The following is a 288358-nucleotide window of genomic DNA, read 5'->3' as shown; positions in this document are numbered from 1 at the left end:
TTTCATGTGTGAGTGTGAGTGAGGCCTTAGGGTAAGTGCACATATCGTCCAAATTAAATGGCCGATCTTCGTATGTATGGTGATCCATATGCAATCTGTATGCTATACGGTTGATCTGTAGGGAATCCAATCTTTTTTTGTGCTTAAGTCTTGTATGGCATACATAAAAAATGTGTGCATTGTGTGATTTTATTCACTAGCAGAATTGGTTCTTGAAAAAGAGAAAACGCTGATCTGGACAGATTAGTTGAATAATATTAGTCCTAGTGCTGTCCATGTGAAATCAATTTTTTTACAGACAGTATGCAGACTGAAAATATGGTCGTGTGAACGGAATGTTAGGATGAATTCCCACACTGAAAATTTTTTTGCCAAATTTTCAGCAACTGAAAATCGGTTTCATTCATCTGAACGTGATTCTTTAAGGCCGGCGTCACACTAGCGAGTTTTACGGACGTATGAGCGCATAAACTACATCCGTAAAATACACATTGCACACGGCCCAATGAATCTCTATGGGCCAGCTCCTATCTGCTGTATATTACGCATCCGTAATATACGGTCTTGTACGGCCGTAGAAAATCGCAGCATGCTGCGTTTGTCACCGTATTGCGCAAAAAAATCGCCAATGAAAGTCTATGGGGCGAGAAAAATACGGATTACACACGGACCAGCAGTGTGACTTGCGAGAAATACGCACCGGTGTTAGAGAAAAGCCGGTAATTCAATTTCTCCTTCCCAAACCCGACAGGATATGAGACATGGTTTACATCAGGGGTGTCAAACTGCATTCCTCGAGGGCCTCAAACCATGCGTGTTTTCAAGATTTCCTTCTCATTGCACAAGGTGCTGGAATCATTCTGTGCAGGTGATTAAATGATCACCTGTGCAATACAAGGAAATCCTGAAAACATGACCTGTTTGCAGCCCTTGAGGAATGCAGTTTGACACCCCTGGTTTACATACAGTAAACCATCTCATATCCCTTTTTTTTTTTGCATATTCCACACTACTAATGTTAGTAGTGTGTATGTGCAAAATTTGGGCGCTGTAGCTTGTAAAATAAAGGGTTAAATGGCGGAAAAAATTGGCGTGGGCTCCCGTGCAATTTTCTCCGCCAGAGGGGTAAAGCCAGTGACTGAGGGCAGATATTAATAGCCTAGAGAAGGTCCATGGTTATTGGCCCCCCTGGCTACGAACATCTGCCCCCAGCCACCCCAGAAAAAGCCTTGGAAAAGTTCCCACGCTCGAGTTCATATGAGGACGTCCGGCAGAGGGCGCCTCACCGCAACTCAAGGTAACTACAGGTCATTCCCCTGCAATTCATTCATTCCCGGGGGTTTTTACAGGCACGAGCACTGCTTTAGCAGAGCTCCTGGCTGTAAAATGATTTAACCCCTTCAGATGGATTTGCTTCGTGGGACTTGACCTGAGCGACGGAAGGTATGAGATATTGTTGTTTTTTTATTTTTCCTTTGTTACAGAACGAGGGTCTTCAGGTGGATTACCAGTATAATGAAATATTACAACAACCTGTGTCTTTATTTCATTAAAATACTTTTAAATAATGTGTGTGTTTTATTAACCATTTCGTACTATTGGATTAATAATGGATAGGTGTCATAATTGACGCCTCTCCATTATTAATCTGGCTTAATGTCACCTTACAATAGCAAGGTGACATTAACCCTTTATTACCCCATATCCCAGTGCTACAGGGGAGTGGGAAGAGAGTGGCCAAGTGCCAGAATAGGCGCATCTTCCAGATGTGCCTCTTCTGGGGTGGCTGGGGGCAGATGTTTGTAGCCAGGGGGGCCAATAACCATGGACCCTCTCTAGGCTATTAATAGCTGCCCTCAGTCACTGGCTTTACCACTCTGGCGGAGAAAATTGCGCGGAAGCCCACGCCAATTTTTTCCGCCATTTAACCCTTTATTTTACAAGCTACAGCACCCAAATTTTGCACATACACACTACTAACATTAGTAGTGTGGAATATGCAAAAAAAAAAGGGATATGAGATGGTTTACTGTATGTAAACCATGTCTCATATCCTGTCGGGTTTGGGAAGGAGAAATGAAAAGCCGGCAATTGAATTACCGGCTTTTCACATATCTCGCGCTGAATTAAATATAAATACAGTATATATATATATATATATGTGTGTGTCTCAATGACATATATATATATATATATATATACTGTATATATGTTGTAACGAACATTTGAGCACTTAAATCGGTTTTGCAAGCCTGCGAGAAAATATCGCAGTACGGATGCCATATGGATTACATACGGAGGATGCCATGCGCAAAATACGCTGCCACACCCTGCCTACGGATGAGATACGGATCACTATTTTGGGAACATTTCTGCGTATTACGGCCGTAATAAACGGACCGTATTTACATACGCTGAGTGTGACGCCGGCCTAAAGGACACCTGACAGTGGATATATGCTGTCCGACCCTGGCTGCATGATTTTAGCCAGGTATGTTTCAGTATGCATGAATCATAGCCTTAAGGTACAATTACTTTTAGGCCACAGTCACATATTCAGTATTTGGTCAGTATTTGTAAGCCAAAACCAGGAGAGGAAGAATCAGAGGAAAAGTATAATTGAAACATGTCACCACTTCTGTATCTATCACCCACTCCTGGTTTTGGCTTATAAATACTGATGTAAAAAAACTGACGAAATGCTGAACATGTGACCGTGCCCTTAAGGTCTGGCTGGCCCTTCCTAGAGAAACCGTCCGGAGAGGCCAGGAAATCACAGACAGGGAGGAGAAGACCCAGTGTACAGTCCGGCTCCCGTACACCGAAATCTAATTATCAGAAGGCTTCAAATGGTGAGTAAAGAGGAAAAACAAAGTGGATTTGTTGCCTTTACATTACAAAATTTTGCTGACAAGCTTTCTTTAAAATTAGAAAAGGAGCAGCTACAAGAAAATTAAATTAATAAGTTCAGCTCCGACTTTAAAGTTTGGCCTTAATAATTTTAGTACACAATTGGAAACAGTACGGGGTTTGTCCACATATAAGTGAGAAAAAATCTGATGTATATATGCCTCCGATCCTGAGACAGAATCTAAAGTTTCTGTTATGGATTTGCAGTTTTCAAGCCAAATTCATCCAGAGACTGTGACATGTCACTTATTGAAGTGGTATTGGAAACTGGACTGTGAGAAATCCCATCAGTGCAATTTTGAAAACAATGTGGTGCATACTCTAAGCATTTTGTATGCAGATTTTAATGCAGAGAATGAACGCCCTCCCCTGAGTTAATCTTAGGGGGGGTCGCATGATAACACAGCCCCCAATAGCATTGTTTATACACGGTTTTTATTGTACTACAGTAAAGGGTTAATGAGTTTTTCAACAAGTAAGCTGTGCGACGCACGAACAGGTTATAACTGGTTTATGCTGGTTCTTCTTCTATGTTCTTCCCGCTCTTTTTCAGCATTTTTGATTGGACACCGGGCTCTGAGCGGGAGGAATTTTTTGTATATAAAGCAGCTGTTTTAGGACCGTGTCATCAGTCGACCTCAGGAAGATTTGAAGATCCCACCCGCCCTCCCCTTTTGCTTTGTTAATTCTTTTGTCGTGTCGTTTATTTTGTGGGAAAATCGCCCGGATTCGGGTGGATTTGGACAGTTCATGGTCATTGTTATTCAGTTCATGGAAAGTTTTTATAAGGATTTATTGGTTATAATTTTATTTAAATTATTATTTTATGTTACTCAAAAATAAACGCCACAGCCAAAAAATATTTTATTCCAAACCAATCTCTTGTGTCTTTGTTTTTATTTTTACCATTGGATAAGTGGGGCTTGTGTTACCATGAGCCGTTACCAGGGGCGTAACAATCCCAATTGCAGAGAGACCACAACTAGGCACATCGAGTCAAGGGGCCCACAAACGCCAACGCCACTTTCAGCTGAATGTGTCTTGCATGAAGTCACTGCCATGCCTTGCGCGCGCCCCTTCACCAGTAATGGGGGATAAAGAGGCACTGCTTGCCAAGGAAGCGTGGTCAGGTAAGAAGAATCTCTCTTTTTTTCAGGGCGCAGAAGAGGGATATTATTACAAGAAACTGCCCAGTTGGGGGATATTATCACATGAAAAGGGCTCAAGATGGGGGACATTATTACAAGATGAGGGCCAGGACAATGGACATTATTACAGGATAGGGGTCAGGACAAGGGACATTATTCCAGACCAAGAGACATTGTTACAGGGGTCAGTACATCTGACCAACATGCTGGTGGAGGTTTTAGTCTAAATTTTGCGCAAGGGCCCATAGGACTCTACTGTAGTTACGCATCTGTTAGTTACTTTGCCAAAATCCATAATGCACTCCATGTGAAAACCCCCAAAGATGAGGCATGTAATTACAGAAAAGTCTAACAACAAAATATGGACTGGTGACATCTACTTCATACAAGCACTTCTTCATAAATAGATTCACGGTGCTGCAGTGGTACAACTGCTCTCGATCGGTCTGCAGCTGTCAAGAAGAGGCCTCTGGGAACCGCACTCCCTTTTCTAGATCACTAATCATTAATGGTCATGTAAAGACCTCTTAGTGGGTCCCCAGGCAGTATAATGCTTGATATAATGTAATGTCAATGAAAGCAGGAGGAATACTCCGAGATCAACTATTCAGCATAAAACATGAAATGCATAACAGCAATCCACTCATTCCCAATGAGTCTCTTGGGTCCCATTATTGATGTCTTCTGTCAGTATCCTACTGTATTTTTGCCATTAAATATAAGACACATAAAACTTGCATTCTATTGACCACAGATACCTGAAATCTGGATTCCTCTTATAAAGAATAGAAAGCTAATTAATAAAAGCATGTCCATTTTACCAGGAGAACCATAATCTCATAAGTGCATCTTTGCTATAAAATAGAGGTGGTGCGGCCATGAGCAACACTATCCCAACTATATCAACATATTTGTAGGCTAGATAAATCCACATTGTTCTTGTACAAGCAAATTTCTTACATTTTCAAGGATCTGTTTACAGCTTGACTTTAAAATTAACGTGTTCTGGCCACTGTACAACTCCTCCCATAGAAATCACACGAATGTAAGGGAGAATCAGGAGGGATAGCTGTTGGTGGAGAACCTCTTGCATCCACAGGTTTTTTGCTTTCCTAATATCTGCACTTTAAGAAACCCTCTTTTGTGTGCCTAGTTCCCTTTCCATCATTTCATTCTACTGCTCTGGTCCTCCACTACAGTGTACTTTCCTCAGCTGTAGACTTGTGCCCTCTCTTCTCCTTTAGGTACTGCAGTCTTCTATCTGAACCTTCAAGGCAGGAACTGCAGCTCATCACTGTTAGCAAGTTCTTGTAGTAGTCATAGACAGGGGCGTAACTACCGCGGTCGCAAGGGTCGCAATTGCGACGGGGCCCGCAGTGCTTAGGGGCTCGCCCAGTCCAGCAGACTGGGCGGGCCCCTAAGAACTCTGAGCTACAAAATGGGCCGCCGGCCCTTTAAAAAAATCTTCTTTACAGGCCCTGGTGCACGTGCAGGCTCTCAGTGCATGCGCGATCACTGGTGGGACTGCACTTGTCCCGCAGCAGAGCCCCTCCACCGCAGAGAGCCGCACACCACAACTATGGCTGCAGCTGCTGTGTGCGCACAGGACCTGTGATGAGGTCACAGGAGGGGAGGAGTCGGAGTCGCATGATCAAGGGCTTCCGTGTAGTGCAGGACAGTAGGTGTACGGAGCGGAGCTGGGTGTGTATGAGGTGTACGGAGTGGAGCTGGGTGTGTATGCGGTGTATGGAGCGGAGCCGTGTGTGTATGAGGTGTATGGTGCGGAGCCAGGTGTGTACGAGGTGTACGGACCAGAGCCGCGTGTGTATGAGGTGTACGGAGCGGAGCCGTGTGTGTACGAGGTGTACGGAGCGGAACCGTGCGTGTATGAGGTATATGGAGCGGAGCCGTGTGTGTATGAGGTGTACGGAGCGGAGCCGTGTGTGTATGAGGTGTACGGAGCGAAGCCGTGTGTGTATGAGGTGTACAAGGCAGAGCTGGGTGTGTATGAGGTGTACGGAGCGGAGCTGGGTGTATATGCGGTGTATGGAGCGGAGCCGTGTGTGTATGAGGTGTACAAGGCGGAGCTGGGTGTGTATGAGGTGTACGGAGCGGAGCTGGGTGTATATGCGGTGTATGGAGCGGAGCCGTGTGTGTATGAGGTGTATGGTGCGGAGCCGGGTGTGTACGAGGTGTACGGACCAGAGCCGCGTGTGTATGAGGTGTACGGAGCGGAGCCGTGTGTGTATGAGGTGTACGGAGCGGAGCCGTGTGTGTACGAGGTGTACAGAGCGGAACCGTGTGTGTATGAGGTATATGGAGCGGAGCCGTGTGTGTATGAGGTGTACGGAGCGGAGCCGGGTGTGTATGAGGTATATGGAGCAGAGCCGTGTGTGTACGAGGTGTACGGAGCGTAGCCGGGTGTGTACGAGGTATATGGAGCGGAGCCGTGTGTGCAAGGTGTACGGAGCGGAGCCGGGTGTGTACGAGGTGTACGGAGGGGAGCCGCATGTGCAATGTGTACGGAGCTCAGCCGCGTGTGTAGGAGTAACTATGTGTGGCCATTATACTGTAGGCAATATCATGTGTGGCCATTGTACAGTATGGAGCATCATGTGTGGCCATTGTACAGTATAGAGCACTATGTGTGGCCATTGTACAGTATGGAGCACTATGTGTGGCCATTGTACAGTATGGACAGGGGCGTAACTACCGCGGTTGCAGCGGTCGCCATTGCGACTGGGCCCGGCAGGTCAGGGGCCCGGGGCCGGCAGGTCAGAGCAGGGCCGGACTGGCCATAGGGCACTTCTGACAAATGCCAGAAGAGCCGGTGCCAGTCATGGGCCGCTCGATCCGCCTCCCCCCGCCGCCGCCGACTCACCCCCCCCCTGCCGTCGCATTCAACTATACCGGCGTCTATGACGCCGGTACAGTTGAATGCAATGACGGAGGAGAGAGCGTCTACAGACGCTCCCTCTCCCATCATTCCCCGCTCTACCTCTGACACTGCGGGTGCGCGATGACGTCATATCATCGCGCACCTGCTGTGTCCCGGGCAGACTGCAGCCGAGCCTGAGACCGGAGCAGGAAGCAACGCTGGCAAGAGGAAAGGTAAGGAGAGTGTTTTGTTTTGTTTTTTTAACTGGACTGTGGGGGCATTCTCGGGGGGGGGGGGCGAGAGATGCGGGCTGTGCTGTACATACCACTGTGCGGGCTGTGCTGGATATACCACTGTGCGGGCTGTGCTGGATATACCACTGTGCGGGCTGTGCTGGATATACCACTGTGCGGGCTGTGCTGGATAGACCACTGTGCGGGCTGTGCTGGATAGACCACTGTGCGGGCTGTGCTGGATAGACCACTGTGCGGGCTGTGCTGGATAGACCACTGTGCGGGCTGTGCTGGATAGACCACTGTGCGGGCTGTGTTGGATAGACCACTGTGCGGGCTGTGCTGGATAGACCACTGTGCGGGCTGTGCTGGATAGACCACTGTGCGGGCTGTGCTGGCACCCAACACCATGTTGCAGTGCAGGAGATTCCTCCTGCACGGCAACAGTCCAAGGCGTATCTATTGGAAGGGGGCAGCCAGGGCATGTGAGAGACAGGAAGCAGCTCCAGTCATCACGATGAGACAGCTTCTCAGTCTGTATTTTCCCCCCCTCATACATCTCATGTACGTCTGAATGAGATCGTATTTAAGAGAAAGCCAAAATAACCCCGGGACAGAAGGCGAGAGCAGGGGGGAGGTGCGGGACAGAGCCGCTTTAGTCAGGAGAAGCTGAGGAGCTGCAGCCGGTTTACATCAGCCAACCCTGTACAAGAGAGGAGATTGTGAGTTGTGTATATGAGCTGGTATCTCTGGTGTGTGTGTGATATCTGTAGTATGTGTGTGTGTGTGTGTGTGTGTGTGATATCTGTAGTGTGTGTGTGATAACTGTAGTATGTGTGTGTGTGTGATATCTGTAGTATGATGTGTGTGTGTGTGATATCTGTAGTGTGTGTGTGATATCTGTAGTATGTCTGTGTGTGTGTGTGTGATATCTGTAGTATGTGTGTGATATCTGTAATATGATGTGTGTGTGTGATATCTGTAGTGTGTGTGATATCTGTAGTATGTGTGTGTGTGTGTGATATCTGTAGTATGTGTGTGTGTGTGTGATATCTGTAGTGTGTGTGTGATAACTGATGTGTGTGTGTGATATCTGTAGTATGATGTGTGTGTGTGTGATATCTGTAGTGTGTGTGTGATATCTGTAATATGTGTGTGTGTGAGGCAGCGGCGTAACTACCACAGTCGCAGCTGCAAGCAGCTCTGGCAGGTCAGGGGGCCGTGTGTCCCCTTGAGCCTGTCTCCCTTATGCTTGTGTCCCCATGTGCCAGTCTCCCTTGCCCATTAGTCCCTGTGTGTCCCCATGTGCCTGTCTCCTATGTCCCCTTGTGCTTGTGTCAGTCTCCTTTGTCCCCTTGTGCTTGTGTCAGTCTCCTTCGCCCACTAGTCCCTGTGTGTCAGTCTCCCTTTCCCACTTGTCCCTGTGTGTCCCCTTGTGCTTGTATCCCTTGTCCCCTTGTGTCAGTCTCTTGCCCACTAGTCCCTGTGTGTCCCCTTGTGCCTGTCTCCCTTGTCCCCTTGTGCTTGTCCCTTGTCCCCGTGTGTCCCCTTATGTCAGTCTCCATTGCCCACTAGTCCCCTTGTATCAGTCTCCCTTGCCCACTATTTCCCGTGTGTCAGTCTCCCTTGCCCACTAGTCCCTGTGTCCCCGTGTGCCAGTCTCCCTTGTCCACTAGTCCCCGTGTGCCCTTTGTGTCAGTCTCCCTTGCCCACTTGTCCCCGTGTGCCCCTTGTGTCAGTCTCCATTGTCCCCTTGTGTCAGTCTCCCTTGCCCACTAGTCCCCTTGTAACCTTCTCCCCTGCCTCCTAGCCCCCATGTGTCCCCTTGTGCCTGTCTTCCTTGCCCCCTTGTGCCCTCTCCCCTGCCCCCTCGTCACCATTTGCTCGTGTCTTTCTCACTGCCCCTGTATGGAGGGGCTGCATTATACTATGAGGGGGGCTGCATTGTATTCTATGAGGGTCACATTGAATATTATGGCGGGGGGGGCCCCATTTGGAAGTTTGCACCGGGGCCCATAACTTTGTAGTTACGCCACTGCCTCCTGGCCATAGATTACTTGACAATTGGACCAGCGCACCAAGGCTATGAGCATTGTTTAGTGATGATAGACCACTTTACTAAATTTGCCGCAGTGACTCCCACACGGGACCAGACTGCCGAGTCTGCTGCTCACGCAATCTGCAAGCACTTCATACAGGTGTACGGGTGTCCTAAGCGCATCCATTCTGATCAGGGAACCTGCTTCCTCGGAAGAGTGATGGAGGAGTTGCATCAGCTGTACAAGATCGATAAGTCACGGACCACCCCTTACCATCTACAGGGGAACGGGGCTTGTGAAAGATTTAACCACACTCTGATTCAAATGCTGAGGACACTGGAAGAGGACCAGAAGGCGAGGTGGGCTGAGTCCGTCCCTGAATTGGTGTGGGCGTATAACAATCGGAAACACAGCACCACCGGATTCACTCCCTACTCTTTGTTCTTTGGCCGACCCAGGAAGGGGCTGGCAGAGCTGGAGCTGAAGCCTGAGGAGGACTACCCACGGACAGGGGTGTACTTCTGGGTTCAAAAAACCATCTTTGGCTGCGGACCATTCAATGGCTAGTGCAGAACCGTCTACAAGAATTGGAACACCCCAGGTAGCTCCTGAAAGGGGGACAACCCTGCGGCCTGGAGACCGAGTCTTAGTGAGGGAAAAGGGTCAAAATACAACAAATTGGGGTACCGGTGGGAGAAGAGGCCGTATCAAGTGAAGCAGTGGCTCGGCAACGGGAGTCCCGTTTATGAGGTTCAGCCCAAAACAGAAGAGGGGACCCCCACTCGCACACTGCATAGGAATATGTTGAGTCCATGTTTGTCTCGAGATCCTGAATCAGTTCAATTGGCCCCAGTGCCCTCACCGGCTGCGCCAGTGATCAATGTTGATGTGGAAGACGCGGAAGACTCCGAATTTCTCCCAGGGGACCCGGAAACAGAGCTGGTGCCTGGAATTACCAACGTATCAGAGGACAACTCGACCCCCACTCCTCCTGCAGCAGTTGACATCACTGCCCCTGCTGATTTGAGACGCTCTGAACGTTCAACGGCTGGTGTACCCCCCCGCTCGCTACAATCAGGACGAGTTCATCTGGCAGCAGATTATGCAAGGACTGGAAGATTGCCAACAGGAACTTTGGGAACTCTCGCCCATGGAATGGTGAGGAAAAAGAGGGGGGAATGTAAGGGGGTTACCTTCTCTGCTCCATGCCTGGAACCACTTAGCTGTGCAGCAGTTTTCCCTGGGGGCAGACTTAGAAACGGGGACAGGAAGGAAGCCAGGCTGAGAGAGGAAAAAAGCGCGCGTTCCAGGGCTAGAGCAGTGTGTACTGGAGAGAGAGCAGCATGTGCAGCGGAGAGAGCAGCGGGTGCAACGGGAAGAGCAGTGGATACAGTGAATACAGCGGACAGAACAGCACGCAGCTGCGCTCCGTGGAAGAGAGAGCGCTCCCGGTCGGAGGACTGAGACAGGGAGATTGTCCAGAAAGACTGCATCTTGTGAGTATGTGAAACTGGACTCTGCTGTGACTGGAGAGGTGCGCCCTGATGCCCGTGCAGAGACAGTGACCTGTGCAGAGACAGTGGCCCCTAGTACCCATGGTATTAGTGTAGAGCCCGATTCCTGTTGTGAGACCCAATAATAAACTGAGCATCGTTTTCCCGGGATAGGCTGCACTGTTGAAGCAAAAGACTCAGAGCATAGGGTACCCCGTCTTCCTAGCATCCCCTCTGCTCACCACAGTAACCCCTTAAACCCCAGGTTGCGGGTTCCTAGAGACTACACAGCCCACGGATAACAGAGGGACGGCAAGTGCCGCTGTTTCTCGGCACCTACGTTGGAGAAGACGACCCTACAAGCAAGTCCGTCCTCATCAGACTGATAAGTGTTTTCCCAAGAGATTCCGTTTACTACTGTTATACTGGTTGACTGGGAACTTATACTGCTTCTCATATATTTTGCACTGTTATTTTATCAGTTTATATTCTACTGTTTTCTCTCTGTGAGGACAATATTGCTCCTGTTAATAAAAAAAAACCCTCAACAGTTGGTCTGTCTGTTCCGTGGTGACATACTCTACCCTACACTCTATTACACAGGTGGTGGTCTTGTATTTATTTCTATGTAGCTACATAGTGGGCCCCAAGAATGATTTTCTCTGGTGGGCCCAAGGCTCTCCAGTCCGAAGCTCACTGTGCATATCCTTCTCAGAATTACACTATATCAGTCTGGAGGCTGCATGTCTCTGAAGCTTTTCCTTCAGCCTTTTCTGTATCTGTAATGAGACAAGGCTCCTTATCTTGACAAGCCAGAGCTGGTATGTCACTCTCCACAAGGAGAAACTACCCCTTAGACCTCAGTCCAGAGCCTCTCACCTAGCCAAATAATTTCTCATGCTTCGCACTGACGAGGGCCAACAGCCCGAAACACCGTGGCTGTGAATTGAGATACTGATTTGGCTTTTATGGTAAGTCATATTGCAAGACTCATGAACCCCTTGATGACCCTGGGTATCTTAGTTTTTTCGTTTTCCTTTTTCGCTCCCCTCCTTCCCAGAGCCATAACTTTTTTATTTTTCCGTCAATATGACCATGTGAGGACTTGTTTTTTGCGGGACGAGTTGTACTTTTGAACAACACCATTGGTTTTACCATGTCATGTACTAGAAAATGGCAAAAAAAATTCCAAGTGCGGTGAAATTTCAAAAAAAAGTGCAATCCCACACTTTTTGTTTGGCTTTTCTGCTAGGTTCACTAAATGCAAAAACTGACCTGCCATTATGATTCTCCAGGTCATTATGAGTTCATAGACACCAAACATGTCTAGGTTATTTTTTATCTAACTGGTGAAAAAAAATTCCAAACTTTGCTAAAAAAAAATAAAAGTGCAATTTTCTGATACCTGTAGCGTCTCCATTTTTCGTGATCTGGGGTCAGGTGAGGGCTTATTTTTTGCGCACCGAGCTGACGTTTTTAATTATATCATTTTGCTGCAGATGTGTTCTTTTGATCGCCTGTTATTGCATTTTATGCAATGTCGTGGCAACCAAAAAAACGTAATTCTGACATTTTGCATTTTTTTCTTGCTACGCCGTTTAGCGATCAGGTTAATCCTTTGTTTTATTGATAGATCAGGCAATTCTGAATGCGGCAATACCAAATATGTGTATATTTGATTTTTTTATTGTTTTATTTTGAATGGGGCGAAAGGGGGGTGATTTTAACTTTTAAATCCATCCTCCATGGGAGGCTAGAAGCTGGCACAACTCTCGCAACCTCTGCAGCAGAATTACAACATTACTATGAGCGCTGACCACAGGGTGGTGCTTATAACAATCTGGCATCAACAACCACAGAGGTCTCAAGGAGACCTCTGGTTGTCATGCTGACGCATCGCTGACCCCCGATCATGTGATGGGGGTCAGCAATGAGCGCATTTCTGGCTGGATGGCCAGAAGCGCTACTTAAATGCCGCTGTCAGCATTGACAGTGGCATTTAACTAGTTAATAGCGGCGGGTGAATCGTGATTCCACCCACCGCTATTGCGGGCCAGAGCCCGCATGAAAGCAGGGGATCTGACCTCGGACATACTATCCCGTCCGAGGACAGAAAAGAGTTAAAGGGTTGATTGTGACTTGTAGGATCGCTACTACCAATAGGTGGCGCTATAGAGTTCAAGTCCTCTTTTTCTCTGAAGTGGCAATTTGCATATGTAATGAGACAATCTCTCTCAGCTGAGCTGGCTAAGCCTCCAGTACTATCAGTACTGGAGCAGGAGTGGGAGTGATGAGTCCAACTACCAAATGCTACTCATCACTCCAATAAAAACCAGCCTAAACTACCATGAATAAAAACAGCTCAGGACCTAAGCTGCTGCACCATCCAGTACTACCCACCTTTTAATGTCTTGCCCAGCTTCACTTTTTTGAAGAGACTTACATTCCTTCTAGTATCCTCCCTGTCGGGCGCCTACATATCCCTCCTTTTCTTCAGACCAGACGTTTGGCCACATTGGGTCATAATATAATAAATTCTTGAGAATGCGTCTGCATTCCCGTGTGATTTCCCTGGTCTACGTTCTATGGAGAAATTAAAATTCTGCAGCAGTGATTGTTCTGCCCAGTCATTGTTACTCAGCTGGTGTAAAGAGTCCTGGAAACAAGAGTAGAATGACTTCAATATTGTCGCTTGTTTAGCTATTTGAAGCCAGCGCATGTAAATACAACCAAAATGTTTATGTGTGATGGTGCAACATGTTAGCATTTGCGGCCACACTTTAATCTTTTGCCCATGGCCCCACTTTGTCTTTGTATATGTACTTCACTTTGCGGTAACGCACTTCCCACATGGCGAATATCGTTAAGGTGTTAAAAAATGATAGTAAAATGTAAGAAATCATTACAGTGACTCTGTATGGGCGAACTTGACCTTTCTTGGCTGCTCATTGACATGTGGAATACGACATGCCTGTCTCCTGGGAAAGACTGTGGAACGATTTACATGGAGATGCCAGAAGTCGCTGTTTCACATCTTGAATTGTTTCCTCAGACATTATCGGACGTCATCCATCATACCTATCCAGTAATGTACCTGTACGTTCCAGCTTATTTACCAAAGACAGAATACACGGATTGGACAGCGGATTTCAACCTCCAAACTTCTTTGGAAACTCACTTTTGCACCTCTTTAAGGACACTGTTCTCTGTGTAACTGTATCTGTGCATTGTTAGCAAATAAAGAAGGAATTCGGTAGGAGTGAATTGCAAGGACCACACTTAAACTACCGAAGCGCAGAAAGGTGTGCACCAAGTCCATCTTGTCACTCTCGTTGAAGTTCAATGCACTCTCACTTCTAATGATCCAAAGTATGTACATTCCAAATTTCAGTACGATCGACCATCTCTTTTAGAAGTTACAGCAATTTTTCAGGTAAAGAGTAAAATACCCTGAATTATTTCTGATTGTAGATTTTTTTTCCCTATTTTCTGTTTGTAATTATGAGGGCAGCAGTCCTGCTTTACGTGCTGGTTCCAACATTGAATACTGTGCTATGTGTAATGGGGCTATGGGCAATAGCTGCAGGCGGGGTACTCTGTTGTGAATTCCGTTCTCGGGCTCCCTCCTGTGGTCATGAGTGGTACTTCGGTGAGTTCTGTCCGTGGACTCCCTCTGGTGGCTGTGAGTGGAGCTGCTGGTTCTGAGATTCCTTCTCCAGCTGACCTCGTTTAGGGGCTAGGCTGGATTCTCTATTTAACTCCACTCAGATCATTACTCCATGCCAGCTGTCAATGTTCTAGTACTGGTTCAGATCTCTCCTGGATCTTTCTGAGGACCTGTCTACTCCAGCACAAGCTAAGTCCCTGCTTGTTCATTTGTTACATATGGTTTTTCTTGCTAAGTTCTAGTCCAGCTTGCTATCATGAAACTACCTGGCTAGCTGGAAGCTCTGGGGGTGCAGAGTGGCACCACCGCATCGTGAGTCGGTACGGGGGTATTTTTTGCACACTCTGCGTGGTTTTTGTAGCTTTTTGTGTTGACCGCAAAGATCCCTTTTCTATCCTCAATCTGTTTAGTTAGTCTGGCCTCTCTTTGCTAAAACCTATTTCATCCTGTGTTTGTGATTTCCTCTTATCTCACAGTCAATACTTGTGGGGGGCTGCTTTTACCTTTGGGGAAAATTCTCTGAGGCAAGTGAGGCTTTGTTTCCTTTCTTTAGGGGTAGTTAGCTCTTAGGCTGTGAAGAGGTGTCTAGGCAGAGTCAGGCACGCTCCACGGCTATTTCTAGTTGTGTTGATAGGAGTAGGGTTTGCGGTCAGCAGAGTTCCCATTTCCCCAGAGCTCGTCCCGATTCCGTGTTTAACTATCAGGTCATTCCTTGTGCACCTAACTACCAGGATCATAACAGTACTCCTCTTCTGCACCCGACACGCTACAGAAAAACGGATATTGCTGTGGTGTGTGTGTGTGCGGACATGTTACCGTAATGGACACCTCCCAGCTCTGGTCTGCCACACTTTGCACAGCTCGGTATTGCACCGATGCACGAAAAGGAGACCACACCAGTCCATAAAGACAAAATCATTTTTATTACCAGTTTATCTTGCACACATTGAACAGCAGGAGATGCAGATGTTGTTTTCCTTGGTACAATACAGTCTAATAAACTTTTCCAGCTGCACAGTTGGTACATTGCAGAACAAGTCAAGAGACCTTCATTTTTCCATATATAGCGCCACTTTAAGCTGTACTTGTCCAGGGACCACTATCCTTCAGCCCACTTCTCGTGAACCATGTAACGATGAGTCTCTGGCTGTCACCTTACTGACCATGCCCCAGCCTTGCTGGCTGTCTCTCTCGGACCTGTAGCTTCGAAGGCCTGACTGACACTTGTCTGTTCACTAAAGACCCTTAGGGACTCTAATAATTCCTGGCTGTACGTTCCCCACTGACTTGCCTGCTGAACAGAATTCCTCTGCCGCCCATGTGGATTTTTTCTTAATCTTTTTGTCACTGCTTTCTACTATCTTCGCCACACCATACACACCCAATGAGGATTACCTATTTTTCTGAGGGTGTCCTTTCTTCTCTCTTCCGTAACTAATGCCTACTAACCTTGCATCTCACCCACATTCCCAATCCTCCTCCCCATCATGGGCCGGCCCTACAGTTAACTGTGTACTACCTTTCAGGGACTGAAGCTGAACAAGGAAAACACAATATAATTTACACATATAAAAAATACCAGGAAATGTCAGAGAGGTGGAGTGCCACCTTTTACACCCTCACAAATGGACCATGCAAAATCATAGCCTGGAGATGCTCTTTGACATTTATGGGGAGTGTAGTGGGCTTGCTCTGTGATCTGTGCAGAGGCCATAGTGCAGAGAGGGGTGGAGTAGAGCGTTCTTTTAATATAAATTGTGAAAAGGAAAAAATATATAAAAAAATATAGAAGTAGAAATGAGCAGATCTTTTGAAATTCAAATTTGCCAAATTCTCCAATTTTCCTCAAAAATTGTTTTGCGGCAATCAAATTTGCACAACCATGAGAGCTAAACTCTACAGAGGAGAGAGACTTACCCAGTGACTCTGAAGATATAAAATGAACCGCTGATATCTGATGGTCCAGGTACTGACCACCACTGTACAAGGTATAATAATCCACCAGCTGTCATAGCTGAGGGGCATTATGGAGAGGCCCACACAGCAACGCAAAATTACACTTTCTGATTTCTCAACAGTGTGGAAAATGGTGCTGTACAACTTTTTATTTTTGCTAATTGAATCTCAAAATGTTCAAATTCACGTGAAGCCGCAAATTTCAGGAAATTCAACTTGAACTTGATCCTTTGCTGGTTGATCTTCTCATCTTTAATACCAAACATTCTTAAAAAAATATTTTATACAGAAACCTGATTTAAACATTAGGTCATTTTCTTCACACATCTTAAAAGAGTTAAAAGTCTGTCTGAAACTCTTACAGTATGTTCCACTACACAGTAGTTCAACAAGAGAGGTTTTTAAAATATTAAGGCTGGGATTACACTAGAGATACATTCGCTAATTACAAATGGTTAACTTTATTGTCAAGTTATATATTGAATGCTATGAGATGGAAAAATCGGTAATATGACATTTACATTACTTGCAGTAAGTCAGCTTTTACTGACAGTCCCAATGGACAGTAAATAAGAGATGTTCAATAGGCAATAATCGTAACAGAGAAGTTTTTCCTCATCCCTCAAAAATGTTTTGTTGTAATTTTTTTTAATCTTTCACAGACACAAAACAGCAGCGTACCCTGTGTGCAGAGCAAAGTGTTCTCATATGATTGAGTAATATGGTGCCACCCTGGATATGTCCATATAAAGCAGTTGATTTACAATAGTAGTTACTGGTTACATCATTGTAAATAAGACTTTGGAAAACCTAATTTTAGACAAGTTTTTGGCCCGTAATGAAGCTGCATTTTAGCAAAACCTGGGCCTCTTGTAGTTCTACTAAATCAAAGTTGGATCACTATAAGGTTCAATGGTAGTCTAAATTCTGTTCACTGGAAACATGGAAAGTCTGGGTATTGTGGCCGTAATATGGCCATTGACACCTGCCGTAAAGTGGTGGACCAAAACATTTAGGAATAAATCAATCTATTTAATATAATAATCTCTTTTTTAATATACTTTAATTAGAAAGTCCCTGCCGTTCCCTATCCACTCTCTATCTCTGCTTAATTTTTTTTTTTACCAACTTCCTGTTTGATGACACTTCTTTTGAGAATCCCCAGTGCAGGCTGGGATACTCAAACGAAACATCATCAGGAGGCAGAGGCTACAGTCACTGATGCAGCCTCCATTTCTACCCTTAAATAAAGCGTCCATTTCAGGGGCTGGGATAGCCCTGCTCTAATCATCTTGTGTCAGTTGTCAACTCCATTGTATGCATAGTTGAATCTTGCTACTGCTCAATATACTTTTTAATGCATAGTGACAGTGCGCTCCCTCTCTGACTGATGACAGTTGACAAGCCGATAAGAGAGCGAACTGTCTGTGTGAATTGTAAGGAGAGAACATGATGAACAATAAGAATAGAGACAAGCCCCACCCCTGAAACCGACATCACATTCAGGGGCGGAGCTGGTTTCTTTCCTGCTCACCTGGTTCTCACCTTACAATGTACATTGACAGTGCTCTATCTTGCCGTTTCATCACATATCATCAGAGCTAGCGAATAACTGTCACTGTCCATTAAAAAGAATATTGTACAGTGACAAGATTCTATTAAGCATATGTCGGAATTGACAACTGACGCATGCTTAATAGAGCAGGGACTATGTCATTCCCTGAAACTGATGTCACTGCGGACGCTTCATTTCAGGGAGGGAGCAGATGCAGTGGCAGTGACCGCAGCATCTGCCCCTGGTTATGTCTTGCTAGAGTATCCCAGCATGCACTGGGGATTCTCAAATAAAGCATCATCAAACCGGAAGTTGGTTAAAAAAGCACTTAGAGTAGAGAGGAAACGGTAGGGACTTTTCAATCAAAGTACTGTATATTAGGAAAAAGATTAGATTATTACAATAAATAGACAATAAGGATTAAATCAATGTTAGTTTTGGATCACCCCCTTAAGGCCACTATACACACTAGATTCATGAACCCGCTAATATCGATGGGTTCGGCCAATGGTCTATGGGTCCGACTGATGGTCGGGAGAGATGTCGACTGTGCATGTCTGATTTCAGACTGCCATGGCATTGTGCTCCCTGAAATAAGCTGCTGGCTGATGTGTCAGTTGGTGGCTTTCTCTTAGAGAACACCAGAGGGCTTGCCCCAATGAGCTCACCTGTGTATGGGAGAGTTGGCTGAGATGGCATTGTTTGGCCAGCAGCCATCTAATGTATATGACCGGCCTTGAAGGGAAACTATTATAAAGATGACCTAATATTTAGCATTTTAATAAGACTTTTGAATTACGTGTGTGGTGTGTGATGTACAATAACAAATTATATTGTGGTACCGTGTTAGCCAGAAAAATCGATGTGAATTCTTTTCTGCCCAATGAAGACAAAAGTATTCTCAGAGTATAACTCTGAGAATACTTTTGTCAACATTGGGCAGAACAGTTATCACATCGGTGTGTGGTGTGTGAAAGTTATGACTCCACCATGGCAGTGACTAAAAAATAAATAAATCACAGACAGGGAGGAAAAGGCCCAATGCACAGTCTGGCCCCTGTGCATCAAAATCTAAATAGCAGAAAAGATTATAGAAGAACCACAAAGCGGATTTCTTCACTAAAAGTATCAATGTAATCAGTAAGCCACATTTGCTAATCCAAATCGTTTGTGATAACATTGTGTTTCAGTGAGAAATCAGAAGGCCAGATATCTACTTGAAAAAATCCTTAGGCCTAAGGGTACCGTCACACATTGAAATTTCCATCGCTACGACGTTACGATTCGTGACGTTATAGCGATATCGTTACGATATCGCAGTGTCTGACACGCTACTGCGATCAGACACCCTGCTGAGAATCGTACGTCGTAGCAGATCGTTTGGAACTTTCTTTCGTCGCTTGATCACCCGCTGACATCGCTGGATCGTTGTGTGTGACAGCGATCCAGCGATGTCTTCGCTTGTAACCAGGGTAAACATCGGGTAACTAAGCGAGGGCCGCGCTTAGTAACCCGATGTTTACCCTGGTTACTAGCGTAAACGTAAAAAAACAAACCGTACATACTCACCCGTCGGTGTCCTTCAGGTCCCTTGCCGTCTGCTTCCTGCTCTGAGTGCCGGCCGGAAAGTGAGAGCAGATCACAGCGGTGCTGCGCTCTGCTCTCACTGTACGGCTGCACTCAGAGCAGGAAGCAGACGGCAAGGGACCTGAAGGACACCGACGGGTGAGTATGTACTGTTTGTTTTTTTACGTTTACGCTGGTAACCAGGGTAAACATCGGGTTACTAAGCGCGGCCCTGCGCTTAGTTACCCGATGTTTACCCTGGTTACCCGGGGACTTCGGCATCGCTCCAGCGCCGTGATTGCAACGTGTGACCGCAGTCTACGACGCTGGAGCGATGATTATACGACGCTGCGACGTCACGAATCGTGCCGTCGCAGCGATGAAAATTTCAATGTGTGACGGTACCCTTAGGGTACCGTCACACAGTCACACTTTGATCGCTACGACCGTACGATCCGTGACGTTCCAGCGATATCCATACGATATCGCTGTGTCTGACACGCAGCAGCGATCAGGGATCCTGCTGAGAATCGTACGTCGTAGCAGATCGTATGGAACTTTCTTTCGTCGCTGGATCTCCCGCTGACATCGCTGGATCGTTGTGTGTGACAGCGATCCAGCGATGTGTTCGCTTGTAACCAGGGTAAACATCGGGTAACTAAGCGCAGGGCCGCGCTTAGTAACCCGATGTTTACCGTGGTTACCAGCGTAAACGTAAAAAAACCAAACAGTACATACTTACATTCCGGTGTCTGTCCTCCGGCGTCTCAGCTTCTCTGCACTGTGAGCGCCGGCCAGCCAGAAAGCGAGCACAGCGGTGACGTCTGACGTCACCGCTGTGCTTTCCGGCCGCTGTGCTTACACAGTGCAGAGAAGCTGAGACGCCGGAGGACAGACACCGGAATGTAAGTATGTACTGTTTGTTTTTTTTACGTTTACGCTGGTAACCAGGGTAAACATCGGGTTACTAAGCGCGGCCCTGCGCTTAGTAACCCGATGTTTACCCTGGTTACCCGGGGACTTCGGCATCGCTCCAGCGCCGTGATTGCAACGTGTGACCGCAGTCTACGACGCTGGAGCGATAATCATACGATCGCTGCGACGTCACGGATCGTGCCGTCGTAGCGATCAAAATGGCATTGTGTGACGGTACCCTTATATTGGGATGTAGCTAGGAGGCCCAATTTGCTAATCCAAATTGTTTGGGATAAAACTGTGTTTTTGCGACAAATCAGAAGGCCAGACTTCCACTTAAAAATCATTAGGTTTAATATTGAGGTGCAGCCAGTAGGCCCAATTTGCTAATTCAAATCATTTGTGATAAAACTGTGTTTCAGTGAGAAATCAAAAAGCCGTATTTCCACTTTAAAATCATTAGGCCTAACCGTGTTGTTCAGGCACACTAAATTTATTAGGGGTTTTTCACAGATCAATAAACCTCTTACCGATCTCACATGTAAGGTTGCAGATCTAAAGGTTTGGTCGTCAGATGCCATTAGGCCTTTAATATACTAAAAGAGTGCTTCATGTCTACTCCAGTTTTGATTCAAGCTGATCTTCAGAAACCATTTATCATAGAGGTGGATGCCTCAGAGGTTGGGGTGGGGGCTGTTTTGTCTCAAGGTCCTAAAACCCTGACGAACTTAAGGCCATGTGATTTTTTTTTTCTAGGAAATTTTCATCTGTTCAGAGAAATTATGATGTTGGAAATCGTGAACTGCTTGCTGTCAAGTTAGCGTTTGAGGAATGGAGGCATGTTTTGGAGAGACCTGCTCATCAGGGCACGGTTGTGACTGATCATAAAGATTTAGCTTATATTGTATCTGCTAAACGTTTAAACCCCTAGACAGGCAAGGTGGTCCATATTTTTTTCTAGATTCAATTTTTCCATCACGTTCAGGCAGGGGTCTAAGATGTTAGGGGTGATGCTTTGTCACGCAGCCTTGATTCAGTTTCTCCTCTAGAAAAGCCTTCCTCCATTCTTCCTCAGGTTATAGTAATTTCTATGGTATCCTCAGAATTGGAAGCTGAGATTTGCCAAATCCAGTCTTTGGCTACTCTTGGATCTAAATGATTTGTGCCTGTGTATCTCAGATTATGTCTGCTGCAAGAGTTTCATGACTTTATCTTGAGTAGTCACCCTGGGGTCACGGCTATGCAGAAAGCTAAATGTAGACTTTTTTGATGGCCACCTGTGTTTAATGACATTAAAAGTTTGTCATACCCTGCAGACTGTGAGCCCTCGCGGGCAGGGTCCTCCCTCCTTATGTACCTGTGTGCCTTATTTTTTGCTCATGTTTAATGTATTTGTCTATATTTGCCCCGTATTCACATGTAAAGCGCCAAGGAATAAATGGTGCTATAAAAATGTATAATAATAATAATAATATTAACCTGCCGGCATGGCTTTGAACATTGTATCTGATAGGGGGGTGCAATTTGTCTCTAAATTCTGGAGAGCATTTTGTAAGAGATTGGGTATTAACCTGTCGTTTTCCTCTGTTTACCATCCTGAAACCCACGGTCAGATGGAGAGGACAAATGAGTCATTTTATTGCCCAGTGTTGCCAGAAACAGAAGGCTATTAGTAGACGTTCAGGTGGTTCCATATTCAAGGTTGGTGATAAGGTCTGGCTTTCTTCCAAAGTTATTAAATTGAAAGTGCCATCAGCCAAGTTGAGTCCTAAGTTTATTGGTCCATATGATATTTTGGAGGTAGTTATCCCAGTGGCTTTCAGATTAAAACTCCCTCGCATTCCAAATGTATTTCATAATGAATGAGCTACTGGAGGGAATTACGGACTTTCCAAGAATCAACAATCTTTTGAACTTCAAACTCAAAACTGTCATTGACAGAAATTGGTGGAGGTGGAAATATAGTGTCAGTGGCAGGTAATACAGTGATCACCAGTGACATTACACACTGGAGCTCTGTATATAGTGTCAGTGTACAGATAATGCAGGGATCACCAGTGACATTATACACAGGAGCTCTGTTTATAGTGTCAGTGTACAGGTAATACAGTGATTACCAGTGACATTATACACATGAGATCTGTATATAGTGTACAGGTAATACAGTGATCACTGGTGACATTATACACAGGAGCTCTGTATATAGTGTCAGTGTACAGATAATACAGGGATCACCAGTGACATTATACACAGGAGATCTGTATATAGTGTAAGTGTACAGATAATACAGTGATCACCAGTGATATTTGTGATGGGGTTTGAGACAGAGCAGCAAGAGACACCAGGCCGATAAACAATCCAACAAGATTTATTGGAACAGGGGACTGGGACAACGCAAATGAAAGTAATTCTGTAGCGTCCGCAATGAGTCCACAATGAGTCCACACAAAGGGAGCAGATCTGGGGGCGCCACCCGGCAATCCGAAGCCAGGGAAATAGAAATAGCCCTTGAGTCAATTCAATGGCTCCAGCAGATGAGGGACACAACATAGTCCAACATGGCAGCTTTTAGGCCATGTGCACACGTTCAGGATTGTTTGCGTTTTTTTCACGTTTTTTCGCTATAAAAACGTGATAAAAACGCGAAAAAAACGCTTACATATGCCTCCTATTATTTACAGGGTATTCTGCATTTTTTGTGCAAATGTTGCATTTTTTTCCGCGAAAAAATCGCATCGCGGAAAAAAAAGCAACATGTTCATTAAAAATGCGGAATTGCGGGGATTCCGCACACCTAGGAGTGCATTGATCTGCTTACTTCCCGCACGGGGCTGTGCACACCATGCGGGAAGTAAGCAGATTATGTGCGGTTGGTACCCAGGGTGGAGGAGAGGAGACTCTCCTCCACGGACTGGGCACCATATAATTGGTAAAAAAAAAAGAATTAAAATAAAAAATAGTGATATACTCACCCTCTGATGGCCCCCGAAGTGTTCCCGCCTCTCCCGTGCATGCTCTCTCTTCCGTTCCTATAGAATAGATGGTGTGGTTCAGGACCTGTGATGACATCACTGTCTTGTGATTGGTCTCGTGACCGCTCATGTGACTCACGCGATCAATCACAAGCCGCGACTTCATCGAAGGTCCTGAACCACACCGGCATCTATAGGAACGGACGCCGCTGAGATCGGCTGTCTGCAGAGGGTGAGTATAAACATTTTTTTATTTTTTTTATTATTTTTAAACATTCTATCTTTTACTATAGATGCTGCATAAGCAGTATCTATAGTAAAAAGTTGGTCACACTTGTCAAACAGTATGTTTGACAAGTGTGACCAACTTGTCAGTCAGTTTTCCAAGCGATGCTACAGATCGCTTGGAAAACTTTAGCATTCTGCAAGCTAATTACGCTTGCAGAATGCTAAAAAAAAACGCGAAAAAAACGGAAAAAAAACGCAAAAAAAAAAATGCGGATTTCTTGCAGAAAATTTCCGGTTTTCTTCAGGAAATTTCTGCAAGAAATCCGGACGTGTGCACATACCCTCAACCCTCCACACACGGGCACCAGGATCTCGCCTCAACATAAGATCCCAGCCCTTCCCAAGTCACCACACAACTACAGTGTTCAGATTCAGTCCTTAAATCCAGTAGGGTGGTGAGACCTCACAGTTCCATGTGCCAAAATGATCTCCAATCTTCATACATGATACCAGGATCCAGCTGCAGCAGCAGATCCTTGCCCTTCAAAGCACACAGCATTGACTAATTGAACATGTGGCTTGCTGTCCTACTACTCTTAGTATCTCTGCCCTACAAAGGGACTGATCCCAACACCCACCCCCTTAAACATAGCTCCAAGGACTAAGAAAGTTCCAGAAACCCTGTCTGCAGTCTCTCTACAGGTTTGTGTATTGGAGATGCCCCCTGCAGAGGGGAACAAAAACAAGCATGCCCCCACCAGATACAGGGCAAGGAATGCTAATGTAAGCCTGATTAAAGTATGGTCCATGTGTACAGGCTGGGGTGACACTCTGTTACAACCCCAATAACAAAATGGCGGCTGACAGCACTACTGTAGAAAGTGGTTGCCCGTCCTAGCTCCACAGGATCCAAATGGAGAAGTACATACCAAAAGTTCAAAGTGAAGGACAGCATCCAATCCAGGTGCCATAGGTGCAACGTTTCAACCTCAAAGGGTATGCTTGACAAAGACCCTTTGAGGTTGAAACGTTGCACCTATGGCACAATAAAGTGTTTATGATCTTCACCTGGATTGGATGCTGTCCTTCACTTTGAACTTTTACTCTGTTACAACCCCTTCCCCCTTCAAGTAGTGTACATACTAGTGACCTCAACAGGTCGCTTGTCAAGTACACGTAAATATGGCCAACATATCTCATGGCTCCTGGTTGGACAATCCATTAGCATTTGTGTCGACTGGCTCATCTTTATTGTATGGTGCAGTTGTAGGCTTAAAGGCGGGCTCCATTTTACATCCTCTTTGACTTAAACTCTGTTTCCTGCACCCACAAATCGACATTGTAGCTCTCCCACATCATTTCCTAAGACAATATCTGCAGGCAGGCCCCTCATCACCCCAACCACGCATTGCTTGACCCCAAAGCCAAAGTCCAGTTCTACACTAGCTTTTGGGATATTCTTCCATTGGCCTCCAGCTAACTCAATGGTAATCCCAGGTCCATGCTGTATTGCCTCTGGCTGCACCACTCTGCTGATCAGCTATAGTGAGAAATGCCCCAGAGTCACAAAAACCAAGAACTCTCCGACCATCTAGCATGACCTCCTGTAAGTACTTTCTTTGCGGATTAAAGGAACTTGTTGCTGTGGCCCGCACCCCATAAACCCCTAATGGTCGAACATGGGTTTCGGAGCTATTGGGCACATCAATTTGAAGGGGTGGCACCTCTTCTTCCATTGTGTTTGGTTGTAAATAATTGATAGGCCGATTTTGTGCAGGGTCAATCCTCAATCGACCCTGAGGGCAGATGTCTTGCAGATGCCCAGTCTGCCCACATCGGTAACAGCTGCGCTGTATCGCACTCCTGCGCATGTGTACTCTGGGGACGGAGGTAAGGGTACCTGGAGGCTGATATCTATGTGACTGTGCATGAGGTGGTTGTTTGGGTTGAGACCGATTTCTCCACTGTATAGCTGTGCAGGTGGCCTGCAGATGCCCGGGATGCCCACATCCATAACACCTGTGCTCTACTACTTTCTCTCCTTGTAGCATTTCAGAGGAAGGGACAGGACTAGCTGGAAGGTGAGTCACCTGGCTATCAACATGAGGTGGTGGTCTAGTGGGACAGCAAACTTTGGGGACTGAAGGACAAAAGACCACTGGTGGTGGGGTGTTGGTAGTTTTTACTCCATCCACCAGTACATTTTTACACTGAGGCTTGATGGTGAGAAGCTCATCAGCTAAAGCAGCAGCTTGCTCCATTGTCGCTGGTCTCCTCTCACGCACCCATTCCCGGATCTCAGCGGGGCATTTGGTGTAGAACTGTTCTTTTAGGATGACCTGGAGGAAGGCCTCCCAAGTTAAGGCCCCCTCTCCCTCCAGCCAGCGGTGACACACTTGTTTGAGCCTGTGGGCATATATCTTGAAAGACACTTCCCCCTCACAGGCTAAGGAGCGGAACTGCGCTCTGTAAGTGTCTGGAGTTACAGCATAATGTTCAAGAATGGCCTCTTTTACCTCCTCATACTCACTGCACCACCGGGGGTCCATAGCTCTGTAGGTTTCGGCAGCTCCACCATCTATGAGCCCCACCAGACGTCTGACTCGCTCGTTTCCGGGACTTCCATTAATCGACATTGCTGTTCGAAGTCCTAGAAGAAGCCTTCAATGTCGCCTGCAACCTCGTTAAACGGCTTAAAGTCCTGTGATACAAATGGGACAAGATTGATTGTATGGATGTAACAGATAGGTATCAAGACATATATAGTGATCAATATGGTTTCTTGCTTTAGAATATGAGTTATTATCGGACAAAATATGGCTGCAGAAGGAGAATAGTCTAGCTGAAACTAGCTTTTATTGTTCACAAAACGGGAGAAAACCTTGAAAAATAACAAAATAGTTCATAAGACATTTGGAAAAACAACTAACTGCGCATGACCTTTTATACTAATCACGCGCTAGAAGGTTCTGGAAGTCTTCATTGCGCACGTCGGTGCGTGATGAATTATATAATGATGATTTTGTAGAATGTACTGCGCAGAGGCGGATATAGTCAGATAAGAAAAGAATATAAAAGAATGGGGCTGATTCAGTGAGGTAGGGACTTTCTTCAGACAGGTGAAGCAGAAGTGCTGGCCATCTTGATGCTTTCCTGGAATGTTCCTCCTCACTAAATCGAGGTCCCTCCAATTGAGGAGTGATGCTACAATATCTGGTGATGTATTGATGCTTATTCATTCCTATGTAATTTGTTGTATGTTTATGACATGACTCTGATAGTCACTATATATCCTTTAATTCATGCTTAAATTGCTATTATATATAAATAAAATACTTTGTTTTACCACAAGAACTGTTCTCAGTTGTGCCCAACTTGCATGTTAGTGAGCGAGCTGTAGGTTTAAATTGAGTTGGTAAGATATAAATTGGCGTAGTCGGCAGGATTTTATGAATGTAAGGCTTTTTACTAAAAAGAATTTTGTGATAGATAATAGACGGATTTTTGTAAGTTCGATTGTCTAGACAAAGACAAAGATTGTTTCTTTTTGGCACAAAGCCATTTTTTAGAAAACCTTATAACTTTTGTCTGAACATAATTTTGCAATTCTGTTTTTATCAAAATGATATACTTTGATTGATAATTGCTTGTGTAAAAAAAAAAATCAGCATTTGGCATTTTGCCAAATTTTTGTTACAATGTTCAGGCGAAGTAAAAAAGAGAAAGTCAAGGAAAAACCAGAGGTCCCCGGCTGGTCCGAGGCTCCGTATGATATAATAGCGCATGAATTGGGAAGTAGTGGACTTGCAGAGGCATGGGATGATAAGCTCAAGGGCTCAGAGCCCCATGATGTTGTTAATGTACTGATGGGGATTCCTGCAAAGGCAGGTGATGCAGTTAACCCCTCGATGTTGTTAAGTTACTCGAGGGTGTCCCTGCCAAGGCAGGTGATGCAGTGTCTCTATTGGGTGTTGGCCACCGCCTATAGAGCAGTTCACAAGAAGAACTCTCTGTTGTTGAAAAAAAAAAATAATAATTATCTCAAGCTGAACAGAGATTAACTGAATCTGAAGGAAGATGGGTAATGCTGGAATGCAGTAAAAAAAAATTACTAAAAGATAAATTGGAGCACTACCAGAATGTAGCTGAATTAGCTGCAGTAAAAGTTGCTCAGTATAAATAAAGGAAAAGAAAAAAAAAACATTTCAAAGAAGGATAAAACCAACAAAGAGAAAGAACGTAAAGAGGAATCAGCTACATTGAAACCTCTTGAGCGGGAAGATTTCCCAAAAATCTACCCTTGGGAAAAAATGGCTACAATGGTAGCCATAAAAAGTGCAGGAGGAAATTTCTTCAGACCCTCCTAAGAAGGATTCAGACTATGATTTTGATTCCTCTGCATAGGTAGCCAGCCAAGCCCCTATATGGATAAGAAGGGATGAAAGACCCTATGTCCAATTATCCATACATTGGAAAGGTGGCAATGTTCAAAGAGTACCAGCATTAATTGATATGGGGGCGGAAGCTACCTTAATTTATGGAAACCCTAAAAAATGTAAAGGACCCTGGGTAAAAATTTCAGGACTTGGGGGAGAGAGGTGTGGCAAAATATTGAGGAAATAATTCAATGTACTAAAAGTACTGTATTTTATGTTGATGATCATGTCCCTCTTGACTCACTTGAACGTTTATTTAATTCCCAAGCAGATGCGGCAGCCTCCATCTCTGTCGCAGATACTGAGTCTGATAAAGAAAAAGAAACATGGTTGCAAGGTTCAGCCATTTGGGCGCACCAAAAAAGTGGACACTTGGGAGAGAAAGCCACTTACAGGTGGGCACAAGAGAGAGGAGTGCCCTTAACTCTAGACATCATCAAACATGTTATTGCACAGTGTCCCATTTGTCAACACTCGCAGAAACGAGAGGTACCACACACCGTTATGGGACATATTTGGAGGGGACAGTTACCGGCCCAGATATGGCAGATGGATTTTGTGGGGCCCCTCCCTGAGAGTAGACAATGTAAATACATTTGTACAGCTGCAGACACATACTCAGGACTGATGGTGGGATTTCCATGTAAATCACCCCCCAATGGAGTACTTTGAGAACCTTAGAACTGATTACACAGTATTATGGTACTCCTTTGCAAGTATAAACAGATATTGGGTCTCACTTTACATGACAACAAGTCAAAGACTATGCCAGGCAACACAACATAGAATGGGTGTATCATACGCCATATTACCCACAGGCGGCTGATCTAATTGAGAGAATGAATGGATTGTTGAAATCCACACTGAAGAAACTTACACAATCAGATACATATGGACAATGGAGAGACAATTTGAGTGAGGCCCTTCAGATAATTAACAATAGGCCTATTACTGACTCTATGACACCACTCATGAGAATGCTGACCCCTAACTTAAGTATACATGAAGTACATGTTGACACACAAATTTACTGGAAGTTACATAAAGAGGCACCGGCTCCTAATCGAGCTACTCCAATGGCTGCTGGATTAGATTTGTATTCTACAGACATAGTTTTAATTACTCTTGGTAAGGTAAGTACCAATTCTACTGGTTTAGGATATAAAATTACAAAAGGTCATTTTGGACAGATTATTACTTGATACAGTTTTGCTTTGAAAGGGGCAGTAGTAATAGAAGTCATTGATGCAGATTATCAAGGAGAAATTAAAGTGATTATGATCAATTTGGGAGAAGAACCCCTTGTGATTAAAAAAGGTCAAGGAATGGCTCAGCTATTGTTAATTCCCACCAGTTTATCTGACGCCAAAGAAGGACAAGCACCTACTGAACTAAAGGTACCTTCACACTAAGCGACTTTGCAACGATAACGATAGCGATCCGTGACGTTGCAGCGTCCTGGATAGCGATATCGTTGAGTTTGACACGCAGCAGCGATCTGGATCCTGCTGTGATATCGCTGGTCGTTGCTGAAAGTTCAGAACTTTATTTGGTCGTCAGATCGGCGTGTATCGTTGTGTTTGACAGCAAAAGCAACGATGCCAGCAATGTTTTACAATGGTAAACAGGGTAAATATCGGGTTACTAAGCGCAGGGCTGCGCCTAGTAACCCGATATTTACCCTGGTTACCATTGTAAAAGTAAAAAAAACCAAACAGTACATACTCACCTTCTGCTGTCTGTCACACGTCCCCCGCCGTCCGCTTCCCGCACTGACTGTGAGTGCCGGCCGTAAAGTAAAAGCAGAGCACAGCGGTGACGTCACCGCTGTGCTGTGCTTTACGGCCGGCACTCACAGTCAGTGCGGAAGCAGACGGCGAGGGACGTGTGACAGGCACCGGAATGTAAGTATGTAGTGTTTGTTTTTTTACATTTACAATGGTAACCAGGGTAAACATCGGGTTACTAAGCGCGGCCCTGCGCTTAGTAACCCGATGTTTACCCTGGTTACCCGGGGACCTCGGCATCGTTGGTCGCTGGAGAGCTGTCTGTGTGACAGCTCCCCAGCGACCACACAACGACTTACCAACAATCACGGCCAGGTCGTATCGCTGGTCGTGATCGTTGGTAAATCGTTTAGTGTGAAGGTACCTTACAGGTAAGAGGAGATAAAGAGTTTGGCTCCACTAACATTGCGAATGTTGGAGCTAAAATTTGGGTCCAAAACTCTCAAGGACCGCCATCCCCTGATGAAGTCATTGCTGTAAGGAAGGATAGGACTCTCTTCATAATGAGGCCTGGAGTAGAAAAGTGGGAATATGTCCCTCAAGAAAAATGTTATTTGCGGGAATAATGCTATTTTATTTTGTTGCAGATTCAAAAACTGTTAATATGTGGAGTCCTTGGAATAGTGTATTTAGACATCCCCACAGTCATAGGGTGGACACGTTTACACCAAGTGGAGCCAGTGACCAACAAGTTCCTGACACATCATCGCATGCTAACTGAAGCATTAAAAGTAGCCAGTATACAGACTGCTGGATTTGTGCTCATTCACCTGTAACAGCGAGCGACGAACCTCCCATTTTTGGCTACTCTAGTATCCTTGGAAGAAATTTTAACCTGGAACAATTGCTCAGATACTTTGGCAAATAATAACACTAAAAATTTCCGATTATGGAACACTACGGTGCCCATACCAGTAGTAGGATGGGTCAGTCTTCCTTGGTGGCAAGGGAATATGAGTAGAACAAGTACTAACTTACAATATTTAGCTTTTAAAGGAGGTGCATGGGTACCAAGAAATAAAACTGGACTGACTGATTTAGGAATGATCACTTTAAAGAATATACAAATAAGTTTTAAATCTACATCCAATACTACAGATGCTTTTAAATCAATTTTGTTATAAAGAGTAATTCATAATGTATCATGGCCATATGCTGAAATGTTCGTTAATGGAACTAATGATACTTGTAGTAATATACCTGGAAATTTGATGTGTGATGAACAAAGTCCTGGTTGGTGCATGATGTCAAATGTTAGTATCTTTATCGATTTAGTTCATCGGTTGGTATTACAACATTCAGCTTTATAGGATCTTCCTAATGGAATGTATTGGATGTGTGGAAGTAACGCATATAAATGGCTTCCTGTAGGAATTAAGGGAAGTTGTACATTGGCTAGACTGACGCCTGCTTCATTTATTGTGCCATATAAACAGATGTTAGGGTATTAACTAAACATATGATATTCAAAAGAGCTGCAGATAATAAACCTAGGGAATCAGAACGACCTCATGCAGTGCAAATGGGAATAGAAAATAAATTTTTTAGTACTTTGTTTATATATGCCATGATTATGCAAATGTGGGATTAATTGGTAGAATCACAGATTATTTAGATGATCAAATATATGATATATTAGAAATATTGAATACTACTGTTCCCGTGCAGCATCACAATTGGTAATGGTTACTAACCACCACACCTTAGTGCTCGATCTTACTGCTGCGCAAAGAGGAATGTGTAAAATTATCGGTCCTGCTTGCTGTCATTACATAGATCCTCAAGGACAATTACAATTACAAGTCAAATTGAATAATATACAACGACTAAGAGAAAAATACCATAGAGATAATAATGAAAATAGATATAGTTGGTGGTCCAATATTTTCTCTTTTCTTAATCCTACTAATTGGTTCAGAGGTATCGGAGGATGGTTAAGGGGAATTTTACATGGCGCTTTTCAAATTACCGTATATACTCGAGTATAAGCCGAGATTTTCAGCCCACTTTTTTGGGCTGAAATTGCCCCTCTCGGCTTATACTCGAGTCATACTGGGGGTCGGCAGGGGAGGGGGAGCGGGGGCTGTCTAAAAATACTCACCTAGTCCAGGCGCGGTCCCTGCTTCCCCAGCGCCGGCAGCAGCAGCTTCAGCTTCTTCCTGTACTCAGCGGTCACATGGTCCCGCTCATTACAGTAAATGAATATTCGGCTCCACCTCCCATAGGGGTGGAGCCGCCTATTCATTACTGTAATCAGCGGGACCATGTGACCGCTGAGTACAGGATGAAGCGCTGCGTCGTCGGAGAAGCAGGATCTACACAGCGGCAGGACCAGGTGAGAATACGGGGAGGGGAGCGCAGCGCTGCGCGATAGTCACCTGCTCCTCGTTCCGGGCGCCGATCTGTCTCCAGCACTGACGCTGAGGTCAGAGGGCGCGGTGACGTGGTCAGTGCGCGCCCTCTGCTGAAAGTCAGTGCTGGAGACAGATCGGCGCCCGGAACGAGGAGAGGTGACTATTGAAAGTGCCCGGGGCCTGAGCGACGGAGAGGTGAGTATGTGATTTATTTTTTTTATCACAGCAAATGGGGCAAGTGTCTGTATGGAGCATCTATGGGGCCATAACGTTCCTGCAGCACTATATGGGGCCATAACATTCCTGCAGCACTATATGGGGGCCATAACATTCCTGCAGCACTATATGGGGGCCATAACGTTCATGCAGCACTATATGGGGCCATAACATTCCTGCAGCACTATATGGGGCCATAACATTCCTGCAGCACTATATGGGGCCATAATGTTCCTGCAGCACTATATGGGGCCATAACATTCCTGCAGCACTATATGGGGCCATAACATTCCTGCAGCACTATATGGGGCCATAACGTTCCTGCAGCACTATATGGGGGCCATAACATTCATGCAGCACTATATGGGGCCATAACATTCCTGCAGCGCTATATGGGGGCCATAACGTTCCTGCAGCACTATATGGGGCCATAACATTCCTGCAGCACTATATGGGGCCATAACATTCCTGCAGCACTATATGGGGCCATAACATTCCTGCAGCACTATATGGGGCCATAACATTCTTGCAGCACTATATGGGGGCCATAACGTTCCTGCAGCACTATATGGGGCCATAACATTCCTGCAGCACTATATGGGGCCATAACATTCCTGCAGCACTATATGGGGCCATAACATTTCTGCAGCACTATATGGGGCCATAACGTTTCTGCAGCACTATATGGGGCCATAACGTTTCTGCAGCACTATATGGGGCCATAACGTTTCTGCAGCACTATATAGGGGCATAATGTTTGTGCAGCACTATATGGGGCAAGTGTCTGTATGGGGCCATAATTAACGTTTGTAGGGCACTACAGCATATGGGGCAAGTGTCTGTATGGAGCATCTTATAGGGCCATAACGTTTGTGCAGCACTATAAGGGGCAAATATCTTTATAGAGCATCTTATGTGGCCATAATCAGCATTTGTGCAGCATTATATTGGGCAAATGTGTCTATGGAGCATCTTATGGCGCCTTTATTAACCTTTATGCAGGATTATATGGGGCATATTTTAATATGGAACATCTTATGGGGCCATAATGAACAGTATGGAGCATTATATGGGGCTCCTGATTCAATATGGATATTCAAAGACACTTAACCTACTGATGTCTCAATTAATTTTACTTTTATTGGTATCTATTATTACTTTTGACATTTACCGGTAGCTTCTGCATTTTCCCCCCTAGGCTTATACTCGAGTCAATAAGTTTTCCCAGTTTTTTGTGGCAAAATTAGGGGGGTCGGCTTATACTCGGGTCGGCTTATACTCGAGTATATACAGTATGTTGCTTATTGTTTTAATATATATAAATTATTAAGATAATCATGTATTGTGCTAAATGCTTTGTGAAAAAAATCAAGGGGTTCAAAATCAAATGTGATGACTCCTTATATAAAATATTGATATTTATAGGGATATTCTTCTTCTGCAGAGCAAATGTTGACTTGGTTAATTAATCCAGTATCGGTAATGGCTATTTTAATAATTCTATTATCTGTGTGGAATTGTTTCGTAGCCTGTAAGATGTTTTGCAGGAAACCAACAGTACTCATGATGACCTACAGCAACAAACCTATTGATCAAGGACTGATTGTGATACAAATGGGACAAGATTGATTGTATGGATGTAACAGATAGGTATCCAGACATATATAGTGATCATTATGGTTTCTTGCTTTAGAATATGAGTACAAGGTTATTATCGGACAAAATACGGCTGCAGAAGGAGAATAGTCTAGCTGAAACTAGCTTTTATTGTTCACAAAACGGGAGTATAATAACCTTGAAAAATAACAAAATAGTTCATAAAACATTTGGAAAAACAACTAACTGCGCATGACCTTAAAACTAATCACGCGCTAGAAGGTTCTGGAAGTCTTCATTGCGCATGACGGTGCGTGATGAATTATACAATGATGATTTTGTAGAATGTACTGCGCAGAAGCAGATATAGTTAGATAAGAAAAGACTATAAAAGAATGGGGCTGATTCAGTGAGGTAGGGACTTTCTTCAGACAGGTGAAGCAGACGTGCTGGCCGTCTTGATGCTTTCCCGGAATGTTCCTCCTCACTAAATCAAGGTCCCACCAATTGAGGAGTGATGCTACAATATCCGGTGATGTATTGATGCTTATTCATTCCTAGGTAATTTGTTGTATGTTTATGACATGACTCCGATAGTCACTATATATCCTCTAATTCATGCTTAAAATTGCTATTATATATAAATAAAATACTTTGTTTTACCACAAGAACTGTTCTCAGTTGCGCCTAACTTACATGTTAGTGAGCGAGCTGTAGGTTTAAATTGAGTTAGTAAGACAAGTCCTTACGGGAGACCCTTGGAAATTCCCTCATGGTGGGTGCTGTGGTTACAGTCTGTCTGGAGCTTCTAGCTGCTTACACCATGCGCTGTCTCTCCTTAGCTGTTCGAATGGCCTCCCTCTTATTTTCTATTGTGGCCTCATGCCCAAGCAATGCCATCTCCTCCTCGTACCACACAACCCACTGACTTTTTTGGGTATTTACCTGCAGCTCCTGTCTTTCCTCCCTTTGCTGTGGGAATCCTTCTTCGGTTCCATCTTGCAGGTAAGCTCCTTCCAAAGTCTTAATTAGTTGGTCCTTAGTCAGTCCTTTATAGCAGACTCCTAATTCACAGGCCTTTGTTTGTAAACTCCCCACAGTCCAGTTCCAGTATTCTGAGGTTCCGGTTCCAGACATTGATGGGCCGCTGTCCTCCATTCCCTCTACTCTGACCCCACTGCTTGACACCAGTTTGTGACGGGGTTTGCGACAGAGCAGCAAGAGACACCAGGCCGATAAACAATCCAACAAGATTTATTGGAACAGGGGACTGGGACAACACCAATGAAAGTAATTCTGTAGCATCTGCAATGAGTCCACAGTGAATCCACGCAAAGGGAGCAGATTTGGGGGCGCCACCCGGCAATCCGACGCCAGGGAAATAGAAATAGCCTTTGAGTCAATTCAATGGCTCCAGCAGATGAGGGACACAACACAGTCCAACATGGCAGCTTTTAACCCTCCACACACGGGCACCAGGATCTCGCCTCAGCATAAGATCCCAGCCCTTCCCAAGTCATCATGTAAGGAGTTAAAAGCACAAGAAGAGTCTGGGGGCAGTTACCTTCTCGGCTCTGTGCCCGGAACCATTGAGCTGTGCCGTAGGTTCCCTACGGGGGGGGGGGGACTTGTAGACTGGGACAGAAGGGAAGCAGCCAGAGAGCGGAAAAGGGACGCACGCAGGAGACAGAGCAGCTTGCAGAGCAGCGTGCAGAGCAGCGTGCAGAGCAGGGTGCAGCTGCGCTCCAGAAGAGAGAGAGAAAGAGACTGCCCAGAAAGACTGCATCTTGTAGAGACTGCCCAGAAAGACTGCATCTTGTAGAGACTGCCCAGAAAGACTGCATCTTGTGAGTACATAAAGCGGACTCTGCTGTGACTGGAGAGGGGCGCTTTGAGACCCGTTGAGAGACTACGACACCCTGGCCCCTGACTCCTGGTACAGAGACTTAACAGTGCAGAGCCCCTGTTTTCCTGGTACAGAGACAACAGTGCAGAGCCCTGATTTTCTGGCTGTGCTGTAAAAGTTAAAGACTCAGAGCCTGTGCATACCACATTAACTCCCGAAACCCCAGGCAGCAGGCTCTCAGAGACTACTCTGCTCACGGACAACAGAGGGACGACAAGTGCCGCTGATTCTCGGCGCCTACGTTGGAGAAGACGACCCTCCAAGCAAGTCCTCATCAGACTGATAAGTGTTCTTTTCTCAAGAAATCCTGCTTAATTCTGTTATATTGTTTAACTCCCGTATTTTTGCATTGTTTTATTGCTAGTTATTTTCCATTGCTTCCTCCCTGCGAGGAGAACCTAACTCCTGTTATTAAACCCCTCAACTGTTGGTCTGTCTGTTCCGTGGTGACATACTCAGTACCTGCACGCTATTACAATCACACAACTACAGTCTTCAGATTCTGTCCTTAAATCCAGTAGGGTGGTGAGACCTCACAATTCCATGTGGAAAAATGATCTCCAATCTCCATACATGATACCAGGATCCAGCTGCAGCAGCAGATCCTTGCCCTTCAAAGCACACAGCATCGACTAACTGAACATGACTCCAAAGATTAAGAAGGTTCCAGAAACCCTGTCTGCAGTCTCTCTACAGGTTTATGTATTGGAGATGCCCCCTTCAGAAGGGAACAAAGACAAGCATCCCCCACCAGATTCAGGGGAAGGAATGCTAATGTAAGCCTGATTAAAGTATGGTCCATGTGTACAGGCTGGGGTGACACTCTGTTACAATATTATACACAGGAGCTCTGTATACAGTGTCAGTGTACAGGTAATACAGTGATCACCAGTGACATTGCACACAGGAGCTCTGTGTACAGTGTCAGTGTACAGATAATACAGTGCTCACTGGCGACATTATACACAGGAGCTCTGTATACAGTGTCAGTGTACAGATAAGGCTGTCGTCACACTAGCAGTATTTTGTCAGTATTTTGCATCAGTATTTGTAAGCCAAAACCAGGAGTGGGTGATAAATGCAGAAGTGGTGCATATGTTTCTATTATACTTTTCCTCTAATTGTTCCACTCCTGGTTTTGGCTTACAAATACTGATGTAAAATACTGACCAAATACTGCTAGTGTGACGGCAGCCTAATACAGGGATCACCAGTGACATTATACACAGGAGCTCTGTATATAGTTTCAGTGTACAGGCAATACAGTGATCACCAGTTACATTATACACAGGAGCTCTGTATATAGTGTAAGTGTACAGATAATAAAGTGATCACCAGTGATATTATACACAAGAGCTCTGTATATAGTTTCAGTGTACAGGTAATACAGTGATCACCAGTTACATTATACACAGGAGCTCTGTATATAGTGTAAGTGTACAGATAATAAAGTGATCACCAGTCACATTATACACATGATCTCTGTATACAGTGTCAGTGTACAGGTAATACAGTGATCACCAGTGACATTATACACAGGAGCTCTGTATGTAGTGTCAGTGTACAGGTAATATGGGGATCACCAGTGACATTATACACAGGAGCTCTGCATATAATAGTGTATACTGTGTGTGTACATGTAATGCACTAAGTCACTAGTGACGTCTCTAGGTGAAGTCCTCCATCTTCGCTTTTCATCTTCATCCAGCACAGACCGCCATCACTTCTCCCAACCAGGACTCGTCTCTTCAGGAAATAACACAGTTATCTAGAGCACCACTTGCAGAGCACATTACTTAGTTTTTTCCCAACTTCTATACTACACCAGATGAAGAGAAAAAGGCGACATAGTGTCTCTCTGTACAGTAACAAGACCCCCAGTTGAAAACAGTATCCTCCAAAAATAAAATGCATAATAAAATGCAGTAATAATATTCCCTAATTAGCCCCTACAGTAATAATATTCCCCATCCTGCTCCCCCTTGTGTCTTATTCCTGGCTCCAGCCATATGTTCTCCCATCCTGCCCCCATATGAGCTCCCATCCTGCCCCCATATGAGCTCCCATCCTGCCCCCATATGAGCTCCCATCCTGCCCTCATGAGCTCCCATCCTGCCCTCATATGAACTATTCTGCCCTCATATGAGCTCCCATCCTGCCCCATGTGAGCTCCAATCCTGCTCCCATATGAGCTCCCATCCTGCCCCCATATGAGCTCCCATCCTGTTCCATATGAGCTCCCATCCTGCCCCATGTGAGCTCCAATCCTGCCCCCATATAAACTCCCATTCTGTGGCTTTTAGTACAAAAAAAAAGTTAAAAATAATTCTGCTTACCTGCACGCAGCCCAATGGTGCCCTCTCCCTCATTTATTTGAGGTGCAGACATGCCGGCACATGACAGTGACATCATACGCCAGTGATGTGCACGCTGACGTCAGCTGCCAACCTGTGATTTGCTGGCAGCTGGTAACTATTGCTGTGCAGAAAGCCGGTGGCATTCTGTACCACACTATATTGCAACTGAATATACATCCTCAGATGCACATTTAGTTGAAAATTGCATGCCAGGAAACCGGATTGCAGCACCGCTTCTTGACGGCTCGGGCAACCACCTGCTATTTTTTAGAAGCAGTGTAACTAAATTGGTGAGAGCCCCCTGAATCCCACCATGGCAGCCAGTATCTTTTATATAACATTCTCACATGTGTCTTGCCTCTCTGTTGTGTTTTCTGTGTCTCTCTCTTCTCACTGCTTCCATCTTTTCTCTCTCCCGCTCTTATTTTTATTTTTCCTTCTGCCTCCTTCTCCCTGGTTATCTGTGGCTCCACCTCCTCCATTTAGCCCCTCTCCTCCCTGTTTCTTCACAGTCTGATAGCTGTGATGCTGCTGGAGAGGGGGATCGGATGCTCAGGGCCTGGCTTTACTGCTGAGTGCAGGCACAGGGGGGTGAGTATTGTCACAGCGCATCCCTGCTACACTCCAGCAGGCAACTCTCTGCATGGCCGCGCGCACTGCCAGTGCTCTGCTCCTCACTATGCAGAGTGTGAAGGAGAACAGAACGAATGTGCATGGCCGCGCTGATACCCGGCGTTCCAGCACGCCGGTGCCGCGGTCGTGCGGGCCGGGGGTACTCGGTAGCCTGGCAGGCAGTCTATCAGGGATGTCACAGTGGCGATCGCCCAGCACCATGGCCCTGACCGGACAAATTAAAGGAGAATATTTACAGGGGATAATAGTTTATAGTTTTATCGTGACACCAGCTGAGGTGTCTGGCCAGGGATGGCCAGCGCTGCAAGTGGGGTCCCCAGGGGATAGATGGTAATGCAGCAAGCTGGATCACTCCCTCAGCAAAAGCATGCCCCTGTGGATATGATGGGGGTTGTAGTGAGCAGTGTAGCAGAATGAAGCAAGGAGGCGAAAGAATTCAGTCTTTACCTTTACTGATGATGGATGCAGGTTGAATCCAGGGGTACTGGTCACCAGGTCCAGGGTCCGGCCAGTCTGGAAGCAGCTGGAGTCCACTCCACTAAGTGGGTAGAATAAGACTTCCTTTCTGTGTCTGTAACTTTGGAGATTCAACAGCATATGAGTAGTGAAGAGCGAAGGCAACCCCCACATGTACTTATGCTGGCTAACAGATGTAAATCATTCAGCTGCGGCAATAAAAACGAAAACTCCGAGCACTAAAAAATACTCTGTGGACACCCGCGCGTGCTCGGGAAATCTCAAGTAACGAGTATATTTGCTCATCACTACTTATGAGCTGATCTGTACTCCCTGCTTGTGTCCTGTAGCAGCTACAGCCAGCATACATTGCGAGCCCATTTGGAAGCTGTTCTATCGGTCCCAGCTCTAAACTTTCTGTAAGGTTTCTTGTGCTGCAGGGGTGGCCAGAGAACCTGCAGTCCCCCAGTGTCCAGATTCTTCTCTTAGGGTTTGAAATTCCTGGTAGCCCAGGGCTCTGGTTTCCTGTACTCTCCGAATTCCTAAGGTGAGCTTTCCATAGCTCCAAGCCCTTGAAACTCCATGTGCTCCTTCTTCCCTTCCTCACACTACCTCTTCTCTTTCTCTTATGCCTCTCCCTTAATCAGACACTCTTTTTAACAGTGCAGATAGAGTCCCCTCACCTCCATACTGCACAGACATGGCTCACCGCAATCAGGCACTGTTCAAATTAATATGCCTTGGAGATCAGTCAAACAGCTCAAGAGTTATAGACATCTACCAAGTTTATGTTAGAGCAATGTCTGACTCCGCTGCACCTGGAGCCAGGAAAGGATGTGTGCGATAGCGGTGCAAACCTGCTAGCAGCCCTACGCCGGGCAACCTCACACACGTGTCTTCCATGACTCACATCCTCAACCTGGTGGTGCAGCAATTTCTCCGCCACTATTCCGGCCTGGATGCGCTGCTACAGAAAGCACGGTCGCTTTGTGCTCACTTCCTACGATCGCACCCCAAGGGTCATTGATTTGCATCACTACAGAGGTCTTTCAGCCTACCTTTGATTTGCTATGTTCCAACATGGTAGAATTCCACTCTGCACGTTGCAGCGGCTGTAGCAACAGCGATGAGCCATGGTGCAGTATGTCCTTTTGCATAGCCTGGACAAACGCAGTACGGACGTGGTGCAAATCTCGCTTGCGGAGTGAGCACAGATGAAGGACCTGTGTACACTTCTGCACAGTTTTGAAATGGCTGATAAGATGGTTAGCGCTGAAGATGCCATCATAAGAATCACTATTCCGGTCATCTACATCCACACTTTGAATAGTCTGCGTGAGGAGGTGGTGGTCCTAGACGAAGAGGTGTAAGCAGAGGAGGATGAAGAAGGGATAACAATCTCTCAAATTTTCAGACTGTCGTTGCACATGGTAGGGTGGCTTACAGTGATCGAGGGGGGGCTCAAGTTCCAGGCGAAGTGAAGAGAAAGCACAGCAGCACCTTATAAGGGCTAAAGTATATGCAAACACTGGATACATGAGATCTGAAATGTATTGCTGCTAGATAAAATGTACTTACAAAAATGAACTTGCAAAAGTGATGGTCCTTAGAGCATAAATTAGACAATTGATGTGTGCCCATCAACCACAGTAAGGTGACACTTCTCCGATGGGTATCTACTCTGATAATTATCAAACATGATTTTCCATGGTATGCATTGACTTTCCCCAGCTCTCCCTGGCTCCTGAATGTCTCTGTATATTGCATTGAATTTCCATGGTATGCATTTACTTTCCCCAGCTCTCCCTGGCTCCTGAATGTCTCTGTATATTGCCTTGAATTTTCTATGCCTTCCCTGGATCTGAATGTCTTGGTGCAGCACATATAATCCTTTTTAGTATGCTTTCTTACCTATCAGCCTGTTTCCATGACCTGTTTCATGTATCTCATTGTGTTATTCTGGCATCTCTCTGAGTGGTCACTCCAACCCCCCCTCTCTTTATGACCTCTGCCTAACTCTCTACATCTGGTCTCCCATACCTAGCCACCTCCTCATTCACACCTGATTGCCCTTAACTGGGGATATATTCACATGCAGGCGTCTGCTACAGACGCAGTCTGCTGCATTTCATCTTTTAACTTCCATCTTTTAAATTACATCTTTTTAATTATGAATTTGAATTAGACTGAATTGGACTGGAATTGACTGGAAGGTAACAGAACACCAAACCACTACAATGTTTCGGTTTCTTTTCTCATTCACCCCCATACTACTTTCCTTCTTACAATCTCCTGCAATCTCTCCACCTTGTAAGGAACTAGTCATTTCTTCCTCCATCCTCTCCAGCCATCTCACCTTATCCTCAGAACTGTTCCTCCACATACAATCCTTTTTCTCCAGACACACACGGCCGCATCATGTCCTATCCTGCACCCACCTTCTAACGCTCTCTCTGCTACTCCTCATTGCTGGTGATGTATCCCCTAATCCTGGCCCACCTCAACACATCCCCACACTCATTTCTAACCCCCTACCTCGATCCTCCGCACGTTTTCCCAGCCATGACAACCTCATACCCATTCATCCAGCCCCCACTCCCCCGGTCCCCTTACCTGGAGCACTATGGAATGCACGCTCCGTCTGCAACAAACTGCCATTTATCCATGACCTCTTCATCACCAACAAACTCTCCTTCCTTGGCATCACGGAAACTTGGCTCACCCCCTCTGACTCAGTCTCTCCAGCTGCGCTTTCCTACGGCGGTCTCCACCTCTCTCACACCTCTCGCTCCACCAACAAACGTGGTGGAGGAGTTGGCTTGCTCCTGTCCGACACCTGCTCCTTCACTCCAATTCCGCTACCACCCTCCGCTACTTTTCCCTCATTTGAGGTGCACTCCATCCGCATCTATTCCCCCTCCAACCTCCAGCTGGCTGTCATCTACTGCCCCCCAGAACTAGCCATCTCCACCTTTCTCGACCACTTCACCACATGGCTACTTCATTTCCTCTCTGTTGACATCCCCACTATCATCATGGGTGATTTCAACATCCCGATTGACACTTCCACCTCAGCTGCCTCTAAACTTTTATCACTGACTGCCTCCTTTGGCCTCACTCAATGGTCCTCTGAGGCCACTCACAAAGATGGCCACACGCTGGACCTCGTCTTCACCCGCCTCTGCTCCCTTACTAATCTCACTAACTCACCCCTACCCCTGTCTGACCACAACCTACTGACATTCTCTTTCCTCTCCTCTCCTAGTGTGCAACCCCCACTCCACGAACTCCCTCGCAGAAATCTCAAACATCTCAACTTACAATCACTCTCTGAGTCCCTTCTCCCTCTTACAGACATAGCCTCCCTTCATGACACAGATGCTGCTGCTTTTTATAATGCCACAATAACAGCAACACTCAATTCGGCCGCCCCCGCTCATGCATAGCAAAACTCGTACAATCAACAGGCAGCCCTGGCTGACCAGCCTGACTAAAGAACTGAGATGGGCTTCCAGGATCGCTGAGCGGAGATGGAAGCGATCCCGCTCTGCTGACCACTTCACCGCATATAAGCAGTCCCTCGCCAGCTTCAAGTCTGCGCTCACTGCCGCAAAACAAACTTACTTCTCATCTCTCATATCCTCCCTGTCTCACAACCCTAAACAGCTTTTCAACACTTTCAATTCTCTACTCCGTCCCCCTGCACCCCCTCCCTCCCCTCTCATTTCAGCTGAAGACTTTGCCTCTTTCTTTAAACAGAAGATCGATACGATCAGAGAAAGCTTTGGCCCACAGCGCCCACTGCCCCTCTTAGCTGCTCACCCCTGCTCCTCCAAAACCAGCTTCTCCACCATGACAGAAGATCAGCTCTCTACCCTCCTGTCAAGATCACACCTCACTACCTGCACGCTCGACCCGCTCCCATCCCACCTCATCCCTAACCTTTCCACGGTCTTCATCCCAACCCTAACGCACCTCTTCAACCTCTCACTCACAACAGGTGTCTTTCCCTCATCCTTCAAGCATGCCAAGATCACACCCATCCTCAAAAAGCCCTCCCTCGACCCATCCTCTGTGTCTAGCTATCGCCCGATATCTCTTCTTCCTTATGCCTCCAAATTGCTGGAGCAACACATCCATCTTGAACTGTCCTCTCACCTCTCCTCCTGCTCCCTCTTTGATCGATTACAATCTGGCTTCCGTTCCCATCACTCAACTGAAACTGCCCTAACTAAAGTCACCAATGACCTACTAACTGCCAGGAGCAAGCGACACTACTATGTCCTCCTTCTCCTGGACCTGTCTTCTGCCTTTGACACCGTGGACCACTCCCTTCTGCTACAAATCCTCTCATCTCTTGGCATCACAGACTTGGCCCTTTCCTGGATCTCATCATATCTGACAGATCGGACATTCAGTGTCTCCCTCCGCCACACCACCTCCTCACCTCGCCCCTTGTCAGTCGGTGTTCCTCAAGGCTCTGTTCTAGGACCCCTACTCTTCTCCATCTACACCTTCAGTCTGGGACAGCTCATAGAATCCCACGGCATGCAATACCATCTCTATGCTGATGACACGCAGATCTACTTATCCGGACCTGACCTCACCTCCTTACTTACCAAAATCCCGCACTGTCTGTCTGCTATTTCAGCCTTCTTTTCTGCTCGCTTTCTACAACTGAACATGGACAAAGCAGAATTCATCATCTTTCCCCCATCTCACTCTACCCCTCCACCAGACCTATCCATCAATGTCAATGGCTGCTCACTTTCCCCAGTCCCACACGCCCGGTGCCTCGGGGTGATCCTCGACTCTGCCCTCTCTTTCAAGCCACATATCCAAGCCCTTGCCTCCTCCTGCCGCCTCAAACTCAAAAACATTTCCTGGATCCGCGCATTCCTTTACCGCAACACCGCAAAAACACTAGTGCATGCCCTTATCATCTCCCGCCTTGACTACTGCAACCTCCTACTCTCTGGACTCCCCTCTAGCACTCTGGCACCACTCCAATCCATCCTACACTCTGCTGCTCGACTAATCTACCTGTCTCCCCGCTATTCCCCAGCCTCTCCCCTATGCCAAGCCCTTCACTGGCTTCCTATCGCCCAGAGACTCCAGTTCAAAACCCTCACAATGACCTACAAAGCCATCCACAACCTATCTCCTCCATACATCTGTGACATGATCTCCTGGTACCTACCAACACGCAACCTCCGATCCTCTCAAGACCTCCTTCTCTACTCCCCTCTCATTTCTTCTTCCCACAACCGCATCCAAGACTTCTCCCGTGCTTCCCCCACACTCTGGAACTCTCTACCCCAGCACATCAGACTCTCGCCTACCATAGAAACTTTCAAAAAGAACCTGAAGACTCACCTCTTCCGACAAGCCTACAGCCTGCAGTGATCCTGAACCTACTGAACCGCCGCACAACCAGCTCTACCCTCTCCTAGTGTATCATCACCCATCCCCTGCAGACTGTGAGCCCTCGCGGGCAGGGTCCTCCCTCCTTATGTACCCGCGTGCCTTGTTTTTGCTCATGTTTAATGTATTTGTCTAATTTGCCCCGTATTTCACATGTAAAGCGCCATGGAATAAATGGCGCTATAAAAATGAATAATAATAATAATAATAATAACATGACTCTCCTGGGCTATAAGCCTACATTTTAAATGGGCAGGTTGGAACCAGTACTGATTAAAAGCACCCTTGGGCAGATGGGAGGAGTGCAGAGTCATAATAAGAGGCAGTCACAACCTCCAATATTGTATGGAGGTGCTGGTCAGGTTTTCTTTTTTCTGTAGACTATTACTGGGGGTTGTGATGGCTTCCTTATCTGACTCTGTCCTTATAGAGTGCTCCTGTGCTTTCTTTTTGCATATTGTGTAGTCATTGCAGCTTGCATCTATTCACAATGTATGGACATGTTGGTCAGGTTTTCTGTAAACTTTTTGTGTAGTTGCAGGAGCCGAGGAACAAATGGACGAGGACGAGGAGGAAGAGGTAATGGACGAGCAACAGTCAGGAGATGAAAAGGATAATGATCCCCTCTCTGTTGTCCGTGGTTGACAGGAGGGGACGGAGGACGCAACCTTGAGTATTACCTCACAAACAACACACCATGGATTTGGACCTCATGGAAGTGTTGAACACATGAGCACCTTCTTGCTTCACTATCTTCAACATGATGCCCATATTCTTAGGGTTAGAATTGCCACTCTATTTCATGTTTATGTATCATAAATGCCATTTGATTACCTCATATGTTGAACTTTCAACTGTTGATGACCCTGATACTGTGTGGGTCGGTTCCCGTTTTTGGCCTACTGTGCTATTTGCCAAAAGAAACATCAATAGTCATATTATTTTTTGCTATAAGCCTATAAGGTTCCCTTTCTGACTGACGCCATAGAAATTATACTATAGCGAGAACCATTTGGTCTCTCCAAATAGATATAGGCCATTGTATTTGCACCATAGCACTTTGCTGGTATTGGTGTTGGTGATGGTTTTCTGTTAGTTTTTCCCCTCAGGTTCATAAGGGAGAGCCAACATTGAGTGGGGGCGCTGTGTCGAACGTAGGGTACCAACCCCCGCAGCAAGGTAGGGAGAGACTATTCCCTCCTCCTTAGAGAATCTTTTCTATTAAGGATAAGACTATGTTGTTATATCGCTTTGACCCTGATATATGAGTAATTTTACCTTAAATTAATAAAAGGGTTTATTTCTTCTACCTTGGTTTAAATCTATATATTTACTCTGCTTCTTATAAGATTTGGTTTACATATGAGATGTGTGAGGCAGTGACAGGTATTATATGTGGGAGTTGCTATGTATCTCCCAGGATGCGCATAGAAGAGTACTAAACCTGCAGGAGTGCATTGCAATCACTGGCTGCAGTGCAAAATAAAAGTAACTGTAACCTGGTTGAGTTATTTGACAAAGGCAATGTTCAGGAAAACCTGTTAGGGCTTTTATTTTTGGAGTGAACTACAGGGCGGTAGTGGGGCACTTCACTCCCTCCAAGCAGGGTCTTACAAGTGCCCCGTGGCCACAGATTCCAGTTAAAAACCCTGCAGAAAGGGGTTTGAGTGTGTCAGTGTTTGTTTGCAAGTGGCAGAGCAGGTGGCTCTGCAGCATAAAGCTTGTGGGAGGTAACACAGCACCTAGAGCAGCGAACGCCTGGCACCTCGCAACGTGATACGGTGGTGCAGTCGCCCTCGACAACTGGTCTCATATACGTACTGTTGTGTTCCCCCGACTGCGATCCAGAGGATACCATGTGCTGTTCATTTTGTGAGTTGTTTGGACATTAAACACGTTTGCTGGGAACTTTCCTGTGGTCCCTGCCTATCTGTCACACTGCACCAACCCCGATGCCCTACAGATGCCACTCTGTTAGATCCACGGTACAAGAGTAAATTTAGCCAGATGCTTCCCCGCCTGGAAAGGAATGCATGCATGCTGGAGTATCGAAACATGCTTGTAGACAATCTTAAGAGTGATTTTTCCCAAGACAGCAGTGACGCACATAGTATGCATTTCAGTTCTAGATGTTTAACCCCAGGAACGTCAAGGTGTCATCGCAAAAACATTAGCAGCAGCAGTGTAAGTGGCATGAGCAATTGCTGTGAGTCGTTTCACACATTTTTAGATCAGCCCGTGCACCAGCAGAACAGAGCACAAGTCTGACACCTTGTGAACGATTGGAGAGGATGGTGCAGGTGTAGCTGGAGCTCAATATCAATGCCATCAGGGGGGGTTGGACCCTTTTGCATTTTGGTATTCAAAAATGGAAGAGTGGCCTGAGCTCGCCTGTCACGCCTTGAAGGATTTGTCATGTCAGCAGCCAGCGTTCTCTCAGAGCGTGTCTTCAGCACTGCTGATGGTGTCCTGATGGATAAGAGCTGTCCCATCAAAGTGTAGACTGCCTAACTTTTATCAAAACGAACAAGTCATAGATCTCCTATAACTTTTGCACCCCAGTCGCAGACTAGGCGATGCTATCATTTTTAGTATCATTCATTGGTCTGGCGTTATTGTAGTCTGTGTCACCTTTGTCCTGGCTTCTGTGCCTGCTGTTGCTACTGCTGCTGATGTTAAAAGCAATTTTTTGAAATGTGAAGACTCCCAGTTGGGCCTCCATCTGTTGAGTTGGCTGAAGTGGAAGATGTGTCAGAGTCCTAGTATACTGTTTCAACCCTGTTGAAATTGATGCCACTTTCGTGGAGTTTGACAATTTTTTTTAAATGTAGAGACTCCAAGTTGAGTCTCCATCTGGTGACTTGGCTGAAGTGGAAGGTGTGTCAGAGGCCTACTATAGTGTTTCTACTCTGTGAAATTTGATGACACTTTAGTGGTATGTGACAATAATTTTTTGATATGTGAAGACTCCAAGTTGGGTCTCCATCTGGTGAGTTGTCTGTAGTAGAAGGTGTGTCAGAGGCTTATTATACTCTTTGTACTCTGTGGAAATTTATGTCACTTTAGTGGTGTGTGACAATAATTTTTTGAAATGTGGAGACTCCTAGTTAGGTCTCCATCTGGTGGGTTGCCTCTGTAAGTATCAATCCCAGAAAGACAGGCCTGCACTCACTTTCAGTCAACTACCTGTGTTTCTTTCCTCATATTTTTGTGCCAATAGTACCGTACTGTATGAAACTCATATTTGTGCCATCTGTGTGTGGCAGGAAAATGTTGCATGAGGTATCAGGGCTCCCAGCTAAGAAGGCTTACACAACTCCCTTACCCACCAGGTCCTCATTGAAACTTCAATACCAAGCTGTAAATGCTGGGCCAGATACTGATATGTTATGACCCCAATGGCAGGGGGTCTCAGAGACAATAGCAAAGTCTGCAAACATAAAACCCAGCTCATAGGGCAGTGGTAACTGGGCTGACCATATACCTGAACCTAGCACACAAATAACAGCAGCCGGGGAACGTACCTACGTTGATTCTAGACGTCTCGCGCCAGCCGGAGAACTAACTAACCCTAGCAGGGAAAAGAAAGACCTTTCTTGCCTCCAGAGGAAATACCCCAAAAAGTTGGATACAAGCCCCCAACAAATAATAACGGTGAGGTAAGAAGAAAAGACAAACGCAAGAAATGAACTAGGTTTTAGCAAAGAGAGGCCCGCTAACTAATAGCAGAATATAGGAAGATGACTTATATGGTCAGCGAAAACCCTCACAAAAACTCCACGCGGAATATTCAAGAACCCCCGAACCGTCTAACGGCACGGGGGGAGAGCATCCGCACCCTAGAGCTTCCAGCAATATAAGGAATCACATTTAGTACAAGCTGGACAAAAATAAGAGCACAGAAAATAACCAAAAACAAGAAAGCAGGACTTAGCTTAATTTTGCATAGAACCAGGACCAGCAGATAGGAGCAAACAGAAGGATCTGATTACAACGATGCCAGGCACCAGACTGAAAATCCAGGAAGTTCAAATAGCGACACCCCTGGACTAACGAGGCCAGGTGGATACCAAGCAAGGGAAGGAATATCAAAGTGTCATATCACTAGTGACCACAAGAGGGAGCCAAAAGGTCAATTCACAACAGTACCCCCCCCTTAAGGAGGGGTCACCGAACCCTCACCAGGACCACCAGGGCGATCAGGATGAGCAGCGTGAAAGGCACGAACCAAATTGGCCGCATGCACATCAGAGGCGACCACCCAGGAATTATCCTCCTGACCATAGCCCTTCCACTTGACCAGATACTGAAGCCTCCGCCTGGAGAGACGAGAATCCAAGATCTTTTCCACCACGTACTCCAACTCGCCCCCAACCAACACCGGAGCAGGAGGCTCAACAGAAGGAACCACAGGCACAACGTACCGCCGCAACAAGGACCTATGGAACACGTTGTGAATGGCAAACGACACAGGAAGGTCCAAGCGAAAGGACACTGGATTAAGAATTTCCAAAATCTTATAAGGACCGATGAAGCGAGGCTTAAATTTAGGAGAGGAGACCTTCATAGGAACAAAGCGAGAAGACAGCCACACCAAATCCCCAACGCGAAGTCGGGGACCCACACCGCAGCGGCGGTTGGCAAAACGCTGAGCCTTCTCCTGTGACAACTTCAAGTTGTCCACCACATGATCCCAAATCCGCTGCAACCTATCCACCACAGAATCCACCCCAGGACAGTCAGACGGTTCCACATGTCCCGAGGAAAAACGAGGATGGAAACCAGAGTTGCAGAAAAATGGCGAAACCAAGGTAGCGGAACTAGCCCGATTATTAAGGGCAAACTCAGCCAACGGCAAGAAGGTCACCCAATCATCCTGATCTGCAGAAACAAAACATCTCAAATAAGCCTCTAGAGTCTGATTTGTTCGCTCAGTTTGGCCATTAGTCTGAGGATGAAAGGCAGATGAAAACGACAAATCAATGCCCATCCTAGCACAAAAGGATCGCCAGAACCTGGAAACAAACTGGGATCCTCTGTCAGACATGATATTCTCAGGAATGCCGTGCAAACGAACCACATTCTGAAAGAATAACGGAACCAGATCAGAAGAGGAAGGCAGCTTAGGCAAGGGCACCAAATGGACCATCTTGGAAAAGCGATCACATACCACCCAGATGACAGACATGCCCCGAGACACTGGAAGATCTGAAATGAAATGCATGGAAATGTGTGTCCAAGGCCTCTTCGGGAGAGGCAAGGGCAAAAGCAACCCGCTGGCACGAGAACAGCAAGGCTTAGCCCGAGCACAAGTCCCACAGGACTGCACAAATGACCGCACATCCCGTGACAAGGAAGGCCACCAAAAGGACCTAGCCACCAAATCTCTGGTGCCAAAAATACCCGGATGCCCTGACAACACCGAGGAGTGAACCTCGGAAATGACTCTACTGGTCCATTTATCAGGAACAAACAGTCTGTCAGGTGGACAAGAGTCAGGTCTATCAGCCTGAAATCTCTGCAACACACGTCGCAAATCCGGAGAAATGGCCGATAAGATTACTCCCTCTTTAAGAATACCCACTGGCTCTGAGGCTCCAGGAGAGTCAGGCACAAAGCTCCTAGAAAGAGCATCAGCCTTAACATTCTTTGAACCAGGCAGGTACGAGACCACGAAGTCAAAACGGGAGAAAAATAATGACCAACGGGCATGTCTAGGATTCAGGCGCTTAGCAGACTCGAGATACATCAGATTTTTGTGATCAGTCAAAACCACCACACTATGCTTAGCACCCTCGAGCCAATGACGCCACTCCTCAAATGCCCACTTCATGGCCAACAACTCCCGATTGCCAACATCATAATTCCGCTCAGCAGGTGAAAATTTCCTAGAAAAAAAAAGCACATGGTCTCATTACTGAGCAACCAGGGCTTCTCTGCGACAAAACGGCCCCTGCACCGATCTCAGAAGCATCCACTTCAACCTGAAAGGGAAGCGAGACATCAGGCTGACACAAAACAGGCGCCGAAGTAAACCGGCGCTTCAGCTCCTGAAAAGCCTCCACGGCTGCAGGAGCCCAGTTAGCAACATCAGAACCTTTCTTGGTCATATCCGTCAAAGGTTTAACAACGCTAGAAAAATTAGCAATAAAACAACGGTAGAAGTTAGCAAAACCCAAGAACTTCTTCTGAAGACTCTTAACCGACGTGGGCTGAGTCCAATCATGAATAGCTCGGACCTTGACTGGGTCCATCTCCACAGCAGAAGGGGAGAAGATAAAACCCAAAAAGGGAACCTTCTGCACACCAAAGAGACACTTTGAGCCCTTAATAAACAAAGCATTCTCACGCAAAACCTGAAACACCATCCTGACCTGCCTTACATGGGAGTCCCAATCATCAGAAAAAAACAGAATATCATCCAGATAAACAATCATAAATTTATCCAGATACTTCCGGAAGATGTCATGCATAAAGGACTGAAACACTGAAGGAGCATTAGAGAGCCCAAAAGGCATCACCAAGTACTCAAAATGACCTTCGGGCGTATTAAATGCAGTTTTCCATTCATCTCCCTGCTTAATGCGCACAAGGTTGTACGCACCACGAAGGTCTATCTTGGTGAACCACTTGGCACCCTTAATCCGGGCAAACAAGTCTGACAACAGAGGCAAAGGATACTGAAATTTAACAGTGATTTTATTCAGAAGTCGATAGTCTATACAAGGTCTCAAAGAACCGTCCTTCTTGGCCACAAAGAAAAATCCCGCACCAAGAGGGGAAGAGGATGGACGAATATGTCCCTTCTCCAGAGACTCCTTAATATACGAACGCATTGCGGTATGCTCAGGTACAGACAGATTAAATAATCTTCCCTTAGGAAACTTACTACCTGGAATCAAATCTATAGCGCAGTCACAGTCCCTATGAGGAGGAAGAGCACTGGACCTGGACTCGCTGAATACATCCTGATAATCAGACAAATACTCAGGAACATCCAAAGGAGTAGAGGAAGCAATAGACACCGGCGGGGAATCGCAATGAATTCCCTAACAGCCCCAACTTGACACAGACATAGCCTTCCAATCCAAAACTGGATTGTGAGTTTGTAACCATGGCAGACCCAAAACGACCAAATCATGCATTTTATGCAAAACAAGAAAACGAATCACCTCTCGATGTTCAGGAGACATGCACATAGTCACCTGTGTCCAAAACTGCGGCTTATTTTCCGCCAATGGCGTAGCATCAATACCTCTCAGAGGAATAGGATTAACCAAAGGCTCCAGAACAAAACCACAGCGCCTGGCAAACGACAGATCCATAAGACTCAGGGCAGCACCTGAATCCACAAACACCATAACAGGATAGGAAGACAATGAGCAAATTAAAGTCACAGACAAAATAAATTTAGGTTGCAAATTACCAATGGCGACCGGACTAACCACCTTTGTTAAGCGTTTAGAGCATGCTGATATAACGTGTAGAATCACCACAGTAGAAACACAACGCATTCTGACGTCTATGATTTTTCCGTTCAATTCTAGTCTGAACTCTATCACATTGCAATAACTCAGGTGTCTGTTCAGACAACACCACCAGGGAATTAGCAACTTTGCGCTCCCGTAAACGCCGGTCAATTTGAATAGCCAACGCCATGGAGTCATTCAGACTTGTAGGAACGGAGAAACCCACCATCACATTCTTAATGGCTTCAGAAAGGCCATTTCTGAAATTTGCGGCCAGAGCACACTCATTCCACTGAGTGAGCACGGACCATTTCCGAAATTTTTGGCAATAAACTTCAGCTTCATCCTGGCCCTGAGAGATAGCCAGCAAAGCTTTTTCTGCCTGAATTTCAAGATTGGGCTCCTCGTATAGCAACCCAAGCGCCAGAAAAAACGCATCAACATCTGCCAAAGCCGGATCGCCTGACGCCAACGAAAAGGCCCAATCCTGAGGGTCGCCCCGTAAGAAAGAAATAACAATTTTTACTTGCTGAGCTGAGTCTCCATACGAACGAGGTCTCAGAGATAGAAACAATTTACAATTATTCCTGAAATTTCTAAATTTAAATCGGTCTCCAGAGAACAATTCCGGAATAGGTATTTTAGGTTCTGACATTGGACTGCTAGTAACAAAATCTTGAATACTCTGCACACGAGCAGCAAGCTGATCCACACTAGTAATCAAAGTCTGGACATTCATGTCTGCAGCAAGGCTCCAGCCACTCTGAGATAAAGGGGAGGAAAGAAAGAAAAAAAAAAAAAAAAACCTCAGAATTTCCTTTCTTATAATCCCACTTCTGCAATGCATTAAATATTCACTTATGGCCTGGCATACTGTTAAGAAGGCTTACACAACTCCCTTACCCACCAGGTCCTCATTGAAACTTCAATACCAAGCTGTAAATGCTGGGCCAGATACTGATATGTTATGACCCCAATGGCAGGGGGTCTCAGAGACAATAGCAAAGTCTGCAAACATAAAACCCAGCTCATAGGGCAGTGGTAACTGGGCTGACCATATACCTGAACCTAGCACACAAATAACAGCAGCCGGGGAACGTTCCTACGTTGATTCTAGACGTCTCGTGCCAGCCGGAGAACTAACTAACCCTAGCAGGGAAAAGAAAGACCTTTCTTGCCTCCAGAGGAAATACCCCAAAAAGTTGGATACAAGCCCCCAACAAATAATAACGGTGAGGTAAGAAGAAAAGACAAACGCAAGAAATGAACTAGGTTTTAGCAAAGAGAGGCCCGCTAACTAATAGCAGAATATAGGAAGATGACTTATATGGTCAGCGAAAACCCTCACAAAAACTCCACGCGGAATATTCAAGAACCCCCGAACCGTCTAACGGCATGGGGGGAGAACATCCGCACCCTAGAGCTTCCAGCAATATAAGGAATCACATTTAGTACAAGCTGGACAAAAATAAGAGCACAGAAAATAACCAAAAACAAGAAAGCAGGACTTAGCTTAATTTTGCATAGAACCAGGACCAGCAGATAGGAGCAAACAGAAGGATCTGATTACAACGATGCCAGGCACCAGACTGAAAATCCAGGAAGTTCAAATAGCGACACCCCTGGACTAACGAGGCCAGGTGGATACCAAGCAAGGGAAGGAATATCAAAGTGTCATATCACTAGTGACCACAAGAGGGAGCCAAAAGGTCAATTCACAACACTGATACCTCATGCATGGCCCATGGCTGATTGCTTCTGTACCATTATAAAAGTTTCTACTGTGGGTTAATTGATCAGTCAACATTTTTCTACCAATAATACTGTATGAAACATGTTTGTGCCATCTGAGTGTGGCTGGAATAAAAAAAAATTAAAAAATTGGAGGTGTTGCATGAGGTATCAGGTCTTCCAGCTAAGAAGGCTTACCCTGCTCGCTTAGTCACCAGGTCCTCATTGAAACTTCAGTTCGAAGCTGTAAATGCTGGCCCAGATCCTGATACCTCATGCATGGCCCATGGCTGACTAATGCTGTGCCATTTGCAAATTTCTACTGTGGGTCAATTGATGCCACTTTTCATGGTGTCTGTGGAGCGCCCACTAAGACCGTGGGGTACTCCGGCCGGGTTCGATGGCACTTAAAGGGGTGGTCACGGTAGCAGTGACCTGGTCCGTGGTCCTGGGCGTCCAACAAAAATGAGGAAGGTAAGTGGAAAATAAAGTCTATGGGGGATAATTCATAACGCCACCTGTGGTGTTTGGCCAGGAAGGCCGACGCTGCTTAACCCCTTTCTGTCATTGGACGTACTATTCCGTCCATGTGGGGTGGGCCCTACTTCCCAAGGACGGAATAGTACGTCCAGCGCGATCGGCCGCGCTCACGGGGGGAGCGCGGCCGATCGCGGCCGGGTGTCAGCTGCCTATCGCAGCTGACATCCGGCGCTATGTGCCAGGAGCGGTCACGGACCGCCCCCGGCACATTAACCCCTGGCACACCGCGATCAAACATGATCGCGGTGTGCCGGCAGTATAGGGAAGCATCGTGCAGGGAGGGGGCTCTCTGCGGGCTTCCCTGAGACCCCCGCAGCAACGCGATGTGATCGCATTGCTCCGAGGGTCTCCTACCTCCTTCCTCGCTGCAGGTCCCGGATCCAAGATGGCCGCGGCATCCGGGTCCTGCAGGGAGGGAGGTGGCTTACCGAGTGCCTGCTCACAGCAGGCGCTTGGTAAGCCTGCAGTGCTCTAAGTCAGATCGGTGATCTGACAGAGTGCTGTGCAAACTGTCAGATCACCGATCTGTGATGTCCCCCCCTGGGACAAAGTAAAAAAGTTTTTAAAAAAATTTCCACATGTGTAAAAAAAAAAATAAAAAAAAATTCCTAAATAAAGAAAAAAAAAATATATTATTCCTATAAATACATTTCTTTATCTAAATAAAAAAAAACAAACAATAAAAGTACACATATTTAGTATCACGGCGTCCGTAACGACCCAACCTATAAAACTGTCCCACTAGTTAACCCCTTCAGTAAACACCGTAAGAAAAAAAAAAAAAACGAGGCAAAAAACAACGCTTTATTATCATACCGCCGAATAAAAAGTGGAATAAAACGCGATCAAAAAGACAGATATAAATAACCATGGTACCGCTGTAAGCGTCATTTTGTCCCGCAAAAAAAGAGCTGCCATACAGCATCATCAGCAAAAAAATAAAAAAGTTATAGTCCTCAGAATAAAGCGATGCCAAAATAATTATTTTTTCTATAAAATAGTTTTTATCGTATAAAAGCGCCAAAACATAAAAAAATGATATAAATGAGATATCGCTGTAATCGTACTGACCCGAAGAATAAAACTGCATTATCAATTTTACCAAACGCGGAACGGTATAAACGCCTCCCCCAAAAGAAATTCATGAATAGCTGGTTTTTGGTCATTCTGCCTCACAAAAATCGGAATAAAAAGCGATCAAAAAATGTCACGTGCCCGAAAATATTACCAATAAAAACGTCAACTCGTCCCGCAAAAAACAAGACCTCACATGACTCTGTGGTATGAAATATGGAAAAATTATAGCTCTCAAAATGTGGTAACGCAAAAAATATTTTTTGCAATAAAAAGCATCTTTCAGTGTGTGACGGCTGCCAATCATAAAAATCCGCTAAAAAACCCGCTATAAAAGTAAATTAAACCCCCCTTCATCACCCCCTTAGTTATGGAAAAATTAAAAAATTAAAAAAACGTATTTATTTCCATTTTCCCATTAGGGCTAGGGTTAGGGTTAGGATTAGGGTTAGGGTTAGGGCTAGGGTTAGGGTTGGGGCTAGGGTTAGGATTAGGGTTAGGGCTAGGGTTAGGATTAGGGTTAGGGTTAGGGCTAGGGTTAGGGCTAGGGTTAGAGCTAGGGTTAGGGTTAGGGCTAGGGTTAGGGCTAGGGTTAGGGCTAGGGTTAGGGCTAGGGTTAGGGCTAGGGTTGGGTCTAGGGTTAAGGCTACAGTTATGGTTGGGGCTAAAGTTAGGGTTGGGGCTAAAGTTAGGGTTAGTGTTTGGATTACATTTACGGTTGGGAATAGGGTTGGGATTAGGGTTAGGGGTGTGTCTGGGTTAGAGGTGTGGTTAGGGTTACCGTTGGGATTAGGGTTAGGGATGTGTTTGCATTAGGGTTTCAGTTATAATTGGGGGGTTTCCACTGTTTAGGCACATCAGGGGCTCTCCATACGCGACATGGCATCCGATCTCAATTCCAGCCAATTCTGCGTTGAAAAAGCAAAACAGTGCTCCTTCCCTTCCGAGCTCTCCCGTGTGCCCACACAGGGGTTTACACCAACATATGGGGTATCAGCGTACTCAGGACAAATTGGACAACAACTTTTGGGGTCCAAGTTCTCCTATTACCCTTGGGAAAATACAAAACTGGGGGCTAAAAAATAATTTTTGTGGGAAAAAAAAGGATTTTTTATTTTCACGGCTCTGCGTTATAAACTGTAGTGAAACACTTGGGGGCTCAAAGTTCTCACAACACATCTAGATAAGTTCCTTGGGGGGTCTAGTTTCCAATATGGGGTCACTTGTGGGGGGTTTCTACTGTTTAGGTACATTAGGGGCTCTGCAAACGCAATGTGATGCCTGCAGACCAATCCATCTGTCTGCATTCCAAATGATGCTCCTTCCCTTCCGAGCTCTGCCATGTGCTCAAACGGTGGTTCCCCCCCACATATCAGGTATCAGCGTACTCAGGACAAATTGGACAACAATATTTAGGGTCCAATTTCTCCTGTTACCCTTGGAAAAATCCAAAACTGGGGGCTAAAAAATAATTTTTGTGTAAAAAAATTTTTTTTTTATTTGCACAGCTCTGCGTTATAAACTGTAGTGAAACACTTGGGGGTTCAAAGCTCTCACAACACATCTAGATGAGTTCCTTAGGGGGTCTACTTTCCAAAATGGTGTCACTTGTGGCGGGTTTCTACTGTTTAGGTACATTAGGGGCTCTGCAAACGCAATGTGATGCCTGCAGACCAATCCATCTAAGTCTGCATTCCAAATGGCGCTCCTTCCCTTCCGAGCCCTCCCATGCGCCCAAACGGTGGTTCCCCCCACATATGGGGTATCAGCGCACTCAGGACAAATTGGACAACAACTTTCGGGGTCCAATTTCTCCTGTTACCCTCGGAAAAATACAAAACTGGGGGCTAAAAAATAATTTTTGTGGGAAAAAATGTTTGTTTTATTTTTACGGCTCTGCATTATAAACTTCTGTGAAGCCCTTGGTGGGTCAAAGTGCTCACCACACATCTAGATAAGTTCCTTAGGGGGTCTACTTTCCAAAATGGTGTCACTTGTGGGGGGTTTCAATGTTTAGGCACATCAGTGGCTCTCCAAACGCAACATGGCGTCCCATCTCAATTCCTGTCAATTTTGCATTGAAAAGTCAAACGGCGCTCCTTCCCTTCCGAGCTCTCCCATGCACCCAAACAGTGGTTTACCCCCACATTTGGGGTATCAGCGTACTGAGGACAAATTGTACAACAACTTTTGCGGTCCAATTTCTTCTCTTACCCTTGGGAAAATAAAAAATTGGGGGCGAAAAGATAATTTTTGTGAAAAAAAAATGATTTTTTATTTTTACGGTTCTGCATTATAAACTTCTGTGAAGCACTTGGTGGGTCAAAGTGCTCAACACACCTCTAGATAAGTTCCTTAGGGGGTCTACTTTCCAAAATGGTGTCACTTGTGGGGGTTTCAATGTTTAGGCACATCAGTGGCTCTCCAAACGCAACATGGCGTCCGATCTCAATTCCTGTCAATTTTGCATTGAAAAGTCAAACGGCGCTTCTTCCCTTCCGAGCTCTGCCATGCGCCCAAACAGTGGTTTACCCCCACATATGGGGTATCGCCGTACTCAGGACAAATTGTACAACAACGTTTAGTGTCCATTTTCTCCTATTACCCTTGGTAAAATAAAACAAATTGGAGCTGAATTACATTTTTTTGTGAAAAAAAGTTAAATGTTCATTTTTATTTAAACATTCCAAAAATTCCTGTGAAACACCTGAAGGGTTAATAAACTTCTTGAATGTGGTTTTGAGCACCTTGAGGGGTGCAGTTTTTAGAATGGTGTCATAATTGGGTATTTTCTATCATATAGACCCCTCAAAATGACTTCAAATGAGATGTGGTCCCTAAAAAAAAATGGTGTTGTAAAAATGAGAAATTGCTGGTCAACTTTTAACCCTTATAAGTCCCTAACAAAAAAAAATTTTGGTTCCAAAATTGTGCTGATGTAAAGTAGACATGTGGGAAATGTTACTTATTAAGTATTTTGTGTGACATATCTGTGATTTAATTGCATAAAAATTCAAAGTTGGAAAATTGCGAAATTTTCAAAATTTTCGCCAAATTTCCGTTTTTTTCACAAATAAACGCAGCTAATATCAAATAAATTTTACCACTATCATGAAGTACAATATGTCACAAGAAAACAATGTCAGAATCACTGGGATCCGTTGAAGCGTTCCAGAGTTATAACCTCATAAAGGGACAGTGGTCAGAATTGTAAAAATTGGCCCGGTCCATAACGTGCAAACCACCCTTGGGGGTAAAGGGGTTAAAGGGACCGCTGGGGTCGATGGTAATGCAGCAGGGATGGTTCTGCTCCCCACAGATGGAGCGGGGCCCCAGGGCTACAGGTACAATTGGTAAGGGATGATAGATGGTGGGGTGCAGGACTGGGGGTGCAGGAAATGATTGAAGGACACAAGGGTTGCAGTTTCCTTTACCTTTTACTGGTGAATTGCAGGTGCAGTCCGGGGCACAGGTAGCAGGTGTTGATGGGGTCTGAGCAACCTGAAAGTAACATGGGATCCACCTAGCCAGGTAGGATCGGAGGCCTCCCTTCTGCACTGTATTTTCTGCCCCTTGCTGCCTGAAGTTCTGCACAAGTTCTTCTCAGTGTCTGTTTCTCCTAAGGCTACTTTCACACTAGCGTCGGGCCGAGGTTCCCGACGCTAGCGTTGTCTCCGCCGCACAACGGGGGCAGCGGATGCATTTTTCCAGCGCATCCGCTGCCCCATTGTGAGGTGCGGGGAAGTGCGGGGAGGTGGGGGCGGAGTTTCGGCCGCACATGCGCGGTCGGAAAAAGCGGACCGTCGGGAGCAAAAAACGTTACATGTAACGTTTTTTGCTCCCGACGGTCCGCCACAGCACGGCGCAACCGTCGCACGACGGTTGCGACGTGTGTCATTGCGTCGCAAATGCGTCGCTAATGTTAGTCAATGCAGAAAAAACGCATCCTGCAAGCACTTTTGCAGGATGCGTTTTTTCGGCAAAACGACACATTGCGACGTAATGCAGTTAACGCCAGTGTGAAAGTAGCCTACCCCATATGGCTGACAGCATGAGCCTTTCGTGGGCACAGTCTTCTCAATGGCAGCCCCAGGCTCCTGACCTGCTGTGGTGCCTCCAGGTATCAGATGGGGCCAGGAGACCTGCAATTTCCAGCCCTCCGGCTTTAGTTGCTGGGCCTTTAGTACCCTTGCAACCACAGACTCCGGAGTCCGGTCTCTTTGATGCTTAATCCTGGGGAGCTCTGTCGCAACTCCACACCCCAGGCTTTCCTCTCTTGCCTCCTCGACCCTCACTCACTGTCCCTACACACAGACTAACTAACCCCGCCTCCAGACCAGAACTTATAGGGAAGTTCCCCTGAAGCCGGGTTTAGAGCTCCCCCCTTCTGGTCTGGAGTCAGGAAGGTGTTGCATGTTTGTGTTACCTGCCAAGGGCATCCCTCCTTACCTCCAGGCATGACATCACCCCCCGTGAGGAAGGCAATGCAATTGTGGCAACCAAGCTCCTGGGGTGCCACACCTGCCCCTAATTTTAGTTGTTTGGGAAACTTTTTGTCATGCCTTAAGGTGTTGTGTATACGTTTGTTTTTTGTTTGGCATCCCATTGAATTAAATGGGGCTCGGGTACTTTCAGCAAGCGTCTAAACGTTCAGCGAATCAAATCGAACCTTGACAGGTTTGCTCATCTCTACTGACAGGTTCTCTTTAACCCCTTAATGACTAGGGGTATTTCTGCTTTTGAATTTCGGCTTTTTGCTCCCCTTCTTCCCAGAACCATAACTTTTTTATTTTTCTGTCAATAAGGTCATGTGAGGGCTTGTTTGTTGTGGGACAAGTTGTACCTTAGAACGACAGCATTGGTTTTTAACATATCGTGTACTGTAAAACGGGAAAAAAAATCTAAGTGTGGTGAATTTGAAAAACAATTGCAATTCCACAATTGATGTACTTAGGATATAGTTGCTATTTACCACTTTATGGTACAGTTTTATGTATGTAACCTTTTTGAAATAAAATTTAACTTGTTGTATACCTATATTGGCTAGTTTTGACTCTCGGTTCTCCTTAGTATCATTACTTATATTAAGAGTCGCCATAGTTATGTGTTATATATAACTGACGCCTTTATTTTGCAATTCCACAGTTGTTGTTTTTCTTCTTTTTTTTTTTTTTACGATATTCACTAAATGTTAAAACTGACCTGCCATTATGATCCTCCAGGGTCATTATGAGTTCACAGACACCAAACATGTCTAGGTTCTTTTTTATTTGAGTGGTGAAAAAAATCCAAAATTTGTAAAAAAAAAATAAATAAAAAGTGCATTTTTCATGACATATTTTGTGATCTGGGGCTGGGTGAGGGCTTATCTTATTTTTTGCAAGCCAAGCTGATGTTTTGATAAGATTTTGGTGCAGGTACGATCTTTTGGACGCCCGTTGCATTTTATTGCAATGTAGCAGCAACCAAAAAAAAGTAATATTGGCATTTTTTTTTTTTTTCTCATCACACCATTTAGCGATCAGGTTAATTTTTTTTTATATTGATAGATCGGGCGTTTCTGAACACGGTGATACCAAATATGTGTATGATTTTTTTTATTGTTTTATTTTGAATGGGGCAAAATGGGGGTGATTTGAACTTTTAGATTTTTTTAATTTTTTAAATATTTTTAAAAACATTTTTTTACTTACTCCATGGGAGACTAGAAGCTGCAGTACTTTGATCGCCTCTGCTACACACAGGCGATGATCAGATTGCCTGTGTGTAACAGAAATGCTCACATGCTATAAGCGCCGACCACGGAACGGAGCTCATAGCAATCTGGCAATGAGAACCGTAGAGATCTGCTGCAGATTTCTGATTGTCACGTCGACCCATCGGTGACCCGCAATCATGTGACACGGTCACCGATGGGCGGGATTAGTGATGTGCTTCCTGTAAGCGCAAATTAAATGCCACTGTCATAGATTGACAGCAGCATTTAACTAGTTAACAGTTGCGGGTGGATCGCGATTCCACCCTCGGCTGTTGCGGGCATATGTCAGTTGTATAGATCAGCTGTCATGTGCCCAGAAAGGTGCGAGCTCAGCGCAGGAACCCACACAAAACAGGGGGAGTCCGACATGTGCGTATTATTACGACACATGTCAGAAAGTGGTTAATGGAGGACACAACATATACCTTAACATAAACCTTTATCTTCCCTCAAAACATTCCTGGTCCTGGTCAGAACCCAACACCTTTTGTTATGAAAACACAATGATAATGTAACAGCTGTGGTAACTCCTTTATTGTGATGTCATAGCTGAATGTGATATCATTACGCCACTTCCATCATAAAAAGTGAACAGGACATATCAAAAAATGTTTGTTTTTTTACTTTGAAGAATAAAAGAATTTATTATTGCTCAGCCTGAAAAATGACATTTTCAACCGTCTCTAGTCTATACATGAGTCACAGGGATTGCACAAGACAAGTCTGTATCTTAGTTTCTGTCTCCTAATCAATATAATGTTATCCATTTACATTAGATGTCCTTCTTGCAAAGAAAAAAATATAACTTCAATGCGTACATCTTTAATGTTTAGGCTAGTCTTCACATTTCTCTCCTGACATCTGGAGCTCACTTCATCATAATGCAGTGTCATCATATCCAGCCTGCCATTGGCTTACGTTAAACATTACACACACTTATATATTGTGCAATAAAATGGCCTCATTACTCCACCTGTCATCTCTGATGATGAGAAAGACTTGAGTTTCCTTTCCATTTTAAAATTTGCTGTATCTGGTAGCTTGTCAATTATATCTAGACATCCCATTGCTGATCATCGGCAGTTTCTTCTCTGCTGATTACATTTGTCCAGGGTCTGTTATTACAGCGATACAGACATCTGGAGCCAGCAAAGAATGTTCTCTTAAAGCATTTTCCAATGCATTATATCAAAATATAAAATCTTATACCCACCAGCATGTTCCACTAGATAACTCATGGTGACTGTTCTCCATAAATCAAACAGACTACGAATTACCAGTAAGTTCTCTTGCAGACCATCAACAGAAAAATTGTTTCCAGAATGACCTGTCTAGTCTCAGAAACTCTTACCAGCACATAATTGTTGATTTGTCTTGGGGTTTCTGGTAATTAAATTGATAATTAAATGTTTTAGGTGTCCACAGCTTTGTCAAGAGTGGAAAGGATGTTAATGCTGACCAGGAATAGTAACAAAAACCTAATTTGAGGGAGCAAAGTTTTATAAAATGCTATATGTTTTGAATTGCCATGTCCAGCTATCCGAGCTATTAAAATATGGTATACAGGCTCGGACTGGCCCATAGGAGAACAGGGGATTCCACCGGTGGACCCTTGTGCAGATATGGACTCCCAACCCCACTATATGGGCAGTACTTGGCATAATTCATTTGATTTACTCTGTACAGAAAAAAGCAAAATCTCATCACTCATTAACCAAACTACCCAGTTTATTATTACATAGAAGCATAGGTAAATTTTTGAACGAGAGAAGTGTAAAATTTGCATGCAGGTGAAAAGAGGGACCTCTAAAGTCAATTTTATTGGTGCCCCTTGGCACCCAGTCCGACACTGATGGTATGAGTCTTGCACAGTGAAAGGTGTAAAAAAAGTTACTGGACTACAGTTTGATTAAGAAAATTATAATCGTTTTAAGAAGTAGTCAAAAGTTTATGTGTATCCCTAAATTGTAAGAATAAGGGCAGAGACAGACTGCCATATTTCTCGTGCGAGAATCGCATCGCACTGCACGGACTGTCCTGGCACCTCTCCTGACCTGAGCAAGACAGTATAATGTATTTCTATGCAGCTGTCAAGCTCAGGTCAGGAGAGCCGACAGCCAGGGTGAGGTTTACAATGCGATTCTCACATGAGAAATACGGCAGTCTGTCTCTGCTTTAAAAATGAAAGTAACAAGACTATAGAAAAAAGTCCTACCTCTCATAGCTCCATGAGTAGAAAACTACAAAATGATGGATTTTTTTTACTGCATTCTGACCCCTCTCACAATTTTTCTCACCATCTAGCCCCACCTTCCAAGTTTTCTGTTCTGTATATCCCCAATGCAGCTAAAGATAGCAATCCTGCTATAGTAATTGAGAAGTACTATGAAAGGTGAGTCTATGCCAGGGGTCTCAAACTGCATTCCTCGAGGGCCTGTGCAATACAAGGAAATCCTGAAAACATCACCTGTTTGCAGCCCTCGAGGAATGCAGTTTGAGACCTCTGGTCTATGCAATGATTAACAGCACAATTAGAAAACTTTTACGATTGACACTTACTACAGTCAATACTATCTGTAAGTGCTGAGTGCAGCTTTCACTGTATTTTACACTCACCGGCCACTTTATTAGGTACACCATGCTAGTAACGGGTTGGACCCCCTTTTGCCTTCAGAACTGCCTCAATTCTTCGTGGCATAGATTCAACAAGGTGCTGGAAGCATTCCTCAGAGATTTTGGTCCATATTGACATGATGGCATCACACAGTTGCCGCAGATTTGTCGGCTGCACATCCCAAAGATGCTCCATACAAGGCAGGATGGATCCATGCTTTCATGTTGTTTACGCCAAATTCTGACCCTACCATCCGAATGTCGCAGCAGAAATCGAGACTCATCAGACCAAGCAACGTTTTTCCAATCTTCTACTGTCCAATTTCGATGAGCTTGTACAAATTGTAGCCTCAGTTTCCTGTTCTTAGCTGAAAGGAGTGGTACCCGGTGTGGTCTTCTGCTGCTGTAGCCCATCTGCCTCAAAGTTCGACGCACTGTGCGTTCAGAGATGCTCTTAGGCCTACCTTGGTTGTAACAGGTGGCGATTTGAGTCACTGTTGCCTTTCTATCAGTTCGAACCAGTCTGCCCATTCTCCTCTGACCTCTGGCATCAACAAGGCATTTCCGCCCACAGAACTGCCGCTCACTGGATTTTTTTTCTTTTTCGGACCATTCTCTGTAAACCCTAGAGATGGTTGTGCGTGAAAATCCCAGTAGATCAGCAGTTTCTGAAATACTCAGACCAGCCCTTCTGGCACCAACAACCATGCCACGTTCAAAGGCACTCAAATCACCTTTCTTCCCCATACTGATGCTCGGTTTGAACTGCAGGAGATTGTCTTGACCATGTCTACATGCCTAAATGCACTGAGTTGCCGCCATGTGATTGGCTGATTAGAAATTAAGTGTTAACAAGAAGTTGGACAGGTGTACCTAATAAAGTGGCCGGTGAGTGTATAAGATGTAGCTTCACAATGATCACTCATTCTCTGCTTGTAAGAGGTGACAGGAAAAAAAAGATCACAAGCAGGAGGCAATGGAGATAGGCTGAAGCATCATTGCATAGGATATATAGAATACAATTTTCCTCTATACCTTCTATATTTGTGGATTTGGAAATATCAGATGATAGATGCTGCCAAGCCTCTTAATATGTCTTTATCCTTAAGAAAAAAAATGAAAGAATAACAAAATTAAGGGTAAGTTCACACATATTTTTTTTTTTAACAATAATACATGATATGTTACATATTAAAGCGGTTTGTGGGTGAAACTCACATAAAAACTGGGTTGAGGTACATGGATTAGCCTCATTATGGTGTGAACCCTCGGGTTCTGCTCAGGATCCTGCACCAAATACAGGTTGGATGTTTTTATAAAATTATACCCTAAGAGTGGACATCTATTTTAAAGTAGAGCTATTGGAAGATTAATTGTGCCAGAGCTACAAAGTAAATTAGAATTAACCCCTTAGTGACAGAGCAAATTTTGTATTTCGTGACCAAGCCAATTTTTACAATTCTGACCACTGCCACTTTATAAGGTTATAGCTCTGGAACGCTTCAACGGATCCCACTGATTCTGAGACTCTTTTTTTTGTGACATATTGTACTTCATGTTAGTAGTACATTTTTTTCCATATGACTTGCATTAATTTAAGAAAAAAACAGACATTTGACAAAAATTTAGAAAATTTTGCAATTTTCAAACTTTTAATTTTTGTGCCCTTAAATCAGAGAGTCATATTGCACAAAATAGTTAATAAATAATATGTCCCATATGGCAACTTTACATCAGCACAATTTTGGAAACATAATTTTTTTTGTTAGGAAGCTATAAGGATTAAAAGTTAACCATCGTTTTCTCATTTTTCCAACAAAATTTACAAAACCATTTTTTAGGGACCACCTTACATTTGAAGTGAGTTTGGGGGGTCAATATAACAAAAAATACCCAAAAGTGACACCATTCTAAAAACTGCACCCCTCAAAGTGTGCAAAACCACATTCAAAAAGTTTATAACCTTTCAGGTGCTTCACGAGAACTAAAGCAATGTGGAAGGAAAAAATGAATATTTTACTTTTTCCACAAAAAATTTACTTTGGATCCAAACTTTTTTTATTTTTACAAGGGTAAAAATGGGCCACAAAATTTGATGTGCAATTTCTCCTGAGTACGCCGATACTCCGTATGTGGGGTAAAGCCACTGTTTGGGCACATGGCAGGGCTCAGAAGGGAGGGAGCACCATTTGACTTTTTGAACAGAAAATTAGCTAGCAGGCACCATGTCACGTTTGGAGACCCCCTGACGTATCTAAACAGTGGAAACCACCCAATTCTAAATCCAACCCTAACACAGCCCTAACCCCAACCCTAACCTCAACACACCCCTAATCCTAATCCCAACCCTAACCCCAACACCGCCATAACCCCAACACCACAACCCTAACCCCATAACTCCAACACAACCCTAACCCCAACACAACTCTAACCCCAACCCTAGCCCCAACCCTAACTCTATCCCAACTCTAGCCCAACCATAAAACTAGCTCTAACCCTAGCCCCAACCCTAACCCTAACCCTAGCTCTAACCTCAACCCTAACCCTAGCCCCAACCATAACCCGAGCCCCAACCCTAACCGTAGCTCTAACCCTAGCCCCAACCCTGACCCTAGCCCAACTGTAACTCTAGCTATAACCCCAACCCAAACCCTTGCCCCAACTCTAACCCTAGCTCTAACCCCAACCCTAAACCTAATGGAAAAATGGAAATAAAAAAATATATATATTTTATTGTTTTTACCTAACTAAGGGGGTGATAAAGGGGGGTTTCATTTACTATTTTTTTTGTATTTTGTTCACTGTGATAAGTTCTATCACAGTAATCAAAATGAACCAATAGGAGAAATCTCCTGTTGCTGCCTGGTGCCGGCCGGCAGATCTCGGCATTTTCTTCCTGGAAGAAGACACCGAGGGCCGGGGGACATCCCTGTGGGATGCAGGAGGTGCCAGAAGTACCAGGGGTGTTTGGGGACCCCATATCTCTCTCCTCTGATGTGCTAGATTATATCAGAGGAGAAATAAATTGGACTTTTTTTTTTTTTACGTTTGCCCTTATTCTATGAATAACGGTGATTGCAACACTGAGGTCGGTAAAAACCGACCCAAATCATGTTCTCCGGGGTCTCAGCTAAACCAAATTAGACACTGCTTAATCATGAAGAAGCCTAATGTTTAGTTTAACAACAATCTTGTTCTGAAATTTTCCGTTAAGAAATGTTAACATCTGACCTATAACTAATTCTGTAAATGGATTTTGGAAAGTCAAAACTTTGATTCCGCTAGCTACCATTTATAAGCAAATCAAGTTGTGCGCCAAGCAGTGAAATTAAGACTGTTCTACACCTCAATAAATGTTTTATTATTTAAACATTATTTAAAAGCATCTTGAGGTCAGTACAAGTCCTGGCAGATTACAGAGTCCCTCCTCTTCACTGTGTGAGGAAAGTGTACTGATTAGTATACCTTCCGGTGTCTACACAGCCCGGATGATGCACAAACAACAGCATGCTAAACTGAAATCACCCTCTTTGCGCATTTTGATTTGCTCCTAGCCCAGGTAAAGGGTAAGGTTCCTTCCATTATTATTTTGTGAATATGTAAAAATTTACTATATATACAGTATATATGTTGATTTTAACTCTCTTGTTATTGTTTTATTTAATTATAAGTGGAGAGGGATAGATGTGGATTCAATTATTGGCTAATGACTAATGTGCAGCTAATATACATATTTACTGGAACTGGTGTGATTGATTTGCAGGACCCGGTCCATCGCCCATGTGAGTAATCTGTCTCTGCTGATTGGGAGCCCTAAGAACCACCTCCAACCTACCTGCATCTGCGAATCTTTTTTTTATTAGCCCACTGGCGAGAAGCTACATTACCATTGCACCAGACCTGCTAATCAAAAGAATAATTGCTAGGAGGTAGGAGGTGGTTTTTAGGGATCCTGTCCAGCAGCCACACATTATAGATATGACTGATGGACTGGGTCCTGAGAATCGACTTACACTACGTGTCCACTACTTTAGCATTGATGACCTATCCTTCACGATGTCATGTGCAGCCTTTCATATTATTTTCATACAGAATTTGACTGAAAAAATAGCAGCATGATCCATCGGATTGCTTCTAGACAAAATATATCATAGTATGGTGCTGTACTTATGCCCAAGGGGACTCATTTATTAAAAGTATCCAATAAAAGAGAATCTTCCTTTTTGCCCATAACAACCAATCAGAGCTCATGTTTTATTTTTTAAACAACTCTGGTTAAATGAAAGCTGCATTATGATTGGTTGCTATGGGCAACAAAGTTACTGTTTCTTTGAAACAGTTTTGCTAAATGTGTGGCCCAGAGAGTATGAAAGCAGGCTGCAGGATGCAGTGACAGACAGAATGCAGAGCAAGGGTTAACAAATTGCACAGCTTTAATTTAACAAGGGGTTAACTCCTTGCAGGGAGATGGAGGGTTAAACGGGGGAATAGCAGTCCAATTGCGAAGGATATGCAGGGTTAATAAACAAAGTGACAGTAGTTCTATTGTGCACTTATTGTGTCGGGAGTTCTTCAGAATGTAGGTACCACTTGGGGGTTGGTAGCACCAACAACGGCTGGTGCAGTGTTTGTCCAAGGAGATTTGTTTAGTAACAGCGGTCCGCCTTCTGGCGGCAGCAGTCAGTCTCCAGCACCTTCCGCTGAGCCCCTTAGTCCAGGGGTGGGGAATCTTTTTTCTGCCAAGGGCCATTTGGATATTTATACCATCCTTCGGGGGCCGTACAAACTCCACCCACAAAGTACATCCTGACTCTGGCACTAGTGTCAGGACGTAATCTTTCATTGCATGCCCTTCAGTGTTCAGTAGTGAACATTGTGTGTGTGTGCTAACAGAGCAAGAAGAAATTAATGAGCTGGTTGTAATCAAAATACAGCTCCCTGCCCAAGATTGTGGTCCCTGAGAATCTGCCCGGGGGCCTGATAAAATGTCATCGAGGGCTGTAAATGGCCCGGGGGCCTGGGGTTCCCCACCCCTGCCCTAGTCCATGATCATATGCGGCCGGAGCAAACAAGGGCACAGCACGATCAGGGTCCTCCATGGGCAGGAAAGTATATGCTGGTAAGGTGGGCTGCAAAACGTCTGTCCAGTACTTGGTTCTCTCTTTGTGGCAAGTGCGCTGTATCCACGGTCAATGAGCGCACGGCACCTCGCTCTCTGCCAGTTACCGAGCGCACTGCACTTTCTCTGCAATCCACGCTGGTCACGGCGGGAGTACACGTATGTGGGCCAGTGCAGCCCTGGTGCTCAAGGGACGGAGCAAATCTCTCTGTGCTGCGTGCTGCCTTTTCCTGCCAAGACTGACTGCTTCCGCGCACCCTGTGGCTGTTGCCACTTAGCCACACCCCCTATTTCTGAGTACAAAGGTCTGTCCGGTCTCTTACTCCTTCCCCCGGATAACAGAGGAGACAGCCACAACTGTTCCGGACCCGGCATAGAATAGATGCCTGTGTCCCCTCCTTACAAGTACGGACACAAAGAGACTCTGAATAGATGTCTGAATATTTTAGAACCACAAACGAAGAAGGAGCCTTTATAAATCAGTGATCATTCCCAGCAAGTTAGACTTATCTGAAGGCCCATAGTACCCATTATTCTGACATATATACTCAAGCAGATTCACTCATCCTGATAATTATTTATTTATTTCCTCTTGCCGATTCCAACTCAAAAACATTTCCCGGATCCGTGCATTCCTTGACCATGAAACCACAAAAACACTAGTACATGCCCTTATCATCTCCCGCCTCGACTACTGCAACCTCCTACTCTCTGGCCTCCCCTCTAGCACTCTGGCACCACTCCAATCCATCCTAAACTCTGCTGCCTGACTAATCCACCTGTCTCCCCGTTACTCCCCAGCCTCTCCTCTCTGCCAGGCCCTTCACTGGCTTCCTATTGCCCAGAGGCTACAGTTCAAAACACTAAAAATGACATACAAAGCCATTCACAATCTGACTCCTCCATACATCTGTGACATGGTCTCCCGTTACCTACCTACACGCAACCTTCGATCATCTCATGATCTCCTTCTCTACTCCTCTCTCATCTCTTCCTCCCACAACCGCATCCAAGACTTCTCCCGTGCTTCCCCTATACTCTGGAACTCTCTACCCCAACACATCAGGCTCTCAAATACCATGGAAACCTTCAAAAGGAACCTGAAGACCCACCTCTTCCGACAAGCCTACAGCCTACAGTGATCCCCAGTCTACTGAACCGCCACATGACCAGCTCTACCCTCACCTAGTGTATCCTCACCCATCCCCTGTAGACTGTGAGCCCTTGCGGGCAGGGTCCTCTCTCCTCCTGTACTTGTGTGTGCCTTGTTTTACTCATGTTTATTGTACTTGTCTATATTTGCCCCGTCCACATGTAAAGCGCCATGGAATAAATGGCACTATAAAAATGAATAATAATAATAGTGTAAACTTAAGACCCCCATACACATTAGAATAAAGTAATCTGAACCCGATGATCATCTGATGTGTATGGGGGTCCTCTGACTTTTTACAACACATGATGTCAGATGAGATAAGAAATGGGCAATTTAGAGATTCAGTGACCAATTCATTTGTTTTTAAGGGAGATATGCAGGTCTAGGGGCTTTATGCACATTAGACTAATGCTAGCGGAACCCACTGATATGGAACAGATTCGGCCAACAGTCCAATGGTATGGTGGCACCAAAAAAATGATGGCAGGGGGAGATAGGGATCTGGCATGTCTGAATCTGAACTGCTGATCCTTTTGTTCTTTCACCATAGATAAGTCGCTGCCAGACATGTCAGGCAGCTGATCTCTCATAGAGAACACAGGAGCTCTTGGCCATTGTTTGGCCGACAGCTATCTAAGGGTAGGTTCACACGAACGTACAAAAAATTGGTCAGCATTTCCTTCAGAAAAGTGATACAATGTTTTTCTCACTTGCGATTTGTGTACAATCCATGTGCAGTCCATATGCAATATGATTTTTAAAGCAGCAGCTATTAGTCATTTACAGCTTTCTATGTTACAGAATTGAAATGTATCCGTAAAAATCAGATACTGAACTGTGGTTCTGTATGGCATCCGATATTCTTAGACTTGAGTGGGTTTGTCTCATCCTGTTTATGGAAGAACTTAGTGCGTGCTGCAATATTTTTCACATGCATATTCGGTCAGTGAAAAAAAGCATTCATCTGCACAGGCCCATTGATTAACCCCTTCCCGACATGCTCCATACATATACTGCTCTGCAGGAGGTGCGTTCCCGCAAAGAGCACTATATGTACAGCAGCACGATCGCGTGGCATCACGCTGAGGGCCATGGTGATCGGGTGCAGGTGTCAGCTGTGTGTGACAGATGACACCCCACAGCAATGCCAACGATCAGTGCTAGCACCGATCGCGGGCATTTAACCCTGCTGATGCCGCTGTCAGTAGTGACAGCGGCATAGAGAAGCATCGCACAAGGATGGGGCTCACTGCGCGCTTCCATCGGGACATTGCAATCGCATCGCAAAGTCCTAATGGTCTCTATGATGACCCCTGGCACCAAGATGGCCCCGGGGTCCTTCCGGGTCCTGCAGGGAAGGTGGTTTGCGAGGGCCTGCTGAGAACAGGTGCTGGCATGCCTCCTTCCCTGCCTGTCAGATCCTGATCTGAAACTCTGCAGTGCAGTGTCAGATCAGCGATCTGACATTATATAGTGATATCCCATGCTGGGACAATGTAAAAAAGTAAAAAAAATAAATATTAGAAAGGGTAAAAATATTTTGAAAAAATATCCCTAAATAAAGAAAAAATAAATAAATATTTTTCCAATAAATACATTTATTTCTGTAAATAAAAAACAAACAATAAAAGTACACATATTTGGGATCGCCACATCCGTAACTGTCCCACTAGTTAACCCCTTCAGTGAACACCGTAAAAAAATAAATTAAAAACTAGACAAAAAAGAATGCTTTATTTTCATACCGACGAACAAAAAGTGCAATAAAATGCGATCAAAAAGACAGATGTAAATGATAATGGTACCACTGAAAATGTCATCTTGTCCCGCAAAAAACAAGCTGCAATACAGCTCCATCAGAAGAAAAATAAAAAAAATTATAGCTCTAAGAATAAAGCGATGCAAAAATAATTATATTCTCTATACAACAGTTTTTATTGTGTAAAAGCCCCAAAAGATTTAAAAAAAATATAAATGAGGTATCGCTGTAATCGTACTGACCCGAAGAATAAAGCTGCTTACCAATTTTACCACACACGGAACGGTATAAAAAAAAAGCCAAAAAGCAATTCCCGAATTGCTGGTTTTTGTTCATTCTGTCTCCCAAAAATCAGAATAGAAAGCGATAAAAAAAAGTCATGTGCCCGAAAATGGTACTAATAAACACATCAGTTGTCCCGAAAAAAACAAGCCATCACAAGACTCTGTCGGCCGAAATATGAAAAAATTCTAGCTGTTAAAATATGGTCATGAGAAAACTAGTTTTCGCAATAAAAAGCGTCTTTCATTGTGTGAACAGCAGCCAAACATAAAAACCCGATATAAATCTGGTATCGCTGTAATCGCACCGACCCAAAGAATAAAGTCGCCTAATCACTTATACCGCCCAAGGAATGGCATAAAAAATAAATAAAACAAATTCTTCACATGCTGTTGATTTTTTCATTCTGCCTTCCAAAGATCTCGGTAAGGCTTGGCGCCCATTTATCTTGCGCCCTACACTGAGCGCTTACATCGGGGTTTCCATGTAAATCTCTGAAATGCGTGATTCAGACAGAACTCCCGGGGGAAGATTTGCAATAATGAGGCAGATGGAGGCACTGTGGACACCGAGTGACCTGTGATCCGGTGGTGTCCATCTTTATAGGATTACATAAAAATGCCATCAGCCACGGTTTTGTGCACTTCTGAAAAGAAGGACACCGCAGAACAGATGCCAGACGGAGTCCAGAGTAACTCTGTTGCCTCACTATCGTGAATGGATCCCTCAGGGGTTTCATCTGTCACGTCACTTGGAGAGTTAGATGGAAACCCCATAGTAAGTGCTCATCATAGAGTGCAGGATAAATGTGATCCCAAACGTTATACAAAATGTTCCCCATAAAAGCTTCAACTCAATCCACAAAAAAAGCAAGTCCAAACTCAGGTCTGTCATCTGTTAGTGGAAATAGAGGGGGCTTCCAAGCTACCGGTAGCACAAAGGCTCTGGAAAAGCTAAATGGCTCATTGCTCCCCAAAAGAAATTCAGCAAATTCTCCACTTCCAAATCCCCCCTCCCTTCTGAGCCCAAGTGTACCTAAACCACATTTAGCGCCCACATGTTTGGCCATTCTGTACTGACGGGAGCCCACCTAATTTACAAGTGCGTGTCTCCAGAAGCATGAGCTGGGCATAATGTGCTGTTGACTGCAACGTACTGGTCACTACAAAGTACTGGGCACTACAACGGCAGTTTGTAATTTTCACTGAGCAACATCCACTGCTGCTTGTTTCTGGAAAACATCCATGGAGTCAAAATCGTCACTACATCTGTAGATAAATTCCCAAAGGGTTATAATTGCCAAAATGGGGTAACTTGAGGGGGGATTCTGCTTTTCTAGCACTCTGTCCCACCCGAGTCATTCCGTATGGCAAAGTAGTACTGTACCTTCAGCAGAAATTGTGGGATACATTTTGGTGCCATTTTTACCCATCTTTCAGTGTGAAAATGTAAAACTTGGGGCTAACACACAATCTTAGTGGTAAAAATGTTAATTATTTTTTCTTCACTGTCCAATGGTATAAAAGTTTGTGACACACCTGTGGTGTCAATGCGGCGCGCCCCCACACCGCCGCAGGGCCGAGGGGTACCCGGAGCCGGGCCTCTAGTTCTCAGTCTCGGGGTTGTCACGGTGGCTAGACCCGGTCCGTGGCCCTGTCCGTCAGTGGGGGACGTCCGGTGAAATAGGTGGTAATAATGGTAGCGATGTAGCGGTGCGGTTGTGGGGTGTAAGTCGCGGTAAATAACGAGGACACCAGGTTGCAGTCTCTTTACCTCTTTACTGGAGATCTCTGAGTCCTCAGTCCAGAACACGGTTCACCAGGCTACGCAAGTCCGGCCGGTCCAATGGCACCTCCAGAGTTCTCCTCTCAGGTGGAAATCTGTGCCTTCCTTCTAGCGCTATGTGTTGTAGTCCTTCCCTGCTGTGCTCACGGAAAGTAACCCCACAACGGTTGTGTCTGTTTCTTAAGTTCCCTCACAACTCGATTTGATGTTCCTCTGTAATCCACCCCTTCCCTGTATTCAGGTTGGAATGGCACCCGTTTGTCAGGTAGGCCTGGAGTTCTTCCGGGACCCTAGAGTCGCCCCTCTCCCGCAATTGCCCCCCAAGACTTCATAGGTGATATGTGGTAGACAGCCCGCCTGAGACCGACTGTCCTGCCGCTGTTTGGAGTATGGCTTGAAGCTGTATTCTAATCCACTCCCTCGGCGTTCCGGCCACCGGTATTGCGCCTCAGCAGGGTGCTGCCTCTTTCAACAAAACCCCTGCTGGTATTCTCCTTCTGCTTGATCTCGTTTCTCACTCAGCACAATCTATCTCGCTTCTAGTCCTTTCTTGAGTCCCGCCGCTTCCAGGAGCCTGCGCGGACCCGTTACGTTCTTTCAATGCCAAGCCTCTGCCAGGATCCCACCCCTGGCAGAGACCCTACAGTCTCTCCCTTCACAACACCCCCTGCCACAGGGTGTTGCTCCGTTCAATCCTGTCAGCGTTCTCTCTAACTTCCTGCCTGACCCCCAGTTTACCCACTATGGTGGGGAGTGGCCTAATGAATAGCACCCTTAGCTCCCCCCGGAGGCCCAGCTGTGAAACATATTGGTGTCTGTGATACCTGATTGGAGGAACTCCTTCGGTGCCATCGAACGTACCATGGCTCCCCTTAGCGGCGAAGCCACAGCACTGCAACGACCAGGACTCTGGGGCGCTGCACTCCCCCCTGGTTAAACACAGTACTCCGGGACTGGGAAGAAAAACAACAATACAGATTAGCAAAAAGACATACAATTTTGTTGAGTGCAAAACGATAAGTATACTTGAACAGGCTTCCCTTTATGGGAGGTGAGGACACTTTTAACGTTACAAACATGGTCAACATTATAAATTACAGGCTATGCATAACTCCTGTTACCCAACCGGGTATTCTACTTAGTGCAAATTCTGGAACAATAAATTAACATTGCCTTTAAGAAACATACACTCTTAGTTTACCAAAGGCCTTCCTATAATCACATTACAGGGTAAGGTAACTTCACATTCTCCTACTTTGAACCTGCAGGACCGCCTGTCCCTATGGCACCAGACCTACTGCCTCTCCTTTCTTTTACAGGACCGCCCCGTTCAGCCAGGGCCTACTGCCTTTCGCTACTATACATAGTATAGACATAACATTCCTTTCGTTTAAAGAACTCTGAGCCCGCTCTACTCGGCTCCTTTAAGGACTCACTCTCTAACCCCTACGGGTTCACTTTCTGTCCTTAGTAACAAAGTAACTTTCTATGGGGACGCAGGGTTTACCTTCTATCCTCACCTTCATCATTACTTCTTTACTTTCAGCTATGCAGATCTCTACATCTACCCCTACGGGCTCTCTGCACCTTTCAAAACATTATTCAGGTTTCACATTTCAAACAAATTGAACACATTTAACTTTTCATGGAAAACAGTTACATTCTTTTCAAGCATCATTATAGCTTTACTGTTCTGCAACAGTATCTCTCTCAAGTTCAATTCTTCACATCCCCTTTAAGAGGGGACCAAGTCTCTCTGAGGTAGCTCGTTCTCTCAGCCTACCAGCCCACGCAAAGGTTCCAGTATGGTATCTTCGCAAAGTGTCTTTAACTAGAACCGGTAGAAAAGGTATCTTCACAAAGTGTCTCTGGCTCAAACCAATAGGGCAAATATCTTCGCAAAGTGTCTTTGGCTAAAACCAGTAGGAAGCACCTTTAAGAAGGTGCAAACTATTTACAAAGGAAGTTCGAATCATGCACAGTCCATGATTACTGCAGTTTGTATAACTTTGTGCAAAAACTTCAGAAAAAGGAAAACAAACAAAGGGGATCCCGGGTCAACAGAGGGATCCATTAACCCTGGGCGGGTTTAGCAGCAACAGGAACAGTTAAAACAATAAAGTAGCAACTATTTACATTTTCATGGTATCGAGGTTTATTCTTCTTCTGGTGGCTTGGGTTCCTGAACCCCGGTCACTGCAGCGCCAGCGTCCGCGGTTCGAACATGCAGATGAACTCGACTGGCCAACTCGGTGGCCGCAACCAGGCGCACCGTTGCGATGGTGACAAGATCGGGTGCTCCTGGGACCAGGTCCGAGGCGGTAAGGGTCGCGGCTCCAGACATACACCGCCGAACATTCCGTGCATACCACCCGAGCGGGTTCTGGTGGCGGCTGTAGGTCACCGAATCCCCCTTTTGCAATAGTTCTCCACTTCGGCCACAGCAGGGAGCCCTCACGTTACAGTGTGCAACAAAAACGTCAGTATCCAATCCTGGCTCGTGTATGAGGCCCCACCCTCTTCTTGCATGGTAGGCCAACACAGTGCCCCGCCTTGTCACGTCTCTGTCATCCCATGCCGGAGGGGATTGTTGTATTCTCGATGGACCCATCGGCTCGGCCTCTTTCCGGCCTTTCCACTGTAGAATCAAGCACTGTCTATATTGTTCCCACGTAAGCACCGCAAGAGTGGACCCGTTCTCCTGGGATCCATCTGTCCCAACCCAGGGGCTGTCCCACCGAAGAACTACTCCATCTAGACTCACATCCACGGGCTCTCCCACTCTAGTCGACAGCGGTGGCACCATCCTCCCCAGGTCACCAGGGGATAACACCATTAACCCTGTCGAGAAGGGTCGCCCTTTACTGAGATGGAGGTGGGTCGTGGAAGCGGACTCGTGAGGGGGAGCAGGGGCGTCTTCCGTACCTACGCCTGATGTGGTTCCACCGATGTCGATCCGGTCCGCTGACAAGAACGCTGGAGTCGGCTGCTGCTCGGACCGCGGCTCTTCCGATGCGGCCCCCGAACGCTGCTCTGCTCGCTGTGGTTCCTCCTCCTCTAACTCCGAGGTCGGGATTGGTGGACGTAGCTCCGCTGTCAGGTCCGCAGGCTCCTGGTCCGTCTCTGGTGAAGGAGGGCAGGCCGGGATCGCTCCTTCCTTGCTCAGGCACTCGCCGTTCATCATCGCTGTCTGATAGTCGGTGGCAGTGCATGCACCTGACTCCGCCATTTCTCTGAGGTCGGGCTTCTCCGTCACCAGCCTCTCGCCGTTGCATATCAAGGGGTGTTTCTCTTCTGCTTTGGGGCAGGTCATTCCTCTGCAGCCAGAAGTGCAGGGGGCGGTAGCCATTTCTCGCGCCACACTGGGAGTCTCCGCCCATAACACGCCCTCCTTCCCCTTGGGTGTAGCAATGGCGGCGCCTTTTGGCGGGAACTTTTGGCGGCTAATGGCGCAGCACAGTCTTACAATAAAGTACAGTCCAAGCACAACAAATCACAGTCTCTAGGCACACATGACCTGATTCTTCAGGCTTAAGTAGATCCTGTTCGTGACGCCAAGTCTGCGGCGCGCCCCCACACCGCCGCAGGGCCGATGGGTACCCGGAGCCGGGCCTCTAGTTCTCAGTCTCGGGGTTGTCACGGTGGCTAGACCCGGTCCGTGGCCCTGTCCGTCAGTGGGGGACGTCCGGTGAAATAGGTGGTAATAATGGTAGCGATGTAGCGGTGCGGTTGTGGGGTGTAAGTCGCGGTAAATAACGAGGACACCAGGTTGCAGTCTCTTTACCTCTTTACTGGAGATCTCTGAGTCCTCAGTCCAGAACACGGTTCACCAGGCTACGCAAGTCCGGCCGGTCCAATGGCACCTCCAGAGTTCTCCTCTCAGGTGGAAATCTGTGCCTTCCTTCTAGCGCTATGTGTTGTAGTCCTTCCCTGCTGTGCTCACGGAAAGTAACCCCACAACGGTTGTGTCTGTTTCTTAAGTTCCCTCACAACTCGATTTGATGTTCCTCTGTAATCCACCCCTTCCCTGTATTCAGGTTGGAATGGCACCCGTTTGTCAGGTAGGCCTGGAGTTCTTCCGGGACCCTAGAGTCGCCCCTCTCCCGCAATTGCCCCCCAAGACTTCATAGGTGATATGTGGTAGACAGCCCGCCTGAGACCGACTGTCCTGCCGCTGTTTGGAGTATGGCTTGAAGCTGTATTCTAATCCACTCCCTCGGCGTTCCGGCCACCGGTATTGCGCCTCAGCAGGGTGCTGCCTCTTTCAACAAAACCCCTGCTGGTATTCTCCTTCTGCTTGATCTCGTTTCTCACTCAGCACAATCTATCTCGCTTCTAGTCCTTTCTTGAGTCCCGCCGCTTCCAGGAGCCTGCGCGGACCCGTTACGTTCTTTCAATGCCAAGCCTCTGCCAGGATCCCACCCCTGGCAGAGACCCTACAGTCTCTCCCTTCACAACACCCCCTGCCACAGGGTGTTGCTCCGTTCAATCCTGTCAGCGTTCTCTCTAACTTCCTGCCTGACCCCCAGTTTACCCACTATGGTGGGGAGTGGCCTAATGAATAGCACCCTTAGCTCCCCCCGGAGGCCCAGCTGTGAAACATATTGGTGTCTGTGATACCTGATTGGAGGAACTCCTTCGGTGCCATCGAACGTACCATGGCTCCCCTTAGCGGCGAAGCCACAGCACTGCAACGACCAGGACTCTGGGGCGCTGCATCAATATAATCACTGCACCCCTAGATGAATTCATTGAGAGGTTTAGTTGGTAAAATGTGGTCACTTATGGAGGTTCTACTGTTCTGGCACCTCAGGAGCTCTGCCAATGTAACATGGCACCCTCAAATAAGAGCAGCAAAATCTGCAATGTAATATGGGGCTTCTTCCCTTCTGAGCTTTGCACCGTGCCTCAAAAGTAGTTTTCAACTCAGTGAACTCAGGAGAAATTGTACAACAAACTTTGGGGTCAATTTTCTCCTTTTGCCTTTGTGAAAATACAAAATTTGTAGCTAAAAAAGATTTCTGTGGCAAAAATGTGATTTTTTTTTTTCACGGCTTAACGTCATAAACTTTTGTGAAGGTTTCAAGATGCTCAATACACAACTAGATAAGGACCCAGAGGGTTCTAATTTCTAAAATGGTGTCATTTGAGGGGTTTCCATTGTTTAGGCACATCAGGGGCTCTTCAAACGCAACATTGCGTCCACTAATTATTCCATTAAATTTTACATTCAAAAAGTCAAATTGCGCTCCTTCCCTTCAGAGCCCTGCCCTGCACCCAAACAGTAGTATTCCCCCATATATGGGGTATCAGCATACTCAAAAGAAAATGGACAACAAATTTTATGAAGCAATTTCTTCTCTTACCCTTAAAAAAAATCACATTTTTCCCAAATAAATCTTTTTTAGCTCCATATTTTGCATTTTTATATTTCCACTGCTCTACGTTATAAACTTCTGTGAAGCAGCTGTGGGTTAAATGTGCTCAATACACATCTAGATAAGTTCCCTAAGTGGTCTAGTTTCCAAAATGGTATCATTTGATGGGGGTTTACACTGTTTAGGCACATCAGGGGCTCTCCAAACGCAACATGGAAACCGATAATTATTCCATCCAATTTTACATTCAAAAAGTGAAATGGCGCTCCTTTCCTTCCAAGCCCTGCCATGCACCCAAACAGTTGTTTTCCTCCACATATTTGGTATCTGCGCACTCAGGAGAAATTGCAAAACAAACTGTATGGAGCAATTTCTTCTGTTACCCTTATGAAAATGCAAAATGTGGAGCTAAAAAAGATTTATCTGGGAAAAATGCGATTTTTTATTTTTTTTTATTTTCATGGCTTAACGTTATAAACTCCTGTGAAGCACCTGTGGGTTCAAGGTGCTCAATACACATCTAGATAAGTTCCCTAAGGGGTCTAGTTTCTAAAATGGTGTCAATTGTTGGGGGTTTCCACTGGTTACGCACATTAAGGGCTCTCCAAACATTACATGGCGGCCGCTAATTATGCCAGCAAATTTTACATTCAAAAAGTGAAATGGCGTTCTCCCACTTCTGAGCCCTGCCGTGTGCCCAAACAGCATGCGCAGGAAAAAATTGCACAACAAAATGTATTGTCCATTTTCTCCTGTTACCATTGCGAAAGTTAAAAAAAAATAGGTCTCAGGGAAAATTTTGTGAAAGAAAAGTAAAAGTTTATTTTTTCCTTCCATGATCCAAAAATTCCTGTGAAGCACCTGAAGGATTAATAAACTTCTTGAAAGTGGTTATGAGTACCTTGAGAGGTGCGGTTTATAGAATGGTGTCACTTTTGGGTATTTTCTGTCATACAAGCCCCTAAAAGTCACTACAAATGTGAGGTGGTCCCTAAAAACTGGTTTTGCAAATATTGTTGGAAAAATGAGAAATCGCTGGTCAACTTTTAACCCTTATGACTTCATAACACGTATATGGCCAGCCTTACACTAGGAAGTCTGAAAATACATCAAATGTGTCAAAGTGGTTTATGCTAGATGATGAATTTGCTGCATCTTTATACACATTATTCTAATGTGATAGCATCTCTTTTTGGGGTTTATTGTTCTGCACCTTAATTTTTGCGCAATTTGGCACTCAGTATCAAATTTATGTCATGTCCCGTTTCTGTCTCTCTATAAAACTTTGCACTTTTTTTCGACAAGTCTGCAGTATTTTAGATACATGTTACATAATAAAGAGATCTCAAAGGAGGTGCGATAGTTGTATATGCTGGGAAACCATTTCTATATGGAGACATGGTACATCTAAACCAATTTCAGGATATTGCGATATTATTCTGTACCCATAATCATTACCAATGGGAATGCTCTCCTTTAATATAACACATGCATTTTTTTTTTCTCTTTGTGAAGTCAGATTTGAGTTTCCCTGACCTAAGCTTTGTCTGCATTTCCACTGTGAACAGCTTGTTTGTGTACAGCAGAGACGGGAAGGTGAGGAGTGAGATTTAATAGCAATGTGAATTGCCCAGAGAGCAGTGAGATATGAGGGCATCTGGATCAATATGTTCCTTCCCTTTGCTCTCAGGCACCTCCCCTCACCACAGGGAAGACCTCTCACTCCCGGCTGCTCTCTTGACCAGTGTGGACACTCAGGTGGGTCTGTACTCTTCATTGATGTTACTAAATCCTTTAACCCACCAGTCAACCCAGGGCATGGAATGTAAATGCGAATATAATACTTTCCTAGGCATACGAAGATGTTTATCCTATTGTGACCACACAGCTCGATCCATCCTAACCTGCCTCTGTTGATTGGCAAAGAGAATGGCAAATGAACTATTATGCGGGCTAGTCTTCCGTTTCCTCCTCCCTGGCTGCCTACTGGCAGGTAGGTATCAAAATCCACTACACCACTGTAGTCTCAGACAAATTTTTCTCAAAGGACGTAATTGTATATATCATGTTTTCTAGAAGTCTTACTTTCTAAGTGGCATCCGAGAGATTATCTTTGTATTCTCAGAATAATATAGGATTCCGCTAAGATTTTTGGGTTATAATTTGGTGTTCATCCACAAATTCATATCCTAAACATGTAACAAAAAGTGTAATGTACTCTATCATAGAATATACAGTATAAAATGTATTATTACCGCTGAAAACATCTAATATCACTTTCTTTCCATCCTGAAGCCATTTGCATCCGTTTCAATGGATTCTCCATCATCTATTTTGTGTACTTAATGCTTATCCCTCTTCTATCAAAACCAACATACACTACAATGAAAGGTAGATTACTTGGAGGGGGGGGGAGATTTTTTAAACTGTTTTTTAATTCCTAATATGTGGTTTGTTTCATTATTTCTTTATGAAATTTCGGACTTGAAAAGTGTAGTTTTCATAACTCTATAACTTGAAATACGTTTTTCTTTAAAGTATATATATATACATATACGGTATTTATATTTATCATGTATATATATATATATATCTATATAAAATGTATAAATATATATATTATGTGTATATATATATATCTATATAGATATATATAGATATATATACTGTATATATAATTTTATGTATAGTGCTTTTTAGTGACCATTTAGACCATTGTTTCCTGGGAATACTTTTTCTTCTGCTTCCATTATCTTGCTGTACATCTGTATTGTTCCATAGTATGCATTGTATGATTTTTTTTATTTTCTTATTAGACACACTTTCCACTTTACAAGTGATCCAGATCATATTGAAAAATTGGCTACAAAGTCACATCAGATTTTAAACTACAAACCCATTTAAGGAAAATAAGAAAATATCAATATCAGGAAAACATCAAAACTCTGCATGCATTTTAGGACAAATCACTTGTAGTTCAGGACCCAATGAAATAGCAGGCTGCATTTTATGGGTCCTTTTAAATTAATGCAGTTGTATTAACCTTTATTCATTAAATGCATTTAGTCACAAATTTTTGTCGCATTTGCAAAATTACAGGCTATCTAAAATAAAAATTTTAAATAATCAAACAAGTGCCTGAATATTACAATTTTGGGCTTTTTAGAAACTGGGTTAAATGAATTTTGTTGTTAAGTGTATAGTCTATTTATTTTATTATTTTCTTTCTTTCTTTCCTTTAGGACACACTGGAAAATTCTTAAAGTCCATATACTATACAAGCCTCTTGCTACTCGTCATACAGTCATCTTTCCAAATTGCATTCAACTATGTTCCTCCTGAAGGTAGGATTATGTACGGGTGGACTTTATAAAGAGGTAGAATTTTTTTAGGATGTAATCAGACTCAGCAGGGTTTCACACATCATTTCTTTATGTAGATTTTTTTTTATTATTTTTGTTGATAGATCACGGCCTTATTACAATGTGCCTATTCATATGTATTTTTTTATAATGCTATAAAATAGCAATAAAATAATAGGAGACATATACTACTTTGATCCAGCATGATCATCCTCGCCAATGCAGGTCAATGGCCCCTTAATTAAAAAAATGGACAGGTTAGCATTAGGATCTGTATTTCACTGTTTAAAGGGTAGGAGAAACTAAGAATTTTTTCCCATATGAGAAAAAACGGATGCAATAAGGTTTGCAAAAACTGCCACACAGACCAAAAATTGATCTATCACACACACACAAAAACATGGATTGTTTTTCACATATGAAAAAACCTGATGTGTGAAACCAATCACTGCTGTTTTGGTGCCATTAATCTGTGACAAAAGGTAGAAGTTTAAGGCTATGTTCACACGCTGCGGTTTTTGCTGCGGATCCGCAGCGGATTTGCAGCTGCGGATCCGCAGACGTTTTCCATGCAGGGTACAGTATAATGTTACCCTATGGAAAACCAAATCCGCCGTTCCCACGTTCCTTTTTTCCGCTGGAAAATCCGCGCTGATTTTCTGTGGAAAAAAAGAAATAGCATGTCACTTCTTTCTGCGGATTCCGCAACTGTTTTCCACCTGCACCAATAGGAAAGTGCAGATGGAAAACTGCAGTGGAATCTGCAGGAGAAACCGCACAAAAACCCGCAGGGAAATCCACCGCGGTTTAGCACTGCGGGATTTCCAAAACAGGACCTGAAAAATCCGCAGACAAAAAAGGATGGTGTGAACAAGGCCTAAGGGCTCTTACCCACCACTGTAATAAAAAACTAAAAGTGGGACGAGTGTCGTGATTTTCATGAGAGTACAATGCAATTTTTATCACCTAGCATCCGAATGACATCCGATTGCAATGCGATTTTAACATGAGGTTTTACATAGAGCAATTCTCTCATAGAACAGTTCTGATGGAAGCCTCTCTATTACTAAGCCAAGGGCTTGATTTCACCTGACATTACAAAGGTAACATTAACCCCTAATACTATCACCATGTAATTTTTTTTAGGGGGGTCCCTTATTTTAATAGCCAGTAAAGGCTAAGTGTACAGCTGTGAGCTGATATTAATAGCCTGGGAAGCGCCATGGGTATTACTCCCTTCCTATGCTATAAACATCTGCCCCCAGCTGCCCTCTTTCCCTTTGCTGGTTAATAAAATGTTGGGGATCACACGCCATTTTTTTCAGAAAATTATTTATTTGGTGATAAAATACATGTAAAGTAAGCTGCACATGCACTGTACTAATTGTATGTGCCACTGACATCTTTATATCTTTCTATATATATATATGTATTCTATCTATTCTATTCTAATTTGTCATGCTATAGTTTTACTGTATGTGGCACATGAAATGTCGAGTTTTCAAGGACATGGGTGTGTAAAAATTGGATGGCACTCACATGGTCTGAATATCGTGCAATTTTTTCATCACACCCATTGACTTGCTTTGGCGAGTCTTGTCCGCGATACGAGGACAGCCGCAGCATGCTGCTATTTTTTTCTCATCATGATCTGAGCTGACAAAAAAATCGTAGATTAGCTGGGACTCATAGATTAACATTGGTCAGAGTGCAATCTGTTTTTTTAGCAGATTACACTCATCCGTTTTTGCCGCAAATGAGTATGAGCCCTTATGGTAGTTGTAGCATTATGGTGGTGAATAAAATGTATTACGTAGAATAATGATACATCTTGTTAAAAGGAAATCACCTTATAGAACCTTACATCCTATTAAAAAGAGCAAAAAGATGTTGGAAGCAGGCTGTAAAATAAAAGGTGATCAGCATACAATTAATAAGTATCTTTATGGGCAATGCAATAACTGATATTTGTTTCTTTCTGGATAATGAGTATGTTTTTTGTTACCGTCTATTCAGATTACCTCTGGGAGGAAATCCTGAAACATTTTGGAATTATGAGGTGAGAAGGATATCTATTTGATATTTAGACTTTATGAGCATGTATCTAGTGAAAGATGCATTCACTTCCTCAACTATTAGACTAAATAGTATGTCTTTAGGTAAAACTACAGTATATAAGAAGAACTGTATAGGAAGAACTGTAGAGGTAAAATGTCAAGAAAATACAGAATTTAAAATGGGATTGTCCAAGTAATGGGTAATCCCTTTAAGCTGACCATACACATTAGTTTAATATATCTGTAAAGCGCTTCAATTTTGTGTATGGAGTTAAATTTCTTCCCCTACAGATGGTATCGGAGGAAAAATAGATTGGACATCTTGAATTTCAACGTCTTATTCTTTGCTGCCCTGAGAACATAAGACACTTCTAGAGCTGTCTGGCAGCCGTCAACTAGCCTTTTCCCATCTAGAACAAAACCTTACTTGGGCGAGCATACTTGTGCATGGGAGGTTTGGGGAGAGTTGTTGGCCAAAGTGTATGGACGCATTAACTGTTCCATCTAATTCCCTGAAGAACCTTGAGTGATTTCAGGAGCACATACCCTTTGAAAGTTAGGCTAAATGGCTGATTTTGATTACAACTGTTAGGAGTCGAGTTCCCGCCGCTGCACAGGGGGAATCTTGAACCATGTCTGCTGCGGTCTCTCATTCTTCATCAGCTGCAGTGGAGCCTGCTCAGCGGAGACGTCGGTCCCAGCGTCTCACTCAGTCTGATTCTGTGCAAAGGGTTACTGCTGCCTTTCCAGGCTCTGCCATTGTAGCCTGTACTGATCAGCGGTGAGCAGACATCTCTGGGACTAAGGGTACTGTCACACTCTGCAACTTTCCAACGATCACGACCAGCGATACGACCTGGCCGTGATCGTTGGAAAGTCGTTGTGTGGTCGCTGGGGAGCTGTCACACAGACAGCTCTCCAGTGACCAACGATGCCGAAGGCCCCGGGTAACCAGGGTAAACATCGGGTTACTAAGCGCAGGGCCGCGTTTAGTAACCCGATGTTTACCCTGGTTACCATCGTAAAAGTAAAAAAAAAAAAACAGTACATACTCACATTCCGGTGTCCGTCAGGTGCCTTGCAGTCTGCTTCCCGCTCTGACTGAGTGCCGCCGTAAAGTGAAAGCAGATCACAGCGGTGACGTCACCGCTGTGCTCTGCTCTTACATTCCAGCCGGCAGTCAGTCAGAGCGGGAAGCAGACTGCAAGGGACCTGACGGACACCGGAATGTGAGTATGTACGGTTTTTTTTTTTTTACTTTTACGATGGTAACCAGGGTAAACATCGGGTTACTAAGCGCGGCCCTGCGCTTAGTAACCCGATGTTTACCCTGGTTACAAGCGAACGCATCGTTGGATCGGTGTCACACACACCGATCCAATGATGACAGCGGGAGATCCAGTGACTAAAGAAAGTTCCAAACGATCTGCTACGACGTACGATTCTCAGCAGGGTCCCTGATCGCTGCTGCGTGTCAGACACAGCGATATCGTATGGATATCGCTGGAACGTCACGGATCATACCGTCGTAGCGACAAAAGTGCCACTGTGTGACAGTACCCTAAGTCCTGCTTTTTCCCTTCTGATCATGCCCAAGGGAAGACCTCTCAGTAGAGGTCTGGGGTCACATGTTCAGGTTCTGCAGCAGCTCCTGTTGCTCCTCTAGGAAGGTCCTGAAGTTGCTCAGTTACTGTAGCAGTTTTCATTGGTCCTCTAGGAAGGTCCTGAACTTGCTGCAGCTATAAAAGGTTTGCATGGCCGCACGGCCATGCGCTAATATACACTTGTTTATGTGTGTGTGTTGTGAGTGAAAGTCGCTCTTTAAACATCCCCTCCCTTGTTTTGGAATGCTCACGTAAGGAGGATGATTGTAATCTAGCGCCTGACTTGTTACTAACACAAGTACACAAACAGCGTCTATTGCTGTGACTGCCAGTGCGGCGCCGTGCGCTATCACCGCGCTTTCCAAACCCAAGTTTGGGTGGTTAGTGGCGTCCGCCAGTGCGGCACCGCATGCACTCTCGTGCTACTATATTATTATTTCTGTTACGTGTGGTACTGCGGCCCTGTGACGCAACAGGGTCCGCTTCTTTCACACAGGGTGAAGTTAACCTGTGTGTGTATCCTCATTGTACTGCCATATAGTCCGTCATTGCTTAGCAGCAGGTTCCATCTCTGCACGGTGGACCCCGGACTGCGAACACACCGTATTCCTTTTCTGTAATTATTTGGTGCGTTCCGCTAGCCCTAACAGTATACTAGCGCCAGGGTCTGGCTAAGTAATGACGGACGAACAGCGATTGCAGTGGTACATCCAGCTGCTGGAGGGCAGGTTGGTGGCTCTCGAGCGTGCAACCTCAGCGGTGGATGCTACCGCAATAGCTGTTCAGGCTGCTAGCATGGCTGCGGCAGGTTTACCCACTGCCATCTCTGTTCCGACCTTATCTCACCTCCCGCTGCCAGAGAAATACTCTGGAGACAGTAAATCCTGTAGGGGTTTCGTGAGCCAGTGCGGTATACACCTCGAGCTCCTGGCTGCACGTTTTCCCACAGAGCGGGCAAAGGTGGGATTCATAATTTCTCTGCTGTCAGACAGGGCATTGGAGTGGGCTACGCTGCTGTGGGAGCGCGACGATCATGTGGTGCAGAGTGCTCCTCGGTTTTTGAGCACTCTGAAACAGGTCTTTTTAGGACCCCAAGTCACCCATGATACGGTGCTCCAACTGCTGGAATTGACTCAGGGTTCGTCCATGGTCAGCCATTTTGCCGTCCACTTCCGGACATTAGCGTCTGAGCTGGAATGGTCAGATAAAGCTCTTATCCCGGTATTTTGGAGAGGGCTGGCTGACCATGTGAAGGACGCTTTGGCCACTAGGGAAATTCCCGCCACACTGGAGGAGCTCATAGCTATGTCAACCCGCATCGACCTTTGTTTTCACGAGCGAAGGTTGGAGCGAGCCCAGTGTAGGCAGAGGTTTCGGCTGGCTCCCACCTTCGCCAAACCTCAGGAATCTCCGGTCCAGGTGTCCGAGTCACATGAGGCCATAGAGGCGTTGCGCGTGGGATCTAAGTCCCGGTCCACTCGTGCACTTATGGTCTGTCATGTTTGGCAGTCGGCAGTCAGGACATCTTGCCTCCAAGTGTTCTCAGCGGTCAGGGGAACGTCGGCGTCTAGTGGTAGCTGAAGGAGGTACACTAGACACGGAGACATTTTCCTCTAAATTGTCCTTCAAGGGGACAATTACCATAGGCCCATCCACTCTTATGGTAGAGCTTAGCCTGGACTCCGGGGCCGAAGGCAATTTCATGTCATCTGCTTTCGCCCAGCGTCAAGCAATACCCCTGGTGATGCTCGCCAAACCTGTGACCGTCCGAGTGGTAAATGGGTCGACATGACTCTCACAGACCATTCCATTCACTCTTTCTATGTCTCCATCATATCAGGAGATTATCTCCCTATTAGTTATTCCTGAGGGAATTGATGAGGTCTTGTTGGGGATACCATGGCTTCGCTATCATTCTCCTCATATCGAGTGGTCCTCAGGGAAAATTTTGGGATGGAGTAAATCATGTGAGGGTAGATGTCAGAGGGAGTGCGTTCAGGTTGCTTCTACAGAGGTACCCGCAGATCTTTCCTCTCTCCCCAAGCACTATTGGTCCTATGCGGATGTGTTCTCCAAAAGGGCTGCGGAGACCCTTCCGCCTCACCGCCCCTATGAATGTCCTATTGACCTCTTGCCTGGTGCTGAGCCTCCCCGGGGTCGAGTCTATCTGTTATCTCTCCCGGAGATGGAGGCAATGTCCCAGTACATTCAAGAGAATCTGGCAAGAGGATTCATTAGGAAGTCAGTGTCACCTACAGGGGCTGGGTTCTTCTTCGTGCAGAAGAAGAATGGAGAACTACATCCATGCATAGATTACAGGGGTCTTAACGCCATTACCGTTAAGAATAAATACCCACTACCCCTGATATCTGAGCTTTTTGATAGGCTACGGGGAGCAAGGGTATTTACTAAGTTAGATCTGCGGGGTGCTTACAACCTGATTCGCATCCGTGAGGGGGACGAATGGAAGATGACTTTTAACACCAGGGATGGGCACTATGAATATCTGGTGATGCCCTTTGGGCTCTGTAATGCCCCAGACATTTTCCAAGACTTTGTGACGACATCTTCTGGGAGATGCTCACCACCTCAGTCATAGTCTATCTGAATGATATTCTCATCTACTCTCCAGATATCAACTGCCATCGGAGAGATGTTCGCAAAGTCTTCAACCTCTTACGGGCAAACTTCCTCTACGCCAAGTTGGAGAAGTGTGTGTTTGAGCAGGAGTCCTTGCCTTTCCTTGGCTATATCATCTCTGCCCAGGTATTGTCTATGGATCCTGCCAAGCTACAGGCTGTGATGGACTGGCAAGAACCCTATTCTCTTAAAGTGGTGCAGCGCTTTATGCGGTTCATTAATTAATATCGCCAGTTCATCCCACACTTCTCAACTTTGTAGCTCCCTTGGTTGCCCTCACCAAGAAGGGAGCAAATCCCAAATTGTGGACAGAGGAGGTCTCCAAAGCCTTTCTCTCGATTAAGTCACACTTCGCTAGCGCTCCCATCCTACATCGCCCTGATGTAGATAAGCAATTTATTATGGAGGTGGATGCCTCATCCGTTGGTGCTGGAGCAGTCCTCTTCCAAAAGGATGCTCAAGGTCGGAAGCATCCTTGCTTCCTCTTCTCCAAGACCTTTTCACCAGCGGAGAGGAATTATTCCATCGGGGACAGGGAGTTGCTAGCCATGAAGTTGGCTTTCTCAGAGTGGAGACACCTCTTGGAGGGAGCTCGCTTTCCCTTCCAAGTGTTCACAGACCTCAAGAACTTGGTGTACTTACAGACCGCCCAGCGTCTGAATTCTCACCAGGCTAGATGGTCCCTGTTCTTCTCCCGGTTCCATTTTACTCTCCATTTTCTCTCCGGGGAGAAGAACATTCGTGCCGACGCTCTCCCTTGCTCCGTAGTGTCATCTGAGGAGGAGGAGGAGCCTCGACTTATTGTCTCTTCTGAGAGCCTGAGAACTGTGGCTCCAGTTTCGCTAGAGTCTGTGCCCCCAGGCAAGACTTTCATTCCATCTAATTTGCGACCGGAGGTTCTCTCTTGGGCTCACTCGTCCAGGGTGGGTGGACATTTTGGGACCAAGAGGACATCTGAGCTTTTGGCGAGGACGTACTGGTGGCCGCATATGGCCCGTGACGTCGGGGACTATATTCGGGCGTGTGTCTTCTGCGCCAAGAATCGGTCTCCTCGGCAATGGCCTGCTTGGCAACTTTACCCCCTGCCGGTGTAAGACAGGCCCTGGGAGATGGTCGGGATGGACTTCGTGGTGGGCTTACCCAAGTCTCGTAACTGCACCATTATCTGGGTTGTCACCGATCATTTCTCTAAGATGGTGCACTTGGTGTCGCTTCCACAGATACCTTCTGCAAAGGGCCTTGGCGTCGTTGTTCATTAAACATATTTTCCGTTTACATGGCATGCCTGATAAAATTGTCAGTGACCGGGGTCCCCAGTTTGCGTCTCGGTTTTGGAGAGAGCTCTGTCATTTACTCAGCATAGAACTAAATCTCTCCTCTGCGTATCATCCCGAGATGAATGGGTTGGTAGAGAGGGCCAACCAGACTCTGGTGACATATTTGCCACATTTTGTCTCTGCTAGGCAGGATGACTGGGCATCTTTGCTACCTTGGGCAGAATTTGCTCTGAACAACGCAGTAGCCGATTCCACTGGGCAGACTCCTTTTCTCCTTAATTACGGCCAGCATCCGCGTGTCCCTGTGCCCATGCCTGTGTCATCCACTGATTCGAGGGTGGCAGAGTGGGCAGTGGAGGCACGTGACATTTGGGACCACACACAGGATGCTATTCGGGCTTCCAAGGAGAGAATGAGGGTTTCTGCCAATGCTCACTGGCGCCCCGCTCCGACTTTCGCTCCTGGCAACTTAGTGTGGCTCTCCGCCCGTAACATCAGGCTGCGAGTTGAGTCCACTAAGTTTGCGCCTCGCTACATTGGTCCTTTCAAGGTTCTGGAACAGGTTAACCCTGTGGTCTACCGTTTGGCTATGCCTTGGTATCACCGACACCTTCCACGTTTCCCTCTTAAAGCCCGTCTATATATCCCGGTTTTCTGAGTCATTTGCCGGGACATCGGGTTCGTCCATGGATGAGTACAAGGTGAATGCTATCATGGGGTGCAAGGTAGTACGTGGCAAAAAATACTATCTGGTGGACTGGAAGGGCCATGGTCCTGAGGACAGAACCTGGGAACCTGTAGAGCACATTCGGGCTCCGCTGCTCATTGCAGCCTTTAAGCATAGCGAGGCCCAAGGAGGGGGGGCCCTAGAGGGGGGGTAATGTTAGGAGTCGAGTTCCCGCTGCTGCACAGGGGGAATCTCGAACCATGTCTGCTGCGGTCTCTTATTCTGCATCATCTGCAGTGGAGCCTGCTCAGTGGAAACGTCGGTCCCAGCATCTGGCTCAGTCTGATTCTGTGCAAAGGGTTACTGCTGCCTTTCCAGGCTCTGCCATTGTAGCCTGTACTGATCAGCGGTGAGCAGACATCTCTGGGACTAAGTCCTGCTTTTTCCTTTCTGAGCATGCCCAAGGGAAGACCTCTCAGTGGAGGTCTGGGGTCACATGCTCAAGTACTGCAGCAGCTCCTATTGGTCCTCTAGGAAGGTCCTGAAGTTGCTCAGTTACTGTAGCAGTTTTCATTGGTCCTCTAGGAAGGTCCTGAGCTTGCTGCAGCTATAAAAGGTTTGAATGGCCACACGGCCATGCGCTAGTATACACTTGTTTATGTGTGTGTTGTGAGTGAAAGTCTCTCTTAAAAATCCACTCCCTTGTGTTTGAATGCTCGCGTAAGGAGGATGATTGTAATCTAGCGCCCGACTTGTTACCAACACAAGTACACAAACAGCGTCTGTTGCTGTGACCGCCAGTGCGGCGCCGTGCGCTATCACCGCGCTTTCCAAACCCAAGTTTGGGTGGTTAGTGGCGTCCGCCAGTGCGGCACCGCATGCACTCTCGTGCTACTATATTATTATTTCTGTTACGTGTGGTACTGCGGCCCTGTGACGCAACAGGGTCCGCTTCTTTCACACAGGGTGAAGTTAACCTGTGTGTGTATCCTCATGGTACTGCCATATAGTCCGTCATTGCTTAGCAGCAGGTTCCATCTCTGCACGGTGGACCCCGGACTGCGAACACACCGTATTCCTTTTCTGTAATTATTTGGTGCATTCCGCTAGACCTAACAGTATACTAGCGCCAGGGTCTGGCTAAGTAATGACGGACGAACAGCGATTGCAGTGGTACATCCAGCTGCTGGAGGGCAGGTTGGTGGCTCTCGAGCGTGCAACCTCAGCGGTGGATGCTACCGCAATAGCTGTTCAGGCTGCTAGCATGGCTGCGGCAGGTTTACCCACTGCCATCTCTGTTCCGACCTTATCTCACCTCCCGCTGCCAGAGAAATACTCTGGAGACAGTAAATCCTGTAGGGGTTTCGTGAGCCAGTGCGGTATACACCTCGAGCTCCTGGCTGCACGTTTTCCCACAGAGCGGGCAAAGTCCATCATTGCTTAGCAGCAGGTTCCATCTCTGCACAGTGGACCCCGGGCTGCGGACGCACCTTATTCCTTTTCTCTAATTATTTGGTGCGTTCCGCTAGCCCTAACAATAACTAACCATCGTTGGCTGATTCGGGGAAATGAAAGACAGATATTCCTATACATATGTGATCCATGTATATTATTCTCTTACTAAGAATTGATCAGTTCTTTCTTTAATTTTGTAGATTCAGCGATGTAGATGCTTGGAACATAGTCCGCCTGTTAGCCTCCGATATTGGCATGTTATTTTCTGGATACTTTATTCGAAGGGCCTGCAAAAAACTAGTAAGAACAGGAGCTCCTAAAATCAGTGTTCGTGTAAGCAGCGAGGAGGAAGAAGATGAGGTGAGCTTATCCCAGGAGAGACAGACATGAGTGTTCCTATGAGGATGATTTTTATTCACTACATACATGCTCCTGAATGGGATTTGCCTCATCTATAACCCCTTCACGAAATGGCCAATTTCCGTTTTTGCGTCTTTGTTATTTCCTCCCCTTCATCCCAGAGCCATAGATTTTTGATTTTCCTGTCCATATAGACATATGAGGGCTTGGTTTTTGTGGGACGAGTTTTGAATGACACCATTATTTTTATTATTATTCATTCATTATTCATTTTATAACATAGTGTACAGGAAAAATTCCAAGTGTGGAAAAATTGTGAAAAGAAACCCATTGTTTTTTGGGAATTTTTTTTACTGTGTATACGGTATTTTGTGCTAAAAATTACCTCACAATATAATTCTGCTCATCAGTACGATTACAGCAATTTCAAACGTACAGTTTTTTTTTTATTCTTTTAATGGTGAAAAAAAGATCATAAGTTTGCAGAAATTTTTTTTTTGGTTACGTCTCAATTATCAAAGACCCGTAACATTTTTACTTTTTGGTTGATGGAGCTGTGTGATAGCCTATTTTTGTGAGGCGAGACAAAGTTTTTATTCATACCATTTTGGGAAAGATGTGATGTTTTGATTCCTTGTAACAGCATTTTTTGCGGTATTGCAGCGACCAAAAAAACTTAATTTTGTCGCTCTTGTTTTTTTTGTTTACTTTGTTTACCAATTGGAGTATTTTTATTTAATATGTTCATAGATCAGACTTTATTGAATGCGTTGATACCAAATATGTGTATTTTTTTAATATATTTATTTTTAATGTGGGAAATGGGGGTGATTTGAACTTTTTTTTTCATATTTTTTAAAGATTTTTTTTCCACCTTTCACTGTTCCGCTTAGGGGACTTGAAACTGCAATTGACTGACCTCTTGTGCTATATGCAGCAATGCCACAGCATTGCTGCATATAACAAAAAGAATTGTTTCCTTTGAAGCCCGACCACAAGCAGGATTTCAAAGGAGCTCCATAATGACAAGCATAGAGGCCTTTTACTAAACCAAATCATAGCAGCCCATCGGCGACCTGCAATTATGTCACGGGCACTTCGATGGGCTCATGGAATGCTGCGCCTCCATGCTGGCGCGTGTTAAATGCCGCTGTCAGAGTTTGACAGGGAAGAAGAAGAACAAAAAAAAGAGATAGCCAGCTTACCACCTCGGTGTTTAACAGCCGTGAACTCCAAGCTTACCACTTGATTGTTGAATGAAAAAAAGCAGGTTGAGTCCAGCTGATAAAAAAGCTTGTCTTTATTCCAAATTCATATAAAATAGTGACATGGCACCCATATGCGCAGCTATGCATTTTGAACACGAGCTGTGTTCTTTGTCAAAGAGTTTGACAGCGGCATTTAACAGGTGAACAATTGCAGAAGGAGCTCTGTTCACCCGTGATTGTTAAAGGCAGGTACTGGCTGTAACATCCCTTGAGTCTGCTTCATACACCCGCTTCATGTATGGTGGATGTCGTGAAGAGGATCATTCAGTTGTTGTCTGTTATAGTTTTCTGTGCACATCACCAAACTGGCCAATGCTTTGGCAATGAAAAGTAGACAATATAAGGATTTGACCACAGTGGTTTCATGGCTTTCATGTTTATGGAGCCATGATGGACCTGTAGGATCCATTGGGTAATGGATCCTTAGACATTCTGACTCCTGACTGATTCTATTGATGTTATTGATGTATAGTCCACTTTTCTGCAACTATATCCTGACAGAAAAGAAACTACAGTGAAGGAAGTAATAAGATTGAGAAATTCATTCATGGAAAAAGTGGTGTTTATTTCTGCAGAGGTTGATCTACTTCAGGTCTTCTGTGCTAAGTTACGTAATCATTAGAGTATGTGCGGATTCCACCTGAAATGTTTCTAAAAATACTTTGCAAAACAATAACAAGAAAATTAACATAATGATGGTCCCCAGAACCTTTAATAGGGGAACACATGGCATTACTTTACACTATATGTTCTCCCTCATGAAGGGGTTAATCGGTGGGAAAGTTTTCCCTCTGATTCTTTGTCTTCATGCGCTTGGCAAACTCACCCAGGGCATGATGGTTGGTTGGGAAGTGAACCAGTCATGAACCATCACTGAGGAGAGAATTATTTTTTTCCCCTAGTGATGACTTGTGATTGGTATTTATTATTTACAAATATGAGCTGGTGGGGTATAAAAGGTGGTAGTGCTGAGGGTTCGTGGCAGATGATGGTGTCCAGAAGATGGAGAGCCTCCTAGAAGAGCTGAAAATCCAGATGGGAGAACACTGAGGAGCTATTGGATGTCTCCAGTGATTTCTGAATTCCTCTCCTGAAGCCGATGGTGGTCCTGATGCAGTGATGAGGACGAGGGATGAGCCAGAAGTAGATGTCAGTGAAGCAGCCCCGGAGGTCATAATGACATAATCGGAAAGCACGGGCATGCGCAGTGGAGTGCGGCCAAAGGGAAGAAGAATACTGTACTCCCCATTACTGGTCCGAGGAGTAAGGACCCTGGAATGGCATCAAGGAAGAAGAGGTGTGGAAGGCACAGCACCTCCGCTGTGTGCTGGCCAGGGCTCGGTCGACCACTGGCCAAGGAGTGCTGTTTCTGGTCTCGAAGCCCAAGTCTTACTCAGCTGGTGAACGAGAGGAGAACCAATCCAGTAGGTGGAACCACCCCACATAGGATCGGGCAGCTTGCGGTGAGTATATTATCCCCATGCATATATTCTCATTGTTCTGTCCCAATTAGCCTCATGTATAACTTCCCTGCAGAGTCTTTTCCCCCTGGAACAGTGTCCTTTGTATGCTCTAGCCAGTCCCCCTGGGTCCCAGAGGTATCAGAGGTAAAGAGGCACTTATATAAAGGGATAGAGGGGTTAGAGTGAGCAGATCAGGAGTCTGTTGTTAGCTCAGTAGCTTCAAAGGTTAAAGGGGTTGGAGAAACGTGCTACAAGGAAGCTCTTACATGTCCCATTTCATCATTAGGTTTTCATTTTGCTATGTCAATAAAAGAAAAAATTTGCGTAAAGAATTTTTAGATCTGCTGTCAGCTTCTAAGGAATTTGTGGCCAAATTAGACAAAAAAGAGTCAGATGACGACAGACCCCGTACTATACTGTACCTAGATCGTTTAATAACTCGTTGCAGGCATTTTGTATACATGTTAGTGTAATGGGTGAGAAATTTCCTGAATAGCGTTCAGGACTATTTCAACATGTGGATATAATCTATAATAAATTTTGGTGGTTTAAGCTGGTATTTTTACAATGACATTTTCGTAAAAAATTGCAGTTTTTCCTGCCTCTAAAATGGGATGTTAAGGATGTTGGGCTCTAGCTTAATATTATGTTACCATCCAGGGTAATAGAGGTACAGCGTTTTTCCCCTCATGCTAATTTTAAAAAGTGACATGTTTTGCATTTAATGAGTTGCAATGTAAATGGCCTACTAAATGCAAGTACAAACATGAGGGTTACTTTGATAAAGGGAGCACCCTATGGCAAGGTGTTTTAAGAGAGCAAACATGTCCGGTCAGCCATTCACAAAGGAATACGTTAACAAAGCCTTGACACCATTAAAATTGGGAAGCATGTTAACCTGGATGAAGCGGTATCCAATCCGCAAGAAAGCCAAACTCCTAATTGGTTTTGCTAACTGCTTTCACTGATAGTGGATGCACTTGGATTCATAATTTAAACTCTACAGAACTTCATGCAGAGGTGCTAGTGGAAAAATTGGATAAGGAAATAAAAGCTGGCAGGGTGGTGGGTCCGTTTGTTAAGCCATCTTTTAATAATTTCCACCCCTCACCTCTGGTTGTGGTTACAAAGAAAGAGCCTAACTCATTTCGGCTACCTCACCACCTGTCTAACCCATATGGCTCTGCATCAAATGACTGCATTGATCATAGGTTAGTTTCAGTGAGCTATACTTCGTTTGACCAGGCGGCAGAAAATTTTGGGCCTAGGCAGGCATCACGTCTACATTTAAGCTACTTCCCATTCATAGAATGGTAGAATTAGAAGGGACCTCCTGGGTCATCTGGTCCAACCCTCTGCTAAAAGTAGGATTCACTAAATCATCCCAGACAGATGTCTGTCCAGCCTCTGTTTGACAACTTCCATGGAAGTAGAATTCACCACCTCTCGTGGCAGCCTGTTCCACTTATTAATCACCCTAACTGTCAAAGTTTTTTCTAATATCTAATCTGTGTCTCCTCCCATTCAGTTTCATCCCATTGCTTCTAGTCTTTGCTTGTGCAGATGAGAATAAAGATGATCCTTCTACAATGTGACAGCCCTTGATATATTTGTAGACAGCTATTAAGTCTCCGCTCAGTCTTCCTTTTTGCAAGCTAAAAATTCCGAATCCTGTAACTGTTCCTCATAGGACATGGTTTGCAGACCGGTCACCATTCTGGTCGCTCTTCTCTGAACTTTCTCCAAAGGTCTTTCATTTGTTGGGCCTTCAATTTGAAAGATGTTGCTATGTTGATAAGTGTTTAACGATGGAGTGCTCGTTGTCTTGTTTCTATTTTGAAGCATTTTTGTCTTCTATTAAGTGTGTAGTAGCGGTGTGGTCTATGAAAGGCAGTTTGGCATATTATCAAGATGTTTTTTTATTTGTGGGTCCCAGAGGTTCGTCACTATGTAGCTGTAACATGGCGCTGGGCCGTAGATGTGAGCGAAGTATTCATCTTTTACATGAAGGTGAGGGTCCTGACTCGGTATATGGGCTTCGTCTTCGTCATGGTACTTATTACTTTGGATGGCCCGGACCAGATGTTGGAAAGTTCAATGTGGGAGACCACCTGTCCAAAATAAACAGTCTTTTACTAAACAGCCACTTAGTGGGAACTACGTACAATAAATAGTGATTGCTTAGCTTCACAAACGTTTCCTTTACAACATGGAGCATTTTCACACACAGCCTTTTTACTTCTTCCAAATTTACTTATTTCTACCTCAACTAGTCTTGTTTCCTTCAACACACCCCAGCACGATACTACAGTCCAGTTAAAGTCCTATTCTCCACCGGCGGTCCTGCATCCTCTCTTCCTCTTAAAGGAACTAGTTTGTCACTATGCCAGTACTTACTCTGCTTCTGTCGTCTTGGAACTCCCGCCCAGGACACTCGCTTCGTCTCACATTCCCTGTTCATTCCTGGATTGTTACATCCCGGAGTTATAAACTCTGGGTCTTACTGCTAGGTGTCCTGTCCCCGAGACCCATCTCCGGTTGACCACTCTGTCCTTCTGTCAGGTTTCTTCCCTTTTTACCCAAGATCTCGCTATCCACTGTCTCTATCTCCTCTCAGTTTGGGGCACTCATGTCATGTGGCTCTGCTCATTGTCAAGACCTTAGGTCTGCCTTTTACTGTGCAGTGGGCCCTATTTAACATCCTGACAGGAAATTGTCTATGTCCCTTCACTTTAGCCCCTCCCATTCTAGGATTTTCCCAATCGTTAACTCTGACTCTTCCTACTGTCAGGCAGAACACAACGCCAACACTAATAACGCATATCACAATACACATTATTCACCATAACACTACTCATGTCTTTAAGGTGGAATGTGGGCAGTATGTCCATCTCCTTACATAGCCAGTTGTTAAATATGTTTATGGAAGTTAGTAAAGATTTTGGCATCCAACTAGCTGAGGATAAAACAGTCCTGCCCAATAGTTGCATTGACTATCTTGGCATTGTTATAGATACGGTTAAAGGAGAATACCGCTTCCCTGCTGCTAAGATTACTAAGTGCAAAGATGCTTTAGTTACGTTGTTTAGAAAAAAGAAAGCTACAGTAAAACAGTTTGAATCATTATTGGGTTTACTAGTTTACTACCGCCTCTAGAGTCATGCATATGGGTAGAGTATTTTGCAGGAGATTAGCTTTACATATCGTCGGTATTAAAAACCCAACATTTCATGTATGTATTTCCAGGATGATTTAGAGGTATGGGTAGAAGTTATGGAAAATTTTAATGGTCGGGTGTTATGGCAGGACCCCTTTGTGGTAGCTGAGGAATTTAGGCTGTTTATGGATTCTTCAGAGACAGAGGGTTTTGGTGCCTTTTGGAACGATAGATGGTGTGTAGGTAGATAGCACCATGTGTTAATCACAGTGTTACAAAAAATCTGCTACTGCTAGAATTATTCCTGCTCTGGGGTCACTTCTTTGAAAACAAGCATATGTTGTTAAGGTCAGACAATAAAGGCGTGAAATTCATAATTATCAGTCTGTCAACCAAGTGTAATTTAGTGGTAAATTTATTAAGACACCTAGTTTAAAATTAAATATAAGGCTCAAAACTGTGCACATCCCCGGTAAGAGTAATTCTGTGGCTGACTCTGTTTCTCACTTTCAGTTCAACAAGTTCTTCAGCCTTGTGTCATGGGCAAAACCAGTGGGAGAATAGTGTCCGGACGATTTGTTGGGATTGATTTGGTCATAGTTTTGGAACTATTACAGCAGTCGGTGACATCGGCAACATGGAAAAGTTGCCTATCGGCATAGGAACAGTGATCCAAGTTCTGTGTTGTTAGTCGGGTAGACGGGTTTAGAAGTTTGGAACAAGTCACCTTGATATTTGTATGAAGCTGTTTGAGAAGGGGCTGGCCCACTCCACAGTGGTAAAAACACTACCGGGTGTGTCATCTTTTCTTAAATTATTCGGTCAGCAACCTTTGGATGGCTATTTTCTTATAAAGCAGCTATTGAAAGGTTACAAAAAGGATCACTGTGTTCGGGGCTGTAGATGTCCTGTTACGCCAGATATGTTGAGAAATCTCTATGCTGTATCACATTCATGCTGTTTTAGTGAATTTGAGTCAGTACTTTTTTCATCAGCATGTTCTCTACTGTTTTTCGGCGGATTGTTCATTGGCGAATTGTTGCCTCAGAGTAAACACAAAAGGGAAGATTTAATGTTTAGGGATGTTTTAATGGGCCAAAATTATCTGGTCTTGAGGATTGCTAAGTCGACTGATCAAACAGGCAGAGATAGCTGTTTTAAATTAATGTGTCTTTCGGACTAACACATTTCTCCAGCGTGTTTATTAAAAGAATATACAGCATATCACAAAAGTGAGTCCACCCCTTACATTTTTGGAAATATTTTATTATATCTTTTCGTGGGACAACACTGAAGATAGAGGTAGAGCTGCTTCAGAAGAAACATTATTTTTCCTGAAGCAGCTTTGCTGGTGGTTTTGTCGGCTCTGATGCTGGCTTTTTTCCCTTGACTTTCAACTATAAAATGCGGTTGTCTTCATTTGGAAGAATCAACATATTAAATCTTTTAATTGCTTCATGATTTCAGAACCTTAAGGTAGTTTAAGGAAGATACAAATGACTGAATATTTGTATAGGTATGTAATTTTTCCATTGTTGTGCATGGCGTTACATAACACAATGCAATCATAATTAATTTAACCATATTAAAAATACCTAACACTTTACTTGGAGGATATCATTGGCCACGGCCTTTATAAAAATTTAAGATACAACAATCAATAATATAAAACTATTTTACTAAACCATCTGTGAATATTTAACCATAACTTTCTGATCGCAGCTTAGCCCAATAAAGCTCAAGCCCATTAACCATCAAACCTCTGTCCATCCATTACCTGGACGATTAACCCCAATGGACATGACAAATTATCTTTACAAAGGGTGGGAAGGTTGGGCAGCTTCAGGTAGGAAGCACTGATGATCTGCCATGGACCCTCAGCACTGCTACATTTTATCCCCCACAAGTCCATATTTGTAAATAATAAATACCAATCACAAACCATCTTCAGGGGAGAAAATAATTTTCTCCTCAGCCATGGTTCACAACTGGTTGGCTTCCCAATCAACCAACATGTCATGGGAGAGTGAGACCAGCAAAGCTAGACAAAGAACCGGCGGGAAAACTTTCCCACCAATCAACCCCTTCAGGAGAGAGAACATATGGTGTATAGTAATGCTGTGTGTTCCCCTCCTAAAGGATGTGTGGACCATCATGGCATTATGTAACACAACTGAATCATAATTAACTTAACCATATTAAAAATACCCGATACGTTACTTGGAGGATATCATTGGCCACCGCCTTTATTAAAATTTAAGGTACAACAATCAATAAATTAAAACTATTTAATTAAACCATCTGTAAATATTTATTCATAACTTTCTGAACACAGATTAGCCCAATACGCTTATGCCCATTAACAATGAAACATCTATCCATCCATTACCTGGACAACTAACCTCACCAGCCATCTTGAATTTAAAAAGACAAACATGGCACCATCCCACTTAGGGCCATCCCAAAAATTACCTGTCAATTCAGATTAGAAATATCATTGCCAATATCAGATAAATGTACCATATCATCTCTGTAAAGGCTGCACACACCACCTTCTAAATTGACATGACGGAACGAAAAAAAACCAAGCGTCGGCATGAATGTAAAACTACTTTAATTCAAGCTCTTCCAAGCGCTGCATAGGCAGCATCAATAGTAAAAAGAGAGAGAACAGGGAATGCGCAGTTTGGAGGACGGACTCCGGCGCCGAATATCGTCATGTGCGCATCCGGCTCCCATAGGCATCCATTGCCAGAAAAGCCGGACGGCGCTGATTCCGGCGCCATCAGGTTTTTCTCCGCAACAAAAAAATGTTCCTCTGGACGTTTTCTCCGGCCGCCGGACAGGCAATTTTTGCTAGATCCAGCAAAACCAGATGAAATGTTGGGATATCAGGCACAATCCGGCGCTAATACAACTCTATGAGAAAAAACGTATCCGGCAGAAAAAAAACGGATCCGTTTTTTTTTAAATTCACCGGATTGTGCCTGATGCAAAAAACCTGATGTGTGAAAGTAGCCTTAGCTGACTGTGCAACCTCGGATGCACATCCAGCTGAAGTAGGCACTGGTGTCGGTGGGCCTTCCTACTGAACGGGCCCAGTTGAACTTGCACTCTCTGCAACCATGATCATTACGCTCCTGGTGCTCATAATGCATGTTTCAGGCCGATTCTGCCGTGGAAGCTCATGAATAACCCATCATAGAATGATCTAAAGAACACAACTTGCTGTTCTTATGTTCAGGCTTTTGAATGGCCTTTAACTACTTCAGTTATCTAAAAACACAAAGCAATGACATGTCCATTCTTCTGGTGTTTTCTGCTCAGAAGATGTTCCGTACTTTACAAAACAAGTTAATGGAAAGATGCCCAGAAGACTACTGGATGTGTTTTGGAAAATGTTGCCATAGTTGTTGGTTAAAAAACACTATCAGCTTCTTGAGTTAACCCCTTAGTGACAGAGCCAATTTGGTACTTAATGACCAGGCCAATTTTTACAATTCTGACCACTGTAACTTTATGAGGTTATAACTCTGGAACGCTTCAACGGATCCTGCTGATTCTGAGATTGTTTTTTCGTGACATATTGTACTTCATGTTAGTGGTAACATTTCTTCGATATTACTTGCGATTATTTATGAAAAAAATGGAAATATGGCAAAAAAATTAAAAATTTAGCAATTTTCAAAATTTGGATTTTTATGCCCTTAAATCAGAGAGATATGTCACAAAAAAAGTTAATAAATAACATTTCCCACATGTCTACTTTACATCAGCACAATTTTGGAACCAAAATTTTTTTTTGTTAGGGAGTTATTAGGGTTAAAAGTTGACCAGCAATTTCTCATTTTTACAACACCATTTTTTTTTTAGGGACCACATCACATTTGAAGTCATTTTGAGGGGTCAATATGATAGAAAATAACCAAGTGTGACACCATTCTAAAAACTGCACCCCTCAAGGTGCTCAAAACCACATTCAAGAAGTTTATTAACCCTTTACGTGCTTCACAGGAACTGAAACAATGTGGAAGGCAAAAATGAACATTTAACTTTTTTTTGCAAACATTTTGCTTCAGAACCATTTTTTTTTATTTTCACAAGTGTAAAAACAGAAATTTAACCATAAATGTTGTTGTGCAATTTCTCCTGAATACGCCGATACCCCATATGTGGGGGTAAACCACTGTTTGGGCGCACCGCAGAGCTTGGAAGAGAAGGAGCGCCGTTTGACTTTTTCAATGCAGAATTGGCTGGAATTGAGATTGGATGCCATGTCACGTTTAGAGAGCCCCTGATGTGCCTAAACAGTGGAAACCCCCCACAAGTGACCCCATTTTGGAAACTAGACCCCTTAAGGAACTTAACTAGATGTGTGGTGAGCACTTTGAGCCCCCAAGTGCTTCACAGAAGTTTATAAAGTAGAGCCGTGAAAATAAAAAATCGCATTTGTTAACACAAAAATGATCTTTTCGCCCACAAATTCTTATTTTCACAAGGGTAACAGGAGAAATTAGACCACAAAAGTTGTTGTGCAATTTCTCCTGAGTATGTTGATACCCCATATGTGGGGGTAAACCACTGTTTGGGCGCACCGCAGAGCTTGGAAGAGAAGGAGTGCCGTTTTACTTTTTCAATGTAGAATTGGCTGGAATTGAGATTGGACGCCATGTCGCATTTGGAGAGCCCCTGATGTGCCTAAACAGTAGAAGCCCCCCACAAGTGACTCCATTTTGGAAACTAGACCCCTTAAGGAACTTAACTAGATGTGTGGGGAGCACTTTAAACTCCCAGGTGCTTCTCAGAAGTTTATAACGTAGAGCCGTGAAAATAAAAAATCGCATTTTTTCTACAAAAATGATCTTTTTGCCCCAAAATATTTATTTTCACATGGGTAACAGGAGAAATTAGACCACAAATGTTGTGCAATTTCTCCTGAGTACATCGATACCCCATATATGGGGGTAAACCACTGTTTGGGCGCACTGCAGAGCTTGGAAGAGAAGGAGTGCCGTTTTACTTTTTCAATGTAGAATTGGCTGGAATTGAGATCAGACGCCATGTCGCGTTTGGAGAGCCCCTGATGTGCCTAAACAGTGGAATCCCCCCACAAGTGACACCATTTTGGAAACTAGACCCCTTAAGGAACTTATCTAGATGTGTGGTGAGCACTTTAAACCCCCAGGTGCTTCACTGAAGGTTATAGCGTAGAGCCGTGAAAATAAAAAGTCGCATTTTTTTTTCAAAAATGATCTTTTTGCCCCCAAATTTTTATTTTGACAAGGGTAACAGGAGAAATTAGACCACAAAAGTTGTTGTGCAATTTCTCCTGAGTGTGGCGATACCCCATATGTGGGGGTAAACCACTGTTTGGGCGCACCGCAGAGCTTGGAAGAGAAGGAGTGCCGTTTTACTTTTTCAATGTAGAATTGGCTGGAATTGAGATCGGACACCATGTCGCGTTTGGAGAGCCCCTGATGTGCCTAAACAGTAGAAACCCCCCACAAGTGACCCCATTTTGGAAACTAGACCACTTAAGGAACTTATCTAGATGTGCGGTGAGCACTTTAAACCCCCAAGTTCTTCACAGAAATTTATAAAGTAGAGCCGTGAAAATAAAAAATCCTTTTTTTTTCCTCAAAAATGATTTTTTAGCCTGCAATTTTTTATTTTCTCAAGGGTAACAGGAGAAATTGGACCCCAAAATTTATTGTGCAATTTATGCTGAGTAGGCTGATACCCCATATGTTGGGGTAAACCACTGTTTGGGCGCATGGCAGAGCTCGGAAGGGAAGGAGCGCCGTTTTGGAATGCAGACTTTGATAGAATGGTCTGCGGGCGTTATGTTGCATTTGCAGAGCCCCTGATGTGCCTAAACAGTAGAAACCCACCACAAGTTACCCCATTTTGGAAACTAGACCCCCCAGGGAACTTATCTAGATGTGTGGTGAGAACTTTGAATGCCCAAGTGCTTCACAGAAGTTTATAATGCAGAGTCGTGAAAATAAAAATAAAAATTTTTTTCCACAAAAAAGATTTTTGAGCCCCCAAATTTTTATTTTGACAAGGGTAACAAGAGAAATTGGACCCCAAAAGTTGTTGTCCAATTTGTGCTGAGTACACTGATACCCCATGTGTGGTGGGGACCACTGTTTGAGCGCATTGCAGAGCTCGGAAGGGAAGGAACCCCATTTTGGAATGCGGACTTTGATAGAATGGTCTGCGGGCATTATGTTGCGTTTGCAGAGACCCTGATGTACCTAAACAGTAGAAACCCCCCACAAGTGACCCCATTTTGGAAACTAGAGCCCCCAAGGAACTTATCTAGATGTGTGGTGAGAACTTTGAATGCCCAAGTGCTTCACAGACGTTTATAATGCAGAGTTGTGAAAATAAAAAATATTTTTTTTTCCACAAAAAAATTTTTTTAGCCCCCAAGTTTTTATTTTCACAAGGGTAACAGGAGAAATTGGACCCCAAAAGTTGTTGTCCAATTTATTCCGAGTACGCTGATGCCCCATATGTGGGGGTAAACCACTGTTTGGGTGCACGGCAGAGCTCGGAAGGGAGGGAGCACCATTTGACTTTTTGAGCGCAAAATTGGCTGTGGCGTTTAGAGACCCCCTGATGTACCTAAACAGTGGAAACCCCCCAAATCTAACTCCAACCCTAACCCCAAAACACCCCTAAGGCTTCTTTCACACTTCAGTTGTTTGGCGTCAGTCAGCTCCGACATAGTGACGGATCCGTCACAATTGTTGAGAAAACGGTATTAACGGATCCGTTTTTTTTACGGATCCGTTACTTGGGGGTTGTCTGGGAAAAGTATCTACTTTTTGGAGCATGCGCAATTGAAAAAGCGGATTGGGGCGACGGATCCGCCGAAATGACGGTAACAACGGATCCGTCGCCCATAGGCGGCCATTCTATGGAATGACGAACGCGACGGATCCGTCGCGAACCGCCATTTCGGCGCAGACAAAAAACGTTACAATGGCCGTCAATGTCTAGATGACGTCCGCCAAATCTCGACGGATCCGTCACATGGCGGATGGGACGGACGACCATCCGCCACAATCCGTCGCTAATGCATGTCTATGGGAAAATAGCGGAACCGCCAAAAAAATGGCGGATCCGCTATTTGATGAAAATGGCCGTTTCAGACTGACGCCAAAAGACTGAAGTGTGAAAGAGGCCTAACCCTAATGCCAACTGTCATGGTTCCCAATGGCAAGGGAACGTAAGAAACATATAAATAACGAACGAGCTCTCGGGTGATGGAAACTCGAGTTGACCGTGAGCTAAATCTACCACACAACTAATAGTAGCCAGGGAGCATACCTACGGCTTCCTAAATGCACGCGCCAGCCGGAGGACTAACTACGCCTGGTAGAGGAAGAAACAGACCTGGCTTACCTCTAGGGAAATACCCCAAAAGATGATAGCAGCCCCCCACATGTAATAACGGTGAATTAAGAGGAAAAGACATACACAGTATGAAAGTAGATTTAGCAAAGAGAGGTCCACTTACTAGATAGCAGAAGGATACAAAAGAGGACTTCACGGTCAACTGAAAACCCTTTCAAAAACCATCCTGAAATTACTTTAAGACTCCTGTGTCAACTCATGACACAGGAGTGGCAATTTCAGCCCGCAAGAGCTTCCAGCTACAGAGAATTACAAAAACTGCAAACTGGACAAAAAATACAAAACAAAAGGACAAAGTCCACTTAGCTGATCAGCAGACTAGTAGCAGGAACATGCAACCGAAGGCTCTGGTTACAATGATGACCGGCAAGGAAATGACTGGAGAGCAAGGCTAAATAGGAAACTCCCAAACGCTGATGGAAGCAGGTGAACAGAAGCAGCAAAGTGCAAACAAGTCACCAATACCACCAGCAACCACCAGGGGAGCCCAAAAAGCGGATACACAACAGCCAACCCGATCCATAATTCTAATCACAACCCTAAGGATAATCGCAACCCTAACCTCAAAACAACCATAACCCTAATCAGAACCCTAAATCCAACACACCCCTAATCCTAATCTCAACCCTAACCTCAAACCTAACCCTAATCCCAATACACCCCTAATCCCAACCCTAATCCAAACCCTAATCCCAACCCTAACCCTAACTTTAGCCGCAACCCTAGTCCTAACTTTAGCCCCAACTCCAACTATAGCCCTAACTTTAGCCCCAACCCTAACCCTAACCCTAAATTTAGCCCCAGCCCTAACCCTAAATTTAGCCCCAACCCTAACCCTAAATTTAGCTCCAACCCTAACCCTAAATTTAGCCCCAACCCTAACCCTAACCCTAGCCCTAACCCTAGCCCTAACCCTAACCCTAGCCCTAACCCTAACCCTAGCCCTAACCCTAACCCTAACCCTAATTTTAGCCCCAACTCTTCTCTCCTGCCGGCCGGCAGATGGCAGCAGAGAGCGGGCGCACTGCGCATGCGCCCGCCATTTTCTTTCTATAGGAAGAAGCCGGCCAGCAGGAGAAGACACAGGAGGACCCAGGGACACCGGTAAGTATGATAAGGTCCCCCAATCCCCCTATTTCTCTGTCCTCTGATGTGCGATCACATCAGAGGACAGAGAATTACACATCACTTTTTTTTTTTTGCGGTCGCCGGTAAACAGTTAATTACCGGCGATCGCAAAACAGGGGTCGGTAAAAACCGACCCCGATCATGTTCTTTGGGGTCTTGGCTACCCCCAGCAGCCAAGACCCCAAAGATCTCCCAGGTGCCGGCCGGCGGGCGCACTGCGCGTGCGCCCGCCATTTTTAAGATGGCGGCGCCCATGGGGAACCAAGAGGAGCACCGGGGGAGACAGGTGAGTATCGGGGGGGCATCGGGGGCAACCGGGGACCCCATTTCTCTGTCCTCCGATGTGCTATCACATCGTAGGACAGAGAAATTAAATGGGAAATCGTGTTTTGTTTTTTTTTTGCGATCGCCGGTAAACGGTTAATTACCGGCGATCGCAACTCGGGGGTCGGTAAAAAAAACCCCGAATCATATTCTCTGGGGTCTCGGCTACCCCCGGTAACCGAGACCCCAGAGAAAATCCGACTCTGGGGGGCGCTATTCACTTTTTCCACAGCGCCATTAATTAACGGCGCTGTGGTTTAAGTACCCTTAGCGGCCGCCGTTAAAAGGCGTATCGGCGGTCGTTAAGGGGTTAATGAAGAAGTTAAAAAACCTGAAACGGGCAGTAAAACTATGTGCACACAATGTGTTCTGTCTTCATACACGTTGATACGGTGTGTGATCTGACATACGGCATAAACCACTTCTGTCTCCCAAATAAGCAGACTGTTCTCTGTAGTCTAACTTGTTTATTGGTAACATGAGCGCGGTAAAACTATAAGAATACAAATGATATGTATAAGTATTGAGCCAAATAACAGCACAACTGATACTTTACAACTAGCAAGCAAAATATACAGGATGATGCAACTTCTATATATAACTACATACAGCAGGTAACTGATAATCACATTTCCTGTGTACTGGCTGCTATACAGTTAATCGCATTCTGTACAACACTACATTGCAAGAACAGGGATAACAATCTTACCGTATAAACTTAACCAGGATGGCAAGCAAGTAAGGTATTTCCAGCACAGCAGAACAACACGTGTGTCCATGAAGAACACAGAGGGAAAATGGAGGTTCCTCATCCCAAAATGCCTTGGTGCAACCCACAATGCAACACTCTAATTATTACTAAAAAACACAGGTTATAAATTTAACCACCACTGGGTGGTGCTATAACACAGCAAAAACCAAAACACTAATAGTAGTGAACTTTAACCCTTTTGCGACATGCGCCGTACATGTACTGCGCATGTCGGGTCCCCTGCTTTGATGTGCGCTCCGGCGGTGTTTTGTACAGCTGACATGTGCGCGCAATAGCGGCGGGTGAAATCGCTATTCACCCGCCGCTATTAACCTGTTAAATGCCACTGTCAAATGCAGACAGCGGCATTTAACTACCGCATCCGGCCGGGCGGCCGGAAATGACGTCATCGCCGACCCCCGTCACATGATCGGGGGTCGGCGATGCATCAGGATGGTAAACATAGAGGTCCTTGAGACCTCTATGGTTACTGATGCCGGCCTGCTGTGAGCGCCCCCCTGTGGTCGGCGCTCACAGCACACCTGCATTTCAGCTACATAACAGCGATCTGATGATCGCTGTTATGTAGCAGAGCCAATCGGGCTGTGCCTGCTTCTAGCCTCCCTTGGAGGCTATTGAAGCATGGCAAAAGTGAAAAAAAAATTAAAAAAAAAAAATGTGAAAAAAATATTAAAAATATTAAAGTTTAAATCACCCCCCTTTCGCCCCATCCTAAATAAAACAATAAAAAAAAAAAACCTACACATATTTGGTATCGCCGCGTTCAGAATCGCCCGATCTATCAATTAAAAGAAAGCATTAACCTGATCGCTAAACAGCGTAGCGAGAAAAAAATCCGAAACGCCAGAATCCGAAACCCATCCTGCGTGATAATATAGGTGACTCTAATGAAAATGTAGAGTCCCTGTGGGTGGAGATAAGGGGAGGGGGAAAAAATAATAAATTACTGATAGGAGTTTGTTATAAATCTCCAAAAATAATGGAAGCAATGGAGAATATCCTTGTAAAGCAAATAGATGAAGCTGCGACTCAAGGAGAAGTCATTATTATGGGGGACTTCAACTACCCTGAAATAGATTGGGGAACAGAAACCTGCAGTTCCAGTAAAGGTAATCGGTTTTTGACAACTATGAGAGACAATTACCTTTCACAACTGGTTCAGGACCCAACAAGAAGGGGGGCACTGCTAGACCTAATATTAACCAACAGGCCAGACCGCATATCAAATATAAGGGTTGGGGGTCACTTGGGGAATAGTGATCACAAAATAATAAGTTTTCATGTCTCCTTTAATAAGATGTGTAGTAGAGGAGTGACAAGGACACTAAACTTCAGGAAGGCAAATTTCCAACGGATGAGAGAGGATCTTGGTGTAATTAACTGGGACGATATCCTGAGACATAAAAGTACACAAAGAAAATGGGAGACGTTTATTAGCATCCTGGATAGGACCTGTGCACAGTATATACCGTATGGGAATAAACATACTAGAAATAGGAGGAAACCAATATGGCTAAATAAAGCTGTAAGGGGCGCAATAAGTGACAAAAAGAAAGCATTTAGAGAATTAAAGGAAGTAGGTAGTGAGGAGGCATTAAATAAATACAGAAAATTAAATAAATTCTGTAAAAAGCAAATCAAGGCAGCAAAGATTGAGACAGAGAGACTCATTGCTAGAGAGAGCAAAAATAACCCCAAAATATTCTTTAACTACATAAATAGTAAGAAACTAAAAAATGATAGTGTTGGCCCCCTTAAAAATAGTCTGGGTGAAATGGTGGATGAGGATGAGGAAAAAGCCAATATGCTAAATGACTTTTTTTCATCAGTATTTACAAAAGAAAATCCCATGGCAGCCAATATGACTAGTGATAATAATTCCCAATTTAATGTTACCTGCTTAACCCAGCAGGAAGTACGGCGGCGTCTAAAAATCACAAAAATTGACAAATCTCCGGGCCCGGATGGGATACACCCCCGAATACTGCAGGAATTAAGTACAGTCATTGATAGACCATTATTTTTAATCTTTAAAGAGTCCATAATAACAGGGTCTGTACCACAGGACTGGCGTATAGCAAATGTGGTGCCAATATTCAAAAAGGGGACAAAAACTGAACTCGGAAATTATAGGCCAGTAAGTTTAACCTCTACTGTGGGTAAAATCCTGGAGGGCATTCTAAGGGATGCTATACTGGAGTATCTGAAGAGGAATAACCTCATGACCCAGTATCAGCACGGGTTTACTAGGGACCGATCATGTCAGACTAATTTGATCAGCTTCTATGAAGAGGTAAGTTCCGGTCTGGACCAAGGGAACCCAGTAGATGTAGTGTATATGGACTTTTCAAAAGCTTTTGATACGGTGCCACACAAAAGGTTGATACATAAAATGAGAATAATGGGGATAGGGGAAAATATGTGCAAGTGGGTTGAGAGTTGGCTCAGGGATAGGAAACAAAGGGTGGTTATTAATGGAGCACACTCGGACTGGGTCACGGTTAGTAGTGGGGTACCACAGGGGTCAGTATTGGGCCCTCTTCTTTTTAACATATTTATTAATGACCTTGTAGGGGGCATTCAGAGTAGAATTTCAATATTTGCAGATGACACTAAACTCTGCAGGGTAATCAATACAGGGGAGGACAATTTTATATTACAGGCCGATTTATGTAAACTAGAAGCTTGGGCTGATAAATGGCAAATGAGCTTTAATGGGGATAAATGTAAGGTCATGCACTTGGGTAGAAGTAATAAGATGTATAACTATGTGCTTAATTCTAAAACTCTGGGCAAAACCGTCAATGAAAAAGACCTGGGTGTATGGGTAGATGACAAACTCATATTCAGTGGCCAGTGTCAGGCAGCTGCTACAAAGGCAAATAAAATAATGGGATGCATTAAAAGAGGCATAGATGCTCATGAGGAGAACATAATTTTACCTCTATACAAGTCACTAGTGCGACCACACTTAGAATACTGTGCACAGTTCTGGTCTCCGGTGTATAAGAAAGACATAGCTGAACTGGAGCGGGTGCAGAGAAGAGCGACCAAGGTTATTAGAGGACTAGGGGGTCTGCAATACCAAGATAGGTTATTACACTTGGGGCTATTTAGTTTGGAAAAACGAAGACTAAGGGGTGATCTTATGTTAATGTATAAATATATGAGGGGACAGTACAAAGACCTTTCTGCTGATCTTTTTAATCATAGACCGGTGACAGGGACAAGGGGGCATCCTCTACGTCTGGAGGAAAAAAGGTTTAAGCATAATAACAGACGCGGATTCTTTACTGTAAGAGCAGTGAGACTATGGAACTCTCTGCCATATGATGTTGTAATGAGTGACTCATTGCTTCAATTTAAGAGGGGACTGGATACCTTTCTGGAAAAGTATAATATTACAGGGTATATATATTAGATTCCTTGATAAGGCGTTGATCCAGGGAACTAGTCTGATTGCCGTATGTGGGGTCGGGAAGGAATTTTTTTCCCCATGATGGAGCTTACTCTTACCACATGGGGTTTTTTTGCCTTCCCCTGGATCAACATGTTAGGGCATGCTAGGCTATGGGTTGAACTAGATGGACTTAAAGTCTTCCTTCAACCTTAATAACTATGTAACTATGTAACTATGTAAGAATTACGTTTTTTTTGTCGCCACGACATTGCGTTAAAATGCAATAACGGGCGATCAAAAGAACGCATCTGCGCCGAAATGGTATCATTAAAAACATCAGCTCGGCACGCAAAAAATAAGCCCTCACCCGACCCCAGATCACGAAAATTGGAGACGCTACGGGTATCGGAAAATGGCACTTTTTTTTTTTTTTTTTAAGCAAAGTTTGGAATTTTTTTTCACCACTTGGATAAAAAATAACCTAGACATGTTAGGTGTCTATGAACTCGTAATGACCTAGAGAATCATAATGGCAGGTTAGTTTTAGCATTTAGTGAACCTAGCAAAAAAGCCAAACAAAAAACTAGTGTGGGATTGCACTTTTTTTGCAATTTCACCGCACTTGGAATTTTTTTCCCGTTTTCTAGTACACGACATGGTAAAACCAATGATGTCGTTCAAAAGTACAACTCGTCCCGCAAAAAATAAGCCCTCACATGGCCATATTGACGGAAAAATAAAAAAGTTATGGCTCTGGGAAGGAGGGGAGCGAAAAACGAAAACACAAAAACAAAAAAGGGCCGCGGCATGAAGGGGTTAATGCATGATTGGAACCATACTGTCCTTGTTAAATGGATAGAACACAATGTATTCTTCAAATGGAACCTGTCTAAAAAAGTGCTTAAAAAACACAACAAAGAATTAACATGGTGCACAGAAATGTAAAAATTACATTTTTTTGCTACTTTTGTTAATCGATTCAGGGTTCAGAAACCTTGAAGTGGTTGAAAGAAGTAGCATGTTCATACTTCCAGCCGCTTCTGCTAAAGACTGTACTGTAAATGGCGGCTGTAAGCATGCTCCGACACTGATTGATAGCCCACTTTGAACAGATGTGCTGCAGACCCGACTGTCAATCAAGATGTTGGAGTGTGCTTTGAGCCACTGCTCACAGTATTGCAAATTTCTGGGTTGACCTCAAGGAGATGCTGTGACTGATATCTTTTAACAATGAGATCCCTTTGCGGTGTTGTAAGCTGTTTACAGACCACAGTTTTTGCTGTAAACTACAACTAAGAAAATGTCAGGAAAATCTTACTAGAATAAGAAAATTTTATATGGAGTTAATTGGAATCAGTGTAAATGATGTCAGTTGTGCACTGATTACTTTTAATATGAGTTTAAATGTTATTGGCCAATTCTGAACACAATTACATCCCCAATTATAAAAGGTTGTCCATACTTATTTAATCACATAATTTTTTTTTTTTTTTTATTTTGCTCGTCAAAATGATGTCCATTTGTTTCTCAATGGATTTGTACAGATTATTGGTGACATTAAAAGTGGGAAAAGTTCTGAAATGATTCTTCTTGTCATGATTTTTTTAACTTGTCAAAAACCTGGCATTTTATCAGGGGTGTGTAGACTTTTTACTGTATATTCACTGTATGTGAATGGGGTTTCAAAAACCTTGTTCAAACGTAGCATATTTCTCTGATACGTTCTTAATTTTGGACTTCTGTTTTGTGTATTTAATTTGTCATGAATGTTCTCTGTACGAAGATGAGAATCACTTCAGATTCCAACTCCTTCAACAAGATGGATTTTGTTTGACATGTCATAAATGGAAGTGGTAAGAAAACAAGCAGGCACATTTTTGTTTTTGTATTTTTGTTTCTTACCACAGGAGTCTGAGACAGAAAGTGAGACGGAAGAAAGTGAGAATGAGACTGAGCTGTCCACAGAGGAAGACACTGTGGATAAGGACGTCAATGACACTCGAGCAAAACTCATTGAGAAGATGACGGCTTTCATATCTGCAGTGAAGATTTTGTTTGAGGCTCTGTTTACCACAGCAGGAAAAGTGGTGGTCACACTTCTTCTTGGTCTGTCAGGTAATTTCAATGCAAAATATTTTTGGTGTATCACATGCCATCATCCCCCCCTCTAAAATTCCAGTGAATTATTATTACATGCAACTATTCCCTCATTTACAGAATGTCTATTATTGGTATTGTAACATGGCTTGGTGCAGTAGCCGTGGGCGAGGTACTTGTCTGTTGCGTTACGGCATGTTAAATGAAGATGGAGGCCATGGCTGGGCATGTGGACTAGCATCGTAAAGGCAGTACACCAGTCTCGTTATTTCCTCGACTTTACACATCCCTACCTCCACTGGTCTTATTTCCTTCACCACCACCCAGCTTAACACCACAGTACAGTCCATGGAAGCCATTTCTTCTTCCCGTGGTTCTGTGTCTGAATCTCCTCGTAGAGGAGAGGGTTTGCCAATATGGCCCAATTCAGCTTCAAGCTGTCTGACACTTAGGGAACTCCAGCCCAGAGCGCTCACTTCATTTCACATTCTATTCCATCCTAGCCTGTTACCTTTAAGATCCTTAAGCTACTTGGAGCCATGCTGCTAGGCCTACCTTCTCCAGGCCTTACTCACTTGGTCACTCTGGTCAGTCCTCTAAGACCGGTTTCACATTTGCGTATCTGTGTGTAGCGTTTGATCCGCATAGATCCGCATGTGTCTTGCGTACCTATCTTTAACATGGTGTAAGCAGGGACATGCGTTTGCATCAATTCTCATGCAGATGCATACGCATGCGTCATTTTGCGGTGTGCGGCTGGGTCTGGCGAACGCAACATGTTGCATTTTTTTAAGTGTCAATTATGCGCAGTCATCCGCATGCTGGTGATTGTGGATGGAGTGTGTCAAGATAACTCATTACTCTCTATGGAAATGCATATGTACGCAAGGACATGCGTACGCATGCGTTCGATGTGCTTGCGTACTTCGGACTGCGCATGTCCAGGAACTGTTTTGAGACACACCCATTGAGGCATGCCCTCCTGGAAATATCAAATGCATAAACAACGCAAATGCAGGCAAAAACGCATGCACACGCAGCTTTTTTTGCCGTCATGCATAAGCTGATGCAGATAAAAAACGCTGCGTAAACATGCGTTTGCATGCGTTTTGACATGCGTTTGTGCATGCAGATGATACGCTGCGCACAGAAACGCTAATGTGAACCTAGCCTAAGCTGGTACTGTCCTTCTCTCTGTATTTCTGTAACGCTCTCTCTCTCTCTGTCTCAATATGTTCCTCAGGATCACGCTATCTCTGTCCCGATCTCCTTTCTCTCTTGCCACAAAACATCCAGTGCATGCTGCCCTGCTGAGCACTCAGCCCAACGTCTGCTCCAGCTGCAAATTAGGCCCTGTCTGAGTCCCAGGAAGTATGCTCTGATCCTGCTCCATAGCCCCTCCCTCTCTGAGCCAGTCCCAACACTTAAAGGGAACCTGTCACCCCAAAAATGGAAGTTGAGCTATGCCCACCGGCATCAGGGGCTTATCTACAGCATTCTGGAATGCTGTAGATAAGCCCCCGATGTAACCTGAAAGATGAGAAAAAGAGGTTAGATTATACTCACCTGGGCGGGCGGTCCGATCCGATGGGAGTCACGGTCCGGTCCGGGGCCTCCCATCTTCCTACGATGACGTCCTCTTCTTGTCTTAACGCTGCGGCTCCGGTGCAGGCATACTTTGTCTGCCCTGTTGAGGGCAGAGCAAAGTACGGCAGTGGAAAGGTCAGAGCGGACAGCGCCTGCGCACTGCATTACTTTGCTCTGCCCTCAACAGGGCAGACAAACTACGCCTGCGCTGGAGCCACAGCATGAAGACAAGAAGAGGACGTCATCGTAAGAAGATGGGAGGCCCCGGATCGGACCGCGACACCCATCGGACGGGACCACCCCTGGGTGAGTATAATCTAACCTCTTTTTCTCATCTTTCAGGATACATCGGGGGCTTATCTACAGCATTAAAGAATGCTGTAGATAAGCCCCTGATGCCGGTGGGCTTAGCTCATCTTCCATTTTGGGAATGACAGGTTCCCTTTAACTATGTCTTACCCTACTCACTGTCTGTTGCTGGGAAGAACTCAGCTTCCTAACAGTTCAGTGTAGAACACTACAATGCATCAATACACAATTCATATTACACATCACCATCACAATAACGCATGAAATTATACACATTACACTTTACATTATACACAACACTGATGTCTTCAAGAGAGAACAGGGCAATATGTCCATCTCCTTACAGAATTACTCTTATTCCTGCCTGATAATAAATCTGAAAACTGTTCCACTAAATCTCCCTGTAATGTTCCATTTTAGGTTGTCCTTCATAAATAATATTGCCTTTTCCCTGATAAGCTGTGCAGACGTCATTAAAAATGTATGGAACATTTTATGAAAACTTATAAGTGTATGAAAATATTTTTCCTACAGTTGTATTTCCCATGACTCCTAGATATGGGATGGACCTTCATTTATTAGCACATGACACAAACTATAGTAACTGTAAGTACCAAATAAAATAAAATACACAACACATTATTTTGGTGCTTAAGGCCGCAGCTTTATTTAACCCCTTTACCCCCAAGGGTGGTTTGCACGTTAATGACCGGGCCAATTTTTACAATTCTGACCACTGTCACTTTATGAGGTTATAACTCTGGAACGCTTCAACGGATCCCGGTGATTCTGACATTGTTTTCTCGTGACATATTGTACTTCATGATAGTGGTAAAATTTCTTTGATATTAGCTGCGTTTATTTGTGACAAAAACGGAAATTTGGCGAAAATGTTTAAAATTTTGCAATTTTCCAACTTTGAATTTTTATACAATTAAATCACAGAGATATGTCACACAAAATACTTAATAAGTAACATTTCCCACATGTCTACTTTACATCAGCACAATGTTTTTTTTGTTAGGGAGTTATAAGGGTTAAAAGTTGACCAGCAATTTCTCATTTTTACAACACCATTTTTTTTTAGGGACCACATCTCATTTGAAGTCATTTTGAGGGGTCTATATGATGGAAAATACCCAAGTGTGACACCATTCTAAAAACTGCACCCCTCAAGGTGCTCAAAACCACATTCAAGAAGTTTATTAACCCTTCAGGTGTTTCACAGGAATTTTTGGAATGTTTAAATAAAAATTAACATTTAACTTTTTTACACAAAAAATTTACTTCAGCTCCAATTTGTTTTATTTTACCAAGGGTACCAGGAGAAAATGGATGCAAAAGTTGTTGTACAATTTGTCTTGAGTACGCTGATACCCCATATTTGGGGGTAAACCACTGTTTGGGCGCAAGGCAGAGCTCGGAAGCGAAGGAGCGCAATTTGACTTTTCAATGCAAAATTGACTGGAATTCTAATGGGACGCCATGTTGCGTTTGGAGAGCCCTTGTTGTGCCTAAACATTGAAACCCCCCACAAGTGACACCATTTTGGAAAGTAGACCCCCTAAGGAACTTATTTAGATGTGTGGTGAGCACTTTGACCTATTAAGTGATTCACAGAAGTTTATAATGCAGAGCCGTAAAAATTAAAAATCATATTTTTTCACAAAAAATGATTTTTTCGCCCCCAATTTTTTATTTTCCCAAGGTTAAGAGAAGAAATTGGACCCCGAAAGTTGTTGTCCAATTTGTCCTGAGTACGCTGATACCTCATATGTGGGGGTAAACCACTGTTTGGGCGCATGGCAGAGCTCGGAAGGGAAGGAGCTCCATTTGACTTTTCAATGCAAAATTGACTGGAATTGAGATGCTACGCCATGTTGCATTTGCAGAGCCCCTGATGTAACTAAACAGTAGAAACCCCCCATAAGTGACCCCATATTGGGAACTAGACCCCCCAAGGAACTTATCTAGATGTGTTGTGAGAACTTTGAACCCCCAAGTGTTTCACTACAGTTTATAATGCAGAGCCGTGAAAATAAAAATTCTTTTTTTCCCCCACATAAATTATTTTTTAGCCCCCAGTTTTGTATTTTCCCAAGGGTAACAGGAGAAATTGGACCCCAAAAGTTGGTGTCCAATGTGTCCTGAGTAGGTTGATACCCCATATGTTTGGGTAAACCCCTGTTTGTGCGCACGGGAGAGCTCGGAAGGGAAGGAGCACTGTTTTACTTTTTCAACACAGAATTCGCTGGAATTGAGATCGGACGCCATGTCGCGTTTGGAGAGCCCCTGATGTGCCTATACAGTGGAAACCCCCCAATTATAACTGAAACCCTAATCCAAACACATTCCTAACCCTAATCCCAACAGTAACCCTAACCACACCCCTAACCCTGACACACCCCTAACCCTAATCCCAACCCTATTCCCAACCATAAATGTAATCCAAACCCTAACCCTAACTTTAGCCCCAACCCTAACTTTGGCCCAACCCTAACTTTAGCCCCAACCCTAACTGTAACCCTAGCCCTAACCCTAGCCCTAACCCTAGCCCTAACCCTAACCCTAATGGGAAAATGGCAATAAATACATTTTTTTAATTTTTCAATTTTTCGTAACTAAGGGGGTGATGAAGGAGGGTTTGATTTACTATTTATAGTGCGTTTTCTAGCGGATTTTTGATTGGCAGCCGTCACACACTAAAAGACGCTTTTTATTGCAAAAAATGTTTTTTGCGTTACCACATTTTGAGTGCTATAATTATAAATATTCCATATTTTGGTCCACAGAGTCATGTGAGGTCTTGTTTTTTGCGGGACGAGTTGACATTTTTATTGGTAACATTTTCGGGCACGTGACATTTTTTGATCGCTTTTTATTCCGATTTTTGTGAGGCAGAATAACCAAAAACCAGCTATTCATGAATTTCTTTTTTGGGGGGGCGCTTATACCGTTCCTCGTTTGGTAAAATGGATAAAGCAGTTTTATTCTTCGGGTCAGTACGATTGCAGTGATACCTCATTTATATCATTTTTTTGTTTTGGCGCTTTTATACGATAAAACCTCTTTTATAGAAAAAATAATTATTTTTGCATCGCTTTATTCTGAGGACTATAACTTTTTTATTTTTTCGCTGATGATGCTGTATGGCGGCTCGTTTTTTGCGGGACAAGATGACGTTTTCAGCGGTACCATGGTTATTTATTTCCATCTGTTTGATCGCGTGTTATTCCACTTTTTGTGGCCATTTTGGATCCGGGGCTTGCAGGGAGGAGACGCTCGGTACAAGGTGAGCACATTGCCTTGTACCGATCGTCTCAGGTACCGATCCCTCCCTGCGCGATGCTTCCCTGTACCGCCAGAACACTGCGATCATGTTTGATCGCAGTGTGCCGGGGGTTAATGTGCCGGGGGCGGTCCGTGACCGCTCCTGGCACATAGTGCCGGATGTCAGCTGCGATAGTCAGCTGACACCCGGCCGCGATTGGCCGCGCTCCCCCCGTGAGCGCGGCCGATCGCGCTGGACGTACTATTCCGTCCTTGGGAAGTAGGGCCCACCCCACATGGACGGAATAGTACGTCCATTGACAGAAAGGGGTTAAAAATCACATCACTATAATAATAACAACAGTAAGGGGCTCAGTCACACGTCCGATTTTTCCACATGTTAGAATAATGAGCATATTGACCTTGATCACAGTCGGTGGTCTGAGTGTCATCCATTTTTCTCGTTGTGGAGGAATAAAAAAAAAGTTTCTCCATTCTGACAGTCCATGAAAATCATATAACTGTTGTCATCTGAATGAGGTCCAATTTTTTCGCTGACCCATTGACTTGCATTGCCGATTTTGATCTGACCCTCGTATCAAAAACAGACGAATCTATGATATTTTTTACACATGACTCTGTCCAAGGAAAAAAGCAGACAACATAGCTCAATAGAATATCATAGGCTTGATTGCTATCTGTAATAACCACAGATAGCACTATACGTGAAAATTGAAATTGTGAATGAGCCCTAAGGCTATATGCACACGTTGCAGATGGAATGCGTTTTAGCCACGTTTTTTCACCTTGAAAACGCTGCGAAAATGCATACACAACACAGCCCATCGAATTCAATGTGATTCTGCAATGAAGTGCTAATGCTGCATATTTTTCCGCGGCGGAATCGCATTGCGGAAAAATAAGCAGCATGCTAATTCTTTATGTGGAATCGCATAGGAGTGCATTGATCCGCTTACTTCCCTCATGGGGCTATGCCCACCATGCGCAAAGCAAGCGGATCATGTGCGGATGGTACTCGGGTGTGGAGGACAGAGGAGACTCTCCTCCAGGCCCTGGGTACCATATCCCTGTTAAAAAAAAGAATTCAAATAAAAAATAGTTATATAGTTATATACTCACCTTCCGACGGCCCCCGGATCCAGCCCAGGCCTTAGCGATGCTCCCGGCAGCTCCCGTTCCCAGTAATGCCTTGCGACAATGACCGGTGATGACATAGCAGTCTCGCGTGATGCTACGTCATTTGGGGTCATTGTCGCAAGGCGTCACTGGGAACGGGAGCTGCCGGGAGCATCGTGAAGTGCAGGAAGGCTGCGGGGGACGCCGGAAGGTGAGAATATCACGATTTTTTATTTTTTTACATTATTTTTAACATTGTATCTTTTTACTATTGATGCTGCATAGGCAGTATCAATAGTAAAAAGTTGGCCACACTTGTCAAACACTATGTTTGACAAGTGTGACCAACCTGTCAATCATTTTTCCAAGCGATGCTACAGATCACTTGGAAAACGCTAGCATTCTGCAAGCTAATTATGCTTGCAAAACACTAGTGTTTAGCGGGAATACGCATGCCAATTCCGCATGCGTTATACCCACGGCAGGGAGTTGCGGAATTGCTGCGGAAATTTCTGCAGAAATTCTGCAACGTGTGCACATAGCCTAAGTCTTTGTTCAGCGTGTGATGTCCTAGTTAATACCAGATAGCACAACTACAGTAAGTAAGCAAGTAGCCCGTAAGTGAGACTTTGTTACAATCAGGATCTGTCTCTCAAATTAAAAAACTGATGACAGATTCCCTTTAATTTAAATTAGTCAGTTGCAACCTGCTGCACGACTGACCTGATTCTGACTCCACGACTGCAACAACAAGGATGTGACAATCAAAGATCCCAGCTGATTTTGTTTAAATCAAGTCTCACTTTGACTTTTTATTTTTCGTTGATAGGGCTTTAAATATATATATTTCAAACTCAAATCAAGCAAACATTAATTCCAAAATCAACATGATGTTTTTAAAATTACCTGATGCCATAAGCTAAGCACCAAAACATTGCAGAAAACTAAAGGATGGAATGATACATAAATCAACTTAAAGGGATCCTGTCATGTTGAAAATGGATGTTATCACGCAGGAGGAGTTCATCAGATTGTATTCATTTTTGAGGGAAACGTTTCGTAAAACTTGAATTATATTAGCTGAGATCTTCAGTGTTTGTGTGCATGAGTCCAGTGGGCGGTCCTATTCTGTGACTGACAGTCTTCTCTCTATGACAGTGCATGCACAGATACCTATCAATCACTAGTAGGACCACCCACTGGACTCATGAATACAAACACAGGGGATTCCAATGAATAAAACTAAAGTTATACTAAATCTTTACAACAAATTTATATATCATTCTGCTCAGTTTCTCCCCTATGCCATGCTATCCACAGATCGGACTGAATGTATTGCATGACAGGTTCCCCTTAAACAGGGTAGGCAGAAAAAACATGAAAAAGATTGGGTGGGAAGGAAATATTTCTACCTTTTCTTCTATAGAGAGAAAGAGACAGTGAGATAGACAGTTATATCCCTGCATGATCCCCACCCTCAGAACAGTAAGACATCAGGCACACAGACTACCTGCTATTTCTAACAGGGGAACCAACCATCCGAATTTGTCAATATAAATATAGACAATTACTACTATAGAAGGTATGGGTTCCTCCTTCCAACAGTCATGTGCCCCCCACGCTCAGTACACTGGGGTTTTTATTACTGTACGACTCACAATATTTCTGCTCAATGTAAGTTTATAACCAAAATTGGACCAAGGCTCATAATCAATTACTATGGCAAACAGAATACTGACTTGCCTTCAAATTACTCTAAAGCCATAAATCCATTACATCATAAATGACCATACTATTATTTGATTAAATATACAAACTGTTAAATACAAAAAACATTGTCAGCACTATTTCTCCAAAGGCTTGGCCATAAGGGAGATGCTATACAGATTAAATGGATACCTATAGTGAAGAAATCCGCATGGTGGTTGTTCTTTAATCTGCATTTGAAGTTTTGGTGTAATAATCTTTGGGTGCATAGGGATGGAACTGTTAGTAGGGCCTTCGGCTCCTACGCTGGCCCCTCTGACTGCCTCTGGTGTGTGTTTGACAAATCACTGTTATATGAGTGATCTGCCTCCCGTTTGCAAGTAGCCTGATGCATGTTTCGCTTATAGCTTTGTCTGGCAGGTCACTGCCCCAGTATCCCCTGACAAAGCTTTATGCGAAACACATATTGCTTTGGGGTACTTGGCATTGTGAGTCAGTTGGTCCATTGATTATTGAGTGCTGTGGGTACTGTTTGTACTGTCTTTTTTTTATATTTTAGAAATATATTATAATTGTTAATGAGCACAACCTTTATATGGTTACATCACTACAAGGTTGTTGCATTCAAGATTATTATTTTTGGTATTCTGGTATATTTATTCCTGTGTTATTTGATCATATTATAATCACATACTTTTAATCTTTACATCACAATTATTAATTTGAAATACAGAATTAAACATGCAGAATTTTGTTATGGCATAGATTCCACTAGATGTGTAAATCGTTCTGTAGGAAAACAGGTCCATATGGAAAAGATGGCATCTCGCAGTTGCTGCAAATTGGATGGAGACATTGACTTGCCCTGAGCAGCCCATTCTACCTCATCTGGGAGATGTTCTATAGGATTAAGATCTGGGGACTGTGAAAGCCTGGGAATCAAGGAAACTCACTGTAATATCTCTAGAACCAATGCACAACTATATATTTGTGACATTCATTGTTTGGATGAATTTGTCCTTCTGCCAAAGTCTAAACCTTGGTGAGGGATTAACTTCATGGGCCATAATACTTTATAAAACCCTACTGTCTAAATGTCCATTCAGTTGCATCAAAGGATTTAATGTGTGCCAAGAAATCAACCACAAACACCATTGATGCTCCCCCATCAGCCTGAACTGTGACACCTAGCAATAATGGTTTATTGATTTATGTTGCTTGGGACAAATTCTGACCCTCCCATCAATAAGGTGCGATTGAAATCTGGATTTAGCTGACCAGGCAATGCTTTTCCATTGCTCACTGATCTAAGTTTTGTGCTTTTTTGCTCACGGAGTCCTTGCCTTTTTTGTTTAAACATTTAGGCAAAGTACCTGGTCATCTGCTAGTGAAGGAATTGTGTGCTTTGACATGAAAATTGAATCTTCCCTTTCCAGGACGTCATCCTGACAGCACTATGGAGGACGTCCTCCTCCCCCTTGCTGGGACAGGAAACACACGAGAGTTTAAAAGGTCCGGTCCCACCCCCATTCCTCAGTGTTTTTCCTGTCCCTGCAAGGGACACATGAGAGAAAGCTGCGCTGCTTACCGGAGCTCAGGGGGATCGTGCGGCTCGTCCAGATCCTTCCCCCTGTCAAGAGGCTCAGGGCCAAAACCCTCCAGAGGGGGGTCCCTCGGTCCCAAAGACCAGCGGCCGCTCCTCCCGGTGGGGGGGCTCTCGGCTGCGGACGCGGTCCCCGAGGTCAGCAGCCTCCATGCGGCGTGAACGCCGGGCTCTGACTCTTCCAACGGAAGTTCCGGGGACCGCGTCACTTCCGGTTTGCGCCATTCGTTGCCGGCACTTCCGGTAACGCCGGAGAATACAGGGGAGGCGTGCGCTCCAGCCAACAGCTCAGGAACTACAGCGCTCAGACGCCGACAAGCCGCAGGGAGCACCAGTACTCCGGAGCTATGGAAAGCATGCCACCTGAGGATGGGGTAAGTGCGCAGAGCGCAAACTCCCCCTGCATCCTGGTAGTGAGAGCCTCCCTGTTACCTTCCCTATCTTATATTGTTTAAGGATAAGGGAACTTCAGCGGTCCCCCCTGGTCAAGCTAAGAAATCTGGGAAGGCTTCAGCAAAGTCCAGTAGATGTCCGATATGCAGTAGAAAGCTTCCGGACACTCATGGCAAAACCTTATGTGCAGACTGCACATCTAAGGTTATGAGAGACGAGCAGCCCTCCCTATTGTCCGAGATGAGGTCCTTAATAAGAGAAGAGGTCCAAGCATCTCTGGCCACCTTGACGGAAAAGTCCAGCCCTATGCCCAGCAGGAAAAGGGCCAGACGGGAGGTGGATTATAGTTCGGACGACAGGTCCGATTCTGAAGAGCCTATCTCTGAGGAAGAGGGCGAGCTTCCATCTGGAAGCCAGGACCATCAAAGGAAGTACCTTTTCCAGGCGGAGGACACAAACGAGCTGGTGCAGGCTGTAAGGTGCACCATGCAAGTAGAGGAGGCATCTAAGCCGCAATGCAGGCAGGACCTGATGTTTGGGGGACTTATGTCGCGTCGGCAGACCGTCTTCCCAGTTAGTGAACATATCAAGGCTATGGTGCTTGAAGAATGGAAGGAGGCAGAACGTCGGCTGACTCTGTCTAAAGAATTTAAGGCACGCCTACCCTTCGAGCCGGATGACGTGAAACTTTGGGATGAGATACCCAAGGTGGATGTCCCGGTGGCGAAGGTCGCAAAAAAGACTGCTATTCCTTTCGAGGACTCATCAAGCTTGCGCGATCCAATGGACAGAAAGGCGGATATATTGCTAAAAAGAGCCTGGGAGTCTTCTGCGGCTCTAATTAAGACCAACATCGCAGCTACCTCGGTTGCCAGGTCTATGCACCTCTGGATGGGTCAATTAGAGGAGCACCTCTCTAATAAGACCCCAAGATCAGAGATCCTAAACTCTCTCCCAATAATGAGATCGGCTACTGCCTTTCTATCTGACATGACGGCTGAGTCTGTAAGATTTTCAGCCAGAAATGGTTCATTGTCTAATGCGGCTAGAAGGGCAGTCTGGCTAAGGTCTTGGTCGGGTGATAATGCGTCCAAGACAAAATTGTGTTCAATCCCCTTCTCAGGCGCAAGGGTGTTTGGTCCTTCCCTCGACACTATATTAGAGTCGGCTTCGGACAAGAAAAAAGGGTTCCCAGAGGACAAGCCTAAGAGGCCTCAGTCCTTTCGGAGAGGGTTTCCCTTTAGGAGACAGTCCGACTACAGGTCCGACTTCCGAGGGGGAAGGTCCAATAGAGGCTTTAATAGGGGTTCCCGCCGTCACAGCAGTAAGAACAGGAGTTTCTTCTTCAGCCCCTCCTCTAAGTCCAAATCACAATGACGCCACTCTTATAGGGGGAAGGCTTCGCCATTTCACGGTAAACTGGAGCAGAGTCACGCAGAATCAATGGGTCCTCCGCACTGTATCAGAGGGCTACAGTATAGAGTTCTACTCCCCTCCTCCAGACAGGTACATCGTACCCACGGTGGTTATGCAGGACTCTCCCATGCTAAAAGACTTAATGGACATGCTGTCCTCAAGAGTCATAATACCAGTACCACCGCTAGAGCTAGGCCAGGGACACTACTCTTCCCTGTTCTCCATAACAAAACCGTCCGGCGACTCACGCACAATCGTAAACCTGAAACCTCTAAATGCCTGGGTCAGGTACAAGAGGTTTCGTATGGAGTCCATCCATTCTGCAATCCTCCTTATAGATCAGAACGCGGTAATGTGCACTCTCGATTTGAAGAGTGCCTATTATCAGGTTCCTGTCCACCATCTATCTCAGAGGCTTCTGAGGTTCACGGTAGTCCTGCCGTCCAGGACCTGTCACTACCAGTTTCAGTGCCTGCCGTTTGGTCTTGCCTCAGCACCTCGTGTATTTACAAAGCTGGTGTCGGAGATTGTAGCGTTCCTAAGAAATCAGGGGATTGTTATAGTCCCGTATCTCGACGACTTTCTCCTGATAGCAAGAACACCAGATATCCTGTTGGACCACAGGAACCGAACCATCGCGGTATTGGAGCACTTGGGATGGATTATAAACTGGCAAAAATCAGACCTAATTCCGGAGCACAAGAAGGTCTTCCTGGGTGTCTGTCTAGATTCTGCAAACAGAATATCCTTACTACCCGAATCCAAGCTGGAGGCAATTCAGATTCAGATCAGACTCCTACTAGAACGCAGAGTCTCGATAAGGATGGCTATGAGAGTGCTTGGCCTAATGACGGCATGCATACCATGCGTAAGATGGGCACAGTTCCACTCAAGATCTCTACAGAGCCTAATCCTCTCCAAGTGGGACCGTCGTCAGTCTTCTCTAGACAATACTTTACATCTACCAGATCCGGTACGAAGATCCCTCCTGTGGTGGACAGACCCGGAGAAGCTAAGAACAGGAGTACTATGGACTACCGACCCTTACGTAGTAGTTACTACAGACGCCAGCGCCTGGGGCTGGGGAGCTCACTTAGAAGGAAGGATCCTCCAGGGAAGGTGGCCTCCAGACGTCGCTCGCAACTCATCCAACTTCAGAGAGCTGTATGCCGTCTGGGAAGCCCTGAGAAGGAATCATTGCATTCTGGAGAATCGTCACGTCAGAGTATTGTCCGACAACGTGACAACTGTCTCCTTCCTAAAACACCAAGGAGGCCCAAGACACCATCTTCTCCAAGAGCTGGCAGGGAGAATATTTCGCTGGGCAGAGAGGTCGATCCTTTCCATCTCGGCAATCCACCTAGAGGGCTCCCAGAACGTTGTAGCGGATTACCTGAGCAGAAGAAGAGTGTTTACAACAGAGTGGGAACTCAACCAGGACATCTTTCAGGAGCTGTGCCGGCATTGGGGCACTCCCAGTATAGACCTCTTCGCAAACAGGAGAAACTCGAAGGTCTCAAGGTTCTTCTCGCTGAACCCTCTAGATCTGCCGGAAGGGATAGATGGCTTAAGCCAGAGGTGGACAGAGCCCCTCTCGTATGCTTTCCCTCCTCTAGCTCTAATCCCGGCTGTTCTCAGGAAAATCAAGGAAGAACAGGCCCGAGTGATGTTGATAGTTCCATACTGGTCAAGAAGGAGTTGGTTCTCCCTGCTGGTAGACCTGGCGAAAGAAAGTCCAGTGGAGCTCCCTCACAGACCAGATGTAATCCACCAGGGCCCAGTGTACCATCCGGACCCAGAGAAGCTACATCTCTCAGCCTGGATCCTGAAAGGAACATCTTGAAGGCAAGAGGCTTGTCTGACCAGGTCATATCCACTATCAAGGCTAGCAGGAAGCCAGTCACGTCAGCAATCTACCTGAAGATTTGGAGGCGTTTCTGTCTAGAGGGTGGCAGGTCCGAGGTTGCGGCAGGCACTCCCGACTTACCCAGAATTCTGGATTTTCTGCAAGCTGGGTTTGATAAAGGGCTTAGGCCGAGTACATTGAAGGTGCAGATCTCAGCACTTAGCTCCTTTCTAGACTATCCCCTGGCAACACACCCTTGGATAGTTAGGTTTATCAGAGCCACCCAGAGGTGGCGTCCCACTATCAGACAATTATCTCCTCCTTGGGACCTTAACCTTGTCCTGAGATTCCTCTGCAAAAATAATTACGCCTCGGCAGATAACATGTCCATTTCAACCCTGACACGTAAAACGGCATTCCTAGTGGCGATCACCACGGCTAAGAGGGTGGGGGAAATTCAAGCCCTGTGCACTCGGGACCCGTACCTTCAAATTAGAGATGATAGTGTGGTCCTCAAACTAGATCCTTCATTTGTTCCAAAAGTGGGTACTCTAAAAAATAGGAATCAGGAGATAGTGTTACCATCCTTTTGCTGTAACCCTTCCAATTCTAAAGAGGAAGCTCTGCATTCCTTGGATGTCAGACAGGCGGTCATCGACTACCTGTCAGCCACCAACCCATGGCGCATCGACCCAAACCTGTTTATTTTGTTCGCCGGTAAAAATAAGGGAAAAAAGGCCTCTAAGGCCTCCATTGCTCGCTGGATCACTTCGGTGATCTCTGAGGCTTATCAGTCAGAGGGCATCCCTCCTCCAAAAGGTCTTCATGCGCACTCCACTAGAGGGATGGCTACTTCTTGGGCTGAGAGGGCGGGCGCCTCTCTAGAGCAGATTTGTAAGGCCGCTACATGGGCTAGTGCGAATACCTTTTGCAAACATTATAAACTTGATGTTTGGTCCGGTCAACATACTGCATTCGGGAGAAAAGTTCTCCAAGCGGTAATCCCACCCTGAGGAGGTGCTTTGGTACTCTCCATAGTGCTGTCAGGATGACGTCCTGGAAAATAGGTATTAAGCTTACCGTTAATTATGTTTCCAGGAGTCCATCCTGACAGCACGGGTAATTCCCTCCCTGTTAATATAACTATGTTTGATAACATGAGCCTGACATGTCCGTAGTATGTTTCTAACATATGATGTAATATGTTCATAATATATGTGGTTATGTTCTTTACTATTAAATATTATTTTTTTGCATCTCCCTTGAGGCGGTTCTTGTTACAACACTGAGGAATGGGGGTGGGACCGGACCTTTTAAACTCTCGTGTGTTTCCTGTCCCAGCAAGGGGGAGGAGGACGTCCTCCATAGTGCTGTCAGGATGGACTCCTGGAAACATAATTAACGGTAAGCTTAATACCTATTTTCGTCCATGAGTTGTTAGCATCAACAGGATCCCCCTTTGGTTTCTTTCTCCACTAGTTCACCTGCCATCACCACAACTCAGCATGGTTCTACAGTCCAGTAAGTGAGAATCCTACTCTCAAACCTCTTATCTCTTAATGGAACTAATTTGCCAATATAGCCAGTACTTAGCTTCTCTACTTCTGACACCTTAGAACTCCCACCCAGGGCTCTGTCTTCGTCTCATGTTCTCTGTCCGGTCCTGGCCCCTTACCTCTCTGAGTTATAAACATGGGGCCGTACTGCTACGTGTCCTGTCCCAGGACCCATGTCCAGTGTATCAGTCCATCCTTCGGTCACTTCTCTATTTTCCTCTTTCTATGCAGGATCACTCTAGCCACTGTCTCGGTCTCCACTCACGTCAGGGACACTCGCATCAAGTGTCGCTGCTGAGTGCTCAGACAAAAGGTCTGCTTTAGCTGCAATATAGGCCCTGTCTAACTTTCTGACAGGAAACTGTCCCACTCTGGACTAGTCCCAAACATTAACACCAACTCTCCCTAGTGTCGGGAAAAACACAACCTATCACCAACAACGCAAGTCACAATGCACATTACACATCAAGGTACATTTACATCATGTACATTGTACATTACATGTACAAGGTACATGTCATCAACAGGGGACGTGGGCAGTATGTCCATCTGCTTACACATACAGTGCCTTGTGAAAGTATTCGGCCCCCTGGAACTTTTCAACACTTTCCCACATATCATGCCTCAAACATAAAGATACCAAATGTAAATTTTTGGTGAAGAATCAACAACAAGTGGAACACAATTGTCAAGTTGAACGAAATTTATTGGTTATTTTAAATTTTTGTGGAAATTCAAAAACTGAAAAGGGGGCGAGCAATATTATTCGGCCCCTTTAACTTAATACTTTGTTGCGCCACCTTTTGCTGCGATTACAGCTGCAAGTCGCTTGGGGTACGTCTCTGTTGTGAATTCCGCTCTTGGGCTCCCTCCGGTGGTTGTAAGTAGCACTTTTGTGAATTCTGCTCTTGGGCTCCCTCCTGTGGTTTTGAGTGGTATAGCTGCTTCTTGGATTTAGCATTAGCAGCTGCTTCCACTGATCGTCTTTCTGCTCGGCTATTTTAGTCTGGCCATATTCCTCAATCAATGCCAGTTGTCAATTGTTCCTGCTTGGAGCCACTGCTCTTTTGGATTTCCCTGACACTCTGTCCAGTTCAGCAAAGATAAGTCCTTGCTTGTCCTTTTGCAGTCCACTTGTTGTGGACTTTATTGTTCAGCACATTCTATGTTTTGCTCATTTGTCCAGCTTATCAGTATGGATCTATTCAGCCAAGCTGGAAGCTCTGGGCTGCAGATTTTGCCCTCCACACCTTTAGTCAGGTGTGGAGATTTTTGCATATCTCTGCGGTGGACTTTTTCTAGTTTTTATTACTGACCGCACAGTGTTCTTTCCTTACTATCTATTTAGCTACAAGTGGCCTCCTTTGCTAAATCTTGTTTCATACTACGTATGTCATTTCCTTCTCCTCTCACAGTCAATACTTGTGGGGGGCTGTCCTATCCTTTGGGGATTTTCTCTGAGGCAAGATAGCTTTCCTGTTTCTACCTTTAGGGGTAGCTAGTTCTCTGGCTGTGACGAGGTGTCCAGGGAGTGACAGGAACATCCCACGGCTACTGCTAGTGTTGTGTTAAGATCAGGAACTGCGGTCTGTATAGTTACCACCTGCTCAGAGCTAGTCGCATGTCGCTCCTAAATTACCAGTCCATAACACGTCTCTATCAGTTTTGTACATCGAGAGACTGAAATTCTTGCCCATTCTTCCTTGGCAAACAGCTCGAGCTCAGTGAGGTTTGATGGAGATCGTTTGTTAACAGCAGTTTTCAGCTTTTTCCACAGATTCTCAATTGGATTGAGGTCTGGACTTTGACTTGGCCATTCTAACACCTGGATACGTTTATTTGTGAACCATTCCATTGTAGATTTTGCTTTATGTTTGGGATCATTGTCTTGTTGGAAGATAAATCTCCATCCCAGTCTCAGGTCTTTTGCAGACTCCAACAGGTTTTCTTCAAAAATGGTCCTGTATTTGGCTCCATCCATCTTCCCATCAATTTTAACCGTCTTCCCTGTCCCTGCTGAAGAAAAGCAGGCCCAAAACCATGATGCTGCCACCACCATGTTTGACAGTGAGGATTGTGTGTTTAGGGTGATGAGCTGTGTTACCTTTATGCCAAACATATCGTTTGGCATTGTTGCAAAAAAGTTTGATTTTGGTTTCATCTGACCAGAGCACCTTCTTCCACATGTTTGGTGTGTCTCCCAGGTGGCTTGTTGCAAACTTTAAACGACACTTTTTAAGTCCTCACACAGGTCCATTAACATATTAAATAAAATAGTTATGGGCCACTGAAACTGGCAACACAAACAAAAAATGTTCTTTTACAATGTTCTGATTTTTTTTTTAACAAGTACAATATATAACCTTTTAAATGGCCACTGCAGGAAAAAAAAAAAAAAATCTGTGGAAGCATGGTTGAAAAGCAATTTCTGACTTTCATTTGTGCATTTTCATAGATGTTTTATTTGTTATTACTTTTGTCAGATTCAAGTTATTTCTGTGACCATTGTGGGTTTTTCTGTCATTAAACGAAGGGTACCAACAATTTTGACCACGAGTGTAAGTGGAAAAAAAAGGTCTGCATTCTAAAAAAACCTCAAGAAAACGCGGTGGGGTGGAGCCTGGGCAGAGTCTCAAGAGGGTCCGAAAATGTTGCTAGTATAGGGCCATGAAATTCCTGGTGCCAGACCTGGCTGTGACACCCTGAGGTCTGGGGGTTTGTGTGAGGAACAACAGTGGGGAGACCGCCTCAAGTTGCTACGGACCCTCGGTGGAAGAAAAAAAACACAGGACTGTCAAAGGTAGCAGCCAATCCAGCTGTGGTGTATGAGGAAAATTAACCCAATGGACGGTCCTGTTTAGGAGAGCAGTAATATTTTCTTGACTGGTGGTCTAAAGAACATAGCTAAAGTAGGAATTAAAATATAACTTTTAATAAATATTGGTAAAAAATACGAAATACATGTCACCAAGAATAGTGTTTAAAAAGGTACCACTAGGTATGTACAAAATTCATATACCATGCAAAATGAGGGGTACTGAAAAGGATTTCTATAGGAACTCAGGTAGTGATCCCAAGTTCAAACACTTAGACCAAGGCACCTGGTTACTTGGCGACGGCCAAAACCAGTAAAACAATGACCCAGACCAATGTGTACCTTGGTTGCATTAATCTTAGCAGTCAATCATTTGCTGAAAAAATGAAAAGGGATGCATATAGTTAATAATAATAATAATAATAATTTTATTTATATAGCGCCAACATATTCCGCAGCGCTTTACAACTTATAGAGGGGACTTGTACAGACAATAGACATTACAGCATAACAGAAATCACAGTTCAAAACAGATACCAGGAGGAATGAGGGCCCTGCTGCTCGCAAGCTTACAATCTATGAGGAAAAGGGGAGACACAAGAGGTGGATGGTAACAATTGCTTTAGTTATTTGGACCAGCCATAGTGTAAGGCTCGGGTGTTCATGTAAAGCTGCATGAACCAGTTAACTGCCTAAGTATGTAACAGTACAGACACAGAGGCTATTAACTGCATAAAGTGTATGAGAACATGATGGAGGAACGTGATTATGTTGTTGTTTTTTATTAATAGGCCACACAGGGATAATTAGGTTAATGCGTTGAGGCGGTAGGCCAATCTGAACAAATGAGTTTTTAGTGCACGCTTAAAACTGTGGGGATTGGGGATTAATTGTATTAACCTAGGTAGTGCATTCCAAAGAATCGGCGCCGCACGTGTAAAGTCTTGGAGACGGGAGTGGGAGGTTCTGATTATTGAGGATGCTAACCTGAGGTCATTAGCAGAGCGGAGGGCACGGGTAGGTTGGTAGACTGAGACCAGAGAGGAGATGTAGGGTGGTGCTGAGCCATGGAGTGCTTTGTGGATGAGGGTAGTAGTTTTGTACTGGATTCTGGATTGGATGGGTAGCCAGTGTAATGACTGGCACAAGGTAGAGGCATCGGTGTAACGGTTGGCGAGGAATATGATCCTGGCAGCAGCATTCAGGACAGATTGGAGCGGGGAGAGTCTGGTAAAAGGTAGGCCAATTAGTAGAGAGTTACAATAGTCCAGACGAGAATGAATAAGTGAGACAGTAAGAGTTTTTGCAGAGTCAAAAGTAAGAAAAGGGCGAATTCTGGAAATGTTTTTGAGATGCAGATAAGAAGAGCGAGCCAGTGATCGGATGTGGGGGGTGAATGAAAGCTCGGAATCAAGGATGACTCCAAGGCAGCGGGCATGTTGCTTTGGAGTAATGGTGGAACCGCACACAGAGATGGCAATGTCGGGCAAAGGTAGGTTTGTAGAGGGAGAGAACACGAGGAGTTCAGTTTTTGACAGGTTCAGTTTCAGATAGAGGGAGGACATGATGTTAGAGACAGCGGTAAGACAATCACTGGTGTTTTCTAAAAAGGTCGGCGTGATAACAGGAGAAGAGGTATATAATTGGGTGTCGTCAGCATAGAGATGGTACTGGAAACCAAATCTACTGATTGTTTGTCCAATAGGGGCAGTATACAAAGAGAAGAGGAGGGGGCCTAGGACTGATCCTTGAGGAACCCCAACAGTAAGGGGAGAATAGAAGAAAGGAACAATCTCACCAATTTGTAGAGGAGAGCTGGAACCCCAGTGGTGATTCTCTGGAAAAATCCGTTATTGCACGACTTCAGGAGACAATTCCCTGTCAAATCCCTACGGGGCTATTAATGAGCTCAATCCCCAAAACTCCTGCCCTTACAAGGACAGTCCACAGCTATCCCTATAATCTCATAAGCCCTGCACTCTCCCTGTTAGAAGGTCCCAACGCGTTTCTTTGCAAGCAGGATCATCAGGGGACTTAGCTTGCATGGGAGATAAAGTGCTTCAGTGCTAAAGAAAGAGCTGCCGCCCTCTATGCTGGTCTGCAGAGAGTGGAAGGAACCGTCACTTTCCAAATATATAATGTGCTGGAGGGCTAGAAATAACCAATCTCCTATAACAAAGGAGTCATGTGACCGAAAAAAACGGTCTAATAGGTCAAATGTTGTGTGCAGCACCAATAACCACTGAGCGCTTACTAGTAACATCCTCCGACAAACAATAGAAAAATGTGTGCCCCATTATACATATATTCAGTCCATACGATGCCTATTTCTACCTTAAAGGCACCATACCGCTCCATGATAGGACTAAAATAGATGTTAGCTCCAGACACCGGAAGTAACCGTTGCCGTGACCACGGTATGCTAACAAGAAAGTTGCTGAAAAAAAGTGATCAGCCCCAATAAACCAGTTTGATGAATATTGCTGGTGTACACCCCCAAACGGAAAAACTAATATAATGTCCATACCCGTAGGTTGCCAAAACATAGCGGGGATGAACATCCGGTGGATACCGGATGTATCAGTTACCAGGGTGACCGGCCACAACCGGAAGAGGCTATCAGCCTAATACAGTTAGAAAAGTCTGTATAGTGGAACAGCGATCGCCGTACCTGGATTGTCCCGCCAGTGGGCAGCGGTTATTGGTATGTGACCGGACATAATAAATCCTAGGAAGCACGTATGTAAACCTCCGGTAGATACCGGATGTGTCTGTTACCAGGGTGACCGGCCGTAACCGGAAGAGGCTATCAACCTGATACAGTTAAAGAGATCTGTATAATAAAACAGTGATCCCCGTACCTGGATTGTCCCGCCAGTAGACAGCGGTTGCTGGTATGCGACCGGACATAATAAATCCTGGGAGACCCATGTATAAGAATGTTGCCACCAAGCGGTAAAAAACCGGATATTAGTGCAACCATGGTAACCGGTCGCCAGGAAAAACAGGAGAATTATCACCGCACTACCACAAACAAACGTCCGGTAAGGAACCGGATGTTGTGGCAACCATGGCAACCAAACGCCAGGGGGGGGGGGGGCTAAGATAAATCACACCGAACTGACATAGAGCGATTCAGCATGTTAGACATAACGTAATAATGACATGATAAACAAGGAGCATTATGCAGTAAGGAAAATAAATATATAAAGAACATGAGGGATCCATCCTAAAGGGATGAAAAAACGCACAGATAAAGTAGAGACCTACTAGTAAACCAATCAGGCAGATATTTAAATGGGGAGACAACCCCTCGCTATTGTTGTGGGATGCTGGTAAAAAGCGCGCTATAATTAACAAACACACAGACATTTGAGAACTATACTGTGAATTCACATTAACACAATGGGTGTTAGGGGCACAATTAGATAACAGTTAACAAAAAATGCAAAATCCAGAAAAAGGTGACAAGGAGAAGGATTTTATGGAAAGGTACACTAAAGTGTGAAAAACAGAACTGAGCCATGCTTAACAGAGGATTTTTAACAGAACTATCAGATGAAACATCCATAATTAATTTGGTCATTAAGACCCTGAGGTGTCAAGGTATTTAAATAGAAAATCCACTTGGCCTCCTTTTGGAGGAGCAACTGATCCCAGTTGCCACCTCGCATAGGAGCAGAGACCTTTTCAATAGCCACAAAGCGCAAATTCTTTATTTGTCCGTTATGCATGTGGTTGATGTGTCGGGACACAGCCGTGTCTCTGTTATGTTCCACATCACCAACATGCTCACCTATTCTTTTTTTGAATTCTCTGATGGTTTTTCCAATGTATTCCATACCGCATGTGCAAAAAGCCCTATACACGACCCCCTTTGTGCTACAATTAATGAACTGTTTTATTTCGTACGTCATCCCTGTTACATTACTCACAAAGGATTTACTAGGGTCTATGTACTGGCAGGCCATACAATGGCCGCATCTGTAGCACCCTGTGACATTGCTCTTAAGCCATGTGCCTGCTTGGGGCGCAGTATAGTGACTATGCACAATTCTGTCCTGTAACGAACGAGCTTTTCTATAGGTGATGGTGGGAAAATCACCCAAACGTCCAGCTATGTCCGGATCCATTCGTAAAATTGACCAAGACTGGTGGTCTCCCTCATTGAACCGTAAAACACCTGGTCCTGGCAAACGAGCAACATCGGTTACATGCAGCTTGCATGGGCATACCGCCCTCACAGCAGAAGTCCACACACCTAGCCCTGACCCCCACATTAATGTAAGGTGCCTTGGCACAAGAGACGAGTACCCACGGCCACCTCTCGCGCAACATTACACATTGTATGGTAAAATGATTTGTGTCATTCAAAGCCACAACTTGTTCTACAAGAAAACATGGCCCATACAGCTGTATCAACAGAAAAATTAAAAAAGTTATGACTTTTGGAAGTTATGATGAAAAATTGGCTGTTCTTCAAACTATTAATCTGGTGTTGATCAATCACTTGTGTTTTGTAGTAATTGCTATTTGTAGTAATTCCTGTTTGTCTTCTGCAGGTATAATTTTACCATCTGTCACCTCTGCCCTTTATTTTTTCATCTTCCTGTTTTTGTGTACCTGGTGGGCTTGTAACCGGAGTGTAACTCTTGTGGTTTTCAGTAGTCTCTGTGTCATGGCTGCAATCTTTAGTGCAGGTCACTTGACGGCTGTTTATTTGTATCAGCTCCCTTACTTTCAAGAAGTAATTCCACCCCAGGATCTATATGCAAGGTATGGCTTTGCATTATTAGTTCTTGGTTCTAATTTAATACACTGTTTTCATTCAGATCAGGTTTTGAGCTTATTTTGTTGTTTCAGATATGTGCAGATGAGAACATTAGTGTTCATTAAAAAAAAATTGTATAAATGATCTCATAAAATTACTTGACATCTTGTCTAACTTTTTTTTGCAAAAATAATATTTATTCTAAATGTCTAGGCTTTTTGGGATGACAGCAATTATTAGGACCAATCAGACAGAAATATGGATGATCCATCTTCACCGAGATCTGCATTGGCCAGTTTTCACAAACCCATTTATGCTTCTAGTTCTATACTATACATTGGTCATGTTGGTTCAGCAGTGGGCTACTCTACCAATGGTATGTCCCAAAATCTTCCTGTATTTTTAATCTATGGATGATGTTTTCGAGAAATTTATAAGTCAATAAGTATTTGATTAAAGGAGGAACCTACGACTAGAAAAGAAAACTGCCCCAAAGATGATCACCATCTGGACGGATTGCTGTGGAGCTCAAATGCTGAGCTCATACAAGTGAGTGTCTATATTGGATTTTCTCCCAAAGTTAAAAAGCACTTATGGCAGAAAACTAAAAGTTTATGACCTATTACTGTGTCAGTAATATATTGGAAGAAACTTAGAATGTGCTGTATCCAGCCATATCGAATTGGTTTACAGTGACCACCTACTTGAAAAAAACTAATGTTAGGCCTAATTCACACGTCATTTTTTCTCATAAGAGTGCTATCAGTGTTTTTTAAGGATAACAATCAGTTCCAACAAGTAAGAGCTTTGTCCCGGCTTCTGATACTCACCTCTCTCTCCTCGAGTGGGGGCTGGGTAATTTCTCTCTACTCAATGCATAAATTAAATTATGTATTCACTGCTTCTTCTCCTGTGATCAGTCTCACTGGGAAGCAAACTTGCTTCTCTGCAAGCTGCAGCTCTATCTATGAGCCACAAGTAATAATGATGCACATAGGAAAATTTGGTAATCTTGACCTGGATTGCAGGCAGTCAAACCAGAATCATGTCTATAGAGATACATTGTATATATAACAATTTATTTCTATGTTCCCTGTATACAGAGGTGAAGTAAAAATCTTTTTTGTTCCTATAAAAGTAGTAAAAATAATAAGAAGCAATTACAAAAATGTTATTTTTTTCTTGTTTGTGAGTGTTTCAAGGTCTCGAACACAGAACCTTAACATTAAAGGCAGGAGCCTAAGCTATTGAGCCTCAATCTCTGGTGCTGGTACTGGGAGAATTTTCTGTACTTGATCTGTATTGCAGCTGTGACTCCACATGCAGATTGTATGGAAACATTGTGCACAGCAGAGTATTTTTATGTATTTTCAGTCTGGCAGGAGAATAAGAGATTTTTAATCCTATAAAATTACTAAAAAATAATAATGAAAAACACTTGATAGTGAAAAAATAGTCATTGTAATGCTTTTTTTCTTAAATAACTGTAATGCTGAGTTAGTGTTCACACATAGCATAAATGCTGCATTATTTCTGCTGCACATAGCATGCCACATAATTTGTCGCCCTTTCTGTTCTTCAAAAGTTGGGAAGTATGCAGATAGGGAGAGAGAGAACTGTGCAGCCACAGAATTCCTTAGTCAATGATCTGCTTGATCTTTAAGGAAGCAGCCTAGGAGAATCTGATGCTCCTGCTCTGAGAATGTGGATAAGAAGACACAGGAACTTTTTAGATTTATTCTTGCTAAAATATGCATCTTCTAGTCTGAAAGATACAGTATGTGAGTTATCTACTAGTAAACAGTAATAACATTTAATTTGATGCTCTTTTTGTGGACAACATAGAAAAGTACGCTTTGCTTTTGTCAGATGCTAACGGCTATTTAACCTCCATTTTTAGCCTGAGTATCTGATGCATAATGGATGGCAAGAATTGCCACTGCTGAAGTGTGAAGTTCAACAAGCACAGACTGATTTCTCAGTTCCTATATACCTTGAAGATGAGGAAAAATCTGTGGCGTCAGGTCAGTTTGCCGCAATAAGCCTGTATGGTTCTGCATTCTAAAATCACAGTGTTAGCGTAACTCGCTCGGGCCTTTTGACTGAATACACAGATTTTGCAGCACGAGGTTGTCACTTATCTGTTTAATAATGGGTAGATCGTTTTGTGTAATCAGTATTTCCTTCACAGATAAATCTTAGATTTTCTTAACTGTATTTTTAGAGAATATATTTTGTGTTTCATGTCACTCAGAGAAGGAGGAAGAAGAGGAGATCACAGCAGCGGAGTCAAAGCCCAGTGGAATGGCTGTCCTTGGCCAGTTTATCATGAGGCAGAGTTATGTCAGTGCCTTAATTGTCATGATGGTAAGATGGTGTATCATACTTGAAGAGTATATCTGCATATTTTCATCATGAGACAATGTGATACTTAATTTCTGCCAACCGCGTTCAGTCCTTGTAGGGGTTGTCTTGGATTACTAAAATACTTCCTTTTTTTATTGAAACAGCGCCTCTCTTATCTATGAGCTGTGTCAAGTATTGTAGTTCTGCACCATTTAGATATATGTATCTACTAGCTCTAGTACGACATACGATCTAAAGACTATATTAGTGTATATTATGGGTGTTTCCAGAGGAGAACAGACACCTAGTTCCAATGCCAGACAATCCTTTAAAAGGAGACCTACCAACTAGACCCTGTAACGTACAATAAAATGATTACACTATGGTGCGATGTGCTGATTGTAGAGTATTGGGAAAAGTGTGGTGGTTGTGATGTGATGCCATGCAGAACCCACCTCCAAAAAGGGTGGTGGCTATTCCTGCTCTCCCACACTACCATCAACCAGTGAAATAGATGGGAGTGAGACTGGCTGTATGGATCCCCTGGCTGGTGTTGTGGGGTGTACCTCAGCTCAGATGTTAAATAAAGTCTCGGCTTATACTCGAGTCATTCCCAGGGGGTTGGTGGGGGAGGGGGAGTGGCGGCTGTCACATCATACTCACCTGCTCCTGGCACAGTCCCTGCTTCTCCGATGTGATGTGCCGGCAGCTCTTTCTGTGTTCAGCGGTCACGTGGTACCGCTCATTAAAGTAATGAATATGGACGCGACTCCACTCCCATAGGGGTGGAGCGCATATTCATTACTTTAATGAGCAGTACCAGTGACCGCTGAACACCGGAAAAAGCAGTCGGCCCGGGACGATGGAGAAGCAGGGACCGCCCCAGGAGGGTGAGTATAACGGGAGAGGGTGAGCATTGCGATATTCACCTGTCCCCGTTCCACCGCCGGGCTCCGTCTTCCGCGTCCTCTGGCTGTGACGTTCAGGTCAGAGGGCGCGATGAAGTGGTTAGTGCACGCCCTCTGCCTGAACAGTCAGAGAGACGGAGCGGCGCACGGCGGTGGAACGGGGACAGGTAAATATCGCAAGTGTCGGGGGCCTGAGCGACGAGAGGTGAGTATGTAATTTTATTTTCATCGCAGCAGCATATGGGGCATAATATGCTATGGAGCATCTTATGGGGCCATCAACCTTTGTGTAGCATTGTATGGGGCATAATATGCTTTGGAGCATCTTATGGGGCCATCAACCTTTTTGCAGCATTGTATGGGGCATAATCTATGGTGCATCTTCTGGGGCCTTCAACCTTTGTGCAAGATTATATGGGGTATAATCTATGGAGCATCTTCTGGAGCCATCAACCTTTGTACAGCATTATATGGGGCATAATATGCTATGGAGCATCTTATGGGGCCATCATCCTTTGTGCAGCATTATATGGGGCATAATATTCTATGGAGCATCTTATGAGGCCATCAACCTTTGCGCAGCATTATATGGGGCATAATCTATGGAGCATCTTATGGGACCATCAACCTTTGTGCAGCATTATATGGGGCATAATCTATGGAGCATCTTATGGGGCCATCAACCTTTGTGCAGCATTATATGGGGCATAATATATGGAGCATCTTATGGGACCATCAACCTTTGTGCAGCATTATATGGGGCATAATCTATGGAGCATCTTATGGCGCCATCAACCTTTGTGCAGCATTTTATGGGGCATAATCTATGGAGCATCTTATGGGGCCATCAACCTTTGTGCAGCATTATATGGGGCATAATATTCTATGGAGCATCTTAAGGGGCCATCATTAACCTTTTGTGCAGCATTATATGGGGCATATTTTAATATGGAGCATCTTATGGGGCCCATCATAAACTGTATGGATCATTATATACGGCTCCTGATTCAATATGGATATTCAAAAACACTTAACCTACTGATGTCTCAATCAATTTTACTTTTATTGGTATCTATTTTTATTTTTGAAATTTACCAGTAGCTGCTGCATTTCCCACCCTAGGCTTATACTCGAGTCAATATGTTTTCCCAGTTTTTTGTGGCAAAATTAGGGGTCTTGGCTTATACTCAGGTCGCGTTATACTCGAGTATATATGGTAATTATATAACCATTTAACACTTGACAGCCTGGTATCTCCCATTTCTGCGGTCCCACATACAGTAGCATTGCTTACGTTTGAGAGCATGTCCATATGGTAAGAAGATTTATCACAGATTATGACCTTTGCATTACTTAAGGGGATATTCACAGTTAGAGTCTGAAGCAATTTTGTAAACTACATCCACATAAATTATCCATGATAGTCTGACAAAAATTAGACCAAGGAATGGCACGATAATCTGATTGGCCCTTTGGCCTGCAAGTTCAACTCATCAAATCTCAGTTTATTTAATAAAAGCTACCGTATGTTCACATTTTTTATGTACACTAAAGAGTGCATTTTCTTGTGGTCATCTCTTTTTTATAACTGGAGTGAAATTATTACTTTTTGTTATTCTTAGTATTAATGAGATACCTTTGTTACATAGGTTTGGAGTATCACACACAACAGCTGGCTGACATTTGTCTTGCTAATCTGGTCATGCATAATCTGGATGACACGGGACCGGCGTCGTTATGCCATGCTAAGTGCACCATTTTTGGCTTCGTATGCAAACATATTAGTGGTCCAGAATTTTTTTGTGGGTCTCAATATCTCCCAAGAAGAGTTCTTCCCTGGAATACCTACATCTGTCCTAATTGACTTTGACTTAAAGCCATATACTATGCCGTGTGTGCACCTCGGACTAAAGGTGAGACAGGCAGAATATTTTCTTGGTTGAGACTTGTGAATAAATTGACTTACTGATACCCAGATTCTTCTTCTTCTTTTAGATCTTCTATGCTTTCATCTTCTGGATATTGTTGAGGCAGAACCTAAAGGAGAGACAACAGGAAGGGGAAAAGGAATCGCTGAAAGAGGTTCTGGTGGAAGAAAGTGGTTAGTATGCAAAAATAAATGGTAGGAGAGCATGCTCTAACCCAGAATTCCCGAACCTTTCTGATCTCGATAGCCACATTTAGCTCTGAGAGAGGGTCGGGAGCCACATCGAGCTCCTGCCTCACTCACAGTAGTGACACCCAGAGCCCCTATTACCAGTATAATGACAGCCAATGCTTTTCCACTGAAATCATATCAAGGCAGTATGTGAAGCTCCAGGGTTTCCTATCTTATCCCCATTCAGATGGGCTCTGGTTTGCAGGGCTACACACAAAGGTCACTCTTAATAACGATTTGCTGAACCTGGTTCTAATGTGCCAAACTGGCAGACAGCAGTGAGCCACACATCACGGGCCTACGAGACACATGTGACTCTCGAGCGACAGGTTGGGGACACCTGCTCTAACCAGAGACATTTTCTAATAACCATGTCAAATAATTTGGAATTGTTTGGTATTTGGGTAGGTTGGACAACCAAACAGTCCCTTGACTGGTCAAACTCTCACTAAAATAGGGTCCACGAGTTATAGTAATCCTTTTTGACTTCTGATATGATAATTACACATATGTCTAATCTCTTTTACCAGATACTATTCCATTGTATTTTGTTTTCTGCAGAAACCGAGGAACCTCCAAATGCATTTATGGAAATGGTTGGCTCCATAGTACGGGGTTTACTAGTGAAGTACTGGATTTACTTTTGTGGTGCCATGTTTTTTGTGATCAGTTTTAGCGGAAAGGTTGTGCTGTATAAGATCCTTTACATTGTGCAGTTTCTCTTCTGCGTGTCTTTGTACAAGGTGAGCAACTTTTGACTCATATCTAATAACTAACATCTTGAAGCATCTTATTTTACTAATTTTACAGAAAATTTGGCAATTCCTGAAAATTCAGTAAGAAAGTAAAACACCAAGGCAGCACTTTTGGTGAGGGAGAGCCTTATCTGAGAGGTTGCAAATCTTTTTGGTTCCTCAGTTAATGGATCACTGAAATCTTTCACTTTGTCGTCGTCACTGTCGTTTTCCCTGTAACGGTTGAAACTTCAAAGGTTTATTACACACAATGAGAAAGTCGAGTCATTTTTAAATTAATCCAACACTTTTCTTGTATAATTTTCAGATTCATTATGAATGGTGGAGAAGAATCCTAAAATATTTTTGGATCACAGTGGTCTCCTACTCTATGGTGGTTCTCATTGCTGTCTATACCTACCAGTTCAAGACCATCTCTGGATTTTTCCTTCAGATTTTGGGAATGTCTGAAGAGGGGTGAGAAAACAGGATGATTTTACATGGCATAGTAATATAGGTTGAATACATTTTAGCCACTGCTGTATTTTATATAGCTAGTTCTTTACATGGGAACCAAATACAGGTACATTTCTTATAAAGACTAGAGTTGAAGAGTCGGTCACTTGACTCTCATCTGACAAATGTTATTACCTAGGCTAGGCATATTTTGATATGGGATACTTTTCATTTAACCTTTCAGTAGAAGTAATATACACCTCTTACATTGCACAATATAAAGTATTGTAAAATGGCTTATTGAACAAGTCAATATGTGAGATTAATGACATATTCCTCTCTCCAAATAATATTTATGGTCAGACTGAGAGACCTAGGTTTGGAGCAGTACAGCACGGTGGAGCTGTTTGCGGGGATACTGCTTCCGGCTTCCTTCCTCCTGGCTTGTATCCTTCAGCTCTATTACTTTAATGAGGACTTCTTGAAGCTAACAGACCTCAATAACATCCCAGTCAATGAAGGAGGCATTCATGACAGGTCTGTAAGAAAAGGGGATTGGTTTGAGTGATGCACTGTTTAAAAGCCATTTAACATTACATTAATTGTTTTTTCTTGTATAGCAAGAAGAAGCTCGAGAACCGTATCCTCATTCTGTCCAACACGTGAGTAGGGCAATGACACACATATGTATAATGTTAATAAAAAATTAAGAAAAATAAATGGTCTATACTGCTTTTTTGTACTTTTCAATTGGTTTATACACATTTCATCAAGTCCGGAGTTCATGTCATGTCACGAAATGTTTCACTTTCTTTCCATCAGTGTCTAACTTTTTAGTCAGCTGCAATAGAATAGTTGATTATGCTATTGTGTTTGGACAAAAGGCCTAACCCCACCAAGAAGGAAGTCCAACAAAATCCAAAGCTTCATGTTTTGAAGTCAATGTTTCTGTTGGCCATTGTCTAAACCCTGATTTTTTTTTTCAGGGATTCAGATGTAAGCACTCATGAATGGGAACAGAAATGTGAAATGCACAGATTACAGATTTTTTTATTTCTTAGGGTACCGTCTCACAGTGGCACTTTTGTCACTACGACGGTACGATCCGTGACGTTCCAGCGATATCCATACGATATCGCTGTGTCTGACACGCAGCAGCGATCAGGGACCCTGCTGAGAATCGTACGTCGTAGCAGATCGTTTGGAACTTTATTTCGTCGCTGGATCTCCCGCTGTCATCGCTGGATCGGTGTGTGTGACACCGATCCAGCGATGCGTTAGCTTGTAACCAGGGTAAACATCGGGTTACTAAGCGCAGGGCCGTGCTTAGTAACCCGATGTTTACCCTGGTTACCATCGTAAATGTAAAAAAAAAAAACCGTACATACTCACATTCCGGTGTCCATCAGATCCCTAGCCGTCTGCTTCCCGCACTGACTGACTGCCGGCCGGAAAGTAAAAGCAGAGCACAGCGGTGACGTCACTGCTGTGCTCTGCTTTCACTTTACGGCCGGCACTCAGTCAGTGCGGGAAGCAGACGGCTAGGGACCTGACGGACACCGGAATCTCACATTCACATATGTACGGTTTGGTTTTTTTTACATTTACGATGGTAACCAGGGTAAACATCGGGTTACTAAGCGCGGCCCTGCGCTTAGTAACCCGATGTTTACCCTGGTTACCCGGGGACTTCGGCATCGTTGGTCGCTGGAGAGCTGTCTGTGTGACAGCTCCCCAGCGACCACACAACGACTTACCAACGATCACGGCCAGGTCGTATCGCTGGTCGTGATCGTTGGTAAATCGTTTTGTGTAACGGTACCCTTAGTCTCAAATGTTTTTAGTGTCCTTTTTAATGGGACAGATAAGGCATTTCTATTGTACTAAAAGAGAACCAACATCTTTATATAATGTTCAGTATTACGCTGTGTTGACATCTGAATTCAGAGCATCGGTCACAAATTCTGTCACAGAAAAATAGTTCTACATATTGCTGCCCCATTTATTCCATCAAATCTATGAGCACATTGGTGAAACCAAAATGGCAAAAATAGGAAACAGAAATCCTTTTTTCCTCCACAAATGCATTAAAAAGTTCTGCAAATAAGCCTCCTTACCTTGACAAGCCAGAGATGGTATGTCACTCTCCATAAGGAGAAACGATACCCCTTAGACCCCAGTCCAGAGCCTCTCACCTAGCCAAATCAGTTCTCATGCTTCGCACTGACGAGGGCCAACAGCCCGAAACACCGTGTCTGTGAATTGAGATACTGATTTGGCTTTTATCCTAAGTCATATTGCACGACTCGTTAGAGGGTTGATTGTGAATTGTAGGATTGCTACTTCCAACAGGTGGCGCTATAGAGTTAAGTCCTCTTTTTCTCAGAAGAGGCAATTTGCATATTTAAATTCCCAGAGGAGCATTGTACGGCAAATAAGCCTCCTTACCTTGACAAGCCAGAGATGGTATGTCACTCTCCATAAGGAGAAACGATACCCCTTAGACCCCAGTCCAGAGCCTCTCACCTAGCCAAATCAGATCTCATGCTTCGCACTGACGAGGGCCAACAGCCCGAAACACCATGTCTGCGAATTGAGATACTGATTTGGCTTTTATCCTAAGTCATATTGCACGACTCGTTAGGGTTGATTGTGACTTGTAGGATCGCTACTTCCAACAGGTGGCGCTATAGAGTTAAGTCCTCTTTTTCTCAGAAGAGGCAATTTGCATATTTAAAAAGTTCTGTACTTTGTGTCTGCTTTTACTTATTTACATTTTATTCACAATATTAATATTATTTTTATGTATTTTCTCTTTTAGGATAAAAGCTAACCTGGGTAACTTGAAGACAACGTAAGGAACCAAAAACCATTTTCTAATGTAGAAATTTTTTAAATAAAATGTTCTTTTTCAAAGGTCCTATAGTTTTATGAAGTTAATGCTTTCCATGAAGCGAGTGATAGAAGTAATACAAGTATTTGTTGTAAATTAACATAATAGCCTTTGATGCCGAATTCAATTATTTAGGCCTATGTCTTCTACCAAAATGATGGACACTTGAGTGGAAACATACAGATGCCATTGTAAGTCAATGGGGTCTGATGGGTGTCACTGGTGTCCATCAAGAAACAGAAACAGAACTGATGGTTGTGTAGACAGTAAATGTTATTTTTACATACGCTATTTATTCCACAGGTGAGCTAAAGAATCTAATGTAAATGAGAAAAAATAAACATGCAGAAAAGTGCTTTTTTGATAATCCATGAGTTCATTTAAGAAGCACAGATGACCATAGTGTAGGTTGCTGCCATTAGAAGGTAAACACTAAAGAGCCCCATATATAATAGATTGCTGTTGGCGGAACCATCGTTTGGCCAAGCCTTTGTTTTGGTGACAGCTATCTGTCTCGACTCCTCCATACACAGGAACACCTGTTCTACCGAATCCTCCTGTGTTCTCTATCTCTCTATAGCTGCTGCCAGACTCCTTTTATCTTACCTCCCCGCTTATCTCCCAAGAACAAAAAACTGGCAAAATCATTATCACTTCACATCAGATCATTAGTCGAGCCCGACAATATCGGTGGGTTCGACCGACTTTTGTCTAATGTGTAAAAGAGGCATTAAGCCACTGAGCCAGAACTGTTAGTTTCTCCTACACAGACTATATCCTTCCGAAAAACACAGAACCTTTGTACACAAGCAGTGGATGCAACCAGGAGATGTCAATGGACCCGATAAGCCGTAAACTCAGAACAAAACTCTTGAAGGGTAAGAAATGAGAAGAAGAGTAGGAAACCATCCAACAAAACCAGTAAATGCTCAAAATCTGGGAATAAATTAAATAGGTCAAGTCTGTGTACACAATGAACTTCACTTTTAAAGGCAAGTTACAAAATAACTCTTTAATCATGCTATTGGGGGAGACAGATGACCGTGAAAAATGCAAGAGTATATCCCAGGGAAGAAAAGAAAAAGTAACACAAGTGGTTGACTAGTCCACCGCTGCCTACAGAACCTTGCGTTTGATGCAAGCATCCCAATATCCCAGAATGGAAAAGTAAGTAAGATGTGAAAAGAGGCCTGATAGTAGGCCATTCAAAAGACCACCATGACTCTGGTACAATGAGCTGTGAACTGGAGATTATGGAAAGAGCATCAGACCAGTTGACAAGGCTGTTTCACTGATAGTTCTGAAGTGCTGTAACCACATGAAGTAAATGGATAAAACATTCTGTAGAAAAGGGCCCACCTTCAAAAGGAACAAAAGAGCCTGACAGAGGATATCACTGTCTTAGTGAAGCACCAGGAAGGGGAAACTGCAGGAAAAACTGTGAATTCAGACACTAATGAACTCATGCAGATGCTTAAAAGGAGAAGAGTTCATGGCTCAAGAGAGGCCAGGTCATACTTACCCCATCCTAATTCTCTGATTTCACTGGAGAATCAGCAGTGGTTGTCACCACTGTTTTCTATAAAGCTGTGCACCCTGGAAATTATTATTATTATTTATTTTTAGAGCACCTTTGATCCATGGTGCTGTACATGACAAGGGGTTACATACAAAATACAAATATAAATTATGCTGAACAAATGAACAATGACAGACTAGTACAGAAAGGAGAGGGCAATGCCCTTGTGGGCTTACATGCTACAGGTTAATGGGGAAGGGGGCGTGGTGGAGAGGTGGTAAGGGGTCATTGTAGGCTATAAGCTTTCTTGAAGAGATGGGTTTTCAAGTTCCGTATGAATGTTCCGAGTGTGGCAGATAATAGGATGTGTTGCAATACAGAATTCCAGAGGATGGGGGATACTCGGGAGAAGTCTTGGAAATGATTGTTTGACAAACATATGAATGTGGAGAAGAGAAGAAAGAAATCGGCAGATTAGTTTGGAGATATACGGAGGAGTCGGATTATGGATGGCTTTGTAGGTCGGTATCAGCAGTTTGAAATGGATACAATCGGGAATTTGGGACAATTAAGGGATTGGCAGAGGGGAGAAGCAGAGGAGTAGCATGAGTAGAGGTGAATTAGTCTTTCAGAAGAGTTATGGATGGACTGGAGAGGTGCAAGAGTGTTAGCAGGGAGGCCACAGAGGAGGATATTGCAGTAGTCAAGGCAGTAGATGATCATGTAATGCATTAACTTTTTAGTAGTTTCAGGGTTAAGGAAGGGATTGATTCTGGAAATATTTTTGAGCGCGAGGTGACAGAAGGTGGCAAGAGCTTGGATGTGTGGTTTGAAGGACAGGATAGAATCGAGTGTAATGCCAAAGGAGCAGAGAGTTTCATCAATTGTGATAGATAGATCAGATAGGGAGGTTAGATGAGATAGCAGAAAGATGATTAGTTCAGTTTTGTCCACATTGAGTTTTAGAATGTGAGAAGAGAAAAAGGAGGATATGGCTGATAGCCACTCTGAAATTCTGGACAGTAGAGAGGTGACATCTGGGCCAGACAGGTAGATCTCAGTGAAGAGTCATCAGCGTATAGGTGTACTTGAATCCACGGTACTTTATGACTTGTCCCAGGCCAAACGTATAGATTCAAAAGAATAGGGGTTCCAGGACAGAAACGTAAGGAACACCAATTGAGAGTGGGTACGATGAAGAGGTAGCGAGGGAGTGGGAGACGCTAAATGTACGTTTAGAAAGGTATGAGGAGATCCAGGAGAGGGAAAAGCCTTTGACGCCAAGGGAAGAGATGATTTGTAGTAGGAGGGAGTGGTTGACTATGTCGCAGGCAGAGGACAGGTCTAGAAAGAGGAGGATAGAGAATTGTCCGTTAGCTTTGGCAGTAGGTTGTTAGTAATTTTGGTCAGGGGAGTTTCAGTGGAGTGATGGGGACAGAAGCCTGATTGTAGGTTAATAAAGAGGGAGTTATATGAGAGTTGGGAGGAAAGTTAAGCATGGACATGCTTCGAGGAGTTTGTAAGCGAATGGGAACAGCAATGTGAAACACTAGCTGGAAGCAGAGGTCCGGTTGAAGGATGGTTTCTTCAGGCTAGGTGTGATTGTGGCATGTTTAAAGGCAGAAGAGATGGGTTAGAGCCAAGATAAGCCTAGTGATGAGGTTGCAGAGGAGGTGGGATATGATGGGGTCAAGTGCACAAGTGGTGAAGTGGGGTTTGGAAAGGAGATGAGAAAGCTTTCCTTCAGTGTTGGTGGGGCAGAGCAGTGGTCTTTTAAACATAGGGGTAGTGGTGGTTGTGCAATAAAGGCTTTTCTTGTTTGGTCGATCTTATTTTTGGAATATGCTGCAGTCTTCTGCAGAGATGAGGGAGGTCGGAGGGATTGGTGATGGGTGGAGGAGGGATTTAAGTATTTTGAATAACTGTTTGGGGCTGTGAGATAAGAATGTTTGTGAAGTAGAACTGTTTAGCAGAAGTGAGGGATGACTTGAATGCGAAAGATGTTTTTTGAATGCTGCAAAGTCTTCTTGAAAGTATGTTTTCTTCCTTCGTTGCTCCGCAACACCGAACAGTTGCCGAAGCTTTTGTGTAAGGTTGCTGTGCCAGGGTTGTCTATTGATTCGTTGTACTGTGCCATGCACAAAAGGGATGACCGAATCAGTAGCTGATGTGAGTGTGGTGTTGCAGAAAACGGTGGCGCTGTCTGTTTCATGGAGTGAAGCTATGGAGTACTGCAGTAGAGTCAGAGAGTGTCTAGTGGCCATCATATTCAGACCCCTGGGCCCACTTGTAGGTTAGAGGGAGAATAAATATGGACAGAGCACACTTCAAAAGAAGGGAGGATAAGGGAGGGTAGAGGTGGGATGCGGTTGAAGGTGCAGTTGTTAGAAAGGAGTAGACCCACTCCACCCCATGTCTATTACCAGGGGGAGGAGTGTGGGTGAATTGAAGGCCATCGTAACACAGCGCAGCAGGTAAGGCCGTGTCGGAGGGAGTCAACGATGTTCCAGGGAGGCCCAGGAAGGAAAGACTGTGACAAGTAAAGGATGACGTGGGGCTCATTGCAGACGGAACAGGCTTTTCAAAGCACTTCAGAAAAAGGGAGCAGCGGAGTGAGGGTCAAAGGAAAGGGTTTTGTTACACTGGAAGCGAGAGGACGCCATGCGTGCTGCGCAACACAAGGGGAACATCAGGGAAGATGTACAAGGAAGGCCGATAGGGAGCAGGGAGAAGGGTCACCTCCTAACATAAACCTGAGTCTTATCCCTGCACTCCCTATCATCTCTAGACAGGTCCAGCCCCCGTGTATGATCACGTGCCTAAGCCAGCAAGACAATAGTCCCACTACTACTGTCACGGTTCACGGGGAGGATACCTTTATCAGCCCCACCACTCACACCAATTTGTCATGCACCGGGGTTGTTTGGTTGCCCCTGGTTCTTTCTGAAGGGGATTTATCTATATCCCGCTTCCCAGTTCCCTGGAACTTACAGCTCTCTGGCACCCCCCTACCCTCAGGTCAGACCAGGTACTGAACCTAGGATAATTAGTCGCCCGAAAGGCTGCCTTACTTGTACTGGCTAAGGGGCACACTGCAGCGAGGGCGATATAACTACTCCCACTCAGGCGGGAACAATAATTATCAACGCTGCCAGTCGCTGCAAAGACTCCAAAACGCCCAGGACAAATCCACTGCCACCAGCTCCGATTTCTTAATTATTAACGGGTCCGGAGCCAACCCAGATTAGTAGCGTAATTCACTTCAGAGGACATGACCGTACGTTATAGAGCAAGGAAAGACAAGCTAGTAATTTTATATTTTACTCCAAAAATGGTAGGCAGTGTTTACAGAGGTATAAAAAGATATTATAAAGAAGACAAATATGATATGTACCGTACAATTACAAATAAAATGGGATTAAAGTTGAAAAGAACACTTACATTTCATTATGTCATCTTATCTCATGGCTGACTGTGTGCTGTGGGGGAAGGGAGAGCATATATCCAGATGCATCACCCCTGTATAGCAGCTAGACCCCAGACAAAGACACATGAAGACTGCTGCTTCACTCATTTATTTCCCAGCCTAGAACCAAGGCACTCCCCCTGTAGTCATCTCACTTAGAGGCTGAATCCTCCTCTAGCTCGCTGTATGAATCTCGTACACGAAAGACACAATGATCAGGATGTGCACCACGTCGGGGGGCATTTTAAGTGTAAACACAGCATAGTTACAGGACCCGCTTACGTAGAAACCCGCTCTTTGCACTCGTTGGGTTTAGCTTCTAGTGATTTCAGGGAGTTACAGATCCCTCGATGGACATCCAGAATATATAATCCTTATATCTCTAGCCCTGATCGGTGCCAATATATATAACCTTAAAACAACAATAGAAGCTCATGCTTTCTGTACCAGTTCTAGCCAGTACCAGGTTGGAGGGGGAAATGAAGAGGGTAGGGAGACTTGTCTGTCGCAGCATAGAGCCATATAAATTCTTGAGGGAGGGGGGAATGAGGGGTTTAGGATGACACACGCAGGCAGAGTGAGAAGAGGGGGGTCGGAAAGGCCCACAGCGTGCATCTGAAAAGCCATGGAACTTTTAGGTAGATACTCAAACATGGCATATTCACATTATCGTGACATCTCCCCCTTTTGGACTGCACTACGGAGGCAGAACCTCTTGGTATTCCTCCATGCGCACCTCGGCAAGTTCGCCCCAGCAGGACATCCCATCTGCATTGCCATGCTATGGCTTAATTGAGCCCCCACCTACCCGGTGCCCCAGGTAGTGGACCTCTCTCATGCCCATCTGGCACTTTACCGGCTTGATGGTCAGACCGGCTTAGTGAATTCACCTGAGCACCTCCTGAAGATGCTGCAGGTGTTCTTCCCAGGAGGAACTGAAGATGGCAATGTCATCCAAGTACGTCACTGCGTACTTCTCCAGTCCCTGAAGCAGGTAGTTGGCCATCCCCTGGAAAGTGGCAGGGGCATTCTTCATGCCGAAAGGCATGACCGTGGACTCAGTCTGAAGGGTGTGATAAAGACGGACTTCTCCTGTGCCTCAGGGCTCAGGGGAATCTGCCAGTATCCTTGACTCAGATCCATTATGGTCAGATATTCTGCGCCAGCTAACCGCTCAAGCAGCTCCTCGATGCGCGGCATTGGGTGCGCTTCAGAGGCTGTGATGGCGTTGAGCCCCCTGTAGTCCACGCAGAACCAGGTGGTCCGATCCTTCTTTGGCACGAGAACTGCAGGTGAGGCCCATGCGCTCTTTGACCTTTGAATCACCCCCAGCTGTAACATCTAATCGATCTACTGGCGCATAACCTGCTGCATCTCGTCAGAGATTTGGTAGGGTGTTCGCCGTAGTGGGGCATGATTCCCGGTGTCCACCTCATGGACCGCTAAATCAGTCCTTCCAGGTCGGTTGGAGAACACAGCCCGGAAGGGTTCCAGCATGGTCCGCAACTGCGACCGCTGGAATTCAGTTAACAAGGCGCTTACCTCCACATCCTCGATAGACCCACCAGCCTTGGCTTGGGCCAGCATGTCCAGGAGGGGGTCTTCCTCCCCGTCTTCGGGCAGGATGCAGACCGGTAGGCTTCACGTTCTTGATGAGCCTTCATCATATTGATGTGAAAGGCCTTTCGCCTACCCCGAGCGTGGTCAAGCGTGACCACGTAGGTGACTGGGTTGAGCTGTTGGTGGACGACGTACGGGCCTTCCCGGGCTGCCTGAAGCTTATCTTTTGGTACGGGGACCAGCACTTACACCTTTTGACCTACCTGGTAGGTCCGCTCCTGGGCGATCTGGTCGTACCAGTGCTTTGATCAGCCTGAGCCTGCGTCATGTTGTCATGCACCAACTGCGTCAAGGTCTGCATTTTGTCACGGAAGCGCATGACATACTCCACTATGGACACTTCCGAAGGGTCGGGCTCCTCTTCCCAGGATTCCCTTATCAACCCAAGGGGCCCCTGGACTCACCTGCCATACAGCAGGTAGAAGGGGGGAACTGCGTCGAGGCCTGCGGAACCTCTGAGTAAGCGAATAGCAGGTGTGGGAGGTACCACTCCCAGTCGCATTCTTGGGTCTTGGGTCTCAACCAGCATGCATAGTATCTGTTTGAGGGTATTGTTGCTCACGCAAACCATTGGTCTGTGGGTGATACACACTCAATACCAGACGCTTCACCTGCATTCTCTTACAGAGAGCATCCATTAGGCGAGACATGAATTGGGTCCCTTGATCGGTAAGCATCTCCCTGGGAAATCCTACCCGTGAAAAGATGGCCAACAGTGCATCCACCACCTTATTTACCCTAGTTGAGGACAGAGCCCCTGCCTCTGGGTACCTGGTAGCGTAGTCTACCACAGTAAAGATGTATTGCTTTCCAGAGCTACTGGGGATAGCCAGTGGGCCCACAATGTACACCGCAATCCTATGGAAATGCTCCTCTACCATTGGCAAAGGGACAGGGGAGCCTTAAGAGCAGGCCCTGCCTTCCCCACTCTTTGACAGGTGATACAGGAATGGCAGTAGTTTGTCACATCTGTCCCCATCTTGGGCCAATAAAGGTGTTGAGACAGCCGGGCCTTAGTTTTGCTGATCCCCAAGTGTCCAGCGAGCGGGATCTCATGGGCAATCCGCTACAACTCACCCCTGAATTGGTGCGGGACAACCAGCTGTCTCTCCCTCAACCACTCATTTTGGGATTTTCCAGGTACTGTCTCCTGGTACAACCTCCCTCGTTTCCAGAACACCCTCTCCTTATCAGTCATAGAGGTGGGCGTCTCGGCGAGGTGTCTCAAATTCTCCAGGCTCGCATCTAAGTGCAGAGCGGCCTGGAACTCCTGGCTAGGGGAAGCCAGAAGCGACGTCAGGTCCCTTCCCCACGGGAACCCTCTGGGACCTGCTCTGTGTCCATCTATGGTTCAGTGATGCCTTTGACTGAGGAGGGTCCACAAGGCAGAACATTACCTGCGTTCCAGGCACCCTGACTGTGAGTGACAGCAGCTACATAGGCTGTCTCCCTGGGGATTTCCACAGACCCATCAGCCGGCGCTGCTATGGGTACTACCTCCCCATCCATCCCCAACATCCCAGGAGCAGTGCTACTTATGGGGAAGTTAACTTCCTCTCTGGCACTGGTCAGTTGCATGGCATCACCTTCCTCATGGTTCCCATGCATCTCCCCATTTCCCTTAGCACCATCGCTTGCTCCTGGTAGGGGTTCCGCAGCCATCCCTCCCCTCAGAGCGACGAGGCTGAGTACTCGTGCACCTGTGAACACATCATTCTCAGGACATAAATGGTTAGCAGGTAACGCATGTACATTTTCATCATTGGCATCATCAGTATTTCTCTTGGCATTTTCAGAAAAATGATTATCAAATACATCATTAACCGGTGAAGCATTGTCAGGTAACACATGCAGTTTCCCATCGCTATCATCAGCATTCGATCGGGGAGGGGAGTCAGGGACATAATATGCAACCATTCTCCCCAAATCAGTCCCCAATAAAACATCAGCGGACAAGTTATCGGACAGCCCCACTTCCTTCACCCCGCTCCTGGCACTCCAATCTATATACACCCGGGCTATTGGCAGGGGACAGCGGATGCCCCCAATCCCGGTGACAGTCAGGGTTTTCCACAGAATAATCTCTTCAGGGGCTGCCAGTTCAGGTCGGATGAGGGTTAGTTCAGCCCCGTACGCCGACTACAGCAAGGCGCGGGAGCGCGGCTCTGCATTACCGGACATACAGACCCTAATACTCCAGGCTTTTTGCCATACGCTACATGACCTACATTGACTACATTAGCTACTCTATTAAGAGCACTGGGATTTTATCCCTTTCTCTATTTTGCCTCTTGTTCCTCAGGAATCAGCGATTGTGATAAAGGCTCCGGGGAGCCGAAACGTCGTTTGTTATATCGCATTCCTTGTTAATATGCACCTAATTTGTTATACTACCAGATTATGTAATCCTTAATCTTTATTCTATAAATTTGGCAGTAAAACAACACTTGAGTGTGCGGTGAATTCTATATTCCATTTGTGTTCCTGGACCTCCTGGTCCATTACACCAGCACCTCGCCTAAAATTTTGACTGAGTGCACGCTAACATTATTTATAACAAAGGTAGTCACTGACAGTCTTTGGGTCCACTGGTCAAAATGGGTCCTGAGTCCATGCACCACATCGCTATAACTGTTGTGTGGGCCATGTTGGAGGTTCTGGAACTTTCTATGGAAAACCTCAGGTGTAAGCTGGTACTTCATCTTGGTCTGGCGGGAGAGAAGCAAACGCCACCAGAGCTTTGCCTTTTAGCCCTGGAGTTAAGTATCGGGCCCATTGGTTATCTGGCAGCCGGTACTGTCGGCAGGCTTTCTCAAAATCCTGCAGAAAAGTGTCCAAGTCCTCGTCCTTTTCCATCACAGGAAAGTGTCCTGGACAGGGTTTTGGGAACTACGCGTTGCTGGACTCACTGCTGGACTGGGACAACCTTGGCACCTAGAGTCGGGCTAACTCCAGCTGGTACTCCCGCTCCGCTTGCCACTCGGCTCTCTTCGCCTCCCACTCGGCTCTCTCTGCCTCCCGCTCGGCTCTCTCGTGGTATTGCTGGATCAGCTGCAGATGTCCATCATGGTTGTCGGTGGGGAGTTGTTCCAAGACTGCCAGCAGGTTGGGGTCCAATCCACCCTGGTTGCAAGTAGGGCCAGCATTCAGTGGTTGGACCTCTGCTGCAGCACCATTTTCGCTTGTGCAGGCTTCTGAGGCCACTGGGCTCTGAGACCAGGCTTGGTCTGCTTCAAATTGCACCAGTTCTGTGACCAATTGAGCCTTGGTTTTGCCATGGGGGTCCAGGCCGTGGTATGTGCATACTCCAACAAGAGTGTCCCTCTTCTGTTGGGTGTACCAGGCTTCTCCTTTTGCGGCCATCCTTGCCAAAAGATAGGATAGAAAAACGAAGGGAAGAGTAGAGGGTAGTCGCAAGTACATACTATTGTCTCAGCACTAGTAAAGACTGAGCTCGTTCTCCAAAACGTTTTTGCTCCAAGTCCTCACAAGAACTGTGCAAGTTTTTAGTGAGGAATGATTGCTCAAACCCGATCACTATTGCTCTATTATCCCACTGCTGCCACCAATATGTCACAATTCACTGGGAGGATACCTTTATCGTCCCCACCGCTCACACCAATTTGTCATGAACCGTGATTGTTCCTGGTTCTTTCTGAAGAGGATTTATCTATATCCTACTTCCCAGTTCCGGTAATGAACTTACAGCTCTCTGGCGCCCCCTTACCCTCAGGTCAGACCGGGTACTGCACCTAGGATAATTAGTCACCCGAAAGGCTGCCTTACTTTGCACTGGCTAAGGGGCATGCTGTAGCGAGGCGATATAACTACTCCCACTCAGGCAGGAACAATAATTATCAATGCCGCCAGTCGCTGCAAAGACTCCCAAACGCCCAGGACAAATCCGCTGCCACCAGCTCCGATGTCTTAATTATTAACAGGTCCAGAGCCAACCCAGACTAGTAGCGTAATTCACTTCAGAGGACGTGACCGTACGTTATAGAGCAAGGAAAGACAAGCTAGTAATTTTACATTTTACTCCAAAAAAGGTAGGCAGTGTTTACAGAGGTATAAAAAGATATTTTAAAGAAGACAAATATGATATGTACCGTACAATTACAAATAAAATGGGATTAAAGTTGAAAAGAACACTTACATTTTGTTATGTCATCTTATCTCATGGCTGACCGTGTGCTGTGGGGGAAGAGCGAGCATATACCCAGATGCATCACTCCTGTATAGCAGCTAGACCCCAGACAAAGACACATGAAGTAATAATAGCGATACACCTAGTGATCAAGTATCTTACCCATGGTGAATGGAGTCAGATGCCGGGGTGCCGAATCAACCCCGGCATCTGACTCCATTCACCACGGGTAAGATACTTGATCACTAGGTGTATCGCTATTATTATTTTTTCCCCCATATGGATGATGGTCACTGTGACATCCAGTGGGGTTTGTATTAATTTACGGGCATCCAATTCTCTGATCTCTACTTGTGCTATGTGAACACTATTGGATTGGGTGTCACATATAATTGTTATGACTTATAGCGGATCACACTAGTACCATGGTTTTGGTTTATATAAACTGACTTGTTTTGCCGGGGATTTACCATTTCTAAACTAGGGTTTCTTCCTTTGTTCTATTTTCTGTCATTTTTGTGATGTAATGTGGTTGCAAATATTTATAATAAAATGTACAATTTTTAAAATTTATTTTCCTGTGTATGGAACTCCATTTTTCGGTGTTTAAAAGACACATGAAGACTGCTGCTTCACTCACTTAGTTCCCAGCCTAGAACCAAGGCACTGCACCTGTGGTGAGCTCACTTAGAGGCTGAATCCTCCCCTTTTCTTAGAGTTATGGCAACCATTTATTTACCTAGCTCGCTGTATGAATCTCATATACGAAAGACACAATGATCAGGATGCGCACCACGTCAGGGGGATTCTTTTAAGTGTAAGCACGGCATAGTTACACACCCGCTTACGTAGAAACCCACTCTTTACACTCGTTGGGTTTAGCTTCCAGCGATTTCAGGGAGTTATAGATCCCTCAATGGACATCCGGAATATATAATCCTTATATCTCTAGCCCTGATCGGTGCCAATATATATAACCTCAAAACAACAATAGAAGCTCATGCTTTCTGTACCAGTTCTAGCCAGTACCAGGTTGGAAGGGGGAATGAGGAGGGTAAGAACACTTGTCTGTCGTAGCATAGAGCCATATAATTTCTTGAAGGAGGGGGAATGAGGGGTTTAGGATGACACACGCAGGCAGAGTGAGAAGAGGGGGGGTCGGAAAGGCCCACAGTGTATGTCTGAAAAGCCATGGAACTTTTAGGTAGATACTCAAACATGGTATATTCACATTATCATGACAACTACAAATAGACAACCCGAAGAAGGTTTGACAAAAATAGAAGACACAACAAATAGCACTCCTTTACTTCACCAACCGGAAACTTCACTGCTGCAACAGGAACAAATACCACAGCTTCTCCAAAGACGGGCTCCTTCAAAGAGGTCACTATAGATGAACTAGCAGTGGGTTTATATAGTGGAAGGGAGTGGTCACAAGGTTCTGCCACTGAGAACTCAAGCTCCCAGTTCACAGCCAGAAGAGAAAGGGTCCTTAACCTTTCAGCACCAAACAAAAGTAAATCCTGCGATCTATTAAACGTTGTGACTTTCTGATCCCAGGTCCTCAAGAGATCACACCAGAAGATGACACACCGTTGACAGTTTTATGTTGCAGATATAGCAAAAATTGTATGCATCTGCAGACAGTTTTATTTGTAATTGGGCTAATTGACCTCATTAGTTTTACCTCTTTACTTTGCCGACGGCTCATCTTAGAGGGAACACTGTCACCCTATTTAGAGAGTACACTGGATAAAGAGTAGCCTGGTTGAGCCCATGAAAGGTGAACAATAAAGGAGTAGTTAGGCTGCTATGTTCCGCTGTGTCTCTTTAGAAGAGGGGAAACATTGTGATAAATAAGCACTGTTCACCTCCTCCTTGTTTAGAAACATGATAAAAGTAGAGAAAGTGAGATAAGAGTGAGACCTGTAAAAGTCAGGTGATCTGCCACCTACGATACGATACACTTTATTGATCCCGAGGGAAATTATGGTATTACAGCAGCGTTACAAACAGCATTTCAAACATTACAACATTACAACATTACAAATAGCATTACATAAAGTAATTACTAGACACAGATCTTGTACATGACTAACCACATTACGTTACAAACAAATTTGGGTGAATGTAGGTACTTAAATATCTGATCATTGCCATTAGTGCACCAGCCATAGGTCATTGTCATCTTTCGCCCTTAGCAAATTGTTATATATCCACATAGCAGTAGGCCCAAACGATTTCCTGAATTTCTCCTTCTTGCACCTAAGTAGGATTAGACGACAGCTGAATGTGCTCTTCTGCTTTAAGAACAGCTCGTATACTGGGTGTGTATTATTGTTCATTATAGCCCTACATTTCATCTGAATCCTATCTTCCACTACCTCCTCAAAAGAGTCAAGATGGAGGCCAACAGCAGTGCTTGCCTTCTTGATAAGTTTGTTGAGGTAATTAACGTCTCGCACACTACTGCCCCAGCAAATGATAGCAAAAAAGATGGCACTTGCCACAATGGACTGGTAAAATATTTCAAGCATTTTACTGTACACATTGAACGACCTGAGATTCCGTAGAAAGTACAGTCTGCTCATTCCCTTCTTGTAAACCTTCTCTGTATGATACCTCCAATCAAGTTTGCTGTCAAGGTGAACCCCCAAATATTTGTAGCTCTCAACCATCTCCACCTCCTGGCTGGCAATGGATTATAAAACAGTTGAGGATCTGTAGGAGAGGTCTATCCTGTGTAGCATAAGCTAACAGTTTTTACTTTGTGTCTGCCTCCTAGTGGCAGCAGCCCATAACCAGAGTCTTTGGTGTCCACTAATGACGAGATAAATTGCATTTACACCAAATTGTGGACAGTCTCTAGTATATTTTTGTTGATTCATTTATGATTTCTATAGTTTGGATGCTGATAAACAGAAAAGTTCAAGTCAGAGCACACTGGAAAAAATTGATAACATTACGGAGGATGGAGACACGACTGAGGATGATCCACAATCTCTTGGTAAGAGCTAATTCTTTATCATTAGACTATTAGGGTTTAAAAAGCCATTTATAACAGTGTGTACACAAAATTCAGGTATCTATTTTTTACTGTATTGAATGGAATCTGCAATTTTGTTTACACCATCTTCTGTAAATGTCCCAGTTTACGAGGCCCATGTCTGGTCAAAATACCCACTGAAAATTTGCTGATTCCAGGCGGTTCTGAAGCTGAGACCCCTGTAAGGAGGTGGTGGATACCCTCAATGCTCCCTCTCTCCTTCATGCTGGTCCTGTACACTTTATGCAGTACCCAGATGGTGTACCTGGATGTTAGCATGTTAATGTTTCGCTGTTGTTCAATAATGCTATGTATCACTTATGCCTTAATGTTATACACTGTTAAATGTGCTGTGTCTGCTGTGTATGATTGTTGTGCTGTGTTTGTTATGCACATGCTAGAGGCAGGGACAGAAGGGGTTAATTTAGGGGGCTAGACTTGCAGTCTCAAGGGAGCAGGAAGCTCCTGCTTCCTATTTAGAGCCCAGGCAGGACAGCTTGAGGCAGGGTGTTCACTCCCATCTGGAGCAGAGGTGTGCCCTCGCTTGGGACAGAAGGAGACCCTGTCTGGGGCATAAGTGGATCACCGTCTGGGACAGAAGGAATCCCCGGCTGGGGACTTTAAGCTGCCAAGGACTGCCAGACAGTGGAACAGGGCACAAGGACTGTGTTGGTGCCCCACCAGAGACTTTGGCTCCGGAGAGCTTGCTGAGAGTCATGGACTTTGCTGATGCAGCCGTTGCTGTGTCTACGGACAGAATAGGAATCATTCAACTCTTGTTCATTTCTACACCTTTATTATTAAAGTACAAGTTGCCACTGTTGGGCCCTATACAATGTGAAGCATGGTTCATCCAGAGGACATCGTCCCATTGTGGAGAATAGCTGCAGGACTGAGGTAACCCACTGTCACCTGGTGCTGGGACTAGAACTGTCATTTCATGAGCAAGGGGCCGGGATGCTCCCTGACTGTGACCTAGTGGACTTGGCTATGACTACCATCCCGCGCCAACTTGTTACACTTGGCATAGTTGGCAGGATGGACGCAGCAGCCCTGAAACCCTACGACTGTCAGAGAGGGATGGATCTGGGGTCTACGACCGGAGTGGGAGCAGTTGAGATGCCGTTCCCGGTACCTTTCCCCATTGGAACTGGACAAGACACTGACAGTGACATTGAGCCTGAGAGTTGTGATTTCTTGTCCGCCATGAAAAAATTGAAGATGGCAGCTGACAGTGATGTTGAGATGTTGACCGCTGTGAAAGAGACAAAGATGGCGGTTGCTGAAGATTTAAAGATGGCACCGACCACTACTGAGAAGATGGTGGCCGCTGGCGCTAAAATGAGATGTTGCCACCTTTCGTGGGCATCATGGAGAAGATTTGGCACCAAAAGGCAGGTGGTTGCGCCCCCTGTGAAGAAGCTGCCACCCTCCCATTCTGATCAGAAGAAATGGGTGGAGCATCCGGAAGCAACTCCGCCCACAACGGGTGGAGCCCAGAAAAGCAAGATGGCATGACAGGAAGAGAGACACTATTGCCAAGTGAGTTAACTGTCTGTGTGCAGCAGCCGGTGAGGAAGATCCTCGGGAGCCAGAGCGCCACGGATGCAGAGGACCGTGAGCTAGAAGGAACAGTCGAAAAAGCGTAAGCGGTGAAAAGAAGGACCGCCGCAGCCGTGATCCTGAGTTCATGCGGCCACAATGGAGGACAGTCGCTGCCGGATGCAGTCACAGTGAGTGCGACGCTTACCCTCACCCCAGTCCCTGCACCTGTTTTGCCCCGAGGACCAGATGCTGTGGCAGCCACAGTGGTCTTCGACATCGAGGAGAGGCAGGCGCAGGAGGCGCAGTGTGTCCGACGATCACTTGCAACGACCACAGCTCCTGCAGTGAGACAGAGGGCAGAGGTGCCCTTAAAGGAAACAGTGATCACAGTCGGGTCACGGGAGGCTCTATGTTTGCTTAGTCGGCCGTTGCCGAAGGAAAGAAGCCGGAGGAGTAAAAATGTGTGTTGTGTCGGTTGCACCTAAGGAAAATGTGAAGAGACTGTTTCGCCTCTCTTAAGGGCAAGGAGCCCAGTGTGACACCGGGACTTAGGTGTCAGGAGTGGCCATCACGGTCACAGAGTAAAGGACTGTGTATTGTTTTCCCCCTCTTCCCAGTTTGTTTGCACCCAATGGTGCACCCCTTGCTGGATCATGAGGCTGAAACCCCACGGGGGTTGGTTACGGTGGACTATGTGGGTGGCTGCTTCAGATCTGGTTTGTGTTACCCCTGGACTTACTGGCCCCATGTTATATGCAGCCCACCACCATCAAAAGCCCGTGGTTCACTAAACGGAGGTAGGGGGAGAGCTTGATCAGGAGTACCCGAGGACCAAGCCGGGTCAGGACTATGAGAACTGTGTTCAGTGGCCATCAAACCAAGTTACTTGTTTTACCGGTCCCAGGAGGAAGGGGACCAGGGTCAGATGGACCCACTTCAAGAGACGAAGTACATTTTTATGGACTATGATTCCCTTTTGTTTCAGGAGCTGTTATATTTTAGGAGGGAGGGGTGTAAGGAGGTGGCGGATACCCTCGGTGCTCCCTCTCTCCTTTATGCTGGTCCCATCCACTTTATGCGGTACCTGGATGGTGTACCTAGATGTTAACATTTTAATGTTTAGCTGTTCTTCAATAATGCTATGTACCAGTTATGCCTTAATGTTATACACTGTTAAATGTGCTGTGTCTGCCATGTATGATTGTTGTTCTGTGTTTGTTATGCACATGCTAGAGGCAGGGACATAAGGGGTTAATTTAGGGGGCTGGACTTGCAGCCTCAAGGGAGCAGAGAGCTCCTGCTTCCTGTTCAGAGCCCAGGCAGGACGGACTGAGGCAGGGTGTGTGCCCCCGTCTGGGGCACAGGTGTGTCCCCGCTTGGGACAAGAAGGAGACCCTGTCTGGGGCATAAGTGGATTCCTGTCTGGGACAGAAGGAGCCCCTGTCTGGGGCATAAGTGGATCACCGTCTGGGACAGAAGGAATCCCTGGCTGGGGACTTGAAGCTGCCAAGGACTGCCAGGCAGTGGAACAGGGCACAAGAACTCTGTTGGTGCCTCACCAGAGACTTTGGCTCCGGAGAGCTTGCTGAGAGTCATGGACTCTGCTGCTGCAGCCATTGCCGTGACTAGGGACAGGTGCTCATTTTTACACCTTTATTATTAAAATACAAGTTGCCACTGTTGGGCCCTATGCAGTGTGAAGTGTGGTTCATCCGGAGGACGTTGTCCCATTGTGGAGAACCGCTGCAGGATTGAGGTAACCCACTGTGACCTGGGGCTGAGACTAGAACTGTCATTTCATGTGCAAGGGGTCGGGTGCTCACTGACTGTGACCTAGTGGACTCAGCTATGACTACCACCCCGTACCACCTTGTTACACCCCCATACTGCCAAATATGTAATGCTCCTAAATATACTAATATGTCAAGTCAATAAATATTATATAGTAATGTACAGTCTACTCTATTGGGTTACTAAAGGATCATCTCACTGATACCCGTTTACATTGTCCCCCATAACTAAATAACTAAATAAACTCACTATTTAAATTGTCCTAAGGCTATTAACTGGTCATGGCTGTTAGTTTATGTATATGCCATTATATGGCCATTACTATATATATATATATATATATATATATATATATATATATATATATATATATATATATATAGTAATGGCCAAAGTGATATATATATATATATATATATATTTACAGGGTGGGACATTTATATGGACACACCTAAATAAAATGGGAATGGTTGGTGATATCAACTTCCTGTTTGTGACACATTAGTATGTGGGAGGGGGGAAACTCCATTTTGGAGTCAGCCATTTTGGATCCAACTTAATTTTTTCCAATGGGAAGAGGGTCATGTGACACATCAAACTTATTGGTTTTAACGTAACTTTATTCTTTCATGAGTTATTTAAACAAAGTTTCTCTTTGTTTGCAGCCATTGACATGTCGCAGAGGTTAACACATGAGGAGCAGATAGAAATTGTGTTGATGTCTGGTGAACGCAGTACCCGGGTCATTGCAGCAGATTTCAATGCAAGACACCCAACACAAGAAAACTGTCACCATTCCCATGTTATTTAGGTGTAGCCCTATATACATGGCTCACCCCAAAAAGTTTGCCTCATCACTGAACATAATGTTTTGTGTAAACTGAGGGTCCTGTTCCAATTTTTGTTTTGCCCATTCTGCAAATTCAGCGCACTGATCTGGCATCAGTCGAGCATCCCTTCGGCGGATATTAGCTACTCACAGATGACACGCTTACAAAATCTAGCTGCTTTCCTATACATTCCTCTGCATTGTAATGCACACATGTGCATCATTACCTGGGGATTTAGATTTGTGAAGAAATAAATACTTGTGTCTGTTCCAGATAACAACCCATGGGTGCCCGTGATCGATAAGCTAATGTCCCTGCTGCTCACTCTGCTAAATTTAATACATACTGTCCAAGTGCTCCTGTGGAGATTACTGGAACTGCACATCATCAAGATCGTCTCTCCCATAGTTATCTGGATCACGCTCCAAGAGGTATCAAATGATATTAAATAATATCCCATAACATGACTCTTTCATGTCATTTTTACACTCCTCGACAAAAGTCTTGGAGTTGTAGAAATCACAGGATGGATAGACATTAATGATATGCAAGTTATGAAGAAATTGTAAACAAAAGTTAATAAACATCTTGATATATTCAGTATTGAGTATGAACACCATGTGCAATATTTCCCGCACTTACAGCCTTGGCTGCTATCAATGAGGTTATTACTGGTTATCTGAGGATTGATCTGCCTCACTGAATGCACTTGGGCACCAAAATCATCAAGATCAGTTCCCTGTACAATTGCCGACCAATATTGTCCCTGATGTGCTCGTTGGGAGACAAGTCTGTAAAGGCTGCAGGCCATGGTGGAAAATTTAGGTCACCCAGGCTGCTCCAAGTAGTGCGAGCAACATGCGGCCTGGCATTGTCATGTCCAAAAAAGGCCCCTGGAACTCTTTGGAGAAATGCCGATACATGAAAAAATCAATGTAACAGTGAGCTGCTAGTGTATCTTGAATGAATATTAGAGGGGTGCAGCTGCCTTAAATTATTTAGCTCCATGCCATAATTCCAGGAGTAGGACCAGTGTGATGTTTCCTTGCAAAGGTCTCTTCATGGTGTTGCTCACGTGGTATACAGACCAATCCTTGACTATCATTGCGTCCAAGTCAAAAGACGGACTCATTGCTGAAGAGAATAGACTTCCGTTTCAGCCTCCATTCTCTTTTTGCTCAGCACTCTAAGTGATAGCTTATAGTCAATAGAGCACTTTCACAAGGGAACAGCAAACCGGTCCTACCATCTTGCTGTGTCCTGACACAGGAACTTGCAGCAATGACTTCCCTCAGCAAGTGACTATGTATGGATGGCATTGCTGGAAATAGAGACCAACTGGGCATCAGGGAGTGAAGTAATTGTTAGTTTACTATTGCATTACACCATATGACTGCACATATTCAATAGTTGAGTCTCAAGTCCTACAGCATGTGTCTGTTCATCCCAGTTACTCTTGAATGTTTTGTTATTACTATTGATAGTGGTGCTTTAATATCCGTCTATGTGTTATTATTTTGTTTTCCCAGGTCTCCCTGATGAACTGCCTTTTCTACATGCCCTGGGTGTTTGCACTGCCATACTCACACCTTCGTCCACATGCTTCAAACATCTCCACGGTGTGGTCCTGTGTGATGGTCATCTGCAAAATGATGTATCAGTTGAAGTTTGTCAAACCACAAGAGTATTCTTCTAACTGCACTGAGGTCTGCCTGTTTCTGCTCTTTAATATGTCCTGATTTTATATCTGTACTGTATACATAAAGCTCAACAAAATTACAGGGGTGTTCCCACAAACAAAGTTAATTTTAATCAACACGTTAATCAATAGATCTTGGAATAATAATAGGTTCCACAATTGGATGTGTTTTCAAAAATGTTCCTGTGCTGAGATAATCTTATAAATGTGTCCTTGCTGTGTACTGTGTAATCGCCGTGTCTGTGGCACAGGAACATGGTCTGATCATACCACAGCTCCTGGGCATGGGATGAAGCAAAAGAGTACACAGACAGGACAGCATGGGATCACAGCTGATTCTTTCTTTGAGGTAAAACATTAATTAAAAACAAAATGTTTTGCCTCACAAGAAAACTCCTCTGTGATCCCATGCTGTAATGTCTACATACTGTTTTGCTTTATCCCCTGCCCAGGAGCTGTGGAATGATCAGACCATGTTCTTGTATGGTCAGACACAGCCATTACACAGCAATGGTACATTAATAAGATTATCTCAGCACAGGAACATTTCTTTTAACACAACCAATTATGGAACTTATTTGTATTCCAAGTAGTGATGAGCGAGTATGCTCGTTACTCGAGTTTCTCCGAGCATGCTCGGGTGGTCTCCGAGTATTTCAGCCTAACAAACAAACAGGCATTCCCTACATGTATTCAAGCTCTCTAGCAGCCGCAGATCATGCAGCTGCGTCGACATAAACTAAATCTCCGAGCACGTCAAAATACACAGAGACCACCTGAGCATGCTCGGAGAAACTCGAGTAACGAGCACACTCGCTCATCACTAACTCCAAGGTCTATTAATTAAAATGTACTTTGCTCTTTGGAAATCTCCTTTTAAGGAAAGGCAACAAGACATCGCAAAAAAACTGAATGATTTTGCAGGTGTTGGCCACAAACAATTACTTTATCCTTATGCTTTCGCACCAATTCCTTTCTAGTTTTGCATCATCATCCAGCATGACCAGTTTGGTGATGGGTCAGTGATGGTCTGGGGAAGCATAGCTTTCGAGGGTCCATTTGATAGCAAATGGTACCCTGACTATTGTTGCGTGCTAGGATAAAATCTTCTGAGCCATGGTCAGACCTTACACTAGTCCAGTCAGTCTTTGGTTCCTCCTAGTGCCAGGCAATGCCCTGGCTCATGTGGCCAGAGTGTGTAGGCAGATCCTGGCTTTGATGCCATTGACTGGCCCTCTTGTACCCTAGATCTGAATCCAATTGTGAACCTCTGGCACATTATGTATCAGTGCATCTAAAACTACCATGTAGGACCATGCTTGAAAAAGGCTCTGTTAGTTTGAGCCAAAACGTTGCTTGAGCTGATTAAAATCCATTTTCACACCATCTGACCTTGCAGCGCTTTCTCCATTATTTGGATTTGTATACAAGAGGTTTTGGTGAACACCTTGAGGGCTTTGTACCCATTTTGCATGAAAAGCACTGCTTTTATTTTTTCCACATATGTATCTATTCTCTTTATTGCAGGGTTTGTATCACAATGGAAGTCTCTACAGTCCTATCTCAGACGAGTTGCTACAGAAATCTATACTATATATTGCCCCTGTGGACCCGGCTTTGTGGTGTGGGGGGCTGAGAAAATGTGCAGACAGCGTTCTACCCTGTCTCCAGGTAACTTCTGGATACCATAAGTAAGTAGGAATGAGAGATTCCAAAAGTAAGAGTATGGGGTGAAGATTGAGTCACAGACACATAAGGGGAAATGATTAGTTTGTATGAAGGACTACTACTCCATTATTTGACCACTCGTCTTTATCTATAGAACAACCTGACTGTCCTGGCATTGATGGCTATCGAGTCAACCGTGTATCGACACCAGCTTTATTATCGTGTGCACAACAAGCTCACCACCCCCATCACTGGCAGCATTTTCGATAACATCACCCGCCAGAATCTTGATGACGGTCTTGTCAACTGCTTTAAATACTATGTTAATTATTTCTTCTACAAATTTGGACTTGAGGTTAGTTATGGGATTAACGCCATTCAGACAGAGACGGATAAGATGCTGAAAATTTTCAAAGTACAGGAGAACATATATGAAGATTTGTACACGTGAAAATGTCGGTAACAAGGAAGCGTGTCATAGCGGCTGTCTGGTTACTTTGGTCATAATCATTTTGCTAGATTAATTATTACTTTTGATACCCAAGTTTATTGTTTGCGTCCTACTATGTTGAAGAATAAATACATTCCTCAACATTGAAATTGCAACACCAAGAAGGAAAAGGCATTACATGCCAAAGGGTGTAAGTGCAGGTATTTTTTATACTTGAAAAAAATGAAAACCAAATTTTCTAAACATCTAATCATTTATTCAGTATCATAATTTGCTTATCATTAACATGTTTATCCATTCTGAGATTTCCATAAACTCCACAACTTTTCCTTTTTGGTTTTGCAGTTTCAATGTTGGGGTGTGTATATGGTATACAAAAAAACTCTAACCAGATTTTACTCTCTTAGGTTTGTTTTGTGATTGCAGTAAATGTCATTGGACAACGGATGGATTTTTACGCATCCTTGCACGCTGTCTGGCTACTATATTTGCTATATTTGCGTCGTAGAAAAACGATTGCAGAAGTTTGGCCAAAATACTGTTGCTTCATAGCCAGTATAATGACTGTCCAGTATCTGCTCTGCATTGGCATTCCTCCAGCCTTCTGCACAGGTGAGAAATACCTATAGTCACCAAAATAATGTACCAGATTTTTTTGTGGTGAGATCTCATGCTTGTTAGGACCCCCAGAGGACACTAAAATAGGGTTTCAATCCGCCCGTCCTCTTTTCTGTGAGCGGGACTGTAAAAAAGCAGCATGGCCAGATATTCGCTCCATGGCTCCATTAATTGATTACCGGACTATTGAAAATAGATTTTTGTAACACCCTTAAAGGGAACCTGTCACTTCAAAAACCGCTATTAACTTTCAGATATCCTGTGAGACCTCCACACTGGAAGATTGCCATAAACATTGTTCCTCCAGCAGCCACAGCTAGCGAGGCGTCAGTCACTGCTCAGTACATAGTGAGCGGCGGTTGTAACCACCAGCCCATCAGTCTTAAGCCGGCTGTTGGTCAGGGTCGGACATAGTTACAGATGCCGCTCAAGTACTGATCAGTGACTGAAGCTGACGATTGCGCCGCTATAACTGAAAGCCAGGGGATGCAAGAGGAGTAAAGTTAATATCCCCTGGTAGTGGGGCTCTCAGTGCAGCGGTTGGGCAGCTTTAGAATACTATTAACCTGCAGATTAAGCCGATATCTGAAGGTTAATGACGTTTTTGACATGACATGTTCCCTTTAAAGAGAACCTGTCACTTGCCATAAGTATGTAATTTTTTTACTTGTTCTCCCGAATCTAGTATCATTTTTTTTTTTATTCATGTTCCTCTCATTTCCTGAGATATAACCACCTCCATTCTTTTTTAAAGGAACTGTTTACTGTATCCCAAAAGTGGAATATACTAGGTAGCTGATATTTTATAGAAATACATCACTGATCCAACTACAGGTGTTGTGTAGACATGAATATCCACTAATTTAAAAAAATCACTGATAAAATTGGATTTATTTGTTTTTTATGGTATATTTTATTAGTCCAATTAAAATATTCAAGCTAAATTTCACTGTAATAGAAAGCTTTGCTCTCTTTAGTCTAATATATACCTCAGTGTTAAGTATAAGTGTAAATAGATTGTATAAGAAGTACAAACTGAGTCTATTTAATGCCTCCAACTATTAATTAATACCACTATTGTATTATATGGCACATATATTGTAATTAATTCAAGATATTTGCCTATAAGTATAAATTTATGTCACTATTGTGATAAATGGTACATGTATTATTGTTGTTCAAAATGCCATTATTGGACTATAGAATGCAACATTTTCTACTGCCATATAATATAGCTTGAATATTTTAATTGGGCTAATAAAATATATTTTTTTTTTAAATCCCCTATTATAAGTGATTGTTTATTTTACTAGAAAAACAGTAGTCTGTGGTCTACAACCTGAAGTGCTTCAACATTTGCAATACTATAAGGCCGGCGTCACACTGGTGAGTTTTACGGACGTATGAGCGCAGAAAATACACCCGTAAAATACGCATAACACACGGCCCAATGATTCTCTATGGCCCAGCTCCTATCAGCCGTATTTTACCGATCCGTATTATACGGTCTTCTACGGCCGTACAAAATCGCAGCATGCTGCGTTTGTCACCGTAATGCGCAAAAAAATCACCAATGAAAGTCTATGTGGGCGAGAAAAATACGGATTCCACACGGACCTGCAGTGTGACCTGCGAGAAATACGCAGCGGTGTTCTATAGAAAAGCCGGTAATTCAATTGCCGGCTTTTCATTTCTCCTTCCCAAACCCGACATGATATGAGACATGGTTTACATACAGTAAACCATCTCATATCCCTTTTTTTGCATATTCCACACTACTAATGTTAGTAGTGTGTATGTGCAAAATGTGGGCGTTGTAGCTTGTAAAATAAAGGGTTAAATCGTGGAAAAAATTGGCGTGGGCTCCCGCGCAATTTTCTCCGCCAGAGTGGTAAACCCAGTGACTGAGGGCAGATATTAATAGCCTAGAGAGGGTCCATGGTTATTGGCCCCCCCCTGGCTACAAACATCTGCCCCCAGCGACCCCAGAAAAGGCACATCTGGAAGATGCGCCTATTCTGGCACTTGGCCACTCTCTTCCCACTCCCGTGTAGCGGTGGGATATGGGGTAATGAAGGGTTAATGTCACCTTGCTATTGTAAGGTGACATTAAGCCAGATTAATAATGGAGAGGTGTCAATTATGACACCTATACATTATTAATCCAATTGTACGAAATGGTTAATAAAACACACACACATTATTTCAAAGTATTTTAATGAAATAAAGACACAGGTTGTTGTAATATTTTATTATCTTCCGAAGCTCAGGTCAAGTCCCACAAAGTAAATCCATCTGAAGGGGTTAAATCATTTTACAGCCAGGAGCTGTGCTAAAGCAGTGCGTGGCTGTAAAACCCCCGGGAATGAATGGATTGCAGGGGAATGACCTGTAGTTACCTTGAGTTGCGGTAAAATGATTTAACCCCTTCAGATGGATTTACTTCGTGGGACTTGACCTGAGCGTCGGAAGGTATGAGATATTGTTGAGTTTTTATTTTTCCTTTGTTACAGAACGAGGGTCATCAGGTGGATTACCAGTATAATAAAATATTACAACACCCTGTGTCTTTATTTCATTAAAATACTTGTTAAAAATGTGTGTGTGTTTTATTAACCATTTCATACTATTGGATTAATAATGGATATGTGTCATAATTGACACCTCTCCATTATTAATCTGGCTTAATGTCACGGCTTAATGTCACCTTACAATAGCAAGGTGACATTAACCCTTCATTACCCCATATCCCACCGCTACACGGGAGTGGGAAGAGAGTGGCCAAGTGCCAGAATAGGCGCATCTTCCAGATGTGCCTTTTCTGGGGTGGCTGGGGGCAGATGTTTTTAGCCAGGGGGGTCCTATAACCATGGACCCTCTCTAGGCTATTAATATCTGCCCTCAGTCACTGGCTTTACCACTCTGGTGGAGAAAATTGCGCGGGAGCCCATGCCAATTTTTTCCGCCATTTAACCCTTTATTTTACAAGCTAGAGTGCCCACATTTTGCACATACACACTACTAACATTAGTAGTGTGGAATATGCAAAAAAAAAAGGGATATGAGATGGTTTACTGTATGTAAACCATGTCTCATATCCTGTCGGGTTTGGGAAGGAGAAAGAAAAAGCCGGCAATTGAATTACCGGCTTTTCACATATCTCGCGCTGAATTAAATATAAATACAGAATATATATATATATATATATATGTGTCTCAATGACATATATATATATACTGTATATATGTTTTAACGAACATTTGAGCACATAAATCCATTAGATGTCGGTTTTGCAAGCCTGCGAGAAAATATCGCAGTACGGATGCCATACGGATTACATACGGAGGATGCCATGCGCAAAATACGCTGCCACACCCTGCCTACGGATGACATACGGATCACTATTTTGGTAACATTTCTGCGCATTACGGCCGTAAAAAACGGACCGTATTTACATATGCTGAGTGTGACGCCGGCCTTACTCCTAGCATCCACTTACTTTATTATGGTACTTTATTACATCCATGCTGCATTCTGTACAGATCCTTATTACACCATAGCTGGTATAAAGTACATTTTATTTTTGTCAGCACTGCTGATATTATTACACAGCGTGCAGAATTATTAGGTAATTAGTTTTTGATGATTCATTTAATTATTGAACAATTACATTGCTGACAGTCAATCCAAAAGGTTAATAAATCTGAAACCTGGATATTTAAGAAAATAAAGGTTTTGTTATTCTTAGATGAATATCTATGTGTGCAGAATTATTGTTCAACTATTATTATTGTAATTGTAGAATTATTATGCAACTAATGAAAAACATAAATTTTTCCCCCTTAAATTTTTATTTTCATCTATTAAAGTGTAAATAATAACCCAGAATGTGCCAAATACATTTCTGAAATGTAAAACAAATATATCAGTGACCAGTATAGCCTCCTTCTTTACAACAACAGCCATAAGCTGTCTATTCATGGAGTCTGTCAGTGTCTTCTTCTGTTGAGGATCAACTTTTTGAGCAGAGATCTTAAATCTCCCATTGTAGAAGGGCCCACAAGTTCTCAATAGTGTTTAGATCAGGTGAGGAAGGGGCCATGTCATTATTCTGTCATCTTTAAGGCCATTACTGGCAGCCAAGAAGTGGAGACTTCGATGCTGTGATGGAGCATGGTCTTGCATAAAAATCATGGTTTTCTTTTTCCTGTACCACTGCCTGATAAGTGTGTTCTACAAAAAGGCAGTAGATTTGGGAGCAGATTTTGAGTCCATCTTGACTCCAGCCCAGAAAGGTTCAACTAGCTCATCTTTAATAATAGCAGCCCCTAGCAGTACCCCACCTCCATCTTGCTAGCCTCTGAGTCAACACAGAGTTCTGTGCCCGTTACTGATCCAATCACGGCCCCATTCGTCTGGTCCGTCAAGAGTCACTCTCATCTCATCAGCCCATAAATCCCTTGAAAAATCTGTCTTCAGTTATTTCTTGGCCCAGTCTTGACATTTCCCCTTCTGTGTCTTGGTCGGTGGTGGTTGAGCTTTAGCATTCCTTACCTCAGCCATGTCTCTGAGCACTGAATACATCACTTGCCTAAGGCTATGTGCACACGTTGTTGAATTGCTGCGGAAATTTCCGCGGCAATTCCGCAACTGCCTGCTGCGGGTAAAACGCATGTGGAATTGGCATCCGTTTTCCAGCTAAACACTAGCGTTTTGCAAGCGTAATTAGCTTGCAGAATGCTAGCGTTTTCCAAGCGATCTGTAGCATCACTTGGAAAACTGATTGACAGGTTTGTCCCTTGTTAATTGTGCCCTTTGGAATCCATGGTCTGTATGTAACAAGCTTCCTTTCCTACACAATTACTTTCTGAAAAACTCTCTTAATCTGTTGGCCCTCACGGAAACCTGGATTCAGGATTCTGACACTGTCTCTCCTGCTGCCATTTCCCATGGTGGCTTACAATTCTCTAATTCCCCGAGACCCACAAACAGACATGGTGGTGGAGTCGGCATACTTCTGTCCCCACAATGCACTTTCCAGGTCATCCTTCCAGCTCCATCAGTCTCATTCCCTTCTTTTGAGGTCCACACCATCAGGCTCTTTTGTCCCGTCTCCCTCAGAGTAGCTTTCATATACCGGCCCCCAGGCTCACCCACCCATTTTCTGGATCATTTCTCTGCCTGGTTGCCGCACTTCATGTCCTCAGAACTACCAACCCTTATCCTGAAAAGTTCAACATCCCCATTAACAGCCTCACTTCCACATCTGCATCCCAGCTTCTATCACAAACCACTTCTCTAGGCCTCTCACAGCTCTCAACCTCTCAAACACACAAAGACAACCCTGGTTCACTCTCCACATTCGATCCCATCACAGAAGAAGAAGTCTCCAAGCTCCTCTCTTCTTTTCGCCCGACTACATGCACTACCGACCCCATTCCCTCACATCTCCTCCAGTCTCTTTCTCCAGTCGTCACAGCTCACCTAACTACAATCTTTAATCTCTCCCTCTCCTCTGTCATTTTCCGCTCCTCCCTCAAACACTCTATCATTACTCCATTACTAAAGAAACCCACCCTCGACCCATCCTGCACAAATAACTACAGACCGGTCTCCAATCTCCCCTTCATCTCTAAACTCTTGGAGCGCCTGATCTACTCCCGCCTTACCGTTACCTCTCCACTCATTCCCTCCTAGACCCTTCACAGTCTGGTTTCCGCCCCCTACATTCGACAGAAACTGCACTCATCAAGGTGACCAATGACCTTCTGACAGCAAAATGTAATGGTGACCACTCTCTGCTCATTCTTTTTGACCTTTCTGCAGCTTTCGACACTGTTGACCACCTCTCCTAGGCTCCAGTCACTAGGCATTAAGGACACTGCTCTCTCCTGGTTCTCCTCCTATCTTTCTGACCGCTCCTTCAGTGTTCTGTTCTCTGGCTCCATTTCATCTCCTCTTCCTCTCACTGTCTTGGGACCTCAGGGCTCCGTCCTTGACCCCTTTCTCTTATCCCTCTACACGGCCCCAATTGGACAGACCATCAGAAGATTTGGCTTTCAGTACCATCTTTATGCTGATGACACACAACTATACACGTCATCCCCTGACCTTACCCCCACTGTACTACAGAACGCCACTGACTGTCTGTCTGCATTCTCCGACATCATGTCCGCTCTCTATCTGAAACTCAACCTCTCCAAAACTGAACTTCTGCTCCCGCCATCTACTAACCTCCCTAAATCTGACATTTCCCTCACCGTGGATGGCACCATAATAACATCCCGGCAGCAGGCTGTGCTGCGCTGTCTGGGTGTTATGTTTGACTCCGATCTCTCCTTCACCTCCCATATACAATCTCTTGCCCACTCGTGCCGCTTACACCTAAAGAACATCTCTAGAATCTGCCCTTTTCTCACCATGGAAACAACAAAAACCCTCACTGTCGCCTTGATCCACTCCCGCCTGGAATACTGTAATGCTCTATTAATTGGCCTCCCCCTCACTTGACTTTCCCCTCTCCAGTCCATACTTAATGCAGCAGCCAAGGTTGTCCATCTAGCTAATCGGTATTCAGACGTGTGCGCTCTTCGCCAGTCGTTACACTGGCTGCCCACTCATTATAGAATCCAATTCAAAGTACTTGTTCTCACCCACAAAGCTCTCCACAGTGCTGCACCCCCTTACATCTCCTCTCCTCGTCTATTGGCCTAACCGTCCGCTGCGCTCTGCAAACGACTTTCGACTAACCTCTGCACTAATCCGTACCTCGCACTCCCGACTCCAGCGCCAATCCTCTGGAATGCTCTACACCAAGAAATTAGGACCAGCCACAATTTGCATAGTTTTAGGTGCTCCCTCAGAACACATTTGTTCAGAGCGGCCTATCACGTTCACTAATCAAAGTCATTTTATGTTTGTGTGTGTGTGTAGCCCATTCACTATCCCCATGTATCCCCCACCCCCTGAAGATGGCTGGACCATCATTGTAAATACACACCTGTACTTTGTATCTCCTCCACCTTATTGTACAGATTGTAAGCTCTCACGAGCAGGGTCGTCTTATTGTGCTTTAATTATTGTATTGCTAACATTGCTACCTATGACTGTTGTGTTTGAAACTGTTAAACTGCAAAGCGCTGCGGAATATGTTGGCGCTATATAAATAAAGATTATTATTATTATTATTATTATTATTATTATTAAAAAATAGAAAAACTTGTGATATTCTCACCTTCCGGTCGCCCCCGAAGCCTTCCTGATGCTCCAGGCAACTCCCGTTCCCAGTGATACCTTGCGACAATGACCCCAGATGACGTAGCATCATGCAAGACCGCTACCTCATCACAGGTCATTGTCGCAAAGCTTGGGAGCATTGTTGGGCTGGGCTGGATTCGGGGGCCGCCAGAAGGGGAGTGTATACCGTAACTATTTTTTATTTTAATTCTTTTTTTTAACAGGGTTATGGTACCCAGGGCCTGGAGGAGAGTCTCCTCTCCTCCACCCCCAGGTATCATCCGCACATGATCCGCTTACTTTGCGCATGGTGGGCATAGCCCCATGCGGAAAGTAAGCAGATCAATGCTTTCCGATGTGTGCGGAATCGCTGCGATTCCGCACAAAGAATGAGCATGCTGCGTATTTTTCCGCGATGCGATTCCGCCGTGGAAAAATACGCAGCATTAGCACAGCATTGCGGAATCCCATTGAATTCAATGGGCTGTGTGGTGTATGCGTTTTCGTGGCGAAAAACCGCGGCAAAAACGCATACAATCTGCAACATGTGCACATAGCCTAATAATTCTGCACCGACAATGTACTATAGAGCTTGTTAGCAACATTTATTTTCTTATTACAGCACACTAATTATACAGCTTGCACTAGATACATTCTGATAATACCCCATGAAGTTTACTGGATTCGCGTAATTAATGACTTTCTTGTTTTCTGGTACAGATTACCCATGGAGGACACTGCGACTAAAACCCAACTCCAACTTGATCAAGTGGTTGTACCTTCCCGACTTTGCCAAAAGTCCAGATCCAGTATTTCTAATTTGTATGTGAATTAGCCTACTTTTTGAACATAATATATTGTATGCATTATATAGCACTGGGACAGATACCCAGTTAGGAGGGTATTGTGCTTATGTTTTACCTTCATAGTAATTTGAATTTATATGTCCTACATTAAATAGCATGTGTCGTCAAAGCTTCTTAATAAGAGATGGTCACTTAAAGGGGCTTTTTTTTTAAATCTAAAAAATGTAACTAAACTTTTTTATAGAAACAAAAAAAGGAACAGCACAGTATAAATACTTATCTTCGGGTGCAAGGCCCCTAGACAATCTGTCCAATGATTATCCAAACTTCATAGAATTCCAAGAAAGAGGCAGCACTCCATTGTTTCAGTGGAAAAAGTTGCAGGATTTTAATCAACCCACATGTCTGGGTGACGTTTCGGCTACAAATGAGCCTTTGATTAAAATCCTGCACATTTTTCCACTGAAACAATGGAGTGCTGCCTCTTTCTTGGAATTCTATAAACTTTTTTATAATTATTGCAAAGGCATTACAAAGTTAGGAATTTTGGTTATCCACCTTATTTTGCTTCTTTCTTTCCCAAATACCATGCTGCCTCACATGGCCAGCTCATACATCTTGTAGGAATTCACTCTCTCAGGAAGGCATTAGACCTTAGGCAATGTTCACAGAGGCAATACAGTTTTGGTCCAAACACAGGCCTTTTAATTGCTTTCCACAAGTTGCACAGCCCCAAAACAAACTCATAAACATAAATGCCTAGCCTTATCCGGCCACTAACTAAACAGAGCAGACCTTGGCTACTCATGCATGGCTGAGCTAGCCCCAGCTTGGTCAACCAAAACGGGTATTTTACATAGCAACCACCGATATTTGTGGTTCTCTGCACACAGAGAATTCTGAATAAGAATCTGCAATAAGACATGTTGTAATTCTGGATCAATGTAAAATAGAGAAAACAAAGAAATGATAACCTTAAAGGGAATCTGTCAGCATGTTTTTGCCATGTAATCTGAGAGCAACATGATGTAGGATTGACCCTGATTTCAGCAATGCGTCAATTTCTAGGCTGCTTGTTGCAGTTTTAAAAAATGTTTTATCAGCAGGAGATTATCACTAGAGGAATAGGTGTCTCGTGCCATGTAGTCCTCCTGCTCTGTATAATCCCACCCCATCAATGATTGGCAACTTTCTGCTTTCTTTCAGCTCTGTGTACACAGAAAGCTGCCAATCAGAGAGCTGCTAGATCTGCAGCAGAGAAAATAATGATTTTTATCAAAACCACATCAAACAGCCCAGTAAGTGACACATGGCTGGAATCAGGGTCTCTGCCCTTACCTCATACTGCTCTCAGATTACATAGCAAAAAACTGCTGGCAGATTCCATTACATTTTTCTATTACATTATACAAATACATTAACTAGTAAATGGAATTGAATGGATTTATGAATTATAACCTGTCTTGATATGATTAGTCTCCTCTTTGTTCCTGGCCAGATGACACCATGCTGCTGCTCCTCGCATCTCTGCAGTGGCAGGTATTTGAGGATGAGAATTTGACTTGTGTACGAATGCTCGCCGGTGACAACATCGAGATTAGTAAAGACTTGGACCCCGGAGATTTGAGCCAGTATAGCCCTGTACCTAATTTCCTCCACTGCAAGTAAGTAGTTACCAATTTATATGGCTTGGCTTCTAAGGGTATGTTCACATGTGAGGGGAAAAAAAAGTATCTATCAAAATATAAAAATAATTAATTTGATCGTTAAATGGCGTAACGAGAAAAGTAAAATCAAAGCGCGAAAATTAAATTTTTTGGTCACCGCAACATTGCGTACTGGATTAAGATATAACCTTTAATTAAATTTACTAAAACCCCTTTAAGGGTATAAGAACAACACACAAAACAAAAACAAAAGTGCAAGGTGCAAAAATCAGACAACACTAAAAAGACTTATGGGGTGCACATGACCCTATAGGGTATTCATTGTCGAAGTTCCCTTTAAATAAAGATAAACCGCTACTTAATTATACTACCACACTACCCCCAAACTTTTTTACTTTTGGTATACGGTGTGTGTATAAATTCACTGCGGAAACAAATCTTTTTGACAGTCCCCAATTATGGTCATGCCTGGTCAGTGCATCCTCCATATAACTCTACTGGTCATAAAACACCCACTGTATTAACCCTCAATAGGGTACAGATTTTATATGTAGAGCATCATATCAAAACGGTGGGTCTGACCATATACCAGAACCCAATTAACATCCATTAGGTCTGGATATTTGCCACACATAAGACCTTCACTGAACCTATACGTCCAAAAGGACTAGTATAGAGCAGATTTTCAGAGGTCAACAGTGTCAACAATATCAATCCCTAGGTATTAACTGTTAATGATGCAAACACTCACAATCATAATGCACCTTTAAGACAAACCTTTTCACCTACTCATTGTGTCATAAGGGGATTGACGCAGCATATATGTTTGGCATACTGCACATATTGAAACAATCTCACCCGTCTGGATACTGTCACAAACACGACCTTGGATCCAAACACAGCGGTGGACTCATATCCCTCACTTCCAACGCGTTTCGCTATGCTTATCAGGGGATAGTTTGGGCCGATGTGATCATGCCAGCTCTGGACGCTGTCATTGCGCATGGACAAGGTAGTGCTATCCGGCCTTATATTCGCGCCTTGCAGACAAACCTTAACAGACTTCCGGTTTCCGCTCTGCACAATCTCCAGTTCTTGGAACGCATACCCAGACCGGAAGTTCACTCAGTGGAGCGCACATGTGATCAAAAGGTCCTACATGTGGGGCGCCGATCTTAACATGGAGCGCAAGCGTCATATATACGCATGCGCCGATGTGGGAATTATCCCGTATTACTCAATCTGCTGTACAGATGAGGGGATAAAAACATAACCCAGTGCCCTTTACACAGAGTGATATACAATACGCAGCGTAGCGGGCAATAGCGGTGTTTAACCATTAGGGACCCGAAACTGGTCCATAATAGTGCCACTTTATTATGTACAGGTTTCACACCAAGGAAGACACCATAGGATATTCTATTACGGACAGTGACCCACGCGAGACAAGGCACCCCCCTATAAGGGCAGATAATTAGCAAGATTATTAGCAAAAAGGCACTAGAAATATAGAAATACATGATGAGTGGCAATGATGTAAGGATTAATTTAGCGCTATACTCGTGCCAACAGACCGACCTAACTCAGGAGACCAGAACTAGCGGAAAGGATAGAAAGAAGGAAGAAGGAATACTGGACAATGGGGCCTATAACATCCCTAGGGTGCCCTAAACTGACTCACACCTACCTAACGTGGAGGTTGGCACCCTAAAACCTGCGCACTGGCGCCCTCACTCATCGGTGGCTGTCCCTCTCTGCTAGCCCTAATACGTTCTGATCTATAGAAAAGAAGAAAAAGAGAGTTGATCATTCAGACCCTTTGGATGGACTGTCTGTAGCCAGAAGATCCATTTACACTCCATTTGGAGGATCATCTGGTCCCAATTGCCTCCTCTAATCGGGGGGTTGATCCTATCAATCCCCTTGGGATCTCCCTCTTCGAAATGTGATCTGAGGTGTAGGGCCTATTGAGTCCTTGATATCCATATCCATATGGAGTATCTCCCAGTGACGGCAAAGAATGTTCCTTATTTCTTTTGCCCCGTTAGAAAATTTTGTCACAAATCGTGAGATGTTCTCCTCTACTCTGGGGGTTGTAGGTGTGAGTAAATCCTTACGTTTTTTTGTAAGAGATAATTTATAAGCCTCGCTCAGTACATTGTCTGGATAGCCTCTCTCACGGAACCTTCCCCTTAGATCATCCGCCTGTTGTTTAAACCTGGTTAGTTCAGAACAGTTACGTTGAATCCTGAGGTACTGCCCTTTTGGTATTAACCTTTTAAGGGGTTTAGGGTGACCACTTTCCCACCTCAGGAGTGAGTTAGTAGCGGTAGATTTGCGATAATTCTCCGTATTAATTTCACCATTTTCGCCCCTCTGAATCAGGACGTCGAGAAATGCCAGTCTGGATTTATTAACCTCAAAGGTAAACTTCAGACCCAGGTTATAATATAATAATAATAATTTTTATTTATATAGCGCCAACATATTCCGCAGCGCTTTACAACTTATAGAGGGGACTTGTACAGACAATAGACATTACAGCATAACAGAAATCACAGTTCAAAACAGATACCAGGAGGAATGAGGGCCCTGCTCGCAAGCTTACAAACTATGAGGAAGGGGAGACACGAGAGGTGGATGGTAACAATTGCTTTAGTTATTTGGACCAGCCATAGTGTAAGGCTTTGGTGTTCATGTAAAGCTGCATGAACCAGTTAACTGCCTAAGTATGTAACAGTACAGACACAGAGTGCTATTAACTGCATAAAGTGTATGAGAACATGATACGAGGAACCTGAATATGTGGGTTTTTTTTTTTTATAAATTATTAATTATTGGTAATAATTATTTACATTCAATCCTTCTACAAAGCTGCCGAACTCTATTTCAGTACCTCTCCAGATGACAAAAACGTCATCTATATAGCGCAACCTGTTATGACCTGGTGGTTAAGGAGGAACATGGGACGAGCTCTGAGGAGGTGGTATCTGTACTGACCGCAGTTCCTAATCCTAACACCAACACTAGAAGTAGCCGTGGGATGTTCCTGTCACTCCCTAGACACCTCGTCACAGCCTGAGAACTAACTACCCCTAAAGATGGAAACAGAAAGCTATCTTGCCTCAGAGAAAACCCCAAAGGAAAGACAGCCCCCCACAAATATTGACTGTGAGTGGAGAGGGAAATGACATACACAGAATGAAAACAAGATTTAGCAAAGGAGGCCAATTCTAACTAAATAGACAGGATAGAAAAGGATACTGTGCGGTCAGTATTAAAAGCTAAAAATCCACACAGAGTTTACAAAAAATCTCCACACCGACTCACGGTGTGGAGGGGCAAATCTGCTTCCCCAGAGCTTCCAGCTAAGCTGAATATATCATACAGACAAGCTGGACAAGAAAAAACACAACATGAGCTGAACGATTAAGTCCACAGCAAGTGGACAACCAAAAGAAAAGCAATGACTTATCTTTGCTGAAATGGACAGGCTATCAGAGAAATCCAAGGAGAGATCTGAATCCAACCAAGAAACATTGACAGCTGGCACTGGCTGAAGACTAGGGCCAGGCTAAATAGCAGAGCCAGGAGAGACGATCAGTGGAAGCAGCTGCAATGCTAAATCCAAGGAGCAGCAGTTCCACTCAAAACCACCGGAGGGAGCCCAAGGGCAGAACTCACAAAAGTGCCATTTACAACCACCGGAGGGAGCCCAAGAACGGAATTCACAACAGTACCCCCCCCTTGAGGAGGGGTCACCGAACCCTCACCAGAGCCCCCAGGCCGATCAGGACGAGCCAAGTGAAAAGCACGAACCAAATCAGCAGCATGGACATCGGAGGCAACAACCCAAAAATTATCCTCCTGGCCGTAACCCTTCCACTTGACCAGATACTGAAGCTTCCGCCTCGAAAAACGAGAATCCAATATCTTCTCCACCACATATTCCAACTCCCCCTCAACCAACACCGGAGCAGGAGGATCAACAGAGGGAACCACGGGCACCACATATCTCCGCAACAAAGATCTATGGAAAACATTATGGATGGAAAAAGAAGCTGGAAGGGCCAAACGAAAAGATACCGGATTGATAATTTCAGAAATCTTATAAGGACCAATAAAGCGAGGCTTGAACTTAGGGGAAGAAACCTTCATAGGAACATGACGAGAAGATAACCAGACTAAATCCCCAACACGAAGCCGGGGGCCAACACACCGACGACGGTTAGCAAAACGTTGAGCCTTTTCCTGAGACAACGTCAAATTGTCCACCACATGAGTCCAAATCTGCTGTAACCTGTCCACCACAGAATCCACACCAGGACAGTCAGAAGGCTCAACCTGCCCTGAAGAAAAACGAGGATGAAAACCAAAATTACAAAAAAAAGGCGAAACCAAGGTAGCCGAACTAGCCCGATTATTAAGGGCAAACTCGGCCAACGGCAAGAAGGTCACCCAATCATCCTGATCAGCAGACACAAAGCATCTCAAATAGGTTTCCAAGGTCTGATTGGTTCGCTCAGTTTGGCCATTTGTCTGAGGATGAAATGCTGAAGAAAAAGACAAATCAATGTCCATTCTAGCACAAAAGGACTGCCAAAACCTGGAAACAAACTGGGAACCTCTGTCAGACACAATATTCTCCGGAATGCCATGCAAACGAACCACATGCTGAAAAAACAATGGAACCGAATCAGAGGAGGAAGGCAACTTAGGCAAAGGTACCAAATGGACCATCTTAGAAAACCGGTCAGAAACCAGACATCTTCTGGGATAAGATAACAGATAACAGACATCTTCTGGGAAACAGGAAGATCCGAAATAAAATCCATGGAAATATGCGTCCAGGGCCTCTCAGGGACCGGCAAAGGCAAAAGCAACCCACTAGCACGGGAACAGCAAGGCTTGGCCCGGGCACAAGTCCCGCAGGACTGCACAAAAGAACGCACATCCCGCGACAAGGAAGGCCACCAAAAGGACCTAGCAACCAAATCTCTGGTACCAAAAATCCCAGGATGACCAGCCAACACCGAACAATGAACCTCAGAAATTACCTTACTAGTCCATCTATCAGGAACAAACAGTTTCCCCACTGGACAGCGGTCAGGTTTATCAGCCTGAAACTCCTGAAGCACCCGCCATAAATCAGGGGAGATGGCAGAAAGAATCACCCCTTCCTTGAGAATACCAACCGGCTCAAGGACTCCCGGAGAATCAGGCAAAAAACTCCTAGAGAGGGCATCAGCCTTCACATTCTTAGATCCCGGAAGATACGAGACCACAAAATCAAAACGGGAGAAAAACAGGGACCATCGAGCTTGTCTAGGGTTCAACCGCTTGGCAGACTCGAGGTAAATCAGATTCTTATGATCAGTCAAGACCACAACGCGATGCTTGGCTCCCTCAAGCCAATGTCGCCACTCCTCGAATGCCCACTTCATAGCCAACAACTCCCGATTGCCGACATCATAATTACGCTCAGCAGGCGAAAACTTTCTGGAGAAGAAGGCACACGGTTTCATCAAAGAACCATCAGAACTTCTCTGAGACAAAACGGCCCCTGCCCCAATCTCAGAAGCGTCAACCTCAACCTGAAAAGGAAGAGAAACATCCGGCTGACGCAATACAGGGGCAGAAGTAAAACGACGTTTAAGCTCCTGAAAGGCCTCAACAGCCGCAGAGGACCAATTCATCACATCAGCGCCTTTCTTCGTCAAATCGGTCAGGGGCTTAACCACACTGGAAAAGTTAGCAATGAAACGGCGATAAAAATTAGCAAAGCCCAAAAATTTCTGAAGGCTCTTCACAGATGTGGGTTGAATCCTATCATGAATGGCCTGGACCTTAACAGGATCCATTTCTATAGCTGAGGGAGAAAAAATGAAACCCAAAAAAGAAACCTTCTGAACTCCAAAAAGGCACTTAGACCCCTTCACAAACAAAGCATTAGCACGAAGGATCTGAAATACCATCCTGACCTGATTCACATGAGACTCCCAAACATCGGAAAAAAACAAAATATCATCCAAATATACAATCATGAATTTATCAAGATAATTCCGGAAGATATCATGCATAAAGGACTGAAACACAGATGGAGCATTAGAGAGCCCGAATGGCATCACAAGGTATTCAAAATGGCCTTCGGGCGTATTAAATGCTGTTTTCCATTCGTCACCCTGTTTAATACGAACAAGATTATACGCCCCTCGAAGGTCAATCTTAGTAAACCAACTAACCCCCTTAATCCGAGCAAACAAATCAGAAAGCAAAGGTAAAGGGTATTGGAATTTGACCGTGATCTTATTGAGAAGGCGATAATCTATACAGGGTCTCAAGGAGCCATCCTTCTTGGCAACAAAGAAGAATCCAGCTCCCAACGGTGAAGAAGACGGGCGAATATGCCCCTTCTCCAAAGACTCCTTTACACAACTCCGCATGGCTGCATGCTCTGGCACAGACAGATTGAAAAGTCGGCCCTTAGGGAACTTACAGCCAGGAATGAAGTTAATAGCACAATCGCAGTCCCTATGAGGAGGAAGGGAGCTGGACTTGGGCTCATCAAATACATCCTGGAAATCCGACAAAAACTCAGGAACTTCAGAAGAGGGGGAAGAGGAAATTTACATTAAAGGAACATCACTATGTATCCCTTGACAACCCCAACTAGTCACAGACATAGATTTCCAATCCAGCACCGGATTATGCACCTGTAACCATGGAAAACCCAGCACAACAACATCATGCAAATTATGCAACACCAGAAAACGACAATCTTCCTGATGTGCTGGAGCCATATACATGGTCAACTGTGTCCAGTACTGAGGTTTATTCTTGGCCAGTGGTGTAGCATCAATCCCCCGTAAGGGAATAGGGCTCTGCAAAGGCTGCAAGGAAAAACCACAGCGTCTGGCGAACTCTAAGTCCATTAAGTTCAGGGCAGCGCCTGAATCCACAAATGCCATAACAGAAAAGGATGATAATGAGCAAATCAGGGTAACAGACAAGAGAAATTTAGGCTGTACAGTACTAATGGTAACAGACCAAGCGACCCTCTTAGTACGCTTAGGGCACTCAGAAATAACATGAGCAGAATCACCACAGTAAAAACAAAGCCTATTCTGACATCTGAATTCCTGCCGTTCTGCTCTAGTCAAAATCCTATCACATTGCATAGGCTCAGGACTCTGCTCAGAGGACACTGCCATATGGTGCACCACCTTGCGCTCGCGCAGGCGCCGATCAATCTGAATGGCCAGAGACATTGATTCGTTCAAACCAGCAGGCGTGGGGAACCCCACCATAACATCTTTAAGGGCTTCAGAAAGACCCTTTCTGAAAATTGCTGCCAGGGCATACTCATTCCATTTTGTGAGCACAGACCACTTTCTAAATTTCTGTCAGTATACTTCTGCCGCTTCCTGACCCTGACACAGAGCCAGCAAGGTTTTTTCTGCCTGATCCACAGAATTAGGTTCGTCATACAGCAATCCGAGCGCTTTAAAAAATGCGTCTACATTGAGTAATGCAGGATCCCCTGACTCAAAGGAGAATGCCCAGTCCTGAGGGTCTCCACGCAGCAGAGAAATTACAATCTTCACCTGCTGAATGGGGTAACCAGAGGAACGGGGTCTCAAAGCAAAAAACAATCTGCAGTTATTTTTAAAGTTCAAAAATTTGGATCTATCCCCAAAAAACAAATCAGGAGTAGGAATTCTAGGCTCTAAAACAGGAGTCTGAATGATATAATCCGAAATACCCTGTACTCTAGCAGCAAGATGATCCACACGAGATGTCAATCCCTGAATATCCATGCTAGCACCTAACCACTGAGCCACCCAGAGGTAAGGGGAAAAAAAAAGACAAAACAGGCTGCAAAGAAAAAAAAAAAAATGGCTCAGAACTTTTTTTTCCCCTCTTTTGAGATGCATTCAACACATTGTTGGCCAGCTGTACTGTTATGACCTGGTGGTTAAGGAGCAACATGGGACGAGCTCTGAGGAGGTGGTATCTGTACTGACCGCAGTTCCTAATCCTAACACCAACACTAGAAGTAGCCGTGGGATGTTCCTGTCACTCCCTAGACACCTCGTCACAGCCTGAGAACTAACTACCCCTAAAGATGGAAACAGAAAGCTATCTTGCCTCAGAGAAAACCCCAAAGGAAAGACAGCCCCCCACAAATATTGACTGTGAGTGGAGAGGGAAATTACATACTCAGAATGAAAACAAGATTTAGCAAAGGAGGCCAATTCTAACTAAATAGACAGGATAGAAAAGGATACTGTGCGGTCAGTATTAAAAGCTAAAAATCCACACAGAGTTTACAAAAAATCTCCACACTGACTGACGGTGTGGAGGGGCAAATCTGCTTCCCCAGAGCTTCCAGCTAAGCTGAATATATCATACAGACAAGCTGGACAAGAAAAAACACAACATGAGCTGAACGATTAAGTCCACAGCAAGTGGACAACCAAAAGAAAAGCAATGACTTATCTTTGCTGAAATGGACAGGCTATCAGAGAAATCCAAGGAGAGATCTGAATCCAACCAAGAAACATTGACAGCTGGCACTGGCTGAAGACTAGAGCCAGGCTAAATAGCAGAGCCCGGAGAGACGATCAGTGGAAGCAGCTGCAATGCTAAACCCAAGGAGCAGCAGTTCCACTCAAAACCACCGGAGGGAGCCCAAGGGCAGAACTCACAAAAGTGCCATTTACAACCACCGGAGGGAGCCCAAGAACGGAATTCACAACAGCAACCATAGCGCTATTTACTCCTCAAAGAGACTAGACGCGTCATTGAATACGACCTTTTCCTCCCACCAGCCCAGGAGCAAATTAGCATAGGCGGGCGCACATGGGCTCCCCATTGCTGTGCCCCTGAGCTGGTGGAAGTACTTGTCATCAGAAAGGAAAACATTATTAGTCAGACAAAATTCCGAAGCCTTCAGTGTAAATTCATTGTGTCTCTTAAACTGTAGGTATGTGTCCACAGCCATTAAACCAACCTTGTGAGGAATAGAAGAATAAAGCGCCTTTACTACGTCTATACTCCCCAAAATCATGTCTGATTCAATACAGATGCCGTCAAGTCTCCTGAGGTCGGTCGGGTCACACACGTACGAATTCAGTGCCACAACAAATGGTCTAAGCACTTGATCAACATAAAGGCCCAGACCCTGCGTCATACTATTAATCCCTGCCACTATTGGTCTGCCCTTCAATGGGTTGGTACCTTTATGCACTTTAGGGAGACAGTAAAAAGTGGCCATTATGGGGTGGGTAGGAATCAAAAAATCTCTCTCATTAGAGTCAATCACGTCTGTTTCATATCCTTCATTGACCAAATGCTTTAGTTTCCTCATGATCTCATTGGTTGGATTATGTGGGAGAAGCTCATAGCCATCTGGATCCTCCAGCAATGAGATGCAGAGAGACCTGTATTGCAAGGCATCCATAACAACTACATTGCCCCCCTTATCGGAGGGTTAATTGTTATGTTCAGGTCTTTTTCCAAGATATTCAGACTCGCCATTTCTTCCCTTGATAGGTTACGGTACCTTGCATTAATAAACCTAGGCAGTTTCAAGAGTTCTTCAGATACTAAGTTGACAAATACATCGATTGAGCTGAGATCACCCGTCTGGGGCGGCATTTTTTTACTTCTATTTTTTAAGTTGGTGAACGGACCGTCACCCCTAATGTTGGGGTCCATGTCCCCCAGATGAAAAAGTAAGCGTACGTCTGATACAGTGTCGGACTGGAGCACCTTGGGCCCACCAGAGAAAATTATTCTTGGGGCCCACTATATAGCTACATAGAAATAAATACAAGACCACTAATTGTGTTGTAAAAGATGCTAATATCAGGGTATAATACAAAGGTAGTACACGTCTGAATTAAGTAGCAGGGGTTGGGGTAACCCCCTCATAAAATATAATGTAGCCCCCTCATAGAATATAATGTAGCCTCCCACAGAATAAATATAATGCAGCCCCCCACAGAATTATAATGTAGCCCTCTCATAGGGTATAGTGCAGCCCCTCCACCATCACCATTGTTCTCCCCCTCCACCATTGTACTCATTACCACCTCCATCATTGCCTCCTCCCCACCACCATTGTTCTTTCCACCACTACCATCTTTGTCCTTTACACCACAACCATCATTGCTTTCTTCCCCACCACCATCATTGCTTCCCCCACCACCATCATCATCATCACTACCTCCCCTACCACCACCATAATCATTGCCTCCACTACCACCATCATTGCTTCCCCACCACCATCATCATCATTGCCTCCCCCACCACCATCATCATTGCCCCCCCACCATCATCATCATCATCATTGCCTTCCCCACCACGATCATCATCATTGCCCTACCACCATCATCATTGCCCCCACCACCATAATCATTGCCTCCAGCATCATAATCATCATTGCCCCCACCATCATCATCATTGCTCCCACCACCATCATCATTGCCTCCAGCACCATCATTATTGCCCACACCACCATCATCATTGCCCCCACCACCATCATCATTGCCTCCAGCACCATCATCATTGCCTCCCCCCCCCCCACACACAGCTGCAGGCAGGGACACACACACAGACACAGAAACAGCTGCACACACGCAGGCACACACACACATGCAGGCAGAGACACACACAGCCGCACACACGCAGGCACACACACGCAGGCACACACACACGCAGGTACACACACGCACACACACACACAGCACCCACTCACCTCTCCGCACGTTCCCAGCAGTCGCAGCACATCCCGGCAACTTTCTCTCTGACACAGCCGCGCTGAATGATGATGTCATCCAGCCGTGCTGAGTCATACAGGAAGTGCCAGGCAGGAAGGAGGATGGTGTGGATCCCTGCAGCTCTGCTCTGGTCCCAAGCTGCAGGGATCGCAATCAAGGATTGCCGCCCGTTAGGGGCCCACCTTCGGGGCCCCCCATTCAGCAGCAGCGGCGGGCAGTGTTAGCCTCAGCCTGCGGCTAACGCTGCCCGCCATTAAAGTGAAATGGTATTCACGCCTCTCCACACCCATAGGGGCGTGGGGAAGCGTAAATATTCATTTCTCTTTAGCAGCGGGGACAGGCTCCTGTCCAGCTGCTGCTCTCTGGCACCAGAAGGGCCCCCCTTGATTCAGGGGCCCCATAACAGCTGGGTGTGCCACTATTAGCGACACTCCACTGGCTGAGGGGCCCCTGGAGCAGTGGGGGCCCTAGGCAGCTGCTGGCCAATATGCCAGCAGGTGTCAGTGCCTGGGCCCACCGGAGAATCCTCCGGTTCTCTGGTGGGCCAGTCCGACCCTGGTCTGATAGCATACTATCTGGGATTCCCAGCTCAGTTGATGTCCTTTTTATTTCTTTTGCAAAGTGTTTTCGCCACCTTAGTTTTCGAGCAAACAAGTGGAGGTCCTTAATAGTCTCGAAACTGTCATAGTCAGTGGTGGGGAGAAAGGATAATCCTTTGCACATTACACATTTCGTTTGTAGATAAAGGTCGTGAGGATAGGTTCAGGACTTGGGGCTCTAGGATGTGCCGCAACATTACAATAAAATGCAATAACAGGTGATCAAAAATCATATCTACCCCAAAATGGTATCAATAAAAGTGTCAGCTTGCACAAAAAATAAGTGTTCACCCAGCCCCAAATCACAAAAAATACACTACAGGTATCAGAAAATGGCGCAATTTTTTTTTCACCACTTAAATAAAAAAAACCTAGACATGTTTTGTGTCTGCAAACTCATAATGACCTGGAGAATCATAATGGCAGGTCAGTTTTTTGCATTAAGTGAATATGGTAAAAAAAGAACAAAATAATGAATTATGTATTGCACTTTTTTTTCCAATTTCACTTCACTCTGAATTTTTTTACCGTTTTCTAGTACACTATATGGTGAAACCAATGGTGTCGTTCAAATGTACAGCTCGCCCTGCAAAAAACAAGCCCTCACATGGAAAAATAAAAAAAGTTATGGCTCTGGGAAGAAGGGGAGCAAAAAATGATACAGCAAAAATGGAAAATCCCAAGGTGGTGAAGGGGTTAAATACATTTGTGTACTAATTAAAAGATTTGTACCAAGTAGGACAAGTTGAGAAAAAAGTTTAAGCATGTGCCACTTCTGCTCCTTTCATTGTCTTTGACAGTGCCGGAGAAAGAGCAAAGAGGGCATAATTAGGCTAGCTCCAGCAGTCTCATCTGGGATAAATGGAGCAAAGCCGGTGTGCATGCCCGGCCTCTGCTCCATTTAGATGGAGCTGCAGAAAGACCTAGATTTGTTCCGAAATGCGTCATTGACTTTTTTGTGCATATTCAGTATTTTTCAATATAGTTTTGGCTTAGTGAAAATCACAGTTCTGGATTTACATTCACAGCTCAGTAATATAGAACTTTAGGATCATGATGAATAGCCTTGTCTTTTCGTCATTTGCCCCGGAGCAGAACACATATGAGCCAGGCATAGAGCTTCTGGTTTTAGCATTATGGCTTTCCCAGATGGGAGCTTTCTTTCCTATTTATCATGTATGGAAAGCATTTAATTATTTTGTAAGCTACACCATAGGCAATAAGTGACGTAGTGTAGACAACAGGGCAGATTTACTGTATTAATACATGTAAGGGAACCTGTCAAATCCCATAACTGCAGTCATCTGCTACTAAAGTGGTGTGAGCACAGATTTTTCCTTAGCGCCTCTCTTACTTACCGTGCAGTTTCTCCCCGTGTCAGGCCGTTCTGCTAGTCTTACTGAAACACAATCTTAGTACATACAGTCATCCCTGGATAAGAAGAGATATATGCCAAATAGATACTAAAAAAATATTCATTTTATTGAAACAGTTTAAAAAGATATATAAAAAAACATTATATTTGTACGGGGAAAGCCTCAAAAAAGGGGGAACATGACATGAGTTTATCAGAGCCAGAGTAGAATATTCAAGGTAGAACAACACCATCCTATATAATAATCGCCAGTTGGGACTTCCGGCCGCTCTCCCCGAATCCCATAAGGCACCGCGGCAGTGTCACTTGCGCAGGCGCAGTTCGTGGCCGCATTGCCACGAACTGCGCCTGCGCAAGTGACATACAGGGTGTCTGGCGGTTGCTGGCCGGCACTGCAGGTGTCTCCAGTGCCCAGCGGTGCTGCATGGATGCCCGGTGCTGCCCAGGGCTCTGCCGACATTTTGCGACAGACCTGAGCCCCGGCACTTCCATGGTTCCATGTCTCAGCTCTGAAATCTCATCTCTCAAGATCTTGGTCCCAAGATCACCATCTGCGCATGCACCGCCCCTGGCAGCGGTCATATTCCCAGAGACCACTGCACATGGAACAGTGGAAATGCTGGGGCTCTGGCCTGTCGCAAAATGTCGGCAGAGCCCCGGGCAGCACTGGACACCCACGCAGCACTGCTGGGCACCGGAGACACCTGCAGCACCGGCCAGCAACCGCCGGGCACCCAGAGACACCCGGTAGCAGCACATCGGAGCCCCCTCATCCCTGCCTGCGGCCTGCAGCATCACCCCACTCCTGCCTCCTCCAGCAGTGCCCCCCTTGAACCCCGCTTCACTGCAGCCACCACCCCCCGAAAGCAATAAGACGCATGGATTATAAGAAGCACCACCATTTTATTAAAAAATATTTTTTTCTTATTTTTCTCCTTAAAATTTGGGATGCGCCTTATAATCCGGAGTGTCTTATAATCCGAAAAATACGGTATGTTGGAAAGTGCAAACGGTGTGAGACATGTCCGCTGCTCCTGTCAGCACCACTAAGCATGTTAAATTCACTGCACTCCTGATGCGATAGCATCGGACCTATTTCTAGTATATATGTATATATATTTATATATATACTGTAATAAAGTGCAAGTGCTGTTTATGCAAAATGATATATTGTTAATAATCCTCAATATAATAGTTGAACTGGATTGCCAAAATTTAGAACGTTCAGGGTAAAATACATCCATGTATCTGAAGTAGTAAATGTAATGATACCAGAAACCCCGTAGAAAAAATGTCAATGTAGCAGTGAAACAATAACATTACCTACGCAGGTCTGTATTTAGCAATCAGCTGGGCTCCACAGCATGGGTCCCTCCATTCACCTAGTCTGCCTCATGTAGCACTTCTGCATCTGCTTCTGGCATTCAATTAGCCTAAGGGAGCATGGCCAGTCCCTGCAGGAATTTAGGTTAAATGATTAGGATCCCCGGCCAATCCTGTGCTAGCAGGAACAGACTTCATTAGGCAGTTCAACCAACCAGTTCCTGCCAAAACGTTGGTTCCTGCTTTGATAGCACACTTATATACATTCTTTTGTATCCTGCTTCCCGTTAACGACCCGGCCTGTTTACCCGTCCTACCTTTACTGATCCTGTGCTGCCTGCTCCGACCTTGGAACATCTGGCTACGCCTCTATCTTGCCCCTCTGTACCGCAATACTCATGCCTCGGTCAGCTGCTGCAGACCCAGGGACTGCTTTGGAGTTGTTTCTGGTGACTACCGGCGGCAAAGCCTGTCTTCACCATTAGAGGCTTTAGCGAATACCCAGTTGTCTCTTAGTTTTCACCCTCTAAGGTAAGTCTAAACTATGGCACTGTGGGTCCACACCCACTAATGTTACATTATGTTTGGGCCATGGACCCTGCTGACTCAGGGGTTCCAAGACAACAGTACAAGTGTTGTACAAGGAGGTCTGCTATCAGTGTGAACGTCAGGACCAAAGTGGTGAGAACCCAGCTGTAGGGTCTCTCCACCATTGTGTCTGTCCTGTCCTCTGCTTCTGTCATGTCGAGCCAGTCCCCCTCTGGTCAGCCAGCCTCTTAGAGCGATCCACCTTATGATTTAGTTTACAGTGAAACTGATAAGCTCCAGCTTCTACTTTCGTCCCAGAAAGTCTATCCTCACCATCACAGGCTCTTACGAATACACGTTAGTCACTTAACTATGCTCGTGGCACAGCGGATCCACACCCACCAGCATTACACATGACTAATCCTGGAGGGATGTCTCTTCAGATGTTCTACCCACGGCCACCCTGGGTATGATTGACAGTGTGTATAATGGTTGTACAATAACAAATATTGTATGCAGTCTTTTTTTGGATTAAAAAATTAGCAGAATTAGTCCGGGAGTAGAGAAGCCCAAAAGACTAGGCCCCTATCATTAGCATATGTGACGCTGCAGAATAAAAATTCCGGGTACATGAGTATTTCAGTGTGTTATTTTTGGTTTGTTTTGTTCTGTATCCCCCATAAAGTTCTAAGGATATGGAACTGGAGCGCCCCCACATAAGGGCAATGGGGTACTCGGCACCGGGTCCTTCGGTTCGGGGGATGTCACGGTGGCCCGACCCGGTCCGTGGCCCTTTGAGGGACATCCAATAAAGGAAAGAGTTTTTATGGTTTTGGGGAAGGTCTTTAAAGGGGTAGTTCGTGACGCCACCTGTGGTATTTGGTCAGGGTGACCGACGCTGCTGTGAGGGGTCCACTGGGGTGATGTTATGGCAGCTAGATGGTATACCTTCCCACACGTGAAGTGTATCCCCAGGGCTTCCCAGAAGTGTAGATGGTGATGGTGGATGATGTAAGGCGCAGTGAATAACAAGGACACAAGATTGCAGTCTCTTTACCTTTACTGAAGGCTTCAGCATCCACAGTCCAGGGTACAGACCACAGGGTAGGCAGAGTCCGGCCGGTCTGAAGGCAAATCCAGAGTCCCCTTATCCAGGTAGAAATCAGTAGCCTTCCTCTAGCGCCTGTGTGTTGTAGTACCTCCCTGCTGAGCTTCTCGGTAAGGTCCTCACAACTGTTGTAGATGTTCTAGATGTTATGTTTTCCTCTCTGTCCCCCAGAATGGTATAGATAGGACAAACCCGTATGACTGATGGCCTGAGGCTTTTTACAGGGACCCTAGAGACGCCCCAGACCCCACAAGTTGCCACTGTGTCTCCTAGGTATTAAGGTCGGGCAGCCAACTTGGAATTGACTGTCCTGCCGGTCTCTGGAGCAAGGCTCGGAGACGGTTGCTCCCTCGGTGTTCCGGCTTCGCGCCTCAGAAGGAGGCAGCCTTTACAGGGCAGAACTCCTCCCGGTGTTTTCTCCTTGTGCTATGACTTTGTTTCTCACCCTCTACAATACAATTCTCTTTGTGTCCTTTCTTAGGATGGTGCCGCATGTGGGGCAGGCGCAGCTCCGTGTCTTTCTGTCCCGCTAGGCCTCTGACAGGATCCCACCCCTGTCAGAGGCCCTCTGTCTGCAGCTCCGATGTTCCTCCTTTCCCCCTGTCTGCCTGACAGGTGTTGCCTGGGCAAAGCCCAGCCAGCTTCTCTCTAACTTTCTATCCAGGCCACCAGTTTTACCCTTCTGTGAGGAGTGCCCTAATAGATAGGAGCATGGCTCCCCCTGGTGGACTGGAGTATGAAGTGTGGTGTATGGTTTGTGATACCTGGTAGGAAGATCTCCTTTATTGCCATCAGACGTGATATCACTCCCCCTGGTGGAAGAATGACATCACTGCAACGACCAGGACTCTGGGGCGCTGCAGAACTATTTACTTTGTGCTAATTTTTATGGTCTTTACCAAGAGGGCAGTGCTCACGGGATCCTCTGGGGTGTGTCATTAATTTGCTCTTATTACTCTGTGAGCAATACTCTCGCGGTAAAGAACATAAAAATTAGTACCCAAAAAAAGCCCATATTTTTATGAACTGTATGGCCGATTTATATATATAAAAAGAAGCAATGGAAGACTCATGGGAGCAGTAGGAACAAAAGAAGAGCAAAAATTGTCCATTGTAGACCAGGGAATTATATCGGAGATGCACTCGTTATTAAGCAGAATTTGAAATATACCTGTGTAATCCCGCCTGACTCGCCATATTTGTCTTCCATTCTGTACAGGTCCTATCTGGATATGGCTAAAGTGGTTGTATTTAGTTATCACTTCTGGTTCGTGTTGTGTCTGATTTTCATCACTGGTACCACCCGCATTAATATACTCTGTATGGTATACCTGATGGCCTGTTTCCATTTCATGCTGTTTGGTGGTAGCCTCCTGATGAAGCCAGTCCGCCATCTTCTCAAGCTCTGGGACTATCTTATATCCTATACGGCTTTTGTAATTACCATGAAAAACCTTCTTTCAGTAAGTGTGGAAACATTAGTTCTTGACAATAGACTCTATTTTAAAATGAATGTGTCATCAGAAAGTAACCTACTGTTTAAATCAAATTTTTCTGTGAATTTTTTTTTATATATATATTCATATCACGATTCACGATCTGTATTTAAAAAAAAAAAAAAAAAAAGCATTTTTGCAATTTTCACACTGGCCATTGGGGCTATTCTAAACTCATACACATGTATATTAGCAGCAATGGACTCTTAGGGTATGTGTCCACGTTCAGGAAACGCTGCGTTTTTGACGCAGCGCTGAGCCGCAGCATCAAAAACGCAGCACCCAGATGTTACAGCATAGTGGAGGGGATTTAATGAAATCCCGTCTCCACTGTGCAGGAAAAAACGCATGCGTTTTTCCCGCAAAAACGCACATGCGGTGCGTTTTTTCAGAACGCAGCATGTTGCTACAATGAGCAAAACACGCATGAACACCGCAGGTGACCTGCCAGTGACCTCAGGTGCAGTTTTGGTCAGGATTTTACCTACATAAAATCCTGACCAAAGCCTGAAGCAAACCTGAACGTGGACACATACCCTAACCCTATCTTTTGTAGTGAAGCATCTGAGTGTGTTTAAAGACCATTGTGAAGTGAATCCTGTGGGATCAGTTGTGTAGTGAGACGTTTATCATTGTAATCCTTCCTGCGATGATAGCTAGACTGCTAAAAAATCTTCCATAAAAAACAAGAAATATTTTTCTAAAAAGTCTCAGTGGCCACTGAAAATTGCAATTTTTAAAAAAATTTAGAGTATAATATGAAAAAAAAACATTGCAAAAATTTTTCAAAACACATTTTATAGCAAAAACCTGATTTAAGCAAGGATTCAAAAATTGGTCCAATGTTTCGACCGGCTCACACCCTGCCGCATTACCTGGTTCCCAGTTCTTGCTATACATAGATGTCCTTGCCAAAAAAGATTTTGGTGGGAACATTGGACCAATATCTGTTTTTGATTCCTTGTCAGATCAAATAATTTACCCTTCAGCAAGTCCTACAGTCTAATTTTATTTTGTGTTGCTGAGGTTCCCTTCCCACTTGAATTAATCTGGACAACAAGACCTTTCCTTGAGCAGATCATATTTTTTAAAAAAATAAGGACAGTGTTGCTGTTTTTTCTCCTTCACCAAATTTATATACAGTCATGGCCAAAAGTGTTGGCACCCTTGAAATCGTTTCAAAAAAATGAAGTATTTCTCCCAGAAAATGATTTCAATTACATGTTTTGTTATACACACACACGTTTATTTCCTTTATGTGTATTGGAACAACACAGAAAAACAGAAAAACAAACGCAAATTGGACATGATTTCACACAAAACCCCCAAAATGGGCCAGACGAAATTATTGGTACCTCTTCAAAATTGTGGGTAAACAAATTTGTTTCAAGCATGTGATACTCGTTCAAACTCACCTGTGGCAAGTAACAGGTGTGGGTAATATGAAAATCACACCTAAAACCAGATAAAAAGGGAGAGGTTGACTCAATCTTTGCATTGTGTGCCTGTGTGTGTCACACTAAGCATGGAGAACAGAAAGAGGAGAAGAGAAGTGTGTGAGGACTTGAGAACCAAAATTGTTGAAAAATATCAACAATCTCAAGGTTACAAGGCCATCTCTAGAGACCTTGATGTTCCTTTGTCCATGGTGCTCAACATAATCAAGAAGTTTATAACTCATGGCACTGTAGCTCCCTGGACCTGGATGGCAGAGAAAAATTAATGAAAGATTGCAACGCAGTATAGTCCAGATGGTGAATAAGTGGCCCCAATCAACTTCAAAAGAAATTCAAGCTGCAGGCTCAGGGCGCATCAGTGTCAGTGCGAACTATCCGTGGACATTTGCATGAAATGATAAACAACTTCTCTCCTTTTTTTGTGGCGGGGGTTGAGTGAAATAATGTCCAATTTGCCTTTTTACTCAATATTCTTGTGTTGTTCCAATACACACAAAGGAAGTAAACATTTTTATAACAAAACATGTGTAATTGCAATAATTTTGTATAAGAAATACAACGGCATGTAAAAGTTTGGGCACCCCTGATCAAAATTAGAAGTCAACTTCAGCTTTTGTGCTTTTGTACAGATGGTATGTTTGCATCAAGAATTTGTTGAAATTTCTTCACTCTACTAGTGAAATGTTCCCCATTCTATTGCCTATAACACAACCCAAAAAGCATGATTGATTCACCCCCATGCTTAATGTTGATCAGACGTTCTTTTCCTGAAATTCTGTGATTTTTTTCTCCACACATACCTTTGATCATTGTGGCCAAAGGATTCTATTTTAGCCTCATTGGTCCATAGGACTCTTTTCCAAAATGTATCAGGCTTGTTTAGATGTTGTTTTGCACACATCTAACGCTGAATTTTACGTTGAGGATGCAGGAGAGGTTTTCTTCTGATGACTCTTCCATGAAGGCTATATTTGTGCAGGTGTCTCTGAGCAGTAGAACAATGTAGCACGACTCCAGAGTCTGCTGAAGGTCTTTTGCAGTCAATTGGAGGTTCTGATCTGCCTATCTAGCAAACGTACAAGCAGCTGTCACTAAAATTTTGCTTGGTCCTCCAAACCTTATCTTGACCTCCACTGTTCCTGTTAATGGCCATTTCTTAATTACATTTCAAACTGAGGAAAAGGAAACTTGAAAACGCTTTGCTATCTTCTTATAGTCTTCTCTGGCTTTGTGGGCCTCCACCATTTTCAGTGTGCTAGGCAGCTGCATAGAAGAACCCATGGTTGCTGTTATAGGAGGCTGGGTTTTTATAAAGGTGGGCATTTTGCATCACCTGGCCTTTTCTAACAATGATAGTGAACCATAACAGCTTAATTAAGGTCTGAAACCTTGGTCAAATCTATCTGAGCACATAAATCTCCAAGGGTGCCCCAACTTTTGCTTCAGCCCATTTTCCTTTTTGGAATTTTTATCATTTTGAAATAAGATGAAACTATATGATATATACATATATTTTTTTGCCTAAAGTACAAAGGAAATATGTCATCTTTAACTTTAGGCCCTTAAGAGATCATTTCATCTTCAGCATGCCACTGTACTACATTTTCTGGAACAATTTCAAGGGAGCCAACACAATCAGCCATATATTGATTTTTTTTTTTTCCAGATTGGGGCTTGTGCTTATCTAGACAAACTGATGAAGAATAATTGTTGGCTCATCCAGACATTTAGTATGTTTTGTACAATCAAAGGCTATGAACTGAGTAAGTTGGAGCTCTACTACATAACTGGTACGTACAGATTCTTTCTTGACAGTTCATCGTTAATATTTTGTCGTACAGAAATCCCATCTGATGAGACATGTGAGCTGCCAGAAAATGAAGCAGGCATTGTGTGGGATGCAATCTGTTTTACATTCCTATTGATCCAGCGTCGTGTGTTTTCCAGCTATTACTTCCTCTACGTGGTGGCAGATCTGAAAGCCTCAAAACTCTTGGCTTCAAGGTGCGAATTCTCTGTCACATGAATCCTGCTTCCGGAATGGAAAAAAATATATATTTCTTAAATTCATTTTCTTGCAGAAGTTGGTTAGTTAGATAATTTTCGTCCCGTCTCTGACTTCCAGCGAGGGGGAAATGTCTGTGTAGAAAATTTCAGCCTGTTTTTGGACTTTGCCAAAATCTCGCCTTTCTCTTACTTCCACGTCACAGTTAAATCTCTTAATTGCACTTCCAAAGAAAGTAATGAATTGGAGGCTGTGTAATTGCTTTTTCTCTATCTTCTTTTCTTCATCAAAACCATCAGAGGAGCAGAACTGTTCGAAGAGAAAATTAAGAAAGTAGTAGCTGTTCGTTTAGAAGAGGAAAAGAAATGTTCACAAGCAATGAAAAAACAGTAAGTCCTTACTAATGTAAGGGTTTGTACACACTGAGTGTTATGACGAGTTTCTGGAGCAGAAACTCTCCAAATCTGAAAACGTCTCAAAAACTTGGAGTTTCTGCTCCAAAAAAAAAATGATCCAAACCCTGATTCATGATTGTTCTGTGTTTGTTGTTTAGTTTTCTGCGTTTTGCGACTTTCAATTTTCGTTAGCACCCAATTCATTATTCCATTTGCGCCTTTTTTAAGTCTATTTTATTTGTGCTCACCTGTTTGTTTGGTTTTTTCGCTTTGTGGTCATTTCAGATATTGTCGCCTTCCTTATTCATCAAATGTGACTTTCTAAAAAGTCGCAAAATTTGGCGCAACTCAACTGTAGTCCCTCCTGGTTAATGACAAGAAAGAAGCTGTTTTTTTTTTTTACTTTGCATCAAATTCATGAACCGCGTGCACCATTTTGATTAATTTGGCGCAATAAATGTCAGCAAATACCTCAATGAATTGGGACCTCAGGCAGTGTTTTGTTCTTGTGTCTTCTGAGTTTGGTAGATTTTCTGATAAAATTGAGCTACTGTTGACCTAGGGGTCCACTACAACCAGTAAACACCACAGTACATGAGTAATGCGTGCATGAGCTCGTAGCATAAGTGGACTGGTGTCTGCATGACTTCATATGGGTATCTCATATAAACCTGCAGGATGGAGCAAATAAAATTGAAACAGAAGTCGACAAATGATGAGAAAACAAGGAAGGACAGCGGAGGAGAGGACACGTCTGAACTTTCAAAGGACAAAGGTAAAATCTCAGTTTCCAAGAAGACTATGAAATATCCTATTTGTTAAAGGATATCTATACTAGATCAGGTGTGGTTTACTTCTCAGGGTCCGCATCCCCCGTCATTATTTTCTGTCACTACTGTATACCATACGTGAAGGGTGTGCAGCTCTTTTGAAAGTCTCACGGTCCTTTTAAGCAGATTATCATGTGGGTTAGGAAAATTGGATCGATCTAACACTGATGGCCTATGCCAAGTATGCTAACTACTTTTAGTAAAAATCAGCTGACCTGTGTCTGTCGTCAGGTGAAGGCCAGAGCTGAACACCAACACATAGGCAAGAGTATCGCCTGACTGGTAGGGGAACTTTCGGCCTATCAGGGCAATAGTAGACCTACCTGTGACCCAACTGCAATTAGGAGTATTGTGGTGGGTAGTTATGGCATTGAAAAACTACTCACAAATTTTCAGCTCATTAGTTACCAAGAGACAGATTGATGTCTATTACAATTCTCACAGGAGCTGTTCTGTCTCTGCTGCTTCATGTGTGAATGTTGGCAATGCTTGTTGTTGCCTGTCCGACCTCTGTCTCATACACTTTTCAGCTCAACATTCCTAGGGTTGCGCCAGTGTCACTCAAATCAGCTTTGAAAAATCCCACACTTGCGCAGTGTCGATTGGGGAGCTGCGCAAGTGCCGTGATTAGCGACTCCCTGCGCTTGCGCCGTGACACGTGGCTCTGGCAGCACAGTCAGTGGGTACTACACACAGCCTCAGTGTGCACACGCGGGTTTATTATACACTGCGCAAGCGTGGGATTTGTCAAAGTGGATTTGAGTGACGTCGGCACAACCCTGGGAACATTCACATTGCGTGTACGGCTCCAACCGTGACTGAATAAAATGAAGCACACCCTTATAAAGTAGCAGGTACGATGTGACTATATAAAGTGCTCTTTGCACATGCCGTTTTTATTGAAAAAAACATGTTAGTGATGCACGTTCCCTTTAAAGATGTTGAAAATCATATTACAGGGAAACAGTCACCCTCACGACATTTTCCCTATGTAACCCAAGAGCTGCATAATATGGAGGCAGAGACCCTGATCCCAATAATGTGTCCCTTACTGGACTGCTTGTTGTAGTTTTTATAAAATTGTAGTTTTATCATCAGGAGATTATTACTAGATAAATAAATCCTTTTGTTTTATAGTCCAACCACCCCATGCACTAGCAGAAGGAAGAGGTAGGAACTTGTCCAAATGGAAATTGTAAAAGAATCGGTCTTTATTAGAAATCCATTAAAACATGAACCAGTTCTAGTAAAACATTAAAATCTGATGCATTTCTGGTAACCGCCCTTCGTCTATTTATCGTCTATCCTCAATCCAGCCATTGCATCGATGAAGGTGGTGAGCTCTATTTTTTTCTCTTTGTACATCCCCCTGCATTGATTGACAGCTTTCTGCCTATGCACAGTGTGCACAGAAAGCTGCCAGTCAGGGGTGTGGACGGGGTGATACAGAGCTCAGCATTCAGAGAGCTGCTAGATCTGCAGCTGATAAATCAGTTTTTCATCAAAACTGCATCACCCAGTAAAGTAAGTGACACATCGCTGGAATCGGGGTCTCTGCCTCTACAGCATGCTGATAGCAAAGACATAGTGTTGATTTTAATTATCTTAGTTTTTCCAAACAGTATTATTATTTTTTTAAATCCTTTTACCACTTCGTGCTTTTTCATATAGAAGGTTCAATTTATGCTTCATCTTATAACTAGTACACAAAACGCACTGGAAAAACATCTACCTTGTGAAAGTATTGGTCGTTGGCCATTGATGATGTGGGTTTATGTTGCACGCAATAATTATTACTAGGGACCAAATTTTTCCATGTAAATAGGTTTGGATACAACGTCTGTATATTTTATGTGTTTCTTTTTTCATTACTATTTGTCCTTTGAGTTCTCTTCTTTTATGTAATTACAGATGACAGTGAAAAGAAAGATAAGGATGGGAAAAAGAAATGGTGGCAACCCTGGGTGACTCACACAACAAGTAAGAAGTGCCGATTTGTGTGTTTTGAGGGATAACATTGGGATATTTTTGAACTCAGCTATTTTTGCCAGTAAAATGCGAATTGACATCAGTTTTGACTTTTAGATGTTCATCTTTTTCCGAGTTACATAAAACTTGTGGTTGAAAAAACATGCCACAAATCTGTCACAGTCATCTCCTTAATTCTCACATCCTCCTCTTGTTTCAGAAGTGAAACTCCTTTGATTTCCATATAATCCTATTTATAAACTTAAGTCAAAGAAGAAATAATCCCTGCAATAATTATCTGTAAAATTGTCACCTTTTCATTAGGTCTTTTAGCCGTTTTCTATTTCTCACTGATACAATAGCGGTGATCATTTTCCGCTTACCATTTGATAATGAGTCTAACTATTGACCCACCTAGGGTGCTATGGGGGTTTCTCTCCACTTCGATATGCACAATCACAGGGTTTTTATATCAAACAGAATAAAGTTTGCCTTCAATTTTGAATAAATCCCCAACAGTGTCACCAGCAAGACACCCCCACACCTCATGCTCCATGCTTTACGGTGGGAACCAGGCATGTAGAGTCCATCCGTTCACCTTTTCTGCGTCACACAAAGACATGGTGGTTGGAACCAAAGATCTCAAATTTGAACTCATCAGACCAAAGCACAGATTTCTACTGGTCTAATGTCCATTCCTTGTGTTCTTTAGCCCAAACAAGTCTCTTTTGCTTGTTGCCTGTCCTTAGCAGTGGTTTCCTAGCAGCTATTTTACCATGAAGGCCCGCTGCACAAAGTCTCCTCTTAGCAGTTGTTGTAGAGATGTGTCTGCTGCTAGAACTCTGTGTGGCATTGACCTGGTCTCTAATCTGAGCTGCTGTTAACCTGCGATTTCTGAGGCTGGTGACTCAGATAAAGTTATCCTCAGAAGCAGAGGTGACTCTTGGTCTTCCTTTCCTGGGGCGGTCCTCATGTGAGACAGTTTCTTTGTAGCGCTTGATGGTTTTTGCAACTGCACTTGGGGACACTTTCAAAGTTTTCCCAATTTTTCGGACTGACTGACCTTCATTTCTTAAAGTAATGATGGCCACTTGTTTTTCTTTACTTAGCTGCTTTTTTCTTGCCATAATACAAATTCTAACAGACTATTCAGTAGGACTATCAGCTGTGTATCCACAAGACTTCTGCTCAACACAATTGATGGTCCAAACACCATTTATAAGGCAAGAAATCCCACTTATTAAACCTGACAGGGCACACCTGTGAAGTGAAAACCATTCCCGGTGACTACCTCTTGAAGCTCATCAAGAGAATGCCACGAGAGTGCAAAGCAGTCATCAAAGCAAAAGGTGGCTACTTTGAAGAACCTAGAATATAAGACATATTTTCAGTTGTTTCACACTTTTTTGTTAAGTATATAATTCCACATGTGTTAATTCATAGTTTTGATGCCTTCAGTGTGAATTTACAATTTTCATAGTCATGAAATACAGAAAAATCTTTACATGAGAAGGTGTGTCCAAACTTTTGGTCTGTACTGTATATACATACATTGGGTACAGAAAGTATTCAGACCCCTTTAAATTTTTTACTCTTTGTTTCATTGCAGCCATTTGGTAAATTTCAAAAAAGTTCATTTTTTTCTCATTAATGTACACTCTGCACCTCATCTTGACTGAAAAAAAACAGAAATGTATTAATTTTTGCAAATTTATTAAAAAAGAAAAACTGAAATATCACATGGTCATAAGTATTCAGACCCTTTGCTCAGCATTGAGTAGAGGCACCTTTTGAGCTAGTACAGCTATGAGTCTTCTTGGGAATGATGCAACAGGTTTTTCACACCTGGATTTGAGAATCCTCTGCAATTCTTCCTTGCAGATCCTCTCCAGTTCCGTCAGGTTGGATGGTGAACGTTGGTGGGCAGCCATTTTTAGGTCTCTCCAGAGATGCTCAATTGGGTTTAGGTCAGGGCTCTGGCTGGGCCAGTCAAGAATGGTCACAGAGTTGTTCTGAAGCCACTTCTTTGTTATTTTAGCTGTGTGCTTAGGGTCATTGCCTTGTTGGAAGGTAAACCTTCAGCCAAGTCTGAGGTCCAGAGCACTCTGGAAGAGGTTTTCATCCAGGATATCTCTGCATTTTGCCGCATTCATGTTTCCTTCAATGGCAATCAGTCGTTCTGTTCCTGCAGCTGAAAAACACCCCAAAGCATGATGCTGCCACCACCATGTTTCACTGTTGGGATTGTATTGGGCAGGTGATGAGCAGTGCTTGGTTTTCTCCACACATACCACTTAGAATTATCACAAAAAATGTCTATCTTTGTCTCATCAGACCAGAGAATCTTATTTCTTATAGTCTGGGAGTCCTTCATGTGTTTTTTAGCAAACTGTATGCGGGCTTTCATATGTCTTGCAATGAGTAGAGGCTTCTGTCGGACCACTCTGCCATAAAAGCCTGACTTGTGGAGGGCTGCAGTGATAATTGACTTTGTGGAACTTTCTCCCATCTCCCTACTGCATCTCTGGAGCTCAGCCACAGTGATCTTGGGGTTCTTCTTTACGTGTCTCACCAAGGCTCTTCTCCCACGATTGCTCAGTTTGGCTGGATGGCCAGGTGTAGGAAGACTTCTGGTGGTCCCAAACTTCTTCCACTAAAGATTTTGCTGGCCACTGTGCTCTTAGGAACCTTGAGTACTACAGAAATTCTGTTGTAACCTTGGCCAGATCTATGCCTTGCCACAATTCTGTCTCTGAGCTCCTTGGCCAGTTCCTTTGACCTCATGATTCTCATTTGGTCTGACATGCACTGTGAGCTGTGATGTCTTATATAGACAGGTGTGTGCCTTTCCAAATCAAGTCCTATCAGTTTAATTAAACACAGCTGGACTCCAATGAAGGAGTAGAACCATCTCAAGGAGGATCAGAAGGAAATGGACAGCATGTGACTTAAATATGAGTGTCTGAGCAAAGGGTCTGAATACTTATGACTTATGACCCACTGTATATGCAGACAATGTTAAAAAAAACATGTAGGGAGAATGATAAGCCACTACTAATGAAAACTGAATGAAAAACAGGGCACACTTGCAAAGTAAGAATCGTAATAGGAATCTTCCTATCAGGTAAGTAAGTCTGAGGGAGTATAATAAATATGTATCGTGAACTGTAGATAAATACATAATATGATAAGTAAGGCAATTGATAGTAGTCAACCTAAGTACGCCTCCCTTGCAAAAATATATATAAATATATACACATATATGGGTAAGGATAAAGTACATAAAATAACAGTTACCCAGAATACTCCCAGAATACAGCAAGAATATAGAGGGGTCCCAACGCACCCAAAGCATGGACGAAGCATTCCTTGTGAAACGCGCGTCGGGTGCGATGGGACCCCTCTATATACTTGCTGCAGTCTGGGAGTGTTCTGTGTAATTGTTATTTTATGTACTTTATCCTTACCCATATATGTATATATATATATATATATATATATATATTTTTTTTGCATATTATGTATTTATCTGCAGTTCACTTGTGATACATATTTATTATACTCCCTCAGACTTGCTTACCTGATAGCAAGATCCCTATTACGGTTCTTACATCGCAAGTGGCCCCTGTTTTTCATTCAGTTACCCGTGGCTTCTCATTCTCCCAATATGTTTTTTATATTGTATGTGTATATACACTCACTGGCCACTTTATTAGGTACACCTGTCCAACTTCTTGTTAACACTTAATTTCTAATCAGCCAATCGCATGGCGGCAACTCAGTGCATTTAGGCATGTAGACATGGTCAAGACAATCTCCTGCAGTTCAAACCGAGCATCAGTATGGGGAAGAAAGGTGATTTGAGTGCCTTTGAACGTGGAATGGTTGTTGGTGCCAGAAGGGCTGGTCTGAGTATTTCAGAAACTGCTGATCTACTGGGATTTTCACGCACAACCATCTCTAGGGTTTACAGAGAATGGTCCGAAAAAGAAAAAAAATCCAGTGAGCGGCAGTTCTGTGGGCGGAAATGCCTTGTTGATGCCAGAGGAGAATGGGCAGACTGGTTCGAGCTGATAGAAAGGCAACAGTGACTCAAATCGCCACCCGTTACAACCAAGGTAGGCCTAAGAGCATCTCTGAACGCACAGTGCGTCGAACTTTGAGGCAGATGGGCTACAGCAGCAGAAGACCATACCGGGTACCACTCCTTTCAGCTAAGAACAGGAAACTGAGGCTACAATTTGTACAAGCTCATCGAAATTGGACAGTAGAAGATTGGAAAAACGTTGCTTGGTCTGATGAGTCTCGATTTCTGCTGCGACATTCGGATGGTAGGGTCAGAATTTGGCGTAAACAACATGAAAGCATGGATCCATCCTGCCTTGTATGGAGCATCTTTGGGATGTGCAGCCGACAAATCTGCGGCAACTGTGTGATGCCATCATGTCAATATGGACCAAAATCTCTGAGGAATGCTTCCAGCACCTTGTTGAATCTATGCCACGAAGAATTGAGGCAGTTCTGAAGGCAAAAGGGGGTCCAACCCGTTACTAGCATGGTGTACCTAATAAAGTGGCCGGTGAGTGTATATAATGCTAAAAATTTATTATGATTTTAATGGTTTGCATTTTTTATGAATTGCTTATGCAGTTAAACTTCATTTGCATGTATTGTTAATTTAGGTGTGTATCAGTATGTGTAAGCCAAGACCAGGAGAGGAACAGTCAGAGGAAACATATAATAGAAACACGTCACCACTTCTGTATTTATCACCCACTCCTGGGTTTGGCTTACAAATACTGAGGTAAAACACTGACCAAATACTGAGGTAAAATAAGTGTTGAGCATTCCGATGCTGCAAGTATCGGGTATCGGCCGATACTTGCTGTATCGGAATTCCGATACCGGGATTCCGATACTCTTGTGGTATCGGGTATCGGGTATCGCAACAACATTAATGTTAAAATGTGTAAAAGAGAGAATTAAAATAAAAAATATCGCTATACTCACCTGTCCGACGCAGCCGGGACTTCAGCGAGGGAACCGGCAGCGTTGTTTGTTTAAAATTCGCGCTATTACTTGGTTACGTGAATTCCCGGCTTGTGATTGGTCAGGTCGGCCACGTTGCCGGGACGCGGACCAATCACAGCAAGCCGTGACGAAATTACGTCACGGCTTGCTGTGATTGGTCCGCGTCCCGGCAATATGGCCGCCCTGACCAATCACAAGCCGTGACGTCACGGGAGGCTGGACACGCGCCCATTTTAAAATGAGCGCGTCCAGCCTCCCGGCTTGTGATTGGTTGACCGCGGCGCAACCAATCACAAGCCGTGACGTCACGGGAGGCTGGACACGCGCCCATTTTAAAATGAGCGCGTCCAGCCTCCCGGCTTGTGATTGGTTGACCGCGGCGCAACCAATCACAAGCCGTGACGTCACGGGAGGCTGGACACGCGCCCATTTTAAAATGAGCGCGTCCAGCCTCCCGGCTTGTGATTGGTTGACCGCGGCGCAACCAATCACAAGCCGTGACGTCACGGGAGGCTGGACACGCGCCCATTTTAAAATGAGCGCGTGTCCAGCCTCCCGTGACGTCACGGCTTGTGATTGGTCAGGGCGGCCATATTGCCGGGACGCGGACCAATCACAGCAAGCCGTGACGTAATTTCGTCACGGCTTGCTGTGATTGGTCCGCGTCCCGGCAACATGGCCGACCTGACCAATCACAAGCCGGGAATTCACGTAACCAAGTAATAGCGCGAATTTTAAACAAACAACGCTGCCGGTTCCCTCGCTGAAGTCCCGGCTGCGTCGGACAGGTGAGTATAGCGATATTTTTTATTTTAATTCTTTCTTTTACACATTTATATGGTTCCCAGGGCCTGAAGGAGAGTTTCCTCTCCTTCAGACCCTGGGAACCATCAGGATACCGTCCGATACATGAGTCCCATTGACTTGTATTGGTATCGGGTATCGGTATCGGATTGGATCCGATATTTTGCCGGTATCGGCCGATACTTTCCGATACCGATACTTTCAAGTATCGGACGGTATCGCTCAACACTAATACTGACCAAATATTGAGGTAAAAGAAAAAGACCAAATACTGAACGTGTGAATGTGGTCTTAGGGTCAGGGATCCTGTAATCATATCTTTACAAAGAAAGGTATCATCTTTATAGAATGACCATCCACTATAGAGCCAAACAGATTGTAGAAAAAAGAAGAAATAACGAAGCTTACCATGCCAATATTGTTCAGTATACACTGGAAAAGTGAAGAGTGGATGCCAATTCCTGCTGGCAAAGCTCAGCTATTATAGAACCGAAGAAGAAAAAAGGATTTTCCAACACTTCCATCCATAAAATTAATATTTTTAATAGAAATTCATTTAAAACAAGAGGATCCATCATGGGGTTTTATCCTCGTGACGGATCCTCCTGTTTTTAAATGAATTTCTAATTAAAATATGAATTTTATGGATGGAAGTCTCGTAATTTTTTTTTCTTCTTTGCTTCTATACAACCAAACATTACTTCTATAAGTAAAAACGTTCTGACAGGTTCACTTTGAATCCATCATTGCATTTTTCAGTGGTTCGTAGTGGAAGCTACAGCCTATTCGATACAGACAGCGAGGACGAAGAAGAAGAAACTCGGGAAGAAAAAAGGGAAGAGGAGCCCCCTAAAAAGAAAACAGCATTTCAGGTAAATGATTTGGGTCTTGCACCTAACATTTGGTCTCAGGCTCCAGAACATGGAAGCTTGAACTGGTTCACATTACTGATTGTAGCCTCATTATTCAGGCACTTGTAGGGTAGGTTGACCTTATAACCTTTGCTGATGTCCTACATACCGGTACGTCTCTATTCTGTTTTTAAAAAAATGTAGGCAGCGTGGCGACCTCTATGCTGAAGCCTAGTAATAATGTTCTAGGTCGAACAGTGCATGACTGATCTGTACCTGAGTTTCCTTGTAAGTAAAATATTGATATTACACTTTTGATATTGTCTCCAGCTAGCCTATGAAGCATGGACCACAAGCTCTAAATCTGCACTGAACCTACGGAAGAACGATGAGCTGACCATCCAAGAGCAGATCCGCAAAGAGATGGAGAAGCAACAACCAGATGGTATGTTGTGAGCAAAATCATTTGTTATCCTGGGTTAGGAGAAATTGTAATTTTTGCGTGTGGGCCGTCCTTTTAGTTGGCTACTCACACATTTTAGCAAGTTTATACAACTTGCAACAATTCACCTACTCATGCCATTTTACAACTGACATACAAGATTGACATACAAAATTGTACTTACAAAATGGGTTTTTTGAAAATTCGAAATTGCATTATTTCATTGTTCATTATACACTGGAAAAGTGAAGAGTGGGTGCCAATTCCTGGGGATGAAGCTTAGCTATTATAGAACCGAAGAAGAAAAAAGGATTTTCCAACACTTCCATCCATAAAATTAATCTTTTTAATAAAAATTCACTAATCCTTCATTATACAGTATCTTGTATTATACTCCAGAGCTGCACTCACTATTCTGCTGGAGGAGTCACTGTGTACATACATTACATTACTTATCCTGCACTGATCCTGAGTTACATCTGTATTATACCCCAGAGCTGCACTCACTATTCTGCTGGAGGAGTCACTGTGTACATACATTACATTACTTATCCTGTAGTGATCCTGAGTTACCTCCCGTATTGTACTCCAGAGCTGCACTCACTATTCTGCTGGAGGAGTCACCTTGTACATTCATTACATTACTTATCCTGTACTGAACCTGAGTTACATCCTGTATTATACTCCAGAGCTGCACTCACTATTCTGCTGGTGCAATCAATGTGTACATACATTATATTACTTATCCTGTACTGATCCTGAGTTACATCCTGTATTATACTCCAGAGCTGCACTCACTATTCTGCTGGTGGAGTCACTGTGTTACATACATTACATTACTTATCCTGTATTGATCCTGAGTTACATCCTGTATTATACTCCAGAGCTGCACTCACTATTCTGCTGGTGGAGTCACTGTGTGCATACATTACATTACTTATCCTGTACTGATCCTGGGTTATATCCTGTATTATACTCCAGAGCTGCACTCACTATTCTGCTGGTGCAGTCACTGTGTACATACACTACTGATCCTGTACTGATCCTGAGTTACATCCTGCATTATACGCTAGAGCTGCACTCGCTATTCTTCTAGTGGGGTCACTGTGTGAATGCAGTACATTAGTTATTCAGTAGAATTGTGAGTGCAGCTCTGGCGTGTAATACAAGATATAACTCAGGATCAGTAATATAATGCATGGACCAATTGTTGCAAATTATTACATATTATCAATTAGCTTGTAATATATTTTATTTATAACAAGAACAGACTTGCGTTCTACAATTTTTTATTTACACCCATCCATTTTAAAGCATAAAATACATATGTGTTTTAGTTGTCTTTTAAAAATTAGCTTTCATGTGTATGTGTACATGAGAAATAGCGCCATTGCTGCCCAATATATGATTTACAGTTATATGAAAAAGTTTGGGCACCCCTATTAATCTTAAGCTTAATGTTTTATAAAAATAGTTTTTTTTTGCAACAGCTACGGTATTTCAGTTTCATATATCTAATAACTGTTGGACACAGTAATGTTTCTGCCTTGAAATGAGGTTTATTGTACTAACAGAAAATGTGCAATCTGCATTCAAACAAAATTTGACAGGTGCATAAGTATGGGCACCTCACCAGAAAAGTGACATTAATATTTAGTAGATCCTCCTTTTGCAAAAATAACAGCCTCTAGTCGCTTCCTGTAGCTTTTAATGAGTTCCTGGATCCTGGATGAAGGTATTTTTGACTATTCCTCTTTACAAAACAATTCCAGTTCAGTTAATTTTTATGGTCACCGAGCATGGACAGCCCTCTTCAAATGATCCCACAGATGTTCAATGATATTCAGGTCTGGGGACTGGGATGGCCATTCCAGAACAGTGTAATTGTTCCTCTGCATGAATGCCTGAGTAGATTTGGAGCGGTGTTTTGGATCATTGTCTTGCTGAAAGATCCATCCCCTGCGTAACTTCAACTTTGTCACTGATTCATGAACATTATTGTCAAGAATCTGCTGATACTGAGAAGAATCCATGCGTCCCTCAACTTTAACAAGATTCCTGGTGCCGGCATTGGCCACACAGCCCCAAAGCATGATGGAACCTCCACCAAATTTTACTGTGGGTAGCAAGTGTTTTTCATGGAATGCTGTGTTTTTTTGCCGCCATGCATAACGCCTTTTTGTATGACCAAACAACTCAATCTTGGTTTCATCAGTCCACAGGACCTTCTTCCAAAAAGAAATTGGCTTCTCCAAATGTGCTTTTGCATACCTCAGCCGACTCTGTTTGTGGCGTGCTTGCAGAAACGGCTTCTTTTGCATCACTCTCCCATACAGCTTCTCCTTGTGCAAAGTTCGTTGTATAGTTGACCGATGCACAGTGACACCATCTGCAGCAAGTTGATGCTGCAGCTCTCTGGAGGTGGTCTGAGGATTGTCCTTGACTAATCTCACCATTCTTCTTCTCTGCCTTTCTGATGTTTTTCTTGGCCTGCCACTTCTGGCCTTAACAAGAACTGTACCTGTGTTCTTCCATTTCCTTACTATGTTCCTCACAGTGGAAATTGACAGGTTAAATCTCTTAGACAGCTTTTTGTATCCTTCCCCTGAACAACTATGTTGAATAATCTTTGTTTTCAGATCATTTGACAGTTGTTTTGAGGAGCCCATGATGCCACTCTTCAGAGGAGATTCAAACAGGAGAACAACTTGCAAGTGGCCACTTTAAGTAGCTTTTCTCATGATTGCATACACCTGGCTATGAAGTTCAAAGCTCAATGAGGTTACAAAACCCAAAAATAGTGCTTTAGTAAGTCAGTAAAAAGTAGGTAGGAGTATTTGAAACAAGAAAATGATAAGGGTGCCCATACTTATGCACCTGTCAAATTTTGTTTGAATGCAGATTGCACATTTTCTGTTAGTACAATAAACCTCCAGTTTTACTCACTGAATACTCCATCTCTAATTTTCACTTGTTTCTGAGCTGGGGAAGGAAATTGGCCGCTCTGATTTCTCCCATACGCACACACCCCCAGACATGAACACGTCCTGCTCTCCTGCCTCCATGTAGCACATGTTCAGAAGCAGCAGTAGTATGGATAAATTATATAATTGTAGTAAGCAGTGTTGCTGTAAATCCAGCACTGGGTTAGATAAGCAATTACAAGATCATTTGTGTACAGGTCTCTGGAAGTCCATTTTTTTTCCTCTCACTGTGCTCCTACCTCCCTTTTACCATCTCCATAGACTTCAGCTGGCAGCTGTAATTTCATCACTTCATCACAATGTCTGTTGTTTTCACAAAGATTAATTGTAGCTTTTTTCCAGTATGAATGATGAATTCAGGAGCAAGGGAAGAAATGGCTCATAAGTTGAGAAATAATTTTATTTCTTTTGATTATATTACTATTGATTTATGCCATGTTTGTTGCAATGACTGACCATTTAAGCCATTTTTTTGTTGAATGTCAAGTAGGAAATCAAGAAAAACCAGAGGAACCCCAACAAGATGAATCCCAGACTGAAAGTCAGGAGGATACTGTAGATGGACCAGGTATGATGTGACAATGCAATAATTTAATAGGTTTCTTATAACCATCAGTGGCTTAATCTACGTTCCCTCATTACAGAAAATATTGTTCAAAGGGTCATAAATATCGTGAAGTTCTCCTGGGTCTTCATTCAAGCACTCGCTGATGACACAATTGAGACTCTAAACAATTTCTGCAAAAATAGTGTGGACATTGCCACTGTCCTGAGGATTGAACGCTGCATGCTACAGAGGAACCTGGATAGGGTATACCGTCACGTTTAGTATGCTTTGGAACAGATTTGTGTTTCTCATGCTAAGAATTAATATGGATGATTTATTTCAGGGCAAAGAAGCCTCTCAAGAAAGTATATCTGAGTATTACAAAGCCAAGCAATTGTCAAGAACTCAAACCCTGTCCAGTGAGGAGAACGATGACCATGTTGGTCTTACCAGAGAGGAGACGGTTCAGTCCAAGAAGCTGGAAATCTGTAAGATCCTCAGTATTGAATCGCAGCAGTCTCAGGACAGTTTTGTCTCCAGGTACAAATGAGATCCATCAGGCGACCTTGTAGGTGTACTGAATCCGCTATGGTATACAGTGTATAATATGCATATTTGATGGTATTGTTGTTTTGGCAGCTGTGTCACAGAAGATTTGGTTTTGTCCTATGAGGACCCTGCTGGTCCTGATGAAATCCCGAAATTACGAAAACCCCAGCGTATGCTCGCCTTTGATTCCACGTCTGTTGATAGTTTAGATTTAAGGTAAATCTGAGAGGATGACAACCACAATATGGTCACAAACCTATAGAAATCACATACAAGAGAATCCACCAGTGCCAAAGTGAGAGTGATATAATCACCAGATTCTAACTAATAATGCAACGGACTAGTGGAAATGATCAAGATTTATTGTATTTTCTCAACATATGCTGTAGTTTTATTGATTTATTCTCAGTTTCATAGACGAGCAGTAATTCAATTTTCTTCAATATTTGTATCCAGACCACAAAGATATTTAATAGCGATGAGCGAATATACTCGCTACTTGGGATTTCTCGAGCACGCTCGGGGGTCCTCCGAGTATTTTTTAGTGCTCGGAGATTTAGTTTTCATCGCCGCAGCTGAATGATTTACATCTGTTAGCCACGTGTGGGGATTCCCTAGCAACCAGGCAACCCCCACATGTACTTGCTGGCTAACAGATGTAAATCATTCAGCTGCGGCAAGAAAAACTAAATCTCCGAGCACTAAAAAATACTCGGAGGACACCCGAGCGTGCTCGAGAAATCTCGAGTAACGAGCATGTTCACTCATCACTAGTATTTAACTTTTTAGTGTCTATGAATTATTTATAGCTGCATATGAATGCATTGCTAAATATAGGGAAGGTGGTGGGAAGGGGACACAATATACATTTTTGGAAGTGAATTTACCCATGAACTTTTTTTGCTCCCTTATGTGCTACTAGGGGTAACTTGCTGCATACTGTTTTATTATTGTGCTCAATCTACGAGTTGTATGCAGTATGCTGTTAAGCTCCCCCTAGTGGCAGATGTAGGCAGCTAAAGTTAGCAACCAACTGCATCCAATATTAAAAGGAATCTGTCAGCAGGATCCCCCCCCCCCAAGCTATTTTTATGCTCATGTAGCTCTTTGAATGACGAGGCCAGTAATACCTCTACATGACCTGTCCAGACTTTGAATCAATATGCAAATGAGGCTGAAGTGCTTTAGTTGAGTGGAAGCTCTTCCCACACCTATCACTCCAGTTCTAATCCCTGATCAGTTACACCACCCCTTGCTTGACTGACAGCTTCTTTGTTGGGCTTTTCTTTTAAAAAACTATCTATTCATATATCCTGCCATGCTGACAGATTCCCTTTAAATAGATCTCTTAGACCTGATGAGACTGGTTTACTTACGCTGTATAATCGAAATATTAAGCTGATTGGTGGGCGAGCCAGGTGTCGGATCTCCCCTGGTCTCATATTAATGACCTGTCATACAGATAGGCCATCAATATGTCAGTCCTGGACAACCTCTTTAATGCAGGTATATTAGTTACTTGTATTAGAACATCTAAAGATATTTTTGTGAAAATGGAGAACCCCCTTTACTCAATGTATAAAGCTGTGTATCAGAACAGCAGCACCATAAGGATATATTCCACTGCACATAATAGTGGACCTGTGGAGATTAACAAAAGTAAATGGCGTCCCATGATTTGGGTTCCCTAACAAAGGGATTACATTTAGCAGAATGTTAGTGGTGGAAAATATAGAGATTTTTTACTTTCTTGTTATGTGCGTTTTTCCTTTAATGTTTACCTCCCTTTCTCACAGCCTACATGAGGAGGGTAAATTGGGGCTGGGTCAGGAAGATGAGGAATATGAAGGGGATGCAGAAATGACAGAAACAAGAACAGATATCCCACCGTCATATAGTACAGTTATTTTAAAGGGAGAGCAGCCTTCCACTGAGGCGGAGGAAACAACCCAAGGACTGGATGATGACTGCAGGCCGCTGGCGGAGGTCCCACAGCTATTAACTGCAAGTGAACTACTGCTGAACAGGTAAAAGGGCATAGCAAGACAAGTGATTCAATTAGTATAATTGTCTGAGATTAGGATGTGTATTTGTAAGGCAGCTTCATTAGGTTAGTAAGTGGCTCAGTGGTTAGCACTGCAGCCTTGTAGATCTATGGCCCTGGGTTCAAATCCCACCAAGGACAACATCTGCAAGGAGTGTGTATGTTCTCCCAGTGTTTGCGTGGGTTTCCTCCCCGTACTCTGGCTTCCTCCCACACTCCAAAAGACATACTGACAGGGAATCTAGATTGTGAGCCCCAATGGGTAAAGTGATGATGTATATAAAGCACTGAGGAATATGATGGCAATATGACACAAACAAAGCATAATAATAATAAGTATTTGCTAATGTAATGAAGTATGAATATTTACAGAGGTCTTCTAGGACTTACAAACTGATGACCTATCCTTATCATCAATATCAGATCAGTGGGCCTTACCCGCTCTGAGCAGTCACAATTGTACACAGTGTACAGAGCCAGAACAGCTCCATACTCTGCATAGTGGCAGTTCCCAGGTTCTGCAGCTCAGCTCTTATTTACTTCAGCAGGACCAGAGAACGGCCAACACACTGTATAGATCATGCCACCTGAGGACCTACTATCAGTTGATGTGTGTGGGTGTCAGATAATGGACACCTACCCATCTGATATTGATGACCTTACCTAAGTCCATCAATAACTCAGTCCTGGACAACCCATTTAGGCAAGGCATTGAAACTCCCACACAGGCAGTCCCTCCTATATTCCCCTTTCATTGGCAAGGCATGGCCGGGGCACAGGACAGAGAAGGGTGAGCAGTATCAGTGACTGACATCGCTCACCTCCGTGCCTGTGCATTGGCCGTCACTGTGCTGAATGTCTGCAGCCGGCGGAAGATGATGGGTGGCTGCAGACATTTAGCCATGGCACTTTCTTTTTTCCCAAGTGCGCCCTCCTTGGGAAGGCAGGAGTTACCGCCCTAGGCTGGTGCCTAACCTGCCTACCCCTTGTCCCGGCCCTGGTTAGTACTTTTATATTTTTGGCAAGTATAATGTGTCCTTTATCTTTCTATTTAGTGGTGATTAACTACTTTGGTAAATTATATATATAATTTCTATTATAAATATATTTATATAATATACAGATATATAATACTTTATGTACCAGCGAATGTTCCACTTTGATCCCGATATCATGTATTCTTCTCTCTTTTGATCCCCAGGATGTATTGTGATGAAGAGCTGGAGGAGTCGGACAAGTTTTTTCAGACTCTCCCGCGCCCCCTGCGCCTCGTCTTTGCCCTGTATAATACCATTGTATCAAAGTCTGAAATGCTTTGCTATTTTGTCATCATTCTTAATCACATGATGTCGGCATCTATCCTGTCCTTGATTCTGCCGATTCTCATTTTCCTATGGGCCATGTTGTCTGTGCCTAGACCAACTAAACGCTTTTGGATGACGGCCATTATTTATACTGAGGTATGAACTTCAGCAAATTACTATTCTGTATTCTAGATGTGGCGAGGCTTTGATTCAGGAAATATATGTCACTGTGTAGCCTTAGACTAATGCTAGACATACATGTGAGATAGCAGTTGGATACAGACAGCCACCATATATGAAAAGTTATGTCTCTGGGCTGAGAAGAAAAGCTGAAGTCCTCTGAGAAGAGAGGAGGGAAGCTCTGGTGGTCTGGATAGTCTTTGTTGGAGCTCAGTTGCGATTAACTTGTGGTGACCCAGGGGTGGATGGGCATGGCGCATGGTGAACCTTGGTGTAATCTGCCTACCTGGTGGGTCACCCAGAGCACCTTATACATAATCCAAGAGGTTGCTGCAGCTCAATAGTCATATACACACGAGTGTCTAAGTCTGCCCTAAGTGGCCTTGGGTAATGTCAGTGAAGGTTTTTGGGCAACTTGTGAAACCCAACGTGGAGAACAGCAAAGGGAGGTGGCCATAGGACAAGGGAGCAGAGCTGGAGTTGAGACAAGTGAGTAACACTATGATAGATGCCATTCATCAATTTTGGGAGTATTACAGTTTAAGTTCTCTTGCTTTCAATGTTTTGCTTTATTTCATTATTTTGTGACTATAGCTTATTTTTTTTTTACTAAATATCTTCCTAGATTACAGTTGTCATAAAGTATTCTTTCCAGTTTGGCTTTTTTCCATGGACATCGACAGTGTATCGGAGTATGAATGCAGACAAACCGTTCCGTCTCCCCAACATAATTGGCATTGAAAAGAAAGATGGCTATGTACACTTTGACCTGATACAGCTTCTTGCCCTGTTTTTGCATCGGTCTATCCTTAAAGTAAGCTTTGAGTAGTAACATATACCATCAGTTCTATTGTAATACAGCTGGATGCAAAAATTAGGTTTTTTATTATCTGGTGCAGAGCTGTAAAAGACAAATTGACCTGTCTGCTAATGATCGTATACAATCATCAGAGGTATAAATGTGGCAGCTCTGTATGTATTATTGTAGTAATGATAACTCTTTCACATAGTGTCATGGTCTGTGGGACAATAAGGAGGTCTGTCTACCAGAGTCTAAAAAGAAGAAGAAGACTAAGAGGCAAAAGAAACGAGGAAGTAAAGAAGAAGATGATACCGACAGCGGTCTGGTTCCCTGGCATTTATTTAAACATCAAAATGCTTCAAAGAACGTCTTTAGAAAGAGAAGAGCATCTCAAAAACCAGTGGTTGAAGGTACATTGGTGTTTTATTCAAAGAAAATTCTCGTGCATATATGCAGGGCTGCCACCAGGAATTTCAGGGCCTCATACTGGCAACATTTCCGGGCCCCCTTGAGGCTCCTCCCAGGCTCCACCCCAGCTCTGCCTCCACTCCTCAAACCGTCCACAGCCCCATCGCTCACTCTTGAAAAAAACTCTACTTCTGTACCACGTCCTCACCAATCACACATTAACAGTTCCCAGACAACACCAGATCACATTCATAGCCAGCAGTTTTTGTTTTGGCCAAAAGATTTTTTTTAAGCCACCACCACGACTAGGTAGACCCTTTTTCCTGGGCACTACTCTGCTCTAACCTATTAAACATTTTTAAAAATATCCTGTACCCTTTTTTGTCATATTTTTATTCATGTTTCTTTAAGGGAATGTGTCATATACATTTTTTAAAATGAACAATAATACCACATACAAGGGACAAATACCGTCACACCATGACCAGACCACATATTACTACCACATAGTGGCCAAATAATACCACATACAAGGGACAAATACCGCCACACCATGATCAGACCACATATTACCACCACATAGTGACCAAATGATTCCACATACAAAGAACAAATACGCCACACCATGACCAGACCACATAGTGAATTAATAATACCCCATACAAGGGACAAATATTGTGACACAATGACTAGACCACATATTAACTCCACATAGTGACAGAATCATACCATATACAAGGGAAAAATACCGCCACACCATGGCCGGACCACCTATTACTACCGCATAGTGACCAATAATACCACATACAGTACAAGGTACAAATACTGTTACATCATGACTAGACCACATATTACCACCACATAGTGACAGAATACTACAATACTGATCATCAATAATAAAACTCCCACAATACTAATATTACCATAAATTACATTATACACAGTAGCTTTGTACATAGTACACAGTATATAGGGTCAGTGTACAGGTAATACAGTGATCACCGGTGACATTATACACAGGAGCTCTGTATACAGTGTCAGTGTACAGATAATACAGTGAACACCAGTGACATTATACACAGGAGCTCTGTATATAGTGTTAGTGTACAGGTAATACAGTGATCACCAGTGACATTATACTCAGGAGCTCTGTATATAGTGTCAGTGTACAGGTAATGCAGTGATCACCAGTGACATTATACACAGGATCTCTGTATTTAGTGTCAGTGTACAGGTAATACAGGGATAACAGGTGATGTTATACACAGAAGCTCTGTATATAGTGTACAGGTAATACAGTGATCACCAATGAGATTATACACAGGGGCTCTGTATATAGTGTCATTATACAGGTAATACAAGGATCACTGGTGACATTCTACCCAGGAACTCTGTATATAGCGTCAGTGTACAGATAATACAGTGATCACCAGTGACATTATACACAGGAGCTCTGTATATAGTGTCAGTGTACAGGTAATACAGTGATCACCGGTGACATTACACCCAAGAGTTCTGAATATATTATACAGTGTATATTGTCAGTGTACAGGTAACACACTGACTCACCAGCGACGTCTCTAGTTGAAGTCCTTCCTTTTCATCCAGCACAGACCGCTATCACTTCTTCTAGCCAGGAGTCATCTCTGCAGAAAATAACACAATTATATAGAGCACATTCCTCAATTTTTCCCCATCGTCTACTCTACGCCAGATGAGGGAAAAAAGCGACAGTGTCGCACTGCACAGTAACAGGACCTCTCGTCCCCCACACTGAAAACAGTATCCTCAAAAATAAAATACATCACATCAGTAATAATATCCATTAATTAGCCCCTAAAGTAATAATGTCACACATCCTGTTCTCATATGTACTCCATTCTGGACCTCACATTTCTCATTCCTGGCCTCGTGCGTTCTCCCATTCTACCCCATGCATTCTCCATACTGCCCTCAGGTGTCTTTCCATACTGCCCCATGACTCTCCATACTGCCCCCCGTGTCTTTCAATACTGCCCCCATGTCTCTCCATACTGTCCTCCTTTTTCTCCATTCTGCCCCATGTCTCTCCATACTGCCCTCTATGTATCTCCATACTGCCCTCATTTCTCTCCATTCTGCCCCATGTCTCTCCTTACTTCCCCCCTGTCTCTCCATTCTGCCCCATGTCTCTCCATACTGCCCTCATGTCTCTCCATTCTGCCCCATGACTCTCCACACTGCCCCATGTCTATCCATTCTGCCATCATGTGTCTCCATTATGCCCCCTTGTCTCTCCATACTGCCCTCATGACTCTCCATACTGCCCTCATGTCTCTACACACTACCCCCATGTCTCTTCAAACTGCCCCCATGTCTCTACATACTGCCCCTATAGTGAGACTTTACCAAAAAAAAGTTTTTCCTTACCTGGCCGAAGTCCAGCGGTGTCCTCTCCCAGCTTCATCTGGGGTGCGGAAGCGCTGGCGTATGGCAGTGACGTCATACACCGCTGATGTGCGCGTGACGCCAGCTGCCAGCCTCTGATTGGCTGGCAGCTGTTAACGATTGCCGTTTGTGAAGTCTTCCCGTATGGCCATATAGATTTTAACAGAATGTGTGTCCGAGGATGCACGTTCAGTTACTGAACCAGCAGAATCCTACTGCTGGGGCCCGGTCAGCAGAAAAGAGAAGGCCCAGTCCAGGCCTCCTCTGCTCACAGGGCCCCATACGCCAGTAAGAGCAGTAATGCCCTGATGGCGGTCCTGTATGTATGTGTAATCTATTCCATCCTCTGTTTGGCTACATCTCCGTTAACCTCTCAGGTACTCCTCAGAAGAAAGACGCTAAGAGGAGGTGGAACTGTTTCAGACGTAACCCAAAAAAGAAACGTCAGACAATGAAGGAAAGGCTAAAGCAGCAGTGGATAAAACTGAAGAAACTGGCGGTGAAAATGTAACATTTTATAATTGCATATATAGGGAAAAACAAGCAAAGTAATCAGTCCTTCCAAGATCTGATTTTTAGGGTTTGACTTCAGTTTTGTAATTAGATAATATGAACCATTCATCTTTTTACAGAGCCCTGCAGATCTACTTGCCCATCAGACAGTTCTTCTATGACATTATACACCCAGAATATAGTCCAGTGTGTGACGTCTATGCAATTATGTTCCTGGTCGATGTAATTAATTTTATCATTGTCATCTTCGGGTACTGGGCATTTGGGGTAAGTATTGTTTAGGAAAATGAGTTATTTTCTCTCAAGATCGTGTTTGTCCAAAAATATATTATATATGTATAGATGTATATATTATCAGAGATATATACATCTTTCTCTAGTTATGAAAAAATGATTCTCCTGCTCCTGCATTGATTTTTTTTATTTAACCCAAAAATTCAGCTATAATCCATCTTCCTCAAGATGAGATGGATTGTCAGCTCACGTAGGGATTGGATTATAGCTGCCTAATAAGGAGAGGGGAAGAAGAGGTGGAGGAATAAGTAGATAGAGTGGGAACGACATGGCCATGATGCTGCTGTTTTGCAGTATTTATCTCATCCCAGTGCTGAAATTACATCTACACTGCTCAGTACTGCTTCTGAACAAGTGATACATAGAAACTTGGAAAGCGGATATTCTTCATGTATCTGTGTTCTGTGTATAGGAGGCATCATAGTAGCTAGTCCCCACCTGCTAGCACAGAGACAACTGAAAATTAGAGAAAGCCTGGTGAACAATTCACAGATATACAGTCATATATAGTCATGTATGTACATATATCTGCTTATTCTCAAGTCACCTGAAACATCAGGTACGCTTTAAGTGCTGAAATTGAAAGCCTGAATTTTTTATCCACAGAAACATTCTGCTGCAGCAGATATCACAGAATCTCTATCTGAGGATCAAGTTCCAGAGGCTTTTCTGGTTATGCTTCTACTACAGTTTGGCACCATGATAGTTGACAGAGCCATCTACTTGCGAAAGACAATGTTTGGAAAATGTGTCTTCCAGGTTGTCCTGGTTTTTGGAATCCACTTCTGGATGTTTTTTATCCTTCCTGGAGTCACAGAAAGGTAGAGTTTTGTACAAATTTTTTTTTACAAAACTCCTTAACCGATTTAAGAGTGAGATTTTTCAGCTCTGTCATTCATCCCATTTTATCTATTTTTATGTCTTTAATATGTTAAAGGGATTTTCCTATACATAAGGAGATAACGTACTTATCTTTTGGTGTCTGACCACTGGGACTACCAACAATTCAAGCAATGGGGATCTGCAGACCCTCTTGTTAGTGGAGAATAAGCCAAGTTTGTGTACCTCCTGTCTCATTAAAAAAAACTTGTATTTTCAGTATAAGATCAGTTATACAGGTTGGACAGCAGTGTGAGCAGCCTCGTCTTACCTCAACACCTCTGGTATCTCCAGTATTACTTCAGATAGACAGAGTGAACAGCAGTGAGAGCAGCCTCTTCTTTCATCAGTACCCCTGGTATCTCCAGTATTAGATCAGATTGACAGGGTGGACAGCAGTGTGAGCAGCCTCTTCTTTCATCAGCACCCCTGGTATCTCCAGTATTAGATCAGAAATACAGGGTCGACTCAAGTGTGAGCAGCATCTTCTTACCTCAGCACCTCTGGTATCTCTACTGTAAGATCAGATAGACAGAGTAGATAGCAGTGTGAGCAATCTGTTCTTACCTCTGGACCCCTGGTGTCTCCAGTATTAGATCGGGTAGACAGCAGTGTGAGCAGCCTCTTCTTACCTCAGCACTCCTGGTATCTCCAGTATTAGATCAGATAGACAGGGTGGATAGCAGTGTGAGCAGCCTCTTCTTACCCCAGCATCCCTGGTATCTCCAGTATTAGATCAGATAGACAGGGTGTACACAGTGTGAGCGGCCTCTTCTTACCTCAGCACCCCAGGAATATCCAGTGTTGGATCAGATAGAGTGTACAGCAGTGTGAGCAGCCTCTTCTTATCTCAGCACTCCTGGTATCTCCAGTATTAGATCAGATAGACAGGGTGTACACAGTGTGAGCAGCCTCTTCTTACCTCAGCATGTCTGGTATCTCCAGTATTAGATCAGATAGACAGGGCGGACAGCAGTGTGAGCAGCCTCTTCTTACCTCAGCACCTCTGGTATCTCCAGTATTAGTTCAGATAGACAGGGTGGACAGCAGTGTGAGCAGCCTCTTCTTACCTCAGCACCTCTGGTATCTCCAGTATTAGTTCAGATAGACAGGGTGTACACAGTGTGAGCAGTCTTTTCTTACCTCAGCACCTCTGGTATCTCCAGTATTAGATCAGATAGAGAGGGTGTACACAGTGTGAGCAGCCTCGTCTTACCCCAGCATCCCTGGTATCTCCAGTATTAGATCAGATAGGGTGTACACAGTGTGAGCAGCCTCGTCTTACCCCAGCATCCCTGGTATCTCCAGTATTAGATCAGATAGACAGGGTGTACACAGTGTGAGCAGCCTCTTCTTACCTCAGCACCCCATGAATCTCCAGTGTTGGATCAGATAGAGTGTACAGCAGTGTGAGAAGCCTCTTCTTACCTCAGCACTGCTATCTTCAGTGTTAGATCACCTATCCACTAGGGCACGTCTTCCAACTTCCAAGCTTCCTACTGCACATGCTCACAGACACCTGTCCTGGTAACATTTTAAGATAGGAATCCGTGAGTGTAACAAGACGGCATCCATTCAAATGTAGTAATTACCTCCACAGACATAATGAAAGTTATTTCCTGATTAAAGGTATTTTCTTTTTTTCTTTATTTTTTTCCAACCTTGGCGAACTCCTTTAAACTGATGCAATCATATTACTCATTAAAATACATATATATTGACTAGCAAAAGTATCCACTCCCTTGGCTTTTTATCTATTTTGTTACATTAAAACCTATGTTTAAATATTTTTGTAATCCGATTTGTGTGTGTTGCATCAGCACTAAATAGTCTAGATTGGTGAAGTGAAGTGAGAAAAATGAGGTATAAATTACATTTATGGGATCAATTAACTAAAAATTGGCATGTGCATATGTATTCACCCTTTTTTGCGTTGAATCCCCTCAAAATTTGGCACAAGCAATTACCTTCATAAGTCACATTCTTAGTGAAAGGAAGTCCACCCGTATGCAGTCTACGTGTCACATGGTCTGTCAGCATTTATACACCTTTTCTGAAAGGCCATAGAGGCTGCAACACCATTAAGCAAGAGGCACCACTAACCAAACAACACCATGAAGACCAAAGAGATCTCCAAACAAGTCAGGCACAAAGGTGTTAAGAAGTAAAAGTCACGGTTGGGTTCTAAAAAAATGTCCCAATGCTTGATAACCCCCCGAAGCATCATCAAATTCATTATCATCAAAAGGAAAGAACATGGTAGCACAACAAACTTGCCATGGGAGGGCCACCTACCAAACCTCTCAGCCCAGGCAAGGAGGGCATTAATCAGAGAGGCAGTACAGAGACCCAAGATAACCCTGAAGGAGATGCAGTTCCCAAAGCAGAGACTGGAGTATCTGTCCATACGACTGCAATAAGCCGTACATTCCATAGTGGGGCCTTTATGGAAGAGTGGGAAGAAAAAGGCCTTTACTTACACACAAAAATTGAAAGGCTCGTTTTGAGTTTGCAAAAAAGAGATGTGAGAGACTCCCCAAATGTATAGAGCAGGGTGCTGTGATCAGATGAACAAGAAGAGTAAGAAAACCACCAAGGAGAATGCACACCAGTACTGAATGATGTATAAAAAGGTAAACTTTTATTTGACAAACCGCATAAAAACAATTAAAAACAATAATTGTTTTTATGCGGTTTGTCAAATAAAAGTTTACCTTTTTATACATCATTCAGTAGTGGTGTGCATTACCCATGGTGGTTTTCTTACTCTTCTTGTTCTAGACTTTATTACCACTAGTTTGCACCCCTGATATATTATACATTGGTAGTGCGCCAGTTTTCTTCTCTTACATTCTGTGATCAGATGAGACCAAAATTGAACTTTTTGGCCGCCAAGGTAAACGTCATGTCTGGTGCCAAACCAACACAGCTCATTACTAGAGATGAGCGAACCCTTTAAGGTTTGATTCAACTTGGATCGGCGAACTTCCGGATGTTCGGCGATCTAATCTGAACCCAATTGAATTCAATGGGAGGCAAAACCAAATGCTTACACAACAGCTTGAGGGGGTAACAGGCAACGCACAACAAGGAATCGAGAATAATGGTGTACACTAATCCGAATGTGCAAGGTTCGTGCCGAATTTGAGATTGACAAACATTTGCTCATCTTTACTCATCACCCCAAGAACCCCATCCCCACAGTGAAACATGGTGGTGGCAGCATCATACTGTGAGGATGTTTTTCTGCAGCAGGGGCAGGGAAAATGGTCCAGCCAAGGGGAAGATGGATGGTGCGAAACACAGGGGTATTCTTGAGCAAAACCTGTTACAGTCTGTCAGTCATTTGAGACTGAGATGGAGGTTCACCTTCCAACAAGACAATGACCCAAAGCATACTGCTAAAGAAACTCTCAAGTTATTAAAGGGAAAACGTGTAAATGTTTTGGAGAGGCCTAGTCAAAGCCCATACCTCAATCCAATTGAGAATCTGTGGTCAGACTTAAAGATTGCTGTTCACCAGATGAAACCATCTAACTTGAAGGAGCAAGAGCAGTATTACCTTGAGGAATGGGCAAAAATCCCAGTGGCAAGATGTGGAAAGCTCATAGAGATTTATCCAAACCAACTTGCAGCTGTAATTGCCACAAAAGGAGACTCTACAAAGTACTGACTTTACGGGGGTAAATACTTATGCACACTGAAGTTTTCAGTTGTTTTGTCCTATTTGTTGTTTGCATCACAATAAAAAGAAAATGCCAAGGGAGGTGAATACCTTCGAAAGCACAGTATATTTACATATGTGCAGTCTATTTACAAAAAATGCCACATATACAGTATGCGCTAGTTTCATCTGTTTTGCAGATCCAAAACACCCATTTAAGTTTTTCAGGAAAGGTGTAAAATATATATGCATCCAACTATTGAATTAGTATGTTGTCAGTATTGGCCGTTTTATGTAGTTCAATTTCTCTCCAAACAGTAATAATTCAGACATACTGAGCAGTATTATTCATAATGAGTCCATATTGAATTAGGGATGTGTTTGAATCCCACAAATAGGAACTTTCTCGTTTGTCTCATTAGCGGACACAGAACTATTGGATAGTCTACTGCCACCTAGAGGCTGACACTATTATTGCAATTTAAATAAAACTGCCTCCTCCCCAGCAGATTATACCTCGCCTGCTATAGTCAGGCTTCCTCAGTTTTTTCAGTGTCTGTTGGAGGCAAGGTTTGTCTCAGACCTATCTTAGGTTAGTCATCACTTCTATCACTATGTTTTCAGAGCTAGTGGCTTTTTCCTGCTGTTCTCCTTATCTTATTCTGCATCAGGATAAGGTAGTGTTGAGGCAAGTTCCATCCTTCCTCTCCAAAGTGATTTTGAATTTTCACCTTAATGAGACATTGTTTTACCATCTTATTCTCCAGCACCATCTCATCCTATTGAGAAGAATTTGCACAAGTTGGACGTTGTCAGGGCCAGTAGGTACTATTTATCAGGCACTGCCTCATTTAGGCGATCCGATTCCTTGTTTATCATACCAGATGGCCCTCGTAAGAGTCAGGCAACTTCCAAGGGGACAATTGCCCACTGGATCAAAATGGCTATTATTCAAGCCTACTGTTTAAAGCCAAGGCCAGAGTGGCCCGGTTCAGGATTAGGGCGCACTCTACGTGGGCAGTGGGAGCTCCCATGGGCGATATGTAATCAAGCATTGGCTTTACAGCTCTGTAACCCAGCCACTGGGCATCAGTGCATACCTTTTCTAAGTTTTACAGCGTCCACACTTTTGCCTCGGCAGATGTGAGTCTTGGTAGGAAGATACTGTAGGCGGCAGCAGCCCAGACATCTGCTTGAGTTAAGGCAGAAAGATTGGGTGGTAACAGTAGGATATTTAATTATCTTCCCACCTTAGGAACTACTTTAGCACGCCCCATGGTTCTGTGCCCCAATGAGAAAAGTAGATTTTTGGGTACTCACCATAAAATCTGTTTCTCGTAGTCTTCATTGGGGGACACTGCACCCTCCCTTGGCTGCCCAGTTGGGTGTGCAGTTATGTTTCATTCTTGCCTTAATTCTTTTTGCATTCCTTTGTTTTGTTTTTTCCTCCTACTGCTTTCTCACACATTGAGGAAGCCTGACTCCAGAAGGCGAGGTATAGACTGCTGGGGAGGACCCAATTTAATTTAAATTGCAATAATAGTGTCAGTCTCCAGGTGGCAGCAGACTATCCCATGGTTCTGTGTCCCCAATGAAGACTAAGAGAAATAGATTTTACGGTGAGTACCAAAAATCTACTTTTCCTGAGCGTATCTTTCAGTCACATTGATGCATCTTCCTTGATATAAAACAAACAAGTAGAGTCCTACACAATGAGAAAGCCAATATATGACCTAATTTAATCACACAACATGAATTTGCAACGTTTTCTTTTCGCCATGACCTACAGTAGGTATCATGTGAATTCTTTCTATATGATTTCCACATCCTCATTCTTCTATTTTATCTGTTTTGCAGGAGATTTAATACAAATAGCGTGGCGCAGTTGTGGTACTTTGTGAAATGTGTGTATTTTGGTCTGTCAGCTTACCAGATCAAGTGTGGCTACCCTAACAGAGTCTTGGGAAACTTTTTAACGAAGAGTTACAACTGCATCAACCTCTTCCTATTCCAGGGGTGAGAAACTGAAGCTTATGAAAAGTTTTACCACTGCAAACAGTTATACAGGTTAAAGGGGTTTTCTGTTTCAGAAAACCCATTCCCAGACACAGTTTGTTTAAAAACAAACCCTGCTTTACTCATCCTCCCCAGGTTCAGCACAGAGTCTCTGCTGCTGCTCGTGGTGTCTTTTAAGGTGCTCACATAATTTTGACAGCACTGCAGCCAATCACTGAGTTCAGCACCACTAAGTGGTCAGTTTTGCCTGCGCTGGTTATCAAAAATAGAAGAGACACCACGTCTTTTTTAATTATTTATAGCACAGGTGGCAGCTGATGACTACTCCCTTCAGCAGTGACTGCTCTCGCTGTTATCAGTGACAGCAGGCGTAGGCTGATGGGAGTAGTACTCTCTCATCAGCTGACACCTGTGATTGGAGGTAACCGGCGGTAATGATCTTACTGCTGATCAGAGCCCCTGTTTGCTGCCCTGTCATGCAGATGACAGCGTGGCAAACAATGGATGTTCAGGCCCCCCATTCATTTGAATGGGGTCTGGGTTCGGGCACTGTTCTGATACCCAAGCCAAACTTTTTTTTTAGATGTTTGGCCAAACACACTGGGCCCAAACATTTACGGGTTCGCCCATTACTACCCATGACGTCAGATCCCAAAATGCATACAGACCCCTTAGTTGTATAGTTGCCAGGGTGCCTCCAAGAAGGAGCTCACTCCCTATATCCAGTCCCCTTGAAGCCTCAGTATGTAGAATCCTGCACTGCTCTCTGGTAGTAAGCCATTGCTGGCATTACTACCCCACTTGTGACGGTCTCACACTTTCTCGCTCCGGTCCGACATCTTCAGAGCAGCTTTCTGGCAACTTGCACTCTACATAGCACTCACATACGTCCCCTGCTGCCTCCATCTACACCACTCTCGCTCCCCTTTCTGTGCAATGTAGTATGGTGCAATCCATTATCGGTTCTTCTTTCTCCAGCTATTTGCTGTGCCGCTTCTGTCCAGAATGGTGACTGAGAATACTCTGCATCCCCTTTTGGGAATATGTACCGCACAATAATAAACACTGGTATAGCCCATACGGTGAAGAAAATGGCTGCATTACTTGGTCTTTTTATGTATAAGTTGTTATGATTAGTGATGAGCGAATATACTCGTTACTCGAGATTTCTCGAGCATGCTCGGGGGTCCTCCGAGTATTTTTTAGTGCTCGGAGAATTAGTTTTTATTGCCGCAGCTGAATGATTTACATCTGATAGCCAGCATAAGTACGTGTGGGGATTCCCTAGCAACCAGGCAACCCCCACATGTACTTGCTGGCTAACAGATGTAAATCATTCAGCTGCGGCAAGAAAAACTAAATCTCCGAGCGCTAAAAACAGACCCCTGAGCATGCTCGAGAAATCTCGAGTAACGAGTATATTCGCTCATCACTAGTTATGATGCATCTGTTTACTCTTCTTCCATAGTTTCCGCATGGTACCCTTTCTGACTGAGATGAGGGCTGTCATGGATTGGATATGGACAGATACCACACTTAGTTTATCGAGTTGGATATGTGTGGAGGACATCTATGCTAATATTTTCATTATGAAGTGCTGGCGGGAGTCAGAGAAGGTAAAAAATCTGTGTGCCTAGACTCCACTCCTATCATTTCTGGTGGGTATTTTGGACTAAATACCATATATGCCGAAAGTTGTCATTTTTTTCCTTGCATTTCTCTTGTATAACTTTATCGGAAAGCTTAGTGTAGTGTATTTATAATACAAAGATATTTTACATGAACACATATCATGAGTGGCCCATGATCCTGTCTGGGTACATCACTTCACAAATCTTAGGACATGTTGCTTGTGCTCCGGACAATTCAGATTATTTTGATGGGGTCTGTCAACTGGAATCCACATCAAAGGGGAATGTGCCTTGAGGCCGCCATAAATCTTCAATAGCTGTCTGCCAAAACATTCCCGACCTTCTCATACACGTGTACGCTCAGTTCAGCCAAGCGTGCATGTGTGTTCAATGGGAAGAGGGGAAAAAGCTGCTGGTGCCTTCTGTATTTGCAGACTTTAAATTTGACAGATTTTCCATTATTTTGTAGAAATACCCAGAACCTCCAGGACAGAAGAAGAAAAAAATTGTGAAATATGGAATGGGTGGCGTGATTATTTTTGCCTTGATCTGCATTGTCTGGTTTCCATTGCTCTTTATGTCATTGGTAAAGTCTGTGGCGGGAGTCACCAACCAGCCCCTGGATGTTTCTATTCAGATCAGCATCAGTGGCTACGAGGTAGATGAGCATGGCTATCATTACTTATATCTTATGATAGATCCCAAATCTTACAAACCTATTTATTGACTTTCCTGTTATAGGGATATTCCATTACAGATCCTCCATTCTGCATGTTCTGATGCCTCCTTCTTCTCAGCTGCCAATGATTTCTTTCTGTTTTTTCCAATGATGGGTGAAAAAAAACTTATGCACATATTCGGTGCACTCTGCGCCAAAAATAAAATCGGAATTCATGTTTTAGACCATATCTGCACCTTGCCTGACAAGAGTGCGTGTCTTCATTTAAAGGGGCATTCATTTAAATTTTGCTGTAAATTTCTAGCGGTAGACTAGACAATCTAAAGCTGAACCAAGTTTATCCTCCAGTATCAATCACTTTGATAAATTTGGCGTATTTCAAGACTTGTCTAGTCTGTTTTCATTGATAAGAATTAGTTTAATTTTGGGGCATAGTTATGAATACTATTACAAAAAACTAAGATGGGAATTTGTTAATGGCTACAATCAAGAAAGCTGCAGTGAAAGAGTAGCAAATTCTGGTGCACACCATTTTGCTACTTTTCATCACTCTTGCCAACTTTTTGTAACGTGGGTAAATCTTAGTGGGAGTGGTGTAGCCTTCTTAGCCTGACTCATTTGCTAAAATTGGCATATATTATAGAGCAAATCATGGGCTGGCATGGATTTGACTTTCTGGCACACAAACAGTTGACGGTGAGGCTAATTTATTGCGATGGGCTTCTTATTCTGGCCAGTTAGATATTAAAGGAACCTTTCTGGAACAAAAACGCTGTTTACCTGCAGATATAGGGTTAATTTAATGGTGAATAGCATTTTAACCATATTTGTCACTGTGACTGGATCAGCGGCTAGAGAGGGAAAATTAATTTATATCCTCCCTGCAGCCGCTCATTTCCAGTCATTCAGGTGGTGCATGGAACTGTAAGGCTATGTGCACACAGTGCATTTTTGCAGCATTTTTGCTGTCAAAAGATGCAGAAACCTTGCAGAAATTGCTGCAGGCAAATACTCAAAGTGCGCACATACCCTAAAAGTCACTGCTTACAATACAGTAAGCGTGGCTGTAATCACTCCGCCTGTACCTTGACTGACATCCTGCTCTGCACACACTCTGTGGACCAGGCTGTCAATCGATGTGCTGGGGACGTATTAGCGAGCGGTGATTATAATAGCTTCCTGGTTACAGAAAGCGAGTGGCTACAGGGATGATATAACTTTATTTTCTCCCTGTAGCCCCTGTGCCAGTAAACCGGCCAGACACGATTTAAACGCTATTTACTTGCAGATCATCATTAAATCTACAGGTAAAGTGTTTTTATAGATGGAAGGTTGCTTTTAAGACATTAGTTTTAATACTGTAAGTACCCCCTAAGTTGAGTTAGGTCTTTAAGGTGTTTCAAAAGGGATGCCGCTTAGCAATGAGCTGATCAATATCTGTACTCCTCCTGGCAGTCTACTCTTACTGTCGGGAGGAACGAGCATCCAAAGCGAATAGAAAGCCATTTAATATATGGTCGCTCTGAGCCAAGTATGATGGGAGCCATTCTATGTGTAAAGCAGGAGTCCCATGTAGTTAGAGCAGAACTGATAAGTTTCTGTGGAGGGCATTAGCACTGAATTGGGACAGTCTTGTTCTTTTTTGTAAAGATAAAAAGAAAACCTGACAGTTGAAATTATAATATTTAATATGGAGGCCTGAACTATCCTAGTCCAATGCTGCTACACAATAGCCGGTTTATTCATGCCTGCGATATATCCCAGTCAATTTAATGAGGGTATATGCACACGTTACGGATTCCATTGCAGATCTTTCTTTGCGGATTCTGCAGAATCCACAGGTAAAATGACCTGCGTTTTACCTGCGGGTTTTCTGCGGACTTTGTGCAGATTTTGTGTGGATTTCGCCTGCGTTTTTACACCTGTGGATTCCTATTATGGAATAGGTATAAAACGCTGCGGAATCCGCACAAAGAATTGACATGCTGCGGAAAATAAACTGCTGCGTTTCTGCACGGAATTTTCTGCAGCATGTGCACATTGGATTTGATTTCCATAGGTTTACATGGTACTGTACAAAGCATGGAAAACTGCTGCGGATCCGCACGGCCAAATCCGCTGCAGATCCGCAGCCAAATCTGCAACGTGTGCACATACCCTTAATATTGGTAATGTTCTCCTGGTTTAATTGCATGGTCCTGTTATCTACAGTATTAGCTGATAACAGGATATATGCATCACATAGACATTAGCTACACTCCAGTTAGGCCTCAATAAGGAGATATTACCTTTTTCTTTCAGCCCCTGTTCACCATGAGTGCTCAGCAGCAGAACCTGGCCCCCTATTCTCAGTCCGCTTATGATGAACTGACATACAGATACGCACTACATCCTGTGAGTATATGTGGCTTTTTTTTCCCTTTTATAAGATAAACACATTGGTGTCGATATCAGCCTAAGTGTCTATATTAGCCATATGTGTCACAATACGATCAGTCCGAATATTCAGCTAATCACCAAGGAGCACTGGTCTCTGACCATATAGAGAAGATCAGATACGCATGAAGTTTTCCATAAACATTAGATATCTGGTGGCCGATAGCTGTCACCCCCACCTCCCCTATACACAGGACCGCTCGTCCAAGTTCTCCCATGTTCTCTATAAGAATAGGCCACTGAAATTCAACAGGGCAGATCCTACTCTCCCTTGACATCTTCTATTGCGGGAAGTCAGGAGGACCCATACACATTAGATGTCTGGCCGATCACTCTGCAATCAGCAGGTTCAACCTACTTTTATCTAATGTGTAGATGCCTTTATATTCCAGTTTTGGACCTTACATATAGAATATATCAGCAGTAATATCAGATGCCTGGATAACTTAGTTTTCTGCTCCTTTCTCCTACACAGTCTGCAATGCAGTTCATTGTTAATTACATGCCCGAGGACATTGTGACAGCCAAGATAAAGAGTAATGCCAGCCTGCTCTGGACCATAAGCCCAGCCAGCCGTGAAGCCATGATAGAGGAACTGTCAGAATCTGCTCAGATATACTTTGATATTCACTGGAGTATCCTCAGGTACGTCAGCAGAGGTAGCCGGTACCTGGAGAAGCAGGCCGATGGTACAAGCTGATGGCTGGGTATACTCTGATGCCCGTGACTTCATCTGTTCCAGGAATGCATCCATCGTAAAGAGTGCAGAGAGTTTTGGGAAGCACACAGTATGCTATGAAGATACAGAAACCCGCGACCAAATAGTCCAGATGCTGAAAGGAGAAAGAAGGGAGCCAATGTGGGTATTTGACATAAGGCCTCTGCCTAACTACAATCTCAGTCTTACACAGTAGATTTAGTTGAAAGGAAACTGTTAAAAATTATGTTCACTATGTTTTTAGATTGCTATAGTGCATGTAATAATAATACTCTGCAGGCCATTTTCTTAACAAACAAAACCTAAGACAGAAACAAAATGAACATATACCCTGCTGTAAGTAAGTAAAAAGCAATGGTGCATATACATAACATGGGGTACTAAGTAAAAACAGTTTTTTATATATAAAAAAGCATGAAAGTAAAAAATTACCTCAATGTGATCAAGGGCCGAGCAGAATTGGGACCCAACTATGGACACCTTGCCATGGGAATCTTTATAAACGTAACGCCGAGCTCAGAGGAAAGGAGGCCACAACCTTGCTTGCACTAAGTGCAAAACTATTTTCTTAGCAAAGAAGAAACAAAAGTCTCATTGCCCCATTATAGCATTGATATTAAGGCTGGACATTTTGGCTTGATTGTGAGTCTACTACTTCCAACTAGCAGCATTAAAGATCTCAATCATACTGCAAAGTTGGGTTATAAACTTGTGCCCATAGCATAGCGAATGTCACACTGACTCAGTGATGCCAAACCCCATGTGTTATGACTGTAATCACACTCACACTGGTAATGTACAAACCAGGAAAGACACAACACCTGCAAACAGGTCTCTGTTCAGACTAGTAAAGTTTCTAATCTGATCCCGACTTGTCCCTGACTGACCCTAAGTAAACGTAATGGCACCCCCACTTGACATTGACTGACCCTGAATATCCTTAACTGCACCCTATCTATACATACAACGGAACACTAAAACAGTTATAACTACAAAATAAAATACACATAAATCTGAGGATGAGGCACAGGCCTAAAAACATGTCCACACAGTGACACAGGAAAGACGGAGGAAAATAAGTAGAACCAAAAATAAACGAAACATGTGGGAATCTCCCAGACCCTAAATGTAAAAGAAAGGGAAGAGTGCTGGGGAGAAAGACTCAGAAACAAACTGCAGGAAGAGCAACACAGAGATAAACCAGGAAAAATAATCCCTAGCTAAGGAGCTGGAACTCCAAACATCCATCAATCTGGAAGTATAGACAGCAAAGAAGGACAGTGAAAGGTAAGTATAATTAGCCACCCCCAAGATGTGATAGGACAGAACCAAATGATGAAGTGAGAGACACCTGAATAGAAACAAACCAAGCAAAGGAAAGACAAGAGAACTATCAGCAGTTGGACACAGACCGAACAGGTTGTGACTCAAGAGAGGGGAACTGACCACGCGGCAAGAGGTCACCGGATTGAGTCCCGAAACCGAGCAATGACACAGTTTAAAATGAGTCTATCAGCAGAAAATGACTGTTCAAACCAAGCACACTCAGTGTGCTATTAGCATCTATCTTCACCCACCTATGGTTTCTGTAAAGCCAGAGCTCTCAATGAAGTATGAGGAAGGTGGAGATGAATGGAAAGTAAGAACGGGGAAATTGAACTGTTTGGATATGACCAACGTGCCCAGAGCGGCTGTGCTTGGTTTGAAAAGTCATGTTGTGCTGACAAAATGCCTTTAATTCAGTAAACTTGTTACCATCAGCCCACTCATACCATAAGGTAGGATAGCAAGAAGATAGGTAAAGGTGGTGGGGAGACAATATGTAACTATGGAGACGCATCTAGGATCTGTAGACACAACACTGAATTTTTTTTTAAACTCTTGATGCATAAATTGTTGCAATGATGTTCCATTTAGATACAAGAATGTAACTTTACAGACAGAAAACATGGTGTCATGTACCCACTTCTCAGCATGTGACTTGGGGTTGTGCCTGCAAGGGTTAATCTATCTCCCCTCTCTCACACCAGCATTCAACCTCTGTCCTATGCTGTAATGGGAGCATAAATCACACACCGACCCAGGCCACACACACCCGCTCATACACGCTGCCACCACTCACCGAACACACGGGCGATGAGTCCCGGACATATTACTACTACTGTCTGCCAATCATAAGGCTCACACAGTTTAAGGCTATGGATTCTTTAGAACATGCAAGGTTCAACTTATTAAGTTTTATGCTTTAATATAAAAGGTACAGTGCTTACAATAAAAAGGTATAAAATATGGTAATAAAAAGTCACATACAAATATGCAAAGCAGTTATAAAAATAAACGGGAGAAAACTTACAGAAAATATCTAACTTTGTAGTCTGCTTTCTGCTCCCTGAGGGAGGAACGAATATGGACAGCTTGGCTGCCCCTCAATCTATGAACATCCCCCTTTTGTGTGTAGGTCTAATTTATAGAGTCACCCTGGAGGTCAAATTTCTAGACCAGCCTTTCTTGTTAATATTTATAATTGCTTGTTTGTGACTGGACTGTGAACACTCTGCCAATGAATATATTATTTCTTCTTAAATTCTCTGTGTAAGTTTTTCACAGATAGGTAGTGTCAGGCTGTAATTGACATCTCTCTTTAAAAGAGACAGAAGGTGTGAAACGTTTCCCCTTCTTGGTTCTTAGCGAGGCCCCCTGATGAGATTGGAGACAGTAGACTGCTTTCTCAGGGTAACATATGCTGTGACCCCTGTGAGACCTGCAGTCTCAGGACAGATGTTAAATTACTGCTAGTCACACATATATATACCTATATATATATTTCGCTACACCTCCCTCCTTATGAACGTGCATGGGGGTTGACTTACAGGTCAGCTCCCGAGCGTGTATCTGGTTCCGCCCCACCTTTGCGAGATATGCCATCAGCATTACCATGATCTACTCCTTTCTTATGCTGAATTGTAAAATCATATTGCTGTAATATCAGACTCCATCTAAGCAATTTCCCATTGTCTCCAACTACTCTGTTGAACCAACTCATTGGGTTATGATCTGTTATCACGGTGAAGTTGCGCCCATATGGCTGCAGCTTCTGCCGAGCCCACACAATTGCCAAACTTTCGTTCTCAATTGTGGCATAAGCCACTTCTCTGGGCAGGAGTTTCCTGCTTAGGTAAATAACTGGGTACTCCTCACCTTGCTGGTTCACCTGGCTGAGAACCGCACCTAGCCCATAGGTGCTGGCATCTGTCTGCACTACAAACCTGCGAGTGAAATTTGGGGCCTTCACCTCTGCTGACACCTGGTATGCAGACTGCCGTACTGGGGGATTAGTACCAGTGTCCAAATGGTGAGTTGCTAACTGCGTCCTCCCAGGCTCCCCTGTGAAGACTTTTGTGAACTCGCTGAGCACTCCCATCAGCTCAGACCTCTGACTGTGGGATAGCTAAGGGTTAAACTCTTCTGACTCCAGGGACTCCATGTACTGAGTCCCAGCCCTCACATCTAGTAACAGGTCAGCCACCCCCTCTTCAGGCAGGCTACAGACAGGTAAGACACAGGTCTCCCTGTCATGATGAGCCTTCAACATATTTACATGAAATACTTTCTGATGCTTTGCATGCTCTTCTAGGGTCACCACAAAATTAACATTTAGCCGCTTGTGTACAGTGTATGGTCCCTCCTATGCAGCCTGTTTCTTATTCTGTAACATAGGGACCAACACCCAAACCTTCTGCCCCTCCTCGTAGGCCCTCAGTCTGGCATTACAGTCGTACCAGACCTTCTGAGTGATTTGGACCTGGGTCACGTTCTCATGGGCCAGGTTGCTCAGTTTTTGCATTCTTTCTCTGAGCCGCAGTACATATTCAACCACTGAGACTCCCGTAGTTTTGGGGTCGTCCTCCCAACAGTCCTTAATCAAATCAATTGGCCCCCTGACCCTCCTCCCATAAACCAGTTCAAAGGGGGAGAATTCTTTAGATGCCTGGGGTACCTCTCTGTACACAAACAACAGATGGGGAGGTACTGCTCCCAGTCTCTCCCTTCAGTCTCCACCAGCATTTTTAGCATTTGTTTTAATGTTCCGTTAAAACACTCGTAGAATCCGTTGGTTTGGGGATGATAGGCGCTGGCCACAAAATGCTGCACTTGTATTTTCTTGCAGAGACTTTCCATCAGACTGGACATGAATTGGGTTCCCTGATCGGTTAACATTTCCCTGGGGAAACCCACCCGAGAGAAAACAGTCAGTAAAGCATCCGCCACTTTGTCTGCTCGGATGGAGGACAGTGCCACAGCTCCCGGGTATCGTGTAGCATAGTCCACCACTGTGAGGATGTACTTTTTGCCAGAGCTGCTAGGGATTACAAGTGGCCCTATGATATCCACAGCCACTCACTGGAAAGGCTCATCGATCACAGGCAGTGGTATCAATGGAGCTTTTTGTATATTCCTGGACTTTCCAACTCCTTGACAAACTACACATGATCGACAGTAAATGGCAATATCTGTCCCCATCTTGGGCCAATAGAAGTTATGTGTCAGGCGAGTTTTAGTCTTTTGTATTCCAAGGTGTCCGGCCAAAGAAATTTCATGAGCAATTCTCAATAATTGTTCTCTAAACAGATAAGGGACGACCAGCCACTTTTTACAGTCCCATGGTTCAGTAGTATTCGTGGGGAGAGTTTCTTTATACAGTCTGCCCTTGTCCCAGTATACTCGCTCATTGTCAGAAGCAGCAGGGGGTCGGTCTGCAAGACATCTGAGCTTCTCCAGACTGACATCTGTCTGCAGGGCCTCCTGGAAGCACGGACTGTCAGTCTTCAGTCCCTGGCCCAGTGTGACTGCCAGGCTCTGGTCTGAAGCTGAGTCTTCAGTGTCGGTTATAAGGGACTTTGTTGGGTCTGCCATGTGAGGAGGCTCTGGGGCCAAAGTATGGGCCTCCTGGTTTGGCAGTTCTGTCTGAGACTCATCCTCTAATCTCTGGGGTTGAGTCTGAGCCGCAGCCTGACTCCGGGTCACAGCTGCCACATACGCACATTCCTGTGCATTGGTACAATTTCCCTCCTTGCACGGGATCTCAGGTGGGTCACTTGCTTCCACCTTCTCTGTAGCATTTACTTGCAAGGGAGGAATATAGTGGGACACCATCCTCCCCAAGTCTGTGCCTAGCAACACATTGGTGGGAATAGCCTCTGATATTCCCACTTCTCTCAGTCTTTTCCCTGCTCCCCAGTCCAAGTACACACAGGCCATGGGCACGGCAGGGCTGACCCCTCCAATCCCGGTTATAGACATAGTCTTTCCTGGTATGATATCGGCAGGGGTTACCATTGCTGGACGCACCAGAGTCACCTCTGCCCCAGTGTCTTGGAGTCCAATGGTGACTTTATTGCCAAAAGTGACAGATTGACAGTTCTCAGTAGCCCTCGCATCAGGGCCGGCCACAAAGAGGACAGACGGTGGGGACACAGACGGCATTGTAGTTGTGGTTGGGTGTTTCTCCCTATCAGGGCAGACAGCGCTAACATGTCCCACTTTGTTGCAGGAGAAGCACCGATGTGCATCACCTAAAGAATGTCTAGTCCCCGGGATCCCATAGGAGGTTGGCTTGGGCAGCACTGGTGATCAGCCAGCAGAGGGAGAAGGGTCCCCATTTGGCTTACCTCCCTTCCAGTCGAATCCCGATGGCTTCCGCACCTCAGGCATCATGTTAGACACAGAGCAGTCCGCAATCTTTGCAGCCTGATCCGCAGTTTGTGGCTCCCGATCACACACAAATTGTCGTACATCCATGGGGCACATGTGAAGAAATTGATGCTTGATCTGTTAAGTCCTCAAAACTGTTAACAGAAAGTCCCCTGATCCATTGGAGGAAAGTGGTCCTCAAGGTGCTTACAACATCCGCATAGCTGTCAGTTGATCCTCGTTGTAGATTACGGAACTTTCTCCGATACACTTCTGGTGTTAGGTTGTATTTCCTGATCAGGGCCTGTTTTATGGCTTCATAGTTCCCATCTAGGTCTGTTGGGTAGATGGTATTGCCTGCAGGTTTTTTCAGACCCCCGAAGGAAAGTATGCAAGTCCGTATCCTTCTCCATCACAGGGAAGTTTTCCAGCCATGGTCTCCTTGGATTTATGTCCTGGGAGGGGGTTGGCTGAGGAGTGATACCCCTCTCTATTTGAGCCATCTGAAGCTGGAAAGCTCTCTCCTCCTGGTGTTCTGCAGCCTCTCTCTCAGCCTGGCATTCTGCAGCCTGTCAGTACTGTAGAATAAGCTGCATGCGCAGATTGGGATCACTTGTTCCCAGCTGATGTAAGTCCATTTATAAAGTAGAGTCCATAGTTTCCTCAGCACTGGCACTTCCCTCAGGTATCTCCGATGCAAGAGCTGGTATTGCTGGGTCTCTCCGAGTGGACTTTCTCCTTGCCCAGACGTTCTAGTATGTTGCTCTATGTCATGCTCGACCAAGGCACGTAACAGCAGTTCCATGGATTTGTCGGCTGTCTCTATTCCTCTCTGCTCACAGAGGTCAGTCAGAGCCTCTTTGCTCTGCTTCTTGTACTGGGCTGCCATATCGATGAACAGCCTTTGCCAAATAAAAGATAGAAAAGAAAAAAGGGGAAGGAAAACTGTTTGCAAGTATGTCTAAGTAAGCACTGAGTTGAACCTTGCAGAACTGGTGCACTCCTCGCAAGGATACCAATTCTTTAGTACAGGGAATAAATGCTTCAACCTTGCACTAATGCTCTAATAGAAATAATTATATCCCACCTCTCTGCCACCAATTTGTCACGTCCCCACTTTGCAGCATGCGACTTGGGATTGCGCCTGCAAGGGTTAATCTATCTCCCCTCTCTCAGTCCAGTATTCAACCTCTGTCCTATGCTGTAATGGGAGCATAAATCACACACTGACCCAGGCCACACACCCGCTCATACACGCTGCCACCACTCACCGAACACACGGGCGATGAGTCCCGGAAATATTACTACTACTGTCTGCCAATCATAAGGCTCACACAGTTTAAGGCTATGGATTCTTTAGCACATGCAAGGTTCAACTTATTAAGTTTTATGCTTTAATATAAAAGGTACAGTGCTTACAATAAAAAGGTATAAAAATATGGTAATAAAAAGTGGCATACAAATATGCAAAGCAGTTATAAAAATAAACGGGAGAAAACGTACAGAAAATATCTTTGTAGTCTGCTTTCTGCTCCCTGGGGGGGACGAATATGGACTGGAACACATAGGCTTGGCTGCCCCTCAATCTGTGAACACTCCCCTTCCCTTTGTGTGTAGGTCTAATTTATAGTCACCCTGGAGGTCAAATTTCTAGACCAGCCTCTCATGTTATTATTTACAATTGCTTGTTTGTGACTGGACCGTGAACACTCCACTAATGAATATATTATTTCTTCTTAAATTCTCTGTGTAAGTTTCTCACATATAGATAGTGTCAGGCTGTAATTGACATCTCTCTTCAAAAGAGACAGAAGGTGTGAAACGTTTCCCCTTCTTGGTTCTTAGCGAGGCCCCCTGATGAGATTGGAGACAGTAGACTGCTTTCTCAGGGTAACATATGCTGTGACTCCTGTGAGACCTGCAGTCTCAGGACAGATGTTAAATTACTGCTAGTCACAAATATATACCTAGACATATTTCGATACACAGGGTTAATTAAAAATCTTTGTATTTATATTTTCATTAGCATGCTGAAGAATATTTTGCCAAAACACCTCAGAGCAAATTCAGGGCCTGAAGCAAAAATTGCTCATCGGCTTCAGACAGGTAAGAACTACCCAATAATAGTGCAAATGTCAATCCTCCCCAGCCCTCCATACACACTAGATAGCTGTCAGCCAAAAGCTTTCTCACCCGATTGCCCCATACTCGGAAACACTCCTGTCTTCCCCATGAGAGACCCGCGGTCAGACTCCTTTGGCTTCTTCTTATCTCCCAGAGTATAGGATCGACTATTGGAAACCCATTGAGCTGGATCCCTCTCTCCCCCAACATCATCTATCTGGTGAGACTTGGGAGACCCTTATACACGTTAGCTTACCAGCCAACCTCAACAAACCTGCAAGTCCTATATGATGATTTTGATGCAGATTTGATAGGGGTGTAAAGTTACCCAAAAAAACAATCATAATTGCTTATACCTTATTTTCATAATTTTCCAGAATTTTCAGACAAGGCAGAAGATATTCAGAAATACGCTTTCTTCCGTAATTTAACCCTAAAACTACAGCAGCTGTCTGTGAACAACACATCGAACCAAGTAACAGAGTGGTGGTTGATTCAGGAGTGGAACCCGGCTTGCGGTCCGGCCGGCTGCAGCAAGAACATCGAGCTTGTTATATACAATGATAAAGCCAGTCCTCAGAGTCTGGGATTTCTAGCTGGATATGGGTAAGATGTCTTCATAATACCCTACGTCACTATCCTGTGTGAATGCACTGCTGGATTTGTCATGAGATTGACAACTGGAGCAATCTACTCTATGAAATAGACATTACATACAATCTAAGGTCATGTATACACACAATGCATATTTTCCACTGCAAAAATTGCCTTAATCAGCTGTAAAATGTGCATACGTTACAAATGGACATTGTCATTAATGTGCAAGTCTCCAGTTCTTACTCTTCTAGAAGGCGAGAGTAGGTACAGGGTATAGGAAATATATAGACAGCGCTCTTGACCATTTCCATCTCACTTACAGTCTTGTAAGGAATTCATCTTGACCGTGTTTGGCCAACTCTTAATTCTCTCCCATCCTAGCCGTCCACAGGACAATCAAAAGGTGGTTGCAACAAAAAGTTGGAGGAAGATTGATACAGCACGTCAAATAAGTATTGAACATGTCACCAATTTTCTAAGTAAATATACTTCTAAAAGTGCTATTGACATGAAATTCTCACCAGATGTCAGCAACAACCCATCCAATCCACAATGGCAAAAAATCAATACGTAGGTGTCAGTAAATTAAGTTATGTGTAATAATGAGAAATGACACAGGAAAAAAGTATTGAAAACATGAAAAATGAGAGGTGCAAAAAGCCATGGAAAGTCTTGACACCAGCTGAAGTCTATCAGTAATTAGAAATCAATCCTGCCACTTAGTGAAAAATATCAGCTTGTTTAACTGATGGTCTATAAAAAGGTGTCTCATTACCAAGGTGTCACACAAGAAACATCTCATGATGGTTAAAATCAGTGAGCTGTCTCAAGACCTTCATAACCTTATTGTTGCAAAACATACTGATGGCATTGGTTACAGAAGAATTCCTAAAATACTGAAGATTCTAGCGAGCACTGTTGGTCTCATAATCCAGAAGGGGAAAGAACATCATTTCACCATAAACCGGTTACGATCAGGTGTTCCCCTCAATATTTCAGGCAGAAGTATCAAAAGAATTGTCAGAAGAGTGTCCAAGAGCCAATGTCCCCCTGTGGGGAGCTATAGAAAGACCTGGAATCATCAGGTACAATTGTTTCAAAGAAAACTAAAAGTAACGCACCAACCTCCATGACCTGTATGCACGCTCACCACACAAGACTCCATTGCTGAACAAAACGCATATTCAAGCGCGTTTCAAGTTTGCTCAACAACATTTAGACAAGCCTGTGGAATACAGTCTGGCCAGATGAGACCAAAATGTATCTCTTTGGAAATGTTTGCCACAATACACACCATGTTTGGAAGCCAAAGGGCACTGCATGTCACGCCAAAATCACCATGCAACAGTGAAGTTTGGAGGTGGGAGCATCATGGTGTGGGGCTGTTTTTCAGTATATGGCACTGGCAAACTTCATATAATTGATGGAAGGATGAATGGACAAATGTACGGAGACATTCTTGATAAAAATCTGCTGCCATCTACCAGAATGATGAAGATGAAACGAAGGTGAACATTTCAGCAAGATAATTCTCCCAAACAGACAGATAAGAAAACGCTCAATTGATTTCAGTGAAAGAAAATATCGCTGCAAGACTAGCCGAGCCAATCACCTGACCTGAATCAGATAGGAAATTTATGGAAGGAACTAAAGCTCAGAGTTCATAGAAGGAGCCCGCATGAGTCATTCAGGATTTGAAGAGTGGTTGTGTGGAAGAGTCTACCAAAATCAAACCTGAGCAATGCATGCGACTAGTTTCTTCATACAGGTGGCGTCTTGAAGCTGTCAGCTCCAACAAATGCTTCTGTACGAAGTATTAATTACATTTCAGTAAGTGTGTTCAATACATGTTCCCTGTGTCATTTCTCATTACACATAAATTAATTTATGGACATCTATGTATTGATTTCTTTGCCTTTGTGGATTGGATGGATTGTTACAGTCATCTGGTGAGAATTTTCTGTCAATAGCACCTTTAGAAAAATATTTACTTAGAAAATTGGAGACAAGTTCAATACTTATTTCACCTATCAGAATTTGAGGTTAGATTATAATTGAAAGTCTACCTTCAGCTCTTAGCCACCATTCATTTCAGTTTGGTACATCTCTGGCTATGTTCATATGCAGTGTGTTTTTCTGCTGCATTTGTTTTTTGCAAAATTAAAACTTGTTTTTTTACAGTACCACGTTTGTTTTTTTCCTTGACTGAATTTTGTAATTGCAGTATTTTTGAAATCTGCAACATGTCAATTCTTTCCCCAAAAACCAATGAGAAAGTGAAAATAAAAAGCTGCAAAAAAAAAGCAACTGTTTTTTTGCTGTGTTTTGGTGAATAAATCTAACTTTATTAAACATGTACTGTAGACAAGCACACATGGAATCCCCACCAAAAGCGCTGCAAAGAAAATGCGTAAAAAACTGGCATTTGGAACCCAGCGTTTTGCGGTCAAGAGAGCAGGTTTTGGCTGCAGCAAAAAAAAAAAAAAAAAGCAGTAAAAACGCAACATGTGAATATAGTTTTACTCCAGCAGACGTTTCTTTGAAAGAAGTCTGTCAGCACAAAATGACTATTCAAACCAAGCACAGGCACAGATCCTACTTGTTTTCCATGCTTTTCCACTTTCCTTTGGCAACTGTTAAGCCAGAGCTGTCAATTAAAAATAAAAAGGTCACAATAGATACAAAATAAATAGGTGGGAAGGTTCAGTGAGCTGCCATCAGATTCCCTTAGTTCCTCACAATGTGTTTCATCATGGTTTCCTTTGCTTTTACCAGTATCTAATCCTTGCATGCTGCACTCTTCTCGCCATCAAGAATGGCATATCCTGCATTGGACTATACACTCGGAAGATATACGGCGCTCCTGGTAAAGAGATGAGGGGCCTAAGTGGGGTTTCAACTGGTAATTGAAGCAAATGAGGAACTTGGCACTCAAAAACTGCACTGAATGAGACAATATTTAATTTGCAATCCTTATAGTTAACGTTTTGGCCCTGTAATTGGACCTTCATCAGAACTGGACAAAATGCATAAAAAAGGGACTATAATAAGTGATAATATACACATATTTACATATACAAAAATTATGTAATTCAAAGATTTTATACAATGCAGGATACAACGATTATACATTAATTGCGTGTTACTGTTTCTTCCGTATTTTTATTTAACTCCTTTACCCCCAAAACCTGTTTTCACCTTCATGACCAGGTCAAATTTTACAATTCTGACCAGTGTTACTTTATGTGATAGCTCTGGAATGCTTGAAGGGATCCCACTGATTTTGAGACTGTTTTTTTAAATTACATATTGCACTTCATGATAGTGGTAAAATTTGTTCCATTTGACTGGCGTTTATTTGTGGAAAAATTGGAAATTTGGTAAAAATTTAGCAATTTTCAAAATTCAATTTTTAAGCCCTTAAACCAGAGACTTATGTCACACAAAATATTTAATAAATAACCTTTCCCATATGTCTACTTTACACCAGCACGATTTTTGAAACATCATTTTTTTTGTTTGTTAAGAAGTTAGAAGGGTTAAAAGTTGATCAGCGAATTTTCATTTTTCCAACAAAATTTACAAAACTTTTTTTTTAGGGACCCTCATCACATTTCAAGTGACTTTGAGTGGCCAATATGACAGAAAATATCCAAAAGTGACACCATTCTAAAAATTGCACCCCTCAACATACTCAAAACTACATTCAAAAAAGTGTATTAAGCCTTCGGGTGCTTCACAGGAACTGAAGCAATGTGGTAGGAAAAAAATGAACATTTAACTTTTTTTCACAAAAATTTTACTTTAGACCCAAATTTCTTTATTTTCACAAGGATAACAGAAAAACATGAACACCAAAATTTCTCCTGAGCATGCAAATACCCCATATATGGGGGGAAACTACTGTTTGGACGCACGCCAGGGCTGGGAAGGGAAAGAGCACCGTTTGACCTTTTGAAGGCAAAATTGGCTGGAATCATTAGTGGACACCAAGTTATGCTTGGAGAGCCCTTGATGTGCCTAAACAGTGGAAACTAGACCCCTCAATGAATGTATCTATTTGTGTGTAGCGCACCTTGAACCCCAAGGTGCTTCACAGAAGTTTATAACGTTGAGCTGTGAAAATAAAAAAAATTGTTGCAGAGCTGTAGGAGAGATCAGTGCAACATAGGGTCTCATCCGAGGAGTATGGCAGGCGATAAAATTAAATTTACCCTCACCTTTTAGGAGTATCTATAAAGCATGTAATAAAGCACATCAGATGCAGCAGATCCATGGCCAGTAAATGACCAAACGATATCCAGGAAAGAAAGGGGAGGTTTGTGAACGATTTCCGCGCTTGCTGATCAACAATGAGACGTGTATCCCAGATTGTCAAATGGATAGTGGTTTATTCTTTGCTTTTCAAAGTACAAAAGACTTCTTCATCATGAAAGACCACAAGTATAGCAAAGGCAGCAAAAGTACCATTTAAATAGTGTGCAGATTCCAAATGTCAAACAAAAACCAGCGGTTTTTTTAACGTGGTAAAATTGATAAGGCAGCTTTATTCTTCGGGTTTGTACAATTACAGCGATACCACATTTATATAATCTTTTTATGTTTCAGCGCTATTACACAATAAGAACTTTTTTAGAAAAAATTATTTTTGCATCGCTTTATTCTGAGAGCGGTACATTTTTTATTTTTCCGCTGATGGAGCTGTATGATGGCTTGTTTTTGCAGGACAACATGAAGTTTTCAGGGGTAACATTTTTATTTACATTCATCTTTTTTTATTGAGTTTTATTTCTCCCTTTGTTCGTCGGGATGATGATAAAGCATAATTTATTTATTTTTTATACAGTCTTCACTGAAGAGGTTTAACTAGTGGGACAGTTTTATAGGTCAGGTCATTCCGGATCCAGCGATACCTAGAAAATGTACTTTTTGTTTCCCACAAAAATATTTATTTATATGTACAATATATGTATATATATTTATATATATTTTTTTAAAATTTTTACTATTTTTTTCTTTTACTTTTTTTTTTAACTGCTTCTGATCACTTATAAAACAATCCACGAGCATGGCTATGCTTTATAAACGGTCAGTGCTGCACTGTCATACACGCTTGATACACCATGCTCTGAGCATGGTGTAACAAGCTTTCTGGCTCTAGCGACTTAGATGTCGTCATGATGATGGCTCATGTGCCGATTGGAGAGCAGAGGGGGACCCATCAGCCTGCCCCCTAAGGGTATGTGTCCACGTTCAGGATTGCATCAGGATTTGGTCAGGATTTTTCATCAGTATTTGTAAGCCAAAACCAGGAGTGGGTGATAAATGCAGAAGTGGTGCATATGTTTCTATTATACTTTTCCTCTAATGGTTACACCCCTGGTTTTGGCTTACAAATACTGATGAAAAATCCTGACCAAATCCTGATGCTATCCTGAACGTGGACACATACCCTAAATGTTGGGATCGATATTGATTGTTTCTTCGGTCAATATGGCCATGAGGGATGAGTTTGAACGACACCATTGGTTTTAACATATTATGTACTGGAAACCCAGAAAAAAAATATCCAAGTGCAGTGAAATTACTAAAAAAGTGCAATCCCACAGTTCTTTTTTTTTTTTTACCATGTTCACTAAATGCTAAAACTGACCTGCCATTATGATTCTCCAGGTTATTATGAGTTCATAGACACCAAACACGTCTAGGTTCTTTATCTATCTAAGTGGTAAAAAAAAAAATTCCAACGTTTGTTAGAAAAAATTAGCGCCATTTTCCGATACCCATAGCATCTTCATATTTCATGATCTTAGGTTGGGTGAAGGCTTATTTTTTGTGCGCCGAGCTGACGTTTTTAGTTATACCATTTTGGTGCAGAAACTATCTTATGATCCCCCGTTATGATATTTTAATGCAATGTTTCAGCGACCATAAAAACTTAATTCTGGCGTTTTTACTTTTTTCTCATTACGCCGTTTAGCGATCGAAATCTGTTAATTTGTTTTTATTGTTTTATTTTGAATGGGGCGAAAGGGGGGTGAATTGAACTTTTATATATATTTTTTTTTAAACTTTTGGCATGCTTCAATGGTCTCCATGGGAGACTAGAAACTGCCATAACCTGGCTCTGCTACATACAGGCGATGATCAGATCACCTGTATATAGTAAATTGCTCACTTGCTATGAGCGCCGACCACCAGTTGGTGCTCGCAGCAATCCAGCAGTGACAACCGCTATTGGAGACCTCTGGTTGTCATGCCAACCCATCAGCGACCCGCGGTCCTGTGACATGGACGCCGATGGGCGAGATTTCTGGCGTATTTGCCAGAAGTGTGTGTTAAATGCCGCTGTCAGAGATTGACAGCGGCATTTAACTAGTTAACAGCTGCGGGTGTATCGCGATTCCACCCGCGGCTGTTAGAAGCACATATCAGCTCTTCAAAACAGATGACATGTGTCGGAAAAGATGTGGGCTCAGTGCCGAAGCCCACATTAAAGGGAGGGAGTCCGACATCGGGCATAATGGCGATCTCACACATACAGAGGCTGTGCAAAATTACCATAACATATCCATACGTCCAGGTCGGTAAGTACTTGCATACTTCCAAGGTCGTGAAGGGGTTAAGGAACAGTAATTTTCCATACACTTTGATATCAGAAACAAGAATTTCTATTTAAGTTTAAAGGATCACTCCTTTTTTCAGATATCCTTTAAACTTAAATAGAAATTCTTGTTTCTGATATCAAAGTGTATGGAAAATTACTGTTCCTTAAAAAAATAAGGAAGAAACAACACCTATCAATGAATATATAATCGTATCCCGCACTGTATAAAATCTCCTTCGAATGACAATTTTTGTATATGTAAATATGTATATATTTTATCACTTATTATTGTCCCTTTATGTATTTTGTACCGTTCTGATGAAAGTCCGATTACAGGACCCGAACTGTTAACTATAAGTATAACCTGCATTAGAGACTCCTGAAAAAGCCCCCATGACACAGACATGACAAAATAGTTGAATACCCTAGCAGCTAATTATTGCTTTCTCATTTTTTTTCTGAATTTGCAGCATTGTGGGTCTCTATATGTCCGTTGTCTTGGTCATTGGCAAATTCATCCGAGAATTCTTCAATGGCATCTCACGGTCTATCATGTTTGAGGAGCTACCCAACGTTGACCGGATTCTGAAGCTCTGCACAGACATTTTTCTAGTCAGAGAAACTGGAGACTTAGACTTGGAGGAGCAGTTGTTTGCTAAATTAATCTTCCTGTACCGTTCTCCTGAAACTATGATCAAATGGACAAGAGAACGACATGACGAGTGAGCTAACCGAGGACATTTCAGGTGGAATCAGGTATCTGAAAGTGTCTATGGAGAAGGCTGATGTTATACTGACGATTCTGCTGTTACCTTTACTTTGTATAAGACTATGAATAAACCATACTAGTTTATAAAAGATATGATAGGCATTCATTGATGACCCAAAGGTGACATCAGGTCACCAACATATAGGACTCAACCTATACTGCCAAGCAAAATGGAAGGCAGTATAAAAGGTTACTAAACCTGGATCAAGAGCAAACCAAGCACTGACAACAAAAGCCAAGACACGTATGGAGAGTTTTAATAAAAACTGCAAAGTCGTGGAGAAAGACAGACACAACATCACCTGGTGGAGGAGCTGGCCAAAAATACATGGAGAGCGGAAGGAGCAGTGCTTTCTAGAAAGGCGATAATTCGCCAGTGACTTCCAAGTCTCATGTACCATAATCAACCCGTCTGAAAAGCATCAGAACACCAACTCCAGCGGGCACCATCCACATACCGTGCCGTGAAAAAGTATTCATACCGAGTGAAGTTTTCCGCCTTTTTTTTTTAGATTACACCCACAAACTTTAATATATTTTCTTGGGATTTTACGTAAAATAACACAAAGCAGCAAGTATTTGTTAAGTGTAAAGGAAATGACATGGCTTTCTAAATTGTTTAAAAATATAAATCTGATATTTGTTTGACATGCAGGATCACCTTTCGCTGCAATTACTGCTATAAGTCTGTTGGGGGTATGTCTCTACCAGCTTTGCACATTTAGGAGGCCAATAGTGATGAGCGAGTGTACTCGTTACTTGAGATTTCCCGAGCATGCTCAGGTGGTCTCCGAGTATTTGGATGTGCTCAGAGATTTAGTTTCTGTCTCTGTAGCTGAATGATTTGCAGCTATTAGCCAGCTTGAATACATGTGAGGATTTCCTAACAACCAGGCAGCCCCCACATGTACTTATGCTGGCTAACAGATGTAAATCATTCAGCTGCAGAGACAGAAACTAAATTTCCGAGCACATCCAAACACTCGGAGATCACCCGAGCATGCTCGGGAAATCTCGAGTAACGAGTACACTCGCTCATCACTCGAGGCTAACATATTTGCCCATTTGTCTTTGCAAACTCGCTCTAGCTCAGTGAGATTGGATAAAGATGTCTGCAAACAATAATTTTCAAGTCTTGGCACAAATTGTCAATGGGTTTAGGTCCTGACTGTGACTGGGCCATTTACACACATGAGTATGCTTTGATATAAACCATTATATTGTAGCTCTGGCAGTATGTTTAGGGTCGTTGTCCTGCTGGTAGGTGAACTTTACACCTCAGTCTCAAGTCTTTTACAGCCTCTAATAGGTTTCATTCCAGGATTGCCCTGCATTTAAGCCCCATACATCTTCCCTGTCCCTGCTGAAAAAAAGCACCCCACAGCATGATGCACCCACCATGTCGGACGGTGAGGATGGTGTTTTTAGAGTGATGTGCAGTGTTCGTTTTCCACCATACAGAGCGTTTTGTATTTAGCCCAAAAAGTTCTACTTTTGTCTCATCATAACAGAACACCTTCTTCTACAAACTAGTTGTGTCCCCTACAGGGCTTTTTACAAATGGGTCTTCTTATGGCTTGCTTTCAAAAATGGGTTTCCTCTTGTCACTCTTCCATTAAGGCCAGAATTGTAGAATATACATCTAAGGCCACGTTCACAAGTTCAGTATTTTGTAGCAGTATTTGTAAGCCAAAATCAGGAGTGGAACAATCAGAGGAAGAAGAATAATAGAAACATGTGCACCACTTCTGCATTTTTCACCCAATTTTGGAATACAAATACTGATTTAAAATACTGAACGTGGCCTAATAGTTGTCTTATAGATATTCACACATGAACTGTGGATTTCTGCAGTTCTTCCTGAGTGACCATTGGCCCCTTGCCTGCTTGTCTAATCAGTGCTCTCCTTGCTTAGGATGTCAGTTTAGGTGGACGGTCATGTCTTGGTTTGCAGTTGTGCCATACTCGTTCCATTTTTCCATGATGAATTGAACAGTGCTCTGTGAGATGTTCAGAGCTTGGGTTATTTATTTGTTTTTATAACCTAACCCTGCTATAGTCTTCTCCACAACTTTATCCCTGACCTGTCTGGTGTGTTACTTGGTATTCATGGTGCAATTTGATTCACAATGCTCTTAAATAAACCTCTGAGGCCTTCACAGAAATGCCGTAGTAATACTGAGAATAAATCACACGCAAGTGGACTTTAGAAGGCATCACCCCATCCACAAATAGCCTGTTGTGACACCTCTTACCGTCTTGTCACAGTAATTCATTTATCTACAGCTCTGTCAAAAATTAAGAGACCACCACATCAAAACCCTGTCATGGGCAGCCCAATCTCCAGACCTGAACCCCATTGAAAACCTCTGTAATGTAATCAAGTGGATGATGGATAGTCACAAGCCATCAATCAAAGAAGAACCGCTTACATTTTGGGGCCAGAAGCAGTGTGAAAGACTGGTGAAAGCATGCCAAGACGTATGAAAGCTGTGATTAAAAATCATGGTTATTCCACAAAATATTGATTTCTGAACTCTTCCTGAGGTAAAACATTAGTATTGTTGTTTCTAAATGATTATGAACTTGTTTTCTTTGTATTATTTGAGGCCTGATAGCACTGGGTGTTTTTTTTTTTTTAATTTTGACCATTTCTCCTTTTCTGAAAAAAAAAATACAAAATGTATTGCTTGGAAATTCAGAGACATGTTGTCAGAAGTTTATAGACTAAAAGAACAATTTACATCTTACTCAAAAATATACCTATAAAGAGAAAAATCAGACAAGCTGAACATTTTGCAGTGGTGTCTTAATTTTTGCCAGAGCTGTACTTGCCTGACAAAGGAGACTCTTTGAATACTTTGGGTTTTTGGGCATAAAAGTATTTACATTGTTTTTTTTTCTGGCTAACACAGTACCACAATATAATGACTTTATTGCACATTACACAAGTGGACTCAATTTACTAATTATGTGCCTTCTGGAAGCAATTGGTCACTCAGGATTTTATTTAGGGGTATCAGACTACAGGGCGCTGAATACACATCCACGTCACTATTTTCAGATTTATATTTTTAAAATATTTAGAAAACCATGTATCATTTCCTTTACGTTTCACAAATTCTTGTTACTTTGTGTTGGTTTATCACATAAAATCCCAATAAAATACATATAAGTTTGTGGGTGTAACGTGAAAAAAATTTGGAAAAGTATAAATACTTTTCAAGGCACTGTATACCATTAACAAGTGCCAGGTATATAAATAGTCAGTATAGTGACGGGAAACCCTTGTGCCCAGATCAGATCATGTAATCACGTAGTGGTCACACAAGACGTCTCCTTTTGGTGTCTCTCTCAGGAGTCTCAACGACTTCATCCTCTCCCAGTGGAGAAACCATGTTTAGTAAAGGGTCCTCCGAAGCACGGCCAAACAGAGACAGGAGTAATGCAACGCCAAAGCCGGTGGCTCTCTCGCCCTGCAGACAGATCAGAATACATGTGTGAGTACGGAGAATGATGAAGATCTTGGGTTAGGTAGAGCTTTAGCTACTCCACTTTATTGTGCTGAGGCAATGCAATAAATACGGTGTATATAATAAAACATGTATGTGCCAATATGCCTCAGAAATGCACACTGCCAGCACAATGGCTCGTTCCAGGGGTGCACGACCTGCTGCCCAGGGGCAGCCTGTGAAACCGTTCTGTGTGACCTCCAACCATCTGGTCACAGACGCTCTTCTCCGGAGTGAGGAGGACCAGAATGCACGGTGTTTCAATCTCTGGCCTGCACATATAGTGGTGAAATACAGATGTCCTGGCTCCTGTACAGCACAGAAAGGAGTCGACAAGAGGGAGACGTGGCTACAGCTATATGAGAGTGCTGTTATATTCATTATGGGAGCTGTGGTCAGATTTCTTAGGGCGCCATGTTCAGACACAGGAAACAAGTCAGGTCAAGTGACTGTAATCTTTAATTTCCTGTGCTGTAAGCCATCGGCGGGAAGACGGTGCTGAAGCTCCAGAATTGTCGGCTTCCAACGCTCACTCTCAATGTTGTGCCTGGTTTGCGCAACCATCGGAGGGGAGGGTGTTACTTCTCCCTCCACCATTCACATGGAACACCCTCTCCTTTCCTTTGTTTTGCTATATTCATCAGTTTATGGGAGAAGAGAAAAACTACAATGGCGTGCAGCATGCGTGGTTTCTTTCTGTCCGAATTGCAGTTAGTGGGGAGAAGGGGGATCTGTAACCTCCTGATACATGGGAGTCCTAAAAATGGAACTAGCCGCATTAAATGTTTCTGAATGTAATACCCCCTAATATTGAAATCTGGGGTTTGTGCAATCTGACAATATTATTCTCGGACCAAAAGAGGTTCTGTGCCACATATCATGGGCTCAGAAAAGGTCATGTAATGTGCACAAAAAGATCATGTTAATAAAAAAAATCTAAAATCGACATACAGCAATTAAATGAATATATATTAACAAGTGGATTGCTGCATACTTCACCCACTTGAAGAGATTTAAAAAGGTTTTCAACTGAACATTGACTTTTGATCTTTGCCCATGGCAGACCAGTGTACTCTCTTATGGACAGTCATCCAACTTCCCATTCCAACCATTTCTCCACTTGTCATGTCACCAAACTCCACTCCAAGTATAATGGAAGAGGCTTGTTTCAACTTTTGGTTACTCGTACAACCGACCTTCTGTAGGTGATCACACTGGCCAGTACAAAGCGATAGTATATATAGGCAATAGTCCACTAAAAATCATGCCCACAACATCCACATTAAGAGCTTATGTTAGTGAGGGGGAAATTAAGTGGCTCCATTTTCCCTTTTTACCAGTTTTAATGAAATGCCGCTCATTTTAGAGGGTGACATGCGCAACAGTTTCCAAGATCTGCAATTTATAAAGAAGGCTGTAGAAATTATAAACCAAAGTGTGGACTTTCCACCAACTCTTCAACATGTAACTATCCATTGAAGGTTGGTAAATACTCACCGCATGAACAGGGGACGCTATATCAACATGCACCCAAACTCCAGGCCAGTCAAAACCAAGGTGAGATGCAATAAAGAGGCCAGCACATGAGCTCTGGGCATTCTCCCGGTCCTAAAAGAGTACAGAAAATTATCAGCGTCAGCCCCTTATACTGCAGATGTAAGATAGCCTAATGATAAAACAGTGATAAAAGGAGTGCAACACGCCATCATTCTCCTCCACTCACCGCCACAGAGTTCTTCATATCAGCCACAGCAGAAGAAAACTCATTAAAGTGCAGCTCTGGACAGTAAACCAGTGGGTGAACCAGATCTCCACACTTACGGCCAGCCTTTACACAGGCCATCTCCCATTCCTCACTATTAGTTAGTATTGCAGCGTGATATTTGCCAGTGGCAATGCCCTGAAAAAAAAAACAAAGCTTAAGTCCATCCAAGTATTAAAATGGCAGCCTTACTGCAAACACAACCAGAAGAAGAATATGTAAACCCACCCGTCTCACCTGAGCACCCGTCAAAGTCGCCATATCCAGAATGATATCTGCATTTAGGTCCTTGCAGGCATAAGACACCCCGTCAGCCAGCACCAGCCTCCCCTCCGCATCAGTATTGTTAATTTCAACCGTTCTAGGTTAAGAGTTAAAATAGGAAAAATAAATAAAAATGTCACAATAGGGTCCTTATTAAGGGGGATTTTATCTAGCCAGACATTCAACGGGACATAGAATCTTCTGGTTGTGCTAAAAGCTGCAAGTTCTTATCCGCAATTCAGGACAATTACCTCTCTCAGCTGGTAGATGAACCAACCAAGGGGGAGAATCTGCTGGATCTGGTTCTGTCACACAGACCAGATAATTTCAGATCTACAGGTCGTGGAGCATTTGGGATGCAGTGACCATAATATGGAAAGTATTATATCAAACATTCAAGACGGGAAATGCAAAAACCTGGTACTTTAGGAAAGCCGATTTCAACAAATCAAGGCAAGAGCTTAATCAAGTAGACTGGGACCAGGTCATGGTAACTGGGGATGCCGAACATAAATGGGGGCATACTACTACTACTACTACTACATATAACTAGTTTAACACAATAAGAAATATGCCTAAGTCTGAGCAAATTAAACATTGACAAACTCCCTGGCTCAGATGGCATTCATCCACGGATACTGAGGGAATTGAGCTCCGTAATTGACAAACCGCTGTATCTCATTCTTAGACTCTCTTGTAACAGGCTTAGTGCCACAGTAATAAAAAGAAAAAAAAATAGTAAATCACATCCCCCTTTGTTACATAAAAATTACAAAATAAAAAAATAAAATAAATTTTTCCATTCTTTGCAGTTGGGGTTAGGGTTGTGTAAATGATGACAGTATGACGACTACTATTGAGCTCAAGTGCTCGCTACTCGAGTTTGTGTCGGGTGCTCAAGTACGCACGGAGTATCATGTATCCTCGCATTTTTTTTTGTGTTGAACAGCTACAAAACATGCGGGGCCAGGGGGCGTCAAGTCTCGGGACTTGTCACTCGAGCACCAGCAATAATCAGTGCAAACCCAAGCACCCAATGCAAACTGGAGTATGAGCACTTGCGCTCAACACTAATGATGATGCATTCAATAGGATGACATAATGTTATTAAATCCTCTGTCATACCTATGGGTCCAAAATACTCACTATACCCCTGGATAAAATCTTTGAGGGGACTAGTTTCCAAAATGAGGTCACTTGGGGGGGGGTTCCACTGTTTAGGCACATCAAGGACTCTCCAAATGCGACATAGTGTTCAAAAAGTCAAACTGTGCTCCTTCCCTTCTAAACTCTGCCGTGCGCCCAAACAGTAGTTTTTCCCCACATATGGGGTATCGGCGTACTCAGGAGAGATTGGACAACAATTTTGTTGTCCATTTTCTCCTGTGAAAATAAAAAAATGTTTGGGTCTAAAGTAAATTTTTTTGTGAAAAAAAATTAAATGTTCATTTTCCTTCCACATGGCTTCAGTTCCTGTGAAGCACCTGAAGGGTTTATAAACTTCTTGAATGTGGTTTTGAGCATTTGAGGGGTGATGTTTTTAGAATGGTTACAATTTGGGGTGTTTTCTGTCATATAGGCCCCTCTAAGTCACATAAAATGTGATGTGGGCCCTAAAAAATGGTTTGGTAAATTGTGTTGGAAAAATGACAAATTGCTGGTCAACTAACTAGAAAAAAAAATGATGTGGGAAATGTTATTTATTAACTATTTTGTGCGACAACTGATTTAAGGGCATACAAATTAAAAATTGTAAAATTTTCCAGATTTTTTTAAAATTTTCGCCAAATTCCATTTTTTAATTTTTCTTTTTACAAATAAACGCAAGTCATAGCAAACTAATTTTACCACTATCATGGAGTACAATATGTCACGAAAAAACTGTCAGAATCAGTGGGATCCCTTGAAGTGTTCTAGAATTATAACCTCAAAGTGTCAGAATTTTATAATTGTAAAATTTAGCCCGATCATTAAGGTTAAAATTGGCTTGGTCACTACCTTGTGTGAATACTTAGATGGACACAAGGTTTCATGTGATACACTATTGTATTTCTATTATTTTCACTAAGTCCCATCCTAAATCTGATCAAAAGTAGAGTAGAAACAAGAAGATATCCTCACTTTCCAGAGTACAGCAAGTGGATGTCATCTGGTCGAGTAGCATTTGGTCCAACAGAGTTCTCAGCCAGGCAGAACAAGGCATGGAGGTTGTCCTTAAAACCCTGAAATAACAAAAAAAGAAAAATGGATCTAGAGGAAAGTTTAATCTTGGCTGCTATGACCGACACCCATAAACTGAAGTGCTGGTACCATGTATGGTTACATGCAGGGGCGTAACTACCGCGGTCGCAGCGGTCGCCATTGCGACCGGGCCCCGCAGGTCAGGGGCCCCGGGCCGGCAGGTCTGAGCAGGGCCAGGCTGGCCATCGGGCACTTCTGGCAAATGCCAGAAGAGCCGATGCCAGTAGTGGGCCGCTGCACTGTTCCTCCCCCGGAACCCCCCCCAGTGCCGCCGCCGCCGCCGCATTTAACTATACCGGCGTCTATGACACCGGTATAGTTCAATGCAATGATGGGAGGAGAGAGCGTCATCTGACGCTTCCTCTCCCATCATTCCCCGCTCTGCCTCTGACAGTACACTGCGGGTGCGCGATGACGTCATATCATCGCGCACCTGCAGTGTCCTGGGCAGACTGCAGCCGCCAGGAGCAGCGCGGGCAAAAGGAAAGGTGAGGAGAGTTTTTTTTTTTTTTCTTTTTAACCGGACTGTGGGGCCATTATCGGGGGGGGGGGGGGGGGAGATGAGATCTATATATCCCTGTGCGGGCTCTGCTGTATATATCCCTGTGCGGACTCTGCTGTATATACCACTGTGCGGGCTCTGCTGTATATACCACTGTGCGGGCTCTGCTGTATATACCACTGTGCGGGCTGTGCTCTATATACCACTGTGCGGGCTGTGCTCTATATACCACTGTGCGGGCTGTGCTCTATATACCACTGTGCGGGCTGTGCTCTATATACCACTGCGGGCTGTGCTGTATATACCACTGTGCGGGCTGTGCTGTATATACCACTGTGCGGGCTGTGCTGTATATACCACTGTGCGGGCTGTGCTGTATATACCACTGTGCGGGCTGTGCTGTATATAACACTGTGCGGGCTGTGCTGTATATAACACTGTGCGGGCTGTGCTGTATATAACACTGTGCGGGCTGTGCTGTATATACCACTGTGCGGGCTGTGCTGTATATACCACTGTGCGGGCTGTGCTGGATATACCACTGTGCGGGCTCTGCTGTATATACCACTGTGCGGGCTGTGCTCTATATACCACTGTGCGGGCTCTGCTGTATATAACACTGTGCGGGCTGTGCTGGATATACCACTGTGCGGGCTGTGCTCTATATACCACTGTGCGGGCTGTGCTGGCACCCAACACCATGTTGCAGTGCAGGAGATTCCTGCAACAGTCCGAGGCGTATCTAGGGGAAGCGGGGCGGGGGAAGGTGGGGGGGTTGCGGAGGCGGGGGAAGGTGGGGGGGGTATGGGGGGTAGGGGGGGGGTATGGGGGGTAGGGGGGGGTAGGGGGGGGCCCCATTTGGAAGTTCGCACCGGGGCCCATAACTTTGTAGTTACGCCACTGGTTACATGCCAACACTGCGGATTACATAGATGGAATCTGCCTCTTCTGCTACTGACACCTATAGTGCGGAAACTGGAAGAGACGTCAGATTCGGTCAGAGGTCCTTCAGCATCACTTTTTGCGGTCTAGGGTTTAGGGACACCAGCAGAGCTTAAAGACCAACTAGAGGATGAAATATCCAAATGTTGGTCAGAAATATCAAAGGTGAATTAGACCGGTGGCTAAAGTGGCAAAAGACAACGTTGCCATTTGAAGATTCCTCACAACTGAGAGACCCAATGAATTGCAAAATAGACAGCTTGCTAAAGAAATTCTCGGGAGACTTCAGCAGGGTTGGTGAACACAAATGTAGTCTCTACATATTTAGCGAGATCCTTGTTCCGGTGGTTGAACCAACTAAAACATCATCTCAGCATGGGAAACCCAAGAGAACAACTTATGTAATCCTTACCTCTTCTTCAAAAGGCAACAGGATCCTTAGCCTACGCGTCTCTAGTCAGTAAGAAAAGCGGCAAAATTCTCAAGTCTTGTCAAATTCTACGAGAAGTGATATTCAACTTCAGGAGAAACAATGATGCCAAAATAGTAGGGTGGTGGATTTCCGGGTTCCCCTCTCAATAGCAGATGATCACCATTACAAAGACAAGAACATTACAGAAGATCAGAAAGGACAAGACAAAGATAATCCCAGTGGCACCTTTCTGGCCAAAGAGAAGCTGGTTTGGAACGTTGAACAGTCTGAAAATAAAAGGTCCCCCGATTCTTCCATCAATCAGCGACCTTCTTGATCAAAAGCCGATCACCCAGATCCTCAAGCCTTGCGGCTTGCTGCCTGGCTTCTGAGTCCATTATCCTAAAAGCTAGGGGGTCTTTCGGACAAATTGTTAAATACTAGAGATGGGCGAACCTGAACGGTAAAGAAAAACTCTCAGGGTGCTAGCGGGGATGTCACCAAGGTCACGGCAGTTAGCCCGGCTGGGAACGGAGCCTCGGTGACTGGAGGTAACATTGATGACGTCACTGCCAGTCACTAAGGCTGCTCTCGCAGCAGTTCAGTCACCAGTGGTTCTCAGCCTGGATGGTCACATTTTGGCACCATCCAGGTTGTAAGCTAATTTTTTCCCCAGACATGGATAACGGCATGGGACAGAAAGACCGACAGGTGAGGGATAATGTTATTTTTTTTAGTTTTATTACAGGAGAACGAGGGCTTCGGTGGAATTAGGCATTTGGTGAGTATAACTGGGTTTGTTATTTTTAAATAAAAAAGGAAAACTGTTATTGTACGACTAAGGGCTACGGCCAGAAACGCATAAGAATGCTACAGGATTTTATCATATGTCTGGACTCATTTTTTTTTTAAAAGAATGAAACAAAGAAGATTTTTTTTTTTTTCAATAGAAATTCAGTTTGCTGATCCAATTTTCTTTCCTAACTTATCCGATGGTCAAACGGAATCTGGATCCTGACTGCCGTATCAGAGGCTACCAACCATATAATACATGGTGAGGCACCATTCCCCTTTTTTTTGTTTGTGTGTTGTTTTATTTCTAATAAAGGACTTTATTCTGGCTGTGTCTTTATGTACGGTACAACTGTAGGATTAGTAATGGATAGGTGTCTTACAGATGCCTCTCGATTACCAAGCCGTGGGCTTGATGTCACCTGACAATATAAAGGTGACATCAACCCCACAAATATTAACCCCTCTTGCCACCATTACATCTAATAAATATGCCTTTTAAGGGCAGCCGCAAGCTGCTATTTTTAGACTGGGGGGGCAAAATCCATGGCCCCTTAGTAGCCTGAGAATACCAGCCCCCAGCTGCCTGCTTTAGCAAGGCTGGTTATCAAAATTAGGGGGGGACCCAAAGCCACTTTTTAAAATTATTTAAATAATGAAAAAGATACAGCATGGGGACCGCTCTATTCTTCATAACTAGCCTTGCTGAAGCTGACAGCTGAGGGTTGCAACCCCCAGCTGTGAATTTTGCCTGGCTGATTAACAAAAATACAGGGGAACCCACTCCAGGTTTTTTTTTTTAAATTATTTATTTACAGCGCAGGAGCGGCTGATGAATGCTCCCATCCGCCGCTCCTGCTCTCACTATTCTTAGCGGCAGCAGGTGTCCGATTATGGGAGCAGTTGTCCCATCAGCTGACACCAGTGACTGGAGATAAACTTTATACCTCCGATCACAGCTGAGTGCTCCCCGCTGTATTTTGACAGCGTGGGAACCGCGGCTCTCTGACCGGCGGAGATGGTTTCACTTCTGGTCAGAAGTGGCGTTTGCTGCGCTGTTATGCACATGACAGCGCAGCAAACACTGGAAGTTCGGGCCCCCAATTCAAGTGAATGGGGTCCGGATTCGGGTTCTGTTCCCTGAACTTTTTGTAACTGTTCGGCCGGACCCGAACATCCGGGTGTCCGTCCATCTCTAGTAAATACACTTCAGAAAAGTAGAAAGTCAATAACAAATTACATCTAACAAAATATGGAATTTTTTTATATCTTGATGTGGCTCTACTCCTCCGGATCCTCAGCATCCAAACATAGCCCAAATTCTTGATTTCCTACAGAGTGGAGTAGAGAAGGGCTTAAAGACTAGCACTCCAAAAGGCCAAGTTGCTGCCCTTAGTTCATATTTCGATCAAAGCTTGGCAGATCATTGTTGGATCAAAAGGTTTATGACAATAGCTTCTCAATTGCAACCAAGACTATCCAATTTTGTCCCGACCTGGGATCTAAACGTGGTCCTCATAATGTCTTATGATGCCACCATTTCAGCTTATAGACGCTATACACTTAGATAAACGGTCTTGGAAAGCAGCCTTCCTGGTGGCAAGCACAACAGCAATTAGAATCCGTGAACTGCAGGCACTCTCAAAAAGGGAACCTTATCTAAGAACTATAGAAGATAGGATCATTTTTTCCTTGGACCCATCTTTCTTACCCAAGTAGCCTCAGAGTTCCATATGTCTCAAGAAAACATTTTACATTCCTTTTGCCAAATTCCGTCCAACAGTAGAGAAATGGAATTCCATACACTGGACATACATAGAGTAAGCCTTCAACATCTCCAACTATCAAAATCCTGGAGGAAGGATCAGATCTTCATACAGCACTATGGACATAATATAGGCAAAAAGGCTTTAAAAAGCACGATTGCAAGTTGGATAAAAAAAAATAAAAAGCAATTTGTGGAGCTTACAAGAACCAGAGTTTGGTACATCCAGAAAAATTCACAGCACACTCCACCGGAGCTGTATCTGTCTCATGGGCTGAAAGGGCAAGCGCTTTCATCAACCAGATCTGCAGTGCCGATACCTGGTCCTCAGTCCATACCTTTTCTAAACATTAGAGACTAGATCTAATATCTAAAAACTGAATTACTGGTAAGTCTAATTCCATTTTCTCTAATAACCCCCCACGACAGCACACTGGAGCAGTGCCCAAGAGAAGTGTTAAGGAGGGATAATAGCCTGCAGGACTTTTCTCCCAAAGGTTAAGTCTTTAACAAACATCAGGTCTAGCCTCTAATGCTTGGAAAATGTAAGGACCGAAGACTAGGTAGCAGCTCTGCATTTCTGCTCGATGGAAGAATTGGCTTTCTCGGCCCAGGAGACAGATACCGCTGTGGTAGAGTGAGCAGTGAATTTTTCTGGAGGTGAAAGGCTCTGAATGTGATATGCCTCAGAGATTGCTCTCTTGATCCAGTTGGCAATTGTGGATCTGGAAGTTTCCTTCCCCTTATTTTGACCTTGAAGGTGAAAAATAGATTTTGGTCCTTCCTACTCTTTTCCGTCTCCTGGAGATAGTGAAGGACCGTTCTCCGTACGTCCAGAGTGTGGAATTCCTCTTCTTCCTTATTCATTGGATCTTGATGGAAGGAGGGAACCATAATCTCCTGGAACCTGTGGAACTCTTAGACCACTTTAGGTAAGAATGATGGGTCCAGCCGCAGAATAAGCCAGGATCCTCATGTAGGGCTCATTAACTGAGAGAGCCTGTAACTCGCCCACTCTCCTGGCTGTAGTTATAGCTACAAGAAAAGCTGTTGTTTTCCAGGGGAGTCTGTCCAAGTCTATAGATAAGGGCTCAATGGGTAGTAGTGTAAGCCCTTTTAAGACAATATTAAGGTCCCAGGAAAGAATTAAATTTGTAATCCTAGGATGTAGGCGAGATACTGCCATCATAAATCTTTTTACCCATCGGTAGTCTGCTAGAGTCTGGTTGAAGTAGGAACTTAGAGCTGCCACCTGGACTTAGAGGGTACTAAGTTTGAGACCCTTTTCTAGCCCTTCTTGCAGGTAAAACCAGGTTTCAAGCAATATTTGGTTGTGGCAGGTCAGGTTGTTTGGGTGCACTCCATGAGATGAAGGTCTTCCATATCTTCTGGTATATGGCTTTTGTCACTGGTTTCACGCTTCTCTATAGCGTTCTAAAAACCTCTCTCCAACAAACCTCTAGTCTTCAAGATTGAGAACTCAGAAGCCAGGTAGTCAGATCTAGTTTCTTGGGATCTGCATAATTTATTAGTCCCTGGTGAAAAAGGCTTCTGATCATGGGAAGTGCTACAGGTCTGTCTATGCTTAAGTTGGTCAGGGTGCCGAACCAGCTCCTTTTGGGCCAGAATGGTGCCACCAAAAATCACCTTAATTTTTTCAGATCTTACTTTTTGTAGGACCCTTAACAGGATTGGTATTGGAAGGAAGGCATATTACAGCCATCGGTAAACTAACACATCCACGCTTAGGCAAGTATCGCCTGGATTTAGTGAAAAATATCCATCTTTGCATTTTGACCACTTGCGAAGAGTTCTACTTCTGGACGGCCCCCACCTTCTGGTCAATATCTGAAAGACTTAGGGGTCTAGGATCCATCCTCCTGGATGAATCTCTGTTCTACAGAGAAAGTCTGCCTGTATATTGACTGACCCTTTTACGTGCAGAGCGGACAGGGAGAGAAGATGTCCTTCGCACAGTAAAAATATTCTGGCTGAAATAGCTTTCAGGTCCTCGTGTCTCGTACTTTCCTGGTGTTGGAGGTGGGCTACTGTTGTCACGTTGTCCGAGTAGATCCTCACATGGGTATTCTGGATTAGAGTTATTGCGGTTTCGAGTACCTCCTATACTGCCTTTAGTTCTCTGAAGTTTGAGGACTGTTGGCTTATTTAGTCTCACCAGAGTCCTTGGAATACGCGCTGGGAAACCATGGCTCCCCATCCCTTTCGACTTCCGTCTACTTTTATGGTGACCGTAGGGTTCTGTGTCCAGGGGACACCTCTGTCCAAGTTTTTTTGATTTTAGCCACCAGGTTAACGAGTCTGTTACCCGAGGTGGTATTGGGATCTTCCCGTTTAAGGATTCTGGGATCCAACCCAATTTGCAAGAATATGCGTCTGTAGTGTTCTGTTATGTGCCCGAGTCCACGCTACCATCTGGATGCAGGAGGTAATGGATCTGAGAACTGACATGGCACACCTTATTGACACTACCTTCTTGCTTTGCAGTATCTTTATCCTTGATTTTAACAGAATTTGTTTTTGCTTGGACAAAAAAGGATGTTTGCCTGTGAGAGTCTAGCAAAACGCCCAGAAAAGTCTTTGTTGTTGAGGGAACCATGTCTGTTTTTTTGTGGTTCACCAACCAGTCTAGTGAGGACAGGATTTGAGTTATCAGTAGATGTTTCCGGAGTACCCGTACTGAAGGAGAAACCAGATGTTCTTCGAGGTATGGAACTTCGAAGCCGGCGCGTCTGACGTCACTTCCGCCCCCGGCTCTCAGACCCGGAAGTTCACGCACCCCAGCATGCTGCTAGTAACCAGAGGAGGAGGAGGAGAAGAGGCTAGAGAGCTCAGAAGTCTCAAGCCGAAGAACCACCCCAAGGAGTCTGTTGCCGGCACAGTACGCCGTTGGATGACCTCTTCATCCCTACTAGGAACAGGAAAGAACACAGAGGAGAGGATGTGGGAGGTGTGGTTATTTAACCTCTTTGGTATTTCCTGTCCCTATTATAAAAGGGGTAACAGCCTCTGGTGTGCTGTCGTGGGGGGTTATTAGAGAAAAAGCTACCGTATTTTTTGGACCATAAGACGCACTTTTTTCCCCAAACATTTTTGGGGAAAATGGGGGTGCGTCTTATGGTCGCAATATACCTATAAATCCTAGCGGCGGAGGTCCCGATGCAGCTGGTACTATTGTAACTGTGCTCTGTGGTGCGGTGGTGTCAGGGCTCTGTGGTGTGGCAGCAGCGGGGCTCTGTGCTGCAAGGAGGGCTCTGCCGGCATTTCATCAAAGCCCAGAAGTCCCCGCAGCTCCGTTGCTGCAACGCGGTGGCTATCTTTCCGGATGGCGGCGCATGCTAAGATTCAAATCTCGGTAAAGAGATCTCGTCCCCAGATCTGAATCCGAGGATGCGCCGCCCCCGGCAGCCATCATTCCGGAGGCATTCGCGTCGCAGCAAGGGAGCTGCGGGGGCTTCCAGGCTTGACGAAATGCCAGTGAAGCCCCCCACGCAGCAGAGAGCAGCTGCCGCCCCAGAACAGAGCCCCACAGAGTCCAGTAGCACCACCGCAACAGCCTGGGATGGGATTTCCCAGAGGCCACCGCACCAGCCTGGGCCACCGAACAACCTCTGTGACTAGTCCTCCACCAGTGCAGAAACCCCTTCCAGTAAGCTGGATTCGGACTTTAAGACCGACCCCCATTTGACACATTTTTTTCCCTATTTTCCTTCTTAAAATTTGTGGTGCGTCTTATGGTCCGGTGTGTCTTATAGTCAGAAAAATACCATATATATCCATTTAAAAAGGGAAACAAAAAAAGGAAAAACACAAATCAAAACTGGCTGAAGAGGGTAGGGGTTAAGCTGAGATTACGGCTTTATTGAAGGGCACTAAGTTTTAAGCCTCCTTTTATTGTACATCTAAGGCAAAAACTGCACCAACCCAACATGTTGTGTGTCAAGACCTGTTCTACCAACCTGCCTTACTGCTGCTTTAAATGCTCCAAGAACCGCGGCTGCACCTCCACAATCTCTCTTCATTCCTGGCATTGTGGTCTAGTAACAAGAGAGAAATCCATTAGAGAATGTGCTGCCTCCCTCGCCATTATATATGAACGAGCACCTGCCGGCCTTACCGGGGTACATTCAGCACAGATTGGTTACTAAGTGAATAAACTACACTGTCCCAGCCAGTACTTAACTAACAGCAAGACTGGGTAATAACTCACAATCCAAAGGGGTGGGCAAAAAGGACCTCGACCACGCAGCGCACCGAAGGAACATTCAGCTTATGCGCTCGAGCTCTTTGAATTACCTTTTATCCCACGAGATTTTTCAATCTTTGCTATTCACTAGGACATGGTGTCTCTCCCAGTTTGCCAACAGCATGAAGCACTGACAACGGTGGGAATTTAATCAAAGCTAATGCAATCGACTAGTAATAATGTTTCCTATACTACAATTTGAAAAATAAAATCAGTGCCCTAATTTTTTCTTATTACAAGTAGCCTATTTTCAATCCCCTCCCATATGAGACCTCTGAAGTATGGACAGCACCATTCAGGAGACCAATATGGAGTCGTACCTTTCCTTTAATGCTGAGTCCTCCGGTATCATACACAATGCCTTTACCAACCCATGCAATGGTTTGAGTGGCACCTTCTGGAGTATGGCTCAAAATGACCATGGCAGGAGGGTGTTCGGCCGCTTTGCCAACACCATATATTCCTGCAGGACACAGATACTTATTAAAGCATAGTCTGTTTTTCCCCCAAGTGGAAGAAAAGCCAACAAGGTGACGGCACAGAAAGTGAGATTAGTACAAGCTGTAAAAAGATGTGCAAAAAACGATGGCACTCCTTCTCTGTGTCTTCAGTCCAATCTCACCTCCAAATCCTCTCTCCTTTAGCTCCGCATCTCGAATAATCACTGGCGTGATGCCAAGCTCCTTCCCAACAGCTGAAATCTCCTGCAAAATAGTGAACAAATATAATGTACACCACCCAGACCCCGCAGCGATGCCAAAACAGTCCTTACTTGAGAATACAAAGTTTGATGCCCGTTCCGTGGCCCGATTATATATAAATAATGCCAACTCGCACCCAATATCTTCCAGAATCTGAGTGCCAATTACCAGTCCTTACCTCAATGAAGTGGTCTGTGTTCATCTCATTACAGGGGGTGTCCACAATACGTGCCGCCAGTCTCACCCCGTCGGTTGCACTTTCCAGGCACTAGTAAGACAGAACAAGTCTAGTATGGGAGGCCATACACCCCAGGAAGAAAGAAGAATACAGATTTGGGGGTCACATTACCTTTAGAGTGGTCACTTCCATGGGTCCATTGTTCTGCCCAACGAGTAGAAACTCAACGGCAACGCTCTTTCTATCGGCTCGGCGGGACGCACTGGAGCGACGGGTGAACAGTGGAAAGGCTCGAGCAATGGCACAAGCGCTGGCGAACACCTCTGACCGCTCACACACCATCTGCGGAAGGTGATGAAGCAGTTATACACTGTCCATACATACATCTGCAGAAAACATGCCAAAGTCATAACTGTGAAGAGCACAAATGTGGATTTTAAGGACCTTGTTGGTGTCACCATGGCTTTTCTTTGGGTTATGGAAGGGAAAGTACCAGAGCAGTTATCTGTACCTATCAACACTCCCGCCAAGCCAAAACAGCCACACATCCCTAAACTTACTGCTATTATTTATTAAAAGCCAGCACAATGTTCTCTATGGCAGATGAGCCGGCCCGTGGCACCACTTACCAGGATACATCTTGCTGTTCCCGATGGAAGGCAGTTTCGGATTAGACGTGTGATGAAGTGGGCAGCAGAAGGGCTGTTATGGCGGCTGACTCGGGAAGGCAGGGCGGCAACTGTGGCTAAGTTCAGGTACAGAGGACAGTTGTCGGTGGGGTTGGGACTTAAGGTGCCCAGAGCGTTCTTCCATATCTTGAATGAGAAAGCAAAACACAAATTACTTTATATAGAAGATAAAGCAAGAAACCAGATCTAAAAAGAGGGGAAAATCTGGCCGGTACACCAGGGACTTTACCTGTTCTCACTCCTTCTAACCTGGTCTGTGGAAAACTCAGTCACATCAAGAAACTGTCAAAGTATGGTTGGAAGGAATTCAAGGGAACAGTACCATGCTTTATTCCACCTGGAGAAGTGCTGCCAGGTTTCCCTACAGATTACACTTCATTCTGGGGGGTACAAGCTACAAGACATCACTGAGTTTAAAGATCCAACATAAACAGATCTTTAGAGCAGTGAGAGCTCCACTTTCCCTATATAAAGCTACCATCCCCCTACATAGCCATAAAGCTACAACAATCTGGCTACAAGCAGCCACCACTAGAGGGAGCTCCCTGCATACTGTGTTATTACTGAGCTACATGTATGCAGTAAGCATAGAGCTCCCTCTAGTGGTGACTGTGTCTAGCCAGAATGTGATCATTTTCCTTTTGTGCCTATGTAGGGGTTTTGTACCTCAGCTTTATAAAAAAAAAAAAATAAATAAAAAAAAATAAAAAAAAATGCAGCTCTAAAAATAAATTAAGAAATTAATATATGCAGGGTGCAAAACCATGACACCTACTGCTCCATGATCTACTATTACAGAATGGAGTGGTCTGAGGATCTCATTTTAAATCAGTATAACGTCGCCGACCTGACACTGTCTGTAGGTTACTGTGCACAATCCTGCTGACAGGTTCAATTTAACGTCACCCATAACCTCTACAAATCCAGTGAGAAACTATTTCAGAGCACTCTTCCCCGTTTTCCAGTACTATACGGTAAAATCAATGATGCCGTTTACAATTACAAGTCATCTTATAAAAGACAAGCCTCATACATTGTTGATGGAAAAATAGAAAAAGTTCTGGAAGATAGGAGGGAGGGGGATATACCAGCCCCCCCCAAAAAAAAATAATAAAATAAAATAAATAAATAAATAAATGAAGCTTGGCTGCAATAGGAAGAGGTCAAGGTCCATTCAGACTATAAAAGTAATCTTTGCCCCTGTGGATAGACAGGACGAGAGCCAAGTCCTGTAAATAAGTCCTAATTGTAAGAAAGGTGACTGCAGCACCTCTTAGTAACATATCCTGACAATAAGTCAGTCTCCGGGGGGGGGGGGGGGGGGGGGGGGGCCTATGCAGATATCTTGTGCCCAGTACACAGGAGGCAGATGCCTCAGCAAAAGTCCTGTGCCCAGAACATGGAAGGAGAGGTCTTTGCAGTAGTCCTGTGCACAGTTTATAGAGGGGTGGTGGTGGTGGGGGGTCTTTACAAATATTCTGTGTGAAGTATACAGGGGTAGAACAGATCTTAACAAACATATACGGGCGGGGAGTGGTCTTAAAACTTCCTATGCCCAGCATAAGGGGGGGGGGGGGGGGTCTTTAGAGACATCCTGAGAACAGTGTACAGGGGAGGGAAAGTGGGAGAGAGGATTTTAGAAATGTATATGGGGGGCAGTCTTTAGGGACGTCTTGTGCCCAGTATACGCAGGGGGAGGGAGGTCTACAGCCTACCTGCGCCCTGTATACTCAGGGTTTTTTTTTCAGCTGTCCCGTGCCCAGTATACGGCGGGGGGCTTACAGCCGTCCCGTGCCCTGTATAAGGCGGGGGGTTTACAGCGGTCCCGGGCCCAGTATATGGCGGGGAGGCTTACAGCCGTCCCGTGCCCAGTATATGGCGGGGAGGCTTACAGCCGTCCCGTGCCCAGTATATGGCGGGGAGGCTTACAGCCGTCCCATGCCCAGTATATGGCAGGGAGGCTTACAGCCGTCCCGGGCCCAGTATATGGCGGGGAGGTTTACAGCCGTCCCGGGCCCAGTATATGGCGGGGAGGCTTACAGCCGTCCCGTGCCCAGTATCTGGCGGGGGGCTTACAGCCGTCCCGTGCCCAGTATAAGGCGGGGGGTTTACAGCCGTCCCGTGCCCAGTATAAGGCGGAGGGTTTACAGCGGTCCCGGGCCCAGTATATGGCGGGGAGGCTAACAACCGTCCCGGGCCCAGTATATGGCGGGGAGGCTTACAGCCGTCCCGGGCCCAGTATATGGCGGGGAGGCTTACAGCCGTCCCGGGCCCAGTATATGGCGGTGAGGCTTACAGCCTTCCCGGGCCCAGTATATGGCGGGGAGGCTTACAGCCGTCCCGGGCCCAGTATATGGCGGGGAGGCTTACAGCGGTCCCGGGCCCAGTATATGGCGGGGAGGCTGACAGCCGTCCCGGGCCCAGTATATGGCGGGGAGGCTGACAGCCGTCCCGGGCCCAGTATATGGCGGGGAGGCTGACAGCCGTCCCGGGCCCAGTATATGGCGGGGAGGCTTACAGCCGTCCCGGGCCCAGTATATGGCGGGGAGGCTTACAGCCGTCCCGTGCCCAGTATCTGGCGGGGAGTTTACAGCCGTCCCGTGCCCAGTATAAGGCGGAGGGTTTACAGCCGTCCCGGGCCCAGTATATGGCGGGGAGGCTTACAGCCGTCCCGGGCCCAGTATATGGCGGGGAGGCTTACAGCCGTCCCGGGCCCAGTATATGGCGGGGAGGCTTACAGCCGTCCCGGGCCCAGTATATGGCGGGGAGGCTTACAGCCGTCCCGGACCCAGTATATGGCGGGGAGGCTTACAGCCGTCCCGGGCCCAGTATATGGCGGGGGGCTTACAGCCGTCCCGTGCCCAGTATAAGGCGGGGGGTTTACAGCGGTCCCGTGCCCAGTATCTGGCGGGGGGCTTACAGCCGTCCCGTGCCCAGTATAAGGCGGGGGGTTTACAGCCGTCCCGTGCCCAGTATAAGGCGGAGGGTTTACAGCGGTCCCGGGCCCAGTATATGGCGGGGAGGCTAACAGCCGTCCCGGGCCCAGTATATGGCGGGGAGGCTTACAGCCGTCCCGGGCCCAGTATATGGCGGGGAGGCTTACAGCCGTCCCGGGCCCAGTATATGGCGGTGAGGCTTACAGCCTTCCTGGGCCCAGTATATGGCGGGGAGGCTTACAGCCGTCCCGGGCCCAGTATATGGCGGGGAGGCTTACAGCCGTCCCGGGCCCAGTATATGGCGGGGAGGCTTACAGCCGTCCCGGGCCCAGTATATGGCGGGGAGGCTTACAGCCGTCCCGGGCCCAGTATATGGCGGGGAGGCTTACAGCCGTCCCGGGCCCAGTATATGGCGGGGAGGCTTACAGACGTCCCGGGCCCAGTATATGGCGGGGAGGCTTACAGACGTCCCGGGCCCAGTATATGGCGGGGAGGCTTACAGCCGTCCCGGGCCCAGTATATGGCGGGGAGGCTTACAGCCGTCCCGGGCCCAGTATATGGCGGGGAGGCTTACAGCCGTCCCGGGCCCAGTATATGGCGGGGAGGCTTACAGCCGTCCCGTGCCCAGTATCTGGCGGGGAGTTTACAGCCGTCCCGTGCCCAGTATAAGGCGGAGGGTTTACAGCCGTCCCGGGCCCAGTATATGGCGGGGAGGCTTACAGCCGTCCCGGGCCCAGTATATGGCGGGGAGGCTTACAGCCGTCCCGGGCCCAGTATATGGCGGGGAGGCTTACAGCCGTCCCGGGCCCAGTATATGGCGGGGAGGCTTACAGCCGTCCCGGACCCAGTATATGGCGGGGAGGCTTACAGCCGTCCCGGGCCCAGTATATGGCGGGGGGCTTACAGCCGTCCCGTGCCCAGTATAAGGCGGGGGGTTTACAGCGGTCCCGGGCCCAGTATATGGCGGGGAGGCTTACAGCCGTCCCGTGCCCAGTATAAGGCGGAGGGTTTACAGCCGTCCCGGGCCCAGTATATGGCGGGGAGGCTTACAGCCGTCCCGGGCCCAGTATATGGCGGGGAGGCTTACAGCCGTCCCGGGCCCAGTATATGGCGGGGAGGCTTACAGCCGTCCCGGGCCCAGTATATGGCGGGGAGGCTTACAGCCGTCCCGGGCCCAGTATATGGCGGGGAGGCTTACAGCCGTCCCGGACCCAGTATATGGCGGGGAGGCTTACAGCCGTCCCGGGCCCAGTATATGGCGGGGAGGCTTACAGCCGTCCCGGGCCCAGTATATGGCGGGGAGGCTTACAGCCGTCCCGGGCCCAGTATATGGCGGGGAGGCTTACAGCCGTCCCGGGCCCAGTATATGGCGGGGAGGCTTACAGCCGTCCCGGACCCAGTATATGGCGGGGAGGCTTACAGCCGTCCCGGGCCCAGTATATGGCGGGGGGCTTACAGCCGTCCCGTGCCCAGTATAAGGCGGGGGGTTTACAGCGGTCCCGGGCCCAGTATATGGCGGGGAGGCTTACAGCCGTCCCGGGCCCAGTATATGGCGGGGAGGCTTACAGCCGTCCCGGGCCCAGTATATGGCGGGGAGGCTTACAGCCGTCCCGGGCCCAGTATATGGCGGGGAGGCTTACAGCCGTCCCGGGCCCAGTATATGGCGGGGAGGCTTACAGCCGTCCCGGGCCCAGTATATGGCGGGGAGGCTTACAGCCGTCCCGGACCCAGTATATGGCGGGGAGGCTTACAGCCGTCCCGGGCCCAGTATATGGCGGGGGGCTTACAGCCGTCCCGTGCCCAGTATAAGGCGGGGGGTTTACAGCGGTCCCGGGCCCAGTATATGGCGGGGAGGCTTACAGCCGTCCCGGGCCCAGTATATGGCGGGGAGGCTTACAGCCGTCCCGGGCCCAGTATATGGCGGGGAGGCTTACAGCCGTCCCGGGCCCAGTATATGGCGGGGAGGCTTACAGCCGTCCCGGGCCCAGTATATGGCGGGGAGGCTTACAGCCGTCCCGGGCCCAGTATATGGCGGGGAGGCTTACAGCCGTCCCGGGCCCAGTATATGGCGGGGAGGCTTACAGCCGTCCCGGGCCCAGTATATGGCGGGGGGGGGTTTACAGCCGTCCCGGGCCCAGTATATGGCGGGGAGGCTTACAGCCTTCCCGGGCCCAGTATATGGCGGGGAGGCTTACAGCCGTCCCGGGCCCAGTATATGGCGGGGAGGCTTACAGCCGTCCCGGGCCCAGTATATGGCGGGGGGCTTACAGCCGTCCCGTGCCCAGTATAAGGCGGGGGGTTTACAGCGGTCCCGGGCCCAGTATACGGCGGGGAGGCTTACAGTGGCCCGGGACCAGTATACGGCGGGGGGTTTACAGCCGTCCCGTGCCCAGTATACGGGGAGTACAGTATACGGTGGGGGGCTTACAGTGGCCCGGGCCCAGTATACGGCGGGGGGCTTACAGTGGCCCGGGACCAGTATACGGCGGGGGGGGGGGGGGGGGGTTTACAGCCGTCCCGTGCCCAGTATACGGGGAGTACAGTATACGGTGGGGGGCTTACAGTGGCCCGGGCCCAGTATACGGGGGCAGAGGGCTCTACAGACGTCTGCACTTTCCGCTATGGCAGCGCAGTAATAACACACGTCTATAATCCAGAGCTGAGGGGTAAAGTCTCACATCCCATGATTACACATTGTCTCAGTCTCTGGCAGCTTCCAGCACAGGCCAACATGCTGGGCTTTGTAGTTCTAGACCACCTGTACAGGCACCGGAGCTATAGGAGAGTGCTCTGGGTAACCTGCAAAGTGCGGTTCTCCAGCTGCTGTACAACTACAACTCCCAGCATGCCTTGCTGTGACACAGGCTGCACACCATAGCTGTGAATATGACGCTACCACACTGCATTGCTGAGACTTGTAGTGCAGCAGTGCCCCTGAGAACCAGAGGGTGGGGCGGCATGTATGCACAAAGGGCGACAAGGACTGCACACAACTTCCGGCCTGCGGGGGGGGTCTCTCCTCACCTCCTCAGTGACCCGGGGCTGCAGCTTTCCCCGCACATCGCTCCACAGAACCCGATGCAGGTTGGGCAGTTGTCCCAGGATCAGCACAGGCCTGGTCTGGGGGTCTGCATCCCCGGCACTCGATTTGAACTCCAGCCGGACATTGGCCATGTCAGAGCCCAGTGCCGAGTGCTAGCCTCACAGCGGATGACCAAACCTCGCTGTCAACTGTGGTCCCGGCCTTTCTCACAGCAGCCAATCATATCACTAACATACAATGGCTCCGCCTTCGTCTTGTTGGTGAACGTTACTCATTTGTTATTACTAAGGCCCGCCCCATGAGCGAGGACCAATAATGACGTGGAAACGTTGTGCGTTCCACGTTTCAGTCTAATAACATTCCGACAGAAACAAAGTACAGTCATTTTAAGTTCCCACCATTGAAATTGGCTTCAATAGCTAAGAGAACTAAAAACTGCAAAGATGGAAGTAGAGCGAAGTCAGTCCATGCAATCCCCAGGAAATAGGAGCTGGACTAGGAAGATGGCTTCTGCCGTGCATTAGTGGCTAGCAGTGTCACAAGTCACACACAGAGCATAGCCCCAAGGCTGAATCATATACATACTGTATTAGTTACACTGTGTCCTTTCAGTGAGAAACATGGCATGTGTGGTCAGGGTCTCATCTGTCTTATAGCTGCAAGGCTTCCCCTATGTACGGGGATTCAATGATCGGTGTAAAGCCCAGGAATTGAAGCTGCAGAAATGTGACCACATAATGGCTGCCTTAAGGTCTGGATCACTGTACAAAATGTTAGGGATGACAAACAGTGGGCGCAAAGGTATTTTGAAAATAACAATCTCCATAATTTCGCCAGTAGAAAAAATTCCAAACAAAACCATCAAAGCTTGATAGAAGCATAATGCCACATTCTCACCTTCAGTATTCGGTCAGTATTTTACCTCAGTATTTGTAAGTCAAAACCAGGAGTGGGTGATAAATACAGAAGTGGTGACACAATTCTATTATACTTTTCCTCTGATTGTTCCTCTCCTGGTTTTGGCTTACACATACTGAGGTAAAATACAGATGAAATACTGAGGTAAATACACTGTGTGCAGAATTATTAGGCAAGTTGTATTTTAGAGGATGATTTTTATTATTGATTAACAACTATGTTCTCAATCAACCCAAAAGACTCAAATATCAAAGCTTAATATTTTTGGAAGTTGGAGTGGTTTTTTTAGATTTGGCTATCTTAGGAGGATATCTGTTTGTGCAGGTAACTATTACTGTGAAGAATTATTAGGCAAGGTAATAAAAACCAAATATATTCCCATCTCACTTGTTTATTTTCACCGGGTAAACCAATATAACTGCACAAAACTTAGAAATAAACATTTCTGACTTGCAAAAACAAACCCCCCCAAAATTAGTGACCAATATAGCCACCTTTATGATGACACTCAACAGCCTTCCATCCATAGATTCTGTCAGTTGCTTGATCTGTTTACGATCAACATTGCGTGCAGCAGCCACCACAGCCTCCCAGACACTGTTCCGAGAGGTGGACTGTTTTCCCTCCCTGTAGATCTCACATTTTATGAGGGGCCACAGGTTCTCTATGGGGTTCAGCTCAGGTGAACAAGGGGGCCATGTCATTATTTTTTCTTCTTTGAGACCTTTACTGGCCAGCTACGCTATGGAGTAGTTGGAGGCATGTGATGGAGCATTGTCCTGCATGAAAATCATGTTTTTCTTGAACGATACAGACTTCTTCCGGTACCGCTGCTTGAAGAATTTGTCTTCCAGAAACTGGCAGTAGGTCTGGGAGTTGAGCTTCACTCCATCCTCAACCTGAAAAGGTCCCACAAGTTCATCTTTGATGATACCAGCCCATACCAGAACCCCACCTCCACCTTGCTGGCATCTGAGTGGAGCTCTCTGCCCTTTACTGATCCAGCCTCTGGCCCATCCATCTGGCCCATCAAGAGTCACTCTCATTTCATCAGTCCATAAAACCTTTGAAAAGTCAGTCTTAGGGCTTGTTTCCACTTGCGAGAAACCCGTCCGTGTCTCGCATGTGGAAACCAAGCTCTGGCGCCGGCACATTGGAGCGGAGCGTGCAGCTCCATGTGTTGCTATGCGGCCGCACGCTCCGCTCTGGAGTGCTGGCGCCAGAGCTTGGTTTCCACATGCGAGACACGGACGTGTTTCTCGCAAGTGGAAACAAGCCCTTAAGATATTTCTTGGCCCAGTCTTGACATTTTATCTTATGTTTCTTGTACAAAGGTCGTCGTTTTTCAGCCTTCCTTACTTTGGCCATGCCCCTGAGTATCGCACACCTTGTGGTTTTTGTTACTCCAGTAACATTGCAGCTCCGAAATATGGCAAAACTGGTGGCAAATGGCATCTTGGCAGCTTCACGCTTGATTTTCCTCAATTCATGGGCAGTTATTTTGCGCCTTTTTTGCCCAACACGCTTCTTGCGACCCTGTTGGCTATTTGCCATGAAACGCTTGATTGTTCGGTGATCACGCTTAAAAAGTTTGGCAATTTCAAGACTGCTCACAATTTTGGACTTTTCAGAGCCCGTCAAGTCTCTCTTCTGACCCATTTTGCCAAAGGAAAGGAAGTTTCCTAATAATTAAGCACACCTTATATAGGGGTTTGATGTCATTAGACAACACCCCTACTCATTACAGAGATGCACATCACCTGATTTACTTAATTGGTAGTTGGCTCTCAAGCCTGAACAGCTTGGAGTAGGACAACATGTATAAAAAGTATCACGTGATCAAAATACAACTTGCCTAATAATTCTGCACACAGTGTATTGAACATGTGAATGTGGCCTTAGAATGGCATTTCCATCTCTCTCATAGACATTATTGTATAAGGCTTATTTTTGTGGGATGGGTTGTAGTGATGAATGACACCATTTACTTCACTAGGTTCATATTAGCGTTTCAGTCCGCAGCGTGGTGCTGCAGACTTCTTTCCTTAAGCTCCGCCTACTTCCGCATGCATCCTGCGTAGCTATCTTTAACCCCTTTCTGCCAGCTAACGGAATAGTACGTCAGCTGGCAGATCCCCTGCTTTGAGGTGGGCTCCGGCGGTGAGCCCACCTCAAAGCCGCGACATGGCAGCTGTTTTGTACAGCTGACGTGCGCGCAATGAGCGCGAGCGCAATCGCGATCCGTCCGCGCCCATTAACTAGTTAAATGCTTCCGTCAAACGCTGACAGCGGCATTTAACTAGCACTCCTGGCCGCGCGGCTGAAAGTGCTGACCCCCATCACATGATCGGGGGTCATCGGTGCATTGCCATAACAACCAGAGGTCTCCTTGAGACCTCTATGGTTGTTGATGGCCGATTGCTTTGAGCGCCACCCTCTGGTCGGCGTTCAACGCAACCCTGCATTTCTGCTGCATAGAGGTGATCTATGCTTCACCTCTATGTAGCAGAGCCGATCGCGTTGTGCCAGCTTCTAGCCTTCTATGGAGGCTATTGAAGCATGAAAAAATTTGAAAAAAAGAAAAGTGTTTAAAAATATATATATAAAAAAAAATATATATATAAAAGTTCAAATCAACCCCCTTTCACCCCAATCAAAATAAAACAATCAAAAAAAAAAAAAAAAAATCAAACCTACACATATTTGGTATTGCCGGGTTCTGAATCGCACCGATCTATCAATAAAAATAAAGGATTAACCTGATCGCTAAATGGCGTAGCGAGAAAAAAACAAAACCCCAAAATTACGTTTTTTTGCTCGCCGCGACATTGCATTAAAATGCAATAATGGGCGCTCAAAAGAACGTATCTGAACCAAAACGGTATCATTAAAAACGCCAGCTCGGCACAAAAAAAAAAAAGCCCTCACCTGATCCCAGATCACAAAAATTGGAGATACTACCGGTATCGGAAAATGGCTCAATTTTTTTTTTTTTAGCAAACTTTTTTACCATTTAGAAAAAAGAGAACCTATACATGTTTGCGGTCTATGAACTCGTAATGACCTGGAGAATCATAATGGCAGGTCAGTTTTAGCATTTAGTGAACCTAGCAAAAAAGCCAAACAAAAAAACAGTGTGAGATTGCACTTTTTTTGCAATTTCATCGCACTTGGAATTTTTTTCCCATTTTCTGTTACACGGCATGGTAAAACCAATGGTATCGTTCAAAAGTACATCTCGTCCCGCAAGAAATAAGCCCTCACATGGCCATATTGATGGAAAAATAAAAAAGTTATGGCTCTGGGAAGGAGGGGAGTGAAAAACGAAAAAAGCTCCGGGGGTGAAGGGGTTAACATTGGGTACACAGGAACATGCGTTGTATGTGGATGCACCGTGTGCGTCGTTTTGATGTGCCCGCCAAACGCAAGAAAATGCAACATGTTGCGTTCAGCGGGCACGTCAAAACAACGCACGTGGATGCATCCGCATACAACGCATGTCCCTGCGTACCCAATGTTAAAGATATATAAAGGTAAAGTAGAGCAGCACAAAAAACATATTAAAGAATCTGGGTGCAGAAAAGCTGCCAAAGGCAAAGACCAAACCTTAAATGCAGGAATCCAAAAACAGGAGCATCACACTAATCTATATATATAAGAGGCATCGTGATTACTCGCTAATCCTGCCCCCTGCACAGTAACTTCGTCTCCCACCACATCACCACACACAATCCCGCCCCCCACCTCATTACCGCACAATCTCGCCCCCAACACATCACCGCACACAATCTCGCCCCCCAACCCATCACCGCACACAATCACGCCCCCCAACCCATCACCGCACACAATCACGCCCCCCAACCCATCACCGCACACAATCTCGCCCCCCAACCCATCACCGCACACAATCCCACCCCTACCCCATCACCACGCATAATCCCGCCCACCCACATTACCACACATAATCCCGCCCCCACACCACATTACCACACATAATCCCGCCCCCACCACATTACCACACATAATCCCGCCTCCACACCACATTACCACACATAATCCCGCCCCCACACCACATTACCACACATAATCCCGCCCCCACCACATTACCACACATAATCCCGCCTCCCACCACATTACCACATAATCCCGCCCCACATTACCACCCATAATCCCGCCCTCCCACCACATTATGACACACAATCCCATCCCCACACATTAAATTGTACCTGGTAGAAGTCAAGGAAAGATCTTTGAAAATGACGAAAATGACTATACATTTAATTGTGTTTACAGAGAAATTTTTACTTAATTTATGTTTCGTTACGAAATTTGTTTAGATGATGGAACGAATAAAAAACGCACATCTTACTGAATCCAGTTTGTTTTTGATTTTACACTGTGAATAAAATTTATTTTTATTATTCAGATTTTTAATGATTATTAACTTCATTTTAAGTTAAATTACCACCTGCGTAAGTGCTATTGAATGTTGTCATTATTTACTTTAGTTTAATCACCAGCAGCCTTAATTAGATAGCAATGAGCGTGCTGAGCGTTAGCTGGCTGGAAACATCTAGTATATAGAGTCATTACAAAACAGAGTGATCTATTTCAAGTGTTGATTTCTGTTAATGTTGATGATTATGGCTTACAGTCAATAAAAACCCAAAAGTCATTATCTCAGTAAGGCTGGTTTCACACTTGCGTTTTGATCTGCAGCGTTTTAAAAAAAAACGCATGTGGTGAAAAAACGCATGTAAACGCGGCAAAACGCCGCGTATTTTAGACGCATGCGTTTTTGCATACAAAAAAAAACGCGGCGTCTTGCCGCGTTTACATGCGTTTTTTCCTGCGTTTGCGTTTTTTAAACGCATGCTGAGAAGTGTGTGACAGCTGCCAATCATCAAAATCAACTAGAAAACCCACTATAAACAGAAATAGCTAGGGTTAGGGTTAGGATCCCTAGTAACCCTAGGGATCCTAACCCTAACCCTAGGGATCCTAACCCTAACCCTAAGGGTTAGGGTTAGGATCCCTAGGGTTAGGGTTTTCTTGTTTTTTCTTGTGTTTAGGGTTTTCTTGTTTTTTCTTGTGTTTTTCTATAAAAACGCATGCGTTTTTAACGCAAGCAAACGCATGTGCTTAAAAACGCATGCATTTACATAGACAGCAATGCATTTTTTTGCCGCGAATAAACGCATGCTTTTTTTGCGGCAAAAAAACGCTGCTAGAAATTACTACAGGTTGCATTTCTGCAACTAAATGCACGCGTCAAAAAACGCATGCGTTGCCGAAAACACGTCAAAACGCATGCTAAAAAAACGCATGCGTTTTTAATGTTAAGTATAGAAAAAAACGCATGCGTTTTTTAGTGCTAAAACGCTGCAGATCAAAACGCAAGTGTGAAACCAGCCTAAATTAGAATAATTAACAAAAAAAATCTGCAAAACCATCCTAACTGTTTAAAAAGTTCCCTTATTCTGTTTGAGTAGGTTCCACAATCATGGGGAAGACTGCTGACTTGACAGGTGTCCAGGAGGCAGTCATTGACACACTCCACAAGGAGGGTAAGCCACAAAAGGTCATTGCTAAAGAAGCTGGCGGTTCACAGAGCGCCGTATCCAAGCATATTACTGGAAAGTAATATGGAAAGGAAAAAGTGTGGTAGAAAAAGGTCCACAAGCAACCAGGATAACCACAGCCTTGAAAGGATTGTTAAGAAATAGGGATTTTTGTGTTACTCACCGTAAAATCCTTTTCTACGATACGCTCATTGAGGGACGCAGGACTGTGGGTGTATGCTACTGCCGCCAGGAGGCTGACACTAAACATAAAAAAAGTTTAGCTCCTCCTCCGTCGTATACACCTTGACACTTCCCGAAGGCAAAACCAGTTTGGTGTAAAAAGCAGTAGGAGAAAAAAAATAAATCAGCATTAACCCCTTTACCACCAAGGGTGGTTTGCACGATAATGACCAGGCCAATTTTTACAATTCTGACCACTGTCCCTTTATGATGTTATAACTCTGGAACGCTTCAACGGATCCCGGTGATTCTGACATTGTTTTCTCGTGACATATTGTACTTCATGATAGTGATAAAATTTCTTTGATATTACCTGCGTTTATTTGTGAAAAAAACGGAAATTTGGCGAAAATGTTGAAAATTTCACAATTTCCAACTTTGAATTTTTATGCAATAAAATCACAGATATGTCACAAAAAATACTTAATAAGTAACATTTCCCACATGTCTACTTTACATCAGCACAATTTTGGAACCAAAATTTTTTTTTTGTTAGGGAGTCATAAGGGTTAAAAGTTGACCAGCAATTTCTCATTTTTACAACACCATTTTTTTTTTTTAGGGACCACATCTCATTTGAAGTCATTTTGAAGTGTGACACCATTCTAAAAACTGCACCCCTCAAGGTGCTCAAAACTACATTCAGGAAGTTTATTAACCCTTCAGGTGCTTCACAGGAATTTTTGGAATGTTTAAATAAAAATGAACATTTAACTTTTTTCACAAAAAATTTACTTCAGCTCCAATTTGTTTTATTTTACCAAGGGTAACAGGAGAAAATGGACCCCAAACGTTGTTGTACAATTTGTCCTGAGTACGCCGATACCCCATATGTGGGGGTAAACCACTGTTTGGGCGCATGGTAGAGCTCGGAAGCGAAGGAGCGCCATTTGACTTTTCAATGCAAAATTGACAGGAATTGAGATGGGACACCATGTTGCGTTTGGAGAGCCCATGATGTGCCTAAACATTGAAACCCCCCAAGTGACACCATTTTGGAAAGTAGACCCCCTAAGGAACCCATCTAGATGTGTTGTTAGAGCTTTGAACCCCCAAGTGTTTCACTACAGTTCATAACGCAGAGCCGTGAAAATAAAAATTATTTTTTTTTCCACAAAAATTATTTTTTAGCCCCCAGTTTTGTATTTTTTCAAGGGTAACGGTTGAAATTAGACCCCAAAAGTTGTTGTCCAATTTGTCCTGAGTACGCTGATATCCCATATGTGGGGGGTAACCACCGTTTGAGCACATGGCAGAGCTCGGAAGGGAAAAAGCGTCATTTGGAATGCAGACTTAGATGGATTGGTCTGCAGGCGTCACATTGCGTTTGCAGAGCCCCTAATGTACCTAAACAGTAGAAACCCCCCACAAGTGACCCCATATTGGAAACTAGACCCCCCAAGGAACTTATCTAGATGTGTTGTGAGAACTTTGAACCCTCAAGTGTTTCACTACAGTTTATAACGCAGAGCCGTGAAAATAAAAAATCTTTTTTTTTTTTTTCCACAAAAATTATTTTTTAGCCCCCAGTTTTGTATTTTCCCAAGGGTAACAGGAGAAATTGGGCCCAAAAAGTTGTTGTCCAATGTGTCTTGAATACGCTGATACCCCATATGTTGGGGTAAACCCGTTTGGGCGCACGGGAGTGCTCGGAAAGGGAAGGAACAGTGTTTTACTTTTTCAACGCAGAATTGGCTGGAATTGAGATCGGACGCCATGTCGCGTTTGGAGAACCCCTGAAGTGCCTAAACAGTGGAAACCCCCCAATTATAACTGAAACCCTAATCCAAACACATCCCTAACCCTAATCCCAAAGGTAACCCTAACCACACCCCTAACCCTGACACACCCCTAACTCTAATCCCAACCCTAATCCCAACCGTAAATGTAATCCAAACCCTAACCCTAACTTTAGCCCCAACCCTAACTGTAGCCTTAACCCTAACCCTAGCCCTAATGGGAAAATGGAAATAAATAAATTTTTTTAATTTTTCGCTAACTAAGGGAGTGATGAAGGGGGGTTTGATTTACTTTTATAGCGGGTTTTTTAGCGGATTTTTATGATTGGCAGCCATCACACACTGAAAGACGCTTTTTATTGCAAAAAATATTTTTTGCGTTACCACATTTTGAGAGCTATAATTTTTCCATATTTTGGTCCACAGAGTCATGTGAGGTCTTGTTTTTTGCGGGACGAGTTGACGTTTTTATTGGTAACATTTTCGGGCACGTCACATTTTTTGATCGCTTTTAATTCCAATTTTTGTGATGCAGAATGACCAAAAACCAGCTATTCATGAATTTCTTTTGGGGGAGGCGTTTATACCGTTCCGCGTTTGGTAAAATGGATAAAGCAGTTTTATTCTTCGGGTCAGTACGATTACAGCGATACCTCATTTATATCATTTTTTTATGTTTTGGTGCTTTTATACAATAAAAACTACTTTACAGAAAAAATAATTATTTTTGCATCGCTTTATTCTGAGGACTATAACTTTTTTATTTTTTCTTTGATGACGCTGTATGGCGGCTCGTTTTTTTGCGGGACAAGATGACATTTTCAGCGGTACCATGGTTATTTATATCAGTCTTTTTGATCGTGTGTTATTCCACTTTTTGTTTGGCGGTATGATTATAAAGCGTTGTTTTTTGCCTCTTTTTTTTTTTTTTAACGGTGTTCACTGAAGGGGTTAACTAGTGGGACAGTTTTATAGGTCGGGTCGCTACGGACGCGGCGATACTAAATGTGTACTTTTATTGTTTTTTTGTAATTTAGATAATAATATTTATAGGTACAAATATATATATATATATATATATATATATATATATATATATATATATATATATATATATATATATATATATATATTACATATATATATATTACACATGTGAATTTTTTTTTTTTTTTACACTATAACATTGCCCCAGGGGGGGCTTGATGTTATAGAGTAAGATCGCCGATCTGACGCTTTGCTGTGCACTGTGTCAGATCAGCGATCTGACGTGCACAGCTCCTGGAGGCTTACCAGCGCCTGCTCTGAGCAGGCGCAGTGAAGCCACCTCCCTGCAGGACCCGGATGCCGCGGCCCTCTTGGATCCAGGCCTGCTGCAGGGAGGTGGAGGTAAGAGACCCTCGGAGCAACGCGATCACATCGCGTTGCTCCGGGGGTCTCAGGGAAGCCCGCAGGGAGCCCCCTCCCTGCGCGATGCTTCCCTATACCGCCGCAACACTACGGTCATGTTTGATCGCAGTGTGCCGGGGGTTAATGTGCCGGGGGCGGTCCGTGACCGCTCCTGGCACATAGTGCCGGATGTCAGCTGCGATAGTCAGCTGACACCCGGCCGCGCTCCCCCGTGAACGCGGCCAATCGCGCTGGACGTACTATCCCGTCGGTGGTCATACGGGCCCACCCCACCTCGACGGGATAGTACGTCCGATGTCAGAAAGGGGTTAATATAGAAACAACATGTCTAGAAACAACCCCACCGATTGATAAAGTCAAATAACAAAAAGTAAATAAAAAAAGGAGCCATCTGGCTAACAGGGAGGTAGCTGTGTCCCCCAATGAACGTCTCGGAGAAAAGGATTTTACGGTAACACAAAAATCCATATTTCTCCTTCGTCTCATTGGGGGACACAGGACTGTGGGACTTCCTAAAGCAGTCCCTGGGTGGGTAATGGACTCACCGAAACAATATCTAGGCATCTGCTGCCTAAAGGTGGCTACCGCTGCCTGAAGAATCCTTCTACCCAGACTTGCATCTGCAGAAGCCTGAGTATGGATATTATAGTGTTTGGAAAAGGTATGCAAGCTGGACCATGTTTCCGCCTTGCAAACTTGTTCTGCCGAAGCCTGGTGCCGAAGCGCCCACTGCTCGAGTTGAGTGTGTTCTGATCCCAGCCGCAACGACCATGCCCTTGATGCGGTAGGCCTCCTGAAAAGCCAATCGTATCCACCTGGCTATGGTCGATCTTGAAGCAGCGAGTCCCTTCCTGCGACCCTCAGGGAGGATGCGACAAGGATGCGACCCATTCTGGAGGAGAAACCACACTTTCTGCTGCAGGCACACTGGGCTGAGTTGCAGGGGAGGGCTCCTGAGCGCATTCAGAATCGCAGGCCTCACAGAGACGATTGCTCTGGGCATGCGGAAAAGCGGACCGACAGGCTACACATGCGGTATATAAAGCCGTGAGTCTTGATCCTTCTAGACATAGTGACCCTGCTGCTGCTATAATCAGAACTTTTTAGATAAGCTGCAGGAACAGATACTGCAGCTGTCAGACTGGGGGGAGTAGCACTTACCCCAGTCCTGTGTCCCCGTCTGTCCTGTGGAACCTGTCACAGGGCGACGCATCCACGCTGTTCCTCTGAAAAAGCGCGCTCAATTGGTGGGTGGTACCACCGGAAATGGCAGTTTTCAGCCCGCGGCCTATAGGAGACTGAAGCCGGGGCCTAAATTTTTCCCCAGCGTTCGCCCAAGGATGAGGGGGCGGAGCCGCTGGAAAATGACGTGGCTGGAGGGGCGGGGCTTCTACTCACAGCCTAACTTGTCAGAAGCCGGGGGCTAAATTATCCGGAGCCAACTGTGGAAGAATGGGGCGGACCCAGACGTTGACGTCGGTATCTCAGCCCGCGGCATGGTGCCGCCAGCAGCAGAAAGACCGCAGCGCCCGCTGTTCTCCAGATGCCCGTCTAAGATGCGCACTGCCGCAGGAGCCCTCCCAGCCCCCCACCACGCGATGGAGCTTAAGGTTAGAAAAGGGGCTGTATGAAAGGACAGTGCAGGCACCCTAACTCCATCTTCCCTTCAGAGGATGAGGAGAGGGACCATCTGCCTCCTTCCATCACCGCTGTCTGAGCATTGGTGATGCAGTGGGGGCCGCACGGACAATCCATATGCCCGTGTACAGCCTAGGGTTTCATTACCTCAGGGTGGACAGTGCTGAGTCCGGCAAGTGGTCCCAGGTTGCGGGAGAGGATACGTGGAGATGACACTCCACGTGCTCGCCCATTGTTGGTTTGGGGAGATCGGACCCCTTCAAAAGGGTCCGTCGCCCCTGTCTCATTTTCAAGGTGAAGAGGAAAAATACAGGGGGTCTGGAAACCAGACCTGTGCCTCCTTCAGACACTAAGCATGAACTGGGTTCACCTTTGGCCAGTGTCAGGGTGTATACAACGGAGGAGGAGCTAAACTTTTTTTATGTTTACTTAGTGTCAGCCTCCAGGCGGCAGTAGCATACACCCACAGTCCTGTGTCCCCCAATGAGACGAAGGAGAAAAGGCCATTCAAAAATTTGGTTGAGATTCACAAGGAGTGGACTGCTGCTGCCTGCTGGAGTCATTGCTTCAAGAGCCACCACACATAGACTTATCCACTCACGACCAATAGACAACACCAGAAGCATCTTACCTGCGCCAAGGAGAAAAATAGTTGGACTGTGGTCCAAGGTGTTGTTTTCAGATGAACGCAAATTTTGCATTTCATTTGGAAATCAAGGTCCCAGAGTCTGGAGGAAGAGTGGAGAGGCACACAATCCAAGCTGCTTGAGGTCTAGTGTGAAGTTTCCACAATCAGTGATGGTTTGGGGAGCCACATAATCTGCTGGTGTAGGTCCACTGTGTTTTATCAAGACCAAAGTCAGAGCAGGAAATTTTAGAACGCTTCATGCTTTCCTCTGCTGACAAGCTTTTTGGAGATGGAAATTTCATTCTCCAGCAGGACTTGGCACCTGTCCACACTGCCAAAGGTACCAATACCCGGTTTAAAAACAACAGTATCACTGTGCTTGATTGGCCAGCAAACTCACCTGACCTTAACCCCATAGAGAATCTATGGGGTATTGTCAAGAGGAAGATGAGAGACACCAGACCAAACAATGCAGACAAGCTGAAGGCTGCTATCAAAGCAACCTGGGCTTCCTTACACCTCAGCAGTGCCACAGGCTGATTGCCTCCATGTCACACCGCATTGATGCAGTAATTGATGCAAAAGGAGCGCCAACCAAGTATTGAGAGCATTAACTGAACATACATTTCAATAGGCCAACATTTGGGATTTTAAAATCATTTTTCAAGCTGGTTTTACAAAGTATTCTAATTTACTGAGATAATGACTTTTGGGTTTTCATTGGCTGTAAGCCATAATCATCAACATTAGCAGAAATAAACACTTGAAATAGATCACTGTTTGTAATAGCTCTATATATGAGATTCACTTTTTGTATTGAAGACTGAAATAAATTATTTTTTTGATCATATTCTAATTTTCTGAGAAGCACCTGTAACTCCAAGTCAATCACACTTCTGTGAAATCAATTGTCCAGTTATGAAGCAACGCTGAATATGAATAAATTTCTCCTCCTGTTGTGCAAATGGAACCAACAGCAGGTAGAAATGATAGCCAATCAGCAAAACAACCGATATAAAGGAGTGGTTCTGCAGGGGGTGACCACGGACCATTTCTCTGTTCTCATCCTATTTTTTTGGTCACTTTTGCATTTTGTCATTGCTCTCAGCCCTACATGTACTGTACAGTAGTATGACTGAGGCGGTGTCTACAACCCACAGTAGTTGCTCAGGTAGTGCAACTCATCCAGGATGGAACATCAATGCGAGCTGTGGCAAGAAGGGTAGCTGTGTCTGTCAGCGTAGTGTCCAGAGCATGGAGCAGATGCCAGGAGACAGGCCAGTACACCAGGCGACGTGTAGGGGGCTGTAGGAGGGCAACAACCCAGCAGCAGAACCACTACCTCCTCCTTTGTACAAGGAGGAACAGGAGCAGTGCCAGAGTCTTGCAAAATGATCTGCAGCAGGCCACTAACATCCATGTGTCTGCTCAAACTGTCAGAAACAGACTCCATCAGAGTGGTATAAGGGTCCTGACGTTCACATGTGGGTGTTGTGCTTACAGCCCAACACCGTGCAGGGTTTTTGGTATTTGCCAGAGAACACCAAGATTGTCACATTCAATATTGGCACCCTGGTCGTTTCACGAATGAGAGTAGGTTCACACTGAGCACATGTGACAGACCTGACAGAGTCTTGAGACACCGTGGAGAGTGATCTGCTGCCTGCAACATCCTACAGCTTGACCATTTTGGCAGTGGATCAATAATGGTGTGGGGAGGCATTTCATGGAAGGACCGCACAGCCCTCCATGTGCTAGCCAGAGGTACCCTGACTGCCATTAGGTACCAAGATGAGATTCTCAGACCCATGAGTCCATATGCTGGTGCGCTGGGCCCCGGCTCCTTCTGATACATGACAGTGCCAGGCCTCATGTAGCTAATGCCCTTTACTAGCCCAAGAATACCAGCTCCCAGCTGTCTACTTTAGCTTGGCTGGCTGTCAAAAAATGGAGGTGACCTCTCGCTGTTATTTTTAAATTATTTATTTAAATAATTAAACAATACGACGTGGAGACCCCTCTATTCTTGGGAACCAACCTTGCTAAAGCGGATAGCTGAGGGTTGCTGCTCGCAGCTGTCAGTTTTGCCTGGCTGGTTACTAAAAATACAGGGGAACCCCACAATTTTAAAAAATTTATGAAATAGCACATCTGGCAGCTGATGAATATTTTCACAAGCTGCCGACTCTCACTGTCATCAGCTGAATACAACGCTCAATATTGTCCCCTGCTAGCACTTATTGCAGTGCATGCAGGGAAGAATGACGAGAGCTGTCTTCAGCACTTGGCTCTGGGGGAACAGTGTGAACATTACGTGTGATACTGATGCAACACACGGTTGCCACAAATATGCCACAAGTATTACACACACAGATACATATCTCCGGTACTGTTCTTTCCAGCACCAGAAATATCAGAACGTGTGAAAGAGCCCTAATACAAAATTCTCAGGATCAGTACAGTATATGTAATGTATGTACACTGTGGCTCCACCAGCAAAATAGTGAGTGCAGCTAAGGAGTAATACAGGATGTAACTTGGGAGCTGTATAATAGAACATACTTACCAACAGAGCACAATTAAATGTGACTTCCTATAAACTGCAGCAAGTTCACTCGTCTTTCGAGACAATGCTTATGTATCTGTGTAGGGGGACTCTTATGTTAAAGAAAAGAAATTTCAACAAAACATTGATCTACAGTATGAGTCTGATCAAAGTGCATTGTTATGAAGTAGGAAAATAAAACAAAGTAAAATGATGGCTCTCAGGGTGTACAGAGCAACAGAATACATCGGTCAACTAAAAATTGAGATGACCAGTCTATGCCCTGTAGGTTCTCCTTGTGCTGCCAAAACAGATGTCGCCCATTGAAGCATAAATGTCAGACCTCCGAAAGAGTCCTGGGGTATGTGACGCCAAGCTGTTTACAGTAGATTCTTTATGTCCTGCAAGTTATAAGTAGCAGCCTTCATGGATCATTTATTTTCCCAGCATGTCCCACAGATGAAAGATCAGACTGAGATCTGGGGAACATGGAGACAAGTAATCACCTTTGGCTTAAACGGACACGTTCCTATAACCATTCCTGACTGATTTCATCATTGTGGCAGGTGCATAACCGACTGAACGAGGTCATGCATTTATAAAATACCCATGCCATAAAGGGGTGACTTGGTCAGTCAGTTTAGTTAGATGGTACATGTCAAAGTAACTTCTCCACGAATGCCAGGGCGTGAGGCTTCCCAGCTGATCATTGCACAGAATATCATGATGCTGCCTCCAGCTTGTCCTCTTCTCATAGTGCCCCTGGTGCCATCTCTTCCGCACCCAGTCATCCACCTAATGATGAAGAAAATGTAATTAATCAGTCCAGACATCTTCTTTCATTACTCCGGGGTCCAGTTCTGAAGCCATCATGCCGCTAGAGGCGCTTTCGAAAGTGGAGACGGGTCAGCATGGAACTCTACCCTGCAGCTTCCCATCACCGTCAGAA

At 44.4% G+C, this 288358-nt stretch overlaps 2 protein-coding genes across 4 annotated transcripts; one reads left to right on the top strand and one right to left on the bottom strand.

Moving 5' to 3' along the window:
* Nucleotides 1-84572: 84572 nt before the first annotated feature.
* LOC143768116 (piezo-type mechanosensitive ion channel component 2-like) lies at nucleotides 84573-248821 on the top strand. The gene is made up of 53 exons (XM_077256803.1): nucleotides 84573-84666; nucleotides 84768-84810; nucleotides 92652-92811; nucleotides 94364-94477; nucleotides 113659-113866; nucleotides 136050-136263; nucleotides 136472-136634; nucleotides 136718-136807; nucleotides 138159-138282; nucleotides 138513-138625; nucleotides 141162-141425; nucleotides 141508-141613; nucleotides 142232-142413; nucleotides 142733-142881; nucleotides 143224-143397; nucleotides 143481-143522; nucleotides 145682-145714; nucleotides 159412-159515; nucleotides 163994-164151; nucleotides 165250-165426; nucleotides 166947-167090; nucleotides 167242-167442; nucleotides 167946-168150; nucleotides 176113-176214; nucleotides 177697-177862; nucleotides 194802-195045; nucleotides 198202-198298; nucleotides 198377-198539; nucleotides 198840-198929; nucleotides 199613-199710; nucleotides 201677-201745; nucleotides 208328-208440; nucleotides 208750-208864; nucleotides 212336-212413; nucleotides 212490-212656; nucleotides 212736-212932; nucleotides 213032-213157; nucleotides 214738-214968; nucleotides 216187-216445; nucleotides 217095-217283; nucleotides 217480-217681; nucleotides 220484-220613; nucleotides 220739-220886; nucleotides 221520-221734; nucleotides 227314-227472; nucleotides 228941-229088; nucleotides 229573-229761; nucleotides 232084-232176; nucleotides 232694-232863; nucleotides 232961-233077; nucleotides 240654-240733; nucleotides 241129-241357; nucleotides 248426-248821. Exons 1-53 carry the CDS (start codon nucleotides 84573-84575, stop codon nucleotides 248679-248681), a joined length of 7902 nt encoding a protein of 2633 aa, XP_077112918.1. The 3' UTR covers nucleotides 248682-248821.
* A 144-nt stretch (nucleotides 248822-248965) lies between these two features.
* On the bottom strand, nucleotides 248966-272975 carry NPEPL1 (aminopeptidase like 1). 3 transcript variants are annotated; one of them, XR_013213459.1, is made up of 13 exons: nucleotides 272709-272975; nucleotides 266689-266874; nucleotides 266231-266401; nucleotides 266060-266149; nucleotides 265803-265884; nucleotides 265501-265643; nucleotides 264894-264971; nucleotides 256384-256484; nucleotides 254236-254359; nucleotides 253960-254136; nucleotides 253734-253844; nucleotides 251431-252200; nucleotides 248966-249727 (listed from the first exon to the last, which is right to left on the bottom strand). XR_013213459.1 is itself a non-coding variant. In XM_077252810.1 (12 exons), the coding sequence occupies exons 1-12, from the start codon at nucleotides 272856-272858 to the stop codon at nucleotides 252048-252050; spliced, it is 1566 nt and encodes a 521-aa protein (XP_077108925.1). In that variant the 5' UTR covers nucleotides 272859-272975; the 3' UTR covers nucleotides 248966-252047. The 3 variants fall into 3 exon arrangements, 2 of the variants coding, with proteins under 2 accessions (XP_077108925.1, XP_077108924.1); XM_077252810.1 differs by having other exon boundaries at nucleotides 248966-252200; XM_077252809.1 differs by having other exon boundaries at nucleotides 248966-252200; nucleotides 254227-254359; nucleotides 272709-272941.
* Nucleotides 272976-288358: the final 15383 nt, after the last annotated feature.

This window comes from Ranitomeya variabilis, chromosome 4 (assembly GCF_051348905.1).
Source record: "Ranitomeya variabilis isolate aRanVar5 chromosome 4, aRanVar5.hap1, whole genome shotgun sequence".
In the NCBI taxonomy this organism is placed as follows: domain Eukaryota; kingdom Metazoa; phylum Chordata; class Amphibia; order Anura; family Dendrobatidae; genus Ranitomeya; species Ranitomeya variabilis.
Note: the sequence above shows the minus strand (reverse complement) of the source record. Positions and strands in the feature narration are given on the sequence as shown.

Coding starts and splice junctions, on each gene's coding strand:
- NPEPL1 (XM_077252809.1), bottom strand. CDS start 272,858: ATGGCCAATGTCCGGCTGGAGTTCAAATCGAGTGCCGGGGATGCAGAC. Junction 266,875..272,708: donor AGCCCCGGGTCACTGAGGAG/GTGAGGAGAGAC, acceptor TTCTCATTCAAG/ATATGGAAGAACGCTCTGGG. Junction 264,972..265,500: donor GACTCAGCATTAAAGGAAAG/GTACGACTCCAT, acceptor TCTTGTTACTAG/ACCACAATGCCAGGAATGAA.
- LOC143768116 (XM_077256803.1), top strand. CDS start 84,573: ATGATACATCTTGTTAAAAGGAAATCACCTTATAGAACCTTACATCCT. Junction 136,808..138,158: donor CAAATGCTGAGCTCATACAA/GTGAGTGTCTAT, acceptor CTCCATTTTTAG/CCTGAGTATCTGATGCATAA. Junction 167,091..167,241: donor GCGTTCTACCCTGTCTCCAG/GTAACTTCTGGA, acceptor CTTTATCTATAG/AACAACCTGACTGTCCTGGC.